At 39.6% G+C, this 241246-nt stretch overlaps 55 protein-coding genes, 2 long non-coding RNA genes and 1 other non-coding gene across 79 annotated transcripts in view; 20 read left to right on the top strand and 38 right to left on the bottom strand.

The window, feature by feature from the left end:
- Positions 1-2701: 2701 nt before the first annotated feature.
- On the bottom strand, positions 2702-14759 carry LOC117565920 (solute carrier organic anion transporter family member 4A1). The gene is made up of 7 exons (XM_034245289.2): positions 14427-14759; positions 8714-9027; positions 8466-8655; positions 6218-6320; positions 3268-4191; positions 3027-3215; positions 2702-2972 (listed from the first exon to the last, which is right to left on the bottom strand). Exons 1-7 carry the CDS (start codon positions 14683-14685, stop codon positions 2852-2854), a joined length of 2100 nt encoding a protein of 699 aa, XP_034101180.1. The 5' UTR covers positions 14686-14759; the 3' UTR covers positions 2702-2851.
- Positions 11471-12294, top strand: LOC127565020 (uncharacterized). The gene is made up of 3 exons (XR_007954411.1): positions 11471-11675; positions 11742-11818; positions 11899-12294. It is a non-coding gene; the product is annotated as an uncharacterized LOC127565020 (long non-coding RNA).
- Positions 14760-15203: 444 nt separating the features above from the next.
- LOC117565918 (mucin-17) lies at positions 15204-37770 on the bottom strand. 3 transcript variants are annotated; one of them, XM_052002956.1, is made up of 9 exons: positions 37658-37770; positions 34606-35666; positions 25456-25655; positions 25079-25397; positions 24165-25016; positions 22099-23471; positions 21380-21436; positions 18467-19970; positions 15204-17512 (listed from the first exon to the last, which is right to left on the bottom strand). In XM_052002956.1, exons 2-9 carry the CDS (start codon positions 35405-35407, stop codon positions 16899-16901), a joined length of 5721 nt encoding a protein of 1906 aa, XP_051858916.1. In that variant the 5' UTR covers positions 35408-35666; positions 37658-37770; the 3' UTR covers positions 15204-16898. The 3 variants fall into 3 exon arrangements, with proteins under 3 accessions (XP_051858916.1, XP_051858917.1, XP_051858918.1); XM_052002957.1 differs by lacking the exon at positions 37658-37770 and adding an exon at positions 36785-36881; XM_052002958.1 differs by lacking the exon at positions 21380-21436.
- Positions 37771-38084: 314 nt separating this feature from the next.
- On the top strand, positions 38085-43610 carry LOC117565919 (transport and Golgi organization protein 1). Its single transcript, XM_034245288.2, has 7 exons — positions 38085-38414; positions 38575-40944; positions 41005-41438; positions 41619-41751; positions 41813-42440; positions 42519-42620; positions 42675-43610. Exons 1-7 carry the CDS (start codon positions 38237-38239, stop codon positions 43441-43443), a joined length of 4614 nt encoding a protein of 1537 aa, XP_034101179.1. The 5' UTR covers positions 38085-38236; the 3' UTR covers positions 43444-43610.
- A 369-nt stretch (positions 43611-43979) lies between these two features.
- Positions 43980-46166, bottom strand: LOC117565921 (retinol-binding protein pinta). 3 transcript variants are annotated; one of them, XM_034245291.2, is made up of 4 exons: positions 46104-46166; positions 45189-45501; positions 44562-44934; positions 43980-44509 (listed from the first exon to the last, which is right to left on the bottom strand). In XM_034245291.2, exons 2-4 carry the CDS (start codon positions 45497-45499, stop codon positions 44249-44251), a joined length of 945 nt encoding a protein of 314 aa, XP_034101182.1. In that variant the 5' UTR covers positions 45500-45501; positions 46104-46166; the 3' UTR covers positions 43980-44248. The 3 variants fall into 3 exon arrangements, with proteins under 3 accessions (XP_034101182.1, XP_051858919.1, XP_034101184.1); XM_052002959.1 differs by lacking the exon at positions 46104-46166 and adding an exon at positions 46044-46060; XM_034245293.2 differs by lacking the exon at positions 46104-46166 and adding an exon at positions 45876-46008.
- A 928-nt stretch (positions 46167-47094) lies between these two features.
- Positions 47095-50703, top strand: LOC117563302 (ubiquitin conjugation factor E4 A). Of its 2 annotated transcripts, XM_034241545.1 has the most exons (4): positions 47095-47160; positions 47243-48035; positions 48095-48483; positions 48539-50703. In XM_034241545.1, the coding sequence occupies exons 2-4, from the start codon at positions 47243-47245 to the stop codon at positions 50411-50413; spliced, it is 3057 nt and encodes a 1018-aa protein (XP_034097436.1). In that variant the 5' UTR covers positions 47095-47160; the 3' UTR covers positions 50414-50703. The 2 variants fall into 2 exon arrangements, with proteins under 2 accessions (XP_034097436.1, XP_034097435.1); XM_034241544.2 differs by lacking the exon at positions 47095-47160 and having other exon boundaries at positions 47175-48035.
- LOC117563304 (ZZ-type zinc finger-containing protein 3) lies at positions 50517-51875 on the bottom strand. The gene has a single exon (XM_034241552.2). It carries the CDS (start codon positions 51842-51844, stop codon positions 50786-50788), a length of 1059 nt encoding a protein of 352 aa, XP_034097443.1. The 5' UTR covers positions 51845-51875; the 3' UTR covers positions 50517-50785.
- A 118-nt stretch (positions 51876-51993) lies between these two features.
- LOC117563306 (hydroxymethylglutaryl-CoA lyase, mitochondrial) lies at positions 51994-53661 on the top strand. Its single transcript, XM_034241553.2, has 3 exons — positions 51994-52113; positions 52169-52618; positions 53064-53661. The coding sequence occupies exons 1-3, from the start codon at positions 52054-52056 to the stop codon at positions 53541-53543; spliced, it is 990 nt and encodes a 329-aa protein (XP_034097444.1). The 5' UTR covers positions 51994-52053; the 3' UTR covers positions 53544-53661.
- On the bottom strand, positions 53638-56320 carry LOC117563303 (uncharacterized). 5 transcript variants are annotated; one of them, XM_034241546.2, is made up of 5 exons: positions 56200-56308; positions 55998-56117; positions 55401-55753; positions 53974-55346; positions 53638-53904 (listed from the first exon to the last, which is right to left on the bottom strand). In XM_034241546.2, exons 2-5 carry the CDS (start codon positions 56069-56071, stop codon positions 53677-53679), a joined length of 2028 nt encoding a protein of 675 aa, XP_034097437.1. In that variant the 5' UTR covers positions 56072-56117; positions 56200-56308; the 3' UTR covers positions 53638-53676. The 5 variants fall into 5 exon arrangements, with proteins under 5 accessions (XP_034097437.1, XP_034097440.1, XP_034097441.1 ...); XM_034241549.2 differs by lacking the exon at positions 55998-56117 and having other exon boundaries at positions 56200-56320; XM_034241550.2 differs by lacking the exons at positions 55998-56117; positions 56200-56308 and adding an exon at positions 55844-55938.
- Positions 56321-57775: 1455 nt separating this feature from the next.
- On the top strand, positions 57776-59181 carry LOC117565041 (oxygen-dependent coproporphyrinogen-III oxidase). Its single transcript, XM_034243988.2, has one exon. It carries the CDS (start codon positions 57904-57906, stop codon positions 59065-59067), a length of 1164 nt encoding a protein of 387 aa, XP_034099879.1. The 5' UTR covers positions 57776-57903; the 3' UTR covers positions 59068-59181.
- Positions 59182-60286: 1105 nt separating this feature from the next.
- Positions 60287-61164, bottom strand: LOC117565043 (small ubiquitin-related modifier 3). The gene is made up of 2 exons (XM_034243990.2): positions 61012-61164; positions 60287-60923 (listed from the first exon to the last, which is right to left on the bottom strand). The coding sequence occupies exon 2, from the start codon at positions 60814-60816 to the stop codon at positions 60538-60540; it is 279 nt and encodes a 92-aa protein (XP_034099881.1). The 5' UTR covers positions 60817-60923; positions 61012-61164; the 3' UTR covers positions 60287-60537.
- Positions 61165-62669: 1505 nt separating this feature from the next.
- Positions 62670-65177, bottom strand: LOC117565038 (U1 small nuclear ribonucleoprotein 70 kDa). The gene is made up of 3 exons (XM_034243986.2): positions 65009-65177; positions 64477-64936; positions 62670-64316 (listed from the first exon to the last, which is right to left on the bottom strand). The coding sequence occupies exons 2-3, from the start codon at positions 64892-64894 to the stop codon at positions 63316-63318; spliced, it is 1419 nt and encodes a 472-aa protein (XP_034099877.1). The 5' UTR covers positions 64895-64936; positions 65009-65177; the 3' UTR covers positions 62670-63315.
- Positions 65178-65687: 510 nt separating this feature from the next.
- Positions 65688-77311, top strand: LOC117565036 (protein cup). The gene is made up of 7 exons (XM_034243984.2): positions 65688-65836; positions 65900-66387; positions 66893-67774; positions 70456-71049; positions 71110-71953; positions 72019-72789; positions 77162-77311. Exons 2-7 carry the CDS (start codon positions 65905-65907, stop codon positions 77173-77175), a joined length of 3588 nt encoding a protein of 1195 aa, XP_034099875.1. The 5' UTR covers positions 65688-65836; positions 65900-65904; the 3' UTR covers positions 77176-77311.
- LOC117565042 (probable galactose-1-phosphate uridylyltransferase) lies at positions 68366-69824 on the bottom strand. Its single transcript, XM_034243989.2, has 3 exons — positions 69600-69824; positions 69159-69534; positions 68366-69096 (listed from the first exon to the last, which is right to left on the bottom strand). Exons 1-3 carry the CDS (start codon positions 69616-69618, stop codon positions 68439-68441), a joined length of 1053 nt encoding a protein of 350 aa, XP_034099880.1. The 5' UTR covers positions 69619-69824; the 3' UTR covers positions 68366-68438.
- Positions 74640-76337, bottom strand: LOC117565039 (serine protease inhibitor 27A). Its single transcript, XM_034243987.2, has one exon. The coding sequence runs from the start codon at positions 76115-76117 to the stop codon at positions 74741-74743; it is 1377 nt and encodes a 458-aa protein (XP_034099878.1). The 5' UTR covers positions 76118-76337; the 3' UTR covers positions 74640-74740.
- LOC117565044 (uncharacterized) lies at positions 76839-77617 on the top strand. Its single transcript, XM_034243992.2, has 2 exons — positions 76839-77098; positions 77162-77617. The coding sequence occupies exon 2, from the start codon at positions 77162-77164 to the stop codon at positions 77345-77347; it is 186 nt and encodes a 61-aa protein (XP_034099883.1). The 5' UTR covers positions 76839-77098; the 3' UTR covers positions 77348-77617.
- On the bottom strand, positions 77266-79596 carry LOC117565037 (protein cortex). Its single transcript, XM_034243985.2, has 6 exons — positions 79457-79596; positions 79047-79404; positions 78811-78993; positions 78376-78753; positions 78167-78316; positions 77266-78107 (listed from the first exon to the last, which is right to left on the bottom strand). The coding sequence occupies exons 1-6, from the start codon at positions 79559-79561 to the stop codon at positions 77845-77847; spliced, it is 1437 nt and encodes a 478-aa protein (XP_034099876.1). The 5' UTR covers positions 79562-79596; the 3' UTR covers positions 77266-77844.
- Positions 79597-80638: 1042 nt separating this feature from the next.
- Positions 80639-81636, bottom strand: LOC117578399 (non-structural maintenance of chromosomes element 1 homolog). The gene has a single exon (XM_034263854.2). The coding sequence runs from the start codon at positions 81522-81524 to the stop codon at positions 80829-80831; it is 696 nt and encodes a 231-aa protein (XP_034119745.1). The 5' UTR covers positions 81525-81636; the 3' UTR covers positions 80639-80828.
- Positions 81637-82225: 589 nt separating this feature from the next.
- LOC117578395 (sodium/hydrogen exchanger 6) lies at positions 82226-89806 on the bottom strand. Of its 3 annotated transcripts, XM_034263844.2 has the most exons (14): positions 89218-89806; positions 87243-87367; positions 86979-87173; positions 86628-86917; positions 86430-86571; positions 86037-86345; positions 85866-85977; positions 85652-85805; positions 85533-85584; positions 85229-85264; positions 84790-84980; positions 84616-84724; positions 84410-84550; positions 83084-83523 (listed from the first exon to the last, which is right to left on the bottom strand). In XM_034263844.2, the coding sequence occupies exons 1-14, from the start codon at positions 89492-89494 to the stop codon at positions 83455-83457; spliced, it is 2202 nt and encodes a 733-aa protein (XP_034119735.1). In that variant the 5' UTR covers positions 89495-89806; the 3' UTR covers positions 83084-83454. The 3 variants fall into 3 exon arrangements, with proteins under 3 accessions (XP_034119740.1, XP_034119737.1, XP_034119735.1); XM_034263849.2 differs by lacking the exons at positions 83084-83523; positions 85229-85264 and adding an exon at positions 82226-82333 and having other exon boundaries at positions 84790-84962; positions 89218-89805; XM_034263846.2 differs by lacking the exons at positions 83084-83523; positions 85229-85264 and adding an exon at positions 82227-82333 and having other exon boundaries at positions 89218-89805.
- A 122-nt stretch (positions 89807-89928) lies between these two features.
- Positions 89929-91066, bottom strand: LOC117578398 (uncharacterized). Its single transcript, XM_034263853.2, has 2 exons — positions 90735-91066; positions 89929-90672 (listed from the first exon to the last, which is right to left on the bottom strand). The coding sequence occupies exons 1-2, from the start codon at positions 90931-90933 to the stop codon at positions 90068-90070; spliced, it is 804 nt and encodes a 267-aa protein (XP_034119744.1). The 5' UTR covers positions 90934-91066; the 3' UTR covers positions 89929-90067.
- Positions 91067-91164: 98 nt separating this feature from the next.
- LOC117578400 (glutathione S-transferase 1-like) lies at positions 91165-91980 on the bottom strand. Its single transcript, XM_034263855.2, has one exon. It carries the CDS (start codon positions 91897-91899, stop codon positions 91237-91239), a length of 663 nt encoding a protein of 220 aa, XP_034119746.1. The 5' UTR covers positions 91900-91980; the 3' UTR covers positions 91165-91236.
- A 373-nt stretch (positions 91981-92353) lies between these two features.
- Positions 92354-94148, top strand: LOC117578397 (acyl-coenzyme A thioesterase 9, mitochondrial). The gene is made up of 4 exons (XM_034263852.2): positions 92354-92445; positions 92628-92796; positions 92865-93104; positions 93160-94148. Exons 1-4 carry the CDS (start codon positions 92437-92439, stop codon positions 94092-94094), a joined length of 1353 nt encoding a protein of 450 aa, XP_034119743.2. The 5' UTR covers positions 92354-92436; the 3' UTR covers positions 94095-94148.
- On the bottom strand, positions 94084-96325 carry LOC117578396 (mini-chromosome maintenance complex-binding protein). The gene is made up of 3 exons (XM_034263851.2): positions 95063-96325; positions 94763-95006; positions 94084-94537 (listed from the first exon to the last, which is right to left on the bottom strand). Exons 1-3 carry the CDS (start codon positions 96226-96228, stop codon positions 94154-94156), a joined length of 1794 nt encoding a protein of 597 aa, XP_034119742.1. The 5' UTR covers positions 96229-96325; the 3' UTR covers positions 94084-94153.
- A 289-nt stretch (positions 96326-96614) lies between these two features.
- Positions 96615-97391, bottom strand: LOC117564992 (uncharacterized). The gene is made up of 3 exons (XM_034243937.2): positions 97113-97391; positions 96872-97045; positions 96615-96815 (listed from the first exon to the last, which is right to left on the bottom strand). Exons 1-3 carry the CDS (start codon positions 97389-97391, stop codon positions 96645-96647), a joined length of 624 nt encoding a protein of 207 aa, XP_034099828.1. The 3' UTR covers positions 96615-96644.
- A 618-nt stretch (positions 97392-98009) lies between these two features.
- Positions 98010-100047, top strand: LOC117563260 (zinc finger BED domain-containing protein 4; the record flags this gene model as incomplete). Its single annotated transcript, XM_034241482.2, has 3 exons — positions 98010-98261; positions 98320-99276; positions 99336-100047. Coding segments are annotated over 3 exons (1812 nt in total), but the record flags the coding sequence as incomplete, so codon positions are not given.
- A 315-nt stretch (positions 100048-100362) lies between these two features.
- LOC117563258 (cohesin subunit SA-1) lies at positions 100363-104500 on the bottom strand. The gene is made up of 10 exons (XM_034241480.2): positions 104296-104500; positions 103920-104235; positions 103691-103864; positions 103329-103628; positions 102830-103263; positions 101933-102768; positions 101513-101871; positions 101165-101455; positions 100564-101104; positions 100363-100504 (listed from the first exon to the last, which is right to left on the bottom strand). The coding sequence occupies exons 1-10, from the start codon at positions 104370-104372 to the stop codon at positions 100443-100445; spliced, it is 3390 nt and encodes a 1129-aa protein (XP_034097371.1). The 5' UTR covers positions 104373-104500; the 3' UTR covers positions 100363-100442.
- An 86-nt stretch (positions 104501-104586) lies between these two features.
- Positions 104587-105556, top strand: LOC117563262 (YEATS domain-containing protein 4). The gene is made up of 2 exons (XM_034241485.2): positions 104587-105281; positions 105346-105556. The coding sequence occupies exons 1-2, from the start codon at positions 104753-104755 to the stop codon at positions 105501-105503; spliced, it is 687 nt and encodes a 228-aa protein (XP_034097376.1). The 5' UTR covers positions 104587-104752; the 3' UTR covers positions 105504-105556.
- A 568-nt stretch (positions 105557-106124) lies between these two features.
- LOC117563259 (interference hedgehog) lies at positions 106125-109619 on the top strand. The gene is made up of 2 exons (XM_034241481.2): positions 106125-106409; positions 106501-109619. Exons 1-2 carry the CDS (start codon positions 106396-106398, stop codon positions 109181-109183), a joined length of 2697 nt encoding a protein of 898 aa, XP_034097372.1. The 5' UTR covers positions 106125-106395; the 3' UTR covers positions 109184-109619.
- A 1112-nt stretch (positions 109620-110731) lies between these two features.
- LOC117563261 (FGFR1 oncogene partner 2 homolog) lies at positions 110732-112381 on the top strand. Its single transcript, XM_034241484.2, has 2 exons — positions 110732-110887; positions 110971-112381. Exon 2 carries the CDS (start codon positions 111028-111030, stop codon positions 112000-112002), a length of 975 nt encoding a protein of 324 aa, XP_034097375.1. The 5' UTR covers positions 110732-110887; positions 110971-111027; the 3' UTR covers positions 112003-112381.
- Positions 112382-112661: 280 nt separating this feature from the next.
- LOC117564711 (myosin-1) lies at positions 112662-123502 on the top strand. Of its 4 annotated transcripts, XM_052002960.1 has the most exons (17): positions 112684-112763; positions 113062-113451; positions 114527-114741; positions 114805-114875; positions 115910-116133; positions 116206-116396; positions 116461-117457; positions 117518-117730; positions 117794-118175; positions 119350-121069; positions 121128-121230; positions 121290-121460; positions 121522-121986; positions 122051-122563; positions 122622-122849; positions 122914-123153; positions 123216-123502. In XM_052002960.1, the coding sequence occupies exons 3-17, from the start codon at positions 114560-114562 to the stop codon at positions 123276-123278; spliced, it is 5763 nt and encodes a 1920-aa protein (XP_051858920.1). In that variant the 5' UTR covers positions 112684-112763; positions 113062-113451; positions 114527-114559; the 3' UTR covers positions 123279-123502. The 4 variants fall into 4 exon arrangements, with proteins under 4 accessions (XP_034099484.1, XP_034099482.1, XP_034099483.1 ...); XM_034243593.2 differs by lacking the exon at positions 117794-118175 and adding an exon at positions 118904-118994 and having other exon boundaries at positions 112662-113451; positions 115928-116133; XM_034243591.2 differs by having other exon boundaries at positions 112662-113451; positions 115928-116133.
- Positions 123424-125373, bottom strand: LOC127565257 (uncharacterized). The gene is made up of 2 exons (XR_007954627.1): positions 123602-125373; positions 123424-123542 (listed from the first exon to the last, which is right to left on the bottom strand). It is a non-coding gene; the product is annotated as an uncharacterized LOC127565257 (long non-coding RNA).
- A 3434-nt stretch (positions 125374-128807) lies between these two features.
- LOC117564723 (heterogeneous nuclear ribonucleoprotein 27C) lies at positions 128808-135790 on the bottom strand. Its single transcript, XM_034243605.2, has 3 exons — positions 135628-135790; positions 132720-133516; positions 128808-132130 (listed from the first exon to the last, which is right to left on the bottom strand). Exons 2-3 carry the CDS (start codon positions 133212-133214, stop codon positions 131360-131362), a joined length of 1266 nt encoding a protein of 421 aa, XP_034099496.1. The 5' UTR covers positions 133215-133516; positions 135628-135790; the 3' UTR covers positions 128808-131359.
- Positions 135791-136100: 310 nt separating this feature from the next.
- Positions 136101-137028, top strand: LOC117564732 (uncharacterized). Its single transcript, XM_034243619.2, has 3 exons — positions 136101-136266; positions 136323-136766; positions 136827-137028. Exons 1-3 carry the CDS (start codon positions 136221-136223, stop codon positions 136955-136957), a joined length of 621 nt encoding a protein of 206 aa, XP_034099510.1. The 5' UTR covers positions 136101-136220; the 3' UTR covers positions 136958-137028.
- Positions 137022-138305, bottom strand: LOC117564730 (uncharacterized). Its single transcript, XM_034243617.2, has one exon. The coding sequence runs from the start codon at positions 138215-138217 to the stop codon at positions 137417-137419; it is 801 nt and encodes a 266-aa protein (XP_034099508.1). The 5' UTR covers positions 138218-138305; the 3' UTR covers positions 137022-137416.
- Positions 138306-138642: 337 nt separating this feature from the next.
- On the bottom strand, positions 138643-138980 carry LOC117564737 (uncharacterized). Its single transcript, XM_034243625.2, has one exon. It carries the CDS (start codon positions 138978-138980, stop codon positions 138732-138734), a length of 249 nt encoding a protein of 82 aa, XP_034099516.1. The 3' UTR covers positions 138643-138731.
- Positions 138981-138988: 8 nt separating this feature from the next.
- Positions 138989-139445, bottom strand: LOC117564736 (protein CEBPZOS). Its single transcript, XM_034243624.2, has 2 exons — positions 139210-139445; positions 138989-139140 (listed from the first exon to the last, which is right to left on the bottom strand). The coding sequence occupies exons 1-2, from the start codon at positions 139337-139339 to the stop codon at positions 138989-138991; spliced, it is 282 nt and encodes a 93-aa protein (XP_034099515.1). The 5' UTR covers positions 139340-139445.
- Positions 139446-140201: 756 nt separating this feature from the next.
- On the top strand, positions 140202-140975 carry LOC117564734 (succinate dehydrogenase assembly factor 4, mitochondrial). Its single transcript, XM_034243621.2, has 2 exons — positions 140202-140417; positions 140509-140975. Exons 1-2 carry the CDS (start codon positions 140363-140365, stop codon positions 140811-140813), a joined length of 360 nt encoding a protein of 119 aa, XP_034099512.1. The 5' UTR covers positions 140202-140362; the 3' UTR covers positions 140814-140975.
- On the bottom strand, positions 140969-145808 carry LOC117564724 (WW domain-containing oxidoreductase). Its single transcript, XM_034243606.2, has 5 exons — positions 145646-145808; positions 144896-145585; positions 142107-142236; positions 141234-141362; positions 140969-141167 (listed from the first exon to the last, which is right to left on the bottom strand). Exons 1-5 carry the CDS (start codon positions 145735-145737, stop codon positions 140979-140981), a joined length of 1230 nt encoding a protein of 409 aa, XP_034099497.1. The 5' UTR covers positions 145738-145808; the 3' UTR covers positions 140969-140978.
- Positions 145809-145943: 135 nt separating this feature from the next.
- On the bottom strand, positions 145944-148246 carry LOC117564716 (serine protease inhibitor 28Dc-like). Of its 4 annotated transcripts, none has more exons than XM_052002962.1 (3): positions 147700-148246; positions 147078-147663; positions 145944-147011 (listed from the first exon to the last, which is right to left on the bottom strand). In XM_052002962.1, the coding sequence occupies exons 1-3, from the start codon at positions 148103-148105 to the stop codon at positions 146042-146044; spliced, it is 1962 nt and encodes a 653-aa protein (XP_051858922.1). In that variant the 5' UTR covers positions 148106-148246; the 3' UTR covers positions 145944-146041. The 4 variants fall into 4 exon arrangements, with proteins under 4 accessions (XP_051858922.1, XP_051858923.1, XP_034099490.1 ...); XM_052002963.1 differs by having other exon boundaries at positions 147736-148246; XM_034243599.2 differs by having other exon boundaries at positions 147078-147699; positions 147736-148245.
- Positions 148247-149049: 803 nt separating this feature from the next.
- LOC117564728 (uncharacterized) lies at positions 149050-150235 on the bottom strand. The gene is made up of 4 exons (XM_034243614.2): positions 149979-150235; positions 149669-149913; positions 149433-149606; positions 149050-149369 (listed from the first exon to the last, which is right to left on the bottom strand). The coding sequence occupies exons 1-4, from the start codon at positions 150195-150197 to the stop codon at positions 149150-149152; spliced, it is 858 nt and encodes a 285-aa protein (XP_034099505.1). The 5' UTR covers positions 150198-150235; the 3' UTR covers positions 149050-149149.
- Positions 149353-161783, top strand: LOC117564725 (uncharacterized). Of its 4 annotated transcripts, none has more exons than XM_034243609.2 (4): positions 149353-149371; positions 160548-160720; positions 160777-160889; positions 160957-161783. In XM_034243609.2, the coding sequence occupies exons 1-4, from the start codon at positions 149353-149355 to the stop codon at positions 161750-161752; spliced, it is 1101 nt and encodes a 366-aa protein (XP_034099500.2). In that variant the 3' UTR covers positions 161753-161783. The 4 variants fall into 4 exon arrangements, with proteins under 4 accessions (XP_034099500.2, XP_034099499.2, XP_051858925.1 ...); XM_034243608.2 differs by having other exon boundaries at positions 160954-161783; XM_052002965.1 differs by having other exon boundaries at positions 160777-160885; positions 160954-161045.
- LOC117564729 (uncharacterized) lies at positions 150548-151788 on the bottom strand. The gene is made up of 4 exons (XM_034243615.2): positions 151573-151788; positions 151267-151511; positions 151024-151197; positions 150548-150967 (listed from the first exon to the last, which is right to left on the bottom strand). The coding sequence occupies exons 1-4, from the start codon at positions 151771-151773 to the stop codon at positions 150757-150759; spliced, it is 831 nt and encodes a 276-aa protein (XP_034099506.1). The 5' UTR covers positions 151774-151788; the 3' UTR covers positions 150548-150756.
- Positions 152058-153389, bottom strand: LOC117564726 (uncharacterized). Its single transcript, XM_034243610.2, has 4 exons — positions 152939-153389; positions 152614-152861; positions 152375-152548; positions 152058-152324 (listed from the first exon to the last, which is right to left on the bottom strand). Exons 1-4 carry the CDS (start codon positions 153161-153163, stop codon positions 152099-152101), a joined length of 873 nt encoding a protein of 290 aa, XP_034099501.1. The 5' UTR covers positions 153164-153389; the 3' UTR covers positions 152058-152098.
- LOC117564727 (uncharacterized) lies at positions 153840-155151 on the bottom strand. The gene is made up of 4 exons (XM_034243613.2): positions 154897-155151; positions 154578-154828; positions 154140-154313; positions 153840-154076 (listed from the first exon to the last, which is right to left on the bottom strand). Exons 1-4 carry the CDS (start codon positions 155110-155112, stop codon positions 153857-153859), a joined length of 861 nt encoding a protein of 286 aa, XP_034099504.1. The 5' UTR covers positions 155113-155151; the 3' UTR covers positions 153840-153856.
- LOC117564735 (PRA1 family protein 3) lies at positions 156288-157457 on the bottom strand. Its single transcript, XM_034243622.2, has one exon. It carries the CDS (start codon positions 157153-157155, stop codon positions 156526-156528), a length of 630 nt encoding a protein of 209 aa, XP_034099513.1. The 5' UTR covers positions 157156-157457; the 3' UTR covers positions 156288-156525.
- Positions 158194-160139, bottom strand: LOC117564719 (FAS-associated factor 2). Its single transcript, XM_034243602.2, has 3 exons — positions 159728-160139; positions 158591-159658; positions 158194-158534 (listed from the first exon to the last, which is right to left on the bottom strand). Exons 1-3 carry the CDS (start codon positions 159848-159850, stop codon positions 158334-158336), a joined length of 1392 nt encoding a protein of 463 aa, XP_034099493.1. The 5' UTR covers positions 159851-160139; the 3' UTR covers positions 158194-158333.
- A 92-nt stretch (positions 161784-161875) lies between the features above and the next one.
- On the top strand, positions 161876-164150 carry LOC117564717 (uncharacterized). The gene is made up of 5 exons (XM_034243600.2): positions 161876-162190; positions 162244-162541; positions 162595-162990; positions 163058-163407; positions 163463-164150. Exons 1-5 carry the CDS (start codon positions 162001-162003, stop codon positions 164071-164073), a joined length of 1845 nt encoding a protein of 614 aa, XP_034099491.1. The 5' UTR covers positions 161876-162000; the 3' UTR covers positions 164074-164150.
- LOC117564722 (inward rectifier potassium channel irk-1-like) lies at positions 164115-165880 on the bottom strand. Its single transcript, XM_034243604.2, has 6 exons — positions 165562-165880; positions 165321-165498; positions 164866-165258; positions 164670-164776; positions 164269-164605; positions 164115-164208 (listed from the first exon to the last, which is right to left on the bottom strand). The coding sequence occupies exons 1-6, from the start codon at positions 165786-165788 to the stop codon at positions 164146-164148; spliced, it is 1305 nt and encodes a 434-aa protein (XP_034099495.1). The 5' UTR covers positions 165789-165880; the 3' UTR covers positions 164115-164145.
- Positions 165881-166136: 256 nt separating this feature from the next.
- Positions 166137-168546, bottom strand: LOC117564720 (inward rectifier potassium channel irk-1-like). The gene is made up of 6 exons (XM_034243603.2): positions 168035-168546; positions 167780-167963; positions 166973-167368; positions 166804-166910; positions 166400-166736; positions 166137-166341 (listed from the first exon to the last, which is right to left on the bottom strand). The coding sequence occupies exons 1-6, from the start codon at positions 168256-168258 to the stop codon at positions 166246-166248; spliced, it is 1344 nt and encodes a 447-aa protein (XP_034099494.1). The 5' UTR covers positions 168259-168546; the 3' UTR covers positions 166137-166245.
- Positions 168547-169089: 543 nt separating this feature from the next.
- Positions 169090-183188, top strand: LOC117564715 (uncharacterized). Its single transcript, XM_052002961.1, has 4 exons — positions 169090-169176; positions 180157-181032; positions 181152-182085; positions 182208-183188. Exons 1-4 carry the CDS (start codon positions 169116-169118, stop codon positions 182515-182517), a joined length of 2181 nt encoding a protein of 726 aa, XP_051858921.1. The 5' UTR covers positions 169090-169115; the 3' UTR covers positions 182518-183188.
- Positions 176425-176497, bottom strand: Trnar-ucu (transfer RNA arginine (anticodon UCU)). Its single transcript has one exon. It is a non-coding gene; the product is annotated as a tRNA-Arg (tRNA).
- A 1118-nt stretch (positions 183189-184306) lies between the features above and the next one.
- Positions 184307-185424, top strand: LOC117564733 (uncharacterized). Its single transcript, XM_034243620.2, has 3 exons — positions 184307-184474; positions 184596-184781; positions 184840-185424. The coding sequence occupies exons 1-3, from the start codon at positions 184423-184425 to the stop codon at positions 185064-185066; spliced, it is 465 nt and encodes a 154-aa protein (XP_034099511.1). The 5' UTR covers positions 184307-184422; the 3' UTR covers positions 185067-185424.
- Positions 185425-186667: 1243 nt separating this feature from the next.
- Positions 186668-187335, bottom strand: LOC127565256 (probable G-protein coupled receptor CG31760). The gene has a single exon (XM_052002966.1). The coding sequence runs from the start codon at positions 187001-187003 to the stop codon at positions 186668-186670; it is 336 nt and encodes a 111-aa protein (XP_051858926.1). The 5' UTR covers positions 187004-187335.
- On the bottom strand, positions 187259-223277 carry LOC117564714 (probable G-protein coupled receptor CG31760). The gene is made up of 14 exons (XM_034243595.2): positions 223183-223277; positions 219420-219834; positions 204604-205125; positions 202712-202898; positions 196916-197138; positions 196125-196533; positions 195407-195705; positions 195194-195347; positions 190527-190636; positions 190308-190452; positions 188720-188928; positions 187721-187970; positions 187467-187657; positions 187259-187403 (listed from the first exon to the last, which is right to left on the bottom strand). The coding sequence occupies exons 3-14, from the start codon at positions 205096-205098 to the stop codon at positions 187349-187351; spliced, it is 2727 nt and encodes a 908-aa protein (XP_034099486.1). The 5' UTR covers positions 205099-205125; positions 219420-219834; positions 223183-223277; the 3' UTR covers positions 187259-187348.
- LOC117564713 (uncharacterized) lies at positions 190695-194349 on the bottom strand. Its single transcript, XM_034243594.2, has 2 exons — positions 194186-194349; positions 190695-194118 (listed from the first exon to the last, which is right to left on the bottom strand). The coding sequence occupies exon 2, from the start codon at positions 194053-194055 to the stop codon at positions 191224-191226; it is 2832 nt and encodes a 943-aa protein (XP_034099485.1). The 5' UTR covers positions 194056-194118; positions 194186-194349; the 3' UTR covers positions 190695-191223.
- Positions 223278-223648: 371 nt separating the features above from the next.
- LOC117564718 (gustatory and pheromone receptor 33a) lies at positions 223649-230842 on the bottom strand. Its single transcript, XM_034243601.2, has 6 exons — positions 230520-230842; positions 230029-230465; positions 228955-229341; positions 228414-228879; positions 227253-227516; positions 223649-223806 (listed from the first exon to the last, which is right to left on the bottom strand). Exons 1-5 carry the CDS (start codon positions 230547-230549, stop codon positions 227430-227432), a joined length of 1407 nt encoding a protein of 468 aa, XP_034099492.1. The 5' UTR covers positions 230550-230842; the 3' UTR covers positions 223649-223806; positions 227253-227429.
- A 4467-nt stretch (positions 230843-235309) lies between these two features.
- Positions 235310-239299, top strand: LOC117564731 (protein rhomboid). 2 transcript variants are annotated; one of them, XR_007954626.1, is made up of 5 exons: positions 235310-235713; positions 238299-238442; positions 238512-238691; positions 238782-239142; positions 239219-239287. XR_007954626.1 is itself a non-coding variant. In XM_034243618.2 (4 exons), the coding sequence occupies exons 1-4, from the start codon at positions 235534-235536 to the stop codon at positions 239052-239054; spliced, it is 777 nt and encodes a 258-aa protein (XP_034099509.1). In that variant the 5' UTR covers positions 235310-235533; the 3' UTR covers positions 239055-239299. The 2 variants fall into 2 exon arrangements, 1 of the variants encoding a protein (XP_034099509.1); XM_034243618.2 differs by having other exon boundaries at positions 238782-239299.
- A 1098-nt stretch (positions 239300-240397) lies between these two features.
- LOC117565425 (mucin-5AC) overlaps positions 240398-241246 on the bottom strand; it is a 7413-nt gene continuing 6564 nt past the window's right edge. Inside the window, exon 5 of the mRNA XM_034244509.2 lies at positions 240398-241246. This exon is cut by the window's right edge and continues 688 nt beyond it. Coding sequence (XP_034100400.2) covers positions 240715-241246 — 532 coding nt within the window. The 3' untranslated portion in view covers positions 240398-240714.

The raw sequence follows: 241246 nt of genomic DNA, 5'->3' as shown, positions 1-241246 counted from the left end.
AACATGTGTGTGCGTGTGTGTGTGTCTCTAGCTTAATGTGTTTGTGTGTGGGAAACCAGTTTAAGTTTTGTTTTTGTCGCTCAACTGATTGCAGTTTGTTCAACGACTTCGGCAACAAATCCAGACGACAAACAAGAAACCGCTAACTTTTGCCATGACCAAACTCAAAACTCAGTCGCTGGGAACTCGTTATGAAACGAAAGTGGACAGAATCAGATGTTCCATGAGTCAATAGCCCAGCCACAGAGCATGTACAACGTTAAAACAAAGACGAATCAGAAAACCAAATATTTGACTAGTGATAAAATGCTTTTAAGAACCTAAAGCAAACCCATTAGAATTCGAGATTAGAAAGGGAAAAATATACATACATAAGTTGAACTTCAAAAATGACAAAGTCCAATTGTCTAAAACTTTTTCTTCGCTGATTATGATAATAAAGTGAAAATAATATTTTGTCGTAGAGCTGAAACCAAATGAATGGGGAATATTAAAGCGGCTTGGCCATATAAAAATCAATAACGAACCCAAAATGGCATTCCAAAGCTGCCAAAAAAAAATATATTATAAGTTGATGTTTCCCCTCTTTATTGTAAAGGAAAGTAAAAGCTATGCTATATAGCAAAAAAAAAAGAATCTAATCGACTATCGAAGTATATAGTATTTTTTAAATATAATCTTGATTAAATTATTAACTTTTTTATGACAAAATTATCACAGTTAATACATTCTCAAAATAGTTTACAATAGAAATAAGTTGCTTTCAGTTATGATATACGATTTCTGCCTATTATGTGGCACTTTTAGCACTGGCTTGGAAAATATTCGCTCAGCTATATATCGATAAATGGGCACTTAAGTCGATAAGTACATAAAATATACCTCAGTATGTATTTCTCATATACTTTGTAGCATGAATTGCCATGGCCAAAGCACTTAGCGTATAGTAACTTATAAATTTGGTCGGCCAAAGAACGATTATGCAAATATAAATCAATTGACAGGCGGCCACAAATCGCATGAATAAATGCTTGACTAACGGCTACCCTGTGTGTTATGTACATACAAAGGTGTTAAAAATTTCCCAAGAGGACTAATTATGTCTAATTGGTAAACAAAGCAAGTCTGGCAACGCTTGAATTGAAATTATTCATCAGGCAGCACAGTTCAAATATGACAATTGGAATTCATTATATGAATACAAACTTATTCCAATTGGTATCCTTTATACCCCCTATAGAGAATAGTCTACTTCTAGGGTATTCAAAAGGCAACTCATAAAAAGGCGACAGCAAGCAGCGACAACAAAGGAAAACCTTTGCCCATGTGGGGGAGCAAGAAGCAAAGAACTAAAAATGAATCTGTAACAAGTGCGCCTGCAAATGTGCACACACTAACAAACATGCTCTTATGTGAGCAAACACACATACTCGCACATACACATGCAAATAAACATATGTACAGCTGTAAGGCAAAACAAGTCTTGCTCCACTACAGCTGTAGGGGCGCCAGGATGGGGGAGGGGGGAACCCTCATTGCTTTTGCCAGACAAGACAGAATACATGAAGAAGACGCGACAAGAGCCACACAGCATTAAAGGTGTCTGTGTGCGTGTGTGCAGGAGACACGTTTGTAGTGGTAAGTAGATTAAATGCTTGAAATCACCTTGCATTGATATTTTTCATTTTCATTTTAATATTTATATCTGTTTTGTTTTTCGCCTTTGCTGATGTTGCTGCGCTCTGCTCATTATGCAAAGACTTTTTGTTTTTGTTATTGTTTTGCAGCTCTCTTTTAAGGTTGCTTTCTCAATATGTACACGTGTATAACACATATCCACAACACACGCATACATCAATGCATATTTGTATGTATTTTGTTTGATTTGCAGTTGCATCACTTGGTGGATTTTTTAAACCAAATTTGCTGCATTTTTTGCCCCATGTCTTTTTACCTCTCTCTCTTTCGCTTTCAACTCCAGCTCTCTTACTACAATTGTCATTGTAATTGGCTTTAGTTTGGATTATTTATTAATAATAATATCATTGTTGTTATTATGATGTTGGTTGGCTGGGTGATTGACCTTTTAATTGCACATGATTTACGTTTACTTTTATCACACCGTCACACTCTGACACACAAATGCAAGCACACACACACGCTGAAACACGCACGCACACGCATTCGCAAACGAACGGAACGCAGTGCATAAAATCAATTCAAAATTTCGCTGCAACTCTTTGCTTACAATAAAATTTACACGAATTACATGCTCCTCGAACACTTTATCTGTTGTAACTTGTATGTGTTTTTTTATGTTTTTGGCGCTACGCGTGTGTAATGTTTTTAACTAAATAAAGAGCGTCAAGTTGGCATTTTATCCGCCTCGAAGCAACCAAGCGCACCACGACCGTACCGTACGAAATCCAACAACAAATTAAAAAACAATCGTGCCAGTGCTGCCACTCAATTTTCCTTTCAAAACACACCAGGGTGGCAGCGCCGCAACCAGTCCGCTAACATGCGCAGCGCACTTCACGTTACGCAAATTTGCGCGCAGCGTTAACAGACTGTTATCGCTAGCAGCTGTTAGCTGTTAATGTTGGCGCCACCTTTAAAATTGCACATAGTGCAGAAAAAACACTTGAAATATTATTAAGTTTAATATGTATGCTTAATTACTTAATGATTAAAATAGACATAAAAATACAATAGACAAATATTAATGAGACCATTTCTAATACGAAGCCTTAATGAATGAAGCCTTAATTGCTTGTTTTGGCCTTTTCTCTTCGGCAGTGTCACTTCTTAGTTTATGTTCAGTCGCTTCATCGTTTAAGATTGTTTAGCTTCAAGTCTCCACATCCTTTTTGGCATTCGATGGTTCACTGGGCGGCTTGTAGAACCACCAGGCGCCCAAGAAGAACACCACAGAGCAGAGTTTGCCAATTAAAGCCAACAGCCACATGTAGCTAGAAGAGATTGAGAGTTATTATTGTTACTACGATTGGAGGAATAAAATTTACCGGCTAATATAGTAATTATCATAGACTAGACAAGCGCCGCCTGCCTGCTCATCGCAGGACTCGTGCCACAACATGCAAGATTCGTCGATTAGTGCGCCAAAGATCAAAGGAGCTGGAATTGTGCCCATCAGACGCACCTTGATCCATTGCAGACCCAAGGCAAACGAACGCTGCTCATCCTGCACACATCTGCAAAGAAGAAATTGTTTACTAAGAGCTAGAAAGTAAGGTCTTTGCTCACCTTAGAGTAGCAGACAGCGCAGGCATTGTGGCCAGAAAAGTGAAGAGCATCAACACAAAGCAGAGACCCACGAAATAGGAAAGATTTTGGCACTTGGATTCGCACATGACATTCGTTGCTTCAGGCAGCTGCTCGAAACGATTCTCAATGCAGCTGCAGTTGCGATAGATCTTCTGGGTGTCCAGTTGCTGCTCCTCGCTGCAGCCTGCAAAGCAGGGACTGTAGTACATGACGCCATCGGCACCACAAATGGGATCATAGTTGCTTCGACTGCAGCCACAGTTGGCATTGCAAGGAGCCTCCAACGAAATTGGCAACGGATTGGCTTGGAGCGTGGGCACATACGATGTGGTAACCCCAGCAAACGCTGCATTGGGGCAGGAAACCAAGAAGCAGCTGGTGAAGAACGTGGCCACCACGGTGGCCAACAAACACATCTTGATGATGCCGCCACAGGCGAGATTCAGCTTCTTAACCAAATAGCCACCGAGGAAGGTTCCTCCTCCGCCCGCTGGCACTGTAATCAATCCCATGAGCAGCGCTGAAATCACAGGCGAAATGCTAAATTGATTCTCGATCTGTTTGGGCAGAAAGGCAGCGAATCCGGCGATGACCAATCCCTCTGTGGCGCCAGCCAAGTTAAGGAAGAAGAATGTGGGATTCTTGAAGAGCGTCAGCACAGCATGAGGAAGCTCTCCAAGGCGGCGACGTGGCTGCGACTTCGTTTGAATGTCTTCTGTTGCCTTCGCAGTGCTGGTACCATGAGCCTCGGATACTTTGGCCAGCTGCAACTTCTCGGCACCGGGCAGAGACTTGGGATATCCAAAGATAGGAATGGCAATCAACACACAGACCAAAGCAGCAAACACAAAGCCAATCCACCAGGCGCCGATCCACACTTTGCTGTCGCTTGTCAAGCTTAAGCTGTGAAGAGAGAGAAGAGAAATTGATTAGTGGGGAATTTAATTAGTTTGAACTTAGATTTAATATTGAATTCGGCTTCGTCCAATCAATTAATCAACTAACTAGGAAATCAACTAATGTGCGGGGCTATCAATCAAGCTAAAAACTTGATAGTTAAACTAAATAAGCAATTAATCTTAGCTTTAAATAATTAACTTAGATGTCAGTCACTAACATAATGAATGCAGCAATCAATAGATTCGATTATAGAGATGTTTATCAACATCAATCAATTATGCAGTCAATCTCGGTCAATCAATAAATTATTCATTAATCTTATGTTTATATTAACATAAAATATAATAATCTGTTCAAATCAACTTTTCTTTTACTTACTCCTAAGCTATCTAAAAGTAGCAGTTACTCAGTCAAGAGGGTTAATCTCGCATTCAATCTACTTGTTTGTCAATCAATAAGATATTTATTTGCTTTATGTTATTCCAACAACTCTGATTCAATTTCGAACTGATCTTTCAATAAATCAGTTATATCTATTAATAAATCTGTTAGAAAAATGCTGTGTTATTCATATAATTTGTCTCTCTACTTTTACTTTTCTCTGTTACGTTTCTATTAATCGGTTAGTCAATCAAATACTATATGTAATTTTAAAACTCATTAGGCAATCAATCAATTATTCATTCAATTTGAATAACACCTTACTTTTGCACTGATCTCTTAGTTAATTTTAAATCATTTTGTCAATCGGTTACAATATTAAGTCAATCAACAGGTTAATCAATCAAATATACACTTTAAGCAATCAATCAATTATTCATTCATTTTGAATCCCTCCTTACTTTTACTGTTGGTTGTCTAAATTATTCTTAGATATCTTTAGCAATCAGTTACAATATTCAGTTAGTCAACAGGTTACTTCATGAAATATGTAGTTCAAAAACGTATTAAGCAGTCAATAAATTATTCATTCATTCAAAATTCCTTCTTAACTTAACTCCTCTATGTCTTAATTATTCCTAGATCTTTTTATCAATCGCTTCGGAACAGAGACAGTCAACAGGTTACTCAATCAAATATGCAGTTTAAAAACCCCTTAAACAATCAATCATTGCATATCAAATTTACTCATATCTCCTATCTCTAAATCTATCTCTGTCTTTGTCTTTATCTCTGGCTCTATCTCTATCTCTATCTGCTATATTTCTCTTCACTCCTGTCTACCACATTAAACCCGAAGTTCTCCCTTCCTCAGTCGACCTTCTCGAATAGTCATTATCTATTTTTGTATGCGGCAAATAAATTGCAAATTCAGTTAATTTACATTTGGATAAGCCAATTGCTTTTGCCGCGCATAAACCAAATGTTTCATGTTCTTTTCACATAATTTAGAAAGCGCGACGACCGTAAAAGTAGCAACCAGATTTAGTCGCGACGCCTCCAACTCCGAATGTGAATCCGATGCCAACTCCAACTCCGCGGTACTATGACTTATGGCATCACCTTGACAATAAGCTGTGCTGCGGCTTATCCGTGCAATGCAGTGTTTTCCCCTCCTCCTCCGCCTCCGCCTCTGCCTCGTCCATAAGCTGTATACAAATGTGAATCAAACAACTGCCCCGACCACAATCGCAATCGCAACCGCAACCAGAGTTACAACCACATCCAGTGGCACATCCACATCCACATGCTCATCCTGGAATCTCATTCGCACCTTATTTCCTCGTTGTCAGCACGAAATGTTGTTTTATTAGTCTCCGGAGATATTTACGCTCCGGCGTGCTTTGTCCTTTGGCCTCGCCACGTTGTCCTTGGTTACAAATGTCGCGCACAAAATAAGCTCAACGACGTTCCCCGCTCTCCCTCTCCATCTCCCTCTCCCTGTGGGCCATCATTAAAGCCATTTGACTGCCCCTCTTACTTGCCCCCTTCATTCCCTTCAAATAGCTGTGACCCACGCGATTAATAACAATCATCCGGCTTGCACACAACATAAAATACATATGAACAATATATACTTAATACTTACTCAGCGGCATCCACGGTTACAAAGTCCGTGTAAATGAGCAGCAATTGACCGCCGAGCACATAGCCAACAGCTGGTCCAATTATGGCCATCGTGTAGTAAATACCTGCAAGAATGTAAAACACAATTAAATCAATTAAGCATTCAACTGCATAATGCTCTGCCATTGGGCCTAAGAGGCAACGAATAATGCCGAATAAATATGCATAAATGCAAATCGACATTTGACTTCTTGAGACCCTTTTAATAGCCTCAGCAATAATTTCAAATGTAGCAAAATATTTACTTTGGCTAATAAACAGTTAATAAATAAAATTTGCAATAATTAAATTGAATTAAATAATCAAGTACATAATGCCTATCTAAAAAACCTAAAAGGAAACCAATAATATCGAATAAATATGCAAAAATCCATTCAACTTTTGACTGGTTGAGACTCTTTTAAAAGCCGCAGAAATAACTTAAAATATTGCAAAATGTTTGCTTGCAAATGAAATAATTATTAATAGCTTCAAACTTTAAATGAAATGAAGCAATCAAATGCTTAATGCGTCGCAAAGAACCTAAAAGAAAATGCACATTTTCGAATAAATATTGAAAGGTATTGTCAACATTCGACTTGTAGAGACCCTTCAAGAAACCTAAAAAGAAGAAATACGCATTTTGCTAAAAAGACAAATAATAGCTTAACCTAAATAATAATAAATCAATTTAATAAATTTTAATAAAAATTAAATCAATTTAACATTGAATTACAGAATACCCCGCAATAGTCGTAAAATCTAAAGGGTAAAGAATAATGCCTCTAAATAGGGAATATGTTTAGAATATTCGACTGGCAGAGACCCTGCAACTCACCTAAAAAATGCAAGAGAATGTTGCTGGATAAATATTCAAATCTAGTTTCTTTGGCAACATTTTACAGGTAAATTTCTTGAAGCAAGAGAAAGCAATAATTCTAATGTACGAAATACAACGATGTCTTAAATATGTCAACTATAAATTCAAACAATCTAAATCCAGAATCAACAAGTATCCTCAAAAATAACAGCAAATTATTTTTTATCTAGCTATAATTTGCCATTATTTTTGAGTAGTATGTTAGTAAACATTCACAAATAATTGTAATATCTCTGTTATCTGTATAATGTGATTATTTTATGCAGTAAATATCTAGTTTATATCCTAAATTTCCTTTAAAATGCATTTAAATTTCGTAGTTTCTACAACTCACTATTGATATTGTTTGTCATCTCCTTCAGGCTAATTGAAGAGTGGATAAACAAGTTATGAGGCAATTTACAAATACTGCTGTCACTTCTAAGCTCAATTTTCCACTTTGAACTTGGTCCTTGTCAAATTAATTACTCGCACATTGCGCACAGCGCTCAGAATGTGTTGCCACAGAATGCGGCAACAATCGAGAATCGAGAATCGAGAGTGCGTGGTGGCAAAATGGCAAATGGCAATAAGTCAATGCGCTGCGTTTATCATTTGACTGCATCTTAATTTGCATCACAATGCGCAAAAGGACACAGCAGGAGTGGGAGTAGGAGAGGGAGTGGGAGGGGGAGCAAAGGACACGCACAGCGACGACGCATTTAATAAGCTCATAAGAGAGTGGAGAGTGGAGAGGGGAAACAAATGCTGCAGGCAAATAAAATAAAAACAAAAAGCAAACGAAAATCCCCAAAAACGAATTTCAATTGTTTGAATTTGAACCAAAAAAGCAAATGTGAGAGAAGTTAGAGAAGCTGTACGGAGTTGATAAGCGAGCCGAAAGCGAGGCATACGATAAACTTAACTAGGAGGCAATAAATTTCACCAAGCTGAGCTGAGCTGTCGCTTTCTCGCTGTCTCGCTGTCTGTCGCCCCCTTTTCGTTGTTTGCAGCCTGAGTCAGCTTTAAAATTGGGTCAACAAGGGGGGAATTCCCCTCCGAAAAAAAGGGGCGGGAGCAAACACAGTCAACACACAGTATTTACTTCCCTTTGTTGCTTGCCGCGCATCGTCTGGCATTTTGGCAATATGGCAAATAAAAATAGAAATGGAAATAAATATATGCAATGTGTAAGGCACACAACTACAACAACAACTACAACTACAAGATACTCAGATACTCAGATACCCAGCAGCCTTTTGCTTAGTTGAGCGCACTTCATTTGCTTTGCAGACGGAGACGAAAACTTTTCGCCTTATCAATACAGACTGACGAAGAGGGGAGAACGCAAAAGACAGACTTGAACAGTTACCCAAGTAAACAGATGACATCTTTGTGGATACATTCTCATCCAGATAGGTCACGCCCAGCGTAAACAGCGGCGATGCGCCCGCTCCATGCAAAAGTTGAGCCGCAAAGAACAGCCAAACGGTCCAAGTTAGACTCTCGCCCACATCCGCATCTCCATCTAGTTCCAACTCCAACTCGTCATGGCAACTCGCCTGCAAATAGTTGTTGCATTATAAATCGTCGCCAGCAGCGTCATCGAAAATCCAATACCATCGTTTGATTTGTCAATTGTCCCGCGTCCACATCGCAGTTGTTCGCCTCGGCAATCGTCGCCCGATAGCTGCCGACCAGAAAATGCGGCAAGGCAAAGATCAGCGAGCCGAGTCCCATCAACAGCAGCCCAATCGCAATGAAGCACGGCTTCGAGGCTCCTTTCCTTCCGCCGTAGTAAGTCACGGGAACGAGACACACAAAGGAGGCCAAATCGTAGCCACTGGCCACGAGTCCCGTCTGACGAGAGCGGAGTCCAAAGCGACGCTCGATTGTCGAGATGTTCACATTCACAAAACCATTCACAATCAGACCTGTAAATGCAAGAATTTATTGAAATATAATAATACGAAATTTAATAAATTGTCTTTAAAGATTTGTTCATATAAAAGAGACAAGGGAGATTATCCTTGTTTAATCTAGAATATTATGATTTGTATTATTTTATTGAAATAACGAATATAAATCCTAATAACCAGAGCCACAAAGGACTTCAGAGTGGAATATATTAGAAATAATTATTGCTCTTAAACATACAAAAAATAAAATAAATAAATACAATATTTTTGTAATTTAAGAACTTTAAGACTTTAAGAAATAAATGCCAGTTCAATAACAGAATTCACCCGAGGTATATTCTCTTATTATATTATTATTACTATTATATCAATTAAGGACAATATTGTGAAAACATGTTTATTCCTTTTCAGTCCTAAATAAAGAGCCAGGTTTATCGAATTAGCTTTGTATCATCCTCAAAACTAAATTTATTGTGTCATTGTATTCTTGTTTTAAGATAATATTTTAATTATAAAATTATTTTACGCAACCCGTTTAAAGACGATGTCAAAAAGCGAAAATATCTATACTAATCAAAATAAATCACTATAATAAAACTAACATTTTAAAAAGCAAATCATTTTGCATGGACATGCCAATAAGTATGCTACAATATTTTACTTTAGAGCAATCAAAGTGGAAATGAATTATTTAAACAAAAATAGATCACAGATCATTAATTTTTAATAGAAATTACGACATAAAAAATCTTTTACCAACGACATCCTCATAAAGCAAATCAATTCAGAATTGAAGTTTTTTATAAATATGTAATAATAATCATAGATCATTATTTTTTAATACAACGCGTGTTGAAGAATCTTTTACCAATGACATCCTTATAAAGTAAATCAATTCAGAATTGAGAAATTGCTGCTGTTTGGCATCAAAATGTTGACAACGTAATAAGAAGTAGAACACATAAATGTGCGCGTGTCTTGGGCAAACATCTTTTGACAAATAGTTCTTGAATCGAGTTGCATCGTTCACTTGAAGCCAGCCAGCAATGTTTTGACTGGAATCGAACACCGGATATCACCCCCGCACCGGATAAATCCCCCTCGGGCACACTACACGTATTAGAAGCTATTACCGGCAACATCCCTCAATACAAATAATAATAAAAAAAAAAAGAAAAGAAGAACGTAAAAGGAGCTCAACAGATTGCAATACAATCCATAGCAAAGTTAAGAGGAGGGGATTATAAATTAAATATCTGTAGGACAAATTGATTTTGCACATAAATATCAATTTTGCGAGGTGGCGAGTGGCATTCATTGTGTTGCTTAGAATATGACTTTGCAATGGCAAGAAATTCAATTTATTTCCCAATAATCGACCTGCTTCAAAAATGTCCTTTTAGTCACACGCTGGACATTCATCCCCGCCCTTCATCCTGTCCCGCCCCCCCATTGAGACTCTCTCAAGCACCTCATAAGTCATTTACCCCGCGTGGAAAACAGCAATCATATGGAATATGGATCAATTTCCTTATGTGCAAGACGAAGGAAGTGCTCAGGGGTTGGGACTTCCCCGTCTTACAACGCTTTCGGAGAAGGGAGCTTGAAGTCTGGTGAACTGAAGTGCGGTTGCATACGTGACAATCTGGCGATTTAATCGAGTGCAACTCAAGGTTGTTGTGCCTTTAATTAGCCAATGCACTTCAGCTGAATACAAGAAGTCTCAATAAGTGTAGAGTTAATCATATTAAATTAAATAGAACTGCAAAATTAACAGGCTGGAGCTGTCAACTTAGCAAAGAAAATGAAAACAAAGAACAATCTAAATGAAAAATCCATCGAAAGTCAATTTGAGTATTATGTGCTGTTCCTAAATATATTTTCTGAGATGATAAACCCAATTAGGAACTGCAAACTTAACAGTCTGGGGCTGTCAACTTAACAACGCTGCTCTCTTTTAAATTATCCTTAATAATCAGAAATAGAATAACAAACTACATTGTAAACAGTCGCTTTAATTAAATGTATTGAGTATGGAAATAAGATTAATTGTTCAATTCAAACTTAACAGACAGGTGCTGCCAACTTATCAACACAATGTTCTACCTAACTGCCAACTTAGCAACTCTCTTTAAAGCTATAGGAAAAAAGAAAATGAAAACGAAAAACAATTTTAGCGAACAATCCATCGAAAGTGAATTTGAAAATAAAGTTGCTGTTCTCAAATTTCTTTTCTGAGAAGCTAAACCCAATTAGGAACTGCAAACTTAACAGATAGGGGCTGACAACTTAACAATACTGTTCGCTTGCTTTTAAATAATTAGAAACATTCAAAATTTGAATAACAAACTGTATTGCCGCTTTAAATATTAAATATTAAGTGTTTATTTTGAAATGTGTTTGCTATGAAAAAAACTTCAATTTTGAACTGTAAACATAATAGGCAAGAGCTGCCAATTTAACAATATAGTATTCTACCTTATTTCAATAGATAGAACAAAAAAAATAAACATGAAATGCAACTATCATCTCTTCTATCTAAAGTGTACTTTGATTAATAATTATCAATTTTCAAATGTATTTGCTGACATGATGAAAAAAGTGCTGCCAACTGAACAATTTTCTCTCGCTCTTCTTAATTATGAAAAATAAGTAAATGACAGGTAATTTAAAATAACAATGGGGAAAAATCCAAAAACAGTTCGATCTAAAGTCCATTTGAATATTAGGAACTGCAAACTTAACAGAAAAATGCTGCCAACTTAACGCTGACTGCTTTTTAATTCTAAATAAAAGGAAATGACAGGTAATTTAAAATGATAATATAGAAAAATCAAAAAGCAATTCCATCTACAGTCGATTTGAATATTTATTGTCTATTTTAAGTGCCTGATTCTAAATGTATTTGCGAATAAAAGATAACCCCAATTTAGAGCGTAGCCACAATAAACCGTTAAAATGTGATGAAATAAGGAGGGAAAAGCTCGACATGACACAACACGATGCGACACGATGCGATGCGCTGCGATGCGATGCGATGCTGCAATCCCAAAAATTGTTGCGGATGATTTATGTTAATGCCATGTCAACTGATTAATATTTTCGGTCACGTGCCGCCATTCATAACCCATAACCATGCCCCCCATTCGTTCCACACTGCGGAAAGAAGGCAGAGAGAGAAAGAGGCTGGTGAGGGGGCGTGGATGAGGGCGACAGCAGGGAGATTTATCGCAGCACGCGACCTGGCAAACATTTCCAAACGGAGACCAAAGAGAGACTGAGAGAGAGAGAGAGAGAGAGAGAGAGATAGCGTTGAGCCTTGTCATCACTTTGACACCAGCCAGAACTGTTTGGTTTCAGTTGCTTTGGCTTTCGTTGGATGGAGTCCAAGGCGGAAATGCGCTCACGTATGGACAATGTGCAACAGATGCCAAGCGGAGCATATAATCATGGCATGGTTTGTTTGCGGCACGACCAGAAGACATAAATACAACTGCCAGCAGGCTGACACCAATGCCATTGCCATCAGCTAATCCCTGCTACACTGCCTAATCCCGCATCCAGTTTCCTAAAAAAAGCACTTTTGCAATTGGTGAATTTTAATTAACCACATGCTGAATCGCCTACGAATCCGTCTCCACCTCATTTTCCGTTTTGATACAGATTTATATCTTTGGCCACTTGCACTTCCCGTTTGCACCTCGACAACATCTTGAAACTGTTTCCCTTTTGAAACTATTCAGAGAGAACTTCAGTCAGTCAGTCAGTCGGTGAGTGAGTGTGTGTGTGTGTTTTGAGGTTAATGCATCCTCGGGCTAAAAAAGCCACCGAGAAGAAAGCTCCGTTGACTGCCCGGGGCTGATATTAATTATTAACTCGCTTCCCATTCAACAAAATTGTGGCCCAACCCTTGCCCCCAAATGCTTATCTGTTGCACACAGCCTTGCCTTTGCTGCTGCTCCTGCTGCTGCAGTCGAAGTCGCCAACTCCTGAAGCCAACAGCCAACACACAGTGCTCAGCGATGATAATGAAGCGTTCCACTTGCTCAACCCCTTTTACCAAGAAGAAGAATAAGCCCCAGCACAAGCCCATTCCCATTCCCATTCCCCCCTCCTCCACTTCTTTTCCACAGCTCAAGTTGTTGCCAATAGCTGGGCCCATTACCACCTTTAAGTATTTAATAGTTCTTAAAAAAAAAACGCTTGCAAATAAGTTTTGTTAAGGATTTCAGCGAGACAGTAATTGAATTGCAGCTGGGATTAAATTTTTGGCTAATCAGCAACTCCCTTAAGAAATAATTTACTGCTTTACCAACGCTCTCTTCATTTTTCCTCTAATGTGAATTTCTCAAGTAAAGGAATTAGTGATAATTACATTTTTGACAAAATTGATCCTTGTTAATTATGATGACTAATAAGTAATAAGTAGTAATAAATAATAATAAATGAATTTAAAATTAATTACGGTAATTTTTCTATTTGCAAAGATGTTGTATTAAATTCTGCAGTGTTTCTTGAACTGCATTTCTTTTGAAAATGATGATGCAATAATTCGTAGTACACTAAAATTTTCAGGATAAAGCAAACTTATTCAAATTTGGTATCACTAAATATTCATATGAAAAAAAATAGCAAACGAAAATTTATCTATATTTTGCATCTTCGAATTGAAACAATTTAAAGTTATTTCGAAATCTATTAGTGACTTGAAAAACGAGGATGAAAATAAAGGAATAAATAAAATATGTAATAATATGATAGTTAAAAAATGTAATAAAACGAGGACGAAAATAAATGTTGATAAAAATTTAATAAAGTGAAAAATATTTTGAAATAAATAAAATGATTTCCTAACTTGCAAAGTTTTCAAGAAATCTAGCAAAAGCGCTAAAAATACTGGGAACAGTGCAACGGTAAATTGATCGTGACTCAATGAACTAAAACTGGAACTACAAATGGAACCGGAGCTAGAGAACAGCACAATTAGCAAATTACGAATTTGTTGTTTTTGTCAATGATTAAATTCGCGCCAAGTTTTCCATTTAAATTTAATCGGCACTATTGACACACGAAGATTAGATAAAAGATGACTTAACAGTTGGTTAGATAAAAAGTAATATTGTCAATGCTCATGCAAATATTTGCATTACAAAGATGAACTAATTTTTCGCACATTGCCAAGCACAAGTGCTAAGCAAACACAACACAACACCTTCATTTTAATCATTTAAATAAAAATTGCTTTCATTTTGTTGTCGAAAATTGCGCAGAGATTGCAGTTAAATGCTGAGCTTTGAATTGAGCGTGGGCGGATCAGCGAGACGCTGCCACATTAAATCGAATTAAGTTCGACCCACAGTAGGAATTTCGCATTCGCATTCTCCTTCCCCTTTCCCTTCACCGCTTCCGCTTACCTTGCAATGCACCGCCCCAGCAGAGCCAGAAGAGCGCCCACTTCGCAGTGCAGAAACGTTGCAGCCACTGCGGCTGGCAGCGACGCCAGCCAAAGCGCTGCTCTGCCGGCACGGTCTCCAGATCCAGATCCGTGGTAGTTCCTGTGCTGGTGGCGCTGCCAACGCGACTGGAACGCGCACTATTATTGTTGTTCATATTGCTGCGCTTGGGCGCCTGGCAAATGGTTGACAAGTCGCTGGACTCCACATCAGCAGCCATTTTTTCCTTTTACAGTTATTTGTCACTCACACACTGAGAACACAAACGCGCGCGTCTGAAATATTTGCTAACTGCTGCGATCCACACCGAGTGAAGCGCCAAATGCAACTGAAAAACTGAACGCGGCAAAGCTCAGCCTGATGATGCTCGCCACTTTAACAGCGCCAGGATTTAACATTAACAGCGCTCTGTTAGCTGCTGTGCAAAAGCAACCCCATGTGGGCCAAGGCACTCACACACCAACGACGAATCGTTTTGCACTGCGTGTATGTGTGAGCACATTTTATGAATGAAAGGTTTGTTGTTGTTGTTGGCTGTGTCGTAGTACGCCTCATTTGCGCTCTCACTTGTGCGCCCCTTGCTTTGATGTGTCGCGCATATCAACAGTTGTCATGTGATTTGATTTGATTTTATTGGAGTACCTGTTATTAAATTCGCATTTCATTTGATGTAATAAAACAGCACTTGGTTTACACTTCATTATAACTTTGAAAAGTTTATTCAGTAAATGTTTAGTAGTTTCTCTTGGTTTTACTAAATATGAGCTTAAATTATAAAAAATATTTATGTACGTTTTTAAATTTCCAATTTAATTAAAAAGTAGTTTAAGTGTGTCTCATTTTGTTACGATTTCCATAACAAGAAATAAAAACAGTGGCAAAAAGAATATTTTTAATGAGCACCTAGAAAACGATGATAATAATTTTGGTAAAAAATTAAGTACGATGAAATGATTTTCGAACATTGCAAAAATAATGCAATCGAGTTAAACAATAAACTGATAAACAAAAACAATAAACTCTGCAGTAATTACACTAGGCAACATTAACAAAAAAAAAATCAGATTTAAAAATATATGTAAGGTAAAAAATTAAGAAGATAAACTTTAGGTTTACAATAGATACAAACGCAGTATTTACAAGATCTGTGTGTTGTTGTTGTTTGCTAATAGTATATAATTAAGTTGTTTAGCATTTTCTTCAATTTGTTTACTTCTTTTTTGTTTTTGCTTGCAATTGACAATTTGAAAAGTTGCATCGACTGCGCTCAGCTCAAGTTCAATTTGTTTGTTTTCGACATTCAAGATGCACATATAATTATGCTAAATATACGTATTTCTTTTAGTGTATATTTAAATTGTTGTATTTTATTGTTTGTTTGTTGTTTGTTGTGGGGGTTGGATTGAGTTTGTTTGTTTGTGTTTTCGCTTTGAGCGTACTTAATGCGTATGCTTGGTTTAAACATGGATACAGTGAACGCTTTGGGCACTACGACAAATATCACATAATGAGATCAATTGGATTTTTATATATTTTGGGCTTTTCTTTTTTGTGTGTTCCTTTGTTTGTTGTTTGAATGTGTGTACTCTGTTCGACGACTGGTGGGCATAGTATATATAATATATATATAGTTTATAATAGTTTTTCCGTTTAGCAAACATCATCTTTCATCTTTAATTCTCGCACACAATCTTCTTTTTGAAATTAGCCAAGCGCAGAGATTAAACTAAAAAACTTTAAGTATACGTTGCACTTTAGTTTCTTTTGAGGTATAAATAAGTACAAAAAAAAAAGACGCGTTGAACAAAACTTTTAAACTAAACAACTTTTCAAATTGTCAATTTCAATCATATCATCGATTTCAAATTTCTGTTCATTTGCTGTGTTTGTTTTTGTTTGTTTGTTTTTTATAGCCTAATTTGCTGGCCTAATTTACATATAGTATAAGTAGTTGTGTTTTGCAATGATTTGTTAAAATATATATATATATAAATTTCTTAAAAACGAATTTAACCAAAAAAATAGAAAACATATTGTTTAGATATAGCATTTGTGTAAAAATAAAACAAAATTAATGTTTAAAACTTTTGTGTACTTTTCTCTGTTGTTGTGGTTGTTTCTCTTATGCTTACAGTTTTGTGTATGTGTGTGTGTGTTTTGTGTGGGTGTGTGTGAAGGGGAATTCCCTAACTTTAAGGTGTCTGCTACAACATTGACAAGGACGCTAAAGAGAGAGGAAGAGAGAGAGAGTGTTTGTGGGTGAGAGAGTGAGGAGGGGAGCTGGGTGGGTTAGGGGAAATGCTGAGGTGGGTCTTGGTTACAAACATATTCATTTGTTGCTTTTTTGTTTTGTTTTCTTCTACTCAACATTGTCAAATTGCACTCGCGTCATTTTCACATATTTCTTTTACATTTTCCATTTCAATCTGCTTTTTAAACTTGTCCCACATCCTCCTGCTGCACTGGGTCCGCCTCTGGCAAACAATCGGACACCTCGCTGTGCATCACAATCTCAATGTCACCCAACTCGGCAGCTGCCTCCGCCTTCAGCGTCACATCCTCTGCGGCTCGCGATAGTTTCTGCAGCGTATGCAACGTCTCCTCATTGATCGTATGCTCCGGCGATATGTTCTCCTTGAGTTCACGCTTCAGACTCAACGGCATGTGCATCGCATTGCATTCGGGTGGCGTCGCTGACTCGGCCACCGGCGACATAACCGTCGTTCCACTGGCATTATTCGCCTCCAGCTGCGAGGATCCTGTCATCAAACCCATCATTCCGTCGCCGCTGTTGTTGAACGACAAATTCTGGCGGAACACTTGCTTGCCAAAGTCACGCAATTGCCGTGATGCGGTATCCAGAAATGAGCTGCCCCCAGCTGCGTTCTCTCCAGCTGCCGCTCCACTTGCGGCCGCTGCACCTGTTGCTCCCCCGCTGCCAATTGCATAGCTGTTGCTCCTCGCAGGCGGCGTTGTCTTCCGCGTCGGCAACAACGTTACATTCACATCTCCACTGGCGCCCAGCACTGTTGTTGTGGTGGTTGTATCTAGGGGAAGAGAGAAAAGGGAACTTAAGAAGCAGTTCAAGCAAACATTTTCTGGTTTAGTGTGTCTGAAAGTGAGCTCACTTAAGGGGGAAATATTTCCTGAAACAGTAAATTCTACTTTCTTTTTAACCACAAACTATGTACTACGATTGGCCGATTGATTGAACAACAATCGCAGCTAACATTTCATACAGCTTTAACACGAAAACCAAGTGCACACTTATCTACTCATTTACGAACTATTTTCTTACGCTACAGTTGATTGATTGATTGATTGATGGAATTAATGTAACCTTATTTTCATTATACTTTCCAAGTACAATTAATTGATTGATGACTGATTGATTCTATGTGCCATACAATCTAACTGCAATTTAAAATTTTTACAAAAATTGATTGACTCTCTGATTGATTGCTGCATTCACTGCACTAAGGTATTGTCTATTGGCTATTGTCAATTTAACTAAATAATAAATCATAATAAACTATACTTAACAGCAGTTGTTTGACTAATTGATTGAATTATAAGTTATATTTGATTGACTGCCTGATTGATTGATTTAAACATACACTACACTAATTCAAGCTACCGCTAATCTACCCAAATACTGATTGAATAACAGAAGTTAATGAGTCCATTTTAATTAGTAATTAAACTGATTGAATGCTTGAAGCATTCACAACACTAAATCAAGCTACTACGAATCTATCTTGACAATGAATTAAGATAAACTAAAGCTAACTACAGTTGATTGACTGATTGACTGGCAAAGCCTGATGAATGGATTCTACGTTATATTTGATTTACAAACTGATTGATTGATTGAAACATTCATCAGACTAAATCAAGCTGCTACGAATCTACCTGTACACTAAATTATAATAAACTAAAGCTAACTACAGTTGATTGACTGATTGTATGGGAATGATTGATGAATGAAAGTTTCGACTAACTCTGTGCGTTGTTTGTGAGTGGCGCCCCAGTTCCTGTGGCCGTTGACACTGGCACCGCCTTCGACTCTGGCGATGAGCTGCGTTGGAACATGCTACTCGGATTGAAGAGCGTCAGCAATTTATCCACCGTCGTGGGATTGGCGATCCACGAGGATTTCCGCGCTCGCTGAGCTGGCTGCGCTGGAGCAGCTGCAGTCGTCGTCGTGGTTGTGACATCCTGACTGGAGGCAGCAGCCGAGAGTGCAACACTCTCTGCGGAATCCTTGGTGAGCGTAATGTCATTGTCGCCAAAGACAGCAATCGGGCAACTCTTGCCGGGGGGCACAGTTACAGCCGCTGCTGCTGCCTCAGAGCTATCGGTGACATCGCTGCTGTTGCTGCAGCAGCTGCTGCTGCTGTTGGTGGTGCTGGAGGAGATGGGCGAACTGCTGCACGAACTGGACGATGTGCTAGGCGAATTGACGCTGCACTGCGGCGACAATTTCTGCTCCGTTTCCTGCGGCTGTTGCTGCTGCTGTTGGTCCTCCTTCTCCTGAATATTTGTACTCGCTGGCTCAGGCTCCACAATGATGACACTGCTGATGGGCAACGCTGCTGTCGTTGTGGCCGTGACTGTGACTGGCGTCGCAGTTGCCGTTGCCAATGTGCTTGTGATCTCTGCCAGCTGGGCGGCGGCTGCTTTTCGTGCTGACTTCAGCATCGGCGTCGGTGGCAAGTGGATGGGCGGCGTCTGGGGATCCTCGTAGATGCGGGACACATGGAAACGGGAACGCGGCGACACCGAGAGTCGCTTAATCGTCTGCGTGGATGAGGTGACCGATGCCATCGAGGGCAACGAACTGGATGTGGGCAATGGCAGAGCAGCAATGGCATTCAGGCTGCTCTGACTGCCCACAGCTGGGATGCTCATGCAGCTGCTGGCCGAGCGTGGCGTCGTAGTCGGTGGCGGTTGTGGCTGCGGCTGTGGTGGATGCTGTGGCGGCAGCTGGGCGAGCGGCGAGGTGGCCGGACTGCTCAGCTCGGCCACGCGCGACACATGAAACCGACTGCGATTCGGCGAGGAGGACGGCGATATCGTGGGCGGACTGGGACCCGGCGAACGCAGACGCGACGACGTTGAGTTTGCCCTGCGCTTCACCTCCAGTTTGGCAGCCGGCGTTGGCATCGCAGTGGTTACTGCCGCTGTGGCAGCGGCCGGCGATGCGATCACCGTTCCGGTCGCTGCATCGACCAGCGGTCGACTGTGGCACGTCAGCGAGATCTTCCGCGAGCCCAAGTAGTAACCGCTGCGACACCGATTGCTGATGGCCGAATTGTTGCTGCCAATTTTGTTTAAGTTGTTGCTTTGGTTATTGTTGCTGTTGCTGCTGCTGCCGTTGCCGCCCACGTTCGCCGCCATCTCTGCCAGCTCCAGCTCCTCGGCCTGCATCTTCTCATTGCGCGAGCACATCGAACGGACGGTGCCCAACACTCGAGTGTAGTCCAAGTGCGCATCGCTGCCAATCTGTAACAACAAAATCAAAGCATTAGCATTTATTTCGATTGAAGCTTGTCGAGTTCTTAGCTTAACTATTGCGTGTTTTTGTGGGGTATGCACAACTGAAGGAGAAGCACGGAGTGTGAAGCTAAGAAGCAAGCAGAGTGGGCCATCGATATTCCTTAGTATTTTTCGGTATATTAATTCGGTATATTTTAAGAAAAATACTATACTTTTATTTTTCTATCTTTTGGTATATCTGTTTGGTATATTTTAAGAAAAATGCCTTACTGCTTTTTACTTTAGTATTTTTTTTATTCGGTATAATTTAAAAATAGCCCCGTTCTACATTTTTCTGTGGTATTTTATCGGTATATTTATTTGGCATATTTCATTGTTTATCATATTTTAGGAATAATACCGTACTATTTTGATTTAATCGAAAATGTGAAGCGCGTATCTCAAAGTCGAACACACCTACTTGTTTAAATTATAAAGAAGTACCCTTTATAAATTTACTAATATGAGAGATCATTTACTAATATGAAGTTTACAACCCATAGAACAAAGTGTGCTCGACTATAAAGTATGCTGGCATTAATCTACATTTTATGAATTCTAGTCGTAACACAATAATGAATTAATTTCATGTAAAATACTCAGCTAATATGCTGAGTATGCTCAACACTATGCAGAGACATACATTTATTTCACAAACTACACAACTGAATGTGATCGACTTTAAAGTATGCTGCCTTTTGTTTAAGATTGAATGAAACTCTTGGCAAGTCGTATTGTAAGTTTCGCTTTCTACGGAACAAGCAGAGTGTGCTCGACTATGAAGTATATTAGCACACTATTTAAATCGTAAAGACTGATTTGAAGAATGCTTATGCTCGCCTACAAACAACTCGGTCTCAATAAATGCTTAATATAATTTAAAGAAACTTCTCTAATAAATCATACTCATTAAAATTAAAGCTACTACGGCAATAGCAATGAGAATGCTCGACTGGCACGCACCATGTACTGCACATTTTTGTATGTAGATAATTGCCAGCTAAATTGCTTGCTTAAATTGCTCTACAAGCTTCTACTTTAATTAAAAAAAGCATGCTCGACTAAGAAATAACCTAACTACAAAGCTCAATCCTTCAGTTATGCACACATTATGTTGTTGGTGCTTAGTTTGCATATTAATTCGATTAATTGGTGTGCTTAAAATAAGGGAAACGCTGCAGCATTTGAATTATGGCATTGTTAGGCATGGATATTATTAATTATGTTTATTATTGGTGTTGTTTAGCAAGCTAAGCTCGTAGTATCTCGTCAGCTGATAATGATTCAGAGGGTTATCGAGAGAGAAAGATAGTTAAAAGAGTAAGAACGAGAGAGAGAGAGAGAATTTGTTGGTGGATGATGAGGGATTTACTTACGCTCTCCTGGGGCAAAGGCGTTGGCGGTATAACATTTACTATCGGCACAATGGGCAACTTTTGCGATGAAGGAGTTGAAGTATAAAACAACAACAACAACGACAACAATATATAACAATATAACGAAACGAATAAACGATAAATAAATGATTGATCAAATTGAAAAAAATGTCAACAAATCAACAATAAACTCAACAGACATGGCACAAACTCTGTACGCAAATCTACTTCGATTATAAGTTTATAAACATTATTTTTGGAAATATTTGACTCTTTGGCTTTTAGCCAAGAGTATGGAAATGTCAATAACACAGCGCCAAAAAATATGGTTTAGGATTGATGAGTATATAAATTGATTGAGAATCTTTAGAATACAGAAAGTCATTTCAATGTCTGAAAATACTTCGCATTCATTTCGCACTTCTTATTTTAATTACATTTCGCATTCATTTCGCACTTCTTATTTTAATTCAGTGCATTAGCAATCGGACCTTCCCTACTTTATTTTCTTAAATTTAATGCTTAATCTGATTTAACAATTTAACATTTTTCCTCCTCGTGTTATTGACACTTTTTAGCTTCGTCAAACAAGTTGAAACGCAACGTTATCAAGAACGCAACATTCAGCAGCTGCTCACTGGGAAATAGTGTCATAAGTATAGACTTATCATCAAGAATCGAACATGATCGAACTGATCTATGGAGACCAAGTGACTTACCGTTAGACGCTTGGGCTCATCGTTGATGTCGATCTGAGTGATGGTCTTGTTGGACTTGAGCACCTCGGCAATAATGTTCAGACTTTCGACCTCTAGTTTATTGTCCCGAATATCGATGCGCTGCAATTTGCTGTTGCCGCCAAACGTGAGAATCGAGGCGAGTGTTTCAATGCCCTTGGCACTGAGATGCGCACTCTGCAGTCCCAGCGTGGTCAACGTTGTGTTCTTGGTCAAACTCTCCTTGATGGTGGCCACAAAGTCATTGGACAAACAGTTCTTGCCAATGTTGAGCAGCTCCAGCGATGAGCTGCGCGACAAAAGCTCCGCAATGCTCGGTCCACAATTCTTGGTCAGATTATTGCTCCACAGTGCCAAGGCTTTGAGGCCACTTGGCGCCCGAATCGTCGATTCGGCGGTGGCATCAGTCAACTGCCGACGCGACAATGTGTCGTTCTTGGTCAGCTTCTCGGCGAGCTGGGGATCCGCGGCACTTGTGCTGCCATCCAGCGAATTCTCGCTGCACAAACTATCGGAGCTCTGGGAGCGATTGCGTGTCGACTGATTGAGGTAGGCGCAACTGGATTCGGTGCGTCGCAGTCCGCTGCTGACGCCGCCCGGCGATGTCGAAGGCGGCGGCGGTGTTGGCGTTGGACTGGGACAAGGACTCGCACTCGCCTCCTTCTCCTTGACCCCAGTCAAACACTCGGCGGCGATTGTCACCTTCGGCGTCGTCGTCGTTAACGTCGTCGTGGCCGTTTCAACGGACATGGGCGTTGAGGCCACCGCCTCCTCGGCCGCTACCAGCAGACACTCTGTCGACTCGCTCGCTATCGTCGCCGTCTCGATGGCCATCTCCTTGGCCATATCGTCGAGTCGCGTGCTCTCCAGCGACACCGACAAACGGCTGAACTCGTCGGGCAGATGCCGGCTGATGTCGCCCTCGGATGCGCTCTCGAATGCCGAATCCGTGCTGTGCGTATCCTCAAAGTCATCGCCATTGGCCTTCGCCGCATTCTTGTTCATGTCCAAGGGCCGCGATCCGCTCGCCGCGCCCCCATTGATGCAGTCGCTCTCCTCCGCAGTTACTTCGTAAATGGTGCCCGCTCCCGGTCCCACTCCCGATCCGCTCGAGCTGACATCGACGGCAACTGGAACCGGAACTACAGCTAATACAACAGCTGCTGCTGCTCCTGCTGCCGCCGATGCCTGATTGTTATTGTTGTTGGGGAGGTTGGGGAGGTTGGAATTAGAGTTGGAGTTGTTGTTGGTGTTGTTGTTGTTGGTGTTATTGTGGGGGGAATTTGCATTGTTGTTGTTCTGTACACAGGTTTCATTGGGTTCAACGGTTTTAGCCTCTGTTGAGGGAGTAATATCTGCAAGGAAAATAAAAAGTTGTTAAAAACTTAGGTAAGGCAAATCAGGATTATCTTGATTATGAATAATTGTTTATATTAATTATTTTCCTAACTTTAATTCTTTTCTTTTTTAATGTTAAAAACATGTGGAACTGAGTTCTTTCTTAAACTAGGCATAGCTCAAAGAGTAAGATCTAGAAGGCTGCAAGTTTGACATATTATACAATAATTAACAAGATTTCTAAGTGCAATAAGGCATCGCAAATTTAAAGTTTAAATCCTAAGTAAATGATTCATTCCATAAACTATCAATACATAGCTCAAAAAGTAAGAGCTAGAAGGCTGAAGATTACACGTTTTAGTTTACAAGATTTGATGGTGCAATAAGGCTGGGATTTAAGAAATTATTGCTCTAACTGTTCCACTACATCGCGAAGTTGGTTAGTTTAGCAGATTTCATGGTGATATCGCCTTTTAAAATGATTGTTCTACCTTTCCTACTCAAATAAACTTCAAATGACCAAAATGTAAGAGCTAGGAGGATAACAATTGTATACAAGACAATTTCTCTAAATGTTACCGTCCAATAAGGCTGGGTTTTCTCATATATCTTAAGAATTGCATTAAATGTAACTAACAGCTCTAGTCTTCAAAATACATTATTATGTTTCACAAACATTTTCTCTTGGTAACCTATCCAAATATATTTACCACATAAGTTGCGTTCATTTTGGGAACTTTGTTGCTGCTGTTGTAGTTGCTGTTGTTGTGCTGGAGACAACTGCTCCAGGGAACTGTCCAAAGCCGCCGCTTCCAGCGTCGCCGGCGTTGCCAAAGACTCATCTATGGAGGTCGTTGCTGCTGTTGCCGAATTCGCCAGCGATTTGCTGCTTGCATCGTAGTTATCGTTGCTCAACTCGCTAATGTCTTCGGAGCAGCAAGCGGCCAATGTGTCGGTGGAGATATTGGATGGCGCCTCCTCGCTGGAGCTGTCGCTGTTCATCGACAGCAACTTGTCGAGCATGGACTGACCGGTGGCACTCTGATTGCCGCTTCTCAACGTGCGCACCGTGTCCTCTGTATTGTCATCCTCGGCATCATTCTCCAGCTCCACCAACACGGCCACAGGTGGATCACAAACACTTGGCTCTTCTGCTGCAGCTGTTGAAATTGCTGCCGTTGTCTGCTGCTGCTGCTGCTGGTCGACTTCTTTCACTTGCTGAACGGCCTCCGTTTCCTCTTGCTTGGCTGAGCTGGTTTCAACACTCTGCTCGCTAACTGGCGCCACAATCTCCACCGGCGAGATGGGCTCATCGTCCTCAATGGCACGTGCTCGCTGCAGCGGCAAAGCGCTGCGTCGCTCCAAATCTGTGGCCTGCATGATGAGCGCCTGGACGAGATACTTGACGCCATCGTCGCGTATATTATTGTTGCTAATGTCGATCAACTCAATGATGTAGTTGAAGCGCAGCATGCCAGCAATATGCTCCGCATCCGTGCAATCCAAATCGTTGTAGCCCAGCCACAGCTCTTTCAATATTTTGTTGTGGTACAGTTGATAGCCTAAGAAACCGAAGGAGAAGTGGATTAATCTCAGTTTGACATCTTAATAGCATTCTACATACAGAAACTGGTTAGAGGCGGCCCCTTTAAGCCGCAGTGTTCCAGCTTGAGTGTGTGCAGATTGGAGGTGCTTAAAGCATGGCCCAGATTCTCGGCGCCCACTTTGGAGATCTGATTGCCCTCGGCATTGAGCAGCTGCAGCTCCTGGCTGCGTCCCACCATGTACGTGCAGAGGTTCCAGCCTCGAACGGTCATCGGATCGCGATTGTATGAGATGTCCAGTTCATTGGCCGCCTCATAATATTCAATCATCTGGCACAGCGCGCTCAGGCAGCTCTCATCCAACAGGCACTCGGACAAATCAATCACCTTGTATTGTATCTGTGAATTAAACAATCTTTAGTTGCTTTCATTCTTATATATTTAGATCACAACTTACCCGCTTAAAGATCTCCTCGAGAGGTTCACAATCATTGGGCGACAGATTGATGCCTTTTAGGGACAACACTGGCTGCCGCGTCAGGCTCAAGTCGAGCGACTTAAGATGATCCAGAATGTTTTTCATTGGCTTCGTGTGATGCTTAGCACAGGATTGTTCGTACAGTTCAAAGATCTCGGCAATGCTCGACACCTGGTAGGCTGTAAAATGAAAAGAAAATCGAATCCATTAATAAAATGTATCTAAAATTAAACTAAAGAAATATATAATTGCAAGGTCTTGAAAAATCTGAAGAAACATTTCTAAAAGATTCATATAACACATCAGAAACCTTAAATCCTACAAAAAATCTTTATAAGAGGTTGATAAAATCTCTAAATATCTTTAGAAAATATTAATATAATCCTTATGAAACCTTAAATCCTTAAGATATCTTAATAAAAGATTGATAAAATCTTGAAATATCTATATAGAACAGCATTATAATTTAATGCTATAAAACAGATATTATGTAGGAGTTGATTAAATTACTTTAGCAATAATTATGCAAAATAAAAAATACGTTTATAAGGAAGTTAAAGGATTTAAAGATAAGACTCAAGAATATCATGAAATCCTTAAGAATCCTTTCTAAAATATTAATATAATCCTTAAGAAACCTTAAGTTCTTAAGAAATCTTTATAAAAGATTTATATAATTTTTAAATATCATTCTAATTTAATGATATATAAAAGTTTCTATGTAGGCGTTGATTAATAAACTTTACCTATAAGTAGGCAAAATAAAAAATAAGTTCGTTAATAAGGAAGTTAAAAGATTTAAAGAGAAAAATGCATTATTACTATTTAACATGATCAATAGTTATTTCATTACTACTTCTTACGATCAATAGTTATGTCATCTAAGATATCAAAGAATGAAAACAAGATTTATTAAGAAATAGTTTGTCAACAAAACCCTAAATAATACGGGTTCCTTTCTAAAAGTTTAAAATAAACTTCATTCAATTCTATGGAATACTTTCAAAACTCCGAAGAAATGTAAAAATATCAATTCCCAATTTATGACAATCAAAAAGTTCGCTAAGCTGGAAACAAATTTCAACATTATTCATACTCGAATTTCTTTAGAAATTGTACATTGTTTTCCCTATTCCAATTCTAGTTTAGCTAGAAACCAATCCTAACTATGAGATTTTCAACAAGATAATGCCACATAGTTGTATAATTATCGTTGAGTTGAGAAGCCAAGCGAAATTTTGCAACAGCTTGGGAAAATACCATATAGTGTATATTTGTACAATGCTGTGACGGAATGGCAACTTCAACAAATAATAGACGTTACGCTGAGGCGGCAGTTGATCAAAATTCCACAAATTGTGATCAAAAATACATAAATACAAAAAAGAACATTGTTGAGTCAATAAACTGTCTGTGAGTCTTCCGTTTTGTCATGCGATGTGACAATTTGAAAGCAACTACGTCGAACTGGGAAAAGTGAAAAAGAAATATGGTTATATATGATATAAAATACCCTATAAATAAGTAAAATTTTGAGAAATAAATCAAAAGAATGTGAGACAATATTAGAAGTATTTAAAAGTTTTAGAAAATATAAAATTAAATATTAAAATGTGTTTAACTCTGAGAAAGTATGAAATAAATTAAACAACTTTATAAATTTTAGTTTGCTTGCTTAACAAGTATACCCCTTTGAAGTAATTAGTGCGGGGTACAACAATCAGCTGCCTTTTTATAAAGCGCTTCAAATATTTGTCGCAAATCGAGCTTACACACATAAATAAATAAAAATATATTGTTCAAATATGACAAATAAGACGAGCAGTTGGCGCGTGCACTCTTTGGATCATTATCACGATCATTATTATTGTCCCCCCACTGGAGTGACTGATGACGATGATAATGATGATGACGATGATAATGATGATGATGTGTGGTGGCCGGCAAAACATAGACAAATTGTTGGCAAATGTCAAAATGAAATTGCGGCATTTCCAAACGATTCTGCGGCCTGGCAAAATCGTGAACTTGTAATTTGCGACTCAGTCTCAGTCCGTCTGTCTTTCTGTCCGTCTGTCTGTCTGGGTTGGAGAATAGTTGTAGCTTTTGTCCCATGTTGTCTATCATTTGGCATGACAAATGCGACGGCACTTGCCGAGTAATTTTCTAACTAAATTTAGAATTCTCACTTTGTTTGCTATAATTTGACAAGACAAGCCAAACGAAAAATGTAAATATTTTCTTTTGATATGGGTTAACTACAAGTACGAGTCTCGTATATACTTTTCTGCTTATGATTTTCAGCCGAATCGAATTGAATTCTCGTTTTTTTTTGTATTTTTGTATTTTTATTTCTATTTGCCGTTGTTGTCTTGACAAAGAAAGAAAGAAGGAATTGTGCCAAATGCCAAGTGCATTGAAAGACATAGCGACACATAGAATAACTTATAAATAGTTTGCAGCGTTCTTTTCGTGAGAAACGTAAACAGATTAATCTATCATTGAGCAAGCAATTAAACGATCCATTTTAATTCAACGTATAGCACGACAAACGACAAACTTGAACGTTGTCTAGTATTCCTCTATTTATTTCTACCTTTTTGCCACTTGGCAATCATTCAAAAGTGTCCTATCATACAGCTCTCAGTTTTCATAGTTCTATTCGTGACAGTCAGACAGACGGACAGACGGACGGACGGACGGACGGACAGACGGATGGACATCTGTTAAATGATTCATTAGTGTTCGCATGCTCAGTCAAAAACCAACAATTTCCTCCTTGCCCAGGTATCGTTATTATATATCCATTTACTATTATAGATATATGTATATATCTCTATTTATATTTATGTTCGCTGTTTGCTTTTTTCGCCAGACAATGCGACGACCGGCTTTGCTTTTGACTTCTACTTTTCGTTTCGTTTCGTTCACTTAATTGTAAATAATTTCTCAACTGATAAAATATTTTCCACTGACAGCAGACAATAGCTTATATGGCTTTTATTTTTTTTGCTGCTATTTCTATCGCTGTCTAGAGTGTTTTTTTTTTTTTGTTTTTTATTTCCCCCTCTGCGATAAGCGAAGTGTTTATAATTACAGACTGTAAATGAAAATTATTAATATCAAATCTAAATTATGGTTGCCATCGATAATAAGTGTGTGTGTGTGTTTTGCTATCATTCTATGCCAACATGATGCCATCAGATAATAATCTGCTTGATTAATTAATTAATTCGTTAAGCACCATTTCCGCGCTCTCTCTCTCTCTTTCTCTTTCGCTCGCTGTCTGTGTTGGCAATAAAACGGAAAATAATTTTCCTAAGAAATTTTGCGTCCCTTTAACATTTCTACTAGAGAATTTTTTCTGATTTTCTACTGTGTAACACACTCTATGGAAACTTAACTAAGCCTTTTCTATACTATTCTCAAATATACATAAAATACCCTTTTTATATACGCTACCCATAGAATTGAAGGGTTTAACTTTGTGCCTGCAGGAAACATACCAAATAAAGCATTCGGTATATTATGTTAATGATGTATATTTTAAGAATAGTACCGCACTGCTGTGTCTACAGGAAATGCATGAATATGTCAGAAGAAGACATTTCTTAAACCAACATATTTTAGAGTTTTTGCCTGCAAGAAATATATGTAACTTTCAATATACTAAATATAGCCTTCGGTATGTTTTAGTATTTTTGTATTATTTATTATATTTTGTTTTATATCAATTTTATTTTAAGAAAAATGTTCGCTCTTATTTCAAATGCTGTAGCAATTTCACTTGTTTAAAATATATAAAGTTTACAATACTAAAAATATTTTATATAAAAGCTTAGAAAATATGTTACATACCACACACTCAAATGTATTTTTCTATTTTAGAATCCTAATTTAAAGGCTTCTAAAAATGAATATACCCCACAAAACTAATGAAGAGTATTCTCTCTAAAAAAAAAAAACTAGGCCTATGTGAACCAGAAATTTACGCAAAAACACAAGACCGAGAAACGAAAACGAGATGAAAACAATTTGAAGATCATGAAGGCGAAGAAATCATAAACAATTCGAGAGTGTAAATAAACTAAGCAAAGTGCAAGAATTTCAGCAAAATTTCGGCAAATACGTAGAGCTTGTTCTCTGCTCTGCTCTTATCTCATTCACAACCCGATAAAATATACAAAACAAAAAAAAATATAAAAGAAAACAAGAGAAAAAAAAAGAATAACATTTCGGCTAAAGCATATGCGAAAGATAAATACTTAATACGACTTCTTAATCAAAAAAATTGGTTTGTTGTTGTCGCGTTTTATTTGTTTATTAGTCAGCATTTGGACTTTTGAAATGCCAGATAAATAATTGTGCGCTCAACTCGAAATATTTTAGTACACTTAACTGCCTCATTTCTATTTAAATATTGCACGCTATTTTTATACACAATTTTTATAAATTTCAATTGCAATTGTCGTCGACTTATAATATAATATATATTTGTTGTTTATTTCGAGTGTGTATCATAAATGGGAGGATCTGGCGGCAAATCACACGAAATAAATTAAAGCGTTTAATCATATGCTACATCAGGCGGTTCTCGTTCTATATGGAGGATATATGTACGTCTCTATCTATATAGAGTACAGTATAATTGGCATGTATAAGTGTATGAGGAAGCTAACACAAACGACGACGACGAGCTGACGATGACGTTGATTCAATTATCGATCAATAGCGAATTGGTTCATCCGTTGGAGAAAATAAAAAGAAAACAGCGACCGCAGTCTAAAGAAGTCTACAAGACTGCCAGAGACCCTTTTAACAGTACAAAATCATGTATCTTGGAAGAGGAGCTTTTAAATATACTTTATTTTCAAAGGAAATGTTTAATAATTGCTTAATACATGCTAAACGTCCTTCTTTAAAGAAGTCTACAAGACATTCAAAGACCCTTTTATTAATATAAAACTATGTACCTTGAGGAGGTCCTCTTAAATAAACTTTTTCTTTCAAAGTGAATAACTAAAGAGAGCAAACTATACACGCTAAGCATATGCTAAAAATCCTCAGTTAAAGAAGTCTATAAGACTTTCAAAGACTCTTTTAATGGTATAAAATTGTGTAGTTCGAAGAGGTCCTTTCTAATATTATTTTTTCTTTAAAAGCGAAGAAATAAAGGGAGCAAATTACACATGTTGGGCATATTCCAAACGTCCTCTGTTGAAGAAGTCTACAAGACATTCAGAAACCCGTTTTGGAGGTTTAAAATCATGATTCCAGAAAGAGTTCTTCTTCTTCAAAGCGAATATTTAACCAGAACTTATGCTAAACGTCCTCCGTTACCGAAGTCTACTTTTAGAGACCTTTTAGAGGCCCTTTTGAATACTTCAAAATCATATATCCTAAACAGGTCCTTTTAGACATACTTTTCCTTTCAAAGCGAATAACTAAATAGCGTAAATTATACACGCTAAACACTCATCAATTTCCCCTTTCCTTCTCTACAATTACAGGGTATTAATATGCCGCCTGTGGTTTGTTGTTGTATTGTGTTGTGTTGTGTGCCTATAACAATTGGTGTATTAAACGCTCTTCAATATTTTATGATTCTATTGATTTTTATGCGTTATCGAAGCGTCATTTCAGAGGGGTTTGTGGAGTCGAAGACATCGACATCGCCATCGACGTCGAGAAAGGCGCAAAAGTACAACAAATAAAAGCAAAACGAGACACAGAGACACACACATAACATAAAAGCCAACGCGACAAAAGAGCTAAGAGTGAGCGCAAAAATTGTTCAATTAAATTGCTGTTAATTTGCTGCTAAACATTTACAATGTCGGCAATTTGAGCGAATGTGTCTCGAAACTTGTTCTCAACGTTTTTTGCCATTTATTGAATTCAGTTTTGTGTTGATTTTGTGTTGGCAACAACCTTCGCCAACAACAACAGCAACATCAACTGCAAATGAGAGTCAAAACTCGTACAAAATGTAGATAGAAAGAACACTCAACAAATTGGCAGCAAGTCGATAATTTATTTAGCCAAAAAAAAAAAAATACAAACGCTAAAGCAGACGAGCACGTCAATGAAAATGTTTTATTAAAACGTGAATAAATCGGTTTTGATTACCAACACACTATACAGCTAAATAAATAAAGACATTCGGGGCCTTTGATTGGAAGTGATGCAAGAGATTTGCACTCCATTTTGTTGTTTGCTTATCAATCAAGTTCTTCGCAAAAAAAAAGTGTAATTTATGTAGTTCATACTTTTATTAAAAGATTAAATAAATTTGTAGGTTTAGTATTTTTAATCTTACAGATAACAGCGATCGAATTGAATTATTGATGCTGATCAAGAAATCGATTTAAAAGGTTTTCCCAACATTTCGACGAGTATTATTAGCGATTTCGCATTTCAGAAGGCACTTGAACAAATACTTTCTTATCGCAATTATTGATACGTAAGTAGGTAATCAGCCCCTTGCTGCTGTTGCTGCTGCTGAGAGGAGGCGACAAATTAAATGCCACAAGTCGTTCATCATTGTTGAACTTCACATGCTGAGACACAATTATCCCAAAACAACGCATGATATACGACCAGATTATGATGGCTCTAATGTTGAACCCCCGCATACCACAAAAAAAAAAAAAAAAATAGGGAACTAATGAGGAATAATGTATTATGTGGTCACAGATATCAACATCATATTTTGTTTGCTTAGCTAAGGGGAAATTGTTTTCGTACTTGACATTTTAGCTAAATGCAAAGATTAGCATTTATATATTTTATATTCTCTGCTCCGTTGTGTGTGTGTGTTTTCTTTGTTGATTCGCTCGCTTTGTGCTCGTTTTTCCTTGTTTTGTTTTGTTTTGCTTTGCTTTGCTGGAATTGCATTAATTAATTACATCGAAATGTGCATTAATCGAGCTCGTGACATTTTTATCATCTTTCATTAGTACTTTAAGTGCTACACATACAAATGTACATACTTTATTATTATATACATGTACATTCGCTTTAAGCCTCTTCAGCAAATTGCTGAATATGCAAAACTTAAAAAAAGGAATGAAAAAAACAGTTGAGTAACTAAATTTATTTCGAAAAGATTTCAACTACATTTTGAGGAATGTATTCTTAAAGTTTTGGCAAATGAGTCTATGGTTATCGATACGCCCTTTGACCTTGAAGGCGCTTAACCCATTTGAAGTGCTTAACCCACCAGCACCCCCAACATTTATAGCCGTATAAAAAAGTAACTGAATCCTTGAAATTTCATGTGCTTTCCCCATTAATCGACATTGTAACCTTTGCAAAATGAAATGAAGAAGTTTTTGTATGCGTCAAGAGATTATAAATGTTCATTTTGTTGCGTCTTAGCCTCCAGTTTCGGAGTGTAAAGTGACAACGATGACATCACACACAGCACGAGCTGTTACACCTACTACAACAAGCAGAAGGCGAAAAAAAAGTAAAGGCAAAAAACGAAGAAAAACAAAACGGCAGCAAAACTAGCAAACAAGATATAAACAAAGGCAAGCAACGAATTTAAGCAAACAAACAAATACAAGAGTCACATACACAATCACACATATGTATAATACACATATACATAGCTATTTTGTAAGTGCGTGTGTGTGTGTGTGTGTATGGAAACAAACACGTTGAACAAATCGTAATCGTTTCAACACAATTTATAGCATTTATACGGTGAGAAAACAGATAGTAGACAAATGGCAGACGCGAGCCTACAAATGGAGCGAGCCGGTAAAATGGACAGAAAGAGGGAGCGAGAGAGAGAGAGCGAGATTTGCGCGAGAGCCTGAATACTCTCTTTTCTTACGTACGTAAGATGGAAAGAGAGAAGCGTACAAGCAAAATTAAAACGTAACCGATCCCCAAACAGAAACTGAAACGTTGAATTTTTCGTATCTTATCAGTAATTCTGTTGTTGTCTTTATCGCTGGCCACAAAAAAAAAAAAAAAAAAAAAAAATTAAACATATTCGAATAGTACTACGACAGCGAGTACTCGCAACTACGAATAACAAAATCAAAGGCAAACAAATTATAAAAATAAAAATAACCAATCACTCATAGCAATAACAATGCTTAGTCGAAAACGGCGACAAAATTCAAAATATGGCAGAGTATAGAGTATTAATATGGGAATACAGCAGTGTAGATTAAAGAAACAGCTGTATAGCATTAAATAGAACTACTGAATACTACGTTAGAAAACTACGTATGCAAATCGTTTCCAAACAAACACAAAGGATTTTCTTTGAATTTGCAAAACAAATATGACAACATTGTTCAGGCTATTGTAAACTGTCAACAATTCACACAAACACACTGATTGATTGTCACACACTGGACAAGGAAGAAAGAATGATGAAAGAGAAAACGAAGAGTGTAAAAACAAACGCAATGCATTTGCATTGTATTTGATCTGAGGAACAAAATCATAGTGGGACACCTCCGCATGAACATTAAACTGCGTTTTCACCGAATTGTCGGCATTTGACACTCACCGCATGTCGTGCCATCGAATACTATTGGGGTGTCAACATTCTTCGCTGGCAGCGTGCAGTCAGCGTCATTCACTCAAAGGAAATGCATGAATATTTTTGCGCACTTCAATTGCATTGGCTAATTTCATTCTGGCAGCCGCCTACACTATATCTTTCTCTCTCTCACTCTCTCGTTCTTCTACTCGGTCATTTCTTGTTGCTCTCGATTAGTTATCGGAGTCCTTTCTTTAGCTGCTGAGTTTTGCGGCATTTCGTTGCGAGAATTCGTAAGCATTTCAATTTATTTAATTGAAATAAATCACAGGAAGTACAAATTTACGACATGTGTCTCAAGTTTAAACTTCCGCGATTGCACATGTACCCCAACCGATAAGATTTTCAAAACACAAACAAACAGCTCGAAATCGATATCACACAAGATCCAGTATACAAAACGAGTGAAATTGTCTAACACATCACGTAGTATTTTGAATAAACACAAATAAACAAACATAAAGCTGTTGCTATTCTAGTAGTATTCCAGCAATGTAAAGCATTTAACGACTATTTGCGTAAATCGATATCGAATTTTTATAAATTTGTGCATTTGTGCTCACCTTGTTCCCATGGATTTGCCGGCTCGAGATATCCGGTGACAAGCTCCTTATCACTCTCCGGGAATGACACGCGACGCGGCATCGCTGTTGCTGTTGCAGCAAACGAGCTGTCGGAGAATTTACGCTGCAGCAGACTTGGTGCAGTCGAATAACCGCCGCTGCTTCTGCTGCTGCTGATGGGAACAACTGTTTTTGTTTCGTTGCAGCTGGTCACACTGTTGGGCTGGCTTAAGTTTGGGCTTGGATTGGATGCCAACGAATCGGTTCGCCATACTGCGCTTTGTTTGGCGCCGTGATAAATTTTGATTTTCTGTTGTTGCTGTGTACGCATCTGAACATCATCAGCGCTCGACGCATACAAAGCGATGGCTGTTTTAGCTAATTCTGGCAGCTGCTGCTCCTCGGCCACAGCTGACAGCGCTGACGTCGACATCGACAGCGACTGCGGCTGCGTAGCTGCATTTGTATTAGTATTTGTGTTGTTAGCTGTCACTGTCATTGTTGTTGCTGCTGCTGCTGCTGTTGCTTGACCCTCAACAGTGGGGGCGACAGAGGCAGCAACAACAACATTTGCTGCTGCTGTGTTTGTTTCTTCTTCCGTTGCACTTGGTGCCGTTGTTGCTGCCGTTGTTGGTTCTATTGTCGCCGTCGCATTTGCAAGGTGCGTTGAAATTGTTGGCTCCGTTCCATTGCCAGTTGTTTCAGTCGGGGCCATTGTTGTTGCTGTTGCTGCTGTTAGTGTTGCTGATGTTGATGTTAATGTTGCAGTTGGCGCGGCATTGTCATCGATGTTGTGTAACATGGTAACTAAGCGATTTTTTTTTGTTTTTCTTTGTTTTAATTTTATTAGAAATGTAAATTTTATGTTTTTGCTTTTTTTTTGTTTTAATTTTATTTGTACATACACATGAATTTATTTACACGTTATTTTGCTTTTGCATACGATATTGGTTCGCGCCTCTTTGTTGCGTGTGGCATTTACATTTTCGGCGATTTTACAAATGCAACCAATCGAGCGCAACAAATCGAATTTAGCTTTAATTTTCTTTTTTTGGTCAGCACTGCGAATAAAAATTGATTAGCAATCACACACAAACACACATACGTATTTATTAATTGCATTTCGAAACTTTATTTACTTCTAATCAGCCAGCCGCACACATTACAAACACAAAATTTTCCTCTCGACCCGAAAACACACTCTAAAAATTTCCATGTAAAAACTGTGTTTCAAAACAACAACACAGCAAAATGAAACGCAAAGCAAAACCAAGAAGAAGCATCGTCGGCGGCATTGAAATGAGCGCGCATTTGCTCTCTCACTCTCGCTCGCGTCAAAAACATTACCTAATTGTTGTTGTTATTGTTTTTGTGTGTGTTTGATATTTGCGAGCAAAACGTTTTGACCAATAGAAGGCAGGGTGGGGAATAGGGGCAGTTAGCGTTTGTTATTGTTTTTCATTAATTCCACGCCATTGTTGTTGTTGTTGCTGTTTCTGTTATCCCCATGCACATTTTGTATTTTTGTTTACTACACACACATACACCCAGTCTGCCTTTCTCTCATGTCATGTGTGTATGAGTCTGTGTGTTTGTGTGCGAATAACACGCGCCCTGTTGCATGCAAAATTCAAATTAAAAGCCAATTGCAATTGGTAATTGCAATCTGCCAAAAGGAACACAACATTCAATTGCAACACGCTCGCGTTTGAACAATTTTTTCCCTCTTCACCACATTGCATATTTGTTTAGAATAAATATAAATTACGTCACATTCTAGCACTCTCTCCTGCTCTCACACACTCTCTCTCTCCACTCTGGAGAGTAAATTTTCAAAAAAACAACACACACACTTATTATTATTGTTGGAGTACGCGAACAAAGGATTTTTATTACAATTTATAAGGCACCAATTTCTGGACGAATTTGTTTATTTGTATTTTTTATTTTTGCACTATAAGTGACTTTTACTTTGCTTTTGCATTTGCTTTTGCTTTACACTTGCTATGTTGGTGGGCCTATGTTTTTGTTTTTATTACACTTTGGCATTTATGTAGTGTTTGTTTTACGTGTGTGTGGTGCGTGTATGTACAATTTATTGGCGCATATTTATATTTGTTACACAATTATACACATTTAATCCGCAGGGTGGATTTGTTAGAGCGAAATAAAAACATACAAAGTAACTAAAAATCGCATCCGAGCAACAACCAACAACAACCGATCACAAAGACGTTGAAAATGCAAAAGGTAGAAATCGACTAATAATGAGCGAGCAGTAGCAGCAGCAGCAGAAACACGCACTGCGCTCTTTCTCGCTCTCTCAAACACACACACTGTCAGTCTCTCTTTCCTAGAGATGCGCATTTGAAAAGCATGAACCGATGGCAATTAGAATTTTAGAAATGTATAGCCAATGAAAACCAATAACCTTTTACCACCATACACATAATGCTACTCAAAGTAATTACTTTGTCCAGAATTCATAAATAATTAATTATTATTTTTATATTAGTTGTATTGAATGAAATTCTTCCAATAAAACGCACGACAATAGCACGACACGCACTCAACTCTAGCCTAGCGTTGCCAGACTTAATTAGTTCTTTCATTTGTTATCACAGCACTCTGAAACTCAATGTCTGAATCCTGTTAATTAAAAATATATAATTTTTAATACCATCAAACACTTTTGGCTTTGGTATAGCATAAAATTATTTGCAGCCTAATACATTATTGTCGATGTGATGCGCCGACTTTAATGTCGCAAAATTGGCAGCGCAGCGAATGTCGCGCTCTTTTTTTACGCAGCTCTCCCGTCCCAAGAATTGAATTTTTATTTTACGCCTATCACATGAAAACAACGAATTTGTCTAAACGCGGCCGCTCTAATTGTTGCAAGCCTTTATACGAATGCCTAACACGGCTGGTTTTGCTGATTTTTAAGTTTTTAAGCGAAGTATTTTAAACGGAAGTGGCAATCAAAGAGCGACTAAATTATTTTAATTTAACCACTCGACAATGTATTTATTATTTTTGAAGAAACTATAACCTTTTTAGTTGTTTTGGGGGTTTTTATATTATTTTTCTTGGATGTCGATTGCACACGCACTTTTCATTTTTGCTCTCGCGTTAACAAAACACAGACTAAAAGCATTTGAAATGAATGAATTCAGACTTTTTGCCTTAAAAAAGAGCTTTTCTCAAAGCTCTTTTTATTTAACACCTGTGTTGCAGTGTGGCCGCATGAAAACTTCTAAAACATACCTTTAAACGTTGAGATATGCTAAAATAGAAATGTCATCTGTGTGACACTCGCAAAATTTTAGAAAAGTGTATAAAATTAAGAATAACAATTAAATTTAACATTAACATTTTAAGCTTCTCAAAATTAAGTCTCCCAATAATAATAAGCCTGGTATATTTTACGACATAAATAGGCACATTTTGAAAATACCACTTGCGGTTATCCCAAAGAGGTGGCAGCGCCGACAGCAGCTGTTGTGAACGAAAAGCCAACTCAGCTAATGTGAAGAAATTTTTTTATACACAAAAAATTTCGCACACACAGAACCACAGCTGCGATTTATTGAAATTTAATTGTTAAATAGTGCGCGAAAAACAATGCAAAATGCGGCCAACAAAAGCGAACGCCCAAACCAAAACGCTGCGGAGTGATAGTGCCATTTCATCATCATCATCATGCTTGACCATAACACTTTTAGTACTTTCCCTTTTATCATGTCTTCCAACAACGACGTGGGCTGCTTTGTCCGACAAAAGACTGTGCGCTGACGAAAAATGTGAACGTAAGTATTACGCACAACAAAAGTGCATTAAAAGTGTTATTTCGGCCACACATCAAATGGATTGAATTGAATGACCTCAATTAGCCGATAAGAAAAGCTTAAGCTATGATTTTTTTGTTGAGCTTTTAAAAAATTTGTTGTGTTTGTTTTTGCTTTGCAGAGATCATCTCGATGGGTAGCGCCAAAATCAATTATGCATCCGGTGAGGCGGGCATGATATCATTTAAAATCCATTCACCGGTACGCATCCTTTCCAAGAGTGCGGGTAGTAATCCCAAATTATGGGGTGTGGAGGTCAATGGAAGGCGTGGCTATGCCAACAAAGATTTCATTATGGAAAAGAAGATCTTCGTTAGCGAAAAGGATCTCAAGTACGAATTGCCAGTGGCGGGTGCGTTGCCAGCAGCCAAAGTGAATAATCCCGAACAGGCTGAACAAAAGAAATTGGAGGTGGTAGAGCAAGTGCAGCCACCAGTGCTGAATGCTTCCGAAGGCGCAGATGATCTTGCCACCACGACAACGTCACCACTGGACGCATTGAAGCTGTCATTGCTCACCGAACAAACGGATCAATCGGGCAGTAATGAGGCAACAGCCTCAACACCAATAACGCCAGTTCAGCCCAATATTCAGCTGGTTGATGGCACCGAACTGCCACTGGAAGTATTGCCGGCTACCACGGAAGCAAGTGCGAATCTCACCGAGCCAGCAAAGCAAGCGGTAAAAATCGATGAATTGCCAACGACCACAATTAGCAGCGATGAAGAGTTTGATTACGAAGAAGATGACAGTGATGTCTACGAAGAAGCCGACAACAACGACGACGACGCGGATGCGACACTCGATAGCAAAGATAACGACATACCAAACGATCGACAAGCTGATAGCAAAGCAGCAGCAGCTGCGAAAATCGAGGCCAGCATCTTATCTAGTCAGGCAGCAGAAAAAATTCAAAATTTGTCGATTGAAGCAGAGGCAAAGCATGCAGCCTCTGTGGAGACGCCAACACCAATAGCAGCTGCGCCAGAAGCAGCAGCTGCATCACCGTCTGTGTCTGGATTGGAGCAACAGGCAGAGTTAAAGAAAGACGAAGAAAATATTGTTCAATCTGCTGCAGAACCAGCAAAGGAGCTGCCAATTGTTAAAGCAGAAGTTGAGGAACCTAAGGTGCAAATTGAGGAGCTGCCCGCTGTGAATGCAATCAATGATGAGCAGCCCAAAGAGCCAGCTCAAGATGTGCCTGCTGTAAAGGATGCCGCTGATCAGCAACTTAAAGAGGCAGTTGATGATCAACCTACAATTCAAGCTGCAGCTCAGCCTGCAATTGAAATTCCTGCTCAACCTTTGGTTGATACGGCAACTCAGTCTGCAACACCTGCTCAACTTGCCATTGAAATTCCTACTAAACCTGCCGTTGAACCTGCTGCTCAACCTGCAATTGGAGCAGCTGTTCAACAGGAAGCTTCCCAAAACGCAGCCAAACCGTCAACGGATGAAGTCGATGGTTTTGAAGCAATTGCCGCGCTGCACTTGCAGGATACACCTCCAGCAGCTCAAGTGAATGAAGTGGTAAGCAAAGAGCCGGTGCAAGTTGCTGATGTGAAGCCGCAGGTTGAAGCTACGCCTGTTCCTGAAGCGCTTCAAGTAGAGAACAACGCCTCAGTGGAAGCTTTAGCTGAGCAACCACAGCCGGATATTGCAGCTCAAGCAGAGGCACAGAAAGCAGAGGAACAGTTGAAGGTGGAGACAACAACAGAGACAGCTAAGGAGGAGAAGCCTGCAGCAGATTTGCCCGTGGAAACAAAAGTTCTCGAAGATCTGCCAGTTGAAGCACAGCCAGTGATAGCTGAAACAGTTCAAGTGCAGCCTGTAGAGGAAAAACCTGTTCCCGTTCAACCCATCGAACAGCAGCCTGAGCTTGTAAAACCCAACGAAGAGCAGCCCGTACTTGTCCAACCAGTCGAGCAGCAACCTATCCTTGCACAACCCATCGAAGAGCAGCCCATTCCTGTCGAGCAGCAACCTATTCTTCCACAGCCTGTCGAAACTCAAACACAGACTGATCCCGTTCCAGTTCCTGTTGAACCTCAACCAATTGAGTCGCAGCCAGCTGTAGAGCAGCCTTCAAGCTTGCCGCCACTGTTCAACAAAGAAAACTTCAACGACCCCAATGAGTACTACAAACAGCTGCAAGAGCAGCATCTGGAGCAGGCCTATAAACGCCTGGAGAAGCCGCGGACAACACCAACGCCTGCCTCCCACGATGCCTATGAAGCAGTGTATGAGCAGGAAGCAACGCCAGCTCCAGTTGTTGTCGTTGAAGAGGTTCTGGCAACGGGTAGCGTGGAGCCTATTGGACAGCCACCAGTTGTCATCAAAGAAGAAGCTGGTCCCGGTCTATTTACTACCATCATGGATACGGTGAACTCATTCATAAGCAATCAAGGGCAAAAGGAACCAGAAACTGCGCCACTAACAGACAATGATGAGCTGCATCGTTTGCTCTATCCTGATCGACCTCTGGCAGGCGGTAAGTTAGCATAGCAACTATTTTACGCTCTCCTCTCTAAACTCACTGTGTAATTTGCAGCAATTGAAACTCCACCGCAGGAGGAAGGCTATTGTAAGCGTCCCTTGCCAGGCAATTGTCATGCCTCGATTAACCTGGACAATTTTGCTGAAATCTTCGCCGCCAAGGTTGTGGATCACAGTGTTTTGTTGCTCTGTGTAGGCATTGCAGCGGCCTCCTCGTTGTGCTTCATTAGCTTCTATTATTGTTGCTGTAATGGCAGCCAAGAGGGCGCTTTGCTTGCCAAGCTCAATCATTTGGAGCGCAGTCTGCTCGCCCAACACAAGGAGAACTTGATACTGAAGCATGATCTGATGACAACGCGCACCAAACTGTCGAGCATTGAGGACAACTCGTTTGGCTCCAATGACATGGTGGCGGCATTGAAAAAGCAGCTGGAAACCGAGCTCTACGAAAAGGCCAAGCTGCAGGAGCAAGTGACATCGCTTGAAAAGGTAAAAATTACCATTCAAATAATGCTGAAAATGAGTTTGAAAACTGCACAGATTGAAATATAAGCTGTGGTTTGGTTCATGACTTAACGAAGAAATAGACATCGGTCTGAAAGCCAATTTAATTTATAATTTATGACTAAATTTAACATTTTTGTATTATTTATATGTAACTTTCTAAAGGACTTGGATAATGCTGCTGAAGCCGGTTTGGAACTGAATAAAATGCTGTCCGAGGTGTTGAACGGACAAAATGGTGATGAGGCCTTTATGAACACTGTGGAAGAGCTGCAGCGACAGCTCAACGATCAGGAAAGTGAGTAAAAAAAGCTGCTTTATTGACTAAAGAACTCCTTTGACAATATTTTCCCACACAGAAATCATCATCGAGATCAACGGCAGTCTGGCGGATAAGAGTCGCGAGAACAGCGAACTTCAATACACGTATACAGAGTCAACGACACGTTTAACAAGCGAAATGAAATCACTGCAGCAAGACAACTATGAACTGGAAATGGAAAAAGCAAAATTGCAAACTCGCCTCGAGGAAATGCAAGCGGAAACCGAACAGGAATTGGCCAAGGCGCTTGAGGCACGCAACTATGAGATGCAACGACTGCAGCATCAGATTATGGAGTCCAATGCCAAGTTGGACAAGGAGCACAGTGAACTGCAAACGAGTCTGGCCAAGATCGAATCGCTCGAGGAGTGCCTGAAGCTGCTCAAGCAGCAGGATGGCAACCTCAATGTGAAGGAGCTGATCAAGTCGGCCAAGACACGGGGTGAACTGCATGCGACACAGCAAAAGTTTGTGGCACTCCAGACAAAGCTGGAGCAAGAGCAAGCGGCCAAGACGCGGCTGGAGAGTCAGCTGCAGGCCTCAAGTGCCGATGTGGAGCAGCTGAAGCAGGACTTTAATCAGTCAGAGCGAGATAAGCTTGAGGCGCAAACGCGCCTAGAAGTGCTCTCTGGCTACTTTAGGGAGAAGGAAACGGAGCTGCAAAAGTGAGTAATTAATTTACTATCGTTACTATCGATGAATCACATGTTTAATACCTGAACTGTTTTAATATTCCGCATCAGAGAGCTGAGTCTGCAGGAGGCCAAGTGGCTGCAGCATCAAGGCGAGAACGCCAGCACTGTGGAGACGCAAACGCTGATGAAGAACGAAATTCAGACGCTAAAGTAAGCTTCAAAATTATTCCTATTCACGTATATTAATTACACAACGTTTTGTAGATCTCAAAATGATGAGCTGCGCGCCGAGATCGAGGCGCAGATTGCCTCCCACAAGGCGCAGATGGGCACGCTGGAGAATCGCGCCCACGAATCGTGGCTGGCTGCCCGGCAATCCGAGCGCCGATGCGAGGAGGCGCAAGCCGAGGCCGCCGGTCTGCGACGCAAGCTGACCACGATGGCCAGCGGAGGCGCTGCCGGCGATATGTCATCGCTGGAACAGCTGCCGGCGAGTGCAAATGGCAGCATGTTGGCCACGGAGCTGAACAACAATCCGTCGCCATTGCCGTTGCCGCTGCCGGTTTCGGTGTCGCCGGGCCTGTTGAACATGCCCAATCCACTGCCATTCCTGCCGCCACCCTTCTCGCTCATGGGTCTGCCGCCACCGTTTATGCCACCCGCCGGAGGCGCCCGATTGCCACCCCTGGGACGCATGCGTTCGCCACCGCCAGCGTCGTCGTCACGCGGCGGCGATCGCTACGACGATCGTGATGATCGCGACGATTACAGCGACTACGATGATTACGATGATGAGGAGGAGGACGAGCGTTTGATGGATCGTCGCAGGCGGCACAGCGGTAGCTGGGGACGAGGCGGCGGTGGCGGGGGAGGACATCGCGATGATTACATGCATTCGCCGCGCACGTATCGCTCGTTGTCGCCATCCGACAGTCGCTACAACTACAACGATACGGAAACGGACTTTAGTCCACCGCCAAGTCCGCTGCCGCCAGCGCCACGCAAGAGTTCGCGACCCCTCAACGAAGTATGAAGTATGAAATGTTGCGGCCACCAATGTACTTTGTACTCTTAGTAGTCGAGTGTGCAGCAAACAACTCAAACAAACTAGTTCAAATCTATGTATGTGTATATTTATTAATGATCATCATCGGGTTCACATAGCTGACAAACTGAAATGAGAAAAATACAAAAAGAAAACTCCACAGCGAACTCCAAAACTCCACAGCAACCACACCTAGTTGAGGCATCATTATTAGTGTAAAAGATCCAGCAATTTAATGGCTCAATGGTAAAAATGATATCAAAAATGGATAAACTAAAATAAACCAAAACAAAACATTCAACAAAATAAACAAAAACAAAAAACACCAAAAACAAAGCTGATTTTTTAATTGTCGTTGATGTTGTTCAGTTATTTTTTATTATCTTTTATTTTTCAAGGTTAACTGCTTTTAATTGTAATCAAAATTATATAGGAATGAATATTTCTTATAAATAAGTTTATCTGCATCTTAAAAACATTTAAAATGCATATAAAGTTGTTTAACAATTTCTAGTGTCATTAAATATGAACAAAATGTTCCGGAATAAAAAGAGATTATTGCAAAGCAATAAAACTTTTTATAGACACAGTTATAATTGGCAGATATTAAAAAAAAAAAACATTAGATTAGGCAAGACAATGGAATAACAACTGCTTATTATAGAGTATAGAGCATTTGAAACCCATTTCGGGTAATGCGATAAGATAAAACACTTACAACTTAAACCTAACCGTGGTGTGTGCTAATAAAGCTAATCCGTCTGTCAATGCGAGTGGGAATAATCCTCGCTTATCAATCGATTTCCAGCTTGCGAAACGAACCCACAGCGCCAAAAGAGGAGCGTTTATCCTCTAGAGGATTGCTAAAGTCGCGAAGCTTTTCATCGGTGCCAAAATGCTGCGATGCCACAAAGTAGGATTCATAGCTCATCAACTTGGCTTCCATGTCGCGACTAATGTCCTCCATGAGGCCAAAAGTTCCACCGTATTCCACAGGCAGACAATCGCGAGGCACAATGTTGAAAATGGCATCCGGATCGGAGCTCACCGAGATCTGCAAGAGTCCAAATTAGATATGGATTGTCAAAAGTCAGGCTACAACTTACGCGACTCTTGATCTTGGCAGAAAAGAAGGAGCGCAACGTGTTGAAACCTGCCTCAAAAGCGGCCGGCACATTGATAAAATGTATGCCCTTCTGTCTGGTGGGCATCGCTTCATCCGCATACGCGGAGAACTTGCGCAATAATTCCGGCTGCAGGGCAAACAAATGCGTTCCGGTGATGCCTTTCATGTCCATCACTTCGACATAGCCGGAAACTGTGGCATTCTCATCCTCGAACATCATTATTTCGCCAAACATGGAGCCAACTCGGATGATGTCCTGGAATTTAAATCTCGAAGTGTCGTAGCTGCCAGCGCGTATAATGGTCACACAAGGACCCGCATCATCCTCGTCCTGTGGCATGCGCAACAAGATGCTGGAAATATTTAAATGAGATTATGGTATTTATATATTTAATTTGATATTTTCATTGTTCGGCTAATTTATTGAATTTGTATTTTTATTAAAAACTTTAGCACGTATAATTTTTAAATAGAAATCAAAGTCTGTTTGAAATTATTCATGTAAATAATAAGAAAATAATTCTAAATATATTTTCTTTTCCAAGAGCCTAAGTTATTTTTTTTATTAGTTATAGTTCACAGTTTAAGAAGGAAACAAAAGACTCACCCGGATCGTATAATCTCAAGCACCAAAGGATCCGTGGCCAATCGCCGTTCATTAAACACCTCGGGAATGGATGCTTGGAGAGTATAAAATCGATCGAACTTTTGCTTGGCTCGCTCCAAGCTGAATTTGGTGCCGCGCAGAAAGGCCAACAGAAACTGATCCTCGGTGCAGGCGCGCAGATGTGGCTGCTTCAGCACCCAATCACGCAGAGCAGCGATGTCCTCTGCCACCCGGTGGGGCACCTCATTTAGTTCTTCGATGGCAATCGCCTGCAGGGCGGGCTTCAGTGGACGTATTTGCATTGTACTCATTGCTGCGAAGATATCATATTAAGTATACGTCAGATTAAGTATGCGACCCATTAAACTCAACATGTATTAAGTTAATGGACGATTTGTTTATCTGGCAATTAATCAGTAGATAAGCAAATGCATATGCTGCAGTGTTAATTGGCTATATATAAAAATATATTTTCTGCAAATAATTGCATTTAACAAGTTCAACAATTTAAAGCGAATTTTGAATTTATCTAAATCAAAGCTTAAAATCGATTGCGTGCGGTTAATAAGCAATCGCATTTTAATCGTTTTTAAATCCTTTCTAATAACGTCAATTTATATGTGATTATATTTAATATTATATTATATTTATGTTATATTAAATGTAATTTAATGCAATTGCAGTTACTGTAACTGTTATTCACTGTAGTACTATTATTATTGACTTTTCCACGCTTATCGATAATCGTTACGGTTCCAAGCAGGCGGCTTCTGTTTTGGTGATTATTGGAAACCGATAATTAGATGTGCACACACACACACACATGCACGCACGCACACACAAATATACACGCACACTTGTAGCGAACGCTTGCTTGGTTAAATCATGTATTTTAGCAACTGCAGCCGTGTTTACCGTTTGAAAATGCAGCACCGACTGATACGAAAATGGTGCAAAATCAACGAACTTGATGTTGAGATCGAAATGCGAAAAGCGAAATGGCGAAGCTATCGTCTTCTCTGTCTTAATCAGGGGAGGAAGAAGAAATGCTACACTTATTTATTTATTTATGCTTGTGGTGTACCAGGCAGTGGGTGGTTTTGCTTTTTCTTTTGTGTGTTCGATTGATTGTCTTAATTGGCTTTGGATTTATGTGAGACACAAATACAGCCAAAACCACACATAAATAGCTATTGTTATGACGTATTATTTTAGGTGCATGCGGCTGCGCTAAAAGCTGACGACATTTTCAATGCCCAAATGTTCTAATTTTCGTATTTTGGACCGGAGCTTAATCAACTAAGTGCAACAAGCTGATTTAAAGGGCTTTGCTTACTGGAGCAATTTGCATCCACAATGAAATACAATTAATCAAATAAATACTGATAAATGCGCAAGGTTACTTGAGTTCATTACAGCATATCAAATTTAATTGAGGAAATCAATTGCACTCTCACACACAAATGATTTATTGCATTTGCAATGTTATCAAAAGATGGATTTTGAATATGCTAAAGGGAAATGCATTGGCGCCATCTTTTAAAATTATCGATAACTTAAACTTGTAAACAAAACTAAGTACGAGCTTCGATGGAATACCATTATGCCGACAACTTTGGAATAGCTAATGTGACTAATTCTAATTGTTAATCTTACAATCTTATTAGCGCTTATTCTTAGGCTTTAATTTCGCTGTTGATTTTGTTTATTTGTTTATTAAAAGTTCAAATGAATAAATAGAACGATAAGATATGGCAGGTCTAAAATATGAGTTTTTAATTGAACGAAAATATATTATTGAATAAAAGTAAAATTATCTAAGTTTGTTTTTTGTTTGCAAATTTCAAATCCAATTGGGCTCATCAAAAGCTCGCTGCAACGGTAAGCGTTGGTATTTTTTGTGCTTGGTATATTTTGTGAATCCAATTGCCGTCACACTGAAACTCTAATTTGCAGAGTGACAAAGTGACAGGTAGCAAAAAATTACAATTGAAACATTCTAATTTCTGTTAAACAATCTAAATAATTATTGAACACAACCAAAAATAATGCAGATGGCGAGCGTTGGAGATACCGATAATCCATTTGCAGCGCTGCTCCAACAAGCAGCGGACGCTCCAGCAAATGGCATTTCCAAGCAGCTGATTGAATTCATATTGCTCTTTACCCTCAACAAAGATGTGGATCACAGTCGCAAGCATTCGGTGCTGTGCCTCGCCGACGTTGTTGTTGCCGACAACACCGATAACATGGGGACACTGAACGAAGATCTCGTTGCCCATGCACTCTTCGAGCGTCTCATGATCAACGATCTAGCACAATATCTGGTCACACCGTTTCAAAGTACGCAGGGTAAGGACGAAGCTTTGCAGCGGCACTCGATGAAGTATTTACATGGCGCCTTCAATCGCTGCGAGAGCAAGCTTCAGAAGCCGAACATCAGTGAGCGGGACAAAAAGGATTGCGAGAAGATACTGAAGCTGATCTTTAATAATGCCAGCACTTGCATGCGACAGCCGGATTTGTTTTTGCCGCAAATATTTCATCTGCAGTGGCTTGATCTGTTCGATCAGGCGGATGAGCATGATACGAGTGTGCAGGAGTTTCTTATACGCGTCTGTGACAAGGTGCTCGAGGAGGATGAACAGGAACTGGAAGCACTGGGCGCTTTAAAGGCCATCTTTTATCCCATGTTGCGCTTTTTGCAGAAGCAGCTGGTCAAGGACAATTTGATCACCATACGCAAGAACCTCTTCTGGATATTGGGTTATTTTGTGCGCGAAAAGCGCGCCGGGATGTTGGGTGAACTGCTCATCGACTACACCACTCCCAATCCCAAGGCAAAGGGTTGGCCTTAATCCTTTACACATTACGACAGTATTAATTATATATATGCTTGTTTTTAGGTGGCGACTACATGACCACTTTGTTTGGCCAGCTGCTGTGTGTCTCCATCATGCCCAAGACACAGTCGGCACCGTATGAATTCTTTCGCGACATCTCACTGGTTTCCCAGCAAACGGATCCATCTTTGTGGCAACTGTTGGCACATCATCAACAGCAAATATTTCTGCTGATTAAACAGCTGCTCGTCCAGACGCCCGAAACCAAGAGAAAAACGCTGCAGTGGATCGCCAATTGTTTGGATGCGAATGTGGCGCGTGGCCATCTGTGGAGCACCATCAATCTGAACATGCAGCAGACGGTGCACAGCACAGCAAGTGATGCGTTCATGACCAGCCTGAGTGCGGTGTTAATGCGTCTCTGTGCACCGCTCTGTGTGCCTGGCATGAAGGTAACTTTACTGAATAGTAAAAACAGTATTTAAAGAGATTAATTTCTCATTGCAGGTACTGATGGTGGATCCCACTTATTGTGCCGTCTCAACCATCGAGGAACGCCGCGCTAAGGGCGTCAGCATGCTCAAGGCCTACGAGGAGACTTGTCTGCTGCCCGCTGAGGAGGGCGAACAACGCCTCACGGCAGCCAAATACAATTTCATCACCGAAATCTTCTACTTGGCGCACAAAGCCTTCGAGCTGGGCAATCGTGCGTGCATCGAGCGCATGACACGCATGATGCGTGAGCTGCAAACCACACAGACAGCTTACCAGGAGGTAGCTACGCGTGATCCCAACAACGATCTAACCAAGAATCTGTTGCGCATGCTCCAAGAGCAGATGCAGCAAGTGCTCTGCATACGCAACGGTTTGGCGGAGCCCGAAAATGATGCTGCCATCTTGCGGTTCTTTGAGGCCTCGGCTATTTGGTTGACGGAGATTGCAATGATGCCACGCGAGAGTTACGAAGCGGCTCTAGACAAAAAGGACTTTGCGCCGCAGCTTCTGCGCAATCTGGAACTATTGTCAGAGACGCCACCGTTTGTGGCGCCATACATGAAATCGGTGCCAGAGAATATCATTGATAATATTGCTGCGTATTTGAATTTCTGCCGCAATTTCTCGGGCGATCAATTCATACAGATGTACACCACATCACACGATGCCTTCTTTAAGATGATACTGCTGTTTATGGGTAGCTCGGAGCTTGTCAAGAATCCGCATTTGCGTGCCAAGCTCGCGGATGCCTTGGAATTTCTGCTACCCACGCAAATCTCCGGCAGCAATCGCAAAGCATTCATCACACATGTCTTTGATAATCATCCGGATCGACTGCAAGTTGTGCGCAGTCTATTAAATGTGTTTGTGAGCATTGAGATGACGGGACAATCGGTGCAGTTTGAGCAAAAATTCAACTATCGTCGTCCCATGTATGCCATCATGGAGTTCCTGTGGACCAAGCAGGAGCACATCGAATGCTTTCGACTGCTGGCCAGCGAAGCTGAGGCGAATATGGAGGCAATTGAGCCGCCTATCTTTTTGCGTTTCATCAATCTGTTGATCAACGATGCCATCTTTCTGCTGGACGAATCGCTGTCGAATCTGGAGCAGATCAAGCAGCTGCAACGTGCCCAAGACAATGGCGAATGGAATAATTTGTCGCACAGCGAGCGACAGCAACAAACAACGAATCTACAACATTTGGGCATGTTGGCGCGCTTCGACAACATTTTGGGACGCGATACCATCAACATACTGAAGCTGCTGACTACAGAAATCAAGAGCATCTTCTGCCACAACAGCATGGTGGATCGCATTGCGGCCATGTTGAACTATTTCCTACTGCACCTGGTGGGCCCACAACGCGAACGCTTCAAGGTCAAGGACAAGAAGGAATTTGAGTTTGATCCGGCACAAACGGTGCTGGAGATTGCACACATTTACATTAATCTGAGCACCGACAATAGCTTCTGCTTGGCTGTCTCACAGGACGGACGCTCCTATAGCGATCAATTGTTCGGCTATGCGGAGAATATCTTGATACGCATTGGCGGCGGTCAATTGATTGGCGACATGGCCGAATTTGCGGCCAAGGTTCAGAAGATGGGCGCCGACTACAAGGAGGAACAAGAGTTGCTCGCCGATGCACCCGAAGAGTATTTGGATCCAATTATCAGCACACTAATGACGGATCCTGTGGTGTTGCCCAGCTCAAAGGTAACTGTGGATCGTTCGACGATTGCACGGCATTTGCTGAGTGATCAAACGGATCCATTCAATCGGGAACCACTTACCATGGACAAGGTGAAGTCGAATGAGGCGCTGAAGCAGCAGATCGAGCAGTGGATTGAGGGCAAACGCAGCGCAGCGCGTGAGAAGAGTTGAGGGGCCAAGCGAGCGGAATATGGATGCTGCTGCTGCATCACCAAAGAATCAGGCGTTTTACTCGAGAAAATTCCAATATAAAAAATGAATTAATAATACTATATATGATATACCATGTACATAAGCTAGAGAGCTTGGCAAATTCTTTTTTCCACTAGTTCAATCGTCCTTTAGTCGAAGACGGAAATGCGATTTAGTTGTAATACAAGTGCGAGTCTATAAAAATAATCATCAAATGTTTATGTAAATATGTTTTCATTAAATCAAATAAAAAATATTGTGCAAATGGAGGTAGAAATGGCGCATGTTGTTCTTAGGCTAAGGTATACATCGAATATACAATGTGGAAATATATAATCTATGGTACAACTATCAGGTCTCCTGCTCCACAACGACGTCGTGTGTGATGTGCTCGAAAGTTTCGTTGACCAACTGATCGGCCAGACAATCGCCGCACAAATTAATGAAACAATAACAACTGTTACAATGCCAACGATCTCGCGTCACCGCCGATTCCTCGCATTCGGCACAACGCGGGGCCAAGGGATCGGGACTATAGCCATCCTCTGACAGCAGTTTTTCCTCACGTATGGCCGTCAGCATCTTCAGCTGCAGCTGCTTCTTGCCCTGGGCTCCCAACTCTAGTTTGGGCTCCACTTTAAGCGTCGGCGATGCAGTAACTGGCCTCAGTTCATCGAACGCATAATCGTCTTCGGGCATGTGGATTTCAATATTTTGAGCCGGAAAGAATGTGGAACGACGTATATTAAACTTGCGCGTTGAAAGTCCGCCGCCAGCGCGTCGATATTTGGGCAGGCGACCAGGCACAGGCAAGCCAGCATCGTGCAGTTTCTGGAAATACTTTTGTACTCGGCTGAAAACCTGTTGTGCCGTTCGATTTCCTAGCTCTTTGGCGATTTTACCGAAGCGTCGCATCTCCACCTCCTCAGGCGGATAGTCGATAAGTAGCTGTTCCAGCCGTCGCTGCTCCTCATTGGTCCACAGACGTGTCGGTGCCTTATTCAGGGTATTCTTATCGGATTCTTGCGACGCTTTTGGAGCTGTTACCTTCTTCACATCTTCGCCTACTGATAAACTAGGCAACTCCGGCAGACTAACCGTGGTTATGTAGTTAGGTGCTATTATGGGTTCATTGTTGCGCAGCTTCTGCATTAGCAGCTGTGGTTGTGCCAAATACAAATCGCGCGCCTTTTCCAGCTCGTCGATTTGTTGATGCACTCGAATACGCTGCGCCTGCAGCAAGGCAATGGTGCGCAGCAAATTGGTGTAACTTTGATTGCCGCGTAATGCCAAGTGCTCCGACTCGAAGTGGAACACATCATCTTCGTCCTCGATCTCGTCGTCATCCTCACATTCATCCTGCAAACTGTCGGGTTCTGTATTATTTGGTTTGTTGTGGTTTTGCTCCATTCTGTGTGCGCAATTAGAGGTGTGTTTTAAAGAATCGATTAACGTTTGCTTTGAACATATCGAGTGTTCATTAATCGTACCATTAACAGTATGTTATGTAGCTTAACATTACAATGTGAAAGAATCGTGATCGATTAAAATCACCTGTTGCTGTTGATGTGTGAAAAAGAAGAAGCACTTCACGTAACAAAAACTAAACCCAACCCACAATGTTGATTCCTAGTTGTTTGGCCCTTAAGTGTCAACCGCTGCTTCGCTACTCCGCGATTGTAAGTTTTTATTCGTGCACTTGGACTATTAATTAATCAATACAAATGCTTGCAGAGACTGTTGTCTAGCAAGGTGTCGCAGGATCAAGTGCGTATAGTTGAAGTGGGCCCCAGGGATGGATTGCAAAACGAGCCCAAACTTTTACCGGCAGCCGTTAAAATCGATTTGATCGATCGCTTGTCTGAAACTGGATTGCAAACAATAGAAGCCACCAGCTTTGTGAGTGCCAAATGGGTGCCACAAATGGGCGACAATACGGAAGTGCTGCGCGGTATTCGCCGGGTGCCTGGAATTAGTTACCCAGTGCTCACACCTAATCTAAAGGGCTTTGAAAGCGCCTTGGCTGCGGGTGCCGAAGAAGTTGCAGTGTTTGGTGCCGCTTCCGATGCCTTTTCGCTGAAGAACGTTAATTGTGATGCAGCGGCAGCCATTGAGCGCTTTAAACCTGTACTGGCAGCTGCCAAGCAACATGGAATCCGAGTTCGTGGCTACGTGTCCACCATTGTAAGTTTAGATAATTGCAATTGATACAAATTTGTTAATACTATTACAAATTAGCGCCTTCGTTAGTCAAGCAGAAGCTCTAGTCAATCGTGTTAACTTAACAGCTCTCGTATTATTTATTATTTAACATAATTTAATTATCCGAGAAATCTTAACAGATAGTTGTAATGTAAACATTTACAGAACTGTTAATGACATCCAAGCTGTTATGAGCTGCAAGTCACTAATTTGATTGAGGCCGCGAATCCGGAGCATAAAAATCACAGTCGCACTTTATTAGCAATATTTAAATTGTTTTCGCTAAGAAAATTATGTATATTTTATGTTCCATGATTTTTTTCGCTAAGTTTATCTGTTTAGCTAAAAAATTCTAAATTAGCTTGCACTCTTTTCTTTTGTGATTCTCCAGTTTTTTAATGAATCATTTCTTCCTCTTCCTCGACAGGTGGGTTGTCCTTATGAAGGCGCAGTGTCACCCAAAGCCGTTGTCAAAGTGGTTGAGGCGCTGCACCAAATGGGCTGCTACGAGATCTCCCTGGGCGACACCATCGGCGTTGGAACGCCGGGCAGCATGCGCCGTATGCTGGACGAAGTGTCACGCGCTGTGCCTGCAGAGCAACTTGCCATGCATTGTCATGACACTTATGGGCAAGCATTGTCCAACATCTTGACCTCACTGGATTACGGCATCAGGGTGGTGGATGCCTCGGTCTCGGGGCTGGGCGGATGCCCATATGCACGAGGCGCCTCTGGCAATGCAGCCACCGAGGATGTGGTTTATATGTTGCACGGCATGGGCTTGAAAACTGGAGTCAATTTGGATAAACTAATTGAAGTAGGACGTTTTATATGCACCGAGTTGGGCAGACCGTCCGAGTCCAATGTGAATCGCGCCTGGAAGGGACCACAATCGCAGCAGATCTAAAGAGAGTAGCATTTTGAGTGATACACAAAGCAAACGATGGCATTTACTAGTTACTAAATCTTGCATGTTGTGTTTATTTTCTTGTTATATACGTTAAAATACAAAGCCCAAAAACTAATCATATTGTAAATCTTTAAAACTTCTGCGCATCCTTGATGGTGTAAAGCGAAATGTCGCCCGACGCCAGCGACAGATCGCCCAAACTTTGATTGACACGCGGTGGAATGTGGGAACCTGCATCGTGTTCGTTCATCTTCAACTTTCCATCGTGACGCAGTACCATTGGCTCCACAGCCGAATTGAGATACTTTTGTATCTTCGGCACATTGGGCATGGGCAACGGAGTGCGCTCATCCACAACCTGTCAAGGAAAATTATCAGTCATTAACTGTTTAATATAAAAATAATTTGATTATCAATATTTCCTCACCTGCTTTAGTTCGGATGAAATGTAAGCCTTCTTGGGCAATAATTTAGATCGAGGTTCAATGCAGTTGCTTAGCTTCGTTGCATGCAGCTTGATCGTGCCTGGCGGACGCTTCAATTGACAGAGACGTGACTCCTCCTGGAATTCGTGGCAGCTCATTTTATCGAAGGCATCATTCACATCCTGTGCCTGACGGAACATGCTCATCAAGGGCGCCGTTGAGGACTTTTGTGTATAGGTGCGTATGGGACTAACGATGTGTGCAAACTGATCCTTGAGCGGCTTCAGATTGCGACGCATTGGTATCGCTGACGGTTGTTTAAAGAACTTTCCGGTTGGCTTATCCATATTGAGGGCATAGCGCGAAGAAACGCTGGCAGATAATGGTTGCTTCTTGTTGGCACTATTTGTGACGGATCTCAGTGGCGACGCCTTTGGCGTCAGCACAAAGGTGCTTTGCTTGGGCAACAGTTTAGGTGTTGCTGGCTTGCTTGGAGTTACTGACTTGATTGGAGTTTGGGGCTTGATTGGTGTCGTTGGCTTGCTTGCTGTTGCGTTTGTTTTTTCTGCCTGCGCCTTAGCCATATATTCCATACCCTTTTGCATCATGTACTCCATTTCCTCCATAGTATCGTTGAACTGCAATGATTTGTTCTCTTTATTTTCCTCCTCACTTGACGAAAACTCATCTGCCTGTTCTTCCAATTCCTTTTCTTGCTGCTCCTGTTTGATTTCCACATTGCAATCTTCTTCGTCTTCGCTGCCTGAGGACAATTCAATTATCGTATCTTCGGCAGCCTCACTTGCAATAGTCTCATTCTGCTGCTTGGCAACCAAATCAAGCAGCGTCTCTTGCAAGTCAATGAGTAACTCCTCCTCTTCGCCTTTGGACATGCCAAGAGGACGTCCTTTGGCAATGGCCGCATAGAACAGATCATCAACGTTCAACGATGTTGCAGCTCCTGTTTCCTTTGAGCAGCTGCTTGCCAATGAATTGTCCGCCGCAGTTTCATAGCAACTCGAGCCGGAGGCAATTGTCTCTAGGCTCTGAGTTGTTTTGATGCTAGCAGCGGCAGTTTGAAAGCTACTCTCCGTTTGATAATCCGACAGATCCGCCTCGCTGGATGCCTCCAATATGGTCGAGGGACGCAGCAAGCCAACCATTTTGACGGGCGAAGTCTTTGCCGCAGTTTTTGGCAGCAACACCGAATCATTGCCACTGATGGTGTAATCGTTGTCCCATAAACGTGAAGGTGCCTCGATATCCTCCAGCTGTGTGCACTCGACACCTTTCAAAGGACTCTCATTGTCCAGCTGCTGATGACAGCTGACATCCTCCAGCATGCGACGGAGTGCCTCCATCTCTAAGTCACCAGCTGCAAGGCACACAGATTTTAATTAAGTTTCTTTAACTAATCTGCTTTACTCACATTTATCAGCGCGTGCGCTGCGCTCTTTGGCCTGGGCCAGCACCTGATCCTTATCATCGCTGTGTAGATATTGAAAGAGCGTGCTATCGGGATCAGATCCAGTTTTATCGCACATGCGTTCAAAAGCACCGAAGCTATCATCGACATCTGCCTCAAGTTCCTGTTGCAGTTCATCGCTGCTCTTGCGGATCATTTCACTTGCCGTTGCTGCCAGTGTGACTTCCTCACGCTGGCGAATCTTCTCTAGCTCCGCTTTGCGGGCTGCGATCAAAGCGGGAAAGTCGAGAACAATATCTAAACTATGACGACGCTCCATGGTATCTAATAAAGGTTGCGTTGCAGCTGGTCGCGGACTAAAAATATTAATAATAAATTATATTTTACACTCGCCAAATTATTAACAATTGTAATCCTAATATACATATACTTTTGGCTATATTCACTTGACACTACACTAAATGAGTACTTGTTGTTGTTTTTCAACATGCAGATCATCCAAAATAAGGTTTGTTACATCGAGCTACATTTTCATCAGCAATATCATCATCAATACTATGTATGTATGTGTGTGTGTGTAAGGAGTGCAAACGTATTTACCGATCCATAAGCAGATGGTTGAGCAATTTCTTACGCCAAGCCGGGTTGTCTTGAAATTTCTCTAAGCCAGACATTTTTTTTTCGTCCTGACGGCGTTTACTTGCTTCTTTTTCTTATATACTTAATAATAGAGTAAAGTTAGTTTTTTTATACAAGTCCCAATTGTTTTCTTTTTAACAAATTATTGCGACGTTTTACTTACTTTAAATAACAGAAATAATATTAAGACAAACTCCAAGAAGTTGTGGTTGCTGCCTTCAAACGAGGCGATCGTGTTTTTCTTTTATCGACGCGCACAGCCTGCAAATGTCTGGTAATTTTGAATTGCATTTATAGCGTTGCCACCATGCTCAAAATCTCTAGCGCGATAAGCGGTGCCAAATAAAACAATGTATGGTAAAAGCAAAACAAAAATCGAATGTACATATTTTTATTAATGTCAGAAAATCCAATTTAAAAATACATATATTTGATGCACTGAAATGGCTAATTAAGCAAACAAAGTTTGGCTGTCTGGGAATACTGCGATTACATATGTACGTAATGTTGCCGTAGCGTTAGCATTTTTGCCATCCTATTCAATAGCAAGTTCGAGCGAGCGCAGAGTTGCCCAATGAAACAACGTACGGTAAAATCAAAACAAAGATGGACATTTTTTTTCTTTTGCAAAATTTAATAATAGCTAATAAACATTTTAAATACGGCGGAATTTATGGTTGCCCAAACGAGAATTTCGGCTGTACTGTGGTCGCACTCCATTCCTTGGTGTAATGGGACTTTGAATACTTTTATGAAGGCCAGCATCAGTTCTCGAATCCTTTAAAGCCTCTTCTATGGCAAGCGTAGTGTCGTCTCCATTTGAAAGTGTGCAGAAGACGTATGGAGTTGAATGTAAAATTGAATTCTCAAGCCGGCGAACCATTTTTGAAAAATCGTCGTCGAAACTCATTTTTTTTTCAAACGTTTGTAGTTTTTAAAGAAATAAGTATGATCTTGTTTCGGTTAGACTTGTAAAGAAAGCTTTTCCTAAAGTTGTTTTATTTGTCGGGATGTGACCGTTTTTACAGAACCTCAAAATGCAAAAATTTAAACAATTTAATAATGCTGTATTTAAACCAATCTAAGGATTATGCAGATTTCCCTTGCGGTTAATAAAATATTGGCAAAGTGATTAATCTATTCTTCTAATAAATTGAATATTGCAAATTTTTAAATATTTTTTGGTCGAATTTATAGATTTTCTTTTGTGTGTAATCAAAACATATAATATTATGAAAAATATTTCCTTTAAAGTAAAAACCAAATTTTCAATCCTCAAACTGTACAGTTTTAGATGGACTTGCCAAAACTGCACAATAAATGCTGGAAAAATAAAGTTGGTACGCCTTATCACCGATAATAAACTATGTATTCTTTTTGCTATGCAACTGAATAATATACTATTATGTTCGCATGATGAAATAATAAATCCAAATAAATCCAAGCAGTAGTTAATTGAAAATACATATTATTTTGCTTACACTTTGTTATCGATATGAATGTCATTAGCTGATTTTGCTGCTATAAGAAGCAGAATGCAAACAAATTAAGTAATCAATCATAAATATGGTCGTTTCAGTTATATGGTCAAGTTTGGACAACTAAATACAAGCTGATGCAATAAAATCAAAAATGTTGTTAATCAAAAATGAACAGCAGTGGTATGCACATAACGAAGCTACCAATTTGAAAACTGTTGTAAATCGAAAATAAACAGACCTAGTTATCGATATCGTTGTTATCAGCTGGCTTTGCCGGTATAAGAAGCAGCAAGATAACAAATATTGAAAAAAGAAAGGTCCGGTCTCCTCTATGTTGTAAGAGGTGACGAAAATTCGTGGTCAACGCAAACACAATTAAATTAAATATGAACGCTTTGCGGCACACAATATCGCTGCTCTCGCTGAGCAGCTTCCAGCTGGGCAGGCGCATGAGGAGTCAGCATTTTCGGGGCTTTTTGCTTGGCACCGGACTAGGCCTCTCGACCTTTGCAACGGTCACGTACGCACAAGCAGAGGCCGCAAAGGTCAATCGCAAGTTAAACACATCCAAATTCATGGCCGAACCTATTACTGATGCCAACACGCTGCTCGAGGATGCGGATGAGAATATGCGACATCGCATGGAACTAATGATAATGGAGATTCAAGCGGAATTCTGCCGTGCCCTGGAATCTGAAGAGTTCAGCGGCCAGAAATTCAAAGTGGATCGCTGGATGCGCAAAGAGGGTGGCGGTGGTGTCACCTGTGTGCTTCAGGATGGCGATGTTTTCGAGAAAGCGGGCGTCAATGTCTCTGTGGTCACAGGAAGCCTGCCACCTGCTGCAGTGCAGCAGATGCGTGCCCGAGGCAAGGCGTTGACGGAGAACGTGAAGCTGCCCTTCTTTGCCAGCGGTGTCAGCGCTGTGATCCATCCACGTAATCCTCATGTGCCCACGATACACTTTAACTATCGCTACTTTGAGGTGCAGTTGCCCGATGGCAGCAAACAATGGTGGTTTGGCGGTGGCACCGATCTAACACCTTATTATCTGGACGAAGCGGATGCGCGTCACTTTCACAAGACTCTGAAGGCGGCCTGCGATGAACACGATGTCAGCTATTATCCCAAGTTCAAGAAATGGTGCGATGATTACTTTCACATCAAGCATCGCAATGAAAGTCGCGGCATTGGCGGCATCTTCTTCGATGACATCGACGAACCCAGCCAACAGGAAGCCTTCAACTTTGTGAAGAGCTGTGCGAAAGCGGTGACGCCTTCGTATTTGCCCCTGGTCCAGAAGCACAAGAATGCAGCCTATGGCGACAAGGAGCGGCAATGGCAATTGCTGCGACGCGGTCGCTATGTGGAGTTCAACTTGATCTATGATCGGGGCACAAAGTTTGGCCTTTATACGCCTGGAGCACGCTACGAGAGCATCCTCATGTCTTTGCCCCTGCACGCCAGGTGGGAATATATGCATGAACCACAGGCCAAGTCCAAGGAGAACGCCTTGCTGCAAGTGCTGCAAAATCCCAAGGAGTGGGTCTAAACTATGCCGACCATGACAATTGAATGGTTTACTAATTGTATTTATTTTTAATAGTGGGGAATACGGTGCCTTTTCATCAATACTTAAATTTGTAAATAACTCTTGTTTTCAAGCAATAATTAAATGCTTTTTATTTTACAAAATTGAGCTGCCGTTTTAATGTATATATTTTATAATTTTAATAATCGTAAATGGACTCCGTTTTTGAACATATTTAATGCTTGTTTTCAAATACATATTTTTATTTCAAATTTATCTTTTATGTGTTTGCAAATTTGTTTGCTCATATGTATATTGCTTCATTCGTTAGTTTTTTTTTAATTATAAATAATCTAAAAAATTATAAAAACCGTATAATGCCGATAATTGCATCTGCCTTAAATTGAAAATTGACGATAATTGCATAAATCAAAATAAAAAACATTTAAATAATTTTAAAGTTAATAATATATTTTAGATAATTGCACAATTTTGTTATAATTATCGGCGTTATACTGTACTTAAATTTGTTATGCAAAAATAACTATCAAATCAAAAACTACTTGAAATTCACTGTAAATAACTCTCTTAGCCGGACACTTGTCCAAGGGGAGGTAGTTCAAAATTACTCCGAAAACGATTTGAAAACTCGTAAAGAAAATGTCCACCCAACAGAAAAGTCCAACAAATGTAGGTACAACTATGAGCAATTACTAGATATGTACATATGTATTTCATATTTTACGGTAAATACTTGAGTATCCGTTATTAATTTTTAGGTTAAGTGACAAATACTTCTAGCACATTCTGACTGACGTCATCATCGAGACATATGCATTTTAAGGTTATGTGTGCAGATCAAACTAGCTACCATGTAGCATCTCCATGTATGTAGCTTAGGGTAGTATACGCTGTATACATACTCATAATAATGTGATGTACATCATGTTGTCTGCCCTCAAATTGTGTATGTATACTTGTTTCCCCCACATATAAACACACGCACACAGTTGCAGTACTGTACACAATTTGCGCTGCTTTGCATGTGTGTGCGTGCATCGAGCAAGCTGAAACCCTCACACACACACACACAGATGTGCTTCCCATGCGCTTGGTGTTGTTGTATGCGTGTGTTTAGGGATATAAAGCGGGAAATGCGCGCAACCGGCAATATATTTCGTTTGCCTTTTGTTTTTTAGCCGCCAAGAAATACATATACACATTTTACATCGAATGTCAATTATTACTTAAATCATAGTTTACAAAATGCTTTATTTTCCAGTTGTTTTCCTTTTGTTAGCAAATATAGTTAGGTCTTTGTTGTTGTTTCTTTTTCAGTGTGTACAAAACAGAATTGATACATTTTTTTGTGGTCTTAGCTGTTTATTTTGCTGCAGAATATAATGTTGTTTTGCTGTTGCGGTTGTTGTTTGTTTGCCGTTTTGTTTGTAAAAATGAAGCGTAACTATCTTAACTACTAGAAATAGATATTTAATAAACATCAACGCCGCCAGTTTGCTGTTGATAGACCTCAATGGTGTCGCCTTCCTCCATCTCCAGCGAGGTCGGAGTATCGTTCTCATTGATAGGCTGTCCGTCGAAACGGAAGCGCACCACTTGCATTGAGAGTCCGGCACGGTCGCAGTACGCATTCATCAGTTTGCGCAATGGTGTGTGTTTCTTAATCTTAAACTGCACGACCGCATTATCCTGGCCCAGAACCTTCAGATTGATGTGTTCGGTTTCGCCGCCCTTCTTTTCGTCAGACATGTTTTTTTCTTTTTTTTTTTGCTAATGCGCTGCTTACTTGCTGAGCGATAATTTACACACACAAAATTGTTGAATTCTTGTAGAAATGCCGGCCGTTTGTGTGCTGCCTATGTAAAGCAATTGAAATTAATACAAAATGCACTTAACTATTGATATTTGCACACGTTTGCAATGGCAAATTGCAATTTTTCTTACTTTTTTAATACGTTTCACGACTCGCTTGCTTTTTTTTTTGTAACCAAGATTAACCAAGCGGCTTGCTTGCTCGCTGCTACACACACGCCAAAAAATGGTTGTATTTGCAGTGTCTCCCTATTGGCAAGGCAAAAAATTACGCACACTAAAATGTACTAATAATTACCACAGTAGCCAGGGTTGCACATATAATGCTGTATAGTTATTTATTTTTCAAATCGGTTTGATTTTAAATTCTTTAACGATTTCTGAAATTAATAATTAAATTTATCAATAATATTATTTCTAGTAAGTTCTCGTCTAGTGTACGGCTGTTAGACTTATAACTTAAATGTAAATGCTTATATGAATCTAGGACCTTGTAATCGTTATCGAAACCGATTAGTTTTTTCAATAATGCTGAGAATTAGCAGTTACTTTAGGCGCCAAATTCGAAGTATTTTGAATTGCTTAAGTCTTATAGCCTTTTTCCACTGCACTCAGTTTTTTTTACGTTTCGAACCGACTTTTTTTTATGGGTTTTTACATTGCGCGAACGTAACATTCGACCTAAACGGAAAAAACCGAAAAAATTTAGGTTTTTTGGTGCAGTGGAAATAGGCTATTAGGTGCCATTTACTGGCATGGTCCCCAATCCGTGTCCTCTCATTTAAAAACCATTCAATTTAGTTTGTAAAGTGTTTTATTTAAAAAAGTTAATTGCACATTTTGGAACTTTTTATCTGTCGACCAATCTATATACATACATTTGTCCTTAGTAATGCTGTAGGGAAATTTTTAAATAAGCTATTTGCGTGATTTTTGCTTTACTTTCATTTGGATTCATTTTTTTGTTTTCTGTGCAGTGAATAATTTATTTAATAACGTATCGAACGAATCCACAATCCACCAAGAGCCATTGCAACACACACACACTTTAAAATAACCCTAAGTCGGGACCCTTACCAGACTCATAGGCGCCAAACGACAAAAAGAACCAAGAACAAACCTTAACCATGTTTCTTTTTTGTTAATTTGGGGAATTTAGTATTCCACGGTGTGATCACCAAACGCACTTAAAAAGATCGAAATCGAATAATTGATTACACACAACAATATGAACCTGGATTATAACCATTTCCTCACCATTATACCATCAAGGAATACAAAAGAATATACATATATAGATATTCCTTCGATTTATCGGTACTGGAACGACTCGCATTTGTTGGTGAACAATATCTTACCCAAACAAACCCACGACAACAACTTACAATCTCTTCAGTTAACAGTTTTTTTTTTTTTGAAATTTTTGGAATAGCTCGAGATTAGGAACTTACACTCAGATAGAGATATATGTGACATGTGTGATTTACCAATTTCAAATAAGCTGAGCTCTGGGCGTACCAGGGAGCCATCACCACGTTACTAGTGTTGGCCTAGAACGGTAAACAGGCATAGAAGGTTAGTGAGATTTGTGTAACGAAGAAATTACCTGAGTTTCTTGTTCTAAATTGGGTCAAGGAGAATTTGAGGACTCTAGGAATTTGGCTTTTCTCGCTTGGCGGAACTAATAATTACAGATTACTGTTTGTGTATACTTATGCTCGAGAGTTATTAATAGTTTCATTATTGCAAACTGCAAAAAGATAAAGAAAAGAAAATGGCACGAGTTAGTGCAAGGCTTTAAAGTAGTTTTAAAGTTTTTTTTTTTTTTGTTTTTGTGTGTAAAATAATTATTACATTGGTTTTCGCTGTTGCAGCCCTGTGGATCCGGGATATTCCCTTTTACCCCCTTACCAAAGGTGGGGAAACAAACACACATGTTGATCTGGATTTATTTTTACTTACTCTTCATTTTTTCAATTGTAAAGAATTTTCTCTTTTACTTACATATGTTCTTTAAACGTATTTTAAGCTATGCACAATTATTTTCTTGTTGTTGTTGTTTGTGTCTTGTTATGTTTTTGTGTTTTACGTTTTTTTGTTGTTTGTATATGCATTATACAAGTTAAGAAAAAAATTTGAAAAAAGCGCTCCTCAGTTTTTGTTTTTGGAAATCGAACTTACAGCATTTAATAGCTTACGCATTGCCTTACGTGTGTGTTTTGAGTTTCCGAAAATGCCGTCGTCTGATCCGCTATGAATTACAATTTGAATAAATATTTTTAAAAACAATCGTTGGTTGCCCCCGGTTACGATCGTTACGCAGCTCTAATAGTTAATTATTACCTATGCAGTAGAATTGTTATGCTCTGAAAAATTGTTATCGTTATCGATTACCAGCCAGCCAGCCAAATGTGCATCGCCGACAAATTTATCCATTTATTGACGCCACCATGTCTGATCGCCGCCGGCATTTTGAGAGTTGCCATTATCAGAGTTGTTGTTATTGCTGTTGCTATTGCTGCGTGCAAGTATCGGGGGTGGGGGCACACTGAACATGTTGTGATGTGCACCCGACGGTGGCGGTGGTCGATACTTCTCCTCGTTCTCATCGTCCAACTCACGCTTGATGGCCGTGTTTTGATAGTCGTTCATGGAGTATGTGGGATAACCATCATCAATGGGCTCCTCTTTGATCTTAATCATATCCATATCACGGAAATCGGGTTTGCGCTCCTTAACATCACGATCGCCGCCGCCGCTGCGTTCAGCACCGCTGCGCTCACGATCACGACGCTCACGCTTGCGATCGCGACGCTCACGCGATGATTCGCGTTCCCGTGACTTGGAACGCTTCTTTTTCTTTTCACGCTCCCGCTCACGATCACGATCTCGATCACGCCGATCGCGTCGTCCATCGAAATCGTCATAATCACGCTCTCGACTGCCGGCGCGACGTTTTCGTCGCTCTCGCGAACGACTGCGTGAGCGTCCAACGCCACCACGACCACCACGCTCACGATCACGATCCCGGCGATCACGAGAGCGCGAGCGACGCCTTTCACCGCCGCCCAACGCTCCACCCGATGATGCGCCATAGGCGGAGCGTCCGCTGCGCGAATCGAGGCCATTGCTGCCGCCGCCTCCACTGCGTGCGCCGCCTTCGCGATCCTCGCGCTCACGCTCCAAACGATAGCGTTCACGCTCACGTTCATTGTCCTCGCGACCAGAGTGCTTAATGTTGACATCGTTGCCACCGCGTCTTGTGCCACCAAGGCCGCCTCCCAGTCGACGCGGCAGCCAACCCTTGACGGTGCGAGCGCGTTCCACGTCCACTAGGACACGCTTGCTGTCAATCTTCTTACCATCGGCGTGTTTATACGCCGCATGCATGTCACGCTCGTGCTCGTACTCAATGAAAGCATATCCCTTGGGTTTACCTAAGAGACAGATTTGAAAGTTAGTTGTATTTAAATTTTGGAGACAAATGCTGTTTTAATTAAAAATTGTATCTATGTCATTCATTCTAAATGTTAGTGGTATTTAAATTATTGTTTATATTGATTTTAAAATAAAAATAGCCATTAGTTATGTGCTTACCTGAGTCCTGGTCATGGATGAGCACAATCTTCTTGATCGGGCCGTAGAACTCGAATTCACGCCGCAGCTTTGACTCGGAGGTGTCATAATTGATGCGCGCTATGAACAGCGTACGAAATGGATCCACTGTGGCGTTCTTTATTTCTGTTGGATCCCACAGAGCAATCTCACGTTCCAGTTTGTAGGCCACCTGTTCGGCTTTCTCGCGTCGCCGCCGTTCCAATCGCTCCTGACGCGTCTCCACCGTTTTAGGCAGCGGTGTGTCTTTGGGGTCTTCGAAGTCGCTCATAAATTTGGCGACGCCTAAGTAGCCGCGTGATTTCTTTTCATGTGGCAACTTGTCCACCGGTGGCATAAACGGTATGGGATCGCGTGCGGCGAATAACGCCAATAGATTTGGCGGCAGATATTGGGTCATTTTTGTTTAATTTAATTTTTATTACCTTTTGCCTGCGTCGTTCTAGACAATAGAAAAATGAGGTTATGTTGCGATTTGTTTACGACAGAATTGTATTTTCGTTGATGTACTTACTTTATTAATCCATCCAGTGGTGGATTTGATCGCAGTAATTGCACTTAAATCAAGCTCAGCATGCACTTGCCTGCTATATTGATTTAACACAGCAACAAAATACAATTTTTTATAGATTGAAGAAAATCTTTTCCTCAAATGCTAGAGGTGGAGGAACATCGATGGCACTATCGATGGCTCGATATATTTTGGGTTTTTTTTAATATCGATTTTTACGACAAGCATCGATACCTTAATAAGAAATATTATTAATATTATTTTAAAGACATTATCTTATCTGTCAATTTACTGTTAAATGATATAATAAACACGATCATTGCGAAAATAAACATCATATAAAATACTAAAAAATACCAGAGATATTCAAGGACCCCAATCTTTCCTTCCCAATAATTGTTTTTGATCACGCTTATCCGGAAATTCTTAGAAAATTATAAAGTTAGCGATGTGAATAGGTGTTAAGATTAATAGTCTTAATATAAAAGTTTTCCTCTCAATTATATTTTAACTATCCTATATTTAAGAAAAGTATTTCGGTTATTGTCGAAAAACAAATTTTAAAGTTGCGGCCGTTTGTTCTAGTGTCTGAGTAATTTAGTATTTTGTTCTGATACCTTAGAGTAGATTATTAAAATGCAATTACGGTCATACTGTTCTTACATACACACTCACGTATTCTGGCGGACGATTGAAAGTCCAAATAACGGCACTTGTTAACTCGCCATAAACGTGATTTCATTTTGCAATTTATAGAAGAGAAGGATTTTTCATATTCCTATTGGAATTATTAAGTGATTGTTCAATAAGTACAAAGTAAAAGAAATTATTGTAAGTATTCAAACATTGTGATTATCGCGTTTAAGTTCAAATTAAAATACTTAAACTGTGTAGAAAAAATGTCAACTAGTGCAAAGCAAATGGTTGAAGACGAATTGATCGTAGAAGAAAATGGCGCTGGCGCTGATTTCGAATCAAATCAATCGCCCAAGGAGCAACGTAAATTAAAACGCAAGCATTTACTCGTTGTGGACCAAGACGATGATGATGGTCAAGGCGATGCAGATGCGGATGCGCAACAGGCGCGAACACCTGTTGAAAAGACTAAATTTGCAATGCCACCACCACCTCCGCCCCCCACACCTGTTCAGGCTCCTGCACCGTCGACATCGGCAGCGATGGCGACAATTGATACCGAAGATGACGAAGCAAATTCTGAGAAATGGGAAGATCCTTGTGCCCCACCGCCGCCGCCCCCCTTGCCTATTAATAATAGTCAAGGTTATGTCAAATTGACAGCCATTAAGCTAAAGGATGCGCTTGAGGAAGCGATTACCAAAATGGAGAGCAACAAGAGGGAACAACGAAGATCGAAAATTAAGGTAATATCAACACCCATGCAAGCATAAATAACATACAAATTGTTAACGTTAACGATTTAATGTTTCGTTTGTCGATAGAATCGAATCTAGCTGCCTTTTCGATTAGTTGCTAGGCTTTTAAAGTCGATATCAATACGTTTCGATGTTGATTTGTTGTCGATATTTTGAATTTGTTGAAACACAACAAACACACTTTTAAATAATTTCATGAAATAGTGTTCAAAAATTCCAGAAGTTTTATTTGAATTTTATATTGTTCATCGTACAGATATTAAATCCATACAACAGACACTGGCTGTAAAATTCTTTAAAAATTTTGATGTTTCGGCAATGACATTGAAATTTTCGTGATTTTGACTTTTTTTATTTTGGCTTTATTAAATACCGTGGTCAGATTCTTGTAAAGATATTTCGCTAGCATCTCGATATACATCATACATTTTGTGATTGTTTATTCTAATTACGCATTTTAATTGTCCAAATTTCGACTCAACTAAAATAATAGTCTGTGCCTGTGTTGGATGATATGAAAACCGATGTCAATGTCCTCCAAATGTCGCCTACTTGTTTGAATAATACGCGTACACCAACAATCAACACCTCTCAGGAGATGATCTTGCATCCCAAGTGCAACAAGCCCGACGTTATCATCAAACTGGAGCGTGAACTAAAAATTAATAATCTGCTGGCCAAGCAGCATCAAACGATGATCATATCACAGCAAGCCATACCTTTGCCATTCCTCGATGACGAGACGCAAGGCCTGATGACACTCCAGGTGCTTTCGGCACGCGCCTCAACACCCTACACCCAACCAACTAGTCAGATGGCAGTGGGCTGTGATCTGCAGCTTAGTCCAACGCCGACGGTTGCCAAAGGAGATGCAGATATGGGCAAGAAACCAATGATGACAACAGTCACCCAAAAGCGCAGCCTTTCAAGCACCACAACATCATCAATGACGACTGGAAGTCTTCGACTACCCAAATTGCGTTCGACACAATCGGCAATGCCGTTGTCCAGCAGCAACAACAGCAAACCATTACAACAGTATACGCGTCAGCATCTGCTGGATATACGTCATCGCATGATGCACGCCTTGATGCATCGCTCCAAGGAATCTTTGAGCTTTAGCATGCCGCGCATTGCGACCTGTGATGACATTGAGTTGGAGGCGCGACTGCGTCGCATGAATCTCTGGCGCATCGTCGATGCTGCTGTAACACGCAGCACTCAACCACAGCACAGCAGCTTTAAGCCACGCACCAGTGGCAGCAATGAGTGCATGCCCGCTTTCTACAAGAACAAGAGCAAGCAACAGCAACAGCTGCTGGCCGATGAATCCATCATACAGAGTCAGCCGCCGCAACCACAGCAAGAGTTCCAGGTATGTTGTTGCTTTGTCTCTCTATCTAACGTATCATATAAACTCATACACAGCACATAATCTAAACGATTAATCTGATTGTATTGCGATAAGAGTTTTTGCGACGCAAGCTCATCATTTGCGGCAACAAGTAGGAACATGATTTCGATAGCTATATATAAAGTAATCTAATTCGCATTTGGAGTTGCACAAATGTTCATCATTTGCGGCAATTTTTATAGCTATAATCATGTAAAATAGGCTTAGCTGACTCACCTTTCTTTGACACACAAATTCAGAATTTATATAGCTTAAAGAGGAATGTTTGGGGCAGTCATTCTTAATGCATATTGCATTGAGGCAGTTAAGCCAGTTATACTCTTTAATGTAGTCTACTTTTTCTCATTAAAATATCCATTAATCTTGCAATTAGACATTTTTGCGGGCTGACTGGCGAACAAACGATTTGATTTTTAAATTAAATTAATTGTAGAAATTCTTGTATTCCCAAAAGAGCAAGAGTTGTAGATGTATCATTAACATAATTGAAGTTCAACTGGCTAAAATCCCGTCTCATAGCTCGTTGAATGAAACACGCTTCGTTTTATATTGACAACAACTATAGTTTAATATAAATTCATGTAACTAGTCTAGCTAGTGCATCACTTGCTCCTTACTCCGTGCATTATTTGGCCAGGTAATGAACTGTGCCACTCACATCCCTCAGTCGTTGTGCCGCCTGCTCCGGTGTCAAATCGCGTTGTGCCATCGACAACAATTCAAAGCCGACCATGAATTTGCGAACCGTCGCCGAGCGCAGCAAGGGGGGATAGTAAAGAGCGTGCAGTGTCCAATGAGCACTCGAGGCGTGTGCATGCTCTGGTCCTGTGGGTGCACCGTGCCAACCCATGGAATAGGGACACGAACATTGAAAGAGATTATCGTACTTGATGGTCAGTTCCTTAATGGTCTTGGCCAAATTCTGACGTTGTTGCTCGGTCAAGTCATTGATGCGTTTGTTGTTGTTGCGTGAAATTAGCATCGTTTCGAATGGCCAGACAGCCCAGTAGGGCACCACAACGAGCCAGTCGGGATTTTCGATCACAATGCGTTCCTTGCGCTGCAGCTCACGATCCACATAGTCGCTTAACATCGGCCGTTCGTGGGTGGCATAATACGCACGCAGACGCTCCTGTTTTAGCTGTGGCTCGGTAGGCAGAAAGGAACACGACCAGATCTGACAATGTGGATGCGGATTCGAGCATCCCATGCTGGCGCCTTTGTTCTCAAAGATTTGCACCCAGGCGTATTTGCTGCTCAGCTCATTAAACTGCTTGATCCACCTGAGTGGGGGAGTGAAAGCATAAATTAAAAATCGATAACATGGGCGGGCGCGATAACTCACTCATCGATGACAGCGGTAATCTCTGATGTGCTCATCGTCGGCAAGGTCAAATTCGATTTGGGATGGAAGCACATGACGCGACAATTGCCGCGTGCCGCAGCCGCCTGGAATAATGGATCATCACTAGACGGTGGCGATGGCACCTGTTCCAACAGTGCGGGAAAATCGTTATCAAACACGTAGGTGCTTTCGTAGCGTTCAGTCACTAGACCATTGGGTCGCTTAACGCCGGGACAGAGGGGATTAGTTGGATCAAATTCGGGTTGTTCGTTGAGTTGGGGTTTCTCCTCCTGTCCTGACCAAGGACGCTGCATGCGATGCGGACTTACGAGTACCCAATGGCCTGTCAACGGGTTCAACCGTCGATGTTGATGTTCTACAATTGTAGATTATATATTTAAAGCAATCTCAAATTAAAATGCCGTTAATCGTTTCACTTACCTGTGGCCACAAACTGCATCTTGTCACTGATTGAACTGAGTCTCGACGAACTGTTGATTTGCTATCAGTGCATTTACCTAATGCGTGCGTGTGTGTGTGTGTGTGTGTGTATTGAGAGCGTATTTTAAATGGCAGCTTTTACAGTTAGTCGCAGTCGCGGAACAACGCAATGTCAACTGTGAACTGTCGCTAGCAATTTTAGTTGCAATTTGTTTTTGTGCCGTCTGCTCCATATTCTCATTTTACTCACTCTCCCTCCCTTTTTGTGCTTTCTGTTTTTTGCCCTGTTCCGTTTTACACGCACATTCGCAAGTTTTGCTTAGCGCGCTTTATCAGCTCACATATTGAGCACTCTCCACAGCTGGAGCTGTAAACTATGTATGTGTTTGTGTGAGTTTGCCTTTGGCGCCAGCTGTTAGCGATGTGCAATCGATGTGTTTGTTTGGCGATGAATGTTACTTCAGTTACAGTTACTTCATTGGGTTAAAATATGCGTGGCCTTCTTTAATTATTTATTTAAATAATTAATTGGTGCTTTAACAGTCGACTTAAATACTAGCAAATAATATATAATTAATATAAATTGATGTATATATAAAAAATGTAGAATTTTTGGCTGCGATCTACTGTGCTCGATAAGTTCAGTGCTGTCTCTCTCTGTCTCTGTCTGGTGACCATGCACTGTAAAAAATTGGGCATGGCCTAAATTACAGCTTTGCCGAACTATATTAGTTTTACGTTATATATACAAATATATTTAACAGTTTAAAAAATAATATAATATTGAGAGGGGAAAATACATTATTAATTTATTATTATCGATTATCATAAAACATAATTTCTTTAACATCTATAGGATCCTGCCATTGTTAATCAACGACGCATTGGAAGCGGACGATTATCGCACACAAAGTGGACGTATAATAACAATGATTACAAACCCGAATACAAGCCACCATACAATGGTCATCAAATCACAGCCATAGGAAAATCCCACATGGATGATATGAAGCATCATAACAACAATAACAACATGACTGTTTTGAAATTCTTTGATAATGGCGAGATTAGCAGCACCACCCAAATGAATGCAACTCAACAGCAACCGAATGGACGCCCTAATACACCCATCATGGGCATGTCCAGTAATCACAATCGTTCGGAGAATGAGAGCTTGAAATCAAATGAATCCACAGATGATCTAAATCGAGCGAATGAGAACTATGTGAAGCGTGTAATGTCGGGATTCTTGGTGGTTTCCAAGCCCAAATCAAAGGAAACGGAGGAGCGACACCATCGTCGTTACAGGCAAAACAATAATGAGGAACCCGAGTGGTTTAGTTGTGGTCCAACCTCGCGACTTGATACCATCGAATTGTGTGGCTTTGATGAGGAAGAGGAGAAGTTGCTCAAGGAGGGAAAGCAAAATGACAGCACTGTCAAGCAAAAGGTAAATAAAATTATTATGGTTTATTGAGTTAATGTTATTTAATTACTCAACTTTTGTTAGATGGAAAAGAACAAATACAAATGGCAGCATAACAGCAGCAATAGCAGCAACAGTAGCATTAACAAAGCAATGCCGAAGAACGACAGCAACAACAATTGCAGCAGCTTGGAAAACATGAATAAAATGCATACCATGGAGCAACATCATGTCAAGGATGAGAAGCGTCGGTCGACTGGACAGTTTGATAGATTCAATCATTACAGTTATGGACGTGTTGAGGGCAACTATCAGCAACAACAGCAGCAGCAGCAACAGCAGTTGCACCAACCGTCGAATGCTGCCAGCAATAACAACAATAACAATTCCAAGTTCATGTCTTTCTTTGCTCGCGACCGCATGGAAAAGAATAATTCTTCGTCATCTCTCAATGAGTTCTTTAAGCAGGCAATATGTACCAATAATAATAACAACAGCAGTTGCCAGAATCTCGAGCAACCAAAGAGCTTGGGTTATATCAATCAAATGCCATCGGTGGATCAACTAGAAGCCAAGTGGCGTCGCAACTCGTTGGGCAACACTAACGATGCATCCGGAGGGCCAACAACAGTGGGAGCAACGACCACTAATAACAACAAGCAGGCGGATAATTTCCAAAAGTTAATTGGTGCATTGAATGGAGCAAAGCCATTGATGGGTCAGCAGCCTTCTCAACAGGCACCACAAGTGGGCAACGATGCCATCTCTAATTTCATTATGCAGCAGCAACAATATCAACAGCAACAGCAGAAGCAACATGTGCTCATCCAGGAGCAACAGCAGCGCACCGCTCTTCTGGCCAACCTTCAGCTAAAGGTCATTTTAGGACGACCCGATACACAGCTGCTGCTGTTGCGCCTAACCAAAGGTATAAACTGTAATCTCTAGTCCATTTACTTTCATATTTTACTTAGTAATATCACTTGCTTGTAGGTGAAATATCAAAGCATGGTTTGCTGGTGCAGCTTGCTAATCCGCGGCTGACCAACATGGATCGTGAGGCCATCACGGCTGTGTTGCAGTTTACCAACACTCAACAGCAGCAACAACAGCATCAGCAGCAGCTAGAGATGCTCTCGAGCACTGTGATTGCCAGCCAATTGCAGAATTTACACAATTTGGCCATTGTGCAGCAAACGCTTGCCGCACGACAACAGCAACAGCAGCAACATCAGCAGCAGCAGCAGCAACAACAACAGCAAACCCAACAAACGCAGCCTGCGCAATTGACGCAGGAAGATTTGCGTGCGCATGCCAACAACATAATGCGCAATGCGGTTATTAAGCGTAAAATGGAGGAACAAACATCCAAGTTGCTCAACATGAATGCAACAAGCAAACATCAGCAGCAACAACTGCAGCAGCAGCCACAACCACGCGCTTCACTACCAGCCATGTTGGGCCAAAGAGCTGCAGGTCAGCAAACTTCATCAAATGCTTTGCTCAATGCTCTTATCGCTGGTAAAAACCATCAAGCAACGCAGCCATTATCACACCAACAACAGCCAACACAATTGCCAGCGCCAAATGCTGCACGACGTTTTACCGAAAATGGCAATTTTCAAATGACTGAAATGTCACAGTCTGCTGCACTTTATCATCCATATTCACAGCAGCATCAACAGCAGGCTCCGCTCAACAGCAACAACTTTAACAAATCTCACATTCAGCCAATGGCAATGTTGTCCAGCGGAAGTGGCGGCGGTAAGTCAATAAATCATTCTATCTAATTATATTCTCAGCTTTAAATTGACTTTTATTATACTCTACGTAAGGACGTCTATTTACTTTGTGAAAAGACGTTTATACTTCAGTTTATAGCTTTGCTATCTTAGTATATTCTAAATTAACAGTCTCGCCAGAAGTGAAAATCGTGTACCCTACCCTAAAGCTTTTAAATGCATATAGTATGTGTCAAGGCATTAACGACATCAAGAGTATAGCAGGAGTAGAGCAACCCTTTTAATGTTTTCTTTCATTTTATTCTCAGTCGAATATTAGTTTTAAAGTTTACATTACTCGTTGCGCTCGAAAGCAGTGCAAATATTTGTTACCCACACTTTACTCTGAAATTTTTATTTGTTTATTTTACTTGTACTTGTCTTGAACTTTCTCAAGAAGTAGATTTTGAGTTAAACTCCAAGGAAATTGTTGATTGTCTCGGAAATGTCAGCGTTGCAATCATGACAAAAATTATCAGTTGCGCCTTTGTCTCTTTCTTCTTTATTTGCTTGAGTCATATCAAATATGTGAACTCGAAAGCATTGCAAATATTAATAAACTGCATTTGTTGTTGAATCATGTAATATATACTATATATTTGTTTTTTTTTGGGTATATCCATTTTTGTGCTTTCGCCGCTATATTTAAACATTCGAAAATTTCATAGCGTAAACGTGTTAAACTTCAAAGCCAAGTTTCCCAATTTTTGACTGTAAAACAAGTCGCAAGTATTCCCCTAAAAATATATAACGTAACTTTATAAATGAAGCAACCGTATTTCGGTAATAAAAACAATTCTTGTTTATCAACTTCCTACTTCAACATTTGGAAAGCTTCCAAAAAACAAAATATATATATAAATATGTATAAACAACTCAATTATGAACAACAATATGATAATTGATTGTGCAAAGTATAATTTATCTAGTATGAAACAGATGCAGTCGAGGGAGCTAAAGAAAGCCGGGCTCTATCTCTGATTTATAACGTAGTACTAAGGTCAGATCAGTGACCCAACATAATCGTAGAACACAAATACAAAATTCTTTATTTATGGGGTGGCGGAACCTGTTTCATCGATCGTTGTGCAAGTCACAATATACATATAATATATATACTGGGTAGATTTCACTTCGGGCACAAATAGAAACGACTTGATAACAAAGCCTGATACAAAAAGAATTAAAATATATACACAAACACATGCATAAATGTGTTGTGTATATATTTGTTTTTGTTAGTATTGGGGCACAACTTGTTTTGAAACGTAAAGCTTAGCTTTTTGATCTCTCAGGTTTGAAATATGACTAAGTTTTTTTGATGTTACTGATAATAGAATTACCCATGTTAGGATTTGACACTATTATTGATCTTCTGAATCAGTTTTGGAATAACCCACTTAAAGGAATCGTTAAATAGCATTTCTTTTTTGTTCTGGATATTGAATTGGCTATTTTTGGATGCTGAGAAACCCATACTTATGGATTAGAAGAATTTAAAATGTATGTTTTTAGTAGTTTCTAAGAAAAGCTTAGTAAAGTTTACGGATTATAATTTATTTTATGGCATCGTACGTGACGATGAATCGACTAATTGTTAAGTAGTTGTGTTGATAATTGGATCCTACAAAACTCGTGAATCATGTGTGGGGCTAAATGGGGGTTTGTACCCAATATTTGACTCAAGTATTAGCTCATTAAGAATGAGGCGCAATTGTAGTTCGGGTTGGAAATTCCCACGACCTAAACTGTGTAAATATGCTAATAGAAAACAATCGAATGCTTAAAGAAAAGCTTTTCAATAATATTTCCAACTTTTATCTATAGTTATCATAGTTTTAACTTTTGTTTGTTTATTACGGGAGTGTAACTTCACTATAATGGTATAATAATAATATTATCAATCACGGATCTCGTCTGGTGAAGAACAGAGTTTAGCTGATGGGTAGATGCACCTTGCCGGCAAACAGAATGTTGCCGGTGGCCTCCTCTTCGATGAAGAACACAAATGGCCTGTTCACATTGAACTCCTCGATGGTCAGAGTGCCTCCAAATTTGTTCTCAATCTCCACGACGGTTGCGGCATATGCCTCAGTGCCCTGCTCATTGACATCGATGCCAGCCTTCTGCAGGATGTTCGATACCTTCACCTTGCCGGCCACATCGGCGCCACGTGATAATCCTGGCAGTGAAGCCGTATCTTCGAAGATTTCACGTACACCCAGCTCCTGAAGAGTTTCGCGGAAGCTGCGATTGTAGTCGAAATGGAATTTGGGCAGCGTCACCTTCACCTTCACTTCCTCCATGGCCCATTGTGCACTCTTGACATCATCGTTCTCCAGAGTCTGCACCAGCTCATTAATGCCATCCACACTGTGTGGCAAAATTACAAACAGTGAGTTCTTTCCCTTATAGGGCAATCGCAGGATCTGGGCCTTCATCTTCTCCGAATCGTGGTAGTAGAAAAAGTCCGTCTGTTCCATAAACTGAACGCGAGATTGCGAGTCTTTGGTGCGGAAAAAGACGCCCTCGAAACTGTTGTAGAACTGTCGTCGCCAGAGACCTTTGAAGTAAATCAGATTCGTGAGCAGCATCACCTTGTTTTGCACATTGTCAGGTGTGACCAGATTGGCCAAACGACCGTTAGTGACATTTGCAGCCCAGGCATTGATGGCGTAGGCGGCGCCTGGCGCATTGCTAAAGTCCAGGGATTCGATTTCGCTATCGTAGAAGTGCTTCAGGGTTGCGCTAAACTTTTGTTGCGGTTCAATAAAGTTATCGGTGTAGAGCTTTGTGCGCACACTCAACATGTTGTGCAACTGATTCTCCTTCTTGAAAGAGTTGAGCGTCTTGCGATAGAATTCACGCACATTGTTCGCCGATCTAATGTCTGTCTGTGTGCTTATCAGTTCCGTTTGTGTTGCTGTATTTGTGCCAGCCGCCTCTGACAGCAATGCGAGCACTAATTTGATGGAAAATGGCGATATGATCACATTGTTCTGTTTTGTTGACTCGCTCAGCAGCACGGACTTGAGCAACTGCCATGAGAAATTGTCATGGGAATCGCTGCGGAATGGCACAAAGGTGTCCAGGTCATCGTAGGATGCGGCAGCCGGCAATGCTGCTGCTGCTGCTGCTGATGGTGCAGTGGGCAACACAGCTCCATTGGGTATTCTTTCAGTGCGCGTCTCGAAGACGCCCGTCGGTGTTGTTAATGTGGGTATGTTGTTGCCATTCGTATTCGTTGCTGTCGTCGCTGCAATCATCATTGCCAGTAGCACTATAATCATTTTCGCTTTTGTGTACATCATTTTTGTTTTTTTTCGCGTTACGTTTAATTATATGCGCGGGGCACTTTTTGTTTTTACAGTTCTATGACTTTAGATTTATATGTATGTGTATTTGTCTCGTTTTCACACTCCTTAGTAAGTAGCAATAGAGTAAAAGAGCAGGAGAGCTTAAAGCGCAACTTTTACAGTTGCGTCAAACTGAGAACCGTTTAACACACGATTCCAATTGAGACTGACTTAAAGCTCGCTGCGAGCAGGCCATTTTTAAAAACCAGCTTGACGTCGCTTCGGCTGCTGTCTTGTTGTAGTTGCTTTCTTGCTCGCTCGCTCAGTTGCTTCAGGGAGTCCCAAAGATGACAGCAGCGAACGTCATCGTCTTATTCTCTCTCCTCTCATTCTCTCAATCGATTCCAAAGCTGAAATGTAAATATCCACATGAATTATTATATAAATATCCAAAGTGTTCTTGCACTTCGTCTCATGAAATCCGTGACAATTCCTATTTGCGTCAATGTTTAGCAAGGAAAACCCCTAACCATAAATCTAATTAGCTGCTGCATAAATTATTTGGTTTTTGGATTTCAATGCAAATATTTAAATAACCATTTTGTGCTGTACATATATAACGGCAAAAGCCGTGTGCATTTTCTGGCAACGCCAAACTGATGTCATTTCAAAGTGTCAAGCTGGCAACTCTTAAATAAAAAATAGTGTTGTGAAGCTTTATCCAATCAGCTGTTTTTTCACTAGTGTGTTCCGCTGTTGATGTAACAGTTGCCGGCTAGAAAATTTACTTTGACAATATTTTGCAATGCAAATACGTCGTCCTCGCGGTGTCACAGTACCTCAGTTAATGGTTGTAACTGCAATTGGCTTCCTTGGCGGTGTTTATATCTGGCAGCCATTGTTGGTCAAATACAGAAACGAACAAAAAGCTGATAAGTCTATCGAGGCACCAGCACAAGCAGCAGCAACAACACCAGAAACAACAACAGCTACAAAGTGTGACAACCAAATTATTATATTTAACTAACGTATTAATTATGAATACATTTTATTTTGCAGATGAGCTTCATTAAAAAATTTGCATCGACAACAGTCGGTTTGATGGCCATTGGCGTCGGCTCCACGGCAATCATCTTTGCTACCCATCGTTTTTTAATCAAGCCCTATCAGGATAAAAATCGTCGCCTTGATGCCGAAGCCTGTGCGGAATATATATTTCAACAGGAGTCACAGAGACGGGGTTAAAACATCGGGGGTACTGCCAATTTTATAAGATCAATATAACAATATTATTATAGAGTACGTACAACACACACACAACATATACAAATATTTAGCGTAGCAAATTGATTTCAATCCCCGAAAGCCAGTAAAAGTGTATTTGGGCCTTTTCATAATTAATTCATTTGCAAATTGTTCAATCAAATGTAATTCTTTTACCAGCAAGATCATGTTTACTTTTTTTTTTATATGTTTTTGGGAAGAGATGATTAAATATGATATGATGATGTAAAAGAGTAGAGTATAAATAAGCTTTAATCAATGATATGGAATTTTAATTGAAGATTTATAAAATGAATTTGGAAAAATGAAAGATTAGCTAATAAATAACGCATAATGTTTACATTTTGAAAAAAACACAATAAATATATAATTAATCACAACATTTACATAAACATACATAAAATAATATACTGATTGCATAATAAATAATGAAAAAATTTGGAAATCAATACATGGAATCACTTAAATAATCTATAAAGCTCCAGAGAATTGCGTCGTTCCGTTGCATGCACACGATTCTTGGCCTTGGTGTCGTGGACTTTATTGCTGTGCAGAAAGTTCCAAATGGAAAGAGATTCATCGAGGCCAGCCGTAGCAATTTTGGTGCCATCTGGACTCCACATCATAAAGACCATTCCGCCCTCCTTGTAGCCCATGATGTCCACCACACGATTAAACGAGGAGAGCACCAATATCTCGCAGCTGAGACAGCCTTGATCATCTGAATATGAAATGATTTATACAAGACGTATTTTCAAGCAGTGAATACATTCAGCTTACCATAGCGATAGACGTTAACCAGCAACTCGCCTGTAATTTTGCTAAAGTTGATGGAGTTGATCATGATCTTTTTATCCGCACGCTGATAGAAGGCGACTATCTCGCGACGCGGCACATTGAAAATGTAAATGGATGGAGGTGATTTCTCAGCTGAAAACATGGATATTTGTAATGAACGTAGTTGCTAATCCTTTCTCTTTTCTACTCACAAATAGCCAGCTCTACACCCGACCAGGGATGCCAGTCAAAGATGATCGAAGACGACTTGGAACGCAAGCGTATCAGCACTTTGTATTGTCTGCTATGGAATATATAAATAAGTCCCTGAACATCAGCTGTGGCCAAATATTGTCCATTCGGAGAGTATCGAATGCTGCTGATTTTATCAGTGTGTTTGCGCAGTTTGTACAACGTGCGCAACGTGGGCATCTGCAGGACAACCAGGAGACCGGAACCGGTGCCGCAGACAATCTTCTGACTGTCCTGAGTCCACTCAATGGCACAAATGGAACCGTCCGATTTCTGAAAGTATTTGCCATCGGCAACCAGAAATTCCTTCGCTGTTTTCAGTTTCCACAGCTCAAGGACTGCAACAGAAAAGAATAATATGCTGAATATGAGAGGAGAATAGAGATTCAACTTACCTGGATGCTGGGAATCCGTGCAGCCCATAGCAAGGTAGCGGCCATTGGGTGAATACTTGAGAGAACGTGGTCGCTTCACGCTAAACACCATTGTGGTCTCGCCCTGATTATGCCAAATGATGACATCCTGGCCAAGGGAGACGGCCATATGACCATTGATAGACCAGTCCATTAAATTATGATCTATGTGTAATTGTAATTGTGAGAACTATATAAAGTTTATTTGAAATAATTACCAATCAAGGAGCATCTCGGCATCTCGTGTGTGGTATTGGGATAGGCCATGGGACGGGGACGTGGTGTGCAGGGCCAGTCGCAATCTTGGTTTGTTCTTCGTGAAATATTCGACAGGTGGCTCTGCAGGTTGCTGAACTGCAGCAGACGAGAATTGCGCACGCCAAACGTTTCATTTATGGCCCGCACAAAGCTGTTTTGGCGCCAATAGCTGCAGACGAGCATCTCATCTGCCATCAGTATATCCTTCTCCTTATTTGTTTCCAGATACTTGAGCGTATAGTTGATATTCTCCGCATTGAAACGCTTGGGTATAAAGCGATCTCCATAGGTAAACTTTAGATTCACATTACACTGACTCTAGAAAGGAGTTTTTAATTAAATTCTTAAAACAATTTACAACTGTCCTGACTTTGTTCACTTCATGCTTCCAATCATCTCGACGCCCTTTATTGAAAGATGGCACTGCATTTTGGTCCATCAACGAGTTTTTTCTGGGACTCGCACACAGATTCATCTCGACGACAATTTTCAACTAATCGCCATTGCTAACTCCAATTTGTCTATTCCCTTTGACTTTCCCTTTGCGCTGTCAATCTGAGCTTGCAAAAGCGCTTATTCTAACTGTTATTATGCCTATTAGGCAGCGGTGTCAAAAAATACCCAATAGGAAATAGCAAATGGCGCACGTTTCATGTACTCACACAGGAAAAATGTACGCATTGCAGAAAACGTGTCGCAAAACCTATATAGGGAAGTGGTCTTTCCGACCATAGCAACATTTTCACCTCATGACTTTCATTTGAATTTGGCGCCATCTTCAGCTTATACACCCTCACCCTACAGTGCTTGCTCCCACTCACTCTCTGAGTGAGCGCTCCACTGCTGAGAGCCAATATGGAAGTCGAACGCCAATGCGCTCACAACTCAGAAGCCCTGTGAGTGAGTGAGCTTCTAAGCTTGCGCGCACGTGCACTTTGGCTCAAAACTTTAATGCAAGAATGTGTGTATGTGTGTGGAGCAGTTAAAAGCAGAGCGAGCCTGCGCTCTATGGGTGTTAAATGCATGCTCTTGATTTTTGTGCTAGCAACGTTCTTTTAATTCTGTTGGCCTGGTATTTCGCCCATGTGACGCGGAACTTGCCAGCTTGACGACATGAGTTAGCAATCATTTTGATCTGTCTGAACTTGAATAGGCTGTCCAAAACTGCCTTGGCTGTCGATTGATATACCAGGCCAACAGAAGTCATCGCAAGTCGATGGCCACCCACGCAGTCCAGAATGTGTGTGAGGGTGTGTGCACCACAGTTAGAAAGCTCATGTGGATGCTGTGGGCTGAAAGCTTACTCCTCAGTGGACTCTCAGAGAGTGAGTGAGAGAGAAGCAGCTGAGCAATAGACGCATGTGATTCTAGTGCGAACGACTTCCCTTAGATTCTGTTGGCCTGGTAATTTGCCCATATGAGCTAGTACTTTAGAAGCTCAACTATTATTTTTGCTCAAAAATGTATATTTTAAAAATTTTTAAATATTAATTCTATAATTTATTTAATAAAGGAAATGACTTAATAAATTTAAAGAAAAAGACTTAATAAATTATTTTTGTTCTATTTATTTAATAACATTCATTTTGTAACATATATTCTTGTATGCTTCTTAATATTGTAAAACTAATTATATGCATATTTTTCTTATATTACACTAATTAATGTTACATAAGCAAAATAAAAAGTGGAGAATTTATCACAATTCATTTTGAACTTTTTTATGTATTATTTTGCTCAATTTATTGACTGAGCCGTGTGGTCCACTTCTTGCCGCAGGTTGGACAATTGGAACGCGTGCGCAGATATTTCCTGATGCACTCTCGATGTATTTTGCGGCCGCAATCCGAGCATTTGATGTCCCACAGCACCAGCTGCTTGCAGAGATGGCACGGCTTTATTGTTTCTGGGAAATTAAAGCGCAAATAGAACTCAAACTCAACGAGGCTGCGCGGACCAAAGTAGAGTCTATCATTGGCCTCCAGCAGATAGCCCATCTCGGTCCATTGCTGAATAAGTGCCTGCATGCGCAACTTGGATGGTGGACGAGCTACAGCTTTGAAATTCAGTTCAGAATATGCCTCATTCCAGGCGATGTGGCCATCCTCCTGGTTGCCCAATTTGTCCAATATCATTGCAAAGTATTGACATTCGGCGGCTGTCATTCCAGGATAATTATGCGTATCTGGTGTGGCGTCGGTAATAGCAAACACCAGATACTCCTTGCCACTTATCGGATGCTTCACAAATGTTAGCGACTGGCTCAACTTTGTTATGCTGTCATTTATTTCAGCTACAAATTCCTTAAGTTCGTCGTTGACCGGCTTTGTGACTTCATGATGCGCACAAAGCGGTGTCAGTATGTTGTCAATTAAGTCATGATCGAGGCTGCTACGGTTGATGCAGGCGCGCAGGAAGCCGCGCTTGACCATTTCCATGATAATTTGAAATTAAGAAATAATTTAAATTTATCAAACAATACAAAAATGAAAAATGATGGAAAAAACCCGGGCGACTGTGTTCACCGGTAGGTCTGCAATTTGATTTGAAAATAATCTAGCTTGGTACATTTTCAGCATTTATTATAAAATGGTCACACACATGGGCCTACACAATTTTAATCGATTATCGAAAAATTTGTTTGTATGCACTATCGAAAAAACCCGGATAAGTTTGAAAATATCTGCGAAATTTATTTTTTTTGATATTGTAATAAAAGTCAAATGCTTATGGTCTTGAGTTTTTATTGATTTTAAACTTACGAATAAATAGCACAACAATTAATATCTTTAATAAGTGTCTATATGAGCTTTGCTTTAATATAAATTATAAATATGTAATAAGAACATTTTAATTTTTATAATAAATAGACAATATTATTGGACAGTATGCTGACATGAATTAAAACCGAATATTTTAACATTTGTATATTTCACCGTGCAGATTAGCGTTTCTTTATATTATTATTACATCCAATTTCATATGTGAACAAAATGTAGAACTTTCCGATTTTGTATAATTTTAAAACACAAGCACACTTCTAATGCGTAATTAGTTGAAAATATATATTGTATTTACACTAATTATTGTACGGCAATTTTGAAAGCTATGATCTAATGCAAAAAAACTGAATAAACCAAAAAAAAAAACTTATTTATTTCTATTGCTTCTATAACTTCTTGCCATAGAATCCTAATAGCTTGATTCTCGTTGATACCGGACTTTGAACATGCTCCAGGATTTCCATCTAAACATTTGTGTGATTGTGGTACGATTTTGAAGAATAATTGTATATATTTTAAAATGCATACATATTTGATATTCGTTTTCAATAAAATGTTGCAGCGATTTTAAATAAAAAGAAAGGGAATATATAATATATAGCTATGAGTATTTGTTTTTTATTAACATTTCAAAATTTGTCTGATTTTAGACTTGCGTGTTGAGATTACAGATAAGGATAATAACTATGTATGTATGTATATTTTTGTTTCTTACAGAAAAATGTTAGTTAAAACAATAATAATAATAATAATTTAAAAATAAGTTCATATTCCTTGCTCGCACGAATCAGTTTCAGTTTAAATCTTGATAACAATTAACAAAAGAAATAATCGTTAAACGAACTCATATTTCAAAACTAGAATTCAATCACAATATCTTATCAACTAAAAAGAAGTTCCGAAAATAAAACTCTAATTTGTACGCATCAACTTGTTCATTTCAAATGAGACCAATTGCAATTAAAAATGTAATAACAAATCAACTTAGATATGAACATTCCCGTGTTCGCTTGCAACCTATAAAAGGAAAATAAAATAGATAAATAATATTGATAAGCAAATAATTGCAATGCTCGTATGCTACAAAGGAATTGAATAATATATATATGGAAATAACCCAAAATGAACTTATAAACATACCGAGTATACTTACATGGTTAGTCGCATGTTAGGTTCTAAGAAATTAGATTGTGAGATATACATAAAAACAATAAATAATAATTACATAAAATGTACTGTGCTTGCTCTTGTGCCATAAAAAGCCTACTAGCATATTCTCAAGCCATTCACCAGATATAAATACTACAGTTTAGATATATATACTTCAGCGTTCGGACTGACCGAATTGGACTATATACCGATCAATATTATCACGGGAGCGCATAAAAACTCTACTGAGCTCGACTTCTGTGCGTTAACAAGTCTTAATATTTTCTTTGCGATAGTTTTTTTAATAATGATACGAAAATGTTGCAAACAATAATTTAATAAATTGGAATATGTCAATGTTTAGTTTAAATTGTTAAGTGTTAAATTCGATTCAAGCTTTTTTCCATTCGTTTTGTTTTGTTTCGTTTCCAAATGATTACATGAAATTATTAGTAACCAGGCTGAGTTCGTTTGCAATGTGATTGGTTTCATTTAAAATATTCGACTATGAATTGTTTATAAATATGCAAAGAGGAGTGTTTGTGTGTGTGGGTGTGTGTGTGGCAATTATAGGTAATGCAACCGAACAATCAAACAGTCAAATAGTCCGCATGAGTTGTATATTTGAATAGAATTGTTTGTTAGATGAGATATTGAGGAAAGACAGAAAGAAAAAGATGCCGCAGCAAATAAATAAATTAATATTTTCACTGAGAGAGAGAGAGTAGTATTAGAATTTGTTTTGTTCGTATAAGTATATTTGGTTAGCCATGCAGTTAAACAGTATTTTAATTATAAGTATAAATTAATTAATCATAAACAAATACAATAATAATACCATAAATATGCTTGTATTAATAGACTAGAATGCGCTTGGCGTTTTTTTTGTTTTTAAATATATTATTGAATTTCATTAATTAACAACACAATAATCATAATAATTATAATGATAACGTTAAGTATTGTACAAAATTAAAAGATTCCATGTTTTTCACAATAACAATAAAAAAAAAAAAACAAATCATGATGAAAACAAGATAACGATATATAATTAAAACGCAAATCACAATTTCAGAGAGATATATAGTACATATACAATATATACATATACATAAGTTAAAGTTAAGTTTGAAACTGATTTATATAGATTATAAATCTCGCTTATAACAAAGCGTCTACTTGGCCAAAAAATATCTATTTCGTTATATGTATTGTTATCAGTTATTAGATTAGTTTAGTTTCGATTTGGTTTTTGGGTTTGGTTTTGATTTCGATTTTGGTTAGTTAGTTGCTCTTTCTACATGGTTTTGGTATTAGTCTTTGGTGCTTCATTCAAGATTTCTGTAGCTAGCAAGTAGGTTCTGAGAATCGCCCATGTACCGAATACTTACGCGATTTATCGAGTTGCGACGCCCGCTGCCGCCTCCAACGCCTACAGCGCCGAGGGATCCATCCTGGCTCAGACCATTGCCAGTGTCGTTATCAATGCAAATGTCCGAGTCGGAGTCAACTCTACGAAACTCGCTGCCATCCTGAAGAGGTATAAGATGAAGACGATTCATAAATTATATTAAATGGGAGCCCGAAGTGGACTCACCTGGGTCAGCTGTTGCGTGGTTGTGAGTAGCCTAGCAATAGGATTGCAGCAAACTGGCAATGTCTCCAGTAGCGTTGGCCTCGAGTGTGTTAACAAGGGCTTCATATATCTGTAAAGTAGATATAATACATCATTTAGTATTGCTCTTCCATAGATAGTTTCGCTTTCACTCACTTGGTATCAAAATTGCCCCAAATGCGGGCCAGGATTGCCTTTTCGTGGCTATTGCGTCGACGTCCAGTGCCGCCATTCACAGCCATCGTTGCAGTCCCGTCCATGGGCGTATCCAGATTAGAATCGGCGCCACTGGGAAGTCGTGTCTTGCCCCGACCTCCGCCCTCCACGTCCTGCAAATAGCCATCAGACTGAACACAGATTTCAACGAGAAACAATTAAATGATGAAATATATTGATGTGGGTTTTGGAAATTCTAAGAGTTCCTAATAAAAACAAACAACAATAAAACTAAAAAAAAAAAACAAAAAAAGTAAAACAACTCATCGATGTGTATGTTGAATGCGGGAAGCGGAACGCAACAGAAGCACACAAAATGTTTTGGGGAACGGGGGGAATCAAATGGGAATTGATAAATTGATTATAACAATAAACGTACCGGCGCCGAATGTGAATTGTCCATGGAATTGTAAACCTTTTGATTGATGCAAAAATGTTGTGAATTGCGCAGAAAATGTACGAAAATAAATGCATAAGTTACACAGACAACAATAAGAGAATATGACGCGAATCACTCGATCGATTTTGCGATCAACAACAGCAAATCAAATGGAAACATTAAAGAAACTATTAAGCCCAATGTCAACGGTCTATCTATATTTTATAGGTGATGAATAATCGGACAACTATCCAACATATATATTCTCAATATGCGTCGTCGTTCTTGAATTCTTAATACTCACACTATGCACCTGATAATTATTTAATTGCTCAGTCTCATCATCGACGCCAACGCTGCAGATATGAGGTAATTTATTATCAATAATTGAAAATTGATTTGTAAGCAATAAACAATACTCACGGTATTTTCAACCAGTTAAGCAAAAAGTTCGCTGCGCCACCCTGAATGATGACCGTAAAGATGACAATCAACGAGGTGGCCGTTAACATTGTCTGACGGGCATCCGACACCGTATTCCTGATGGCCAAGGCAAAGGACATAGCACCACGTAATCCTAAATAGCATATCGATTAATTCACACTATCTGCAATGGAATCTTGAATTCCGAACTCACCAGCAAAGAATAGCATGTGCTGGAAATTGGATGAGATTTTCGGCTTGCGCTTGATGTTTAGGAGCCAGGACAAAGGATACACATTGACCGCACGTCCCAAAGCAGCGCAAATCTGAAAAGAATAAACGAATTTATTAATATTAAATAATTTCATGTGACAGCTTTACTTACGAATGCCGTGATGATGAAGCCCGCATCAAAGTGATGCTTGGGAAAGGTGAACATGGAGACGCCAATGTACGAGAATATAAAATTCTCGGCCAAAAAGTTGAGCAGCTCAAAGATCTGCTTGGTGCGCTGTCGCGAGCACTCCGACAAATTGTTGTACGTATAATGAGCCTGACAAATGCCACAAAACAGCACAGCTACGACGCCAGTCAGCTCTGTGGCTTCGGCCAGCAGAAAGGTGCTATAACTCATCAACACAAAAAGCGCAGACTCTAGCAGGGGAAAGTCACGCACGCGCGTAAACTTGGTCAAGTGTGGCAAGAGTTAAGGAAGCAATACAGATCAGTAGTAATAAATAAAAAATTAACATTAACTTAGTGTTTTAAAAAAGGATATCAATGCCGTAAAGCAGCCCATAACAGCGCCAATCAGAGTTGACAAGAAGAATATGGAGAAAAAGTCGCTGAGCGAACGCAGAAACGCCGAAGTTTCAAACTCTCCTGAGTTTGAATAATGCTCGCCGTAGTTCTGTATGGCACTACAAGTAAAAATTCGATATAAAACAGTGAATCAACTACAGATTACGTTGCTTACCCGCTTAGCACAATGGCAACGGCATCGTTCAGCACAGATTCGCCCAACACAAGCGCATAGAGATTGACATCGACATGCAGATCATTGAATATGGCGAGTATGGTGAGCGGATCTGTGGGCGATATCAACGCACCAAAATACAGTGTGTCCAGGAATGTGAAACTGCTGCTCAAGTATTTTGGCATCAGTTTCACGCAACCGTACATCAAACCACCGATTAGGAACGCCGATAACGTCGTGCCCACAATGGCAAATGTCAGAATGGCACCCAAATTTCGAAAGAAATATTTCTGCAAAAGCAAAACAATTGAATTAGTATATTCAAAACATATGTTGTGCAATAATTGTTACCTTCTTTAAGCTGTAGCCAGCATAAAAGATGATGGGCGGCAAAATAATGTTGAAAAACACCTCCGGATCGAATGTTGCCTTCAAATCGATCTCATTCTCCTCAATGTCATAGACCTGGCTGCGAAACACATACGCATATGTCTTAACTCCCTCAGGCAGCTTTGTGCTGTTCGTCTGATTGCCAACAACAGGATACTACAAAAGAAACAATAGATTAACAAATACCGTATGGTATGTACAATAATTACGAAGTTGATTACGCACCTGGAACCAGAGTGTGTCCGGCGGCAATTTGTTGCTGTACGTTGGCACTCCCTGAGGCATCACCTGCATGTGAACGAGCGGCTTATTGGTGCCCGCATAACGTAGAATGGCACCCACAATTAGCCCTGCAATTGAGTAAAAGAAACATTTATTATCAAGATCATGGACCGGAAGTAATAAATATTTTTAAATTTCTTCTGTTATCAAAATGTATGTACATACATACATATGTTAACTTGACTTTGATATTAGCGAACAAATAAAAATAATGAATAATTATGATTTTAGGAAATGTTTCGAAAAAATATTAGTAATCAAATTTGAGCTTAAAAAATATATCGACAATTAGCTTTGTTACATTAAATGATAACAAATCATACTTTTAAATGAATATTTAGGGGAGAGACTAAAACAGACGTCATTCTGAAATTAATTTATTTAAATAAAATTTAAAAAAAATTCAAATTACTAATCTTTTATATTGTCTTACGAGTTAGATAAGCCTGAGTTTCTAGCCTTGATTTGATTAGAGAGCAGAGGCTAAAGCTAAATCGAATCGGTTTTGTTGGGTTTGCATCGCTTTCGCCTGCAAATTTAGCTCATTATTGCCTGACCTATCACAAAGCGTGCTGAACAAAAATGACTAATAAACAAACTTTTTACTCTTTCTCTCTCTCTCTCTCTATGTCGTCTTTTTGCTGGCATTCTCTATTGATAAGACTGTGTTGAACAAGTGTCCGAGTTGTTGACTCATTCCACCATGCTTATCAGCCGAGGGGAATAGAACGGGTTGCCAAAAAAAGACTCTTGATGCTTATCAATGCTGTTGTTTATTTGTTCAGAATTCAAGCTATATACAGTAATATAATATAATCAGTACTTTATGATGGGTTAAGCCAATTCAGTGATACGACAGTCTAATTAACAGATTTTGACTGCGAATATGAATTACAGTATTTTGCACCCAGATGTTGTCATGTCGCGAAATCACGGGTTTATAATATTGTTTAATTAATTCGTATACTCGATACGTCTATTGAATTTATCAGTTAAGCAAATTGACCAAGCTAATTCATTAATGTATGCAAACCGCTATTTCGATACGCAATAAAAGCCAATTCGTGGAAAAATCACATTAAAATGCATACATATGTAAATAACTGTACTACAGTACAAACTCGATATAAGTAACACATATTATTTTAAAATTCAAAAACTAATGAAGTTATCGTTATCGTTATGCAGCTAGCATCCTGTGATTACATGTGGAATATTGTCATCGTTATCGATTGAACACTGCAATAGCACACACACACACACATGCATATATACATACCATAGCGAGGAACTGCATAATAGAGATGCTTCGCAATACAAACAGATGCGACTTTTATTACAGCTCATGTTGTTTATTGTTGCTGAATTTGCATTTACTTAAAAATCAAACAAACTCAAAGGATGGCAAGACAGACAAAATGTGAATACAACTTTTGTGCTGTGCGGCCCTTAACTACAGGTTCATATATCCGTTCAGTTGTTGTTATTTTTTATTTTGTATAACATGCGGGCTTTAAAGCTTTTGTCGACTTTATATTTGATGACACAGGCGTTTCTAGTTCTATAATGTGTAGAAGGGGGAAATTCAGGCACGCTAACTGATCAAATACCTAATTACATATAAGTGTATATAAGTATATCTAAATATATGTACATATGGATGTCTATATGTATTAGATATCTATGCATGTGTTTGTACGTGACACTGACAAAGCTTCAGGTGGCAATGAAAGCGTCGAAATGTCGACGTTAGTTAGATTGACGATGCAATAAACATGGACGATTTAATGACTAAAGTAAATAAGTAGCGACTAGCTGAAGAAATGACAAGCGGGTGATAAACGTAAGTAACTAATTGGTAACACAAACAAACAAATATACTAAGAGTAGTAAATAGTTTAAATTAAATCGATCTTACCATAAATAACGGCCAATCCGGTCTCATGCAGCCAAGAGACGCGATGATGTTTGAACAGCCAAATGGTTAGCACCGTTAACGAGAGCAAGCCAACAAATATGAGCAGGTCCAGACTCTGCATACGATGATTATAGGCTGCCTTCGCATCGAGCGTTATGTCCGTGTCTGCTGCACTGCAGCCATTTATCATCAGCAAAGCACAAAGCGTGACAAGGCATAGTGTTGTGCCCTTCCAGCGTTCCAGCCACTGCGGCGCCATACGTTGCCCGCCGCTCATTTTGCCAGCTGGGGATCACCACAAACTTAATTTGTGCACTTGCACATCAAATTGAATTGTGTGGACAGCTGCTTTCGGTCTGAAATCGATTTTCACGTTACGTTTGTGTCGTTTGTTGTGCGCGCACAAACTTTTGCTGCCTCACGCGGCGCGCTTAGTGTTTGACGTATGTGTCTATTTGCAGCACTTTATATTACATAAATTTTTCACTTTTCGATGAAAATTCCTTGTGAAATAGTTACATCGAAATAAAAAAAGTTTTAAATTTACGCTCGCTGCCGTACGTTGTGCCGTTTCATTCTACTTCTACCACGAAATGCGAAAGCAGTGTTACCGCAGACGTATTTCTTCATAAGCTTTTTTCGTCAAAAAATATACCAAGATGTGGTCTGGTATAAAAACTTTGTCGCGGCAACAGCTGTTTTCATATCAATTATCGATAATTCGATTTTTTTTGCTTTTGTTTTGATTTCCAAGCTTCAGCTATTGCCTTTTGTGCTGCCCATTCTCAACAATAGGGATGAAAGCAAAACAAATCATTGATTTGTAGTATTATGTTAATTGTAATTTATTTTAGCTTTCGGTTTGGTTCAAGTACTGTTCCCTTTTGTATTTGGCAATAATTTGCATTATTTCAAGTTTAGCATCGATTTTAAAGTCCTCATCGAGTTGATCCAGGTCTTGGGCAACCGTCATACCATAATGATAATAATTAGCTCTGTGTGTATACCTAGATGATTGACCCTCCACCATTAAAGCTTCTTTTGCTCTTTTTCTAACAGGCGGTGATGGCAATGTGTGTTCCTCTTCAACATTGTCATTGTCGTTGTCATCTTCTTGCAATATTGATGGATCTTCCGTGGATAATTCATCCAGACAAGGCTCTTCTGTTTTAATGGTAATATTTGCGGGAATTCCCTCTTGGGTTGCCAGTGGATCATCCTCAGAAAAGTCACAACTGCCTTCGCTGGGATTTGTGGCGGAAGCACTGCTACCTTCGGCTTGTCCCAAGGCTTGCGGTCGAGCTGCTGTTCCCAGGGATGAACTAAGAAAGGATAAAGTTGATCGGAATTTCCAGGTGGTGCTGAAACTATCGGCCTCCGCCCCAATGCGCCGTGATTTGCTCTCCTCAAACAGATAGTATGTCTTCATATTTGTCCATTTCTTTTGCAGTGCCTCTACGATAACATTATGCATTTTTGAATAGAGAATAAATAAACTTAATTGTTTTCTAACAAACCCTTTGTAACTGGAGTGGTGGCAAAGAGTCCGCCATAAGTATTCACTTTTTCGGCTAGCAAGGACCAGAACTTCGCCTTCCTAGACTTAAACGTAAACTGCGGATGGGCATGATCCCATACAAATGGAGCGGCTTTCACATGTTTGATAACAAAAAATAAAATCTCATCTGTCCAAACAACTTTGTTACTTTTGTTCATTTCCTTTTCGCTTTCATTCGCTTCTGCTGCAATGTGAACGTAGCTTTAAAAGCAAAAATACCATAAAGTTCCCGCTTTGATTTTAAATATCTTAATGGTCACACTGCTTGCCGCCTAACTGTTTGCCGGCAAACAACACCCTCTCCAAGCTCACACACAAACATAAAGCTTTTTGGCTTGTGATCTCATATAACAAGCATATTGTATGTTGATTGATGATGAATGCTTCAATAAAAGCTTAGATGTAATATATTTCTGAAGTGTTACATTTATTTGCTTTGGCTAATTTTTTTGCTTTCCCCCTTACAGCTCAACACTCGTCCAAGTGCTGCGCATAAAAGTATTATACTTGGTGGCGCCCACATTGTTGGCTTCCTCGTAGTATGGCAGCTTTTTCAACCGTTCCAGCCAAGCGGTAACCTTGGGATACTTGACTGGATCAATGTCCAAAACAGCGGGCACCGATGAAACTGTGGCAACACAACACAAATCACCAATACTCAATGCATCGCCAGCAATATAGGGATTATCCGCCAATAGATCCTCGGTTAGCTGGAGGGCAGCGTGGACATTACGTGTCTTCTCCTTGACGACCACCGTGATGCCGCTGTGCCAAAACGAGCTGCTCACATTCCACAGTGCTTTGTATAGGACAGCGGCATCGAAGAACAAACGCTGATTAACCACTGTCCGTTTAACCAAATCCTTTGGATATATGGCATCTGTTTTGGCGTATTTCTCGCACAAATATATGCATATGGCATGTGAATCGTGTATGTAGGTTCCATTATCATCCAGTACTGGAACTGTGCCCTGTGGATTCATCTTCAGGTATTCTGGTGTGCGATTTTGAACTCCAAGCTGCACTTCCTTGAACTCGAAAGGCAACTCCAGTGCCTTGAGTGTGAGCAGGACAGCACGAACTGGTGGGCTCAAGTCAACTCCATAGAGAACAATTTTCGACATGTTTCTTTTTTGTTTTGTTTTGCTTTTGCCTTGTAAACGAACGTTTGTTGCTAACGTTATAAACTCAACTGAAGCTTCTACTCAGTTTTGCGTAGCTTTTATACGGCGAGAGAGCGAGAGATAAGCACAATCTGAGTGGAAGCAATTATAATTGTATCATGAGTGGAAGCATTGATACTTTTCGTAGAGCTTTTGAGCGAACATCAAGCTTGCTAACGATGACTATGCACTTTATTATAGCTCATTTCACACACGCTCAACTGTAAACAAACACTAGGGGATCGTAATAATGATGAGCTTGCATTTTTTCAATTCATTTCATCATGAATGAAGCCCCCGGCAAATTGACATGCGGTGTGCAACGATGTGCGCCAAGAGTTCTAATATTGTGGTAATCACTGTAAGCAGGAAAATAGATTATTTTGTACTAGTAAAAAAACTACTAGTAGAATTTGTTATAGGAATCAGAATAAACTAAGATGATGCAAGAATAAATTCTGTGCAGTAAATAACACATGGTTGACCGTCTGATTTTTGATGATTGTGGTAATTATTATTTTTGAGATTATAATAAGCAATAATTTAACCTGCGATAATTTTACAAGGATATAAAATTAACATATAACCAACTTCATATTGTGAAGTTTTGAACTCAGTTGGCTGTAGCTTTATTCATTTGGAATTTTCTTTCAAAATTATTATTTTTCTATGTTTAAAATATCTAACAGCAAGGCCTTTTGCCATCGATGCGCTCAGTTCGTCAAATAACACTATGTCCATTGCAAAGAAATTGGGTTTTCTGCTTGAGGACCATTCATCGATCCGCTATAATGTGGCAAGATAAATGTGAATTTGAGGAATTTCAATCGGGTCATTGTTCGGGCACTATTGAAGATGGTAATTCTGCATGAAGCTTATCCCATTTATGGCAATTTAAGGTCATCATCATGCGGTTTCTTTTATAGTTGCGAAAAAAATTCAGAGAAACATTGGTGTAAAGCCGGGCTATCATACAATTCCAGTGTGTCGCTCAGGATTGTTGAAGTTTCAGCCGAAGCGTGAGGATTTGCCATGTCGTTGCATTAAGGATTCCTTCACCACCGCCGTGGTCCCGATAAGTTCCTTGTCGAAGCGAGAGCGCTACATTAATCACTTGGCTCGAGTGCGTGTCGGACGTTTGATGGAGGATCTCGATTTGTTTGCTGGTAAGTTTTCAAATGAGCCAACCACTTTCTATATATTTGAAGGCGAATCTGTCAGTTTGGATATGTCATCGTTATGTGAAGGTGCCAAAGTTGCCACGAGGTGTGCCGCTGCCCTATGTGTTTGTGACTCTGCTGGTGGACAAGGTGGATTTCTACAACTTTAATACAGTTGATGCTGACGTCGACATTGAGTTTTGTGGTCATGTCTCCTGGGTGGGTCGAAGCTCAATGGAGATAACCATCTATATGCGACAGCAGCAGCGGAACATTACCAAAACCATTCTCATGATGGTGGCCAGAAACGCCACAAACACTGGATCGGCTCCCGTGAATAAGTTGCAACCTTGCAACGAAGCAGAGCAACTCTGCTTTGATAAAGCTGTTAAACGGCAAGAACGACGTGGCCGCAAGGCACCAATCCTGCGACCCTCACATAACGATGAGAAGCTGATGTTTGACATATTTCGTCGTACGAATGGCACGGATATTGTACGCGATGAGCGCATCGAGTTGCCAGAGAATTCTGCCTGGATGTCGCAATCATTTCAGACGACCTTGATACATCCGTTTCCCGACAATCGCAACTCCCAGAACAACATCTTTGGTGGCTACGTCATGCGCAACGCTGTCGAAATTAGCTTTATGACCGCCAGCATTTATACGCAGTCGCGTCCGTTCATTGAATGCATTATGGATATTGCATTTTTAAGTCCCATCAAGGTGCATTCGTTCCTCAAGATGACAGCGCATGTCGTCTACACTTTTGAGCAATTCATGCAGATTCTAACAGTGGTGCAGGTCATGGATGCGAACACCTTCGAGGAGGTCACCACCAACACATTTAATATAACGTTTCGGGCGGAACAGAATGTGAAAGAAGTGCTGCCATCCTCATATCAGGAAACATTATGGTACATCAATGGGCGTAACAAGTTTCAAGACTTTCAGCAATTGAAGGCAAAGCGTAATACCAAATCTCTAAAGGTCTAAAAGATGTTTTTTTATTCTAAAGTATAAATATATAAAAATCTGCTGTGAACGTTACTTGTTTAGTTGCGCAACTGTGCACTTGATTTGGGCAGCGATTGCAGACGCTGTCGTCGCTTGGACTCGTATTCGGTGGCCAGGTGCCAGGTTTCTTTATCCAGCGCCACTTTACCACGCGAAATGCCCAGCAGACGCGATAGCACCAACAAACCGTGCAGATCATCGGCATTACTCTTCACATTTGCCTTGCGCATGTCCACAAAATATTGTTGGATCGTTTCCGTGAGCTCCTCGCTGACACTAAACTCACTCGTGCGTGCCAAGGTCAGATAGGAACGAAACTGCTGCAATCGTTGTGGTTGCAAATAGTGTAGAGCCGCCTTCATGGATTCCTCACTCATATCCACGGCCTTGGCATCTGCATTGATGGGCAGCACAAAATCACTCTGAAAGAAAAGCGAATGAATATTACTATAGATAGAAAAAGAGGTGCTTAACGCTAAACGTTAAATCTATCATTTCTATGTAGAAGTACTAACTTAAGGTGCCTATTGTTAACCACAAATTTGTCATTTTCACGGTAGACCAAATAATAAAATTAAATGAATTTTTCTTAGGTACAAGGTGTACGAAGTCGGATCTAGGATTAAATATAAAGATGCTCCACTCACCGGCAACATGCTGCGACCCTCGCTAAGCACCAGAACTGGAATGTCAACGTTATAATCGATTTGGTAATACTGAAAATCGCATTTGAGCTGCTGATTGTTGATCAAGTGTGCCAAATGCTGTATGGCTTGGACTCCGTTAGCTTCCAGCTTGCCCTGCTGCATGTGCGTCTCGTCGAGCACCAGATGTGTGTGCGGCGCCAGCTGAAGCAGCCCCGATACCAGTTTGTTCGTCTCATAATCCTTTCTGTATTGATTAAAACATTAAAATTGAATGATACTTAACATTGATTTCGTACTTACTTGGGAGCAAAGGCAGCTGAGTTCATGGTGTCCAACGACATGGGAAGATAGTGACTGGCGGGTAGTAGCAGCTCCATCACTTCGTAGAGCTTTCTCGTGTACTCCTTAGGCAGGCAATCCTTGGGTAGATTACACAGGTTTAGTGCAAATTTGCCAATGCTCTGCATCTCAGAGCGACTGTAAACGGTGGAAATGAGATGCGAGAGCAAATACTCGGCGGCCAGATCGTCCTCAAACAGACACAGCTTAAGCAGCATACGCAGATCCTTGTGCACTGTGTCTGCTTGGACATCAGCCACACTTGGCTGCAGCAAACTTCGATCCAGCAGAGGATTCGCATGCGCCAGCGACTTGACACCAAAGGCATGCAGACGTGGTATGAGAAATGGTGATGGATTCTGTGCCTGCAATTCACTCAAGCACTCCATTTGCTGCATGGCTTCCACATCCAGTGTGGCTGCGTCTAGTGCTGGATCCACAGACAAGAAGCCCACAAAATCCATCAACGAGTTCAAAGTGTATTTATCAAAATCCTCATAAACTTTGATCATACACGCCATGCTCGGACGATCAGGCAGTGGCGAGTTGAGCAGATATTCTGCACCTAGTACTGCGGTGGGTTTTTCAGCGCCACTTACTGTGCTAGGTGATTCCTTGCATTGTCTTTTCTGAGTAGAAACATCATCTGTGCTGTCAATGTCCATGTCTTCCTTCTCATCAAAAGCGCGCTTAATGCCAACTCCAATGCCACCTTCAGGTGGAGTCGTCATCTCTGGTCCACATTCTTTTTCGTGCTCTTTGGCCCAAGCGTTTTGGCCCGGCAGCGAAACCACAAACAATGTTCGCCTCTCGCCATGCACATTGCTTTCGGCGTTGTAGTCGAGTTGCTCCTCTTTGGCCAGGCGCAAACAATCACGATACTTGCCCTCCTGCAAACGTGTGGTGCCGTTCGCTGACTTGATCTCGTAGCGCTCCAAATAGATTTCCGGGTCCATCATGTCCTGTACCATGCCACGGAAACGCACTAAACCCAGGTCTTTCAGTTTGTGCAGCGGCGTGTGATTCAAGAGTGGTATCGAGTGCCATTTTGCGGGATCTTCTAATAATTGCTTGCACCGGGCAAGATCTTGAGCGGACAATTCATCGGGCGTCTTCGGCAATTCCATAATTGTGACAAAGCAACGCTCAAATAAACAAAATGATAGTTACTCGTACTTCTATCGCGTGCGCGCCAAATCTTCCATGCAATTGATGGTAGTTCATCGATAGACATAGAGATAGCTCCATGGTATCGTTATCGATATGTATCGAGCGAGTGCTAAGCAGGGATGCAATAAAACGGAACTATTTTCAAATTATCTATATCACGTTGAGGTTCGGACAGTCCGATGCCATTCTATTAAAATCCATATCAAATTCAATGAACATATCACAATAGTTACATATAAATTGGAAGGTAGCAAATAACATCAGCAACTATAGTTTTCACAATCAATAAACCTAATTTGAAATGTATACTCAGTTTAATATTGTCATAAATTTATTCGAGAGACACCAGATTTTTTTTATATTTTTCAACAATTTACCCTTTGATTACCTCCCCTATAATTTCAAGGCACATGGTAGGTTCTCGTATTTGTCCCTCTTTATCAATCGTTTTTAATATAAGTACCACCTTATGTCGTCCTGTGGGAACAATTGCTGCGATATCTATGTTCATATCTAGCGCAAACGGTTCATGAATAAATTTTACCTAATCAAATGAAAATCAATAATTAATATATTCTCGGTTAAGTTAAGATATCTTACACCACGCAAAACGCATTTGGCCTTTATATCCTGCAAGTTGACTACATGCTTCATCCAAAACTTGTACAAGTGCTTTCGTTCATCAAAAATTTCGGAGCATAAGTCGGTAAATGAGATACTGTAAAAGGCATTATCCCATTCTCGACGATCATAACGATACATCTTTGCCGAACCCTGTGGAATAATCAGATGATCATTCATTATTTAAACCAACACGTTATCTCTATAATAAATAATTTACTATAATATGATCAGTTGGGTTGAAGTTCCAAGTAGATGTCACATTTCCAGACACTAATATCTTATCCCCAACATCTTTTGTCTGTAGTTCCGAAACATCAAAAAATTCTGTAATATGCTTCACGTTTGATGGTTGATTTGGGCATGCCGTATATATCTCTTCATTTTCAGGAACTAGACGATAGTGTACGGCACTCGCGGTTCCTAGAAGTAGGATCAGTACTTCGAAGAATAATTGACACTTGTTAGACTTTGAATTTTCCATGACTGATATAACCATGAAAATGCTTCCGATATTTATACAGATAAATTAGAGATTATACAATATAATTTATGTTATACGATCTATTACTGATTATTTTTTAGCATGTACATGTTGTAGCGCGCATGGCTAAACAACTTACTAATTAATATAATTATATATATATATAAGATGCGATAATAAAATAATATACATTTTATCTAATATTTGATTGTGTACATGAGAAATTAATAAAGTTTTTCAATAAAATTACATGAACAAATATGGGAGGAAAATTCTGTCACTTTGTGTTTGTTTATTATTTTTCCAAAAATTACAACTATAATTACGCTTTTAGTAAAAATGATATGAAAAACAATTGTTGATTACACCAACTTATTTATTAAACATTTACTATACAGGATGTGATGTGATGTGATTTCTATCTGCGTTTGCTTTCTTCTCAATATTGGGGCAAGAAACATTTCTTTTACATTTTGGACGAAAGCACGAGCTGATTTAGAATCGTGTAAAGTACCAGTAATTTTAAAATCAACCAATTCAATTGCCAAGCTAAGTGGCAACACTATGTCATCGTTGTCGATATACATATATATATATTCATATTTTGAGCGGGCTACGCAGAGCTGCGACTAAACGGATGTAAGGCGGAACAGCAAAAGAAGTCGCGTTTGGAATTTTTTCGATAAACAAAGTGAAACTGTAGCAAAGTATTATCTCTGTCAAAAGATCTATTCAAGAAAGGGTCGAGGTACAACCTGTCTGCGCAACCATTTAAAAAGCAAGCATCCTGGTGAATTTCAAACGTTGAACAAAACAGACTTGACTTACAAACTGAAAACGGAAATGAGTGGCAGCAGGTCATCTCGCTCGCACTTGGGGTTACAGGTAGGCACAGCATTTCCAGTACTTGGCGCGCAATAAAATGTTCATTTCCTTCATTTAGAATGCAGATCCATTGGGAAGCTTCAATGCAATTGATGAGTCGTTGGTACGAATGCTAATAGAAGATCTGTCTTTTAATATGATTGAAGGTGTTGGTTTTTCGAATTTAATGAAAGTATTACGTCCACGCTATGCATTGAGACCCATTAACTATTATGTGAATATAATCTGTCAAGATGTCTATCAGCGTATGCACTCGCACCTGATGCAGCAGCTCTCTACGTTGGATTCGCTCACACTCGTCACAAGTCTGTACACTAACAACGGGCAAGGATTACTAACCTTGAGCGGCTATGGCATTTCCAGTGACTTCCAGTTGCGGCTATTTCGTTTGAAATGCGAGCCAATGGATAAGGAATTCATGACGGACGTTTCCAGTATTGTTTGCAAAATTATTGACAACACTGTTACAGAACTTAAGTTGCCCAAAGATAAGATAAATTTCATCATAAAGAATGAGGAAACTTGCGTCCCAGATTCCCGAATCGTATGCAGCACTTCCCTATTGAAGATGTGCGTTAAAAGTGCACTCGATGCTAATGAGCAACTCCAGCAATTGGATGCGAAATGTGTGAAAATAGTTAAATACTTTCAGCGATCTAGAATTGCTTACAATCACTTAAAATGCATTCATGAAGACCGTTTAAATCGGACTGAGATTCCTCCGATCTTCGATGATGAAGAGTTTTCCCCGAAATGGAACTCGATATTTTTATTAAAAGCCAGTTTACTGCAAGTCAAAGATGCCCTCACTATTTATGCCGAGGAAAACAATAATGACATGATTAAGATTTATCCAGATGAATGGGAGAATATTGAGTTATGCAATCGAGTGATACAGCCCATAGAGGAGGTCATTGAAATTTGGAGTAAATCGACGGCATCTTCGGTTATACCATTAGTCGCCGCTGTGAAGGATTCACTTCGGAACGATATCCACAATTACGCTTCATCAAAGGCAAGTTATTTTAATAATAATTTCTATTTTCTTGTCTAACAATTGGTTTTTGGTTTTAGACTATTTGCTCTTTTGCCGGCAAATTGTTGGAGGCACTCGAGACCAAATGCATCCCGTTGACCCGGGACATCAAATATCTAATGGCAACGTATTTGGATCCACGCTATAAGCAAGCATTCTTTAACCAAGAAGAGGTACAGCTTGTGACCGATGAAATGCTTACCCAACTGAGCCGCATTCAGAATCATGGTCGGCAGCCTCCACCAAAGAGTAATGTAAATTTATCTAATGTCAATGCGGATGTAAAAACCGATTCGAAGATTGATTCATTTCTCGACAATATGCTTGCATTGGGCAACAATAACCTGGAGGCGCAATATCAGTTCAAAAACTTATTGTATTTGTACAACTCGGAGGCAAGAATAGATCGTCAGAGTGATCCAATTATCTGGTGGCAATCCAATCCGAAATACGCTCTTCTATTTCCCATAGTTCGCAAGTATCTTACCATTCCAGCTGCATGTAACTACAGCGAACAGTTGTTGAGTAAATCCACAAATTTTTTAAGTTATTGGTTATCTTGGGATCTGGATCTGAGCCACGAGAATGTCTGTAAGATCTTATTTACTAAAGCAAATTTTGGAATTCTGGATCACGAATAAGTTAGGGTATTAGTTCAAGAATGAATATTTTACCCAGCTCAAATATTATTTGTTAAAACTTGTAAGTCACACAGAATTATATTCTTATTAAAATATTGAATATTTTAAATATGTTTAGTTTATGTTAGTGCGAATCAGTGAATATTTCATGCATTTAAAAATCTTTTCTCGGCACGATCGATTTAAAATTTTGTTTTATAATTTAAGCCAAGTGAAAGCGATAAAGTTATGCAAGCAGCTTAAATATAACTAAGAAATGCTTAAAAATAAAGCTTGCCCCCAAAAATGATGCTGTATTCATATAAATAGCTCTATACTATCATAAGATTAATAAAAGTTACATATTGGATATAAACGTTTTCAATACTTACGTGATAACTATTTCTAACATAAAAAACATGATTGATTTAAATCAACGTTTAAATCAGTTTAATAACTACATTTTATTCTTAAATCTCTGTGTATACTGTACAAGTGTATGTGATTGATTCCCATTCGAGGAGCTTAGCCTCTATAGTCAGGATCATTATGTTCTTCATCATCGTCCTCCTCTTCGTCATCCTCATCTACGAAAAAAATTGTAAAATAGTAGGACAGAAATATAGTCAAATAATTTGCTGCTTACCGTGATCTCTTCGCTTTCGTGTGTATGCGCGACGTGTGGCCACCGGCGCCTGGTCAGTTTCACCGTGGAGCAGCGAATTGCGATAGAGCACAAGTGGTTGCCACTCCTCGGCACGACTCGAGGGCATTCCCGGTGGTATGACCTTGTCGAGAAATGCCATAATAACTTTTTTATCTTGTTTCAACAGCTTGTAGTTGAACTCGTTGAGCACTTCGAGGAACAGCAGACGAGTGGGAGCACGCACTGGATCGTCGGGTTGCTTTTTGGCTGCAAAATAAATGCCGGCACGATGAATGGCCGCAACAGATTCGCGATTTTTGAGTGCATCGAAGCCAAAAGTGAGTGCAAAACGTTTTGCCAATTCCTTGAGATCGATAAACTCCTGTGAGCTCTTCGATACGGGGCCATCGTCACTCTGTTCCAGCAGACTCTTGAATACCGTGATGAGACTCAAAAGTAGTGTCATCGCAAAGTTAACCTTATTGATTTCACGCGCCTTGCCCAACGTTGCTTTGATAATGTCACCATATTCATTATAGCACTGCCAGACAAAATGAATTAAATAAGTAAATTCAATAATTATGAACAACTATTTGCAAACCTTGACATAGTACTTAAATATGCTGGCCGCTCGCATCATGGGTATAATGTTGTAAACTACAAGCTTGCAATAGCAGGCGAGAAAGTTGCGCTTCTTGTGCAGCTCTTCGATGCGTGTCTCGTCCTGGGCCACAACCTGCTTTAAAGAGAACACATAGTGCTGTACGAAATTGTCAAGTATAAGATGTTCGTCCATTCGCGACTTGTATTCCAAGCTACGTATGTGCTCGCTTTCGCTGCGTGCCAATTGATCCGAGTAGATGATCAGCAGATCGCAAATGGATTGATAGGCCTGTCAAGGAAAAGTTTATAAATATATATACAATTGTTTTATCAATTCATTACATACAGCCTCTTGGATTTGCACTGTGGGCCCGTCGCGAGTTAGCTCAAAACAGGCGGCTATAAAGTTGTCCAAATTGCTGCGCAGCTCACCAACAACTTCGGCCACATTCAGCGCCTCACAATCGTTCTCTACATAGTAGAGACCCCAGCTGATTGAGAAGTAACAGGCCTCAATGCAATAGGCCAATGCCTCATTGGGCAAACAACGTTCAACGTTGTCCTTGCACTGTGCTTCCTCAACGTCACGGAACAGCGACTTGAACAGATCCCACGGATTCAAGTTGTGCGATGAATACAAAATTGAGAGTACTTTCAGAGTTATGGTTATGTTGTATATGTCATCCTCATTTGGTGTTTCTTCGCCTGTCAAACGAATAAAAGTTAGCGCATTGGCACAGAAATCTTATGTCATAAAAGCACTTACCTAAGATCAAATTGCGCCACTCCACAATAGTGTCTTTGTATTTGTTGACCGCACTCTCGATGATGTTGGAACGCGCAATGTTACAGCGTGTGTAGGTGGCGCTGCCCTCGGCACAAAGGCACTCCAGCGTCTTGGCGCAAGTCTCGAGCACTTCGCGGCCAGTGTGCATACACATCACCTGACTGATCTTGTCGAGCAGCGCCTGTAGATTGCCCTCCTGCCGATTTGTTGTATACAGATTGAGATCGAAGTATTGCGGCACTGCCAACAGATTGGCCAGTTTCTCGCTATCCGCTTGATACTTTTCCAACAGCGCTGGCAACGTCACAATGAAATGCTCCGTCAGCTTAACCTTTTCATCCTGTATGGCTTTGAGTTCCTTGGAGCTAAGTGTGAACTTGCGGTTGCTTGCACGTCCCACTGGCACTTCTCCCGAGGCAGATTGTTTAACGCTGCTCACCATAATCTCAATGAGTGTGGATTCCTGTTTATTGTCCAGCACTTCCTCATTGGGACCGGGCTCTTCGAGCAGCAGATCCGTCATACACTCCCAATCGCGTACCATCTCATTACTGTCGATAAAAGAATCCACCAAATAAGCGCCATGCTCGTGCAGTTCCGATTCAATAAAGAATTGCACAAGATCGCGAATCAATGGTGTATTGGGCAATCTGAGTTTGCCGCGTTTTGTTTTCGTTTCTTCCATGTCGGCGGTTAAATGGAATAATCGCACGTTGAGAAACTCGGCAGCTGCTTGGGCAACGCCGCGATGTGATGAGTAGACCAGCTCGTAAACGATTTCACAATCCTTGTCGGCCAATATCTCTGGATGAATTCTACAAAAGAATTACAATGCCATTAGTATCTATTATTAAAAGATCTATAACTTGGACTCACTTTAAGATGCTAATAACCAGCTTGACGGCATGGACTGACACCTCGAACTCCTTGTCCAGCGTCATGGCCACAATGCGATCCTTGAACTTCGAAGTGAAAAGCTCCAATTTGCCTTTGAGCTCCTCTTTGTCGTAGAGCGGCAGCAGTGATTGCAAACAACGCAGACGCACTTCGCCAATTTTATCGTGCAACGTCCAACCAATGTACTTGAGATAGGAATCATCAAGAAAGTTTTGCGGATAGTTCTCCATCCAGATGCCAATCTCTGCCATGCAAATGGCACGAATATCAGGCAGCGTGTCGCGGTAGCGATGCACAAACACCGACTTGAACATGTACGTTAACATGCTCTTTATCTCATCCATATTTTCCTCCAGCTCCGAACGCTTTGTCATCAGCGAGTCCAAGCGATCCGATGCACGTCGATCACGTGACTGCAAAAATAGATTGACATTAAATGCAGCTCAAAAAGAAAGCTGTGAATATGTGTCTCTTTTACCTTGACGCGCTCGGCTTCAAATTGTTTGGCGGCATTTTCGAAATTATTTGAGACAAGTAGAGCGACATCCACCAAAGCAGTCATAAGCTTCATGGCTGCCAATGTGGCTGTGTGACGAAAAGCGCGCACTTGAGAATCGGATAAACCAGTTAAGAGCGAGATAACATTGTCCATCAAGAACTGATCGTAGATAATGGAGTACTGGCATTGCTTGACAAGCGTTTGCACGAAGTCACAAAAGTTATTCTTGAATTTCTTCCATTGTGTGCCCGTCATAATCAAAGGATACTCGCCGCTTTCCTGTACGAATACATCGCTTTAGCTGGTGAGTTTAATTTGTTTTTAAGATTATGGGTGGTTACCTCATCAAACTCCTCTGTCATGCGACGAATGATAGCCGTGTGATCCACAGGATATTGTATATCCTCGGAGATTTTGCCTTTGCAGCCGCTAGCATTGATAAAAAACTGCATCAAGGCGACCAGCGCCGTCTCCCGATTCGCTTTGTACTGCTCAATCCATTGGTCCACAATGCTCTACATATAAAACATTTAATTACATCTGACATATAGATTGAAAATGTTGGCTTACCGCAATGGGATTCTTGGAGTGCCGCACTATGTAGTATAAACTATTTTCGTCTGTGGTGATTTCGCGCTCATTATCAATGCGCTCGTGATGCGCCTTCTCCACAGGCTCCTTGCGCGGCCGTTCAATGCGTTCCTTGCGTTCTGCTGGCGGCTTACGAGTCTGGGGCGTCTTGCGTTTACGTGAAACGGGCGCAAAGAATTCATCCTCATCGTCATCGATGATGGGCGGCTTATCACGTACTCCTCCTCGAGCACGCAGCCTAGTCATGCGCTTTGTGGGACTGTCAGCATCCGAAGCGCTTTCATTTAATGCATCGCTTTCATAAAAATTTGAAGTTTAGTAAATGTAAATAATTTCTAATTGGTCTTCTTCTTACCTATGCAATTCTTCATATTCTGGGGCCGGAGGTGGATCATCCATACGAATGCGCTTTCCACCGCGGCGCGCCATCATGTTGTTCTATCAACGACTGTGTTTTTCAATATATTTAAACACTTTTCACTGCTATTTAGCAATTATTTACTAATTTTTTCTCTTTTGCGCCAGATTTTTTTATTGACGCGAAGGCGTCTAGGAAATTATCAACCAGGGATGACAGCACAAAACCAATTGTCGATATATAAAAGTACAGCTCGTGTTATCGAATAATCTATTGTATATCGAAAATACTTCCCTGTACGAAAATATCGCGGCGAATGAGATGCCGATATATCAATATCATATCAACATCCCTGCTGCCTGTGGACATCGTGAATCAAAACAAACGCTAAACAAACAAAAATTGTTCAAAGAAACAAATAATAATACAATATTTCATTGCAAAATAAACAATTATGACTGAATTTAACGCTGAAGCGGGTGGTCGTCTCAAAGGCGTGACCATTGTGAAGCCCATTGTGTACGGCAACATTGCGCGCTCTTTCGGCAAAAAGCGGGAGGAAGACGGACATACACATCAATGGAAAGTGTATCTAAAGCCATACTATAATGAGGATATGTCCATATATGTAAAGAAGGTACACTTTAAACTGCACGAGAGCTATGCAAACCCGAATCGCATTGTGGTTAAGCCGCCCTATGAAATCACAGAGACTGGCTGGGGTGAATTCGAAGTGGTCATCAAGATTTACTTTAACGACCAGTCGGAGAGGCCTGTTACATGTTATCACATCTTGAAGCTATTTCAATCACCTGTTGTAGACGGTGAACTGACATCTTCCTCCACCACCATGGATACGAAAAAAGGTCTGGTCTCAGAGTCATACGAGGAAATCGTTTTTCAAGAGCCTACCCAGATAATGCAACATTATTTGATGCTGTCGGAACAGAGTGCCAATGGATTACTTAATCACGATACGGATTGTAAGTCATATGCATAAAGTATTTACCTAATAAAAATGAGTTCTTATACATTTTACAATTTCAGTTGAAGAAAAGAAGAGTAAAACATTGGACAACATTGTGAATGTTAAACAAAAGGTTAAAAGTGAGATTGTTACGCTGAAAGATAAACTGAAGTTGGCCCGCGAAACTATTGTTAAGTTCAAAGCAGAGCTGGCTAAAGTGCAAAAGCCGCCAGCTTAGTGCATCACACTTAAATAGCATTTTAACTAATGTTAGTTTTAAGTATGATTAATAAATTGTATAAAAAATTGGAAAACATTTTGTTTCATTGATTGTTCAGTAAATAAAAAAATCTAAATCTGAATAATTTGATTAATTCCAGATATTGGGGTCTAAACTTATTAAATTGCTCATTCACATTAAAAGAAAAGTATGAAATAATTAATGCTAATGGCAGTTACATTTAAGAGCCATGATTTAGTTTTATATTTATGGTCCTTAAAATACATATTAGATACATATACTTTCTTCCAAAGTAATATTAATTTAGCGTAAGTGCCAAATGCACTTGTTAAATTACAACAAAGTGTAAATGCTGGTTTTCATTTCTTTTATTGATTGAAAAGTTACTCAAAATAGTTCAACCAAAAAAAAATAGAAAATAAATATTTGTATATTAGAGATCCTTTTCTGTAGGGATAATGTTTCCTTTAAGGTAAGCGTCAAAATCACTTGCTGAGTTTCAGCTGTGTGCACACACACACATACAACGCTGCTATACTACAAATGAAATGCAAGCAGCGCGAACTAGTAGTTAGTGAACCAGATGGCTGGTGGACAAGTGAACGAACCAGTTGAACACTTGAACTGGCGTCGCAGTCGCAACTCGCAGCATCCGAATATCGCTGTTGAATTAATATAAAATGCTGTTGTTTATTTGTTTTTCGTAAATGTTGCTCGTTAAGTGCGCATCAGTTGTAAACGTTAAATGGCAAACACGCTGATAATGAGCGCGCAATCAGCGATAAAGCAATAACAATTTAAATATACTGTGGAACTGCGCAAACGCAAACGCGCGAGAGAAAGACAAAAAAAAAAACAAAAATAATTAAAAACCTAGTATAGAAAACGCATGCGAAGAATCAGGTAAGCAAAATGCGTACACATATTTTATATATTTGGCATTCGGCAAAGCTGTGGCATTGTGTATATTGAATAAATCACAAAATTATTGCAGCCCCCAAATGAGACGCTTGCTGTCGACGTCGCTGCCGCTGCTGCTGCTGACGTCGTTGCTTGCAGCAATTCCGGTTTTGCAGGCCGCCGCCTCCTCTTCGTCCTCTTCGCCTGGCGTGAGCATTGTGCGCGCACCCGAATCCACTGTGGCGCCGTTGGGCGACGAGGTTGTCTTGGTATGCGAGACCAGTTTGCCGCCGGACCGTTTCGAATGGAGCTTCGTCTCCAGCGCCAGCTCTAACTCCATCTCCTCGTCCTCCACTTCACACACGCGTCGAGTGAAATACCTCAAGACAAAGTCGCATTACAATAACACCATTAGCCACGACAACGACATCTCCAGGCTGCGTCTCCAAGTGCGGGTCGAAACCCTTGGTGAATATCGCTGTATCGCCTGGTTTGGTCCTGTGGCTGTCACCTCGACTGCTGCACGCTTGGAGCTGGCCAGCATTAGCAATGCCACCGGCAATGCAGCGCAATGGCAACTGCCCGCAGGCAATACGCTGATCTGGCATTGCGGTCAAGTGGTGTCCAATCCGCCGCCCAGCTGGAGTTTCTATCACAACAGACAGCAGATACAAACGGCGGGGACCAATGGAACGCTGTTGATCGCCGACGTCTCTACTGCCCACAGTGGCAGCTACAGCTGTGTGGCCACCAACACCGCGTCTGGAGTGCGCGTTACGTTGCCGGGTCGCCTGGAATTGCAGGTGACGAGGCGCGATGCTTTGCCTCCGTCGGCGCCGCATTTGTTGGCGGGACAAAGACAGCACAGCAAGCTGATAGCACGTGTTGGCGAAACGCTGATCTTGCTGTGTGCCGGCATCAGTAATCCGCCACCTAAAGCTGTTTGGAGTAGACCTGATGCACCAGGTGCGCTGCACAATAATCGCACACAAACGCTGGCGCTTGGTTTACAAATCCGTCAGCTGCAGCCACAAGATGCAGGCAGCTACATTTGTTTTCTGGACAATGGCCAGCGTCCGGCTGTGGAGCACAGCATGCAGCTGGAGGTGCAGCAGGCGCCACTCATTGTTCTGCCGCCGAGCGCCAATCTGACCAACGAGGGTGAACGCATGCAGCTGGAATGTGTGGCCAGTGGCATGCCCAAGCCACAAATCTATTGGCTCCTCAATGGCGAGAGCAGCGCCAATGATGTGGAGGCGGAACTGCAGCCAAATGGCACGTTGCTGATACACAGCGTAGAGAAGCGTCACGCGGGCTATGTTCAGTGCTTTGCACGCAACGCTCTGGGCGAGCACAGCGCTGGCACGCTGCTCCAGGTGAATCCCAAACAGATAGCGTCGGGTAGCGAGCAACAGCAGACACAACATCAGCAACAGCAGGGCAGCAATCGTCATGGCCATGGACATGGACGCAAGCAGAAGCAAGAAATGGTGCCGCCCTCGGCGCCAAATGTGACGCGACTTTCCGATGAATCGGTGATGCTGCGTTGGCAGGTGCAGCGGAACGGGGGATTGCCCATACAATTCTTCAAGGTGCAGTATCGCATGCTGCCCGAGAACAATGGCAGCGGCAACAAGCGCAAGAGCTGGCACACGACCAACGACAACATTACCTATGGCAAGGATCGTCAAGGTGGCAAGAACTTTACGTCATCCGTAGGGGGACTAAAAGCAGATCGTAGCTATCGTTTTCGCATCATGGCCGTCTACTCGAATAACGATAACAAGGAGAGCAATACGTCAAGCAAGTTCTTTCTGCAGCGTGGCGCTGCCTTGGCCCCGTTACCAGTACCCGATCTTCTGGAGATTGTGGAGTACTCACAAACCGCAGTGGTGCTGCAGTGGCGCTTGGATAGCTCGGCCGATGAGCAGCTAATATCCGGTTACTATGCCTACTATCGCCCCTCGTCGTCGGCCGGCGAATACTTAAAGGCCACCATCGATGGCGCCGCATCGCGCAGCTTTCAGATTGGCGCCTTGGAACCCGGCACCATTTATGAATTCAAGCTGCAATCGTTTAGTGCTGTAGCTGCCTCCGAGTTTAGTGCCTTGAAGCAGGGACGCACTCAACGACCACGCACAACAACAACTGCACAACCCACGTTGCACAACAGCCTGGACACGACGACGCCGAGTCACAATGACACGTTCCGCATGAATCCATTGTTGACAGGCACAATTGGTGGCGGAGCTGCGCTGTTGCTGTTGTTGCTCTTCGCCTGTTTGTGTCTCTGTCGGCGACGTAGCTCACGCAACAATCAGCAGCAGCAACATAAGCCGCGTCTCGCCGAGCTGCGAGAGGATTTCGTGCCTTTGAGCGCTTGCTCGCCGAATAAACCGCGCAATCGTCACATTCACATCACACTCAATCCGCTGGCACAGCAGCAGCAACAACAGCAGCAAACGCTTGATGAGAAGGATGCACAGGATCTGGGCCAGGACATGGGTTATTTTCAGCGACCCACGGAGACATTGGGCTTCAATGGACTTGGACGCATGTCGTCCAACTCCTTGCGACGCTCACAGCGCACGCTGGAACGTGCAGCAGCCTCCGGTGGCAACAATAATCATCTTAATCAGCCGACAGACAGTTCGGCAGACAGCCCGCGTTTGCAGTCGTCGGGCAACAAGCCTGGTCGTGTCATAATGAAGCGAACACGTCTGTCGAGTCGCTCGGAAAATCTCTCGTCTGGTAGCTTGAACAGCGTTGGCGTCTAGCAGTCTTTTAGTGATCTTTTAGTCTATATACATATATTATATACGATGTATGCTCTACACTCCTCTACCTCTGGTAGTGGCCTTATTTGGGCTACAAAGGTTTTGAGTAGCTTCCTGATTCGAATTCGAATTTCTACCTCTGATTTTAAACCTTTTATCTTTTGCGCGAAAAAATGACACGAGTTTGTACTTATGTATACAAATTGCAACTTAGCACCTAAGTACTTAATTAGCTTATATGTATTACCTACTTATACTATATAGAGAGGATAACATTAGCCCTCTCATGTGCATTTCTTTTTAACTATAGTTTTTAGTAATAACAAATGCGACTCGTAATTATACTCGTAGTTTAGTCTTCCATCTGTCGACTCAAGTCGCAATTCTGTACTGATTAGCTTCTTAGTTTTGTAATGACAATAAATTTTTTGCTAACTTTCCGACAAATTGTTGTTGTTCCAGCGGAAGCAATTAAGTGTCGAAGAACAAACTGAGCGCTTTGAACTCTTCCAAGAAGACCATTTAGATCGCAATCTATTTGAACTTCTGCTATTTCTTGCATCGTCCGCATCAAACATAAATCTAATTTCGTTGTTAGACAAATCTTTTGAAAAGCCGCACCCTTTGATCGTAGCTTTGCCTTGTTATTGCTATTTGTTAAACAACAATTTAGTTGATGTGCGATATTCAAATCCAGGCGATCGATGACCGATAGTTTTTCTTGACTAAGAACATCTGGCAACAATGGCATAGTTGGAGGGTAGTTCTGAACTACAATTGAAATATATTTTCATAGGAACAACGGATTTAGCGAGCTGTTTAATGAACGCGCCTTGTTTTGGATGTATCCAAAAATAATTGTGTATTTTGGCATATTTCAGCGACTTTTAATGAATGTCAATTTTTTTTTTTAATTTTTCAAAAAAAATGTCCTGCATAAATTTGATTGTTTTCAAAATGCAATAACGGCGATGCATCAATAGTATCATCGATATTTCTCACTTCCATTATAACAGCATTGGATACCATACTTATTGAAAAAGTACCAGAAGTGATATTAGTGGTATTTTTCGAGCTTTAAATTGCTGCCACTTACCAAATTTTGCTTCAACTCCTTTGGAAAAATGCCGTTACTTGTTTTTTGATTTATTTTTCAAAAGTAATTTTATTATAACCGCAAATTCATACTATATCCGAAAACGCAAAAAAAAATATTGCACAGCGCGTTTAGATTTTTCGAAAAATACATCACAAGCTTTATGAAATGACGCGCCTTTTCTCACACGCGGATTGGAAACTGTCATTTCCATGGAAGTGTAACCAGGTGACAAATATCTGGATTTTTCTGTTGTAGTATATTTTTGAAATTATACTTCTTGCCACACTGCGACACAGGCATTAAGTGAAAAATGTGTAAATTTTAAAGCTCCCAAAAATTTAAATGCTGAATTAATTATCTTTAAAGAATAATTATTATTATTTTTCCAAAAACCATCGATATATGTCGCAAATCGATGTTTTGAAAATTTATAAACACATCGATGCATCGATAGTCCCATCTAGTCAGCTGTCAAACCACCTAATAATTGGGTCGTACCAAAATTTCTAATAGTAATTCATTTTTGGTGGTTTTATTGTTTCGTAAAATTTAAATGAGCGTCGAAAAGAGCAAGAAGAAACAACAACATTAAGCCCAACTACAACGTAATTACACAAAACTTGATTGTGAACTCACAGCGACAACAAAGCAACGCCAATTGAAACTAAAACTAAATTCTTTGTTGCAGATTGCAAACAAAAAAAAAAAAAAAACAACGGAGCTGGGAAAACAAAAATTGGCAAACATGTCGAACCTATCAGTGGGACAGATGATCATGGATGCGCAGCGCATGGCTAGTCGCGTCAAAGACTTGGATGCCCTGGGAACAGCGCTGCTCGAGGAGGCGGAGACCAACAATCGTCTGGTGGAGAGTTTGCGACAATACCAGGACGACATCGAGAGTCTCAATCGCATCTCGAACAACAAAACGAATGTGGACATGGTGAATCGCATACAGCAACAGAATGTGAACAGCTCCGAGATACTGAAAGAGAATCGCGAACTTAAGATCTGCATTGAGGATTACGAGCGCGCCATGGAGCTGATGATGCAAAAGTATCGCGAGCACACAGTCACCAAGGTGCTGGACAGCAAATTCAATTTCAAAGAGCTGTATAACGAACGCCTGTGGCAAGTGATACGTGATCAGCGTGACAAAATCAACGAAATGGCTGCCGTCATGCATCGGGCGGCGACGGCAGACGATGAGAATGTGCAGCGGGAACTGCAGACAATCTCACAGCTGCGCATGGAGAATGAAACATTGCGTGAACTGCTCGACATCTCAAAACATTATGGTTCAGCGCAGCGGCCAATTCGCGAAGGCGATCATCTGTCGGAGGAGAAGGCGGTGCAAACGGACAGCCAGGTTGGGATGGCGGACGATTTGTCGGCCGATGAGCTGTCGATATCGGGTGCCTCGGTGGAGAACATGAACAACAATTCAGTCATACAGATGTACAGCAGTCCAGATCCGCCAATTGACAGCAATAATAGTAGTTCAGTTAACACTGCCACAGTCACAGTTGCCGGAGACGTTGTTGTGGAAACTGTGGAAAATAATGCACACGCCAATGAGAATAATAATGGACCTGCTGCTCAAAGCACGCCAGAGAGTGAGAGCAGGAAAGCTGCCGTTGCAGTGACGACGCCAAACGAACAACAACACGAGGAAGACCAGGATGTCACGATGCCGATTGCGGCTGAAAGCGCGACATGATAAACAATTATCAGAGTTGCACTACCATAGCGGTTATCGTCATCGTCACTCAATCATCGTTAATTTGTAATCGCTTTCGAAGCTTTCGTCTTATTAACAACAAACAAACAAAAACAGCATACACCCCATTAATACATACATACATACACAGCACTCCCACTTAGCGCACACATACAATACAATACACACTTATGGTTACTCTGCATTAGTTCATAGAGCAACTAATAATCTCATAAGTAATTTATACATACTGAATAATGTCTAAACATTCATTCATCTAAATCTAATACACATTCACACACATACACACGCACACATTTTGTAATCCATGTTGTATCCTGTCGACATTATGATTTCTTAATAAATTCCATATAATGAACTGAGCTGGCATTTTAATTACCAAAATGTGGATGTTGTGGATCCCATGTGAGCTTGGCTTTGAACCATAGTGTATCTCTTTCTACGAGTTCGGAGATGAGCCAAGCGTCAAGGCTTTTTTTGCATTCCAGGGTATGAATTATTTTCGCATTTTTTCCGGACGCTAAAAAAAAAGAGAGAGCAAGAGCGCAAAGGGAGAAAGAGCGTAAATCAGCCACTTGCAGTCCTCAATCTGTGGCTGGCTAGTTTGAGCTTTTTCAAAATATTTAAATTTAGTTTCTCGTCGATTTTCAAAACGTTCACAACGTTCACGAAACGCAAAGATAAAAAGAAATTTGCTTGCCTGTGCAATTGGTGCGAAAGAGATGTATCGATTTGTATAAGTATATTTCGAGTGCTCGAGCGACGATCGTTGTTATATCAAAAGAAATCCCAAATTATATATGTATTTGCATGTCTATGTGTGCGTATGTGCGTCAAGTGAAAAATCCAATTGGAAGAATAATTCAATCGATTTTTTGTCTGTTTTGTAATTTGGAAAAGTAAACACAAATATATATTTTGTAATCTGTGCGGGACAAAAAAAAACTGAAGATAAGTCGAAAAATTGCATTTCATGTGGAAAATATATGAAAAGTGCGCTGCCATTCAAGAAAATTGTGTTCTATTTTTAAAACACAGCTAATTTTTCAGCCGTAAAATTGAATAAAGTGAATAAATTCCAAAAATCGACAAAACGTGAATAGAAAATTTCACAAAATGAAAAACACAATTTAAATAGGTGCAAGCTATTAAAATTCAAAGTGAATGGAATTAAAGGTGAAATTCATATGAATCTAACATTGATTGGATATCTGTGTGTGTGAGTGTGTGTGCGTGTGTGATTCAAAGGGAACCAATAGAAGAGATATTTGCGGTTACGCAATTAATCGCACTGCGATTGCGATAAATGCGGTAAATTTATCGCTTAATTTGCAGCAGCAGTGCAGCAGTAGATGCAGCAGCTGTGCCGTGGCCCCATTCCTAATTGCCCAGCTTCAAATTCATCTAAATGCAGCATCATCATTTTGTGTAAGTCGAAGAATTTTCTATATTTGCGACAAACTAAATTCACTTCAAAAATAAAAAGAAATCAAAATACGACAGTCTAAAAACGTTGATAATTATTTTTAACGTGCTTGGGCCATTTGCAATGTTGTGCCCCTTTCCTACAAAGAGAACGAGACCAACTCGACACCGATCCCCAGGGCTTGCTCTCTTCGCGAACCGTGAAAGAGAACTTCGCTCTTTTGAGTACATTACAATTTGCACTCAATCGCCTAACGGGAAAACATGCGCAAAGCAAAGCTTTTCGACTGCGCGTGCTGCCCACCTGTGAAGAGAACAAACGCTGCCTTCAATCTCTCTCTCTCTCTCTCTCGAATTGTATACAAAAGAAGTGTAAACAATTGTTATTGTTTATATTTACAAATAAACTTATGTTTGCCTGGACACTCACATACTCCTACTGACTCTTTCCTCTTGAATCAGGACGCCTTTCTGTGTTTTTTCTTTTAAAGTGTTAGCTCGTAAATTTTAATTTAATGGCAAATTATAGACAGGTAATTTCAGACTCTTCAGATTTTCACCTTACAATTTGATTTAAAAATTAACTTTAAATATTTTTGAATGTGTGTTTACTTTGGAAATTGCTTATAAATTATTGAAAGTAATCAAAGCGTCTAGCAAAGTGCAAAATAATGGTAGACAGACTTAAAAGCAATGAGATCTGTGATAAAAATTAAAATGTATTTATATTCTTACTTAAGAACTGCTTCCACACGCATCTATCATAAGAACAAGACAAAGATTGTTGAATGCTTGATTGGTTTACAGCATTACGGAATAGCAAATAAAATTGAGACCGAAACATCTCTTTGCCACAAAATGTTCTACATTTTATGTACAACATTCTTCTGCTTACTTGGATCAATGCCAAAAATTCCACATCGTTGTTTAAATATAGTTGAATACCCTGCAAGTTGAAGGTGCATTGCCTAGTGGAAGTAACATCGGATATATCGATCAATCCCATTAACAAAAATAGCTAAATTGTGTAAAATGTGTATTGAATACACTGAGGTGTTTTGTTGTTGTGTTCTTACAGAAAAAGAAAAGCTGACAATTTATATAGATACAGATGCATCATCTGTACCCATCGCTGAAAGGCGATCAGCTCTGCCCGCTCGGCTTTCATCCCCAGACACGTTATCCCACCAGATGTAAGCGATGTTTTCGTGATTACAAAGAACATGGTGCTCGTCGAGGGGGCGACGAGGTGGCCGCCTCCTCGCCGAATCTCTCCGATGCCCAAAGCTCAAGGTAAGCAGAAACTTCTAAAGCCTTGATAATGCCTAAGAAGTTATTATAAACTTTTGTTATTAGGCCATCTTCTCGCACTTGGACATCGACACAAAACCTGACGAGCGCCAACGGCAACAACAGTAATGATATAGGTATGATTCTAACTTTACAAGTTACTTAACTAGAAGAAAAAGTTTAGTATTTCTGATTTATAAACTAATGTTTATTTGACACTATCTTAAGAAGTAGCATTAGTTTCACGTTCTTTTTAAAACTTCATGTTTTCTGTCTAATTTCTATCTATGACTTTGTAACACTGTTTAAAAATTCCTTTGTTTCATACTAAATCGACTTAAAATGTATTTTTTAAGTTATTGTTAAGTTCTAAGCAATTTTTAATTGTACTGCAATCTGAATTAAAAATCATAGTAGCTGAATAGATGGCTTATTCATATTCAGACTTTAGATATTGTAGCTGAACCCATATCACAGGATAATAATTGTTTTTTCTAATAAGAACAATATATTTATCGTATTTATATTAATAATTAATTTGATTTTTTATTATTATTATTCAATTAACTTTGTAAAACTATGACCCATTTTCTCAAACAGCTGTTTAAGTATTTCATAAATGCAAATTTAAATTGCCGTTGCACCATTAAAAAAAAGTAGTTGGCAACAAGCTCCTTTAGATAGCACTGCTTTTCGACTATGCACTGCTTGCTTTAATTCATGAAGCAGTTGGCAAAGTAGCTATGCAGCATGTTAAGTCGGGCTTTAACAGCGAGCTGTTAAGACGGGTCCTAGTTGTTATTTTGATCACTGTAACGTTCATAAACTGAACTGATATCTTGAACTCTTGCACAAATTTACTGTAACGTGTGCTCGTATCATCTACATAACTCTCTATCTATCTGTCTCTTTCGTACACTGTCTCTCTATCTCACACTCAACACTAATCTGCATAACGTTAAATGTTAACTACTACCATCGTATTATGCGCTGCGCTCTCTTTTTTGATTGGCTAACTTCAATTGTGGTCATTGTGGACCCCAACCAAAACCAACATAAACTGTGTGAACTGTAACTGTGACTGTGTGAACCGTCCGTGATTGTCACTGTGACTGCAACTGCTTGTATTTGCACTCTTGGCACTTTTGATGCTGCTTTTTACTCAACTCAGTTGTCCACTTCAATGTAGAGCTCAAGAAACGTCCGCAGTCCTGGGCTTCCACACCCGATATCGATGAGACTGTCGAGAATTCCGCTTCGTCATCATCGCTGGTGGCAAAGCGTCCAAGCTCTGTGGCATTGGGTTCACGACCCGTGGACGATCACAATGTGGCTGTCACCTTAAAGCTGCCGGTGCCGCCGCGTCGTCACACCACAGCTTTGGACATCAACGAGGTAAGCTTCCTAATCCAAAATCTCTTTAAAATCTGTGCCCCTAATCCGTTTCAATATATTGTGTCTGATTAGGTGGAGCAAACGCTAACGCAAGGCCGTGTCACTTCCTCCCCTAGTAAAACTTCAAGTATTCCAGATGAGCTAGTCATCCTATCGACCGACAGTCTTGCCGAGCGTGTGCGTAAAATGAATCTTCTGAAGAAGCAGCGCAGTCTTAACTCCAGGGAAAACAGCCGGGAACGCTCTGTGCCACGTCGCGATGAGTAAGTTGACATTTGGGACTCGAGGAAATTCTATTTAATTCAATTTATTCTTCTCATTTTTCAGGGATACCGAACCACCGCCGCCGCCAGATCGACCGGAGCGCAGCAAGTCCGGCACTTCACTCAACCAGCAGACGGAACTCAAACGTGCCTCGTTACCGCCTAAGAAGGTTGCGAGTACAACCGCAGCCTCTTCAGTCAGTACTACCAGCTCAACCGCTGCTGCCTCCGTCACGCCCAAGCCCGCTGTCTCAAACCCTTTGCCAACGCTCAGTGAAACCAAAGTCACAGCCTCTTCCTCCAGTTCCAGTTCGAGCAGCACACGACGAAAGGAGACCGAAGTCAATAACAGCAACCACAACAGCAGCAGTAGCAGCATCAACAGCAGCAAGGAGCTTAAAAGACAAACCCTACCGGCTGCAACATCTCCGAGCATAGGAGCCACTGCAGCTGCAACGCTCAAGGATCAAATGGCTACGCTACGCACCGAACTGGAGGCGATGAAGACTCGTGCCGAGCGAGCGGAGCGCGAAAAGAGCGACATACTACTTCGAAGATTGGCCTCAATGGACACAGCTTCCAATCGCACTGCAGCTTCGGAAGCATTGATACTGCAACAGAAGTTGAACGACATGAAGGAGCAGCTTGATCGTGTGTCGGAGGATAAACGCAAGCTAAACCAGCGCATGAAGGAGCTCGAGCACAAGGAAAGTCAGTCGGAGTTGAAGCGGAAGCTGCAGGCGGCTGAGCAGATTTGTGAGGAGCTCATGGAGGAGAATCAATCGGCTAAAAAAGAGATAATCAATTTGCAAGCGGAAATGGATGAGGTCCAAGATACGTTCCGCGACGAGGAGGTCAAAGCCAAAACCAATTTGCAAAAGGATCTAGAGAAGGCGACCAAAAACTGTCGCATCCTTAGCTTTAAGCTGAAGAAGAGTGAACGAAAGATCGAGACACTTGAGCAGGAAAGACAAAGCACCTTTAATGCCGAACTGACGGCAAAAGTGAAAAAGCTCGAGGAGGAGCTACGATTCTCCAGCGAGCTTACACGCAAGTTACAGGTGAGTCTAGTACAGTGACACTAATCGCAACAGCATAACAATAATTATTCTCATATGCAGACGGAAGCTGAGGAGCTTCGTAATCCCGGCAAGAAGAAGGCGCCTATGTTGGGAGTCCTCGGCAAGTCAACGTCTGCGGATGCCAAAATAACGCGTGAGTCCCTAACTCGTGGTGGATCACAGGAAGATCCACAGCACTTACAGCGCGAGCTACAGGACTCCATTGAGCGTGAGACTGACCTCAAGGACCAACTAAAATTCGCCGAAGAAGAGGTAAGATAATGACGCTTTTAAACAAATCCGTCTCAAATACTGATTAATAACTGAAACTTGAAGCTTAAACGGCTCAGGTCTAAAGCTTCTCGACAGCGCTTTCAGCTCAATCGCGGTACTCAAACAGGTGACATGCTTGCCATTCCAATGGCGTTTCCACGTGCCACGCAGACGGTGGTCATCGCCCAAGCTGATGCCGCTTCGAATACACCGATCTTGCCTGCAACAATAGAATTAGGCACACAAACTCTTGTGGTTGATTGCAGTGAAATTGCGACGCAAACCCATTTAGAACTCAACACTCGACGTGTTTCCGTTGAACGCGAATCTTCACCGTTTATGTCGCTTTTTACACCTACGACTTCAACCAGAGCTGCTCAACATGCCAACTCCTTGCTCTTTCCCAGTGCTATTTCTCACGTTTTGCTCGCTGGGGCTAGTGCAGGTATCTAAAGCACCACAAACAATTTTCACGCCAGCAAGGTTCAAATAGAGATTGGATAAAACTACGGCCGTTCCTAACATATTTACGTGATGTGATCCTGCTTTAGGAATGGTTGTAGGGTCTTTTGGGATGGTTCCTAATGCTTGCAAATTGGTATAAAATTTAGCAAGCGGAGAGCTTTTCTTTTTTGGGGTCTTTTAGAACTGTTCGTAAGAGGACCTATCAATTTTATGATGTGATCCAGCATTAGGAATGATTGCAATCTGGGTTAGACATTTATTGGGGCAGGCGAATAGAGGGACCAAGTTTGTTGCTATAGGATGTTCTAGTAACGACGTAAGGAATCCATAGAAATTAAGACACGATAGGATAATTACTTGTTGATCTTCTACAAGATCTCTCTGCTGTTGTGATCCTTGCTGGCTGTGAACTGTTTCTAATTGTATAGCTTAGTTCAATTCGTTGGTTGTTGTTTCACTCTGTTTAATATTACTCAAAAAACACTCGTCTCTGTGTAAATACATATATAATATTATATTTATTATTGTGTTCATTGAAAGCTAATCCCAAGTAGCTAGCTATCATCGGTGTCGGCTTTAGAGATTGGTTTAGCACATGCCAGGGCAAACTTTTATCCTCGAATACGAACTCTTTAAAATGGAATTACCAAATAATCAATCGATAATCAATAACCAACATGAAAATCAAATGTGTATTTTACATTTCAGGCTGAACTTATGAGGAAAAAGGTGACTCGTTTCGAGGATGAAAATGAGTCTTTGATGATGCAGTTGAAAAAAATGGCAACGCGCTCAAGAAGTACGATCCAAAATTTTGTTTTTACTCAATCACTTTAGAAAGTTTCTATATTCCATACTGACACAGCATTTTTTGGAAGATTTACTAATCTAATAAAAAGTATTATTTAAATGGGGATTACTTTGTAATCCTCTGTCCATTTAAATCGATTTAATATGTTAAACTAACATAAAATTCTCATGCGCTTAATCAGCCGATAATCTTTGCCATTTTTTTACGGCTGCTCATAAACTGTGACTAACCCGCGACTTTTAATTGCCACTAACCAAGAAAAGTATCTAACCAGCATCAGCATGCTATTAATTAAAACCTGCTGTAAAAATATAAATAACACATTACTCTTTTTCAACTGTAGCTCGCCGCTTAAGTCCTGCGCCCCATGCACATCGTTTGGCACCCGAGGTGCACGCCGATCGCGATGAAGGAATCTCCGATGAGGACGATCCTGCCGAGCTGCGCATTCTGCTCGAGCTCAACGAACAGGAGGCTTCGATATTGCGCCTAAAAGTCGAGGATCTTGAGAAGGAGAATGCGGAGTCAAAGAAATATGTGCGTGAATTGCAGTCGAAGCTGCGACAGGACAATGGCAGCAAAGGATCGCTACTCAGCCTTGGTGGTTCCTCCTCAAGTGCGGCGGAGAAGAAGCTCAAGAGCTTGAATGAGGAGTTGGTTGTGCTCCGCAAAAACCTGCAGGAAAAGGAGCAAAGTGCGGAAACGATGCGTGCTCAGTTAAGCAAACTAACATCGCTGGAGACCGAGAACGAAAAGCTGACCAAGGAGAACAAGCGTCTACAGATGCAGACACTCCGTAAGTCCAGTTCGGTGGAGAAGAATGTCGAAGCGGAGCTGCCCAAGCTCAAGGATGCTCTGGCACTGGCGCAAAGAGAACGCGACGAACTGACGGCGCGAGTCAAGCGCATGCAGCTAGAGGCAGATGGCAAATTGCCAACCCGAACGCCAAAACGAGTTAACGATCTGACCCCAAAGAGTCATCTGAAGAAATGGGTAGAAGAGCTAGAGGATGAGATCAGTGAGATGCGTGTGCTGGTCGGTAGTTGTGGTGCCAATCAACTAAAAACCCTACAGACGAACAAGGAATCACTGGAGGAGGAACTGCAAAAGTGTAAGCAGAAACTAGCGTTGGCCGAGGGAGACGTGCAGCGTTTGAAGCAGCTTAATGGCAGCAGCAGCAAGACCAAGGAACTGGAACAGAAGCTTAAGGGTAGCGACGATGAGGTTAAGAAACTTATGGCCAGGCTCAAGGATCATGAGGAAAAACTAAAGAAGCAGGAAGCACAACTGAAGCAGAGTGAGACAAGCAAATCCTCCCTAGAATCGCAGCACAAGCGTGAGAAGGAGAAGGTATCCAGCCTGGAGAAGGACTCTGAGAAGCAGGCCAAGGAAAGAGAGAAGCTTGAATCGAAGATCACACAGCTAGACAGCGAACTGCTAAGTGCCAAGAAGGCTGCAGAGAAAACAAAGACATCCCTGGAGAAGGACATCAAGGAACTGAAGGCCAAGTCCAGCAAATCGGACAGCAAACAGGTACAGGAGCTCAAAAAGCAGCTAGAAGAGACGCAGACAACGTTGAGTGGCGAGCAGAAACGCTACGAGGATCTAAATAATCACTGGGAGAAACTGTCAGAGGAAACAATTCTAATGCGGGCCCAGCTAACCACAGAGAAGCAGAGCCTGCAGTCAGAACTAAACTCGGCAATGTACAAATTGTCCGAGATGGACACCATACGCATTGAACGCACCGACATGGCTCGCAAGCTGAACGAGTCGCAGAAAAAGATCCATGAACTTGAGCTCAAAGCCTTGAAGGCGGGCAACAACAATAGCAGCGAACATGAACGTTCCATGCTCAAGAACAAGCTCGCCGAAAAGGAGCACGAGTATGAGCGTTTGCGTAGGGAGAACGAGATGAATATTGATCTAGTATTTCAGCTGCGCAAGGATAACGATGATCTGAACAGCAAACTGAGCGACTTTAATCGCATCGAGCAGGCGCAATCCTCGCTCAATGGACACGGCGCTAGGCGAGAGGCCGAGATCAAGGAACTGAAGACGCAGTGAGTAGAGAAAGCATAGGGAATGCAGAAAGAGGTTGATGGACTTTTTTCCTTGCAGATTACAAGCATCCGAGCTGCAGCTCAAGTCTGAGGTGGCATCGACCCGACTACGCTATGAGCAGCAAGTGAAGAACCTGAGTGGAGAGCTGACTTCCATGCAGGTGAGTTCCATTTACGAATTCACTCTAAGAAACTTACTAAAGTTGTATCTGCTCTGCAGCGTCAATGTGAACGCTTCAAGAAAGATCGGGATGCCTTCAAACAAATGCTTGAGGTGGCGCAGAAGAAGATCGGTGATCTAAAGGCTAATAATACAGGACGCCAGAGTCGCAGCTCAATGCACAGCAGCGATGACGATGATAAAAGCAAGATTGCCTATCTGGAGCAACAGGTAAATGAGGCAGCTTCACCCACTAAAGTTATAAGAGACTTACCCGGTTTTATCACCGCAGATTGGTCACCTGGAGGATCAGTTGGTCGAGTCGCGACTGGAGTCCAGCAAGGTGAAGACGGAGCTTGTGTCCGAGCGCAGCGCTAACGAAATTAAAATCTCCGAGATGCAATCTAAGCTCAACGAGTTCGAGGAGGAGCGTGTCATTGGATCTGGCAGCACCAAGCTGCCCGGCATGAAGACGAAACTAGAGCTGTCCTGGCAAAAGGAACGCGAGGATCAGCAACGTCTGTTGCAGGAGACTTCAACGCTGGCACGCGATCTGCGTCAAACGCTCTTCGAAGTGGAGCGCGAACGCGACAAGGAACGACTTGAGTCCAAGCGTAAACTGGATCAGACCAAACGCTCCACGGAGGAGGAAATGGAGGAGGGACGCAAGAAGATTGCGGAGCTGCAGTGCGATCTGCTGGAACTGCGAGATGTGCATGCCAAGCTGCGCACCTCCAATGAGAAGCTGCGACGCGAGGTGAGTAACAACATCCGAGATCCCTTTATCATATTGAATGAAATTCTCTTGCCTTTGCTGACAGCGCGAACGCTATGAAAAGGAGCTGATCAAACGTCGTATGGAGCAGGATGGCGGCGAGCGTAAAGTAGGCGCACTTCTGCAGACCGTCGACGAGCTGGTAAAGATTGCACCTGATCTGAAAATCGTAGGCGGCGCCTCCGGAGCACGCAATGCATCGTCGTCGTACGGCGATCAACATACGCTGCGTCCCGAGCAGGCAAATGTGCGACGTAGTCGCAGTCCCTCGCCCACGTTGAGCAGCTCCCAGATCACCAGTGTGCTGGCTCGCTTGGCCGAAGCCTCAGAGGAGTTGCGTAAGTTCCAGCGCCTCACCGAGGACGAGCAGGAACGTAGCCGCATGCGACGCGGTAATTTGCGTCGCGCCGCATCGCAAGAGAACGATCACCATGGAAGCACCAGCTCTGTGGCAAGTGCGGCGGGATCTCAGCGTGGTGGACGCATCTCACGCAACTCTTCCAATGGCAATTTGATACGCAAGAGTCTCTCCCTCGATCACTCCATTCAACGGGATCAGGTAAGCACCAAAGCTAAGAACCTAGAATGGGATATTCCTAATTTGGTTGATTTTGCAGAATATTTGGCGGCAGGATGATGGCAGCGTCTCATCTATGCAGTCCATTGACTCTGAACTTGGTGGCCTGGTGAGGGACTCCAGTCTAGACTCACGGCTCGATTCTCGATTGTCAGGCGGTTCCACACAAAGTGACTTGCCACGTGGACCGCGCAAAAAGAAGAAGAGCCTCATGGGTAAACTACGCAGTCTGACGAAAAGCAGTCGCAATTCCGAGAGTGAAATATCGGTAAGCCAACAGCAATCATGAAGCAAATCAGTTAATTAATTAAGCTCCTTCCTTCTATCCGTAGATTCAAGGATCTGATTCAGACCTTAGCGTAGCTAGCGACATGAGGTCGAGCAAGAAGGATTTGCGTAATCGTTTGTCCGGCATGTTCAAGCGTTCTGGCTCCAATTCACGCAGCGAGAGCATCGAACGTGTCGGCTCGGAGCAAAGACCGGTCGCCGTGACTGTCGTAGGACATCCTGATGGACCACAACCACGTGAACCACCGCCAGCCAACTCACTCACACCGAAGCCCATACGTTCGGTAAGCCCGAGAGGTCTAAATTAACGCTGGTATATATAACACTTCATCGGTTCTATTTGCAGATACCAAAACCGCCAGCTGGCACACCCACCACACCAACCACAAGACGGCGCCTAGCCAAGTAGTCATCATCATGTTATTAGGTTCATCATAGATATGTAGTTATACTAGTAACTCGCATAGCCAACCACCAAGTCCAAACCAAGTTCGTTTCATCTTGATAACTGCAATTGGGGACTTGAGCACCACTCACATCACAACATCACATATTATGTTTATTTTTTAACTTTCAAATGTTCATTAATTTATTTACGATTTTCAAAATAAACATATACATCTTTTTCAAATACATTCACTCCAGCGCTTTTCCTTCCATTGAACCACTAGCGCTAAAAATGGGAATATAAGGAATTAAGTCAAAGACTCGAGATTTGAGCAGACAACTTACAATTTACTGAATAATTTTACTATACAGTCATATAGTAGTACACTAAGCCCGTAGCTAGAGAACACGCTGTTAAATGGATGCCCAGCAGAATCCATCCACCGAAGTGAACAGGTTTCACGACATTGGCCGCAAAATACATCGTAGCACTCAAGAGTGGAAGGAAAATAATTTGAAACATATTCAAACACAACTAAATTTTGAAAGTTATATCCAAGAGTAGAATAAGTTTGTTAAACACGAATTCGGATATCGTTCCTTTAGAATATTAAGTTTTGTTAAGAACAGGTTCGAAAAAAGAGTTAAAGAGAATTCCCCAAAGCGAAGAAACGAGAAAACAATTTCCAAATATCGGGTGCCAATGAATGAATTATCAATGCAGGTTAAATAAAAAGAGTGAGTGACATTTATTCTATTTACTTGCAATTTATGTATATATATTCAAAGTATTTGTTTTTTTTTTTTTTTTTTTTTTTGGTTTTCTTTTTGCTTAAAACTTTTTTTTTTACAAACTACATTAATTTTTAAACATAATTAGAAATTTTTTTGTTATTCATTTCGTGTATTTTTAGTAATTGTTTTTTATTTTGTAAACGAATAAACAATTGAAATTTGAACTTGAATTTATAGAAATTAAATTATCGATATACTTGATTTCTCTTCTGTATCTTTCAATTGGCTTTGCTTTGCTTTTCTTTTTTGTAGTTGTTTTTGTTGTTGTTGTTATTGTGGTGCCAATGCAATATGTGAACCAATTGTTGTTCATATAATAATAATAATAAATCAAATATTCAACTTGCAATTGATGTCATTTAGACTACATATGTGAAATGCCTAGAGTTCTCTATATATATCGTCTATATATGTAGAATTTGGACAACACATCAATTAACTTATGCACTCAATTAAAGATCGTCAAATTTCTACACATATGTATGTATATATTTATATAATAATTTGTATGATCGAGAGACGTATGTAGGGGGTACGTTGTTATATTTATTAGTATGGTATTTTTATTTAGTTTTTGTTTTATATTTAGCTTAGTTAGCATCTCTTGTTTCTTGGGGGGGAGGAGTGTAATTATGTCAGTTACATTTATACAATTATGCAAATCGGGCTGTTATCGTTATCGTTATCGTTAATGTATCGTATCGTATGTGCTTAGTTAGTTGCTTGAATTTGTTGCTAAATTTTGTTGTCGCATTGTGAATGTTTTGCTTTGTTTCGTTCCTTTTATGTTTCAATCAATCAATCATTATTTTTATGTGTATGTTTTTAGTAACAATGTCCTTGACAGTTATTTTTGTGTTCACTTACTTGCATTGTTGTTGCTTATTACTCGTTTTGTATTTTGTTTTTTTCTTGTTCTTTTTTGTTTTGTTTTTGATATTACTTAGGCACTGTGTTCGTATTACATTAAAAAATTAATTAAAAATTTAAATTTAGGTATGTATAAATACATTATAAAAAATTTCATTAAGTTTACCGTAAACTAAAACCTTGCAACTTTTCGTTCTCTCCTCTCTTTCTATCCGTTTCTCTTGCCTCTATATGTATGTAAGTATGTATGTATTTCAATTACTTTCTTATTTTGTTGTCTCTATGTATGTATGTAACTTTTCTGTTCATCTTCATTACACATAATTAATGCATTTAACGCTTTTTTACCTGTTTCGGTTCTAATGTTATCTCTAAAAAGTACAAGTAGAAAAAGTCTAGAAAAAAATGACCCAAAAAACATCTCATGTAATTTGTATATGTATACTGTCAGTGTGTGTATGTGGGTGTGTTAGAGTGTTAAATAAATTAAATACATATGTATGTATGTATGAGTCTAAAACATTTTTACACAATTCGCAACACTTATACGCCTAAAAACCGTTACAATTGGTTTATAAGTTGAATGTATCTAAATGTACATGTATGCCTATGTGTGTGTGTGTGTGTATGGTGAATTTTGTTTGGCTGCTTTTAGCTACAGTTAACGCTAAAACTATTCACACTTAAAGCAAGTATGAGAATTCTTAGCACTTCTTAGCCTGCTTATGTTGTTGTATTTTAAGTTAATTTAATGCTTAGATGTCCATAATAAATAAAACAACTATGTATTTTAGTTCTTAAATAACCTTAGTCGCGCCTTACATTCATCTATACATACATAGTTAACGAAAATGCTTGTGTGTAGGTGTGTGTGTGTTCGGTGTGTGGGTGTATGTGTGTGTATTTCTAACCATGCAAAGTGAAAAGAACTTGAAAATCGATGAGAAAAACAAGAAATACAATATCTGTATCGAAGAACAATTGCAATAAACGAATAATATAATTTAAAAAGTATTCGAGAAATTGCTGTTCCATCAACGAAATCCTTACACGAACTTATGTAGGTAGCCTATTCATCTGAGATTTTTTTTTTTTTTGGTTTTTTTTACGAGTTAAGAGTTAGTTTATAAGCTTTATTTTTCATCTTATTCTCTGCGTCAATTTGTTGCATGTTTACAGTCTCAATTTTGGTTTTATTTTGGTTATTTTGCATAGTTTTTTCTCTTTTTTTTGCGTTTTTGTCTATTATGTATTATTTAAACTACATACAAATAAGTTTTGTTTACTCTATCTTGGTTTGCTTGGTTTTACGTTTTTGTTTACGTTTAAGATTACCATATTATCGATACTAGCTGTGAGCCACTGTAAAGTAGATACACATACATACCTCGTATTAGAATTTATGCTTAACGAACGAACGAACGAACAAAAGCCAAGTTGAAAATCAAAAACAAAATTCACCAAACTCACCAAATAACAATTATTAATCGTCTTATGCACTTAGATTTCATTTGTCAGATCTCTAACATCAATGCTATGTATTTTGTTTTATTTACTCCCATGTTTGTTTTATTTTTATTTGCTCCATATCAGATTGATTTCATTATTTTACGATCAAGTTCATCAAGTAGTTACAAAAACAAGTACAAAACATGCACGCACAGAGTTGCTGATCGAATCTCACCACTCTCGCTTATTCACCATGTGTAATATAATAGTCTACCACTAACTGTTACTATTTCTCTCATTATGTATGTTTGTAATTATCTTATTGTGTTGTTTTTTTTTTTGTTTTTTTGGTTTGCCTTGCCCTATAAATTTAGTCATTACAAAAGGTGTCTTAGGTGGAATCGTTTTGTCTTAGGAATTTAGCTTAGATATCTGTAAATTTCCTTATTTCAAATCATTCTAGTTTAGTCTTTAAAGGCTAATACACAAGTACATTATTTGAATACCTGAACAACAAAACTGTGGGGAGACCAACAAAAAATTCGAAATTAGAAAATTCATGTGCCTGTGTCAGCAGTTACTTAGCTTAACTATGATACCAGTCGAAATTGTAAACGAAATCGTTAATCGATAATTCTTGAACTGACTGCAGATATCAATGTAATTGATAATCGATCTTTTATGTTTTTTTTTTTTTTGTTTTTAGTATTTTCGGTATTCTCAGTTTTGTCGTTTTGCTCGCAGTTTGCAATTTTTTGGCGCATCATTCGTAACTATTTTAGCTTAAATGTTAAATTAGATCGTTTTATAGCTATTTCATTGTCATTTTTTTTATGTATATCGGCGAAACTTGAAAACCCCACACACGAATGAGTTCCCAAAATATCAATGAAAATTAAAAAAGACAAAAACAAATCAAATAAAGATTTTCATTCTCCATAAGGATCAAAAAGAAAATTGTAAAGAAATTCCAATTGCGTTGCCAAACAAAAAAATAAGAAACAGACCACCACAAATACACGAAATGAGAAAATAAATATGTAACGAAACAAACTACTTCAATATCATCACCATACACATTGCTCTCTCTTGGTGCATGGACATACATAGATATTTGTTTGCCGTTGTATGGACTTGTTACTATAATAGCAGACTAACAGTCACACTTGTATTTTGCCATTTCCATTTTCTATTCATTTTCTTTGACTTTTTGTTTTTGTTTTCGTTTTTTTTTTTTTTACTTTTTGTTTTACGTCACGTTTTCGTATTTGTTGAAAGTGCAACACTTTTAAGTTTCATATTTTTTTGTGGTTTTTCATTTCATTTTTTTTGTTTAGTACAATAGATTAGATTTATTTGTTACTGTTAAATTGATATATTTATGCATATATTTATATGTATGTATATAGTATATATATTTATATATATAATTGTATATAGTAGTTGTAATTACGTTTAGATGCATATATGTAGTTCATTTATTAGGTTTTGTTTTTATTTAAAAAATGTTTAACTTTAAATCATAAATCGTACGGATTAAAAAAGAAATTGTTTTACAATTAACAGTCAGTGTGTTTGTTTTTTTTTAATATTTTTTTTTTGTTTTTTTGCTTTACGTTTACATTTTCCATTACTTTAAACCTTGCTTTAACTATTTATGTATATTTCCTTGAATTAGTTATTAATTTTACCATTACTTATTTCAAATTGTTAAACATCACTTTTATTTTAATATAATTTCTTTTTTGTTTTTTTTTTAACTGTTTCTGCATGCAAAAAAAAGGGTTCTGGTATCTGGTAATAAACAAAAGATATATGTATAGGTGTGTAAGTATGCAATGTTCATAATAGTAATTAATTTATGTAATAATAATAATGATTTTTGCTTATAAAATTACATCAGGTGTTTTCTTAACTGCATTTACCAACAGATTTTTCAACATGTATGAATATATACACGCATAACTGTTTTTCTTTTCTTTTTTTCTCTAAGTTAGGTTAGGTCAAGAGCCTGCCTGATACGTTGTTGTTGTTGTATTTGTGGTTGCTGTTGTTGTTGCACTGCAGCAAAATAATTATTGTTTTTGTTCTTGTTTTTGCTGCTGCTGGTCTCTGCTGGAAAAAACACAGAAATTACAAATTACGAAAAATTACAAGCGGAAATGGATCGAAACTTCTTGCTCAACTGATTTTGTTCTCATCGTCTCCTGTTGCTCTGCTGGCCAAGTAAATTATTGCAACATACAATTTGTGATTTACACACACGCACACACATTCGCCTTCGCACACATACGCACAACATAGAGAAGAAGCAGCACAAAGCTGTGTTGCACTTTTGTTATTGTTATTAAATTAAATTAAAAGGAAAACAAAAGCATTTGTTTTTTTTTTCAAAATTTTCAAACGCTTTTCATACGTTTTTCACTTTACTTTGATGTTGTTTTTTTTTTACTGTGTATTTTTTGCATTTTTACGTTAGTTTTGTTATTGATTTCTTTTTTTTTAGTTTTTTAAGTTTATAATTATATAAAAAATTTAAGCATATGTTTTATTTGTAATTTTAAACGAAATATTAAATTAGGAATTTATGTTTGTAGGATTTGCTTGCTAAGTAAAAGTTGTAAAAATTAGACGAAAAACACTATGCAATAAATCACCGAAAAATAAAGTAAGGTATATATGTAAATATGTATGTATGTAATTGTATGTATATGGTAATCGTAAATGTGTCGCGTAATCAACAAATTAAAAATTACGTGTGTATATTGTAGTTGTAGTTTGTAATAGCAAAAAAACATTACTTCATATTTGTTTGTTGTATATAAATGTGTATAAATGTATCTATTAGATTATATATATATTATGTAAGGTATTTTTTTTGTGTTTATTTTGTAGGTTTTTAATGTTTAATATTTGTAATAATAAATTGTAAAATCGCAATAATAATCATTTAAAAATTAGTTTACTTGTTGGTTGTTGTTGTTGGTGGTCACATAAAAAATGATCATGTTTTGTGTAATTAAGAGTAAATAATATATATATGTAAAGTAATTAAAGATATATAAAATATTTATATATAATCAATAAAATATGCAATTCATTCTCATGTTGCTTTATGCGCATGTTGTGTGTGTGTTTCTTTCTGTATACAAATATATGTGCGCGCATGTGTGTGTGTTTGTGAGTAGAACACACACAACACACATATACACCAATTGTTGTTATTATTGTTATTGTTGCTGATCTTGCTGTTGTTGTTGTTGTTCTTGTCGTCTGCTTGGCAAACGATGAAAATTGAAAAAAATGTGCAACGCAACTCTAAGCATCGTTTCTTTTTACTTTCTTCTGGCTGTCAATCTCTATCTATTTTTGTATCGTTTTTTTTATGACTTTTTGTTTCCTATTCTGCTTTTTAACTGTAGTTTAAATTTACGTTTTGTTGTTGTTTAAATTTATGTATATATTTTATATATATAGATGTATATAAGTATGTATATAGCGTTTTTGTTTTTTCTTCTTTTCGTTTTCTAATTCTCTTTAATCTTTTCCGTTTCCTTTTATTTTAAATGTATATTTTGTTTAAGAGCGTTTCGTATTTTTTGTGATTTTTTTTGTTATGCTTTTAATCCTCATCCGCGATTATCGATAGTCGACAATCAATCATAATGTTTTTGTTTGTTATTTAGCGGTTCTCATATCTCTTCTTTTTAACTAAAAAATAATAATTCCAACACTATATAATTCTAGTTTCAAGTTCAACTTTCGCTTACATGCAAACGACATACGACATACGCTTATTAATTAAGGTTTCTTTATATATGTAGTTTAACTTTTAGCTAGTTGTTTATACTTTATTAAATGGTAAATTTATTAATTTTGTAACGTTTTCTTTCTTTCTCACTTTAGCGCCACAACCCCCGCAACAATTGTCCACTTCCACTTCCAATTTCCCGATTCCCGCGCCGTTGCTAAAACTCTGGCTAAGACAAGCGTGTTTTCCCCTACAATAATTACAATTAATTGTTTTTCCCTTTTGTAGCTTTTCCAAGACACGCTAACGCCTTGTCGCCAAAAGTGCTGGGCGGGGGAAGGGAAGGCAGAAAAGTTAGACTCGTTGGGGGACACGGCGCAAGTTCCATTTGTTGTTGCCAAGATGTTGTTGTTGTTGTTGTGTGTTTGTTGTAAATGTACAATTTCGAATTTGTATTTACTAATTTTAGTAATTAAGGGGATCTTTTTGTGTTTTAAATGTATTTTTTAATGTATAATTTCTTATAATTCCTTTCTTGTTTTGTATTTGTTTTTTTTTCCGTACACTTTTCTTTTGTGTCTAATTGGCTAAACTTTATACTTGTAAATCATTATGTTTAAATCTTCACATTTCTATTATTTTTTTCCTTTCTTATTTGTTGTTATTGAATAATGCATGTTTCTGCGGTTTTAGTTGGGTGTTGTTTTTGTTGTTTGTTAGTGTTAATATATGGGGGGATATATATAGGAGAAGGAAGGGCGTATGAGAAATGTTTTTGTTGTTGCTCTGAGTGTTCTTATTCTTCAGGTTGTTGTCTATGTTTTATGTTTATGATGTTTTTACATACTCATTGCTATAGAATATATATATTCATATATATATACTGTTGTTTTATACATATATCATCTATATATATATATAAACCTATGAACCTGCCTTGTTTTGCTAGGGTTTCTCTTTTGTTATTACTTTTAGCTGAATTCTTGAGTGTTGTTGTTGTGTGTATGTGTTGTGTAGCATATGTTTAAGTTATTACATTAATTAATTTCAACAACTGATCTCAAAATGAAAAATATGTATATGCTTTAAAAAAGGTTTAAACGAGAACAGACGACGCTTTAGCTTACAATTACCACCATCTTTTTGCCTTCTTCATCATTCACCTCTCTCTCTCTCCTTCTCTCGTTCTCTCTTTCTCTTGGGACCACGGACACGGAGACGGGGACACAGGCAGCTGCTTAAACGGCCTGTGAAGCGGCATACGGTGGCTGTGTGGAGCTATCGTTGCCATACGCTGACCTGGGACCTGCGCCATAATTGGAGGCACCCTCCTGTTTAACATAGTTGCTGTAATCGTAATCATAGCCGGATCCGTAGCCGCCATAATCGTATTCGGAGCCCGATTTCGAGGCCGAATTTCCGGGTCCAGTGCGCTGCATGTTGCCCACGGGGCCGGTGGTCGATGGTCCGCCAGCTGCCCAGGTCTGGGCACGAGAGTACATATCGGTGGCGGTGCCAGCGCCGGCACCAGGTGCCCCAGTTGGTCCAGCCGAATTGGGTGGCATATTCCATGAGTTCCAGGTACCGCCACCTGACGGACCCGACGGTGCTCCCGTCGATGTCGAGTTGTACATATCGTAGCCGCCATAGCCCTGCGTCTGCTGCGGTCCAGCGTAGTTCGACCACTGTGGAGGTGGTCCCTGGGGGCCTGGAGGTGCACCCCAGCCCTGGTAGGAGCCAGGTCCGCTATTGCCATAGCCATAGCCCTGCTGTTGAGGCGATGTGCCCCAGCCCTGGTATCCAGGCATCATGTTAGGCGCCCCAATGGGCATATTGAGTGGCGGACCACCCATCTGACCGTTCTGGCCCTGCATCATGTTGATGGGCGCATGATGAGGTCCCCAGTGGCTGCACTCGTTGCCCAGCTTGCCGTAACCACCTCCCACAGTGCTGTTGTTAGAGTTCTGTCCACCGGAACCGTCACGAGGCTCGGCCTTCTTAATTTCAACCTGCCAAAAAGCATACACGCAATATTAAGATCACGATCATCGGTAGATTACAAGACACTTAGCATTACTTAAAAACATAGAAATGCAACAATTATGGATAACTATCATTACTATTATCACAGGTAAGACTGTAATAGTTACTTCAAAAACGAACAGTCTTATAACATCAAAATCAAAATGGAATCAGAGTGATGTGGTGCATTGCCTTTACTGCTTAGTCAGCGAATATTTGAAACCTACAATTTCTACACGATGTTTAATCGCCTATAAATGCCCAAACCTTATTTAATACGTTAAAATTAGAGTTGAGTTATTCTCACACAAACCACAGTATTTATTTTAACCAGCTTGTGAGAGACGCGAACCAATCATAGGTTTCAAACATATTTTAATGGGCTACAGTAAATTTTATAACTTATAACCATCAGACTAATCATAATGAAAGTAATGCTTTATTACGTTATTACTTTAGATCGTAGCCAATATTTTTATCCAGTCTAAATATTGAGAATTACTTTGCAGCTCAATTTTATGTTCTGTTTCAGATAGTAAATGGTTTTAATTTGTAAAATTTTTGATGATTACGCACCTGCTTTCCATTCAAATTGATGTAACGCTCGTTGGTCACATGCTCCACAGAGGACTCCTCCTCGAAAGACAAGAATCCGAATCCACGAGATTTTTTCTTCTCCTGGTCGTACATGATGACCACTTCGGTAACCTTGCCATAACGGCCAAAGAACGTGCGCAGATCAGTCTCCGTAACGTTCGATGGCAGACCGCCAAGGAAGACCTTGTAGCCGCCACCCTTCTTGGGCTTCTGCAGCGTGCGTGGATTGCACGGCTTGGGATCGATGGTACGACCGTCGAGCGTATGCGGACCATTCTGCAGCACATGATTGACGTTCGTGGGATCGGCGAAGGTGACAAAGCCGAAGCCACGCGATCTACCGCTCTCGTTGTTCTTCATTACAACACAATCGATGATGTCGCCGAAGCGGCAGAAATAACGAGAGAGATTCTCTTGCGTTGTCTCCCAGGACAGGCCGCCAACAAAAAGTTTGCCCCTCTCGTCTTCTTCCATGATGTTGTTTTGATGGTTGTTGTGAGCTATTGCGCCGGGTATATTTTCAATAATTGACGTAATTTTGCTGCTGTTTATGTTACACTTGTGGACTTGAATTTCTTCTTCTGTTGTCGGTTGGTGTCTTGTTTTGTTGGTTTCTTTATCGCTTGTATACACTTTTCAATTTAACACTAGTTGCTGTTGTTTGATGCTTGTGTTGTTGTAGGGGTTGGTTTTAGTTGCCAAAGTTTTTTTTTTGTTTTTTTTGTATTATTTTTCAAAATAATTAAACAAAAGCCACGACGTTTACACGTAACTTTCTAATTATTAGATTAGGCCGTTTTTTATTTATGTGCCCAAGCGTTGTCCATTGTTGTTGTTGCGGAAGAGACATGAAATATATTGAAAGAGCACAAAAAGAAAAATACAAATAATCAGTAAAGACAGAAATACCAAGAGATAAAAGTAGATCTACATAAACTCTGGCCACATTCGACAAGAGAGAACGGATGACAGCAGCAAATCACGCACACACACACTCTCACATACACACTCTTATGTACTGTATATAACAAAGCAGCTAAAATAGGCACAAATAATTATGAAAGGCAGGTAAGCAGAGCCGTTGTCGTCGTCGGCGCGCTACTGACAGCAACCGGCCGGTATACATATGCACACACACATGTATGTGTGAATGGTTGTGTATGTCCGCTTTGCCTGTATCGTCGTCTAACTGCTTTTTGTACACGTTCACAAGTTGTTCGGCGTTTGCAACGCTCCGCTTGCTCTTGCATGTGGTCTTTAAGCACGCTGGTCGTATTATTGCCGTTTCCACACTCTCGATACGAGAAAATATTTTTTTGGAAATTGTTTTTCTTTTCGCTATATCACAACATGCGCTAAACGTCGTTGGCGTAGCGATGTCCCAGCTACAGCGTCATTCATTTCAACACACTCACACACCTACACACACATTTTACAAGTGTTGCCTATCGATGCCGTGAGAACAACGAACTTTTTTCTTTCAAAAGGTAGAAATGGTGAATAGAGCAAAAGGGCAACCATAAGCAAAGTGCCGGTTCACCACATTTTGCGCGCCATTTGTTACGTATTGCCAGACCTTTTATTGAAAGTCCGGTCGAAAGCAACAGCCTTGTATTTATATAGCACAATATATTGATAGCGTAAACAAATTAAAAGAATTACACTCAATAATAATAACACTGCGCTGCTACTTTCGCGAGACTGTAGTTCATACACAAAATGTGAATGTGTGCAAAGAAAAAAAATAACCATGTGGCAACGCCATGTGCTGAGGCTACGTCGTGAAAGCGAATGTAAAATGAAAAGAAAGATACAAAGAAGCAATGCCCTCAAAATGTACGTACATACGTTTGTATGTGCGTCAATGCTAATAAAACAGCGCAGCACACACAAAATAGAACACAACATTTTCACACTTCACACGTTTAACATAGTTGTTATTCCTATTATTATTTCATGTATTGCACATCAGTGAGGTATTTCGACCATTACATGAACTCAAAACAAACGCAATGAATTGCATGAAATATGAGAAATTCACCACGAACAGCAGCAGGCAGCGACGCCAGCGGCACAACGGCAGCAAAATACAAAAAAAAAAAAAAAAACAAAATGGAAGACTACTACTGACTGATGACGACTAAAATGCTTCAACAAAGAAATCTGAAGAGTTGACTTTTATGTAGTAGTAAAGGGTCAAAAAAAAACTTGGTTCAAATATCATTTGAAGAGAGAAACTTTTGCCACATGCACTTTTAACTTCTTTTTTTTAGATTTTTTTTTGCATTGGTATTTTAACGTTGACCGGCAAAGCGCGCACAATATAATCTACAGTATTCACTTGGCAGAAAGAAATTTGGATAAACTAATGCAGCATTTTCTTACTACGCAATTTTGAAAATTCGCATGATTTTTGTATTTTGCACCGCAATCTTTCGCTCGTTCATCCATACATACGCACACGCTGTCTATGTGTGTAATTTGTATTAATGTGTGAGCGTGTGTATGTATTCGAATGGCCGATGGTCTTGTGTACGTGTGTATGTATGCATGTGTTGGTGTGCGCTGTTATACATAGCATTTTTTGTATGTATAAAAATATGAAATTTTCCACTTTAATCAGAACTACTGCCAAACTATAACAATTTATTTGTTGCAATAAAAAACACAAACAATTTACGCCGCGCAAATTGTTCAATACTAGCGGCGTTGTAATTACACAAAGCAAAATCTGTTTGTACACCAAACCAGGTAGCTGCTGCTGTCGCACATTTAATTTTGGAAAGGCAGGCAGAGGCTTCGTTCGTTTTCGCCTTTTTTTTCTTTTTGTATAAAGCACCATAATTGTTATGTAAAATTTAGATTTGCATTGGTTTTCCATGCTTACCGTTTGTGCCAAGTGTTCGTCTGTGGTTTTTTAAAGATTTCGCACTGCAAATTCACTAAATTTAAGTGTTTTTTCCTTAAAAAACTAGCTTATAAATAATTGTATGATTTGATGCATACGATATATAACCTAACTTATGATAGAAAACTCGCCACCGCCACGTTTAATGGTGGTAGCCAGCGTGACCGTAAGTTCAATATTGAAATATACTGTTTTCTACCAAAAATATGAAGAATATACTGCGTGTGAGTGCCAAAGTAGCTATAAAATGGTAACACTGTTATTAGGAGGGAACCATTTGCGTTTATACCTACATATCATATTGCAACCCTTGAATTGTTAATCGATATGGTTAAACATAATTTAATATATTTTTGACATTTTTCAAATTAATAATTGTTTTGCTTTTAATAATGATGTTAAACCCACATTTTCTTTATTTTGTTGCTCTGCCGAAAATGTTTCGATAATAAGTTTCGATAACACACAACAAACAGCTGTCAGCTACATACGTATGTTTATTGTTTTTGTTTTCAGACTTGACTAAATTTAGATTTTAAATTTATTATTTTATTAATTAAAACAACGGTTTTATGAGAAGTATGGAACTTTTAAATACATCCCTAACTCCAGTGCGGTGTAAGTTGAAAAAGTATGCACGTTGTCAACCTATAACATCTAAAATTCCGTTGCAGTTGTCGATAGCCATCATCCGCAGTCTCCGGTTAAGCAGCAAGCGAATTTGGCCAATTGCAAGGCTCGTCTGGAATCCTTGGTAAAGGATATTACGGCAAACTATGCGAAATGGCAGTTGGCTCATCAGCGCGGCATCGCCTTGTGCTATGCCATTGAAGCGAAGAAGACCCGTTGCTTGGATAAACCCGATGAGGAGATTGGTTATTATCCGGATGAAATGGCATTGGCATGTGATAAATTAGCCTTGATTACCTCGATATTTGTGGATATCGTAAAGAACTCGCACGAGATTCTGCGACAATTGCGTACACTCGTCAAAGCAGCCGGCACCGCATCAAATGTCATTTTCTATCGCACATGGAAGCTGCAGCATTTTGTAGCTTTTATGGAGGAACTATTAAATCGCTATGGCAGGGAGTCGATGGTCAAGCAGCAAGTGATGCGTGAGTACTATATAGTGCATAGAATCGGTCTGTAATTAATACTGTACTTCACATTTCTAGAGAACATTGCCCACTGCACGCAAAGAAGCAAACTTATTGCATATACAACAGCATGGGAGTTTCCGGATCATGTGGACGCCTATGTGGATTTGGTCTTTCGATTGCTTGCAGAGGAGGTGAAAGAAACCTAACAATAATCTAATAATTACAATGTTTTAGTTTTAAATAGTATATATGTATATTAAATTTTAATTAAGAGAGATTCCAACTTGTTTCTTGAAGAACGCCGAGTAATGTGAACGCAATGGAAAGGATGCATAACAGAGAGACAAGTTTTGGTAGTATAATAGGTATTAATGTAGGGAGGTTTCAGCGGAATTTGTGGTTCTCCAGATGGTAATAGTCTAAAAATAGTTGAGTAAATCTTTGTAATGAGAACACATTGGCCAAATTAACAATGGATTGATTATTTAAATGCATTAATAGTATTTAAGTACTTAAATAGTAAATGGAATGCCTTAGATTTTAAGCGACACCTTCTTTGTTGTTGTCCATTAGTAGTAAACCGAAGTATTTACGCAATTTGTGGAAATGCTTACAGTCTAACAAATGCAATAATGGTGGATAAATACTTAATATGCGGAATATTTTTAAATCTTCAACGACATGTCCAAGTTAGGACTGTGGCTGCATTTTGACCACCACCAGAACCAGGCACAGGCGGTTCCCAAAGCTATGGCTGTGTAGTATAAGATCTTCAGGTTTTTTTCTTTAGTTGGTGCTGCGTTTTCGTTTTGGATCTTCTGGCGATGCTCCATCGTTAACTGTTCCAGTTTGCGCAAATCCTTAGCCAACTCATCGGAGATGCTCTGCACACTGTTCAACGCGTCCAAGGCAAAGCGACTAGCATAACTTTTATCGCCCACAATCACATCTTCCGGTGGCATCATGCGCAGCTTGTAATTGGTGGCGGCTAGCGAAGACCGCAAGTAGCTAAGATGGCTGGCAGCATGACTAACAATCTGATTGTTATAACCCTGCGCTTCGTTAGTGTTGCAAATGTACTCGTAACTGGGATCCTGGTTGGGCATGTCCGCAAACATTTCAATCAGTTCGTTGCGTTCTTTGCTCGATGCGAAGCCAAACAATTGCAGATCTTCATCTGTTAGCGAGCTTAGGTCACGGAAATTGATGCTCTCCTCCAGCAGTTCCTTCGCCTGTGCTGCACTACGGTGACTCGTTGTCGCGGACAGTAGGCTAGCGATTGTCTCGTGTTCCCTTCGCAAGTTCTGCTTGGGTTGCGCATGCAACCAAGGACGACGTTCGTTGCCCAAAAAAGCACCGTCGAGTTCTTGTTGTTGGGTGCGCGTTTGAAAGTCTTTGTTGGCGCCAAACTGTACAGCCGACGGTCCGCGGGACAAGTTTAACAATGGCACATTGTCAGAAGACATTTTTATGAACACTAATACTTTTTTATTTTCTTTAATTGAATTACAAGTGCTGTGTTTGAACCAATAATAAATGTATCATCACAGTTATCGATCAATTTGCATAGCAAGCAATAAGTGCATTGCTACCGTTATCGCTTATCGAAAATCCGTGCGCGCGATGCAATTAGGGTGAACATTTTTATTCTATAACAGATATGTGATTTAAAGCTGGCAAGAAATGTTTGCACTTCGCATTATATTAAATTAATAATAAATATATTTTGTTTACAAACATAAAAGTAAAATTATGCACAATAGACAGCGTACAACAATTCTGGGTTTCTTCAATTGATCGTTTAATGTTATAACGTCGTTTTAGTCGATGTATATATTCGAATAATCCAATTTAAATCGTTTTTAAACAAAAATTTTATTGAGTACTGAATGTATTCAAAACAAATTCCTTTATTTTTGTTTTGCCAAATTTAATTGTTTTATTTTATGTAACAAATTATCATAAAAACGAAGCCTAAGTCTAACTATCTTTTTTGTCAGCTGCGGGAGCTGGCCTATAAATTGGAGTGCTGCTTGTGGCCGCTGCCTTTAACTTTTCCATAAACAGCGCTTTCTTTTTTTCATCCACAGTCAACTGAGTTGGTGATCCAGATGCTCGAATCCTCTCGATTTTCTCGGCGCTAGGTTCAGTGAGCAGCATCAAGCCGTAGCCCATGCCACCGAAACCAATGAGCCACAGCACAGACTTGACATAAGGATTGCTGTACATTTTAAAATTTATTCTCTCCTATCGTTATTGAATTTGGCCGCTTGAGAGCTCCAATAATTTGCGTCCGTTTGCCTAATATTGCTGTCGCCGACAATCTCACCGATTTTGTAGTAATAATCCAGTGCAAAGGGATACTTTTCGTTGATATATTGGCGGAATTCTGTAAAAGAAAATAGATTAAATTTCAGTTGCAGCCGGCCAGCTTATATAAAATGTATGTGGTGCTCACCTTGGTCCGTGTTCATGCGATAGTAAAGTCCGTAGCTGGCTGCAAAGCAGACGGCTTCGAGTACAAAAAGTGTTTTGGCGCTACCCTTAATGAATTTCCAAATCGCTGGCTTGGGCGTCTTTGGCAGCATGGCAAATTAAAAATAAATTTAATTTAACACGTTTAAAATAACATATAATTTTATTTAGATAAATTCAGACGTTTGTCTTCTTCTTACTTAATATAGTGCTTTCTGTTATTTGTCAGGGTGTAACCAGTCACATTTATAAAATATACTATTTATTGCTAATGGGATTAACCGAGAATTGGCAGTTGGTTACACGGCTGTAAAGATACAAGAAGGCGCTTCAATTTAAATTTACAAAGATCTTGACGGCATCTCTAACATTTTTTCTCTATTAGAGTGTTCTTCTCCCACCAATTCGATGTAGGATAGTAATTCATTAATACCAAAAATAATCTTATTTTATATTTATTTATACACAAAAGTTATTTCGAAATTGCGTGCTAATAAATCGTTCTACGTGATAGCAATAATATCGATATGTGCAAGCATAATTATTTTGGAAGGTTACACTTGACGTCCAAATAATCAACAGGTTATTTCAAACTTAAGTCAGTTCATAAAATGAGCTTTTAATAATTAAAATAACTTTCAAATAATAATTAAATTGTATATTAATTTTAATAACAACTAGACACCAAACAGGTTCTTGGCATTTTTTATGACGTATGTATGTATGTTGTTGCGCAAAGCACAACGATAGGCAGCAAATTGTGGCGGTGGGGGATTGTCGATTGTTGTGAATTATCGGCCAATCGGTAAGCAATACGTAACAAGAGTAAAGAGTAGAAGTAAAACAGGGGAACGAACGTGCTGCTTTCAACGCAATCGCAGCGGCAGCAGAAGCAGCGACATAAAGAAATAAAGGCAGCGCAGCAGCCATCTCAGCTAGCATAAAACCTATATAAACAACGAGCTCTGTCGAACGCGCCACAAACGTGCTGAAGCCGCTCAAGTGACAACAACACTGTGTGAAAGATCCAATAACAATAACAATAACAATACCAACCAACAACATCAACAGCAAGCAATCAAATAAAATTACCGGTAGATTGAAAGAAAGAACTGCACAAAGAATCAAAAACAAAAATGCAATCGATGGCAAAGCAATCAATGCGCGCCCTGCCGCAGATGGGCAAACAAGGTGTGTGTCTCTTTAAGCGTGTGTGTAGTGTGGGTGTTGATCTATCTCAATAATTAATCGATTTTTGTTATCGTTTTTTAAATACTCGCAGTGAGCTACTTGTCCACAAGCAGCGCCTGGCGTGCAGCTGGCGGGGGCGGCAACGAGAGCGTTGTGGAGATTAAGGAACCCAAGACACCTACCGAAAAGTTCATGGCCTTCCAAAAGAAACTGCGCGCCAAGACGCCACTCGGCAAATTGGACGAATTCTCGCGTCATCCGTATCAGGAGAAGGAGCCACTGAAGCCATGGCCAAATGCAACAAATCCCTATACGGGCGAAATTGGCGGACCCGCTGGACCGGAGCCAACGCGTTATGGCGACTGGGAGCGCAAAGGACGCGTCTCTGATTTCTAGTCCCCTTCTCAGTTGAAGTTCCTTAGTTTCATAGTTAGGCCGTTATATCAAATGTTAGATTTAAGCTTAACAACCAAAACAAAACAAATTGTATACTCCAAGTTTAATTAATGTATTTGTATATGTATAAAATAGGAATAAAAAATACTATTTAAAGAACAATTTTTATTTAACTTGTTGCTCCATTATGTCGCTGACCAAACGCTCGCTGAGCTGCCACAATTGTTGCTGCAGCGCAACGCACTTGGACAACTTGCTGGGCTCGCAGAAATAGCAGTTGTTGAAGTACAGACCCGACAAACCCGTCAGCTCGTTGGCTGTGGCACAATAAATGCTTGTAGCAGCCGCTTGTTGCTGCATGAAAGGGCCAAAGTAAATAATTATCAGTGAAAGTCTTAAAAATTTAATGGGTTCACTTACCAGGGACTTGGTAAAGGGTCGCACTATAGCAAAAAGCAGACGATAAAACCAATAATTACGCGACAGTTGGGTGGACACCATGTTGCCAGGATGCAGCGAGAAGACCGAGATGCCTCTTTGCTTCCAGCGCTAAAAAGGGAGAAGAAAATGTGAGTCAGCTAAGGAGACAGTAAGATAACCGGCAAAAATTGAATATATGTATTTATAAAATAAACACGACTTCTCCACGTGATTGCAAACAGATTAAATTGATATTTTTTTCTTGAATAATTTTCAAATTTATTTAACGATCATTAACCGGTAAATGAACAAACAACTTCAGTTAAATTAAAGTTAGATTCATTTGATTTATGAGTGTATTTTTTTCAATAAATAAATGTATTTGTAAACAATACTATATATTAATTGCCTAATCAGAAAAGGTCAAAGGTTATACTCTTATATTATCACCCACACATGTGTTTTATATATGTAAATGTAAATAACCATTGGATTGCTGAAACTTTACAAATTTGTTTTTATGGATCGTACTTAATTTAAATAAATTGCTCTGCATTAATTATAAAACAAATGTTTCTTAATAACTGTCAAATTTATTGAATAATCATAAATAATGAAACACCGATCAGAAAAAGTTATCTTAAATTACATATATTTAATGCACGTGATTAATGCTTTATTAATAATTTACAAATTTATTGAATTGAAATGATGAAATCCCGATCAGAAAATAATCAGTTTTTTAAAAGTGATAGTTTATTTTCAAAACCAAATGAATATCAGTAACAAAAATTAAATTTTGATTTAAAAAAAATTGGGTCAATTCAATGGGTGCAGGGATAAGGGGAAGAGGAGAGGACATGGATGACTCACCTGTGCAAGCTCCTGAGCGAAGAGCACATTGCATAGCTTAACATTGTTGTATGCCATCATGCTCCAATACTTGTCCGCGGGGGGTGACAAATGCTGTAGTGTTAGATTCTCCACTGGCAGATTGGCAAATCTAGAAGGAAGAGTGAACGAGAGAGGGCATCAAAGGGATGTGGGAAGTGGCGAATCAAGTTTATTTTAAGACGCAGTTCTGTGTGTTGTTTTGATATTTGTTGTGCTTTTGCTGTACATCGTAAATAGCCGGCTCAACACACACATACTATCAAACAAAACAAAAATACATATATTTACATATGTGTGTGTGCACATAGCTTTATGCAGTGAAACCCACCATTGTGGTGGACTTTGCACCCGCCGATGGGACGCAAACAAGTCTTGATTGGCTCTGACATTGTTGTTGTTTTTGTTATTCTTGCTGTGCTCTTTGTGGTTGTTATTTGTTGTTGTTACTGTTTCTCGGCGCTCGTTAATGAGATGCAAGAGACGAGAGAATCCATGAAAAAAGTTCAGGCCACAACTGTGACTAAGGCGCCTACACACAGCAGACAAAGTGACAAAGACAGAAACATAAACAATGGCAATAACAATGCTCCCTTTCGCACTTGGCCCTAGATAAACTTCCTACTGTCTACAAGTGTTTCTTTGTTTACAGAGCAAGCGCGAGTCGTGTAAGCCGAGTTTATTTGGCGTTACATTTGAAAGCGCGCAATAAATGGACTTTAGATGTGTTTTTGTGTTTTTACCGTCCTAGTTAACGCACACTAACGCACAGCTGCATAAATGTGTGTGTGTGTGTGTGTGTGTATGTGTATGATAACGTACGTTGCAAAAACTCATGCAAATTAATATTAATTAATTTCTACTTCTTGTTAATACCGCCCCCTCACCCCATCCCTCTCTGCTGTGATAAATGTGTTTTGATGTCGAAGCTACCGGATTGCTGACTATACAAAAATCTTGTACAATTTTGGCATCAATCTTTAATTTATTCTACAATAATGTGTACACATACTATAAATTCAGTTAAATTGCTTATTTTTATGATCATCAGAGTGCACTTCGTTATCCATTGTTCTTTCCCCAGATAATACAAAGCCATTAACGAAATTTAAATAAAATTCTCAGATTTATAAATACGTATTTAAAACATTGTTGTTGTTGATTTGGCCTTCAAACCCCGTTGCCGGCAATTTAATTATCGCCGCAAACTCCTTCAACGCCGTTAAGATGACCCCAATTTAAACATGGCGACATTCATCATACATATCTGGCCGCATAGTGAGTGATAGATAGATAAACAAACTTAAAAGTGTAGTTTATGGCATACATGACTTTTGGCGAGTAGTACGTTCGATTGGTGGCGCACGCGACTTTTGCTGCATGCTACAAATGATTTCACGAGATACACAGCAGATACAACAAAAAAAAAATCGAGTACTACGTGATGAAAACAACGAACACAAGAGAAGCGGCAGAGCAACACAGCTGCAAAAAGACATTGTACAACAACAAACCACCTCCAGCAATATCAAAACAACAACACAACTACAACTTCAGTTCAATTACGTTTTATGCTTCGTTCGTCGCTTCACGCGAGTTTCGTTGATTTACAATGTGTGTGTACAGTGTGCGTAAACAATGGTGTGGTCAACGAACACAGCTGGCAAGCAGCCAGATGTGCGTTTTTAATGAACTGTGGGACACTGTGCATGTGCGGCAGCACGTGAGTTGCGCCTATGAGCGTTTGTGTGAGTGCGGGTGTGCGTTTTCTACTGTTATCAGTGGAATTCAATATGCGTGTTTAAGTAAATAACTCAGTTTCTGCACAACAAAGAAGAAGACAAAAGAACTAGTTATTCATGAAGAGATAAAGTGACTCATTCAAAATATCTTAAACTCATTTGAATGTACAGTAAATAATACAATTGTGACGCAAACGGAAAATACATATTATTATTTTTCAAAGTGAAGTTCAATTTCGAGTATCGTCGCCTTGGAATTCAAGATTAAACATTAATGAGAGATGCTACAAGGTCACCAATTGAAGAATAATCATTACTCCGTAATGTGTATCAGGTACTGTACATTTTTTTGTTTTCTTTAATCTCAACAAATTTTGGTTGTCGTTTGACCGCAATTATTATTTATGTATTTGTGCGAGTGTGTGTGGGTCCAAATTCCCAACAAGCAAGTATTTCTCTTTGGACTGTACGCATTTGCTATTAATAGTTTGTGTTTGAATACAAACGCATCGACGAAAGCGCAAAGCGATAGCCGGTCAGACAGACAGTCCAAAGTCCAAGCATTCAAAGTGCAATAAACTTGTACAAAAAAAATTATTTGCGAACGCAATTTGAATGTAGATTGCAATAGTTTCGCAGGGGGGAACAAAGTTGCCGGGCTTTTGGAATTCAAAATAGAAAGAGCTTTCATTAAAAGCTGTTTCCAAAATATACCAAAGTACTTAAAATTTGGTTACTCTGCATTGATTATTTTGGTATATTTTTATATATATCTTCTTTTCGTAGCGAATATTGTTTTACTATTGAGTGTCTTTCGCCTACTGATTAGATTTCCGTTACAAATTTTGTTTCGCTACTATTCAAATACAGTAGAGTCCAACGGACTCAAATATTGGGCTTGCTTATTGATGAGAGTATAAGAATGGCAACAGTATGCAAATATAAGAACTGGTACTGTGTGCAAGTATAAGGCATGGGGGTATAAGAAGTCAGTTGTATAAGAGTATAAGGGACGTTACTGTAACTTACCTGTGTGATTCGGAGGATAACACCACAATGCGTGTGTTATGATCGAACAGTGACTCCAATTGCAATGTGAGATGGAAATGTGATAGATGACACACCTGGAATGTTGTCTCGAGACCATCAATAGTTTTCGAATGGGGTAAAGCAAAGACTCCAGCATTCAGTATAAGATAATCAATGTGACTGACGCTCTGCTTGATGTGTGTCACGAACTGTTGCACGGCATGCAGTGATCCCAGATCCAGTGGCACTGCACGGCATCTGGAACGCGCTGCTGGACGTTCTTGAGCAATGCGATCGATGGCCTCGTTGGCAGAGGCCACATTACGGCAGGCGAAGATCACCTCACAACCATGCAGAGCCAGGGAACGTGCAGTTTCAAAGCCAATGCCACAGTTTGCGCCCGTGATGAGCGCCACACGGCCATGCAAATCCTTGCCATGTAACACTTGCAGTGCTGCCGTGCAGGAATCGAATCTCTGACGCACTTGCGCCACATTCAACGTTGGCTCCTCCACGGCAAATGCCAGGCGGGGATCAATGTTGGTGCGCTGCTGTGTCTCCTTGTTGAGGAACATGTAACGTTTGCTGCTCTCATCAAAGTAGCGTTCCCAGCCCAGCGGCAGTTCTCCAGTGATGCGCTTGGAGCGTCCCGTTCTCGGGTGTGTCCATTGCGTTGTTTTGCTTTGCTGGCTGTAATAAAAAAATTTAATGAACTTTGCATTGAGATACTGCGGTTTCCATGTTTCGTACTTCACGTAGCAGACGACGCCGTCGTCAGAGGCTCGCTCCTCCCACCCGGGTGGCAGCTCGTCCTCCGAATCCGAATCTGGCAATGACATCATTTTGTAGGCAAATTATTTTTAATGTTCTTAACTGGCTTAAAAGTGAAAATTGTTTATCTATGCTGCAGTAGAAGTTTGTAGTATAAGACTAACAGCTGGCCGGGTTGCCATTCACAGCATGAAGCACACGACTGCCATTCACATGCTGTGAGCAAATTTATCGATAACTAACCCGCTTAGTTCAAAAAGCCAAACAATGCAACATATAAAATAAAATAAATAATTTAATGTATTTACAGTACTTATAAACTTTAATTACAACTTAATTTATTAACAATTATACAATAATAGCAAACCAGTTAGCTTATACAGCACTAGTCGCTCCTCTGGCTGTGGGCGGCTCATTAATAATGCCATAGAACAATGGCACCTTTGTCAGATCGTGACGCACCAAGATGATGAATGGCGTTTCCGCGCGAAACACGATTTCCGGTCCACTCTTTTTCAAAATCGCAACCGAAGCGGCCGCAGCCTCAGTTCCCTGCTCATTGACCACAAAGTCTACTTTGTGGAGAACGTCCGACACAATGAGATCAGAGGGTGGCGTTGGCTGCGATTGCGCTTGAGCATGGGCAGCCTGACGCTGTGCCTCCAGATTGTATAAGCTGGCCAAGCCATTGGCGGAGGACTGCGTGCGATCCTCGGTCCTTGCTGATCTCGAACCCGGCGAGGCAATCAGAGATAAATCACTTTGCAACGGACTAAAGATGCCATTGACGCCCATGGCCTGGAGTATGGGACTCAGTTTAAAGGCTTCGGTCAGATGCATCTTAGGGAACGCCAAGATGGTCGAACGTCTGGTCATTTGACTGATCATCTGCTCAATGGCATCCGCTGTCAAACGCTGCTGAAGTGCAGCCAGCTGCTCGACCGACGAACGCAACGGCTGAATGATGTACATGGTGGTCAGATTGCCATGATACGGCAGACCGACAATGCGACAACTGAGCTGTGGATCCTCGTGGTATGGAAAAGCGCCTGCGCTAACCATCATTTCCACGGGCAGCACAGGTTGATTGCCCTCGCCATTGGGATAGAAGTTATCCACCTTGGTGGCGCCCTGCACAAAGTCAATCTCCCACATGGCCTTGAAGTAAAGCGCATTGGCCAGAATGATGCGTGTGCTCTCGGGCAAATCCTCGGTGAGGATAAATGGAATTTTACCCCGTGTATGTTGGTCCACAAACGAGTTGACGGCATACTTGGCCGACGCTGGCTGTCGCTCAAAGTCCACCTCCTGCAGCTCTGAATTGTAAACCTGAGTGATGGCTTGTCTGGAAGAGCAGAGAGGAATGTTATAGCCGGAAGTAATCAAAGGGGAATTCCTGAGTGTGACTCACCTGTAGTCGGGATTGAGACTGTAGCCACGCTGCAAGAACAAACCGTTGGCAATGTGTACCTCCATCAGGGCGCTGCGATTGCGGGGATAATTCCTCAAACTTTTGCGCACACTATCGCTGTGCCAATTGTCCAGTTGACGCACTGGGGAAGTTGTTGCCTTGGTGGGCTGTTGGATATCGCGCATCATTAGGCCAAACTGCTGATGAAATTGCACCACATCGCTTTGGCCAAAGAGTTGGCTTAACTCGGAGTAACTGCGCCCCTTGGCGCCCAGTAGAATTAACGCCAATGCGGATGCGATGCTTAGCGGTGAGAAGATCGTTGTCTTGTGGTAGTTGATGCCAATTTGCTGCGATAGATTCTGCGCAAAGCTGAGCAGATTGCGTGCTATCTGATCGGAGGCAACAACATCCACTTTATCACCTGCTGCTGCTCCACCAAGGGCAGCTGTAGGCGCGCGGCGAGGAGGCGGAAGGCTAGCGACAAGGCCAGGCGATACGAGTTGAGGAGGGGATGGAATTGCGGCCATAGATGGCGCTGCTACTGGCAAGGGTGGATATGATTGCGATGGTGCGCTGTATTGCCCTCCTCCAGCAGATGGCGCCGCTTGCGCAAATGAACCTCCTCCAGCAGATGGCGTCGCTTGCGCAAGTGGACCTCCGCCAGCAGATGGCGTCGCTTGCGCAAATGGACCTCCGCCTGAAGATGGCGCCGCTTGTGCAAATGGACCTCCGCCTGAAGATGGTGCTGCTTGTGCGAAAGGCCCGCCTCCAGGTGACACTCTATGCGAGAATAGTCCTCCACCCGCAGATTGCCCTGCTTGCGCAAACGGACCTCCCCCAGACGGCCTCGATATCAAGGTGGGCCACGGTGTCGATGAATGCGCTGCGTCAGTCTCAGCATAGAATTGCTGAAGCTCGGCCTGATTTTGTGGACTGCGTATATCGGACCAGAGTTTGTCACAATGCCCAGTGGCAAACAGCAGGCTATAGGCAATGAAGGTCAACAGGGCACCGCACCGCAACATTTCTAGTGTTTATGCTTATCGCTTTTCGATGTAAATACAACACATACAAAATGTATGTGTGCGTGTGTGTGTGTATGTGTGTGTAGGCGAGACGCACGAAAAATAGGGAAACGGCTTAACGATTGAAGTTCAACTGAGCTCATCATTCTCAACGCAATCGCATTTATACGATGATGCGAAAAACAAGTTGAGTGTCAGGCTCGGCTCAAGCTTGACTGAGGTCGGCTGTGTTCGGCTGGACTTCGGGCTCTCTCAGCACTGAGAGCGTAATGACGTGCGATAAGCCAAGATGAGACGACTCATTGTCATATTGCATTGCTGACTTACATATTAATTGTGCTGTGGGTTATACCCCGTTCTGTTTACATTAACAATACAATACTCCACTCGTATGTGTGTGTGTGTGTGTGTGTGTGTGCTTTCCGTGATCCAGTTAAAATGTAAATGCTACAGCCTCCCCCCATTAGGAGATTTACCATAGAGATTATGACGTAGTTCTGCGGATTGCGGATATTCTGGTTAGGCTAGTTTGTTGCTCTTCAAGCTCTCCGTCTCTTTTTCTCACTCACTTTCTGTGCGTGAGTGTGAGTGTGTGTGTGTGGGTTTGTGAGCGGGGAGAATTCTAATAGGTTTTCGGCCATAACTGTTTGAGCAAATATTTATGACTCGCTTTAAAAAGCGCAACCAAAAGCCGATATTGGTAATATCTTGCTTTGATTTATTGATGTTTGTTTTGCATCTAAAGATTTGTCATAAGCCATCTGGGGTTCACTGGGAAAGTTCGCTTGCCTCACTTAGGTTTTTGCAGGTGTTTCCCCCTTCTCATTCTTTTGCTCAGAAAAATGCTAATCCCCATAATGAATACCCCACTATTGATGTGCGTAACATAATATTTTACTGAACTTATTGAACCCCAATGTGAATAACATTTGACAACCTTAATGTGCAATAATTAAGATTTGGATTTATTATACACCATATATAATATTTTGTGTTAATTAGTAATTTTCGTTTTCACAACCTTTTGATTTATTTACAGCCCTATTAAACTATTGGAACTGTCCAATATACGTTATCTATTTTCTCAAATCCCAGTTTCTCAAACATACGACGTGATGGAGTATTCTCTGTGACTACAGGAGAGAGAACTTCCTCCCCAAGTTCAGCAATCTTCTTCGATAGATATCTCACCATCAGACTTCCCAGACCGAGACGTTTATGGGTAGCTACAACTTGGAGTAGACCCAATGAACCCAACGGCAATCTGTAAGTAATTATTATCTTATTATACGTTCATATATAAGTTGCAAACAATTCTCCAGTTCACCTCAAGCACCAGGCTATCAATGTGCCATTCTTATCACAGGCCCCAACAGATACATTATTTTCTATTAAAAGCTTTACAAATTCTACTGAACCCTCGGCCCGATGTGGCCATATTTCGTTTACAGTCTCAGCATCTCCAATCTCCAGTTTTCGCAGTGTTATATCCGCTGGAGGTCTAGAATATATTATATAAGTTGTTTTACAAACTCTCTTAAGTCTGGCAATTTCTCTGCTCACTCTATGGAGAAGGTTGCTACGATCTCTTTAGTAGCCCGATACCAAGCTGTTTGTGCCGTCTCCATTCGCTCTTGATCATATTTCTTTATATATGCATCCACGGCCGGCTTTAAACGTTCTCCATATCCATAGAGTAAATATGGCTTGGCATCAGTTGTATAGCTGAAAAGTAATTTGATCAGGTGATCCAGATTCTCGGTTATCGTGTTGAAGTAGACGTTCTTCTGGACCCCACCATGGTCTACCTATAAAGTATAATATCGTTTTATGACCATCACGTAGAATTCTTTTGATATCATTGCAAATTTACGATCATTATAAAAGTGCCGTCTTTCTTCCATCCATCGTCCAGGGCAAAGCACTTGATATTTAATTTAGGATTCCTTGCAATCCATTTGATGAAATTACTTATTAAATTATATCCAGTAGATTCAGTTCTTTTCGTTGAGTACAGATCCAGTAAAATTTTCCATTCATTTGGCGATAATTCGACAAGGGAATGCGAAATTGTTTCCAACTGCAGAGACATGTCTGTTTAATTGAAAGGCAGTGCAACAACTGAGCGCAAAACTTGCGAATTTCTCAGACGCTGCAACTTAAGAGAACCATAAAAGCGCTTTATTATAGCGTGAGAGGCGAATTGCAAAAAAAAGATGCTATAAATGTGTGTGGGTTACAGTAGGAACTGCATTTAATGCACGGTAGAGAATTGTGCAAGTTAATTTTCTAGTGCAATTTGTAGATAAATTTGATTATTTGTATAGTTTATTTTCTATTTAAATATTTATTTGCTTAATTGATTTACTAATCAACACAATAAATAAATGCCTATGATTGCGCACTTTTATCAATTATATTTTTGGCACAATTCAAACAAAAAAGACTTGTCGCAGCGCGCTCTCTTAAAATGAGAGTGCCTTAAGAAACTTAAGAGAAACAATAAGTAGGGTCAATGTCAAAGTGTGTGCGTGTGAGCAAAAGAGATGTAACTACTCAATGCTTACCAAGGCAGCACATATACATATTTACATAAATAAATCAATATTTGTTTGATAGCAATACTTGTGTATTCGAATGAATTAAGCTTATCAATTGGTCCAATAAATGGTATCAATTTTCACAAAGCCCAATTTCTCAAACATTTGCCTCGAAGCCGTATTCTCAACAACAACGGGAGCGAGCACTTCCTCATCCAGTGCTGCGATCTTCTTGGACAGACAACGCACCATTAAACTGCCAAGGCCAAGACGCCGATGAGAGTCGAGCACATGCAGCACGCCCAATGCACCAATGGGAAGTCTGTGTTGAGCAAAAGTTATTAGAACTGTAAAGTGGTGAGTTTTGAGCAAACTCACCTCAAGCAACAGGCGAGTAATTTGCCCTCTGCATCAAAGGCTCCCACTGAAACATTGTACGATATTAAGCGCCTAATGAACGCCAGAGTATTCTCTGTGCCGTATCGCCAAATGGTGTTTACAGTTAGCACATCCTCAGCCTGCAAGCTGCGCAATGAAATGCCAGCAGGTGGCCTGTGCAAATCAAATATAAATCTCTTAAGTGCGCTGTGCAGAAGCATTGCAAATTACTCTTAAACGTACTCTGTTGAAAATCCTACTACTGTCTCCTTGCTGACTCGGTACCAAGCTGCCTGTGTGGTGGCAAATTGCTTTGGTGCCAACTCTCTTTGATACGCTTCCATTGCCGGCAAGAGACGCGCTCCATAATCGTGTAGCTTGTAATCGCCCGGTTCACGTGTTAAGCAGATCAACGCCTTTGTCAAACGCTCTAGATTATCGCTGAGCGTGTTAAAGAACACAAATTTGTACTTGGCATCATTGATTACCTGCAGATAAATATTGTACGTGATAAACATTCTTTTAATGTTTTTGTAAGTACTTGCTTACAATTATTAAAAAAGTGCCGTCACTTTGCCAGTCGCCATCCAGCGAGAAGCATTTGACATTGAAGTCTGGTTCTTGCTCAATCCATTTGATATAATTCTTTATCAAATTATATCCAGTGGATTCAGTTCTTCGCTGCGCATAGAGTTCGAGTAAATTGTTCCATTCGCTGGGCAATATCTCGACCAACGCATGCGGTGTCATGTCCGCCTATCTGCGAGGTTGTCAACGCACTGAAGCATAAAATTGGATAAGCAGCGTGGTGAACTGCATGCAGATTAGTCAGCAGCCCTTGCGCACTCTCTTAATGTGACGTCACGGCGTCACGCTCTCCGCACTCGCTCAGTGGTCAATATATCAAAGAGTGCGACAGGTGGCTGTGCGACAGAGAAGGCAAGAGTAATAGATCAGAAATAGTCGCGCAGCAACAACAAAACAAAGAATAATATTAATAATTAGAAATAACTAAAAATACTTTAATTCATAGCTAAGCACTGATCTTTTCTTTATACATATTTTTAACAGATTCTTATTTCGTGGCACTACCGGAAGTCCAATAAACATTATCGATCTGCCGAAATCCCAGTTTCTCAAACATTTCGCGGGACGGCATGTTCTCGGGAACCACGGAAGCCAACACTTCGTCGTTGTGCTCGGCAATCTTCTTGGACAGGCAGCGCACCATCAAGCTGCCCAAGCCGAGACGCCTCTGAGAGGCAACCACATGCAGCATACCCAACGAACCCAACGGCAATCTGTAAGCACCTCATTAATTTATTACTATCTCAGTATTATAAAGACTCACCTCAAGCACCAGGCTATCAATTTGCCATTGCTATCACAGGCACCAATAGATATATTATGATCTATCAAATGTTTTACAAACTCAATAGTTCGTTCCGCCCGATGTGGCCATAATTCATTAACGATTTCCGCATCCGCAGTTTCCAATGTGCGCAAACTAATCCCCGAAGGAGGTCTAGAAGATATATAGGAAATTAATTGTAATCATTCTCTCTCTACGTTCACAATTTCTTTGTTTACTCTATGGAAAAGGTGGTTACAACCTCTTTGTTGGCTCTGTACCAAATTGTCTGTAAAGTGTCGAGCTGTGTGTGTCCGAAAATTTGCATGTTTTCATCGATTGTGGGCTTCAAACGTTCTCCATAACCATATAGAAAATAGTATGCTTTGGCATTAGTTGTATAACCGAAGAGCAATTTGATCAAACGATCCAGATTCTCGCTCAGCGTATTGAAGTAGACAAACTTTTGAGCTGTCCCATGGTTCACCTTAAACACACACATATAACACATACATTTATATACTATATATCGAATACACATAACAAAAGAACATCAACAATTACAATCATTATGAAAGTGCCATCGGTTTTCCAGTCTTCGTCCAGCGAATAACACTTGATATCCAATTCGGGATTCTTTTCAATCCATTTGATGAAATTTTTGATTAAATTATATCCATTCGGTTCGATGCGTTTCGATGAGTAAATATCCAATAAAATTTCCCAATTATTTGGCGTTATCTCAATGAGGGGGCAATGCGAATTTATTACGTTCAACGGCGTTGTCATGTTTGTCTCCCTAATAATACTTTCGAAGAACTGAGCACTACAATAATGATGGCACTTTTCGAAAGCTCAAAAGTCCGTGGATGGCCTATTTTTATAGTACGTCTGTTACACAAGAGAAGAAGAGTACATACATACGTACGGTACGCATATTAGTACCTTAACATTTTGCTTGAAATGCTCTCAGCATGAACCATAATATTGATTTGAACTACTACAGAGCAGAGACTCGGGTCTGTTTGGAAATAATCGATTGCACTTGCAGATTTTCGTTGTGGTTTTTTTTTTTTTTTTTTTAAATAATGTCTTGGAATGGCAAAAAGAACTAGAAGGTTCCAAATTATATTGAAAGTAAATTTTAAAAAGTATTATTGCGTTTCTTAAACTACATACATGAAAATATTTAAAAAACTTGTATTGTAGAAATAAATGCCGCCAGAACAACATACATAGGTCTTCAGAATTTCTAACTGACAACTTTATTGAAAAAAAAATTCATAATTTTTCTGTAAAATTTATAAGTTTTTTAGAGCTTTGAGTAGCTGTTTTTTGTAATTATGCAACTTAAATTAAATATATATTATAATTGAAATCTTTTCGAAGGATTAGTAATGTTTACAAATTTTTATTATGCATACTCAGGACTTGAATTTACATAGTACTTTTTTTTACATCCTTTAATTATTCAAAATCTTGTTAATATTCTTCGAGAGTCCAATATATGTTATCTATTTTCTGGAATCCCAGTTTCTCAAACATTCGTCGCGATGGCGTATTCTCGGTGACCACAGGAGCAAAAACGTCGAGGTCCTGCTCTGCAATCTTCTTTGATAGAACCCGAACCATTAAACTGCCGAGTCCCAAACGCTTTTGGGATGGCATAACTTGCAGTAGACCCAATGAACCCAACGGCAATCTGTAAGAAATATTTTATTATTTGATTATTATATTGTATAATTTAAGATAGTTGCAAACTTACCTCAAGCACCAAGCTAACAATTTTCCATTACTATCACAGGCTGCTATAGTTAAATCATTTTCTATGACATGCTTTACAAATTTAATAGATCTCTTGGTATGATGTGGCCATAGTTCATTTACAGTCTCAGCGTCTTCAATTTCCAATTTTCGCAAAGTAATGCCAGGTGGAGCTCTTTGGGGAGAGAATGATAATTAATCTCTATAGTTATTAGTTCACTTCCAGAAAGATACATTATTTCTGTTTTTAGGTTAATTTAAGCATTTTCAATATAGAATATTTCGAATTTTTGTTATAATAATCATTATTCCGTAATTATCCCAAGAAATAATGATTTTTATGTGATTATGATTTGTATTCAACAATTTGTAATTTACTCGGACATAGATTGAAATATTTTATGCCATAATAATTCAATTCCCTGATTCTAAATCTTACTCTGTGGAGAATGTGGCAACCAATTCCTTGCTGGCTTTGTACCAAGCTGTCTTTACAGTTTCATGAAACTTCTTAGACGAAAGTCTCCTAATGCAATCATCAACTGCTGACTTTAATCGTCCTCCATAACCATATAAAAATAAAGGAACTTTGGTCTGAGTTATGAAGGCGTAGAGTAATCTTATCAAACGATCAAAGTCTTCACTTAAGGTGTTAAAATAGACATAATCCGAAATTCCTCCATGCTTCGCCTGAAAGTTGTAAAATAAATTGCATATCAATTTAAATATATCATAATATATATTATTATGGTGCTTACAATCATGATAAAAGTGCCGTCTTTTCTCCAGTCTTCATCGATCGTGAAACATTTCACATCCAAGTTGATCTTCTTGTCAATCCATTCAACATAATTTTTGATTAAATTATATCCAATAGATTCAGTTTTCTTCGAGGAGTACAGATTTTGTAAAGTAGGCCACATATTGGATGATATTTCTAGAAGGCAATCGGCATCCAACAATAGCTGCGTCATGTCTGATTAGCTGAAGTTCAGGGTAACAACTGAAGAGTAATGCGATCAATGTCAAAGTTGCGACGTTATCTTTTGCCAAATATGATTTGAGATTATGATAACACAAAAAGTGCAAGTTAAAAAAGGCAAGCTTGTAAACAAATTTCAATTTATCTTTGATTGAGGTAGATAACAGTTATTTTACCCTCAATTTCGTATGAGACATATACTCGATACTTGTTGGTATAAAATACTGAAAGCCATTAGAAGTGATTCTTGGGTATTTTTGAACTGGTTTTTAACGGAAATCTGATCAATAGTGTTAAAATAAATGTTATAGACGTTGAAACGTTTAAATATATATTTAACATAAATTAACAATATAATAAACATCTAGCATTTCAACTGCAGACATCATAACAGATTTTATCTCTCTAAAAGGTTGAACAGGGTGTTCAGCCGCCATGTACGAATCTGAACACTGTTGAGTTATTCAGTCAACACCCTTTACTAGCTAAAAGGGCAGCATTGATAAGGCATACTATGTGCTGGAATCTCCTATCATTACCGCTACGTCAGCGGTACGGCAATGTCCAGAAAATAGTTAGTACCACATATTCTTGTAAAATAGCATGACAAGACCTTTTATCCAGTCGCCCATCCTTCACAAGATAAAGGCAATGATGAGATACAATGATACAAGCAACAATATGAATTAGTACAATTATTCATAATAATTATTGTAATCGTAATTTAGTAGATAATATTGTCTTGGAAGTGAAGCAACATAGACCATATAAATAAACTTCTGCTCTCCTTTACAACATTCAAGAAAATAGAATATATGAATTTATAATACAATCAAATAAATTTATAGTCCTCAGATTAATTTAAATTTTGTTTACTCATCTAACGTCAATAGTAACAATAATCAAGAGTGACGCAATTAATATCAGAATCGACAAATCAATTGAGTCATTAGCATTATCGTCAAGGGACACGTTGTACATTTATAAATTATTCAATGATTTAATGAAATAATTGCTTACTGTTAAATGTCAGCATAAATTTAAAGTAGCTTTAGTTTAGTTGCTGATTTTTCAAGCATTTTTAAATGTCAAGATTAACAAAAGATTCGAGTCTTTTATAATTATATTGTTGCTCGCCACGTTGCACATTAATAAATTACTCACTGATTTAACGATATATGTGAAGGGACAACTTTATTTGACATTTTTTATATGTACCATATATATATACTATTATTATTTATCGAGTATCGCATAGAAAAATACATGTGTAATAAAATCATATTTAAACATTATAAAAAAACGAAAGATCAAAAATACAGTACAGGTGATTTGAAGCATAATCAGCATGCATAACTTTTAAAAATGAAAAGGTCGTCAACAACATCATCGGCTGCAACATCAATTAGTTCAACACCGCATCGGCGCGCACATTGAGAGCATCGAGCAGAGCGCCCATTGGAGTCGAGGGTCCAAAGCTCTCGATGGTATTGGCCAGCTTGTTCTTAATGTTGCGCAGCCTCAACGAGGCGTGTATAAACGTCACCGAGATGGGCAACAGCAGCGTGAAGGCCGTCAACAGCACTGCACTCATCAAATGCAAAAACAAATAGCTGGCCAACAAGGCGCCAGCCAAGATGTACCACTTCTGTTGTGCCTGCTGGGCGGCAAGGATCTGATTGCCTCCGGTGAGGCGGCTGGCAATAAAGCTGGTCTTGGACTTGCTGCTAAAGAATTGCCAGATGATGGCAATGAGCAGGGCTTGCACGATCAAACCACTAAGGATTTTCGTCGGATTGAAGGCAATCATCACACCGTAGATGGCGAGAAAGACGAGGAAATAGTTGGTTTGATAGTACAACAGATTCTTGACCACACGATTGCCCCACTTGTCAAAGTCCTTGAGATTGGGCAGCTGGAAGCGTGCCGAACCCAGGACAAAGTCATCCAGCGTGCGGAGCGGAGGCAACTGCAGATTGCCGGACAATGCGGCAGCCGCATCGCCAACGGAGGAAGACGTTGATGGCGTTGTCATTTTGCTCTTGAAGTTGGAGTATTGCTTGCGATTAGTGTTGTTTTTCTGCTGCACTTCTTGCGCTAGCCTCTGGTAATTAACTTGACGTAGTCCACGCGTGAATTGTTGCACTTCCTCGTTGTCAAACAGCTGAGATGCTAATTGTCTTAATTTCGGCCGTAAGCTAAAATTCTTTGATGATTCCTCACGAGCAACGTGGGGCAAGAGACGCGCACGTTCGTCTGTCGTCTGCCAAGTGTCGTTGTCTTCCTCGGAATCCGTGTAACGTCCACCGTGAGTGTCCAGTGTAGAGGATCGCTTATTTTAATACCGCACACTGCTTTGTTTTATTTGTGTTTTTTTGAGTGTGTGGCTTTTTAGTCATCCACTTTATGATGATGACCTGTGTGACCGCAAGTACGTTTGCAGAATATTCAATTTTAATTAGCAGTTTGGTTACATTGGAAATGGAGTATTTTAGTATATTCTCTTTAAACAGATTTTTCATTATAAATTATTTAGTTTCCCTTTCGTCCGTCCAATTTTACTTAATTAAAACTTAATCTAAAATTTCAATTTTGTTTATATTTTTTCTAAAAAAAAACTGCTTTTATTTTAATTTCTCCACAAAAAGTATTTTAAATTCTATTGCCCGAGTCACCCTGTGCATCTAGTCTGCGTGTTCAATAATCGATACTCGCGATATTTGCTTATCGCGCTGCAATCAAAATCTAACCAAATTTGAATATTGGAATTTGCAAAGTCTACGAAAGTCGTTCAACAAATGTTTGTATTTTGTATTATTACAACTGTCTTCATGTCTATTTAATTGTTAAAATTATTCAAATGTGTGTGTGTGTAAGTACAGCTAAAGCAACATTGATGGATGTAAGGGAAAAAGGAGAAACTAAAGATTTAAATTTAGTTTATGGGAAAAGTTTGACGAAAGTCCACCTAATTATTATTAAACAATTATGTTTATATATAATTATATATATTCATGATTAAATTAGGAATATGTCTATTGTGTGGGTTCGTACTCCTTCAAACTTGGCTCAAGTTTTGTTTAGTGTTCTTTCTATTTTTTTTGTTTTTTTTTTTTTTTGGTAATACGTATTTTGTTGGTAACACCATGATTTTAGTTTAGATTTTTTAAATGTGTGTTCTTTTGTGTGAGTTGTGTTTGGTTTGGTGGTTGGTTACGCTTCCAGGTCGTTGACAAAGAGCACCTCGCGGTTCTTCAATCCCACATCCTTAAGGGTTTTGTTAACGATCTCATTTGCCGATCCCTCAGCGGCATCCACAACTGTTTTGGAATAGAGAACACGCTTGGGGAAATTCGTTGTGATTTCAAATTCATCCGGCGACTCGGGATGACAGAAAAGGAAATGATACACATCCTGCAAGCAATGCGATAAATTATAATATACTTTAAAATGTGAATATGACTTCTTACCAGTATGGAATTTGTCTGCTGGAAACGACGCTCCAACCGAACACCATTGGGCAACTTAAATACAACAGCGATGGCATTGGCGGCATCCACAGCCGGCTCATCGGGCACGAGATTGGCCAACTCAATCTTTAACCTAGCAATCTCCTCCTTGCGCAATTCCACATCCCGTCGCGCACGCTCTTCAGCCTCCAGAAGCTGCCGTGCAGCATCGCGCTCCCTCTCACGCTGTCGCTCCTTCTCCTCGTCCGCCAGCAGACTCTGCTCATATGCCTCGTCCTGCTGTCGTCGCAGCGTCTGCGTAAAGTTGCGCTGCAGTCGATCATTTCGCGCCTGACTCAGCCACACCTCATTGAAGGCAATGACTGATTGCAGACGTCGCAGAAGCTCCTCCGAAGTGCAATCGCCTTCCAGCCGACCCACAACCGACATGCGATTGGCTCGTAGCATTATTACGACCATTACAGGATAACCACGTACAGCTAGCGATTGCATGACACGATATCCTTCTGGTGTGGACACATCACAGCCCCAAAGCAGCGTGTGCGCATTGATGTACTCGATGACGGAACGTGTGGATAGCGTCTGGCGGCAAAATGAATCCACATCTGGATTGCTGCTTGGATCTTGATGCAAATAAACGAGGAGGAAACGCAACTCTTGCTTAGCATCGTTCAACGCCTGGGCATAGGTGCCCTGATAGAAGACGGGATGCTCGGGATAACGCTCCTGATATTCGCGTATGAACTTGAGCACATCATCTAGCGGATTTGTGACCAGACGCGGCTCATTGCCGCCTCCAATGTTGACCAGAGCGCGCACAATTCCGGAGAGTGTGGAGTAAAAGTATTGGAACACAAAGTTGATCACATAGCCAATGATACCGGTGAAACTGCGAGGCATTGGCCCAATGCTGGGCACTCGGCTCACCGAACGACTGCCCGGCATATTTGCCGAGAAGATCTGTTGCAGGAAATGATCATTGATCACAGTCGGAGCACGCACATCCGTCGACGCTGTCAGCATGGTGGGTCGTCCTTCGCGTATGTTCATCTGCTCCTGAAACGCCACCTGCGAATTTGTTGACGAATTGCTCAGTGTGTGTGTGTGTATGTATGCTAATTGGAGTTTGGAACTTACCTCGAGGTCCCACTGATGGCGTATGAGAACGTCGCGACAAATGTTCATGTCCTCGATACCCGTCAAGTCCTGAAATTGTAGCACTTTGTCGGTTTGCTCATTTGTCAGACCTTCCGCCTCCATTTTGCAGCAGCTTTTGTTGTCGTTGTTGTTGTTTTTATTAGTTGGGGGCCTTTGTGGTCTTTTGTTTATTGCTGCTGCTGCTTGCTACACTTGTGCTTATTATTGGCCTTTGTCCGCTGTTGATGCTGCAGTCGCTGATGCCGATACGGATGCGCAATTTTAATAATTTAATATTGGCAAAATGCAAATGCAACGGGCCTTGGCCTTTCTACAAACTTTTTAACATTTCTAATTTGGAACGAACTAAGGTTGGTTCCCCTGACGTCGTCGTTCATCTATACCAGTTCGTTTGTGAGCCTAATCATATGTTCAGTGTGACCGCGGCTAAAACCTTCAAATATCCCAACCCACATTAGAAAATATACTAATGTTAAATTTTACATTTAACATTCTGCAAACACACAAAAATATAGAATTTGTAAGAAGTTAAAGCTATATTATTCAATTTAAATCATTTGATATACATACATTACTTATGGAATTCACCGTTAACGGTCACCCAGCATAATATTTGCTATCGATATCCAAAGTTTTGTTTAGAAAGTCGTATCAATAAATATGACTGCTTTACCTTGCCATTCCTAATGTTTTCGCAGTGCAATTGTTGTTTACATTTGTCTGCGTTATTTTAATGTTTTAAATGAAATGAACGCGCGTGCTCATAAAGCGTTTATGATCAATTTCTTTTTGGACGAAGATGTGAGCCCCCTTGTGGCCGAAGCGGTGCGGTTGACCACCGAGGATGGCGCACTAAAAGTGTTTGCCGACGCCAAAAAAATTAAGACTGAACCAGATGAAGAAAATACAATCCCAAGATGCCAGGAGGATCAGTTTAAGGAACAATTTCGCATGGAGCGAAGCAGCTTTGAGGTGAGCAGTTTGTTCTGCTGTGAATATGTGTGTTGTTATCTACTTGCATAATTCAGATACTTTTACGCGTTGTGGGCAAAGCAATTGCAGGAGCAGAGCATCTGCAGCCCATTGGACAGATGTGTCTGCCAGAGAAGCTATTGTATACGTTAACACTTCTCAGTGGCAAGTATGAATATAAGTTGATGTTTTTATTTATATTATTTTAAATTATATATTCTTTTCAAAAACAGCAGGTCGTTCCGCGAAGTTGGTGAGACTTTTGCCATATCAAAGAGTTCCGGCCATGAGATCTTTAAGTGGGTAACTGCTGCCTTTGCTGCCCTTCTGCCACGTTATGTAAAGTGGCCAGATAAGGATGTTGCCTGTACAACTGAGCGCATTGACATTCTGCCAGACGTCGTCGGTGTCATAGATGAGTGCCGCATTCCGCTAAAGCTGTTGGTAAAAGAGGAAGAGGGTCAGCGTCACATTGTGGCATTGGCACTGCAGGCTGTATGTGATGAGCACAGTCGATTTCTAGACATCCATATTGATGTGCCAGACCTGCAGTGTATTTTGCTAAAGAGTGAACTCTTCGAGCGACTAATTGACACTGTAGAACCGCTGATGCCGCCACACAAGCATCTCGTAGGCGAAACGATGTATCCACTGTTGCTCAATCTGATGACACCGTTCACGGAGAAAAATCGAAAGTTGGGTCCTTGTCATATGCGCTTTAATCAGGCTATTCGTTCGTGGAATGCGCCTGCGGAAAGAGCGTTTGCTGCTTTAATTTCGCGCTTTAGACGTTTGGAATCGCTCGAGATCGCTACGCTGGAGCTTGCCACAACTGTTGTTTCGGCCACCTGCATGCTGCACAATTTTATTTTAGAGTGCGGCGAGCCAATTGATGGTGTATTGGACTTTGATACAGTGCCGGAGAGACCTAAAAGCGTGGTGTTTGGAGCGCATGGACTGGTCAATTGGGATTTTACTGCAGCAGCTGAAAGGAAACGAGATAATCTTGTCGCAGGTTTTATGCATGCTTAGTGTATTATGTAAATAAATGCCATAATTTAAATGACGCGCTTTAGTTCACTTCAATCGTTAGTGTTATCGATCCCTAAAGCTCAAGTGTAAGGTTGTGTGACCATCTGTTCAGTGTGTTAAACTATGTAGACAGACATATTTTGAAACTCAATGAACGGTCACACTGCATAGCCGCCACATTTGTATTTTTCGTAACAATTGGAAATTTTTTGCATACTCTAAAGCAATATTCATATATTTCAAACAAAATGTATTTGATATCAACGTCTAAGAAAACAATTCTATCGGATTTCGCGGATTTAGAAACGAAATCCACGTATGTGCATGCAAATGGCGAGTCAACAGATTTTCAATTCAGCTCTCAGGGACGCGTCTTTGTGGAGGTGGACAAAAAGGCGGGCTTGGCGGTGATGCGCATTAAAGAAAACCAACAGAATGGTAAGCATTAGTATTAAATATTAATGAACTATTATAAATATATGTCTGCTTAGCTTTGGAAATACAGCGCGTGCGCAAATTGACCATTGAAAATGCGTATTCGGTGTGTTGCGCCAAAACGGTATCCAATCATATTGCCATCGGTCAGTCAAGTGGTTATATTAAGCAATTCAACTTTCGTACGGCGGAATTGATTCATCGCTATCCGGCGAATGCGTCGCGCAGCTCTGTACTCTATTTGGATTACAATTGCACGGATGAATACATTGCAGCGGTGCTGGAAGACGGCAAGATCAACATTTGTGGCACAAAGACTCGACAAAGGATCGATACAGTCACCATTGACGAGCAGTAAGTAAAGAAAGCATATATTCAAATCAAATTAAACATGCTTACTCTTGTAGTTCGACCCTGGCACGGTTTCATCCGCGCAAGCGTTTCCACTTGGCGGTGGCTTCCTACAAGGGCGCCGTATCCGTCTACGATTTGCAATCAAAACGCACCATCTTCCACTTAAGTGATGCACATAGTGCCCCTTGTCGTGATGTCAGCATGTGTAGCAGTCAATCTTCGCTGCTGGTCAGCGTTGGTTACGACTGCAATATTAATGTATTTGATATACGACGCAATAAGGCGCAGTCATCGTCGGGTCGTTTGAATTATACACATCCGTTGTCTACCGTGGCGTTAAGTGAATGCGGCACATACTTCTGTGCCGGCAATCTCAAGGGTGAATTGATCACCTACGATATGCGCAGCACTCGAGCACCGTTGGCTGTGCGTGCTGTGCACGATGGCAGGTGAGACGATGGCCCAATAGTATAGCACTATTTACCATAAGTAATTGTGCATTCTCTACTCCTGCAGCGCTGTGACGCGAGTGGCTTTCATGCCCACGCCTGCTGAGGAGCAGCAAAGCAGCAGCTTTAACAGCTCCAATAATGTCACTGTGGATGCCAGACCAGCGGCGACTGTGGAGCAAACGCCTAGCGATGAGCTGGTGCGTCAACAGCGCGACTCTTTTTGTGATTTTCTGGACACACAACGACCACGTCTACTTGATCGTATGTCCACGCGCCTCACCACCTCGCGACGCGACAGCTTTGATTGGGACACGCTGATGACGAAGCCTATAACCGAGGATGGACGCCTAAGCATTTGCCAGACTGGCACGGGTCTCAGTCCCTCAGATGGCTCCTCCGTGGACACGCTGCAACGTGAGTACAGCAAGCTAATCCCAAACAATTGCATAACCTGATGAATCTCTTACAGAAACGGTGAGCAGTGGGTTGCGTGAGCGCAACATATCGGCAGATGCCAAGTTGAAGCAAATTGCCGAAACAGATGAAACTAGCGAACTGCATGAACAATCCGTTAACTGTTCCGTGGACAGTGACAAAGAGAATCCTCCCATGGCAGCAGAGATCGAGGAGAAGCGTCGATTACGCATGTTGTCCGCCAGTCGCAATAGCACGCCACATCATGTGGCAAGCGCAGCCAGCAAGGCTTCAACTCTGCAATTGCAGCCGCAACAGCTGCTGCCCAAGACATCGAGCAATGTGTCATCAGTTGCCTCACAGATCTCTGATGGGTTACAGTACGATGTGCGCAAGGAACTTGTCGAGCTGCGCGAAAGCATCGAGGATCGTTTCACGCAACTGGAACGCGATTTGAAATGGTCAGCAGAGGTCAGTAAGTTTCAAACCTTCACTCAGGTGGCTCAGTACTGGAAGCAGCAGATGGCGAACACCGAGGAGATCAGAGATGGGCTCGGAATGTTGCTGCGCCATGATCGTTTTAAAAAAGAGTTTTGCCGTCTCAAAAATGAGAACGATATGCTGCGAGCCGAGGTACAACATTTGCGCAGCCAGCTGAATAATTAGGCATGTTAAACAACGCTTTAAAAAAATTGTTTTGTTAAGTATCTTTTATAATATATATATTTATCATTTGCACTAAGCCTCCAATGCCAATTGCTGTTGCTGCTCTGCCGACGACAAATTGACTGGCATGTCCACCTAAAAAAGGAATTCATCATGCATTAGTTTGTCAGAAGGAGAAGCAGTTGTATTATCTACCGATATGGTTGTATTGAAATTCTCGTAGTCTACCATATAACGCTCATCCTCTGCATCGTAATGGATAATGTTAACGAAGCGCTGACCCCAAAAGATCTCTCGCGGCACATACGATGTCTTTGCCTCCGTCATTTGCGCTGTGGTCGGTGAAGTGCCCACAATTGTCACATATAATTCAAATTGTGCAGCATTAAACTTCTTCGCACTATCGAAACGATGCAGTGGACTCGTCTCATCGATGACATGACACACAATGTCCGGCCAAACAATCAACTGCTCGCCATTCCCCTCCAGCTTCAGCTCCGTGTGCGTCTTTATGAGCTCGCCCTCGCGTGTGCTGTCAACACATATTAAAATGGCATTAAATATTAATTATGATGTCGAGTGTCTGCTTGACTCACTGTTTGTCCACAATCATGTAAACACGAATCTTGGAGTCGATGGACTGCCGCTCACGTGGATCACAAACACGAAACAGCAAACACAGTTGCTCATCGCGATAAGAAATCTGCAACGTTTACGAGATAAGTGTATCATAATTTATGTAAGAGATCAGACTACCGTCTGTTATATGATTTCCCCTGATATCTAACTTACCACCGCCTTATCGCTAAACTTGAGTTTGGTACATTGCTTGGCAGGACGCATTGTTTTGGCATAGACAATGCTAACCATGGATCCTTCGATGGCAGCGCCGCACATCATCTGCATGATATATAGAAATATGGTCTCGGGACATTCCTCGCTAGCAAATTGCCCGCCACCCAAAGTCGTTTGTGTGGTGATCGAATACAGCATCATGGACACAAAGCCGTTGACGCCAATGATACACGGTTCAGCGCCTTCGCCCAAACGTTCACCAGTTACTGCATCGAAAATGAAATCACCATGGTAATAGGCAACCAGATAGCACATGACACCAAAAAATATCCAGCTGAGGAAGAAGCTGCTCAAGAAGAGTGTGAGCATATACTTCCACTTCAATTCAATCTGCGTGGAGGAGTAAAAGGATGCAATTCAAATCCGTAATTCTCGAAGGGAATTCATCCTACCAAAGTGTTGATCACATCACGCATATAGCGTCTGGATTTTTCTGGCACACGTCGAAAGACTACGTTCTCGCGTCCATTCCTCCGCATCACACGATGCATCGTGCGTCGCAAGCCATCATCATCAGCGGTTGGACTGAGTTCAATGGTGCTGCCCGCCCAATCGTGTGTTGAGGGAAAACTACAAAATATATCAATCAATTTAAACACAAACGAATCCTCAACCATTTGATGGCGCCTTCACTTTTGATCACTGCGACTATCCTCTTGTGTGCTATCTCCTGGTGTCAGCCTAGTTTGGGAGCGACGCGAACAGGTGGGACTCTCTGGATAATAGTCGCCATCGTTCTCGTTAACCTTTTCGTGCTTCGGTGAACGCGACAAAGGAGTTGTCGTTAGATGTTTTGGTTTAACTGGCAACGAGATGGAGCGAAGCATTTCGGGTTTATCCGTAGAGTCGTCCGTGCTCATCTTGTGGGGAACTAATGGCGAAATACTCCAAGGTGTGTGTGCATTTTAATTTATTTATTATCTTCGTTTTACGTCTGACTAGTCTAGTTTTGCACACACAAATGATCCGTTTGTTTAGATTTCGTTAAGATTAGATCGTCAAAAGTTGTCTCTTTATTAAGCATCTATGTAGCTAGCGTTTCCAATGCACATATTTATTCTGAGAGCAAATATCGCCATAACTCCTGCACACCACCTACAAATGTCAGCTGACAAGCACTCGTCTCTATTTACACAAGGCGAAATGTTAATCTTCGTTTGAATTCGGGCGCGCTCTTGAAAGATTTGAGTGTTTATCGATAAAGCTATGCACATAGTGTGACCTTTATTAATTAATATTTGTGAAAAATAATCGTTATCGCAATCGAGCGGGCATTTTCGAATTGCTAATTGTAAAGTGTGGTGTGATTAATAGTAGTTATTTTCTGTATGTGTGTTGCAGCTGCTCGAGTTGTTGCTGCTGTTGCAGCTGCTGCAAATGCTCCGCCGGGGTCAACTTGACGGGCATGTCCACCTACAAAGAGATTCGTCTATATTGTATTGACAGAAGGAGCGTCAAAAGTTTAGTTTACCGAGATGGTGGTGTTAAAGTTCTCGTAGTCCACAATGTAACACTCATTAGTTGCGTCGTAGTGGATAATGTTCACAAAACGCTGCCCCCAAAATATCTCTCGCGGCACATACGAAGTCTTCGCCTCCGTCATTTGTGCTGTGGTCGGCGAAGTGCCCACAATTGTCACATACAACTCAAATTGTGCGGCGTTCAGCTGCTTGGCATTTTGAAATGACTGCAGAGGACTTGTGTCATCGATGACATGGCACACAATGTCCGGCCAGACAATCAACTGCTCGCCATTCCCCTCCAACTTCAGTTCCGTGTGCGTCTTAATGAGCTCGCCCTCGCGTGTGCTGCAAGGCCAAAGTATCAACGAAAAAGTGAAATAATCATAGCTAAGCGTGTCGACAAATGACTCACTGTTTGTCCACAATCATGTAGACGCGTATCTTGGACTCGATGGATTGCTGTTCGCGTGGATCGCACACACGAAAGAGCAAACACAGTTTGCCATCGCGATAACAGATCTGCAAAGAAGTGTGGGTAAGTACAAACTCTTGTAATTAAACTGGGGTGGACTGCGGCTTACCACAGCTTTGTCGCTGAACCTGAGCTTGGTCAGTTGCTTGGCTGGACGAGCAGTTTTCGCATAGATGATGCTAACCATGGTGCCCTCAATGGCCACAGCACACATCATTTGCATGATGAACAGAAAAATGGTCTCGGGGCATTCCTCGCTGGCATATCGCTCGCCAAAGCCAAGTGTGGTTTGGGTCTCAATCGAATAGATCATAATAGCCATGAAATTGGGCCCACCATAAATGCAAGGCTCGCTGCCCTCGCCCAAGCGTTCGCCACTCACGGCATCGAAAAGGAAATCGCCATGGGAATAGGCGACCACGTAGCAAAGTACTCCAAAGAAAGTCCAGCTGAGGAAGTAACTACCCAGAAACAGTGTGAGCATGTACTTCCACTTCAATTCGATCTGTACAATAACAGTTGCAGTTTAAATCGTTGCGCTCAAGTATCGATAAATATTTGGGTGGTCAGTGTGAAATTATCGATGGTAATCAATGAATGCATATCGATTAAGTTAAAGTGCGTGAGATTTGAAATTGAGGCCCAAGTCAAATGCATTTCTTTGTTTCATGCGCGTTTATTATTGTTATTTTTATATATTCTAAATGCTAAATGTGACTCGTTCGCTTTCATTTGTGCTTGAATGCCTAGGATGATGCGGCGTAGCTTTGCTTAGCTTCGTCGTCGGCGGCTCTTCGGCCAATTCATCTAATTTGCGTTGTATGCTGGGCGTTATGCTATACATATTTGGTCGCTCTGACGACATCGTCGTTGCCGACTTTGTCGGAGCTTTGTGGTGACCGAAAATTGATCTTACCAGCGTGGTGATCACATCGCGCATATAACGCCAGGACTTTTCCGGAATGCGTCGAAAGGCAACGTTCTCATTTCCATTTTTGTCCATCACCCGATTCATGCTGCGTCGCAAGCCATCCGCATCTCCATCCACATCAGGTGTCAGCTCAATGGTGCTGCCCGCCCAGTCGAGCGTGTAAGGGAAGCTGTGTAATACATAATAATAATTTTCTTCGAAATAGTGCAAAGTAAATGCTGTTGGATAATGATGACCTACTTTTGTTCGCTGCGCGTCTCCAAGTGATCCGGCGTCTGCTTGGATCGACGACGTCGAACACAACTGGGACTCTCTGGATAGTAGTCGACTTCGTTGTCGTTGACCGTCTCCTTTTCGGGCGATCGTGCTAGAGGCCTTGGATTCAATGGCTTAGGCTTAACAGGCATTGATGATGAGCGAATCATGGCGAGCTGTTCCTTTTTTCTGTTATCATCCACGCTCATTGTTGTGTTGCTGCCCACGTTTAGACAGAAACTGAGGTTTTGCTGTCTAATTGTCTCCGCCGTCGTCGTCGTCGAGAATTCGGAGCAATTTCACTTGTTGCTTGTTGCGTAGATTTGCGTTTTAATTTTAATTGAATTAGATTGCAGCATGTAGCGAAGAGCTAAAGTACGCTCAAGTTGGTTGACTGACTGACCGCTTGACACTGACTAAGTCCGAGAATGGGGACTAAAGTAGCGCATCTGCCGATCTTCATATGTATTTGATATGCATTTTAATTTATATAATACTATCTTCATTTTTGGTTCGTGTCTGTGGCTTGACTGTCTGTGTTTGCTCTCCCGTGGCGATTAAAACGACCAATTAGTGTCATAACTAAACATGTTGTTCTATGGCAACAAATTTCTGTTGATATACATAACACATGCATCATTTTAAACAAGATATTATTAATTTCTTTGTTTGAAATACGCGGGCAGTATAATGTTGACGTTTATCGATAATTAGCTTTTTTTGACTTCACTTCAAGTATTCTGCCTTCAGACGCTCAACTGCCGTAATTTAAACTATTTTTATTATTTATTTATTTAAAAGGTTAGTTATAATTTAAACTATTTTTATTCTGATTTCTGATATTCAATTGCTGTAATTAAGAACTACATACTAAATTGCAATTATATTTAAAACGAGCTGTGGGAATGCCCACAGTGCTTATCGATAATGGCCAGCGGAGTAACTTGCACCAGTGTGACCATTGCAACCAGCACATTTGAGGTATATTTTGCAGTAAATATTGCGGTCACGCTGGCACTCACGCCAGAGAGTCTGTCACACTGGCACAAACGAGAAGTAAATTCGGATGTCGCTGGACGCACGAATCTCGCAGTCGTTGAATAAGCAAGTTTTTGGTGTTATAAAAGGTCTGAGATACGTCGTTGCGCTTAAGTGAAATTGACCGAATTGTTGAAATTATATACACACAATCTTCGAATGAAAGTGCATATAAGAATTGTGTATTAAGTGTGTCTAAGTGCAAGCAATGAATTTATCATCGTGCGTGTGTCAACAAGCTAAATACAACAAATCGAGAAGTGCAAAAGAGTGAATGAGAGAGAATATAACTCAATGCAAATGGGTTTTTAGTGGATGTGTGCTGGGCAAGCTAAAAACTGAATAATGCTTAAAATACAATTTATATAAATTGCCAACTAGCAAAAAGAAAATAAATCAGCAAGTGCAACAACAAATAAAATCAACGAAAAATAGCAAGAGCAGCGATTAAACAGGTAAATAAATTGGCTGCGACCACAGAAAATATTTTTGCACACTATACGTTCCCAATGTTGTTGTTGCTGTTGTTGTAGTAGTAGTGTATGTGGCAAAAATGATACAAAATGCCATTGATAAATTCAGTTTGATGTTGTACGTACACAGATGATGAATGAGTGTGTGTTTGAGTACATAGCGAGGGCATTCGCGGAATTAGGAGGCATTAATAAATATATAATAAGTATCTTGTATAATATAAAATGTGTACATATTGTATTTTGTATTGGTGTCGCCGTTGCGTTATTTCGTTGTGCCCAAAAGAGATACGAAATTCCCAGAAACGCATTTTCTAATTTAGACCGATTTCTGAGAAGTGACAGACAGCCACAGCAGCTACAGCCAAGTGAACCAACAACAGCAGCAGCAGCTCAGCACAGCACAGCAAGAGCAACAACAATACTCACACACACACATATAGTGAGTAGTCGCATGCTCTCACTCATTCGCTTGCGCTCTCTCACTCATACATGCACACAGAGCGACTTGACAACAACACAATGGGCAGCCAGTTAGCATGAGAGGGAGACGAGAACGCGGCGAAGTTGGCGGGTGGTGATGTTGGCAGCTGCTGTCGTTGTTGTAGTTGTTGTGGCGGCTATTGAATGAAATGCTGCTTCGTTTGCTACGGCTGCAAACATTTAACACCACAAGCCAAGCTGAAGCTGGCCTCACACACACGCTCGCATACTTGTGGAGCGCAAGACAGAGATGGAGAAACAGTGTGACAGAAGAGTCTTGGGTTATTGGTTTGGCTCGCTACTCAATTCGGCTGAAGCCATACTTCATACACACTCAACTCGACTCTCGACAGCGGCGATATTTTTTCGTTCGTTCGTTCGTCCGTCCATCCGTCGTACCCTTCATAAGAAAAGGTGTTATTAACTTTGTTGCTGTTGTTGCCTGTAACGTGTGTGCATGTGTTTGTATGTGTGTGTGTGTGCACTTTTTTGATCATTCTTGGTAAAAGCGGGTTTTTACCAGCTTCTTCCGCTCATTTCCTTGAATTTTTGTTGTATTAAACTTGAGTGCGTTCTCGGTTTTAATAGCTTTTCATGTGAAATTGAAATTATTTCCAACACACACACACACAGCCATATGGACATACATATGTATGAATGTATGGACAAAAAAGGATAAATGTAATTGGGGCGTTCGGTTAATTGGCTTATAGATGCACCCTGGGGCCAAAAAGCACATCAGTCTTTATGTGTCTGAAGTCTGAAATGTGAAATCTTCTTGTTCACATTTGCATTTCTTATAATTGTTAAAGTGTTTTGCTATAGCTAAACTAATTTGTTATAAAACCAAGTCATTTGTCTACAATATTTGTTATGTATGCGAGAGTTTATTTGGTTTCCAGCTAAAACTCATTTAAAAATCAGCAAATTGTACTTAATTGGAACTCGTATTGTTTCGCTCAAAGTTTACAAAAGCTGGGACAGGCAACCTCAACCGGAAATGCAATAAAAAGCAATTTTCAGCTAATTATTGCCCATTACTCATGAACAAATAAATAGCTGAGCTATCAAAATGACGTTGCACTGATTTATGAAGTTCTTCCCCAAAAAAATTATTACATTTTCATTGTTGAATAAATCACAGCGGGGTACTTTTCCTCTAATTTCACGTCGAAATAGACTTTTCAACTAATTTATTGAGCCATCAAAACTGACGTTCATTCTATTCTCGCTATGTGTATTCCACTCTACTCTGGTCACACTGGAATATTTCCATTGAAATATAATAATATGCTTTTCATCAATTGTGTAGATTCCTATTCTTCTGCCACTTCAGCTGTTCTTGCTCACACATTCTTCGGGCTTTCCATTCTTTATTGAAGTGCTCCTATTTCGCATTCCAATAGAGCTGGTCACACTTAATCCATGCTATTGATATATCAAACACACCCCACCCTTGCAGAAGATTGGCATTCTGTTCTTTTTCTCCTCCCACCCTAGACTCGTGTTCCTTTTTCCTTTTTGTTTTTTTGTCCCAACTTCAGCTGCGGCTATTGTTGTTTTTACCTTCCATTGTATTAGTGTTTGTTATTCGATTTATGTGCAGATTTCGTGGAAATTCAATTTGATGTACACACTACATACTACTATATGGTATAGGAGTGTGTTTCGTTCGTTTTTTTTTCTTCTTTTTTCATTGTTAATTGTTCGCGTGAATTTGTTCAATTGAAACGCAATGCCAAAAGTGAAATGTGGGCAAAACACTCAATTTTATTTGAGGCTCTTTGCTTGGAATTCATTTGTTTGTTTCTCTGTTATTTCTGCTCATTTCATTTGGCTTAATTGTATTTCATAGCAAATCATTGCTGACCAACTTATCTCTGGCATAAAGGTGAAACGATATTATTGTTATTTTATTATTATTATTTGTTGTTTTCAGCATTTTTGTTTGAACAAACCGGTTGAATTCAGTTCAGTTTGGTTTTTTGACTACGAGTTTGACTTGTTGTCTTATGTTAATTTCTTTTCGGCTTTAACTCTGCTCGACTTTCGTAACAAGTCGAGCCCAAATCTAAAGGGTTTTCCAAACAGGGTCGATGAGAGATGTTGTCTCTAAGTGGACGACCTTGTTTAATAAACATTTCTTTTTGTTTCGTTTGAAAAGTTTACCTTTTTTCGTTGGAAATTTCGCAAAAGAAAGCATGCGATTATTTCGACCCCTGGGGAGTTTACAGTTCTTTGACCTCACAGACAAAATACTTTAGATTTCAGCATCAGCGATTACGATATTATATTTTGATAATTTTTAAAAGTGTTTTGTAGTCAAATGGAGAAAAAAATCCCCTTTTTGTGTGTATTTGAATTTCAGATACAGGGTCTTTTATAATCATTTCAGTTTGACTAAAAACGTTAATTATATAAAACATATTTTTAGACTCGGATACATTTGCACCTACATTATTTACCTCTGTGAATTCAGGTTGAACGCCACCCACTAAACCCCCCTGAAATCTTGCCTCAATTCCAGCTTACTCTTATCTCAAACCCCCATTCGATTCCTCCTTCTTCTCTCTCCCCCTCCCCCTCCCGCCATCTTCTGTCTCTTTTGTCAGCACGTCTGGTGTGCACATATTTGCCTTCCATTTCCATGAAAACGAAGCGCTTTTGATTGTTCTTGGAATTTCGTTCGTTTCAACTTTGCAACGCTCTCTGCCTGATAAGCACTGTGTGTATAATATATTATATATGTATATAGTGTATACGCACTTGTATTATCAGAACTGACACCGTGATTTTCAGTCTGGGAATTGTGATGAATCACTGTGTGATCATAGTACAACAAGTCCTAGGTTTTAAATGGAATCCAGATTGATATTACGATAGAATATTGAAAACGACTTTCTATAGACTATCTTTGTATATCTGTAATCTTAAGTGATTTGTTCATTAATTTGTCACGTTTTGAGTACGTTTTGCGCATCACTCGCTGATAAGTTATTTAATCTTAATCACAAGAGCTTTCAACATTTTTCGTAGTAATTTTATCAATGAAATGTTTGAGAACCTTCTGATTATTATCATGGCCAGTTGCTTGGAACTAGGCGTGTGTCGTGTTGATTATATGGGCTTGAGTTGATAAGTCGCAACAATAGCCATACGACTATACTATATACTATATATGAATCGGGTCTTTATAATTTTTTGCGTATCGCCTTCCGGTTCGTGGTAATCGTAATCACTAAATTTATAAAAGTGTAATCGTTGCCATTAACAAATAAAGACTCGACAGTCTAATGCATTAGCATTCAGTTAACATTCTTTGGCCTAACTAAAAGGTAAACCCGTGGGAATACACAATATGAATAGACCCGAAAAAAAAAGAAATTGTGACAGCTTCAAAGTGTTGATAACCAAAGTTGTGAAACCTACCTCAACATTGAGGTGCAGGTAGGTGGCAAAGGAATTCGCAATGATTAAAGAGGTTCTCAAAGCTTTTTTTTGTGGGGGGACAAAGTTTTCAGTTTGCTCAAAGTTTACACGAAAAGTAGTTGAGATGCATAACTTATGAGTTATTGCTTGCTTTGTCAGCGTAAACATCTTGACAGCCCTTTGTAGTACTTTTTAAACGAGAATGATATGATTTTGGTTGCATTCAGCATTTAATTTGCGGGTAGCGAGTGCTTGACTGTCGAGCAAACTCGATGGCAAACGTTCTAAAAGCACCGTTAGCTTAGGCAGACCTTTTTTTGGCTTTATCTTATGCTGATGTGTTCATAATTTTGGTGTCTTAACATCATTAGCATACAACAAAATATGTACACAAAAGATGTTTATCTAAATGTTGCAAAACAGACAGATGAGTGTGTGTGTGTGCTTTGTATCTAAACATAGGCCGATCCCAAAAGTTGAGGCAACCTTGACAAAACAACAAATAAAAAATAAACGAGTGACGACTCAGCCACAGCTGGACTGCTGGACTAAGTGTACAAAATTAAGTTGAATTTTCGTTAGTGCTTTCGTTTAATCAGAAAACAGCAACACACACACACACACACACACACTATTATACGGGTGTGTTGTGTTTGTGTACCTTTTAAACAACTTCATGACTTCACCACCATATTTGAGTACCGTGTGCACATTTTCCAAGAAATACTCATGTGCTCTATTGTCCATGTGTGTGTGCGTGTGTGTGTTGGTGTGTGTGTGTGTATGGTGGATTTATCATGAGAGCCTTTCTGCGCCTAGCCTGCTAGGTTCGCTTCCAAGAAACTGCCGCAATTCACATTAATGTTGTTAATATTATTATTATTTTCTCTCTTCTCATTATTATGATTATGCACACACACATGTCAAAATACCTGCCAGCTACCTTTGTGTGCTCTTTGATAACAAAATGTCTGTCCGAATTTCGCGATAACAATTGAAAACAACTTCAGCACACTATCCAGCTGCTGCTGCTATTTCTTTGTTTACTCGACTTTGACAATGCCCTAACACAGACTTTCAAATTAATTAAGAAACTGAAAAATATGCAAACAGTATAGCGAAGATTTATGAGGTTTATATAAATACTTTTCTCCCGAATATTATGTTTTCTTAAAGAAATATATTTAAAAACAGTAATATATTATATGTTCAAGGTCTGTGTTCTTATATAAAAAAAAAGCTTATCGAAGATTGAAATGATTTTATGAACAATTTTGATCGTGTTCCATAATTCATAATATTCATAATACATGTGTACGAAATGTACTTAACGCAACCCATAAATTAAGAAAATGGAATGCATATTTTGTTGTGATTATTTAATGGGACTTTCCTGCACAGGGTATAAACAATAACTAGCTATAAATACATAGATATATGTATGTGAGTGTAGCACATACATACATACATAAGTATAATAAAACAATGGGATTTTGTGAGAATTTGATTTGATTATTTTTACCGTTTGTTGTTTACCCACGTCAATGGAGATTTCTCTAGTTATTTCCAAATGGGCAAATCTTCAAGCATATCAGTCACGAACCACATGATAAGCATGCCATAAGATACATTAAAGAGGGAGCGAGAGGGGCAGATTCGTAGATAAAAATATAAAGAGTAAACCTTAATGCCGTGGGTGAGAAGTGTCTGTGTGTTTGTATTATTTTTTTTCGATGGAATTGCTAATTAAATTGCCATATGAATGCCGAATTGCCATGAGAATTGTTTACGAACACACGCACACACACACACACACTTACATATATTTTCAAGTGAAGCGCAATGAATGGAGCTGCGAATATTTGTGGCATGATAGTGGAAAGGGGGTGAGAGAGGACAAGGCGAGTGGATTGAGAGAGGGGCAGGGGAGGTAAAGCGTTCAAAATGAAAACGTAATAAATAAATCTCATTTCAATTTTCTTGCGAAAAAATATCAAAATGAAATACGCTTCGCTTTCTCACACCCCCCTCAAAAGTCCCCCCACACACACACACACACACCCGCTGTCCGTCTTTCTGTCTGTTCGTTGCGCTCCTTTGGCACTTTGCGCTTTGTTGCCGCGCTCTGCTTTGCATGTGATTTTTTGTTTTCAAGCGAAGTTCATTTGCGAATTCCAAGTAAAAACTGCAAAAGCGAAAAGCGAAATACGAAAATGAAAACGAAAAACAAAACGGCAAAAGCCAAAACGACGACAAAGGCGACGTCGACGCCAACGTCGAAGACGAAGCCGGAGCCCAACGAAGCGGCAACAACAACAACAACTACAACAAAAAGTAATTGAATTCGCTTTAAAAATCCCGTCTTTCCCCCTTGCATTGCTGCTTATCCTTATCCTTGTCTCAGTCTCTTGTTCATTGTTGAGGTTTCTTCCCATTGGCTTTATTTTGTTTTTTTTTTTGTTTCTGTGTTGTTTGAGTCGACTTTGGTTTTTGCACTTGCTGCCTGCTCATCCACCTAGCTTTTTGCCTACTTTTGCCCTCCCTCCCTTCATCTGCTCTCTCTTGACTTCGAGCTCAAAGCGTTGACCGCAATTCATTTCGTTTTCTTGTGACAATTTCAGCGTAAAAACATGACAATGCTGCACCTCTTGGGAGCTCTAGTAATAGTTGTAGTTGTAGTTGTAGTTGTAGTTGTATAGTTGTACTAGCCAAGAAATGGCTTTTTAAGTGCCTCGAGGGAGGGAGGGGGTTGTGAGGGAGTTATGTAAAGTTAAGCTGGGAATTTCTATTTGTTGTGATAGTTTCATGTTGTTACTTCCCCTTTTCCACAAAAGTTTTCTCTCTCTCTCTCTCAACTCAAAACTATGACAATTTGCTGAGTTTTTCCGCTTCAACTACAAACGAACAAATATTTGAAACAAAAAATATATAAAAAATACCAGGAAATGTTTGCATCCCTTGCGGGGATCGAACCCGCGACCTTTGGATTAGAAGTCCAACGCGCTATCCTCTGCGCCAAAGGGACATGCTTACGTAACTGAGAAACTTACATCAGTAAAGCTAATTTAAATGAAACTATCGATTATTTTGATTGTTATCGATGTTATCATTCCTAATTTAAATTGAAATGTTAATCATTTCGAATTGATTAGAAATTTCTTTTTAAATATATCAATTTATTAAAAAGCAATTCATTTTGAAATTTTCTTGGAATATTACCCAACTAATCAACTCTTATTTATAATAATACTTAAGTTTATTGAATTTCGAGGAATATTGAAATTTCTTAGAAATATTTCCTTAACTAATCAGCTTTCTTTTCAATGCGACTCGTACTTTGAAAGCCTGAGAAATGTGAAGTCATTGCTAATATTAAAATACGAGGAATTTTGAAATTTAGTTAAAATATTGCCTTAACTAATGAGCACCAATTTTCAGTCATATTTTTGTGATGATGTGCTAAAACCTTAATTTGTGTTTGTGCGGTTTTCAACTGAACTGCAGATATCATCGGTCATCGGTGCTCTGAAAATATTGTGCAGGTGCTTATTAGAAAAAAGTTCCGGCTTAATAGATTTCCAGCGAGTATGCCACCACTGACACCATCATCAGCATGACACCTCCTTTCCCCAGGCTGTCATTTTCAAGTTTCTGTGAAACGTTTATCAACATTTTTTTTTTTCTTTACTTTTATTTACCACGAACAAGTTATGTATTAGATCATTATCTGTATTTGGATTTCTGATGAAATTTCGCATTGTCTGCAGCAGTGCTTCTGCGTTTCAGCTCATGGCAACGAAACGAAACGAAGCGAAAACTGACAGAAAGAAAGAAGAAAAAGGTTTCGGTATGACGGGCCCTCCGCGAAAACGCCAGGCCGGCTGCTAAATGCACGTAGCTGTCGCTGTCGCTGTTGCTACCTCGTATCTCACACCTTCGGTTCCTGTGAGTCATCCAAAAAGAGTATAAGTCTCTCCCTCGCTCAGTAGCTGGTTTCCTACCTACCTACCTACTACTGCGAACTTACCAACTGGGCTTATAACGAGCACGAGCATTGTTCAGCTATGCGGTTTTATCTGGTCTTGCGACTTCAGGTTTGCAGTTTCGAAGTTGGGGGAGCCCAAGCCGATTTCATCATTCTCATAAATATAGAATCATACGCGATTTCTCGACTAGAAAGAGACAGACAGAGACAACCATCGATCGTATCTTTTTTTTGTGATTCACATGCACAAAGCGTTCATCGATCATCGTTCACTTTGGCGGTGATTGGGAAAGGTCGTTGAGTTTCGCATTTAGCACGTGCCCCCTCGACCATAGATGGCGCCACTGACCGTTGTGCCGTTTTGTTAGCGGCTAACGGTGCATGCCATTAATTTTTAGAAATTCAATAAATATTCAATTTCAATTGTGTTTCCAGCTAAACAATTAACCATTCGCTTTTAATTGAGTATGTCGGTTTTTTTCTTTTTGTTTAATTTAATATGCCGAATCCAAATCTGAATTCTTGCTAAAAAAACAAATGAAGCTTGCTAAGAGCTGCAATCCATTTTAGCCTTTACTTTATTGCTGTCGTTGTTATTGATGTTGTTGTTGTTGGCGTGTCGCATTTCCGGGAAGTGAAGCTTTATTTCTCTCCATATTTTCCAGGCCAAGCACACGACCGTCCGCAATACGAAAATGCACTGTTAATTTCTTAATTCCTAGAAATCGAGTGTATGCGTAAGTCCATAATTATTAATTACGCAGCAGGCAGTTGTTAAACTTCAAAGCTGACACATTAATTTCATTTCATTCTTGTTACAAATGCAATTAAATGATGTCAGAGCAGAACAGCTTGTGATTTATGCCCACTTTTAATTCAATTGAAATCTCGATCATCGCCGAAAATTCATCCAAGGTTGGAGATAAGTTCATAAACCTTTAATTCAGCTAAAAGCTCTAAGCTCCTGCTTAAATAAAATACAAGTTTATTTTTATTAACACAAAAGCGAGTGTAACTGTTTCATTGTTATGATGTGTTAATTAATGCAAATCTGAATAAATGATTGTGCTCGCCTCACAGATGCTATAAATATTTTATTTAATAGTTTGTGGCAGTGCAATTAACACACTTTTATTCTTATACTTTTAAGTACTTTACCTTTTAGAATTGCGAATGGTGAACGTAGCAATTAATTTTTAAATGCACATTATCTCACTGGTCGTGATTGTCATTAGCTATTGTTCGATTGTGTTGAAGTATGATCTAATTATTCGACTGAATAACCATTATGATGACAGGCAATTCGATTTCCGTTGACAACGGGTAACATCATTCGTAGTCGTAGTCGTATAGTAGATAGCGCCTTTTTCCAACAATTCCATTTTTGGGGAATTCTTCGATTGGCGAACCACATTCGTAATTCTGCGAGTGACTCATTTGGAACTTGTGCGTGTCGTGTCATGGTCGACCTTAGAGCCATGACTCATCTCATTACGAGGTATTTTTGATTAGCCATAGCGATAAGGATATAGCCACAGCTCAGGGTTGCCAGAGCACACGACAGTTTCAAATACATACGAATTGAAAGCGCAAGTGTTATCACTGAAAATTTCGCGTAATTCTTGTGAATGAGTTTCTTTTTTATGGCGATTGGTACTGAGTAAACTTGAAAGTGAGATGGAGTGTGTGTGGGAGAGTGACAGATAGAGCTCGCCTTGGGGTTTTCGATTACCATTTCAATGATTTGTGAAATTACAATGCAACGATGCAAACTGACCCATAATATATGCTATGAGAGAGATAGAAGATGCTCGTCGTAAAATCTCATTTACTTTAGTACTTATTATGGGGGGTACTTGTTTCGTTTCGTATTCAATGTCTAAAAATAGCTGACGATATTGGGGATAAAGATGTTGTCTATGCACATGTGTGTGTGAGTGTGTGTGTGTGGCAAGAGTCCATGCGTGGGATTGGTATGTGCGCGCCATTGTTTTTAATGGCCATTACTTGAGCAATGCTCGGCATGAGTCAGTTCGCGGGGGAGAGAAAGAAGCAGCAAGCAACAGTGAAGACGAGGGAGAGCGAGTGAGCGAGCAAGTTGTTTGAGTGTGGCCAAGTGGTGTGAGAAAGCAACGCGTCAGCATGCAAAGTGCATAAAAGTGCTTGCGGGGGTGGAATTATCTGCAACTGCATTCTTAATTGCCCCATGACCAGAGAGCGGCGCATTGCTGGGGGCTCAACTTCAACTGCTGCTTAAGAGTAAGTAATTAAGTCTGAAAACTAGAAACAGAAGTCACAGCAGCAGGGAAGGGGGGCATACAGTATCTATGTCGTCGTCGCTGTTGAGCTTTGTTGCTGTAGGTCAAGACATTTCACACTCAGTTAATAGCCAGACAAATGTGACAGTTTAATGACTTGTTGTGAGAAAATACTGAATAACAGCTCATATTTAATATTGTGATTGCGAATGCAGCTCTTGAAAGCACTAAAATATTAATTAGTTGCAAAAGGTGGTCATATCGCCAGTTAAAAATAGCCTTGCACGACAGCCAATTTAAACGGTCCTTTTACCGACGGTACGGCAACGCCAACGTATTCTAAATTTCGAATTTACAACAATCTGGCAATCTTGTGTATACAAACTTTGACTGTTTTTGAGTGTTTAGTAATATATCTTTTGTTTTCTTATTCCTTTGCAGCAGCATCTGAGAGACAGCTTCCAATGGGTCATCAATTGAGCAGGCCACCAACTGACATCGTTGCCAGCCGCAAAAGCCAACTTGCCCACAATACCAAGAGCAAATCAAAGTCAAGCCAATATCAGCGACGCAGCCAAGCAGCAGCTGAGTTAGAACTGCAGCGGGAGCAGCAGCAGAGAGAGCGGCAGCGGGAGCAAGCGAGGTATAGCTTGCAGATTGCGGAAGCAGGCGAGGCGGCGACGAGCGCGGGAACCGTTGAAGAGGTGCGACAGATAATAATTAAAATACGATTGGCCGAAATGCAGATTGGCAATGGCAATGCGACGGATGAAGAGCAGGAGCAGCAATTACAACTGGAGCATCAGCAACAACAGGAGCTGGCATTAGTTGAGGGCGCCGCAGCGTCTGCGGCAACGACGGTAGCGGACACGCTCAATGCAAATGAACAAATTGTGAATGTGACGTTGGGTGCGGCAATAGCAGGAGGAGCAGCAGCAGCGACGGTGGCGGGAGGCAATGGAACGGGGGCGGGTCCCAAACCCACATCGGGGGCAGGTGCTGCGTTACGAACTGCGGGCAGTTCAACGGAAGCGCCAAAAACAAACATCGAAAGACAGCTCGTCGTTGTGAATAACAACAATTTAGCGGGAAGCGTTGCGTCGGCGTCGGCTGCGGTCAAAACGCTACAATTGCACGAAGTTAACGACGACGCCATCGACAACGACGACGACGACGATGATGAGTCGGAAATAGCAACATCGTCGTTGCTGCGTCGGCGTCGCAGCAGCAGCGCCGAAGGCGTCGAGTACTGCGAGGTGCTCGAACCGCCGCCAGTCAACGAAATGCTGTCGAGTGAAGCACAACGCCGTGCGCAAGGTAAGCACCATCACAGTCCGTCCCTCAGCCCTAATCACCATCACCATCCCCAATCATCCCATCATCGAGTATATATCGAGCAATTATTTACCAATTGGCATTACTTTCCATTTATCTAGCATTAAACAGCGGCAACAGCTGCTGTCGCAATCGGAGCAGTCGGAGCAGCAAAACCAACTCATTAAACACAATGACAACTTCCCTGCCAGAAGCAGCAGCCAACGCAGCCACAGGAGGCAGCACATCCAAGCGACGCTGTTGCAAATGCAAATGCATCGATGCCTTGCGCGGGCTGCGCGGCATGATGGAGTTTAGCAACAGCAATTCCAATGCAAATGCTGCTGCCATCAAGGACAAAAAGGAATCAACGCGCAGCTCAAAGACACGCAGCAACGCCGACAGACGTTCAACGCCGCCCACGCTCAGCGCAGGCACAGCTGCGTCAACGGGAGCAGCAGCTTCACGTCGTCCGATGCAGAGGCAGCGAAACTCTGTTGCTGTGGCAGAACCCAGCCAATTGGCCATTTGGGCAAGGCCCGCCAATGCGCATGGGGATGTCATCATACGCATCAGTTCACAGCCGCAGCCACAGTTTGTGATGGAGACGCAGGCGCCCAACAGTTGCACGGTGTGCACTAGCAGCAATAGCAACAGCAACACCGCAACGCCACTGGTCACCATGGTGGTGGCAGCTCCTCCGCCATCAACGCCAGCGCCTCCAGCAGATGCGGCCAATGTGCTGCCTCCTATGCCCATTGAGGCTCCTCGCCCTGTTTCCGTTGCTGCAAGTGGACCTTATGGCGTGGGCGTGACGGTGCATTCACAGATTGATTTTATGCATTGTCTGGTACCAGATCTGGAGAAGATTATCAATAGTAATTTCTACTTTGGCAAAATGGATCGCTATGAGGCCGAGCGTCTGCTCGAAGGCAAACCAGAGGGCACATTCCTGCTGCGCGATTCGGCCCAGGAGGAGTTCCTATTCTCGGTCACATTCCGCAAATATGGAAGATCACTGCATGCGCGCATCGAGCAGAGCGGCCACAAGTTTAGGTGAGTCAATGACGATGATGACACATGCTGCTGGCGTAGTGACAACTCAACTTCACTTAGTCAACTGCACCCAATTGATTTGTCAAGCTTTACTAACTTTCCCGTATTGTTTTCGTTTGCAGCTTTGATTGTCATGATCCTTGCGTGTTCTCCGCCTTGACGGTCACCGGACTGCTGGAGCACTACAAGGATCCGTCGTGCGTAATGTTCTTCGAACCGTGCTTGACCATGCCTCTGCATCGTCGTCAGACCTTCTCGCTGCAGCAGCTGGCACGTGCCACCATTGTCTCCAATACCACCTACGATGGCATCAATCAGCTGGAGCTGCCGGGTCAGCTGAAGAGCTATCTGAAGGAATACCACTACAAGCAGAAGCTGCGCGTCAAGCCCTGCGATGCCCACACACCAACGCCGTACTATGCCAACATATAGTCCGCGGCAACGGTGGCGACGACGCGGAGAGCGGAGTTACAATTGCCATTGCCACCGCCGCCACTGCCACGCCCACCGATCATACCACCGCCACCGGCGGGCTTCTCTTACTACGAGGATGTGGACAGTGCTGGCGATGGCGATGCGGATGACGACGATGATGATGAAGCGGTTAACATACGCGTCTCGTATGTGCAGCATTCCGAGGTTGTGGCGCAGCTTCGCGATTGCACCGGGCAACGGCAGCGGCAACATCGGCAGCGACAGCAACATCGACATCAGCAGCTGCAGCAGCAACTGTTTCGGCTACCCAATCGCATGGCTGCCGCATTTGGTCGCATGTCTGCCAATCTCAATTGCTATCAGCCGGTGGCAACAACGTCGCAGCAGCAGCGGAACAATCGCAGCACACAGCACAGCAAACGTGCCGCCTAAACCAAGAGGAGTTGATGATGAAGAAGGTGCTAAACTTAAGCAGGACCAGCAACACAACAATTTTAACACCCCATAGACAATCCCAGTGCATCGTCGCCGTCTCCATCTCCAGCTCCAAAAAAAACTAAAAACAAAAAAAAAACAAATACAAAACGTAAATAGTTAATGCAATTAGCCTGTAAACATAAGTATTAAATAACTGAAGGATCCTCCTCTCTTCTATATAAAATGATAAACGGCAAACGCAGCTCGTTCCGCATTTCGGTTTACTGCAACAACAACAGTTTTGAACAAGTATTTTAGTAATGCAATTTTAAATTGAATTGAATTTGTTAAAGTATTTTATAATCTGTATATTTGAGGCATTGCTATATATTTATTTAAAAACAATTTATTATAGTTATGTATATGGAATTTATATTGTATATATTATAAAAACAAGCATCCTCCTTCGGAATTAGTTGTAAACATATCTAGAATTATATACAATTGAATAGCGTACAACTCTCATTAGCCAAATTGCAAAATTGTAATCTTTCTATACATATATATATATTTTTATATAGATCAACTAGTATTTTTTATTTATTTATTCTAATTGTAATTAATGGCTGCGCTTCAACGTAATTTAATTTTTATCATTTTTTCGTAACGTATTGTGTGCTTTCAATGAAAGATGCACGTAAAACCAATTGTAAATACAATCAATAAGTATTAGTTTATATTCAAATACTCCTATTAGGTGGTTGCTGTTAATTATAAAATATATTATTATTATTATCGTAATAATTGTAAATTATGCAGTTGTTTCAACACTTATACAAAATGTGGTTACATATCGATATGTTGTATGAAATGAGTATGAGAAACCAATAAACAAAACAAAATAGTTCAAAGAAACTCGCCTAAAATATTGCGTTTTTTTATAGCGTATAATTTAATTCTTCCTAAATATAAAAAAGATAAATATTTTTTTCTACCGAAATATGAGTTAGAATTTAAAAAAACCGCTTCAAAGTTCTTGCGTTCATGTGTGACCAAAACTAAAATTTTTTAAATATCCTCTTATGAAATATACCAAAACACAGAAATCGTGATAATTGTGATTTGGCCACTCTTCGTTTAACATTTTAATATTTTTCCAAGCACGTGCAAAATGATGTGTGACAAATTCACTTGTTTTTAATAAATTTAAGATTACTTAAGTGATTTTTCCTATGACTAGTTTTCCATTAAAAATAAAAACAGTGAGTGTTATTACCTCTCAGTGGAAATATATTGTTTTTCAACACTTTTTCTCATTTATCAACCGACCACCACAATTTATAGTTGCTCAAATAGCGGTAACATTGTTTTGGGGAGATGTGAAATCCATGCTACGGTCACGCTGAGTCACGCTTGCTTCGAAATAATTTTGTTTTACTGCGATTTATTCATTTTTATTCAAATAAATACTAATTTATTGGCAATATGTCTACGTTTACACGCTGCGCCTTTCTGCTGCTAACGCTGGCTGTTTGCGGTAAGTTGATAAGTGAACGGAATTAGAGCTGCCAAGAAATGAAGTTCTTGGGTGTGGCTGGCAGATGTGTTTACTCATGATTGTTTTGTTTTTCATTTAATTGGGACCAACCCACAAACAGGCAGTTGGGCCATACGTTGCTATCAGTGCTCCTCGGACCAAGATCGTAAGGGTCATGACAGCTGTGGCGCCTACAAGCGTTTCAATCGCACTGAGCACATTGCCATCGAATGCAATAGCGATGAATCTCACATGCCTGGCTCCTTCTGCATGAAGGTCGTCCAGCAGGGACCACGAGGCTTCATCTGTAAGTAGTTAAGTAGTGCTAGCATAGAATTTGCACTAATATCTTGCTTTCTTTGCAGGGGATGGACGCTGGCGTCAAGTAATACGCCGTTGCGCTTCAGTTTCTGAGACTGGCGTCACGGGCGTGTGCAATTGGGGCGTCTACGAGAACGGCGTTTACTGGGAGGAGTGTTATTGCTCCAATGACAGCTGCAATGGCTCTGGCCTGACCTCGTTGGATAAATCACTACAGTTATTACTGGGATTCGCTCTGATGGCCGCCACTGCCAGCTTTATGCGCAGCTAGAAGTGTTTGCATTTCATCGGAGAAACAGAAATTACAAAAAAAAGTGCCTTTAAACATCGCCTCACTAGCTGTTGGAAGCTCAAACGAATCTAGCATAATCTCTATATATAAGTGACTCGAATTCCATTCAACATTCCGTCCACATTTGTGTGTTTTAGTTTTAAGTCAAAAGTTTTTACACCGAATCTCGCAATATCATTTTTGTAACACGAAATATAGACAATAGTTTAAAATCGGCTACCAAACCAACCCGACAAATTGTTCAGTGAGTGTTCCTTAACCAATATCTGCCCAATCAGCTTTTCGATTCCTGGAAAATGTCGTGCGAATCTATGAAACTGTATAATGAAGTCCAGGGAAAGCGAAATTATGAATGGAAAGGAACCCTTGACTACAAACTTATAAACTAAATTGATATGGAAGTGAATAAAATAATTATGGCCTTAATTATACAAAAATTGAGTGTGATAAGTAAATGATAAATTGCAGGATTGTATTTCAAAGGATCTCTCAAAGACTTATGACATCACTTGGTAAGTAAATCAAACACGATTCTTTTGCTTTTATAACATTTATTTTTGATTTTATCTTCAATATGTATATGTTAATTTAACATTAACTTAACTGATAATTTAATTGTATAATTTGTAAGGTTTTCTTGCTTTATTTATTACGTAATATGCCCAACTATTTTCAGAAAATTACGCGCCTGTTAACAGTTTTCATTTTATTTATATTTTATTTTAAAAATTGCTAAAATTCAAAATTGTTTTTCATACATATATTTATTACGCCATTATCAATTACACTAAAATCGACTCATTTTCTTGCTAATCTTAAGTATTATGTATTATGCTGCATATAAATAGCTTTACGATGAGCTCAACTAATATGAGATTTTTACTACAAAATATTGAAGTAAACCAAGAGAAGCAAGAGAGTTATTGCAGGTGTGTGAGAGTGCGCTTACACAAAATTAGGATATATATTTTGTAAGATATATAGTAATGTTATGTATTGCAAGGTGCATGAGAGAAATCAAATAGATATAATTGTCTAAACCCTAGGACACGACTCTATGAGCCTTGCCATATGACGTGCTACACAAGTGACCAAATTAAGCCACCGAATCTTCTTTTACAATCCGAACGAAGTGAAAAATATTTGCTCAATGTTGATGTTTAAAATTTCTCGCGATTGATGATCGACAACATATACGAGTAGGTGGGATAAATGCTGAAGAAGCTGAACGAAATAAGGAAAGCGAATGCGTTTATACGATGGCTGAGAAAACTAAAAAAAAAGGAAAATTAAAATGATAAACCAAAGCACATTTACGTATTGTGATATGGCAAGAAATGGAAATGCTATCGTATCGTTGGGGGAACTTTGATGCTAGTTAATATAAACGCATTCCAGGGATCAGATCAGATCAGACAAACAGACAGACGGAGACACATACACACAAACATTATTTAAGACTAGTTTAAACATTAAGCGATTTACTGTTGTTGTTGCTGATGTTGTTGCTTCTTTTACTGTTGTTGCAGCTCTCGTAACGAAATCACAAATTTGCTTCAAGCAGAGAGCAGTCCGTTTTCTTAGACGATGATTGGGGTGCGAGCATCGAGAGTTTTGCTGTCCGTCAACGTGGAAGACAGCGAGCACGACGTGTTGTTATTATTGTGGCTGCTGCTCGGCTCATCTTCCAGATCGAGGCCAACATTGTTGTTGTCACAGGGAGGAGCATGCAACTGCACCTGCTCCGTGATGGTCAGCGGTTCACTGGACAACGACAACGGCGACTCCAAGCGCTGCACAGCATTGCCTCTTTGACGTAGCGGCGATGGTGTGTGTATGGCATACAAACAGCTGCTCGAGGTGGACGACAAGGAGCTGCTACCCGGAGAGATGGGCAGCGGCAATGGAGGTTCCATTGGCAACGACGATTGCGGTGATTGCAGCTGGGTGAGCAGCGTGTCCTCCTCGCTGCTCGTCAACTCGTGGAGTTCGGCCACAGTGCGATTGATGCGAATGTGTTGTGCATCATTGTCATCGTCCTGCTGCTGGTCATTCAGCTGATAATACAACTGCAAACTATCATCGAGTATGGGCGCAAAGAGGCGTCGAAATTGTTGCAGTAAATCAGACTGATCATCGAGCTCTGGCTGCTGTTGCTCTTCTGCTTGCTGGTAGAAACTAAAATCAATTGCATCGTCTACGATCTGCCCGTGCTTATCAACAACATTTATTGAGCAATTTTTAACACTTCGTTGACCGCGTCAGACTTTACCCTTGGGCGATTTGCATTTCGAGGGCGTCGCATTCCCAGACAAGCTACAAAATAATACAAGTTCTTTCTAAACTCATTTCAACGTAAGTAGAAAGTAATTAGTTTACCAGCTGATCTCATCCTTGCCGCCGGTTTGTGTTTGCGCCGTGGAAACGCTGCTCTTGCTGTAGGGCGCCTGGAACGAGGTGGATGTGATGGTGAAGTAGCCACCTGGCTTCGGTTTCAGATGACGATTGTTCATCTGCATGTGCACAGTCTTCATGAACTCGATCTGATGCGCCAGCTTCTGGATTTGTTCCTGCAATTCATATTCATTTATTTATGTAACTTTCTTAGCTGTAGTTTTGACTCTTGCACTTGCCTTGAGTTCCTCGTTCTCCTGGTACAAATCGGGCGATTCTTCAGGCACAAGACCCACGCCATTGAGGGAGAAGGACGCAGTTATGCTGCGCACCTTGGCCTTCTGATCCCATTTATCGCCCTGACCCTTGAAGACACGCGCTATCTTCGGACCAAAGACCAGAGCAATTGTCGTCGTCGTGGAGAGTTGGGTGCGCACAAAGCCCAGCATGTATTTGTAATCCGGTCCAGCGTGCGGAAAGAGCATAACGCTGTGGAAGAAGACACACAAAAAGCAGGTAAGTTAAAATCAAACTAAAATATTCTTGGGTTGTTCTAAACCCCTGTATTTTACAGGCTGACAAAAGAAGCTTCAAATATAGTTTGAAGAAAATGTCCAGAAGGTCCGTTTCATAATCAAGCAGGACTTTAAAAGTGATTGGCAAACTCTCTTTGACTAGAATTTCAAAAGGTATTCAAGAAGCCGCAGACAGAAAGGAAAACGGAGAGATGCGGTAGGAAAGAGCAACAAGTTGACACGAGTGCTGGTTGTATTGGAACAAGTTGAAGAACAAATTGCATTAATTATCAAAACACTTGAAAGGATTTTCAATTTGAGTGGCAGTTGGCAGCAGTTGGAAGTTGGCAGGAAGCGGAATCCCGCAAGCAAACGTGCGAGAGGAGCAGGACGAACTTGGCCAAGAAATCTGCGGAATGTCTGTGTAAACAAAATGTGGCGAGCAAAGGAACAAACAACACACACATACAGACAGACAGACAGACGCATAGACAGTTGGATAGAAACAGGCAGACGAATGGGCTACAAAAAGGATTACAATGGAAACGCGACGCGCGTTCGCAGCAAGCCAAGGAATTTAATTAAAACTCAACGAGACACACGCCCCCTTTACTTTGAGCTTGTCGTGTGGGCGTGGCAGGGTTTAATGCGTAATGGACAAGACGTGCCCCCAGGAGTAGATAGGATTACACAACCAACCATCTTCCCCTCTGTGGAACTTACTGAAACGCCACCATGGCAATGTTGACTATGGCAATGTTGTAGATGGCATACGAGATCAGGCGCGCCTCGTTGTAGAGACTCTCCGCGTTGCGAACGTTGTAGCAGACCCGAATGCCCCAGGCCAGGAAGAAGACCTCGCCGATGGCCAGACTGTGATCCCACCAGTTGTACGAACACTGTTTGAACTTTAGATGGTGCTGATCGTAGATCTGTAGTTAAAAATAAGTTTTTGTTTATAAATTATAGAACACACTTGATGTGCAGAGATAAAAAATAATATGAATTAAAAATATATATATGCGGACATATAGCAAACAATAAAAGAAAAATAATAATAAAATTACTTTTGAATCTTAACGCATTTGTTTTATTTTTGTAGGGTACTCTTAAATTCAAAATTTTAAATTGGCGCTAAAAAAAATTAATTTTTTGTAGCATACTTTGAGGTTGCACAGTGGATTGATTTTCGAAAATCGGCTATATTTCAGCTATATCCTGTCGTATTTTCAAAGGACACGTGTTGCGAAGATCGCCAGGACTAATTCTATCGATCTGCATCAAAAAAACATGGGGTCATCTAAGAATCCAATACTTGTAATTTTTTGGTCCCAGGGCCATGAGAAAAATGTGAAATCCGCAGATTACAGGATATCTCGGGAACTACAAGGACGATTTGAATGTCCTTTGGCGTGGTGATAGACCTCATCAATAGAAGTCATTTGACACAGGACTCGCAAGGATCGGACAGAATATGGCCGAGATATACGCTATTTTCTGTATACAAAAAAGTCCTTATAACTTTGTTGTTTACAGGACATTCGTCCTGTTTAGGGTGTCAATCAATTTGTATTGCGAAGACCTATCCTTGTGCCAAAGGACATCCCGATCATCCTTCAAATGACCGAGATAAGGCGGATTTTCCAGTTTTCTCGCAAATTTTCCATGCCTCCCCCTTACAAAAATTTGATGTGCATTTTTTTCCGATTTCCTTAAAATCTGTGAATGCCAATCGATAATTCTGGTTATCCTGATTACAAACAGGTATAACATTTTAATATCCTTAAGGATTTGGCATCGTTATGGCTAAATAACTATTGTCCTTTATGGAGAAAATTAATACTGCGAAAAAACTGCGCCTGTGTGATAGGCAACGTTTTTTTTATTTTCATGCAGCAGTTGCTTTCTGCTGATTTCTGTTTGCCTGGTATTTCAGCTATTGATATGGAACTTTTTGGACGTTCGCGGCGGCAAATAAATCCAGGCATAGGTAACAAAAATAGTATTGCATATTTAAAGGGGCAGACAGAATTTATAAAATAAAAGCGATTTTAAATATAGAAAAATAATGTTTTTTAATACAAATATAAATGTATAATTATAATAATTTAAATTAGAATAGTGAATGCAGAAATGTATTGACTAAACAATATTAAATGATTGAAATATATTCGTTAAAATAAAGAATTAAGTAAAAATATAATCTTTTCTTTTGAATAATTTTGTACAAATAAATTAACAAAAAGGGAAAAACAATATTTAGACTTAAAAATAATTGTCTGAGGTGAAGCATCCAAAATATAGTACATACGACTTCAGCATAAGGAGTGGCAGATATAGTCCAGGTGCCCAGATAGATGAGCATCACGAGCAATATTGGAACCATCCACTGCAACAGCTGCTGGTCATTGAGCTTGATCTTATGCGCCGATTTGACGCGATACGTCAATGAGACACTGAAAGTAATAATGGAGTGAGTATTTTAAAAAGAAATGCGAAAACTGATAAAACCAAGAATTAATCGACTTACCGCCAGGTTTTCATCAGCAGCGAAGTGTAGGTGATGCAGAAGCCCATGTGACGCGTCCACTTGGTGGCAATACACCAAGTGGTGTCCAAATATGGGAAAATGGCGACCATCTGTGGAAAATGTGAAAATGCGGAAAAGCGATTTAAAAATATCACGAGTACGTTTCGTGTATGTTTAAGTGGAATTAAAACGAAGCGACACTTCCAAGTGCGATTTAAGAGGCGAAACGAGCCAAAAGCTGCCTGACAGCTCCACTCACGACTCAAACAGCAGAGAGAAAGGCGGAGCAGCCACTCAAAGTGCCGTTAAGTTGACAGCGGACATGCCAAAAAGCAATTGACAGTTTAGGTAAGGTCACGACTGATGGCTCCACAGAGCACAGCGGGCCCAACTTAATGGAAAATGGGGAAAACAAATATCACGAGTTTCCATTTCTAATAGACACAAAACCATTTGAAAGGGGGAATTCGGATACAAGCAGAGTACAACAAAGGAACATATAATAATATACAGCATAGGGTCATCTTAAAATGTTAAAGCTAATCAATTTATAGTATAAATTTGAAGTATTTCGTATAAATTATTCATAATAGAACTGCCAGCATATTTGGTATTTGTTCGGCACAAAAAACTATTTATAATATTGAACAAAACTAATGGAAAAATTTAAAGAGCTAACGATGCAAATGGACTGCGCTTATGACTGAGGTTTGTCAGAATTCTCAACGATTTTTATCTCCTCTGTCGAGTGGAATTCCTTCAGTGTCTGATCTTTCTCCTTGGTGGCATCCTCAATGAGATGTGGATTGTCCGTGCCAACATCTTTGGGATGCTTTAAAGCATCACCTTTGGGCAAGTTTGGCGAATGATCATTCTCGTGCAATTCCGGCTGATAAATCTCCACCTGAATGGTTGTCTCATAGAAGTTGTAGCGTTTGTGTATCAATGTTTTCGACTCTTCCAGGATGCGATGTGGATCCGCATCCGCAAGTATTGCCAGATGAGCAGAAAGCGCTAATTTATCAATACTGAGCGCCCAGATGCGCAAATTGTGCACACGCTCGACGCCTTCTATGCTGAGGAATAGCTTCTGCACCTCGCCATAGTCCATGTAATCAGGAGTCGCCTCCATGAGCACCATCATGACATCCCGCAATATGCCGTAGGTAACGAAGAGCACAATAATTGAAAAGATGAACGTGCAAATCGAATCGATGACAGCCCATTCGGGTTTAAAGAAGATGATGCAGGCGGCAAGAAAGACGCCCACACTTTGGACAATGTCGCCAATCACATGAACGATGGCAGCTCGGACATTAATGTTTTGCTTTTTCTGCTGTTGGACCGCAGAGATCGAAGCGGGCAACAGATGTTGTTCTTTCACAGAGGGACTTAGCAGCTCCTCGCTTCTGACAGAAGTATCTGCGATAAATGGATGTGATGCTTGCAGCTTCAGGTGACTTTGACGATTCAGTTCGCTCACTTCGCGTTGGCCATGCGAGTGGCCATGACTCAGTTGCACTGCCATGATCACGTTCACCACAATTGCCAGCAGTGAGGTGATGAGCATAATGACCGCATCCACCTCATGGGCACCCGACATCATGCGCTGTATGGCGATCCAGACAAGCACTCCAGTGATTACCCAAATAAAGTATACGGACATCAAGGCGCCTATGACTTCAGCTCGATGCCAGCCGAAATTGAAGCGATTCGTCGAGGCGCGTCCAGCAAGATAAAGAGCAAACAGTGAGATCAGGAAGCCAGCCAAATCGGTGAGCAAATGCGCTGCATCTGTGGCAATGGCCAAGCTGTTTGAGAGCAAGCCGCCAATAATCTCGCAGATCATAAAGAAGACGCACAGAATGCAGGCCACAATCAGCTTGCGGACTGCCGTCTTGTCGACGCCTGGCTTGACCTGTCCACGCTGACAGTAATCATGGCTGGTGGTTATATGCGACTCCCTTCCGTGTATTGTCATCGTTTGTATCGAATCCGAGTGCTGCAGTGGCTCATGCTCGAATGCCTCCCGCTCCACTTGCACATTTTGCTCCAGTTTCACCTGTTGTTGCTGCTCCACGGCCAAGGCGTGCTGCAGATCGTGCGGCATCAGAATGATAGTATGTGGCGTCAGTTCATTTGTGGCAGCTTCGGCGGCAGCTACACGTTCTCCACCAAAGGGCAGCACTAGAAAACGCTTGAAGGCAGTAGACAACGAATTTGTTACGTCGTCTTGAACCTGCTCCGCCGAAAGATCTGCATCTATTACAGCATCCTCAAGCACAGTGGCTTCACTGGTTTTGGGCGTTATTGAAGAGACGGTGCTGGGTGTGCTGATTGCCAAACTATCTGCATCCGGACTGCGAGCAGCTTCCTTAGCTGTTCGCCCAGCAAAAACTTCAACCAAAGTTATCAGCTCCTTGTTAGCTTCAGTTGCAGAACCAAGCGTTGAATCTTGTATAGAAATCTTTTGAATTTCTGCATCTTCGACTGCAGCTTCTATAAGAATTTCTTCGATTTTCTCCGCGGGAACTGGTTTTACTCGATCTTTTGCGGCTTCAGTTGAAACAGAAGCCGAAGCTTCCTCCTGTGAAGCTGCTTCAGCTGATGAGGCACCTTTAGTTACCGCAGCTTTATCCGTTTCATTTTCCACAAGTGCTTCTTTCAAAATTCGTTTTACATCCTCAGTTGTTGGCTGAATTGGATTACGAGCACGTCCAAATGTGGGCAAATTCTTAAAGATTTTACCAGGCGTCAAGCGTTCCTGTGGTTCCAATGTGATCAGCTCCGCATCGTTGACACTAGGCGCCACATTCAACGACTTGCGAAATGGTCCCGTCAATATGTTGATGATGCCCGACTGCCGCGTGTCCATCTGTTGTTTGGGAGCGTCTGGAGCTGCCACTAGTTCATCATCCGTCCAGGTGGCAGCATTAGCCGCCGAAGTATGTGGCGTCTGAGTGCTGACCATGTGCTTGAATGCACCACGAGTTGGATTATTCGATTTGGGTTTGGCTGCCGCCTCAATGCGCGTCATCTTCAAGTGTTGATCCAACAATGGATGCTCGATGCTCGTCTCGAGCAATTGGGAAGGCGACGGCATCTGCAAATAATCTGAACCCTTGGACGCTTCTGGAATACGCGGCTTACTGGACTTCAAATGGATTTCAGACTGCAAGCGCTTCGTTGATTTCTTGAGGCGATCCGACCAGGTTTCGGAGCGCTTCTGTATCGGATTCGGGTTCTCATCTTGTTTATGTGCTCGACTGCAAGAAGCCTCTGTAGCGTCTCTATTGCTGTCGCTGTATTGGACACCAGCTACAGCCTGCTTTGACCACTTTTGTTGCTTGCTTGGCGGCGAGTTGCGAGACGCAGGCACCTCAGTTGTTTGGTGACGTTTTGTTGGCTGCTTGTGTCGCGATTCAATGTCCGGTATCTTCACCATCTCCCGCAATGCCTCTTGCAAGGCAGCCTCATCCTCAGGTTCATTATCATCCTCGTCGGTGCTAGGCAGTTTCTTCTCACTCATGTTGTAGTCGATGCTATGCTCCTTTTTCTCTCGTTTTACTTTTATTTAGTTGAACAACAAACTCTGATTAGAAAATCAGTTACGTTTATTAGTTTTACGAGACGCTTGAAGTTCCCACAGCTGACATTACCCGCAAGTCCTTCTTCTCGTCTTCTCTTAACCCATTTGCTGATGTTTTTCCAGTTGCTTCTTTTGTTTGGCACGGCTTTTATGCGTCCAGTGGGGCTCGGCTAATGTTAAACAATAACAAAGCACTTGCACTGTATACAACACACAGCTGCTGAATACTCTTCATGATTTATGTCATATGCTGGAATTAATTTACTTTTAACATTTCAGCGATACTTTGAGTAAATATTGATTAAATGTAGAGCAGCATTAAATTTTTAAATTGCAACTGAAATACCAACTAATAAAAAAATTTATGTTGATTTAAAATGCAGATGAATGTTAAGTTAATCAGTTAACAATAAAAAAGGTGAATTGCAATTGATATTAAATTGATTCTGATTGATCAAAGGATATTATTAAATTAGTTGAATCGTTGTTGGATTAAAATGTGCTGCATTGTTCACTTATTTATACGTTTTTTATGTTCAACATTTAATCAATATATACTGTGAGTGTCTCATAAAATTATAAAGTTTTTTACGCTGCCAGTTCGCATATTAATCTCACGTTTTAACAGACTGCCAACGAGCTAAATCTGTTATCAAGCTCAGCCAAATGTGAATAAATTCATTAGCTGATGAGCGTTACAAACTGCACAACAAAAGCTTTAAAACCGAGTCGAAGGCGGGTTACTAAAAGCCGCATTTAAAAAGCCATAAAAAGGAGTTTTATGTTGCGGCTGCGGGAACAGGAGCACACACAGGTGACTACTAAGTAAGAGGCGGTGGGCAGCAAGAGGTAGGAGGCAGGAGGCTGGAGGGCCATTACATGTGGGTCAATTGTAAATGAGGCCACAAGACCTTTTGTCACATTAGCAGGCCCATTGCCCCGCTGCCATTCTGTCATTCTACCATTGTCGTCGCCGTTGTATTCACATTCATTCGTAATGGTCTTTGTGTGTTTGGCAGAGCCATTTAATGGGTTAAGTAGCGTATGTTTGAAGATGTAGAGTGGGTTAAGAGCTCACCTCCAGATACATAATGGCACAGCCAATGAGCGTGATCATCAAAAATATGGGACTGGCCACCTTGAAGACTTTGACGCGTCGATGCCGAAACAGATAGCCAGCGAGCACAAACGTGCCACATGCGCAGCCAATCGATATGGTCAGCAGGGATATTCTGTAATGCAATGCACAATGAAGAAGAAAAGTGGTAAACAGATAAACAAACAAACACACCTGAAGGGCCAGTGATAGTTGGCCAGACAGGGCTCCGGGCCAGTGCAGGTGTCACAGCCAGGAGCGCATGGGTAACACTTGAATACTTCCGAATAATAATTGCTTATATTGTCTTGATGCTCCTGCCAGGCGATTTCCATGATTGTGCCATTGAAGCCATCCGGATGACGCAGTGAGTAGAAGCCACGCTTGCAAAGGCATTGATAGGCGCCCCGTGACCAGCTGCTCGACGACATTCCGGCCAATATCTTGCCGCTGCTTATTGTCGGCGTCTCTGCGCTCGGTTGTCGATAATCGCACTGCATTAACAAGATTACAATTATAATAGATATATTATACCCTAATAGAGAGAGAGAGAAAATGTATGTTCTAAGAACTAGAAAAAACTTGTTGATAATGAAATCTTAGCTATATATTATGTTAACAACTTGAGAATCAAGGAGGGCGCCGCAAGTTTACTGCTGAATTTCACTTTAAATTCTCTTACCACATCTGCCAAGTTAACTATCTGAGAATCACAAAGAATAGTCTTGGCAAATGTTGTTCGTCATTTTTATTTCACATTAAATTTTTAATTGCTTTCAATTATGTTTTAAATACCTGCATATTATGTCTTAATTGGACAAGCTATTTTTGCTTTTCGTACGTTTTCTCTTGATTTTAGACCGTTATTTGCTCTCTCTATGAACTGGGCAAATGTGACAGCAAATTGACTTACCACCATGGAGGCACGATGGCATTTGTGTGAACTGTGAAACGCTTGCAAATCATTTATGGTATCCACATCATTGTTATTGTTGTTGGCAGTAGCAGCTGCTGCAGCTGATGCAATTGTGGATCGACGTGCTGGCTGCCGTTGTCGCAGTAGCAACTGTTGACTGCTGAAGCGATACGGGATGGCATCGCATTGATTGACGCGCAGCGATGTCACATCAATGTCCACGCTTATGAAGCCGCGCAATCCATGCCGTCCACTTGGCGGTATTGCAATGCTATACGATACCAGCCACTTACTCACGGCACATGAGAAATACGGATACGTCCACCAGCCCTTGTAGTAGTTATTCGGTGGGCTTGGCGCAAACTTTGGCGAGCGCAATGTTGGAGTGCTGCTCTCATCGTCGAACCTAAACAGACAAAAGAAATGATAGTGAGTTAAAACAAGTAAGGAAAGCTATACAAATAAATGCTCGAGAATACATTTTCTTTAAGTTTTTTATCCAATAGTAGCAAAATGTTCATAAATCATTACTAATATGTTATTAAATCATGTATATATTACAATATAGAGCTCTATTTTGATTTATTACATAGAGTTTTGATATTCGATTTGCTCTTGTACAGCTAAACTGCTTGTGGCTTCATATTATATAATGCCGGGGATCTTGGAGTTCTTACAGACAAACATAGCATCTCTGACGCCGGTCGATAAAATATTAACTTTCTGCTGTCATAAACTTATAATACTTAGCGACTTATAAGAACACATTGAACATATGCTAAGCTTACCAGGGATAACTGTGCGCGGGCTTTTTGCCAATCTGCAGCGATTCCTCCTCATACCGTTGCGTCTCGCTCGCTTGCAACTTGTTGTTGTTGTTGCTGTCGCTGTTGCTCTTCACCCACCAAACATACGACTGCACGGCGCCGTTCGTTAGGTTCAAAGCTAAAATGCGTGCACCATTTATGTATTCATCAGTGAGCAAGCCCTTGGCCAGCGCATCGGAGAGTCCTATATAAAAAAGATGAAAAATTAAAATATAGTATATAGGAGAATGTAGGTCAGCAGCAAGCGGCAAACAAAGGAAGTTACTTCAGTTATGATGTATGAGTGTATGTTTGTGTGTGTTCTTTTGCGGAAATTAAATGCGAAAACACTGCAGCGCACAGACATGCTCATTAAAAATGCACTTACATTGTTTAATTGGTTATTGCAGTGCATAAATGCTTGCTGCATAAATATTTACAATAGCACTAAACGTTTAAAAACCATTTAATTGTTAATTAATGTTGTGCGCATTTCGCTTTTTCCAATTTGTGGTGAATTGTAAATTTTCACTGCGTGAAGTGGCCGGATCGCCAAAAAGACAACTTATTGCCAGATCGTGCGAACTTGAAAGCTTGCCCTTATAAAGCATCGATACCTACTTGTATGCAGCTTTTTCATAGAATTATATCGAAGATCACTACAGAAAAGCCCGCGGAAACTAAGACGTTGAAATTGATTTGAATTTGAAATTTCATTGAATTTTAAATTGACTATACTAATTACATGCTTTTAATATAGAATGACAATATATATTTAATTTGTTTAATTACTTTAATGTCACTTTTAATAACTTGTCATTTTTAAATATATCAAAATATTTTTTCCCATAATTTGGCCAGCCGACTGGCTGTAATGGCAATGTTCAGCAGTGTCAGTGAAAGTATCTCCCATTGCTTAATTGCGCAAATTACAATTTCGCTGAAACATTTAATTCATGCCCAGCTGTCATTGCAATAACGACCTTGAAATAGTTTTTTTTTGCTTTGTGAAAAAAGGCCATTAAAAGGCACACAGAAGCTGCAAGTGTTTTTCAGCCTTGAGGGGGAAAAAATTGTTGGCAACAATGATTAATATGCGCAACGGGTGCACAGCTCCGACTCCCTCCCCCTCTCCCATCTCCACCCTTGTTCTACAACAGCCACGGACGGCTGTCAAAAGTTAATATTTTTTTCATATTTTTTTCTTTTCTGTGTCGCGTGTGTTTTTTTTTGCTGCCACACTTTCCCTGGACAGCAGCAGCAGCCGCATTTCTGTTTGAGTTGTTATAAGAGAAACGAGCAGGAACAAAAGCAACAACTGTTTACAAGGTAAACTTATTTAAATTCGATTAGCGCAACTTCCGTGCCACTTTCTGTGGGTGACCAACATCTTGCAGCGGGTATAAGACTTATGTCATCAAGCGTGACACAGTTGACATTTTGTCAAATGTGAATGCATACAGAATGATAAATATATAGGAGATGTTTGTGGTATTACTATCATAAATGGGTGAAATGAAACGGGATGACGTCAAGCGTTTCTTTTGTAGTAAATCTTCTTCCTTGAACTATAGGTCATTAAGAATAATCTTTTACAAATTTTAAATATCATTTATCAAATACTTCAAATTTAGCATTAATTTGAATTTTTCATTTATGTCAGTTAATGTAAACTAAATAAAAATAAATAATAAAATATGAATATGAAAATATATAAATATAATAATTCATATTAATTTCTTTTCAGTACTTTCATTTGTCACACACTATTGAAGAGTCTCTGCGGTTCGTCATCTTTTGTTATGTTTTCTCGTCTCGTGTAATATGTAGTATATATTTTGATTAGTATGTATAGCGTTTTGCAACTTTGTTGCCTGTTACTTTAGAGTTGGTTTTTTGAGCTTGAGCTTGGCGTAAAACAAATACGCAGCCGGTGGCGGTGGCAACAAAACGTGGCAAGTTTTGCGCGGCTGCTGAAGCGTAATGGACACAAAGGAGACGTGAAAGGCAGCTGCGGAAGGAAAGGAGAGGAGGGGTGGTAAAGAGCTCGTCATATAAACACACAGGCAAAGTTCGCTCTACTCGCAAGTTGCGTCAAACTGTTGCCACAAGTTCAAGCCATAATGCCACAATGCGAAGGCTGCAAAAAGTCTTCAGTCTCGAGGAGGAAAAGTGCCTTATGGTAAATAACATTAGCCAATGCCTGTCACTCACTTCACACACACAAACACACTCGAACAATTTACAGTTATAGTTATAGTCATGTGTGTTTGTCACGTTTGTCATTCATCATCTGCGTGCGATTTCTAGCACTCGGCTGGCTCCTGGCATCATCATCAATCTTTTGGTCCCCAGTTTGAGAATTTATTGCCATTGAACCAAGTGGCATGAGCCTCTTTTTCTCTCTGTGTGTATGTGTGTGTGAGTGCGAGTGTGTGTGTGTGTTCGCCAACTATGCGGGTTGCGTGTGTCTGAGTCTGTCTGAGTGTGTGGCAAGTACTTTTTGTGTAGGTGTCAGAAATAAACATGCGCAACTTGCACAATTGTAAGCAATTTGTTTTTTGCGGACAGAACGGAACGAAGGGGGACGGAAAGAGTGAGCCCCAAAAAACTCTTGGACCACAAAAGTTTTGCTCACTTCAACGGGCCTTTCTACACTGAAAAAGGCCAGTTTCTAAAATCAAGAATATTCGTGTTAAAAATTGTGCTCTCAAAATATGAACACTTTGAGAATAAAGTCTTAAAACTAAGCCAAAAATCACAAAAATAAGACCACAAATAATAGATTTAGTTGTTAAATAAATACTAGTTATAATTTTTTTTTCTAGCTTTGAGAATTTTCTTTCACAGCTCAGTTAGTAAATTTGACGCGAACCACAATTTTAGAATTAAGAGAGGAGGTCCTGAGATAATAAGTATTTGGTTAGTAGAAGAATGATTAACATACAACTGGATGTATAGTTTTTACTCAATATTAAATAAAATATAATGTAATATTTTTTTTTATTTTTAATCTTCAAATTTTCAGATTTTTTCCATTTATTAATAAGAACTTGAGTCTGGAAACTTTAAAATGTTTACCTCTTATTATTAAGAACTTGGGTCTAATATTAAATGTTGGGATTTCATGTTCTTTACGCGCTTTATAGATCAAAATGACTACTATGACTAAAATCTTGATTTTGTCACTTTTTTTTCTCAGTGTATGCTATGTAAAATTGGCAATTATTCAAGTTGTGCACAGACAAGTTTTTCGTGCACGACAACACCAAACATTCCGCATTCCACATGCCACACACACTCTTTCGAGTTGCGAGTGTGTGCTGGCAGGTGTGTAACAGCTTGTGTTGCTATTGAAAATTGCGAAACAAAAGGGTTTAATGATGTGCTGAACAAGTGGTCTATACAATTTGCCACTCTTCCAATTAATTTTCTAGTTTATTGTGAAGTCTTTAAAGTATTTGATTTCTACTCTAATTGCAAGGTAACTTGTAGTCGTGCATCCCCCACTACTTCACACTTTTGTGCTCTGGGACCCGTTGAGTAATTAAATTTCACACAGATTCCGTTTGCCCTGAGATGAGCAATAAAGGAATTCATGGAGACCGGAACTCGAACATCAACATATTTTCTTCCTTTTCTAATGGGTTAAAAGTATTTTACACATACAAAGTGTTTGACATCGTCAGCAGTTTATATATTGTGATGATTATCTTTAATTTATTTGCAAGCAGCAATAATTTGAAATGTATTCAGAAATGAGCTTAAAGATAATTGATTATTAAAGTGTTTTATACTTTTTAAGCTGATTACAATTGAGTTAAATTGCGAATGCATATGGCATAAAAAGCTTTCTCTTGTCGTCATCTTGTTTGATCTGTGTACAACATGGCGTATGCGTGTTCTCCACACACCAAGGATTTTAACTGATTTTACAGAAATCCGCATACAACACACGGTCCACGCACACAGTTGTGTCTGTGTCCTGTTTATCATGTAAAAGTTGATGGGGACATTAAGAGAAAATCAGAGATGAAAACAAGCCGAATGTGGCAAATAACAACGCACAGCGCACAACTTTAAATTAAAATGAATACAACAAAAAATAACGACAGAGAAATAATATATGCGTGTAGAAGAGCTAAAAAAGGGAGAGAGGGGAGGGAGCAGGATGTTTGATGCGCCACAAGTGCGTCGTTGTTGTCAACCCCAAGGCAGGCGACGCGCGATGTCATGCCAAGCGCCTGAGCGCGAAACCCCGGACATGGACACTGCGCAAGGACCAAGGATGAAGGACCAAGGGCCCCCAGTCGAAGTAGAGAAGAGCTCAGGCGCAACCTTGGCAACAGACGGCCAGAGCAAAGAGCTATCAGTGTGAGTGTGTGTGTCATGTATGTGAGTGCGAGTGTGTGTATGTGTGTGTGTGTAGTCAAGGACAACAGACGCACAATGAACTCATCGCACTCACTCGGTTCGGTTCAGTTCGGGGTACAGGATAATAACAGCAACAGCAACAACATTGCCAGCTGCTTCGAGGAGTATTGAAGCACACCAGTTGCCTTTTGTATGTCCTCTCTCTCTCTTTCACACACTCTTTCTCCCTCTCTCTCTCCCCCCAAATGCTTTCTAGTGCTGAAAAGGTGCGACGTGTCAGCAGAAATCGCATAAAGTGAAAGCAAATTTGCTGTCAGTTTTGTTGCTGTCGTTATTCCCGTTGAGCAACAGGATGAGCCATATGTATTTGGCGTATAGAATTTGGCACTAGCCTCATCCATCCAACCATTCATCCATCTTCTTGCCCCCGCTTCATCTCAGCAGTGCTATAAACTCTCTCTCTCTTCTTCTCTATCTTTGGCCGTGAGGTCCTTGAAATTTTGATGTCTCGCATAAATTAATCGGGGGAAAGCTTCTTGCAAATCGAATAAATTTAAGCCAATTTAAAGGTGATGGAAGAGATGTTTCTCTCCCTTTCTCTTTCTCTCTCTATCTGCTATCTCCTTCTCTGTCGCCAACCGGCACTCAAAGCATATCAATTGCTTGGCTGTCCTTAAACGCTTTGATTGAGAGGCGCCACAAGCGTTAAAGTGCCAAGAATAACTCAGTTTGAAAATTTAAGTACAACAGCAACCAAAAAAAGGGTACTCAGCGTTTCTTTTCCTTTTTTCTTTGTCCTACACATTTATATTTGGCAATTTATTAAACTATTTTTAAATGAAATGCGACTTAAATCAGGCTTGACTTGCACTTATTTGCATAAGCTTCGCATATATTTTTAGCAAGGTAGAAAAGTTATTTTTAAAAAGAATTTAAGGACACCCACTTGAGGTCCGCCTCTTCTTTTGCTATTGTTAACTTTAATAATCTCCTTAGCATTCACTATGCTGTTCATCAAAATATTTAGAAACATTCTATGCATTAATTTTGATTGTCTAGCTCATTCAATTAGCTGCCGGAATTATGAATAATTAAAACCCAAATTGCGTTCTTTTCAACTTGAAATTGAACGTTAACAAGCAACGTTTAAAGTAGCTTCGATTAATTATTTAACGCTGCCACAAAGCGTTTTTATTTGATGTTGCCACGTTGCCGCAGCCGGAAATTAATTTAATGGCACGCACAAAGGAAATTAGCAGGCAGAATGTGAATGTGAATGTGAATGTGCAATCGATATATCAAGTGTGCGAAGCGATAAATCGTGACATATTTACATAAGTATGGCCACATCCAATTTGTATGTATATGTAGTATATTTAGTATATTCAAGTAATCGCTACTCACCGCCATGCCGTATGATGCCCACTTCTTGGAGTATCGATGCTGCCAAATCTGCCTTTTGTCTGGAGCTCTCGAAGCGTTCCGAGTTGATGGGCACTTGGAGCGGTCGATATAGCGTCGAGATGCACAATGTGCCCAAATTTTCCGTCGCTATGTCGTGTATTGTCACCAGCGATTGCTCAATGGCCGTCTATAAAGTGAGAGAGGGAGGGGGAGAGTGAGAGTGAGCTTCATTCATTTTGTATTAAGTATTTTTAGCAGCTTGAAGCTTGGACTATCTGACTCGCCTGTGCCCCGCTTTATACCCAAATCATTTTTTGGTTGGCCAACAACATGTTGACAAACGCATTAAAAATACATTTTTGGCTAAATACATTCATGGCCAAGCATTTTACTTGGTCCCTTTTATCGTTTGAGTGGAAAATTACGTTATTGCCTTCACTTTGCCATCTAAAGCGCGAAAAACTTTGCGGTCGAGGCGGCTGACTTTAAATTGTTTTGGCCATTGTTTTGCACCAAAATTGATAAAGTGTCCCCCCTCCAGCCCCTCCAGCAACTGACCCAAAAGCTTCTTCTCTTCTTCCCTCTGTGTGTGTGTGTGTGGGAATCGACAAAAATTGCCAATTCGACAATTGCTTTGTTTTGCATTCGATTGACTTTTCGATTGAACAAAGGAAATTCGAATTTGAAGTTTTGCTTCGTTCCTTTTATTCTGTCTCTTTCACTTATCGCCATCCAATTGTCAAAGACTTTAACTTTAACTAAAGTGTATTCTTCATTTGTTGCCGAGGCAAAGCAAAAAGTTTAACAAGTTGACAACATTTTCAAGAAGTTAACTTGAAAGGCACTTTTGAAAATTTTTCAAACATTTTCTGTTACGCTTAATTTATTATATTAATAGACACATTCAAAGTGTCTTTATAAAATTTCCTAAACTTGTTCAACCTTAGCAATTATGATTTCAAATACTCTAGCATCGTTAAGATATTGTTTAATTTGTGAATTTCATTATTATATGGCATCATTATTGAGAGAAACGCTTTTTTAACAACTCTTCAGCATTTGAGTTTTGTAATAATTTCCCAAAGATATTCTGATATGTTTGATAATACAATAAAGCAAAATGCTTTGAAAATTTCATACATCTTAAGAAACTTTTTCGACCTTAAAAATTTGTGACTAATATAGTTCTCAAAACTTTTAAGTGTTAAATATGTTTTCCTAAATTGTGGAAATCATTTAAAGAAGCAAAAATTGCTGAACTAGTTTGAATATATTTCAAGAAATCGTTGAATAATTTCCTACCATACAAAATTTTGAGTTTTGAAATAATTTCTTAAAGATGTTCTGCTGTGCTTAATTTATTGTATGAACAAAGCGCTTTGAAGCACTTTGAAGTCTTTATCAATTTGCAGAAGCTTTCTAAGAATAACATTATCATATAATCTTGCATAAAAACTGTATAATCCTTTAATGTAAATTTGCGCAGCACTCGGTCGAAATTGAATCGAATTAAGTTTCAGCTGATGTTGTTGTTGTGGGGCACGCACACAAGAGCATTTCAATCGATTTCCATTACCGCAACGAACGCACTTGAGGCTAGTTGCACTTAAGGAATTAAGGAGCTGCTTGAAAAGGAGCCACTTCAAAACGAGGCATTAAGTGCCTAACTAAGTTCACTTAATATTCGTCCAAGTGTTGTGCAATCGCGACCTCAATTCAATTACAAGCAAGTGGTTGTTGTTGTTGTTCTTGTTGCATGCCCCACGCACCCAGCATCTGAAGAGTGTCGAAAGTGTTCACTTGCTCTCTCTCTCTCTCTAATTATGACTATTGCATTTGTTGCTAATTGTTGTTAATGACGAATTATAATAGTTCGAGCAATTTGCGCTTACCCGTGAAACGATGTTGCCGTCGCCAATTCGCAGAATGTTTTTAAATGGATTGCCAAGGGCGACTGCAGCTGCTGCTGCTGCTGCACTTGCTCCTGTCACGGAGTTGGGCAACGTTGATGAGGATGTTGCTGCAGCTGCAGATGTTGCTCCAGTGCCAGTTTCATTTGCAGGAGCTTGCTTGCTACTAGTTGTTGTAGTTGTTGTTGTTGTCGATGATGATGATGATGTTGTTGCTGTTGCTGTTGCCGCTGTTGAAGTTGCTGCTGCTGCTGTAGTTGCATTTGCATGCTCAACTGCCAGCACCAGCAGCAGCAGCAACGACAATAACACCAGCAATTGTTTTCTCGCCTCTACACAAATGCCAGCAACTAGTTGCTGTTGCTGTTGTTGCTGTTGTTGCTTTGGCTGTTGCTGTCGCTGACAACTGTCGTCTCGAGTTGCGGCCTCCGGTTGCCTCCATTTGCGCCACTTGCCTGCATTGAGCCTGCATTTCATTGTTGTTTTGCATTTGCCACTGTGCAGCTGCAAGCGAGATATAAAGAGAGTCGTTGAAAGATGGAAAAATTAGCAGACGCTTTCAAATAATGACATTTTAATAAGTAATTCTCCCTCTCCCATTGTCCTTGGTGGCAAAACAAAACGCAAAAAAAGACAGCTTTATGCATATTTAATTAGTTAAATGAATTGCCTTTTTCTCAGCGTACTTTTCTTTCATTTTTTTATTGCTTTGTCATCCTAAACGTGTTCTAAATGTAATCCCCGAGTTGGGAAACAAACAAAATTAGGATCTATTCATTTGAACACTTCCGTGAACTTTCTACATCTTTAGCTGACAAGTTTAACATGAAGTTTCTTTTGAAGTGAGGATCTATTTCTTTTAATACTTTATTGAATTTTAAAATTGTTTTACCTTATTTTTTCATTACCTTCTATGTTTTATTTTTTAATATATTTGAATTTATATTATATTAAAGTGTATATTTTATTTCTTTATATATTAGTACTTATGTATATTAAAGTACTTTTGAACAACATTCCGAATAGGGTTCTGTTAGAGCACTAATAAAATCTTTACTTTTTATTTTACAGCTCTGAGCTATTATGATAATCTATAATATGAAATTTCCACTCCTTGAGCTGGCAATTATAACGCCATTAAATTGGGATCTATTTCTTTTGAACACTTCTGCGAAATTTCTCAATCTTCACATAATAAATGTAACAACAACTTTCTATATCGTTTAACATTTTCTTGAATTTTCGAATATTTTTTGCTGTAGAAAATTACTTAAATAGAAATGTTTGTATATAAAAAATTGAATTATAAAAAGGCTGTGAGAAAAATAATCACAACCTGTTTATATTTTATTGCTTTATATATTGAAATTTATATATATGTACAATGAATGTACTTTCTCCAATAAAATCCACACTCTCTTTCATGCATTTCAGAATTATAACAATAATTTGAAATATGAAATTTACATTAATTACCTAAACTTATCTGTCAGCAGTAATGCACTCATTTCTCAGCTAAATATTTCTCATATATCATTTTGTCAAATGTTCACTTACTGATTTTACACAGTCAGATTTTGCCCCCCACAGCAATTAGCTATTGTTATTTTCAAAAGTCATTGCATGATACAATTGATACAGAAACTGTCTTTGTCTTGTCATCACACATATGCAATTTATTGTGTATGAAATCCCAGCAAATGCTCTCAGTTATCATGCAAAAATGATTAAGCAAATATATAAATAAATTGTCAAAATATTTATTTGTTTATTTATGTGCTCAAGACATCTGTAAATACTCCAGCTAAGGTTTCTCTCTTTCCCTTTTTTCCCTTTCCATTTCCGCAGCAAAGTAAGAGATGAAAAGACAAAGTCGGGGATAAAATGAGACAAGTCAGTGTCTCCACTCACCTGGCGCCCACAACTTTGTAGAGGTAAATGTAGAATACCAAGTCAGACAACAACAAAACTCGCAAAGTAAATACAAAAGGTAGAAAAAAATACTGAATGTATAGTATATGTAAAGAACAAGCGGAAACACTTGCATACCACTTTTCAGTCCCCTCCACAATTGCCACCCTTTATGCTTATGGGCCTTTCATGAATGCGCAAGAAAATGTAAATATGAAATAAAAAGCAAGAAAGTGTGAATGAAGAAGATGACAACACTTAAAGATACCCTATAAGGGGGGTAATTAAAGTTAACAACTTGAAGAATAGATTATGAAAATGTGAAAATTTCATACTTGACAATTTTTGGAATCTAAAGTGTGTTTTAGTCTATCACACTCCTTTTACTGATTACAGGGTATCTGCAGAAAAGACTAACAAGAACCGGCAGCATACTTATGTTACATGTCTTTTGCATTAGCAGCAACAACAACAACAGCAACAACAACAGCAAAACTCACAACTAAACTGTGACGTAGTGCAACAGGATTTACAATTGCATGGCAAAAGGATTGAGCTGTTGCTTTTGGGAAAAAGAGTTGGTAACAGGAGTAAGGCTTCATATGTACATATGTAGTGGATGGGGGCATCATTGAAATGGAACACATTCACTTTTTATTTTTTTTATGCCAGTCATAAAAAAAAGTGGTTCTGGTGAAAGTGGTTGAAAGTTTGTTGTCGTCGTCGTCGTCGTTGTCGACTGCTGAGACAGTTTTGCTCCATTTATATATTTTTGTTCAGTTCACTTTTCAAATTGCTTGCCATTTGTATAAAATTGTGCCAATGATTGCCTACCATTTGATATGAAACACTCAGCTACACAAATATTACACATAAGTGTATCGAAAATAATGTTCTTAGTTCATTGATTGATTTTTCTATTCTTCATCTTTTTAAATTAATTCCTAAGATAAATGGTAAACAGACATTTGATTTATTTATAGCGCTGTTTAATATTTATCATCCAAAGTGATGTTTAAAATAATCAACTTGATTTTTAGCATCTTGGGCAACATTGAGGATATAGTTTGGTAGTATCCGGCTTTTTATTACAATTGGCTACAGAGGGGCAGCTATAATTAAGAAGATTAAATCAGAATAACGTTTGTTTTGAAAATGTTTTAAATGATTTACCCCAAAGCTGTGAAGGATTCATGTCCTATACAAATATACTGGCGACATTCACCCGGTATTTGGTATTTTTCGCCACGATTTACCTTTGCATCTGAACAGTCATCTGTAGGGTTTTTAGTATATATAGTATATATGTGGTATATTAGTATATTTTTAAGTATACCTATACTTTACTTTGTAGTATATTGGCATATACATAAGTATGAGTATACTTATATAGTATATAGTATATTTAAGAATATATATTTAAGAATACGTATTCTATATATGTATAGTATTTTAGTATATATTTAAGTATACTATGTATATATACTTAAGTATAATTATATCATGCTACATATAGTATATTACTATTTACTTAAGTATAAGTATACTATACTATATACTACTATACTATATATAGGTATACTTTTAGAATATTGCAATTAAGAAATGCCAAAGTGTTACTTTTTACTTACAGCCCAGCGCGAGGAGCAAATGCGAGCCAAAAATTAATGTAAAAAGGAAATACGTAAACGACTTCATTATAAGAAGTTTTTCTGCCAAACTAAACACAACTCTTTGAAAGCAGCTAAATATATATTTCATTTTGAGCTTGTCGCTAAAATGCATTATTTATGGTTAATTTCATTCATGAAATTGATTACGTTACAGTTTGATTTTGACATTTAATGATGTTTTATTGCTAAAGTTTTTAAAGTAAAGATCAATAAAAAAGAATTTTGAAACTATCGTCATTAGCATTGTTTGGAGTTTGAGTAATATTTTCAACATTTTTAATAGCGATGCTAATTAAAAGCTGTAATTTGAAATGCAAAAACACAGCTTGACAACAACTCAAACAAGAACCGAGAAAACAGCAACAAAACACAACAAAAAAACCGAGTTGTGGCTAATGAATAATCGTGGCTAGTTTTCGGTTAAAGTTTTTCATTTGACCAAAAAAACCGAAACAGCCAAAAAAAAAAAAACACACACACTGAGCACTCTGGAAAACTAAACACTGTGAAAAGTGTGCAAAAGTGAGCGGGTTTTGCCTTTTAGCATTGGGTGTGGGCGTGGCACTGTGGGCGTGCATTTTAAATGGCAGCGCGCGGATTAATTTGCATCCAACTGTTTGCAAGTGGCTTCAGCTTCAGCTGCTGCTTCTGCTTCTCTACTATTCTGTTTGGTTGTGGGTGTTTTGGGGCTAAGAAGGCGTGGCTGGGCATTTTTCGCTTTGCCATGCAAAATTGTTGCTGCTGCTGCTGCTGTAAAAATGAGAGACGACCGCTCAAAAGTCAAATGAAAGAGCTTACACCACAAATTTTTGTTGCTCATTTTCGTTGATGTTGTGTTCCTTTATATTTTTCTGTATTTTTTTTTTGTTTTTGCGCTAGTTTATTTTTACGATCTGAATTACTCGAAACTAACAAGAAATTGTTGTTGTTTTTCTCTTTTTAATGGTGATAATATGAAGCTGTTTTTATGTTGATGCTGTGCGACATTAAAAGTAACAAGCCATAAAAATCTCATCATTTTTTTGTGTTTTTTTCAATTTTCATATTGCAAAACAAAATGTTGGCAGACGAATATTACTTAACCTTTCAGCAAAAATCGCAAATCCCGAGGGAATCATTAAAGTTCTAATGCAACTGAAAGTCAATCATTTTAATTACTCAACGCTTTTTAATTAAGCTTTCACTTAGAACATATTTCCCTTTAGCAAAGTGCAGTCATCAAGTTTTCAAAAGCGTTTCCACTACAACCTCAAAAACACATGATGATAGAATATGAAGGGACCGTGTACAATTTGTTGATAATGTGAAAAACGTGCAGCGCATAATTATTGGCATCACTATAGAGCAAGTTTTCTCCCATCTCCTGGTAAACTGTCTCGCACTTGTTCGACGTTTAATTACACTAATTTATATGCAAACTGCAATTTACATGATGACGACAGCGACGTTCTTCGAACTTTGTGATTGTCAGTTTTATGAGTGTGCGATTTTCTTTTTTTTCTTTTTTTATGAGCATCTTGTGTGTGTGTGTGTGTTTGCAGTCTTTGATCTGTGGCACCGTAAAGAAGTGCTTAATTATACGAGCATGGAGTGTATTTATAGGGGTTTCGCTAACACGCTTCACAGCGCATAAAACTCATATCAAAGTTGAGTTGAAACCCGGGTGAGTTAAACACCTTTAAAGTGAAGTTAATTCACGCAAAACTTTGCCATTAAAAGTACTGTTATGAAATTTACTGTTTCAATAATACTGCCAACCCCGTTGATGTCGCAAAATAAATAATAAAGAAAATCATCCATGAAATGTGTCGCACAGCGTCTTTTGCGATATGCGACTGCTGTTGCACTTTGTCAAAAAGTTTCGCCAAAGTCAAAAGCATAACAGTAAAAATGTGGCAATAGCAGCAGAATGCAATGTGTCCCCCCCCCCCAAAAAACACCCATTGCCACGCCTCCATGCCACAGGGGATTGAAGGCGGTGTGGCAATACACATCAAACGCAGCTGCTGCTGTTGCTGTTGTTGTTGTTGTTGTTGCCATTGCTGTTGCTTCAGCTGCTGCTCAGTTGCCGTCTTGTGCGCATTTTTTGCGTCAAGCTTGCTTAAATTTTACTTCAAGCATTTTTAATACTCTTACAAAAGAATGCCAGCGCTTACACTCGCAATAATGAAAAGGGATTTTCAAAAAATGCGAGCGTAATCAAATTTGAAATGCAGCGCAGCAAAGTATGCTACATTTTTTTTTTTGATAATTTGCTTTCTCATTTAAAATGTGTGTAGTTGGGTAGATGCTTTCTTTTGTTAAATGACATAAATAAAATGAAAGAAAGAAGAGATAAAAAAAATAACAAACAATTGTAGTTTAATATTGAAATTATACGACCTCATCATTTGTTGTAAATAAATAACTCAAATAAGTTAGTTGAGGTTGATCTTCATTCAATTTTATAGTGTGATTTTCTTAAACATATACTTTAAGTATTCTACAATCTAATTAACGAAAATAATAACAAGTAAGAAAGCTAGAGTAGAATTGTAGAAGTTATTTAAGAATTACTTTACTACGCGACCTTGTTGGTTTGTCTGACAATATGGTATATTTTGTACTATATGGTATATTTATACCTGTTACTCATAGGGTAGAATGGTATTATTTAAATGTAGTGCTATGTCAATATACCAAATACAGTACTTGGTATATTTTTGTACTTTCCGGTTCATTAACTTGGTATATTTCAAGCATAATACTGCACTGTTTTGCTTTTTTCTCACAGTTGAATTTTTTTTACTTTATCTTTTCGTTTCGACTACTGGCAAAGAGCATTCAACTGTCGGCAGCCGCGTTTGCTTATGCTCCAGCTGCTCTTTGCATTTTTCCACTTGGTATGCGTTGCAAAAGAAATCGCACAAAAAATTTGTCAACATGTTTATAATCGTTGTTGTCGTCGTCGACGTTGGTGTCGGTGTCGGTGTCGTTGTAAGTTGTTGTCCGCCAAGCCAAGTAAACCGAGCAAAGAGTAACAGTTGTTGGCTGTCACAGTTGTCGGCTTAATTTATAAACGGACTAAACAAGCGTTAAACCTACACACACCTTACTCAAAACCTTTCGTATGTGCGACTTTAGTCTGTAGTCTGTAGTCTGATGCCTTTTGATTGTACTCTATAAAAGCGGGGGCTTTCTCTCTTTCATAAGTAGTATATGGGTTAAATGACTTCCTCGTTGGTAGCAACACAACACGGCAACAAAGTAAACAAAAAACTTTGAGGACACTTCAACCATGCCACGCCTCCACTCCCACTCTCACTTCCACTGTGTCCAGTGGCTTTATTTAAGCTGGCCATCAGTGGCATCAGTTGTTCTTGGTAAAGGCATGTGAAAGAGGAGGTGCCAAAAGGGAGGAGAAGGCATAAACTATCTTTATGCCCTTTCGACCCTTTCATAAGCACGTTTTTATCTGCTTTACACATTTGTGCGTTGTGCGTTCGACTTTGGCTTCATTTTGCTTGGGGAAATGCTTTCAGCTTAACAATTGAAGCTGCCATCTTTAAGAAAAGAGCGAACAGAAGTAAAGTAGCAACTGCTGATTTTGTCAGTTTTCTTTGTCATTGATTTTCGATCATAATAATTTGATGTGTGCTTTATGTGCCGGAAAGCGGCTAAAACTCATATCTGGCAAAAAATACATTCTGGTTGCCAGGCAGCAAAACATCGCATCACATACGATGCCATCACATCAGACAACATCAGCAATTGTCATTGCAATGCATTTGATTTGATTTTTATGCCTTGTCGTCATCATTTTTTTCTTCTTCGTTTTTATGGCTTTATAATGTGCGTCTTATCTCCCAAGGGATTTGAGTTTCGACATTGCTTAAGCAGATGCCAATAAACTGGAAATTGGGGACAATAGAACAAACATGAATGTGCAATTGAGAGACAACAAATAAATGCATTAAAATTTTGTGATTGGCATGCTGAAAGGTCATTGAATCTTAGTTATTGACTACTGAGTAAAACTATTAAATTGAGATTCCGATTTGCTTTTAGCAGTATAATTTGCACAGCGATTGATGCAGGTCCTATCAATTCTGACAGTTGAGTGGGATGTTGGAAGTATAGCTAACCCTGAGGCTGCCAATTTAAGCAAACTAATTTGCAGATACAAATATCCAAGCACACACCCACGCACACACACACTCACACTCACACACTATCACACTTTCCCACACTTATCTTCGCACTCGCATGCAAAGAATGTTGGCAAAGTTATCGTGTCAAATCAAATGTTTCATCGGCGCACACATTATGCAAAACACCTGCCAATAACAAATCAGCTAACAGCAACACCAACTGGATAAACAAAGTCAAAACATCAACAGCTGACAACTTCAGTTATTCCGCTTGAGTTGTGACGCACTTTTTGGCCAAACCGGGCAACAAAACTGCCCAATGAATGAGAGAAAGCCGAAAAAATAAGAAAACATGGAAGAAAGCTACAGTTGAGTGTGCCCGACTGTGAGATACCAGCCACACCTTTTGAAATATTTATTTAACATACCAAAAAAAAAATACTGAAATATACCAAAGTTTATATTAGGTAAGGTAGGTATATATAAGATACGCGTTACGCATTTTGGAAAATATATCAAATGAATATACCAAAAAAATACTGAAATATTTCAAAGTTTATATTTTATATATCGATATTTAATCGAGTGTGTTTGACTGTGATATACCCGCATTTGAAAAATATATTAAATTAATATACCAAAAAAATACTGAAATATATAAAAGTTTATATTAGGTTTATCGGTAAATAATCGAGAGTGCTCGACTGTGAGCTACCCGCCACGAATTTTGAAAAATATACCAAATTAATATACTGAAAAAGTAATAAACATATCAAAGGATATATTTGGTATATCGGTATATAGTCGAGTGTGCTCAACTGAGAGATATCCACTGCGCATTTGAAAAATATACCAAATTTATATACAAAAACATGCTAAAATATACCATAGGCTATATTTGGTATGTTGATATAGTATTACATTCCCAAAATACTACATATAGAGTGCAAAATATATCAGATTGTCAGCCAAATCTACTAAGACAACTTTGATCCGAACACGTTTCGATGCGTCTTTCTGCCTGCGGACACAAAGTTATAATACCCTTTCACCCTTTAAGTACCGGGTATACAAAATATATATAACTCTGGGGCAGGCGGCAGACAATGAAAGGCGTTGGCATTCATTTCATTTCCTTTGGACCGTCCGTCAATGCCATTTTGGGGCCAACACTTAAACGCAAATGAGATGATGGCCGAAAACCAAAAGTCTAACCGCTGGCGAAGGCACAAAATCTCATTAAATTAATGCAAGCCTCAGGAGTTTTTTCTCTCACTCTCGCTTTCGCTTTCTGTGCTGCACGAAAACTAATTCGTGGGAGAAAAACGTCTTTCGCGAAATTGTCCCAAGATTTGAAATGTTTGATAGGCGAGCCAATGAAGCGACCAAACCAAAAGCAAACCAAACAAAGTCAAACCAAAACCAAAATGAAAGCGAAGCCTCAGCCTCAGCCTCAACAGCAGCCGCTGCCGCAGGCATCTAAGCATCAGCTTAATTTATATAAAGATGCTTGGTATATTGCTGGCTTTAGTCTATGACATGCAAAATAGGCGTCTAACAGATCTGAGGATTTAGACGTTTTCATGTCTCGGCCATATGACAGAGCTTAATGAATGGAAATCTAAAGCATATCACGAAGGTAGCGGAAGCTAAGTGCAATTAAATAACTTATCAAAATAGAGTTTAAATGAACAGAGAGCGAAGTTCTAAAGTTAATTTGCAGGCACCAATTAAATAACTTATTAAAATAGAGTTTAAATGAAATAAAAGCGAAGTTCTAAAGTGAATTTATAGCTGAAGGACAATAAAGGACATTCGAATGTCTATTATACTCGTATCATTTCTCTCCAAACCTCAATCAATTACCTAAAAAACACATTTTTTCCCGTACTTTTTTAGCATTCAGAGATGGTTGAAAAATCCTCAACACGTGCCTTGACTTAAGTCAAAATATTTTGTATAACAAATGTTTTTTTTTTAGCTTGTCAACGCACAGCATACACAACACTGAAAAATTTGTTTTGCAAAACCACAACAAATGCAACGGACAGAAAAAAAGCATAAAATAATAAAATTATCCCCAGCTAGTCAAAAGTTTGCCACAATCCTCAAATCGCGTTGCCAGCTTTGTCCAGCAGAGATTTGAAGTGACTTTCGTTATGCAGCTCGCTTGTGTTTATTTTTTTGAAAACAAAAAAAAAATTATGGAAAAGGGATAAACCACAACAACAAATAGCACTAGAATAGCAAACCGATGGACACGTTCATGGCACTTCCGTTCAGCTTAAATCTCTTTTTTTTTTTTTTTTTGCTATACTTAGCACCCATTATAAATTGTAAGTTGAGAGGTATTTGAATGTGGAAAATGTTTCGGAATAGTTAAAGAGTGAATACGTTTTATTACGGTTGGCTTATTAATAATAGATTCGATCTCTTTTGCCTGTTATTACCTACATTTAAAGAGTATCTTCTTGTCACATACACTTTCCGTCACTTTGGACTAATATTTATACTTATGCTGGTTTAACTATTAATGGCCAATTGCATCTCCTTTTCATTTTTTTTATTTGCTCTGTATTTATATTTATTTTTTTTGGCAATTTATAAATAACTAATTGAAACTTTTTTTCCCCAAAATTAACTCTGTTTTTAATTCCTTATGCATTTATCTAATATTTATTTCCATGGCATTTTATAGCTAACTGAATCTTTTTTCTTCGAAAATCATTCAAATTTAAAGAGTATCTGCTCGTCAGTTACACTTTCAGTCACTCTATATTTATATTTATTCTCATGTTTGTTTATAAATAACTAATTCATTCTCCTTTCCCCAAAATTAACTTCATTTAAAGGGTATCAGTTCGTCACACGCCCTTTTTCTTTTGCCACTTTTTGTGTTTTCGGTTTTTTCTTGTGTGGTTTTCGGTTGCTTTTGAGGTTTTGTTTTCTCCCACATACTGAGTGAGTGGTGCATATTGTTCATATTGCTTCAGCATCGCTGCGTTTGTCTCTTCCCCCCATAGCTGTGTCCATTTTTTTTGCGCTGCTTAGTCATGCCCATGAAACACGCAACGTGTTGTGAAAATTTTCAACGGTTAACAATAAATAAATACGGGTATTAAACATGCCGCTGTCGTCATCAGATTCATGATAGGTTATCGTCACTCGGTTAAGTTACGGCAAAAAAAAGAACCTTGCAAAAAACTCCCATTCATTTATATAAATAGAAATAGCATCAAGCGAAAAGCGATTGTTTGAGTTAGAAGAGAGGAAGATAACGTATACGCATATAACGTATACGCAGGCAGTTGAAAAACATTTAACAGCAATTGTCAGCATAAAATTGAGCTGATTGAAAATAAAATGAGAGCAAAATATAATATATATATATATAGCATTTATTTTGTCAATTTCTGTCACTCGTCATTAACAATTGTATTAAGACACATTTATGTAGTAGCCAATATCATTAGCATTAATTGTATTAATTTGGCTCCACATAATTGAACTGCCCGGCAATAATATTACACTGCCTTCAAATTGGTCATTAAGTCAAATTTCATGTGCGCCACATAATAATAAAAAAAATAAAAATGAAATGAAAGTAATAGAAGAAGAGTGAAAGTAGAAGAAATGTGCCATAATGAGTTTATTGATTTGGGGTTCTGGCCCACAATTTGATGGCTGTTCATGTTCGCGTCATGGGAATTTAATATCAATTTGACGCCACATAAGATTGAAATATGTGTGTGCAAGAAGGCAACTGAGAACCCAAGCTGTGCTCTATAGAATTTTGTATCTCATTAAATGTTAAAGCTGTTGGAATTTTGTTTGATAAAACTTGAATTCTAAGCCACAGCCAAAGAAATGGGTTGTAGATTTATTACATTTCCATGTCGATAAATTGTAAATATGTCATACAAATGAATCTGTTGACTAATGAGCGCTTTTCTTGCTCGTATATTTGTGTGTTTACTGCTCTTTTCCTGGTTCTATTTTTTTTTTGTTGCTGTGTCAAATCCAAATGTAAACAAAGTGAAGAGGCGAGCGTACTCGCTTTTGCCCACCACGGACGTCATTAATATTTATCGCTGTAGCCATCATTGTCAGACAGCCACGTGGCACATTTCGTACTAGTTTATTGTGTATTCCCCAAGTATTTACGATACGAAATGTACCATGTACCTCGATGTAGTTGTAGTCGCTGAATGAGTGCGACAATAGCGTGTGCTTTGTAGATACACACATAGAGAGCCAGAGAGATACATATGTATGTACGTATGTGCTTGGCCAGCTTTAAGCTAATAAAGTTAAGAACTTAAGCGTAACAATTCAATGACATGTTACAACATTGTATTGACACACATAAAATAGACTTATGCCATGTTCTTCTGCATACATGTCACATTCAATTTATATTTTCCCGCTCATCGTATTATTATTATTATCAATTATTGGCAGGCTTCGAGTGCCATGATTGATGCATGTTGTGCTTCAACCACATTCAGCATCAGGCTTTGTTTAATTGCTACAGCAAGAGGAAAATGTGTTGAGAACCAGAGACAGAGATAATAGCCATAACAAGAGATCTACATATGAATTGTAAGGCTGTGACATACTCGCAAAAAAATCAGATTCTAAAAATATACCAAAAAATATACCGAATTATACCGAAAATGTAACAAAATATACCACAAAATACTACCATGGTCCAAGACCTATACTTGGTATCTTCAGAATGTACTAAATTCAAAATATACCATAGAGAATTAAAATATTCCAAATTGTCTGCCAAAAGTATATCATACAAGAGTGTTTCATTAGATAAACCAAAAGGATGCCACAAAATACTAGTATATACCATAGCCTATATTTGGTATGGGTATATTGAACTAAATTAAAAATATACCACAGAGTATAAAACATACTAGATTGTCAGTCAAAAGTAGTTCTTCAATATCTTATACAATGTTGTACCTAATCACAACCAAGTTTTACGGAATCCCAAATATTATTGTATGACCATCTAGCTTTCAAATTAAGCTTGCTATTCTATTTTTTATTCTACCATATATCATAGGTAGGGAGTATAATTAAGATTATACAATGTATAAATTACAAATGTTGTGTAATAAAATATGTCTACTAAATTTCTCATTTCTGCATTTAACATACTCGACTTATTCACCTCATAATTATAACAGCCAATCTTCAGCCTAATCAGAGTGACTTATGCAACACTTGCCACACTGTGTTTGCCCCCTGTGTTGCGTTTAATTTCATTTCTGGCATTCTCGGTTTCATTTGTTTTGCTGCTGTCAACGCTGACAGACATAATTTATGTATTTAATTTGATTAAAATGGAATTTGTATAATGCAAACGTTGCAAATAATCAGTTGGCCACATGAGTTAGTTGACTCCCTCAACACAAATAATATTAAATTTCATTTGGGAAATTGTTGCAAATTGCATTTCGCAATTAATAAGTGAATAATAAATAAATTAAATGAATTTCACATAGCAACTGTTTTTCGTTATTGTTTGTGTTTACAAATGATTTGAGATGTTGGCGAATTGTGCGACGCATTTAATGCATCAATATTTGATGGGGGCATGCCACATTGATTATGCCACACATTAGCATAAATGTGCAAACCCCTTTCAACCTGGTCTACCTCGAGGTAACCGCAGCGAATTGGGATTGAACCCATCGCCACAGCCGCCAGGGTCACCAAACTCTTAGCAAAGCCACAAGGCATTATTTGCATCTATTGCAAACTAAGAGAACGAATCTTGTTGTTGTTGTTGTTTCGTCTCAAGCATTTAAGGTGAATGAACACGGATGGTGCGGAGAGCACATCGATATTTATGCAAATATGCATAAATAAAATGGGCAAAGCCCATAAAGAAACAGCTACGTGAGCGTATCGAGAATGAACACAATCTCCTCAAAGCAGAAAAAATAGAAAAAAAATATAGCATACTTTTCTGCTGCGCCTAGACTGAAAATGGGCAGCACTTGAAATTGGCTGCGGCCTTAAAGCCATTTCATTTTATTAACCGATTGGGGCTTTAAAGCATCATTCCCTCTCCCCCAGAAACCGCTAGAGTGGAGGAGGAGGAAGTGTAGGTAAAAAGCGACCCAAAAAAGGCCAACGGCCATTGGGCAACTCAGCGAGTGAGCGAGCGAGAGCTTCACAAGTCAGTGAGTAAATAATTTAGCGCATTCAATTATGTATAATAATGTGGAATATATACAAATGAACGCCTTTTGCTAAACATAAGCTGCGAACCACGTTCTGCGTATCAGTTTCCACTGAATTTCGCAGTTTAAATACAAGCGATTGAATTGAATTTGCTCTCGCTTGACTTTAGTGAAGATACATTTTTGTATATATAATTTATGTGTTATTGAAATTGTCAACTAGAATTAAATTGAATTTGCTTTCACTTAAATTTGTTGAAAATAAATTAGTCTTTTACAAATTGTTTTTTTTCTGACTAAATTTGTGAACTAGAAGCATAAAAAGCTAGATTCAGCTATATTTTCTTGTTTAAATCAATTTATATTCCCCATTTAATTGAATTTGCTATTGATTTAGTAATTAAGTGAAGATAAATACATTTTGTTTTGTATAATTTAAGTGTTGTTTCATAAGTTAATTGTCAACTAAAAGCAAAAGAAATTCAGCTTTATTTTCAAACACAGCATTGAATTGAATTTGGATTCGGTAAAATTTAGTTTGAAGAAGAAATATTTGCTAGTCTAATTTATGTGTTGTATCTTGAGTGAATTTGTCAACTAAATGCTAAGCAATTTTGTATTTTTTGCATATTTGCAAAAGAAATTCGGCAATATTTTCTTGTTTAAATGATAAAAGAGCAATCTGTTTAACTGATGGCTGATGGCTGCAAAGCGAGCATCAGATATGGCAGCTATGTGAACATGGAGTAATGTCTAAATGCTTCAATTTGTCTTAATTGCAGAGCTTGCCATGTGAGGAATGCTCCGTTTGTCCGTAAACACACAGAAATATATGTATAAAGTATATAAATTGGGGTATGTAAAGATGAACGACTTACCTCTCTAGCAAAAGAATCAAATCATGTTACCGCCTTGTCGTCTTCACAGAGTCAACCACTTGGTGCTGCTTCTTGTTGTTGTTGTTGCTATTGTTGTTGTCTTTTTGTTTTATCGTTTTGTTGTGTCTATGCGCTGGGCTTTTATGTGCCTCTTATATAAGTATCTTTATGCGTATATTTCGAATATATATATTTGTATTGTATTTGCACAACGTTCTTGTTTTCGTTATATTCACTTAGCACTCACTCCTCTCTCGTTTCTCACTCCTTTTCATCTGCCTCTCCGTCTCCGTCTTCACTTTGCGTATTGCTTTTGGCTTTCACTTTCACTTCGTTTCGTTTTGTTGTTTTTGCATTCTTATTTTATATTGTTATTATTGTCTGTTATAATTCAATTTGTTGCCGCTGCGCAATTCTATTGATCGAAATATGCGTAGAAATATTTAAATTTTTGAGACATGTGAACACAGCTTCTCTGCCTTTCTCCCTCCCTCTCTTTCTGTGTGGGTGTGTGTGTTGTCTTGTGTGTAAAGTTAATTTGCCCTTTGTTTGCCCATTGAATTTTGTAGCATTTATGTAGTTTATTATTGGCTTTTAAACTTCATAAATACGGGAGGCAAATATTTAGCCTGTGTGCGCCTTGAGCATTTTTTCTTGCATATTTTTCTGCTTCAAATCTTTGGCCACGTTTGAATTATAAATAGAAGACCAAAATGGCGCTTTGTGTATTTGCTAGCAAAGCCAATGTTTAATTTCGAGATTACGCTGATGAATTCAACTTAAATATAGCCTTGGCGTATACTTAATGTGATTGAACGTTCCATTTAAAAAGCTGCAAATATTGTAAAATGTTCGAGTTCATATTAAAGTCTGTCGAGATAAACTTTTAGCTTATTATGATAGTTCCTAGAGACTAATAAATCAAACGTTTCAGATAAGTTCCGCTGATTAGCTGGAAAGAACGCAACAAACTTTAACATGAGCTTCTTTAAATATTTATGCCGCTGTGACAGAGCAAACTCTGCAACTAAGTTTCCTCTTTCCGCTTTCAAAGGAATTTTCGGATTTTTTTTGTGTAGCAAAGTTTTAGCTTGAAGCTGGCAATTAATAAGCAACTTGGTACAGTGGCAGTCATAAGTAAACGCATCGTTGGCCAACTATCAGTTGCGCTCAGTCTTCGCATTACTGTTAATAATGAATGAATTGCAAAGTTTTGCACACCACCCAAAAATCCAAAAAAAAAAAGTTTCACTCCCCAAAGTTGACAGTTGGTGAAAAGTTTTAAATGTTGACCGCTTGTCAGCTACCTGCTTTTCTTCCCTCCCCTCTCGCACTCCCTTTTGACAAATATTTGCACAGTTTAAGTAGAAATATTTATGAATATTTATTAGCTGTGAACTGTGGAATGAGCTTAATTGAAGCTGTTGTTGCTGTTACTGCTGCTGCTGTTAATAAAACGTAGTAACCTGTTGCCTCATTAACGCAACGCGTCGCACAGTCGCCAATAAAAGTATTTGGCCAGCGGGCAAAGTTAATTACAATATTTTATGGTCCGGCATGCGAAACAAATTTAATTCACATTCCCCTCTCCCTTTCTCTCTTGGCGGGCGGAAACAAATTGCCGACGGTGCACAGAACGTGACCAAACAAAAAGTTAAATGTATTAAAAAAGAATGAAAATGTTGTTCCAACTGCTAAAATAATTCGCACTTAATTTACATCTTATAAGCTAAAGCAAACATTAAGAGACAAAAGATAAATAAGGAAAAAAACGAAACGTTGCAAATAATTGTCATAAAAAAACTTGGTGAATTTCCAAAGTTTTGCATTCCGAAGTATTATAATTATGTTCAGATGTTCAGAGCACGAAAGAAAAGAAGAAAAAAAGAAAGGTAGAGTCGAGTGTGCTCGACTTTGCTTATCTTAAATTAAAGCAAAACAGTGTGGTATTAATTTTTAATAATTACCGAAAAACATATACCAAAGGCTAAATTTGGTATATTGATTTAGTACAACATTCAAAATACATTATGGAGCGCAATATATACTAAACCTTCTAACGCAAAAATACTAAAAATATACCGAATGATATATATGGTATATTGCTATAGTACTACATCCAAAATATACCATACAGTGGAAAATATACCAAAAGCCTTAACTTATACAATTTTTATCTAATTCCAACCAAATTGTCAGGAATCATAAAGAAAATAGTTATTATATTTTATACGATTCGCATGGGTGGAAGTGGGCGTGGCGAAATTAATTAACAAACTTGATCCGCTTGCAATCATAATTATATCTGTCACTTATAGTCTCTGAGATTTAGGTGTTCATACAGACGGACATGGCTATAACGTCTCGACTGTTAACGCTGATCAAGAATATATATACCAGATACATAACATGTTACATACATTTCCTGGAAGCACTAAGTTATAATACCCTACTAGCTTATGGGTAGCGGGTATAAAAATATATGTGAATACTTAAATGAAAGTAGGGAGTATAAATCGAATTTACACTCGTTATGAAGCTGTGTTTAATCGAAACGTATTTCGATTTCTGTATTTCTAATTTGTTGTGCTATTCAATAAAACCAACATTCTAACTACAATTTAATTAAAAAGGACGTGCTTTGTAAACTGCATTATTAATGTAATTAAATACCACAATAAATGAACACAAGCAATGCAAACTATCTGCTTTCAGTTGCAAACTGAAATTAATTACAATATAAATACTGAACATCGATGCTGCAATTGCACTTTGCAGCGCTTTGTTATCAGATTTCTTCGCTTCTCTTTTGTTCTCATCTGCTCAGTTTAATTTAGAGTAGCTATTTTTAAGCTACTGAAAAGATTTTTGATTTTTGCGCTGCTTTTAATCTGACCTTTATGGGGTTATCATCGCTAATCGCTGTTTGAATAGCTCTCAAGTGCACACACGATGTGGCTGTGATTTTCGCGTTTTCTTCCCTCGCAAGTTTCCGCTCATTCGCCTTTTGACACATCTTGTTGCAACGCTTATCACAGGGCATGTGATTGCCTTTTGCTTTTGACTCGACGTCAAGCGGGGCTTTAAGAGATTAAGACAAATTTGAGCACGTTTAAAGGGTTCGCAAAGGTTGAACATTTTTAATATTGCTTTTGCCGGTTGGCTTAATAACTTGTAATTCGAAACCCTTTCGCAGAGTTATATAAATTTATCAACGTGCTCAAAAAAGCAATTAATTTGTTGTGCAGCATTAATTGTAGCCATGTTATCTGCTGGCCTCGCTTACGTTCTGTCTGCTTTCTATGCAAACATTGTTTGGGAGAGAGAGAACGCGTTTTATTACTTTCAGCAAGGCCATAACTACGACAAGAACACAACCTGTAAATAAAATCTCGGAGATCTCTCTGTGTGCTCTTCCCTATTACGTTGTGCGAAGTGCGGGAGAAGCCAGAACATTTCTTTTTTTTTTCGTTTTCGAATACATTTTGTAGGCACACGCCCACGCGGCGCCATTTGCGCATCTCGCTGTTGTTATTCAACAGCGCCTAAAAGGCTGCTACAACTGCGTTAAATGCTGAGCTGCAGCTCGCAAATTACAACAAAATCATTCAATAGATTTAGTTGTTGCTTCACTTTTTCGTTTTGAGGGCCAACTGTTAATTAAATTCCCATGAAATTGACGCCGCCCGCAGAACTTTCACTTTTCTTTACAACAAAATTCGACAGCAGTAGCGACAACACACACACGCAGAGAGACACACACCTACACACACACACACTGAGATACGGTACACGGTTTCAAAATTAAACTTTTAACTGCTCAGTTTGGTTCTTCATCGCACAACCAACGCACTCGCAACTCCGCCACGAACTGTTCCAATATCCTTTTTGCCTTCACAAAAAAGTTCCGCCATCGTCGTCGTTGCTGTCGCTTCGAGTTCGTGTTCGTGTGGCCTTCGGCTACAGAGCGAACGCTGTTGCTGCTCTCACGCAATCTGCTCGATGTTGTTGTTGCTTGTTATCAGTTTGATTTGATTTGCTTGCAAGAAGCAGCAACAGCGACAACAGCAGCAGCAGGTCCTCACACAATTTGCCTTCACTTGGCCGAGGGTGTATACTCAATGTCTGTGTGCGTGTGTGTGTGTGTGTGTGCTCGTGTCTGTTCTCAAGGATAGATTTTGTATATGTGCTTTGGGGAAAGTCACCACGGGGTTTTCCTGTTGCTGCCGACGACGCTCTCTGTTATTTGTTTGCCTTATGTGTGTGCAAACACCTGTAGTGTGTATGCCAGCGAAAAGCTTTCGCCTGACATCCACATCCAGCGTTGCCACCTTGTTGACATATGGATATTTGAAAGTACTCCAGTGTTTAGATAACTAATTGATAACTTTAAAGAAAAATTAAAAAGAAAAAATCAATCTTAAATAAATGAGAATTGAATAAAACTTAAATTAAAGAAGCTTGTAAATTATAAATACATAAGTTTTAAATAAATGAGAATTTAAGAAAGTTGTAAATTCTAAATACATAAAGAATGTACCGAAATTGGAATTAAATCAAAATTAGTTTTCGAATAAACTTAAAGTACACAAAATAGTAAATTACAACTACATAAAGTAAGTATGTAAAATTATAATCTAAAGTATATAGAATAAAAAGTTTGCTAGACATCAATTTAAATGAAAGTTGAAATAAACTTTAAGCAAAGAAAATAAGAAATAAGAAATATATAGAGTATGTATGTATATATAAAATATAATAGAATATAAAATCAAATATTTAGTTAAGCTGTTAATTTGATATACCAAGACAATGTTATTCTTGGTAAGTGTTCTGTTCTTTTAATGAACAGTATTTAAGTTTCATTAGACTTGTATTGTTTCCAACGAATTCTGATTATTTGAAAATGTGGCCCAACTGTTGTGTGCACAAAATAATAATAATACAGACTTCATGCCACAAGAGACGAACGTAATGAGCTATCAGTTGCTATGTAAACCAAAAGAGTGTGAGTGTGAGTCCATGCCAACACTCAAACTGACACACTCACAACGTTACACACACACACTTACACATATACTCACACACTTGCACACCCTCTCTACTCATGAGCTATTGAAGGGCAGCTTGTATACGCTCGATTGGCCATTGCATTTTAGCTTCAATTACTCAAAGAACAACCTGTTGGCATTTGCCCTCAACATCGAACTGAGGACCTCTTGCTATCTTCCTGTCTCCTTCTCCTTCTGCTGCTTCCTGAGTGTTTGTCTGCGCCTGTTTGGTAGTTAATACAATTTGCTACAATTCGAAATGAACTCTTAAAAGTGCTGTGACATTTTGCCTGCCGGCTGCTCCCTGGTCACGTTGTTGCTTATTTAGTTTGTGCAGAGCACAGGATATGTCAGGATGGAGAGAGAGTTGAGAAAGGAAGCGAGAAACAGTTGACGTAATTTGCAGGTAATGTGTGGCCTGTTGCTCCAGCTCCAGACCTCTGGGCGGAAGTGTGACAACATCTCCATCTCCATCTCTACTTCCATCTTCACCTCCATCTCCTGCAACTGCAACAGCGACGACTATAAAGTGCCCTGTCCTGGGCATGTGTGACATGTGTGCAAACGAGCTGGGCGTCGCGTCATATTGATTTATGGCAATCAAGCTGGAGGGCGGGACGTGGAGGAAACTTAACGAAGTGGGCGGACCTCGACGACGACGACTACACATGGTAACACATGGTTTTGGCCAACATATCCAGCGTCTGTAATATAAACCTCATTTTGTCACGCGTCCATCGCACACACACACACACACACACGGCGAACCGAAAACTTTCTAGCAACGAAAATCAATTTTATTTGACACGCTTTCATTATAATGAAAAATTAATTGACTGCTTCTGCGTTGGCCTGCAAAATTGAGTGAACCATCACAAAATGCAATATTCTCGCGCTCTATCAATAATGTGCTTATTCAGTATAAAATATAGTATATTCTCTCTGCCTCTCTCTCTTTCTCTATAATGTACTTATTCAGTATAAAACTTAGTATAGATCGAGCGCGAATTTCACTCACATTTCCGTAGTGCGCTAAACGTAATTGAAAGCGGAAATTGCGCCATGTTCTTTCACTCTATTTCTTCTTTTTGTCGTTTTGCCGCTTCCGTTTGCCAGCCACAAAGTGTTGGCACATCACATCCTTCTCCTCCTTCTACCTGACTGACACTCTCACTGTTTCACCTCCAGAGATTTCCTAGTTATTCGTCCTCTCTCTCTCTCTGTGCCTCTGAGGCTCGTGTATGTTTGAGCCTGACTGACTGGCAAATCATGTTTTCCAATTGACATTTGATAAAATTGTGTTAGGCATCCGCTGTCTGCGCGCTGTAACCGCTGAAGTGTTGGCCAACGACGGCCCTGATGTGATTAACGGCACAACATCACCATGCAGAGCTCGAAATACACTTGCTTAAGCCAGCTTTACAGAGATTTATATGTATTAGATAAACTAACAAGTAAGAAAGCTACAGTCGAGTGCACTCGACTGTGAGATACCCGCTACCCATTTTGAATAAAAGAAATATATTTTGCGATAATTTTCTCAAAATATACCGAATATACTGCAAAAATACTAAAAATATACCAAATAGTATATTTGGTATATTGATATAGTACCGCATTCAAAATATACCATAGACGGCACAATATACCAGATTGTCATCTAAAGCAACTAAGACCCCTAGTAAGTAGGCGTGTTTGCCCATACAAAAGTATTTCTTTAATAACTTCGACAATTTTCATCTGATCGCAACCAAATTTTCAGGAATCATAACTACTATAGTTATTATTATATATACCAAAATTCGCAACTCTAACTTTAAAATTACGCTTGTTATTCGATTTTTTTGATTTGCGGGGGCGGAAGTGGGCGTGGCAAAAATTTGAAACAAACTTGATCTGCGTGCAAACATAACAAATGCTGTCGAAAAAAAATTATAGCTCTATCTCTTATAGTCTCTGAGATCTAGGTGTTCATACGGACGGACGGACAGACACACAGACACACAGACGGACAGACGGACATGGCTAGATCGTCTCGGCTGTTAAAGCTGATCAAGAATATATATACTTTATAGGGTCGGAGATGCCTCCTTCTACCTGTTACATACATTTCCTGCCGGCACAAAGTTATAATACCCTTCTACCCTATGGGTAGCGGGTATAAAAATGCCTAGCATAGAAATAAGTAATCTAAAAAGTTGAACTAAAAATGCCTAGCATGGAGAAATGAGCCTGTAAAGCTTTAGTTTCCAATAGATTTGATAACCCATATTATTAAAAAAATAAAATTAAAGAATACTTCAAAAAAACCTGTCAGTTTGACAAGTTGAATACAGGTTAAGAAAATATTAAGGAATCGATTAAAGAAAACATTCAATAGAAAACAAATAAACAGACAAATTAAAATTAGAGAAGCATATTTTAAGTAAAAGGCACTTAATAAAACAAGGAAATAAGTAATACTTATAAGAAAACCAAGGGCAAGAGACAACAATAAATTAATGTAAACTAGTTTAGTAAAAGCGCATTTAAAAAAAATATAGGTACATAATCTAAAGGCACCTTTAAATTGTTCTTAGCTTTGCTTCCGCTTTTATTAAACTTAATGAACTTTGTAAAAATTAAATGAAGATGAATGAAGCAGAAAATATTAATATATATTAATTTAGTTTAAATAAACATGTTAAACACATATCAAACTACTTCCAAAGCCACCACAACAAAGTTATTAATGCATACACATTATTTACTATATTCTTTATAAACTTGTTGATTCACTCACATTTCAAACAAGAAATAATTTCTCTATCGATTGCAAGCGTATTTCGCATTCGATGCCAAGTGGTGCAGGTAATCTTTTTTGTTGTGCTATTAAAAATGTTTGCAAAAAGTAAAAGCAAGCAAAATGTAGCAAAAATCGCCCGAACGTGTCGAATAATTCAATTTGCAGAGCGCGCGTTTAGGTCATCAGACCTTCGCTGCGAAGAATGGCCGTCATGTCAAACTGCAGCAGCACAATCAAATACGATGTGGCGGCGCTAACAGTCTGCAAAAAAATACAAAAAAATATAGTATTGATGAAACAAGTAAAAAAGCTGCAGATGAGGGTGCTCGACTGTGAGACATCGCTACTTATTTTGAAAAATATACCGATTTAATATATTAAAAAAATACTAAAACATATATTTGATATATCCGTATATAGTCGGGTGTCCTCGTCTGTGAGATACCCACTGTCCATTTTAAGAAATATACCAAATTAATATAACGAACAAATACTTAAATATACCAAAGGGCATATATCAGTATATAGCCGAGTGTGCTCGCCTGTGAGATATCGATATTTATATTGAAAAATATACCAAATTAATATACCAAAAAAATACTAAAATATGTATTTATATATATTTATAATATTTTATATTTTGATATATCAGATATAATTGTCTATGAGATACCCACTGTCCATTTTAAAAACTATGTCAAATTAATATACCGAAAAAATACTGAAATATACTAAAGGGTATATTTGGAATATCAGTATATAGTCGAGTGTGCTATGAGACATCGTTATTTATTTTGAAAAATATACCGAATTAATATACTAAAAATACTAGAACATATTTTTGATATATCAGTATATAGTCGAGTGTACTCGTCTTGGAGATACCCACTGTCCATTTAAAAAAATTTACCAAATTACTATACCCCAATAAATACTTAAATATGCCATAAGCTACATATGGATATAGTTCTACATTCAAAATATACCATCGAGTACAAAATATACCAGATTCTTAGCCAAAGCAATTAAGACCCGCTTGTATTGGGCTTGTGGACGGACGTGGCTGTATATATATTATAATTACTTTATGGCGTAGAAGATGCCTTTTTCTGCCAGTTACATGTACAAATTGCCAACATTTGTCAATACAAAACTCACCGAGAAAATGAATGTGTAGTCGAGGGCAAAGAGTCCGATGCCATTGAACTGAAAGTAGCCTTCCCAATGAAGGAATTGTAGAGTGAAAGATTTCATCTTGTTGTAGAAGAGATCGTTGCTGAGCATAAAAGCTGGCTTCTTCTGCATGATCTCGTGCACAATCATGGCCGATTGCTTCGAGTGATTGTTGGCATTGCAACAGAGACGCAGCACAATATAAGCTACAACCATTGTGGTGATGCTCCAGATGACGTACAAGTAAGTCATGTAGTCGAGCACTGGACTCTTGCCGCCCACAATGAAATTGACCTTGGTCTCAAGGAATATGCCAAAAATGCTGACCACAAAACAGGCGGCCATATAGGGAACGCATTGCGGTCCAAATTCGCCATTGGTCAGCACACTCAGCGAGAGGATTTTGTCGTGCAGCTTAAACAGATCCGGCAAATTGGTCTCCGAGGTGCTCCTAAAATGCACACAAAGACAGATAAAAGAGTAAAGAGTGGGGAAAAGGAAGATGTAAGCTAAGCACGTTGCTTACTCAGTGTTCTCGGTATTGGTATCATTGTAATCAAAAATATCATCGTCCTCCTCATCGCTGGTATTCATCTCGTCCTCATCCTCATGCGGCGACTTTTGACGTTTCATTTCATCGGCCAGTTTTTGCTCAATGCCAAATGCTGTTTTGGTTGCGATTACTGCCGATTTCCGCTCCTGCTTCTTGCCCTCGCTCTCGATGTCGAACACTTGGATTGGAGCATGACGACGACGTGCCTCCTGGTTAATTTTCTCGAATAGCGTGTTAATTTGCTCAAAGCGATTCGAAATGACAGACACATGATAGATGAATTCCCCTTGAATGATGCTGCCAGCCAGATATGGAAAACTCGATACCATGAATGGTATTATCGCATACTCGCCGAAGGTGCTGCAAAAATAAAGAAGATTGACATGAAGGGGAATGACGGAGCATATAGAAGTAGTAGCTTGGAATTTTCTATGATTTATAGCTTGACTTAATCATGGCTAAAGCTGACTTTGAGTGGGCAGCAGCTTTTAATACTAGTTGCTTATTTGAAATTGAGGCTTATGATGTATTGTGAGTATTCAAAATATAATCTTAATTGTAACATATGTGAAATCTCAATTACATCGTGCTATTATGAGCCGCAATATTATTCGCTATAAGCTTTTGTATAGTTCAAATGTATCTCATAACAAAAGTGACTTTATTTAATTTAATTTAAATATCTCAACTTAATTTAAATCTGTCAAATGTATCTCTTTTATTTAATTTATAAATCTCAAGAAATCCTTATATACGAAAATACATTTCAAAAAAACTTCGAAACGTGTCAATAAATTAAATTCAATACTTAAGTATAACTAAACGTTTACTTTTGCCTCTCTATAATAATGATAATAATTATATCTTTACTTAATAATAACTCTAATAATACCCTTACTTTACTACAGCAATAAATTAATTTCTGTACAATTTCAGTAAGTCTAATTTGGTTTATTGATTTCCCTTTCAAATGCCTTCCTTCCTTGCTTTATGGCTTTAATATCCATTACTATTTTAATTAATGAAATAAACCCAAACCTTACTCACCCATACAAAGCGCTTGCATCGTAGTACAAGGCAAAAATGAAGACGCCAAAGACAAAGAGCCAGGTGAAGTGATAAGCAACACTATGCTTGACCGCTTTGACACGCGATTTGTCGAGATCAGCAACTTGGCGACACTTTTTGATGACGACATCGATCTCGGCGAGATGTGTTTCGAAATCCACAAAGAACTGCTTGCGGCGATACAAACTCATCACAAAGATGGTCACATAGAGAAATGCACCAAGATGCATAAAGAGATTGTTGCTCAGGCGACAAACGCTGTTGCAAGCATCGAGAAAAGCGAGACCAAAGCGTTGCATTACAATAATCCCAAAATATGCAATGAGATAAAGACACGGCACCAAAACCATCATCACGTAATCCACCAGAAAATTCGAATGCAATTGCTGACGATTCAAGGGTATCAAGCCAATGGCCTAAAATAGAGATAATTTAGAATTTCACAATTATATTGAATTAATTGAATTTACCATCGAAAGCCAGTTCATAATTTGAATCATTTTGACTGCTTTTTGGTTCAACTTGTTTTCCGTGTAATAACTGCCTCGATGCGGCTCGAATGTTTAACTAAATTGACTGGGCCAAAAGGGTTTCCATATTTACTCGATATTTTTGTATGGGTTGTGGGCATAATAAAAACGGTTTCATTGTGTGTATAATGCGCATATGTTTAAGATAAATATCTTCGGAGTTACGCTTCGCCTTCCCCCCGAAAACCGTTTAGGGGGTCGCTGTCAATGCTTTTAGTTTATTAAATGTGAACAAGTAAGCGTACACTGAGCGAAATGTTGTGGGAACAACTGGAAAGTAGAAGTGAAGGATAGAAATATATGTTATTAGTAAGTATTAGTAAGATTTGGATTATTAGGAATTAGTAAGTAAGTAGATTATAATACTTATAAAATATTGAGGGTGACAACTGGAAAGTAGAAGTGAAGGGTTGAAATTGAAATGTAGATATTAGAAAGAAAATTATGGTATTTGATAAATATATTGGGGAGTCGTAGGAAACTAATGTTATTTGATGAAGAGATGAAGAGTATATTTTCAAATTAATACCGCACCGCATTTCTTTCATTCGAAATGAGTAGCGAGTATCTCACAAACAAGAACACTCGAGTGCAGCTTTCTTATTGGTTAATACTTAAAGGTTTATTTATAGTCAACTTTAAAGCATTCACTTTTAAGGCTTTTACTTCAACCGTTTAACAGTCCTTTGATGCCTGCTCAAGTCGCGAGTCTAACTTAATTTGACGGCTTACATTCTCCCCAAGAATTATTTAGATACACTTTAGGTCTATTTGCATTGTTGTATCAAACCATTAAGCGGCATTTTAACCAATTTACGCGCCCTGCGTGTGCTGCGCTCAGAGATGAGCTCGATCTAATAATTTCCACATATTTTCACCGTATTTTACTTGCTAATTAAACAATAATAAGTTAGTGCCACGTTTGCTGAGGCTGTCTGTCGTCTTTGTCGGCTTTCAGCCAAATTAACTACTACAACTAGCAACAGCAAAAGCATAATTACAACAACTAAAACAGCAAGCATCGACTGCTAAGAAAACCAATTAAAAGCAAAGCCCCTTGCAGCATTAAGGCCGACACATGGATGATAAAATGCAAATTTCCCTCGAGTTGACGGATGCTCTAAGCCTCGCACCGAGTGTGTGTGGCGGCATAGAAAGAGATACAAAATAGCTATGAGGTTGGCTGAAAGAGTAAGTGCGACAAAGTGAGAGAGATAGAAAGAGAGAGAGAGAGAGCGAGAGAGGAAAGAGGAAGTTACTTATGGATGCTAACACGACGACGGGCAAGTTGAAGGTGTTGCCTTTTGCCTCGCATAGTTAATAATTGAGTTTGCAACTGAGGCACGCACAGCACACACACATGCACACACATATATATATATATATATATATATATATATATATATTTATGTATGTGTATAGCTACAAATATGTGTGTATATAGTCCCTCACACACATGTTTTGCTCGCACCGAGTAAACAAGCAGCTTTGAAGCTCATGTCTCTGCAGGCTGCACACACATTGTCATACTCACACTCACACTCACACTCGCACACACACTTACGCACATAACTAACTGTAATGGCACTTGGGTAATACTTGCTTACATATTTGACTAGGCAAGTCCCGCCTCGTCCCTAAAAAATTCTTAAATAGATTTATCTGACGCAAAGTCTAAGCGGCTTTATCATTTCTGCTGCTGTCTTTAAATTTTGATAGCTTCCCTTTTTTGGGCTGCTTGCTGCCTGCCTGCTTATTGTAATTTTACAAGCGCATTAGTTTAGTATGCTTCTTCTCGTTATTGTTATTGCATTGCAGATACATATCCGGTAATAAACACGCCCCGTTTTCTAGCCAACTAGTCGCTGCGCTTTATAGTCGAATATTCTGTGGAGTGCTTCGCTTCTCCAGGGGGGGACTGCAGGGAAGTCCTTTATGTGCTCCCACTGGCGGTATCAATAAAATGGCGGTCATAAACTGTAACCGCAATAGGCCGCTACGCATTGCCACGCCTTGACTTCGCCCCTTCCCCCTTTACTAAGTTTATCCCAAGTGACGGCATTTCAGTCAGCTAGTCAGCCAGTCAGTCACTCAATCAACTGCCAGCCCCGCCTACTTTGCCTACTCAATGTTGTGTGTGTGTGTGTGTGTGTGGCACTCCGGGACGGTAATGAGTTTGTTTGCTCAAGATTTTTGCGCAAAGATTTGCCTAAACGTTTCTTTGCCTGGCCTAAAATTACAAGTCCTTCTCCGGACCAAAACTGTGGGCACATTTTGCCCTTTCCTATGCATTTTTTTCCTCTTTTCTGGCCCACAATTAGAGAGTATGTTTGGTTTGCTGTGTGCCAGAAATCAAGTTGATGCGGCCTTAGGCCATAAACTCTTATTATGGCACGAGAGTATTTCCTTTTTACAGTTGAGCTAACACTTTACTTGTAATTGAACATGTTGGAAATTATGGGTCCAGGGTTTGCAGTCGAAAATTGCCTGCAATCATTTTGCGAGTTAACTTGATGAGGTTTGATTTCAACTGAGATTAAGATAGTTTTCTAAAAGGACTAACTTAGTTTGCAAGCTTTCAATTACCTATAACTTCTGCAAAATCTGCTTTCTATTAAGAACTACTTGTTTGTGAAGCTTAAAAGCTACTCTAAGCTTTCAAAGTATATTAAAGTTGTAATTATAATTTAAAAAAGGTCCACTATAATCTTATAGTTGTTTGTGAAGCTCAAAAGCTCAGTAAATTAAATTTACATCGTACCTGTAACTTTAACAAAAATGATGTTATATAGTATTAACAAATAGCTATTTTAAGGCTTCAAAGCTACTTAAAACTTTCAAAGTTGTATTAAAGATGTACTGTATACTAATACTTAGATGTTTGTCTAAAGCTTTCAAGGTAGATTAAAGTTGTACTGTTGTAAATACAACTAGTTGCATGCGAAGTTTTAATCTGTATATAGCTTTAAAATTATATTAAGATGTAGTTAAATATTCAACAAAGCCTACTTTATATAATAAAAGAGTTATTTGTAAAGCTTAAAAGCTACTTAAAGTTGTCAAAGTATATGAAAGTTTTGCTTATAATTTTAGCAAATCCTAAAAGGTAGGTAAAACTTTCAAAGTATATTAAAGTTATACACATCACATTTTCTTTATTTCTTACTTAAACTCTTTGAATTATTCGACAAACTTGTCAAAGATTGAGCTATTCGCACCATTGCAAAACATGATTCGCTTTAAGCATATCAAGCAGCTTTCATATTCAAAGCTGCAGCAGCGCATTAAAGCTGCGCCTTAAGCCTCAGGCATCGCTTTACTGTCGCATGGACTGAGAGGGTCTGGAGGCTAGTCGAGTGAATAAGCCACGCAGTTCACACTGGCGTATTAACCGAGATAAGATTTGTCTAGCTGGCTGGCTGACTGGCTGGCTGGCTTTTTGGCCTTATCAACTAAGCAGCTTCATTTTACAAGGTTTTTTCGGGCCATTTGTTGTAGTCTCTGCAGCTCTGCTCTTTCTGGACCTCTGGAAAATGTTGTGGCACGTAGTCTTGAGTTAGGTGCCCCTTAATGACTTTGTGCGTGTCTGCGTTAAGTTGCGAGTCAAAGTGAGTTTCTTGTGTTTCTCTCCCCGCCCCGACAAAAGTTTATGTATATATCTGATTTGCTCTATCCTTTTCTTCCTGCTGAACTTAACGCTCAACGCTCAATTGCTGAGTGAGTGACCCAAGATAATTATTCGTGCCGTTTGTTTTGGTCTCTCTAGCGGTTTTAATGGCTTCTTACATAAATATTTCATTGAAAGCCATTCATAAACGACGCCACTCGGTGCTGACAGGCGCTGCCCACACCACAGTGCACCACATCCTGGCCACGTGTCCTGCCCCACTGAGCGTATCAGAGAGAGAGAGAGACTTGAGCATTGAGAGAGAACGAGGGAAAGATAGTGAGAGAGAGAAAGCTTTTCACCACGCCACGATGTCGTTGGCGACGACAAACGACAAGTTTTTCGTGTAAACATTTTGACTTCTGTTTTGGATTGTTGTTGCTGCTACTGCTGCAAGTTTAGTTAGCAATGCAACAACTCGCTGTCAATTTGTTGATTTTGGTAAATGTCAAATGCCAAGGATGCTGCCGTCAGCATTGCAGTTCAATATCTCTCATTCAAATGCAGTTTTGGCATTTTATTAGCACTTTTATTCAATTCCAATTCAACAAACATTTCGACAAGAATTCATTTTACATTTCACATCTTATTTACCTTCTCAGCAATGTAAGATATTATGGATGTCAACGGACTGTAAAATGCTTTCTGCATATTTATATCTGTGCTTCTTGCATTTCTTCCATGTTACAAGCAAGCAAAAATGCTGGAAGAATTTTTGCAATTTTTCCTTTTCAGTGGCTGTTGACAACAAAAGTGCCATGTTATCAGTTTTTTATTTTGATGCTCTTTCTTATCAATTTATGTTAAATATAGAAGTCTCGCTTAAGGGTCGCTTAGAATGGCTGTTTTGGGTTCGATCTTATCAATTTCCATAATTTTATTAAGCATGTTATCTTCTCAAAGTTTTGCGCACATTCAGCTAGCCAAGACACAAACCAAACAGCACACTTTAGAACTACAGCCCGAAAGTATGCAACATTTTTTTTACTTGCGCTCAAGCATATAAAAGATCAAGCAACGATCAATGAATTCGATTCCGATGCGTGCGCGAGCTAAGGCAAAACAAAGTGAGCAAGAACAACAACAAACACAATGCTGGAGAGGTCTGCGCTGATTTGGAAGTACTCGTAGTGTATATTGTATAGTCGCGGGTTAAGCGCTTTACGCATCAGACGTTTGTCGTTCGTTGTTCGTTGTTCGATGGCTGCTAGTTGCTGCTTGCTTAAGAATTTCGCATTGTGTTGAATTAAAGTTGTGTCGTGTGTTTGTGTTTGTGTGTGTGCCATAATGTCATTGCCTCGCATTGATAGTAACAAGGACACAAAGGATGCGCGGCTCTTGTTGCCAGCAATGTTGACGCCGCGCGTTGCACCGTTGCAAAAAATATTCATTGATGACCTGACAATGGATCGACGACGTCGCCAATGGCGTGTGCCCTGGTTCATATTATTGATGTGCTTTGTTCAGGTAGCTTTTTCCATGCATTTGCTCCATATTTCGCTGTCTTGGCTGCCAGTCAGTGGCCAGGGCAAACGTGACGTATACATGATGTGTGCCAAATATTATTTTTTTGTGTATCTGTCTCGCGGCGAGACTTTCCGCGTTTGTTTGCTTTTGTTCGCATTTCATGGGAAACTTCTGTGCATATTCTAACGCCACTTGCGGTTAATAAATACTTTTACTTTTAATTTTCATTTTGTTTACTTATTCTCGACTCGAATTTGTTTATTTATTGGCGATTTTTACTTTGGCTCATTTTCGGCAGTGAAAGACTTTTTTTGAGTACGAAATAAATTGAACTGAATTCGATTTATGTTTGAAACAAATTTCGTACACTTATCAGCTGTTGTGCGATGGCAACATTCAGCATGTATTACTTATCTGAACTTGAAAGATTTATATAAATATATATATATATATATGATTTTGAGGTCGCTGTACTTCCTGCGGTTCGTATCAACATGTGTTGAAAAGTGATTTGAGTCATTTTATAAGGAAATTCTTGAAAGGTGCGAGTTTTTAATAGAAAAAGATAAAGTTCAAACACAATTAGTGATGCAGTTAATTACGTGTGTTAAATGCGGCGGCAGACTCATGCACTTGACTCAGATTTGTTAAACTAAGAACAACTTTGTTGCGTCAATTGTTTATCGATGAGAATAAATGAAATGAAATTAAAGCGGAAGTTGTTGCTACTAAATTGTAACAGCTGAAAGCCATGTGTTTTAATCCAAATGAAATTATGAATTCAATTTGAAATTAATCAAATTATTTAAAATTATTTATCTATTAAATTTCCTTCTTAAATGTGTGAAAATGAATGTGAACCATAATTGAGTTGGCAACATTACAAATGGAAGCTGTTAATGCAATGATTTCACATTACACATAAAATATCTTTGCCTCCCTTGACGCAACGCTGTTCCAATTCATTGCAGCTGCCAACAAGTGCTTTGGTTTGTGGATTTGCAACGAGCAGCAGCAACTTACACCCACTTTACCACTCATTCATGTAATGCACTCACGCACTCACTTCACCTGGCTGGAGGAAGACACACAAGTGTTGTGCATCTGTATCTGTATTTGTATCTGTATCTGTAGCTGTATCTGAAGCTGTGGCTGTTGCCTCCCCCAACTTATGCGGCGACCCATTTTGTGGCACGTTTAATATGTGAAATATTTGCCAACTAAGATGCGGAGTAATTCAGAGATCATTGTTAATTGTCAGCGTCGTGTAATTGTTTGCTATTGTTAATTGAAAGCCCAGCCTCAGCCCACAAAAGCGATATTCATTCCACATTACACAATCTGGCACTCGAATCTTAATCACAATCACAATCACAATCTCAATCCCAATTCCAATCACAATCGACGTGTCTTGAGTTTATTGCCATTTTAGTCAGCGTTGTCGTTGTTATCGTTGTTGTTGCTGTTGTCGCGTTAAAATGTTGCAACTGGCATTTGTCATATTTGGTGTGATGCATGCTGCCACTGATTTTGGTCTTGTCGCTGCCTCAAGAATCGCAAAATGCTGTCGCTGACAGCTCTGCTTCTAGCTGGCTGCTGCAACGCTTTTGTGTGGCAGCTCTTGGCACTCACACACTTCGGGATGTCTCACACTTTACCGCTGAGCGAAAGTGACAGATTGCTGCTTGCCATCATTTACTTCCCTCCATTTTTTATTTAGTATGCTTTTTTGATCGATGACACTGTGCAGCAAGGCGTTGAGTTTATTAGAGTGAAGCGCAGTGAGATAATTAGTGAGTTTAGTTGGACTGAATTACGTGTCTCTACTTCTTTTTAACTAAACTTCAATAGTGTTTTTTAATAGGAATTAAATGGTTTACTAAATATAAATGCATTTTAAAAGATTTCTGTTTGATTTTAACTAGATATCAAAGAGGTTTTTGATATGTAATTAAATGGTTAAATAAGTGCGCTAATGAAATATAAATTGTATATAAGGAAATTAAAAATTTATATGCATTAGGGTTTTAATTTAAAATTGAAGTAGGGTTGCCTTGACAAGAAAAAAAATTTAAATGCAATTTGCAAGTGGAACTTGAAGTAATTTCTATTATATAAAGTTAAATGAATAGTATAAAATTTAGCTAGAATAATCTGCATACTACTGTGTTCAATTTAAACTTTGTGTCTTAACATTTCGGACTAGTTATTTTTTGATTGAGTTGGAAGGAATGTTAATGACATCATGTCAATGCCATTATGACTAATATAGTTTCGCCAAGCCGAATATCTCAATCATTTAAAATGAAATGTGTATTGTAAATTTAAATTGTTGTTCAATGCAATAAAAGAGTTCAATAACTAAATTAAATACAATGACTTCTATATTAAATTATGATTTCAAATTACTTTGGTCTTAAACTTATTGAATGCATTGATACTTTACCCTACAATTTCTTGTTTATTATTATGGACTTTCCAATATTAAATTTAGGCTGCGTTTCAACTGCTTAATTGTATTATTTAGATAATCATGATTTTCCATTCTTTCATTTAAATCGCCTGCTCTTCTTTTTCTTTTGCAGATATCGCTGCATCACATTGCCGACCAATGCATGCAACGTCGTCTCATCTATAGGCCGGAATCACGGCATGAATATTGGCGATACTTTACCTACATGCTGCTGCATGCGGATGCTTGGCACCTGACCATCAATATGTGTCTTCAGGTGAGTAAACACCCATCGAAGCCTTTAAGGTCTTTAGGTTATGTTGCTACTCAATTTGTTTGTTGACAGTTCTTTGTGGGTGTCTGGCTGGAACTGGAGCAGGGTCATTGGCGTGTGGCCGTAGTTTATATTGCTGGTGGCATTTGTGGGGCATTGGCCAATGCCTGGCTGCAGCCGGAGCTATTATTGTTGGGTGCCTCCGCGGGCGTCTATGCGATGCTGTGCAGTCATGTGCCCCACCTGGTTTTGGTCAGTCAAGTGTAACCAATTCGAAATTGCAAAACCGCAATTTAAATTTACCCATGAGTTAATCAGTTTTCGTTTTCGTTTTCATTGTAGAATTTTAAACAATTGTCGCATCGTTATGTGCGCATTGCTGTGATCTTGATATTGTTGATGTGCGATGCGACATTCACCGCATTTCATTTTTGCATCAATCACAATCGCAATCCCCGCATTAGTCTCGAAGCACATCTCGGTGGTGTTATCGCGGGTATTCTGGTTGGTTTTTTGGCATATCGACGCCTGCTTCGAAAGCAAACGATGTCAACATCCTCAACATCAACTTCGGCATCGACAACTTGGCATTTTTGGGGCACTCAAGATGCGTAATAACTAAATAATTCCACACACTCTGTAATCAGCTTTAAATTAGACTTACGCAATTACGAATTCCATACGAGTCGCCGGATAAAGCAAAGTACGTTATTATTCTTTCTTTCTTTCCTATCTCTATTTAAATTATTATACGATTTATTTGTTTTGGCTGTCGCAAGTGATTTTTATGGCCACATACTTGTAAGGTTATACATAATTATATTTCTCGTTATACTCAAACTGTTTGAATAAATGTTATTTTTTACACTTTTAAATGGATTTTTTAATTTCACGACAATGTCCCAAATGCACAACTAATTGTGCACAAATTCACGGTAAACGTTCAATAGCTAATTAAATATTTATATAGACATATTAAACGAAATTGAATCGCTATTATCGCTATTGGGACACGTGTGCATTTTAATTTTGTTCGCATACAAATTAGAAATGCATTCACTGGCGACATTTTCGATTAGGCAATAAAAATATACTAGGAAATGCCTACATTGAAAAATGATAATTTGAGATACCTGCTACCCATTCTGAGTAAAATGAAAACAGCGCGGTATTAATTTATATATATTTAAATATACCACATTAATATACCGAAAAATACTAAAAATATACTCAAGGCTATATTTGGTATGGGGCCGGAGATAACTCCCATTGTAAATAAAATCAAAACAGTGCAGTATTCATTTTAAAATTAATATACCACGAAAATACTGAAATTATATCAAAGCATATATTTTGTACGGGGTTGGAGATGCAAAACAGTGTGGTGTTAATTTTAAAATATACCAAAGAAATATACCGCTTAAATACCGAAAAATATACGAAAGTATATTGCTATAGTAATACTTTAAAAATATACTGAAATTATATCAAAGCATATATTTTGTACGGGGTTGGAGATGCAAAACAGTGTGGTGTTAATTTTAAAATATACCAAAGAAATATACCGCTTAAATACCGAAAAATATACGAAAGTATATTGCTATAGTATTACTTTAAAAATATACCAAAGAATGCAAGACAGACAGACAGACTGACGGACAGACTGCGGCCAGACTGACAGACTGACGGACAGACGGACATGGCTATATTGTCTCGTTGTTGATCAAGATTATATCGTATACTTCATGGGGTTGAAGATGCCTCCTTCTGCCTGTTACATACCTTCCTTGGAGGCACTATGTGTAACGGGTATAAAAATGAATAGAAAATAAAAAGTAAAACAAAATAAAAAGAAACTCATTGTTAATGTAATTTTTATTGATAAAATAAAACTAAAATTATGATTTAAAAATTAAAATGTATGCAAACTCAATGTGGAGAGCATACTATAAATTAAATTAAATTAAATGCATGCGAATTAGTGTAAAATTAAAAATTAAATATTAAGAGTCTATAATACAACTTAGAGCTGAAGTTTTCCCCCTAAATTAAGTACTAACTAAATCTAATTCTAAATCTTGCGTTTTCGGCCATCTCACTAAAATGTTAAATGCATAAACTAAGCAGCGGGGGAGGTTGAGAACTTGGCTAAACACAGACACAGACGCACATACAAAAACACAAACATACAACGGCACAAACATACACATACAGACTTACCAAGGCTCTAGGCGGGGGCTGGTTGGCTGCGAAGGGGTGCGGAGGGGATCTTAAATTAACAGTCTAGTGGGCCACACTTGACGCCCACCTCGGTGCATTTGCATTCCAGGCATTGATTGGATAATTCGACTATAATGCGACCGACGCGATACATGCGACCATAAATGTTGCATCCAGCTAATTTTAGCATACCCGTGGCATCCATTAAACTTTCGCCCCCCACAACAACACTTGCATCTGCTGCAGTTGTTGTTGTTGTCGGTGTTGTTGTTGTGCTGCTGCTGCTGCTGGGCGCGTGCTGATAATGATGGAATTGCTGCGGTCGCTGTTGCAACTCCAACAATTGCTGTTGCTGCTGCTGCTGTTGTGGTTGCAACATATGCGGTCGCACCTCATAGCTGGCGTTCAGGAAGGGCAATGTGTCGAACGGTGACATTAAAAATGGACGCATTGAACTGCCAACAGTTGCTGCTGTCGTCGTCGTCGTCGATGTTGTTGTTGTTGTTGCTGCTGTTGTTGGCTTAGCAATTGCTGTTGTTATGGTTGTAGTTACCGTTGTGCCTTTGGGCTTAACACTTGTCAACGCT

This window comes from Drosophila albomicans, chromosome 2L (assembly GCF_009650485.2).
Source record: "Drosophila albomicans strain 15112-1751.03 chromosome 2L, ASM965048v2, whole genome shotgun sequence".
Lineage (NCBI taxonomy): Eukaryota > Metazoa > Arthropoda > Insecta > Diptera > Drosophilidae > Drosophila > Drosophila albomicans.
Note: the sequence above shows the minus strand (reverse complement) of the source record. Positions and strands in the feature narration are given on the sequence as shown.

Excerpts from the sequence above, each read along its gene's own strand:
- LOC117564716 (XM_034243598.2), bottom strand. The coding sequence starts at position 148,105 with ATGTTGCGGTGCGGTGCCCTGTTGACCTTCATTGCCTATAGCCTGCTG. Across the intron at positions 147,012-147,077 it reads AGTCTCAATCCCGACTACAG|ACAAGCCATCACTCAGGTTT; the intron begins GTGAGTCACACT and ends CTGCTCTTCCAG.
- LOC117578396 (XM_034263851.2), bottom strand. The coding sequence starts at position 96,228 with ATGGAATTGCCGAAGACGCCCGATGAATTGTCCGCTCAAGATCTTGCC. Across the intron at positions 95,007-95,062 it reads TCAGCTGCCTTTGCTCCCAA|AAAGGATTATGAGACGAACA; the intron begins GTAAGTACGAAA and ends TAATCAATACAG. Across the intron at positions 94,538-94,762 it reads AGGGTCGCAGCATGTTGCCG|AGTGATTTTGTGCTGCCCAT; the intron begins GTGAGTGGAGCA and ends CTTTTCTTTCAG.
- LOC117564713 (XM_034243594.2), bottom strand. The coding sequence starts at position 194,055 with ATGAGTGAGAAGAAACTGCCTAGCACCGACGAGGATGATAATGAACCT.
- LOC117564732 (XM_034243619.2), top strand. The coding sequence starts at position 136,221 with ATGAGAAGTATGGAACTTTTAAATACATCCCTAACTCCAGTGCGGT. Across the intron at positions 136,267-136,322 it reads ATCCCTAACTCCAGTGCGGT|TTGTCGATAGCCATCATCCG; the intron begins GTAAGTTGAAAA and ends ATTCCGTTGCAG. Across the intron at positions 136,767-136,826 it reads GGTCAAGCAGCAAGTGATGC|AGAACATTGCCCACTGCACG; the intron begins GTGAGTACTATA and ends TCACATTTCTAG.
- LOC117565037 (XM_034243985.2), bottom strand. The coding sequence starts at position 79,561 with ATGAATCTGTGTGCGAGTCCCAGAAAAAACTCGTTGATGGACCAAAAT. Across the intron at positions 79,405-79,456 it reads GGAAGCATGAAGTGAACAAA|AGTCAGTGTAATGTGAATCT; the intron begins GTCAGGACAGTT and ends ACTCCTTTCTAG. Across the intron at positions 78,754-78,810 it reads CACGGATTCCCAGCATCCAG|TCCTTGAGCTGTGGAAACTG; the intron begins GTAAGTTGAATC and ends TTTCTGTTGCAG.
- LOC117564735 (XM_034243622.2), bottom strand. The coding sequence starts at position 157,155 with ATGACAACGCCATCAACGTCTTCCTCCGTTGGCGATGCGGCTGCCGCA.
- LOC117578395 (XM_034263844.2), bottom strand. The coding sequence starts at position 89,494 with ATGAGCGGCGGGCAACGTATGGCGCCGCAGTGGCTGGAACGCTGGAAG. Across the intron at positions 87,368-89,217 it reads CGGATTGGCCGTTATTTATG|GGCTAATTGTGGGTGCCATT; the intron begins GTAAGATCGATT and ends ACTCAATTGCAG. Across the intron at positions 84,725-84,789 it reads TGGGGCAATTTTGATACCAA|ATATATGAAGCCCTTGTTAA; the intron begins GTGAGTGAAAGC and ends TCTACTTTACAG.
- LOC117565921 (XM_034245291.2), bottom strand. The coding sequence starts at position 45,499 with ATGAGTACAATGCAAATACGTCCACTGAAGCCCGCCCTGCAGGCGATT. Across the intron at positions 44,935-45,188 it reads CTTGAGATTATACGATCCGG|CATCTTGTTGCGCATGCCAC; the intron begins GTGAGTCTTTTG and ends AAATATTTCCAG. Across the intron at positions 44,510-44,561 it reads CTGCCAAGATCAAGAGTCGC|ATCTCGGTGAGCTCCGATCC; the intron begins GTAAGTTGTAGC and ends GGACTCTTGCAG.
- LOC117564711 (XM_052002960.1), top strand. The coding sequence starts at position 114,560 with ATGCATCATCTGTACCCATCGCTGAAAGGCGATCAGCTCTGCCCGCTC. Across the intron at positions 117,458-117,517 it reads AGCTTACACGCAAGTTACAG|ACGGAAGCTGAGGAGCTTCG; the intron begins GTGAGTCTAGTA and ends TCTCATATGCAG. Across the intron at positions 118,176-119,349 it reads GCTCGCTGGGGCTAGTGCAG|CTCGCCGCTTAAGTCCTGCG; the intron begins GTATCTAAAGCA and ends TTTCAACTGTAG.
- LOC117565039 (XM_034243987.2), bottom strand. The coding sequence starts at position 76,117 with ATGATGTACACAAAAGCGAAAATGATTATAGTGCTACTGGCAATGATG.
- LOC117564718 (XM_034243601.2), bottom strand. The coding sequence starts at position 230,549 with ATGATTCAAATTATGAACTGGCTTTCGATG. Across the intron at positions 230,466-230,519 it reads TTATGAACTGGCTTTCGATG|GCCATTGGCTTGATACCCTT; the intron begins GTAAATTCAATT and ends TCTCTATTTTAG. Across the intron at positions 228,880-228,954 it reads ACCAATACCGAGAACACTGA|GAGCACCTCGGAGACCAATT; the intron begins GTAAGCAACGTG and ends TGTGCATTTTAG.
- LOC117563304 (XM_034241552.2), bottom strand. The coding sequence starts at position 51,844 with ATGGAGCAAAACCACAACAAACCAAATAATACAGAACCCGACAGTTTG.
- LOC117564717 (XM_034243600.2), top strand. The coding sequence starts at position 162,001 with ATGTATTTGATATCAACGTCTAAGAAAACAATTCTATCGGATTTCGCG. Across the intron at positions 162,542-162,594 it reads ACAGTCACCATTGACGAGCA|TTCGACCCTGGCACGGTTTC; the intron begins GTAAGTAAAGAA and ends TTACTCTTGTAG. Across the intron at positions 162,991-163,057 it reads CGTGCTGTGCACGATGGCAG|CGCTGTGACGCGAGTGGCTT; the intron begins GTGAGACGATGG and ends CTACTCCTGCAG.
- LOC117578399 (XM_034263854.2), bottom strand. The coding sequence starts at position 81,524 with ATGGAAATGGTCAAGCGCGGCTTCCTGCGCGCCTGCATCAACCGTAGC.
- LOC117565041 (XM_034243988.2), top strand. The coding sequence starts at position 57,904 with ATGAACGCTTTGCGGCACACAATATCGCTGCTCTCGCTGAGCAGCTTC.
- LOC117578398 (XM_034263853.2), bottom strand. The coding sequence starts at position 90,933 with ATGAACAAAAGTAACAAAGTTGTTTGGACAGATGAGATTTTATTTTTT. Across the intron at positions 90,673-90,734 it reads CACCACTCCAGTTACAAAGG|AGGCACTGCAAAAGAAATGG; the intron begins GTTTGTTAGAAA and ends ATGTTATCGTAG.
- LOC117564715 (XM_052002961.1), top strand. The coding sequence starts at position 169,116 with ATGTCGCTGGACGCACGAATCTCGCAGTCGTTGAATAAGCAAGTTTTT. Across the intron at positions 181,033-181,151 it reads AGCACAACGCCGTGCGCAAG|CATTAAACAGCGGCAACAGC; the intron begins GTAAGCACCATC and ends CCATTTATCTAG. Across the intron at positions 182,086-182,207 it reads CAGAGCGGCCACAAGTTTAG|CTTTGATTGTCATGATCCTT; the intron begins GTGAGTCAATGA and ends TTTCGTTTGCAG.
- LOC117564714 (XM_034243595.2), bottom strand. The coding sequence starts at position 205,098 with ATGAAATGCAGGCTCAATGCAGGCAAGTGGCGCAAATGGAGGCAACCG. Across the intron at positions 190,453-190,526 it reads CTGCTGATGAAAACCTGGCG|TGTCTCATTGACGTATCGCG; the intron begins GTAAGTCGATTA and ends TATTACTTTCAG. Across the intron at positions 188,929-190,307 it reads CCACTCCTTATGCTGAAGTC|ATCTACGATCAGCACCATCT; the intron begins GTATGTACTATA and ends TTTTAACTACAG.
- LOC117578400 (XM_034263855.2), bottom strand. The coding sequence starts at position 91,899 with ATGTCGAAAATTGTTCTCTATGGAGTTGACTTGAGCCCACCAGTTCGT.
- LOC117564736 (XM_034243624.2), bottom strand. The coding sequence starts at position 139,339 with ATGCTGCCAAAGACGCCCAAGCCAGCGATTTGGAAATTCATTAAGGGT. Across the intron at positions 139,141-139,209 it reads TCGCATGAACACGGACCAAG|AATTCCGCCAATATATCAAC; the intron begins GTGAGCACCACA and ends TTTCTTTTACAG.
- LOC117564734 (XM_034243621.2), top strand. The coding sequence starts at position 140,363 with ATGCAATCGATGGCAAAGCAATCAATGCGCGCCCTGCCGCAGATGGGC. Across the intron at positions 140,418-140,508 it reads GCCGCAGATGGGCAAACAAG|TGAGCTACTTGTCCACAAGC; the intron begins GTGTGTGTCTCT and ends AAATACTCGCAG.
- LOC117564727 (XM_034243613.2), bottom strand. The coding sequence starts at position 155,112 with ATGACGCAGCTATTGTTGGATGCCGATTGCCTTCTAGAAATATCATCC. Across the intron at positions 154,314-154,577 it reads GTTGCCACATTCTCCACAGA|AGCTCCACCTGGCATTACTT; the intron begins GTAAGATTTAGA and ends CTCTCCCCAAAG. Across the intron at positions 154,077-154,139 it reads TTGTTAGCTTGGTGCTTGAG|ATTGCCGTTGGGTTCATTGG; the intron begins GTAAGTTTGCAA and ends TATTTCTTACAG.
- LOC117564726 (XM_034243610.2), bottom strand. The coding sequence starts at position 153,163 with ATGACAACGCCGTTGAACGTAATAAATTCGCATTGCCCCCTCATTGAG. Across the intron at positions 152,862-152,938 it reads ATGGCACTTTCATAATGATT|GTGAACCATGGGACAGCTCA; the intron begins GTAATTGTTGAT and ends TGTGTGTTTAAG. Across the intron at positions 152,325-152,374 it reads TTGATAGCCTGGTGCTTGAG|ATTGCCGTTGGGTTCGTTGG; the intron begins GTGAGTCTTTAT and ends AGGTGCTTACAG.
- LOC117565036 (XM_034243984.2), top strand. The coding sequence starts at position 65,905 with ATGTCAACTAGTGCAAAGCAAATGGTTGAAGACGAATTGATCGTAGAA. Across the intron at positions 71,050-71,109 it reads ACAGCACTGTCAAGCAAAAG|ATGGAAAAGAACAAATACAA; the intron begins GTAAATAAAATT and ends AACTTTTGTTAG. Across the intron at positions 71,954-72,018 it reads GCTGTTGCGCCTAACCAAAG|GTGAAATATCAAAGCATGGT; the intron begins GTATAAACTGTA and ends ACTTGCTTGTAG.
- LOC117563306 (XM_034241553.2), top strand. The coding sequence starts at position 52,054 with ATGTTGATTCCTAGTTGTTTGGCCCTTAAGTGTCAACCGCTGCTTCGC. Across the intron at positions 52,114-52,168 it reads TGCTTCGCTACTCCGCGATT|AGACTGTTGTCTAGCAAGGT; the intron begins GTAAGTTTTTAT and ends AAATGCTTGCAG. Across the intron at positions 52,619-53,063 it reads GTGGCTACGTGTCCACCATT|GTGGGTTGTCCTTATGAAGG; the intron begins GTAAGTTTAGAT and ends CTTCCTCGACAG.
- LOC117565044 (XM_034243992.2), top strand. The coding sequence starts at position 77,162 with ATGAGCTTCATTAAAAAATTTGCATCGACAACAGTCGGTTTGATGGCC.
- LOC117563262 (XM_034241485.2), top strand. The coding sequence starts at position 104,753 with ATGACTGAATTTAACGCTGAAGCGGGTGGTCGTCTCAAAGGCGTGACC. Across the intron at positions 105,282-105,345 it reads ACTTAATCACGATACGGATT|TTGAAGAAAAGAAGAGTAAA; the intron begins GTAAGTCATATG and ends TTACAATTTCAG.
- LOC117564724 (XM_034243606.2), bottom strand. The coding sequence starts at position 145,737 with ATGATGTCATTGCCAGATTCGGATTCGGAGGACGAGCTGCCACCCGGG. Across the intron at positions 145,586-145,645 it reads GGCGTCGTCTGCTACGTGAA|CCAGCAAAGCAAAACAACGC; the intron begins GTACGAAACATG and ends TTTTTATTACAG. Across the intron at positions 141,168-141,233 it reads GACCCTTTACCAAGTCCCTG|CAACAAGCGGCTGCTACAAG; the intron begins GTAAGTGAACCC and ends CCTTTCATGCAG.
- LOC117564992 (XM_034243937.2), bottom strand. The coding sequence starts at position 97,391 with ATGGTTATATCAGTCATGGAAAATTCAAAGTCTAACAAGTGTCAATTA. Across the intron at positions 97,046-97,112 it reads ACCCAACTGATCATATTATA|GGTTCGGCAAAGATGTATCG; the intron begins GTAAATTATTTA and ends ATTATTCCACAG. Across the intron at positions 96,816-96,871 it reads CCAAATGCGTTTTGCGTGGT|GTAAAATTTATTCATGAACC; the intron begins GTAAGATATCTT and ends TCATTTGATTAG.
- LOC117564733 (XM_034243620.2), top strand. The coding sequence starts at position 184,423 with ATGTCTACGTTTACACGCTGCGCCTTTCTGCTGCTAACGCTGGCTGTT. Across the intron at positions 184,475-184,595 it reads GCTAACGCTGGCTGTTTGCG|GCAGTTGGGCCATACGTTGC; the intron begins GTAAGTTGATAA and ends ACCCACAAACAG. Across the intron at positions 184,782-184,839 it reads GGGACCACGAGGCTTCATCT|GGGATGGACGCTGGCGTCAA; the intron begins GTAAGTAGTTAA and ends CTTTCTTTGCAG.
- LOC117564737 (XM_034243625.2), bottom strand. The coding sequence starts at position 138,980 with ATGTACAGCAATCCTTATGTCAAGTCTGTGCTGTGGCTCATTGGTTTC.
- LOC117564725 (XM_034243608.2), top strand. Across the intron at positions 160,721-160,776 it reads TGGAGCGAAGCAGCTTTGAG|ATACTTTTACGCGTTGTGGG; the intron begins GTGAGCAGTTTG and ends TGCATAATTCAG. Across the intron at positions 160,890-160,953 it reads TTAACACTTCTCAGTGGCAA|CAGGTCGTTCCGCGAAGTTG; the intron begins GTATGAATATAA and ends TTTCAAAAACAG.
- LOC117564730 (XM_034243617.2), bottom strand. The coding sequence starts at position 138,217 with ATGTCTTCTGACAATGTGCCATTGTTAAACTTGTCCCGCGGACCGTCG.
- LOC117563261 (XM_034241484.2), top strand. The coding sequence starts at position 111,028 with ATGTCGAACCTATCAGTGGGACAGATGATCATGGATGCGCAGCGCATG.
- LOC117564729 (XM_034243615.2), bottom strand. The coding sequence starts at position 151,773 with ATGACACCGCATGCGTTGGTCGAGATATTGCCCAGCGAATGGAACAAT. Across the intron at positions 151,512-151,572 it reads ACGGCACTTTTTTAATAATT|GTAATCAATGATGCCAAGTA; the intron begins GTAAGCAAGTAC and ends ATTTATCTGCAG. Across the intron at positions 151,198-151,266 it reads GTAGTAGGATTTTCAACAGA|GCCACCTGCTGGCATTTCAT; the intron begins GTACGTTTAAGA and ends TGATTTGCACAG.
- LOC117564723 (XM_034243605.2), bottom strand. The coding sequence starts at position 133,214 with ATGGAAGAAGACGAGAGGGGCAAACTTTTTGTTGGCGGCCTGTCCTGG. Across the intron at positions 132,131-132,719 it reads TCAATTTGAATGGAAAGCAG|GTTGAAATTAAGAAGGCCGA; the intron begins GTGCGTAATCAT and ends GCTTTTTGGCAG.
- LOC117563302 (XM_034241544.2), top strand. The coding sequence starts at position 47,237 with ATGCAGATGGCGAGCGTTGGAGATACCGATAATCCATTTGCAGCGCTG. Across the intron at positions 48,036-48,094 it reads TCCCAATCCCAAGGCAAAGG|GTGGCGACTACATGACCACT; the intron begins GTTGGCCTTAAT and ends GCTTGTTTTTAG. Across the intron at positions 48,484-48,538 it reads TCTGTGTGCCTGGCATGAAG|GTACTGATGGTGGATCCCAC; the intron begins GTAACTTTACTG and ends TTCTCATTGCAG.
- LOC117564720 (XM_034243603.2), bottom strand. The coding sequence starts at position 168,258 with ATGAGCGTGGATGATAACAGAAAAAAGGAACAGCTCGCCATGATTCGC. Across the intron at positions 166,911-166,972 it reads GGTTCAGCGACAAAGCTGTG|ATCTGTTATCGCGATGGCAA; the intron begins GTAAGCCGCAGT and ends ACTTCTTTGCAG. Across the intron at positions 166,737-166,803 it reads TACATGATTGTGGACAAACA|CACACGCGAGGGCGAGCTCA; the intron begins GTGAGTCATTTG and ends TTGGCCTTGCAG.
- LOC117563303 (XM_034241546.2), bottom strand. The coding sequence starts at position 56,071 with ATGTCTGGCTTAGAGAAATTTCAAGACAACCCGGCTTGGCGTAAGAAA. Across the intron at positions 55,754-55,997 it reads AACCATCTGCTTATGGATCG|TCCGCGACCAGCTGCAACGC; the intron begins GTAAATACGTTT and ends TAATATTTTTAG. Across the intron at positions 53,905-53,973 it reads TTTCATCCGAACTAAAGCAG|GTTGTGGATGAGCGCACTCC; the intron begins GTGAGGAAATAT and ends TTTCCTTGACAG.
- LOC117564719 (XM_034243602.2), bottom strand. The coding sequence starts at position 159,850 with ATGGAGGCGGAAGGTCTGACAAATGAGCAAACCGACAAAGTGCTACAA. Across the intron at positions 159,659-159,727 it reads GCCATCAGTGGGACCTCGAG|GTGGCGTTTCAGGAGCAGAT; the intron begins GTAAGTTCCAAA and ends ACAAATTCGCAG. Across the intron at positions 158,535-158,590 it reads AGCAGACAAATTCCATACTG|GATGTGTATCATTTCCTTTT; the intron begins GTAAGAAGTCAT and ends CATTGCTTGCAG.
- LOC117564728 (XM_034243614.2), bottom strand. The coding sequence starts at position 150,197 with ATGTCTCTGCAGTTGGAAACAATTTCGCATTCCCTTGTCGAATTATCG. Across the intron at positions 149,607-149,668 it reads GTAGCAACCTTCTCCATAGA|ACCTCCAGCGGATATAACAC; the intron begins GTGAGCAGAGAA and ends AATATATTCTAG. Across the intron at positions 149,370-149,432 it reads TTGATAGCCTGGTGCTTGAG|ATTGCCGTTGGGTTCATTGG; the intron begins GTGAACTGGAGA and ends AATTACTTACAG.
- LOC117565920 (XM_034245289.2), bottom strand. The coding sequence starts at position 14,685 with ATGGCTGCTGATGTGGAGTCCAGCGACTTGTCAACCATTTGCCAGGCG. Across the intron at positions 8,656-8,713 it reads AATTGACAAATCAAACGATG|GCGAGTTGCCATGACGAGTT; the intron begins GTATTGGATTTT and ends AACTATTTGCAG. Across the intron at positions 6,321-8,465 it reads GATGTCATCTGTTTACTTGG|GTATTTACTACACGATGGCC; the intron begins GTAACTGTTCAA and ends ACATTCTTGCAG.
- LOC117578397 (XM_034263852.2), top strand. Across the intron at positions 92,797-92,864 it reads TTCGGGCACTATTGAAGATG|TTGCGAAAAAAATTCAGAGA; the intron begins GTAATTCTGCAT and ends TTTCTTTTATAG. Across the intron at positions 93,105-93,159 it reads GGATCTCGATTTGTTTGCTG|TTTGGATATGTCATCGTTAT; the intron begins GTAAGTTTTCAA and ends CGAATCTGTCAG.
- LOC117565038 (XM_034243986.2), bottom strand. The coding sequence starts at position 64,894 with ATGACCCAATATCTGCCGCCAAATCTATTGGCGTTATTCGCCGCACGC. Across the intron at positions 64,317-64,476 it reads CATCCATGACCAGGACTCAG|GTAAACCCAAGGGATATGCT; the intron begins GTAAGCACATAA and ends TCTGTCTCTTAG.
- LOC117565043 (XM_034243990.2), bottom strand. The coding sequence starts at position 60,816 with ATGTCTGACGAAAAGAAGGGCGGCGAAACCGAACACATCAATCTGAAG.
- LOC127565256 (XM_052002966.1), bottom strand. The coding sequence starts at position 187,003 with ATGGAACCTCCATTGCCGCTGCCCATCTCTCCGGGTAGCAGCTCCTTG.
- LOC117564731 (XM_034243618.2), top strand. The coding sequence starts at position 235,534 with ATGTCATTGCCTCGCATTGATAGTAACAAGGACACAAAGGATGCGCGG. Across the intron at positions 238,443-238,511 it reads CCATCAATATGTGTCTTCAG|TTCTTTGTGGGTGTCTGGCT; the intron begins GTGAGTAAACAC and ends GTTTGTTGACAG. Across the intron at positions 238,692-238,781 it reads ATGTGCCCCACCTGGTTTTG|AATTTTAAACAATTGTCGCA; the intron begins GTCAGTCAAGTG and ends TTTTCATTGTAG.
- LOC117563258 (XM_034241480.2), bottom strand. The coding sequence starts at position 104,372 with ATGATGGCGCGCCGCGGTGGAAAGCGCATTCGTATGGATGATCCACCT. Across the intron at positions 104,236-104,295 it reads GAATATGAAGAATTGCATAG|CGATGCATTAAATGAAAGCG; the intron begins GTAAGAAGAAGA and ends TTTTTATGAAAG. Across the intron at positions 103,865-103,919 it reads ACTCCAAGAATCCCATTGCG|AGCATTGTGGACCAATGGAT; the intron begins GTAAGCCAACAT and ends TTTTATATGTAG.
- LOC117565042 (XM_034243989.2), bottom strand. Across the intron at positions 69,097-69,158 it reads ATTACCGCTGTCATCGATGA|GTGGATCAAGCAGTTTAATG; the intron begins GTGAGTTATCGC and ends TCCCCCACTCAG.
- LOC117565918 (XM_052002956.1), bottom strand. The coding sequence starts at position 35,407 with ATGTTACACAACATCGATGACAATGCCGCGCCAACTGCAACATTAACA. Across the intron at positions 21,437-22,098 it reads ATGAGCCCAAGCGTCTAACG|TTGCCCATTGTGCCGATAGT; the intron begins GTAAGTCACTTG and ends TCATCGCAAAAG. Across the intron at positions 19,971-21,379 it reads CGCCTTTGCCCCAGGAGAGC|ATTGGCAGCGATGCGCACTT; the intron begins GTAAGTAAATCC and ends TTGTTGTTACAG.
- LOC117564722 (XM_034243604.2), bottom strand. The coding sequence starts at position 165,788 with ATGAGCACGGACGACTCTACGGATAAACCCGAAATGCTTCGCTCCATC. Across the intron at positions 164,606-164,669 it reads TACATGATTGTGGACAAACA|CACACGCGAGGGCGAGCTCA; the intron begins GTGAGTCAAGCA and ends ATGTGTTGACAG. Across the intron at positions 164,209-164,268 it reads ATTTCAATACAACCATATCG|GTGGACATGCCAGTCAATTT; the intron begins GTAGATAATACA and ends TTCCTTTTTTAG.
- LOC117565919 (XM_034245288.2), top strand. The coding sequence starts at position 38,237 with ATGCGGCCAACAAAAGCGAACGCCCAAACCAAAACGCTGCGGAGTGAT. Across the intron at positions 41,439-41,618 it reads AAGTGACATCGCTTGAAAAG|GACTTGGATAATGCTGCTGA; the intron begins GTAAAAATTACC and ends AACTTTCTAAAG. Across the intron at positions 42,621-42,674 it reads AACGAAATTCAGACGCTAAA|ATCTCAAAATGATGAGCTGC; the intron begins GTAAGCTTCAAA and ends AACGTTTTGTAG.